Genomic DNA, 269,229 nt, shown 5'->3' with positions numbered 1-269,229 from the left:
GTAAACTATGTCGAGTGTGAGCATCTAATAATATAAAGGTGCATGCAACATGTATTTATCCCTTAAATTTTGTATTTCATATGCTACACAGGTCTTAGGAGAGATTGGTTAAGGTGAGCTTTTGATAGTGAATTGAGATGAAATGTGAAAATTGAATAAAATATTGTTAGAATATTATTTTTTAATATTATTAGTATTTTAAAACTAGAAAAATTTGAATTGTTTATTATATTTTATGTGAAAATTTAAAAAAGTTGTAATGATTAGATGAAATGAGTTGAGATCAACTTGTTTGGATTCAGAGATGAAATGAGATGGTTTTAAGTGAAAGATGAAAAAAATACTGTTAGAATATTAATTTTTAGAGTAATTCTACATATAATCGTGAATTGCGTAAATATCGTATAATCGTTTTGAAAAAAATGAAGTTTACTATTAAAAAATTAATTTTTTTTTATGTAAGTCTCATATTTTATTTATTATTTAAAATCAATTACGTGACGATTGTACAATTTACGATTGTAAATATATTTTTTTAGTTTTTAATATTATTATTATTTAAAAATTAAAAAAAATTATATAATAAAATAAAATGAGATAAAATATTTTTAAATTCAAACAGAGACTAAATAGGCGAAAAACATATTTATTTTAGACCAAAGCACGAGAAGGTTTGAAAAGAACGGGAAGATAATTTTTCCCCAGAAGGCTAAAATACCAACCAAGGATAAACCTTTATTTATTATTTATTATTTATTATTATTATTATTATCTTTTTCAAGACTACGGGGCACCAAAAGCTGAGCTACAAAACAAATTTCAAAACTTTGGCAGGCATGTGATACTGCAGATAGTTTCTGTACTTCAATATGCTTTTTTTTTTTAAATCAATTAAGAAGAGTAGGTAAAATCATCTGGATAGGTGTTGCGTACGTGAATCTTATCTAATTTCATATATTTTGAGAAGTTCAAGAAAGCAACAGAGTGTCAGAGATAGCTATAGAACTCAACAACAACATCAACATAAGCAAGCACTTTTGTGTAAGCATCCAATTATATAATATGAAAATGAGCAACTCATGCTGATCAAGGATCCAAGGAACACAGTCGATGGGCATCAGGAGATGGCGGTCCCAAGCCCCCGACAGCCGCTTATAGATTTGTATGAATTATGAATTGTCTTTGTGGAAAGTTCAGGTCGGGGCACGGCTTTATAGATTTGTAATCACACAGCTGGATCACTCAAAATCATCACTATCTGTCGTATAGTTCTCCATTGTTTTCAGAAAATATTAATTTTATTTTTTTATTCTAAATTTTTTAAATCTTTATATAAAATAAAATAAAATATATAATTTAATTTTTTTAAATTTTTAAATAAAAAATATTATAACAATTTTTTAACTTTAATCTCAACTCAACTCATCTCATCTCTAAAAATAAATAAACCAACCTAATTTCTTTGTACTTGTCCAAAAATATATATACGTAAAAATTTACCTTTTTTTAAATTTAATTATGTTATAGATCGTCCTTTATTATAAAATACGTTATACATCAACTTATAAATAAAATTTTTCGAATAAAAATTGTTGATCCATTTAAAAACATTGGTCAAGGTTATTTAAAAACCGACGTACAAAAATATCAAGATGTATTATAATTATTATAATAATAAATATAAATCTTTATATTACTTTTTGCAATAAAATTATATATAGGTAATGTAATAATAATTAAACTTGTTGATAAAATTATTAGTATTGTTTTTTTTATAAAAAAAGCTATAAAGTAAATTAAAACATTGGGATAAATCTTTCAAATAAAATATGCCTTTTAATTAATTAGAAGATTTTTTTTAAGTTTATTTTTTTAAAATTAATTCAATTCTTCTATTTATTATTCATATATTAAATATTTGATAAAAAAAATAAAAATTAAAAAAATATAGTGTGTGGAGGTTGTGTGAATAGTAAGAAGTTGTTTAAATTTTTTCTTTACGTGGAGAGTGGAAGTAAATAACCCTCTTTTTTTCTGTTTACTAATTTATAGTTTAATATTTATTCATATATAGTTAACAACTTTGAATCAAATCATACTTATAATGAGTTCATGAGTTCTTAATAATTAGAAAGTGTCAATTGAGAAATGATATTTACAATTAAAAAGTATGGAAACACTGCATAATCTTAAAAAAAATTAATAATAAATATAAGATTAAAAATAACTTTTTAATAATAATCGGTACTCTTTTTTAATACGATTTAAATAGTATTGTCCCACCATATTATTTCATATATACTACTCATATTTGTCTGATCAGACTCTGATTAATGCATGATACACCATAGGCTTCGTCCCACCATATATATTATGGCCTTTGATCTGACCGACTACCATTTAACAGGCCCCGTGAATGTGCCGTCCGTTTTTGAATTAGTATAAAAAAAATTAAAAAAGGACCGTGCTACTCGGACCGACAAACAAAAGGAAAATGCTTGCCTTAAACAACAACTTTCTTTGTTTCAAAATCAATATTATTTTAATATTTTGTCTTCATCTACTCCTGTCAGATCGATTTGGGTTTTCTTTTTTAGATTTTTTCGAATCTTAGGATTATATATCTTTGTCAAACATGCATTCGAGACTCATTTCTTTCTCCAACGGTTAAATATGGTGCTCAGTCAGTCAAAAACAAAATTAAATTCAAGTTTTCTTTCGGTAGCTTCTACCGTTGGATCCACCGTTATTTATTTTGATGTTTTTTTTAATGTATTTTTTAATATTTTTTTTATAATATTATTAAAAAATATTTACTTAATTACGAAATAAAAATAAAAAATAAAAGAAATTGCCAACTATAGGGAGCGGTGAGACTAGGATTATTCTTTTCTTAATGCATGCATGTACTAGAGAAAGAAAAAGAGAAAGAAATAAACTTGAAGTATTGATGAAACAACTCACCTACGGTGGCTGACCGGAATGTAGTCCACCCATCCACCACATTCCTACTCGCTTTCACAATCGTCTTTCCAATCCCATCTCCGATGAACATCAAGTTCGTCTTCTTCCTCTCTACCTCCACATTCTCAAAATATGCACCCGCCTTTATGTATATCACAAACCTACGTAACAAATTATATTGTTCGCTCATTCATATATTATTGATATTGAAATACGTACGAAGTAGAGATCAGCACCAAAAAGTTAAAAACAAAACAACAAAGCAACATCTTAAATTATTAGCTAGAATTATTACTCTATCTATCAGTACAAACCTGGTTGTGCTCGAGTTTGGGGCTGCAGCCACTGCGTCCTCGATAGTTGTGAAATTTCCAGTGCCATCCGTAGCCACCACCAAGTCATATTTGGTCTCATTCACTGAAGATTGCAACAGTTTTCGATCTTTCCGCGCAACCCAAGATGGGAACCCATTTTTCATTTTTCCATACTCGGGGTACACCTCGGATTTGGAACTGTTAATCCCCGGGACTTTCTTCAGTATGGCCAGAGAGTTACTTACGTGGTGAGAGATATTATACAAGCTGTTCTTGATTTCGTCTCTCACATTTCCTTTGCAATAAGCAAACCCATCAAGGCACGTGTACTGGTTGGTCATTGCGGCGCTCAGCAGTGTTTGCAGGTTATGGTAATTCTTGGAGGCTGATGATTTCCTCATGGCGAAGAGGTCGGAGATAGTTGTTCGAAGCTCGGCTATGGTGTTGTCGAAGAGCTCAAGGCAGTCGTCTAGAGCTCTCTTTTCAAGGGGGTCGAGGAGATTCTTGAGCTTCTTCCGGATGCCGGTGCAGTTGGAGGAGGAACTTTTGACCTCGTAGATGGTGTGGTTTACAGTGGCTGAGATGATCTGTTGGAGAGATTTGGAAGTGAGATCTGGGAAAGAAGAGAGAGTTGAGACGCATAGGTCTGGGTAGAGTGTACCTTGGCATGTTGAATGGGCAACTTGGATGTGTTTGTGGAGGTGTATGCGGGAGATATCTATGGTTTTGGGGCTCTTCTTCAAATGGGTTATGTGGGAGTGTAGGGCTAAGACAATGGCTGAAATGGCCAAGAAAGTTAGTAAGAATACAATTCTTTTCCTTACATTATACATGGCGGATGTTCAGAGATAAAAGAGAGAGGTTCGAAGGAGAGGGGCGAGTTGGAGGGACCGGAAGGGATATAAATTATATAATGAGAAATATTTTAGGATATCACCGAAAATAAATTTACAAATTCAAGTTTTACAGATTATTAACGTGATAGGCCTAGTTGATGGTTGTTAACGTGGTAACACGCGATCATCGTGGGAATGGGCTTTATTGGATTAATGATGAAATTTTTACTAATTAAAAATGCTATAATATATTTTTTAATTTTAATTATAAATTTTACAAATTCTAAATTCATATCGTTACTCTTATTAATTACATATGGGCCGTGCAATTATGCAAAAGAACTGGACCAGACTATAAAAGTGCGTAGGGGAAGAACACTACGGAGAAGACAATAATCCTTTGAGCCTATGAAAGGTATCAATTTAATAAATCCTTGTATGGATCGAGCAATTAATACCATGATGCAGCTTGCTCATAATGAGAAGGGGGCCGTGAAAAAGCTCTATCTATCTCTAGCTGTTCTATATATTAATGTCGATCACACAATAATACAAGGTCGAGTATTCGGACCTGTCGCTCAAATAAATCCCCAAATTAAGAGATCAAATCATGAATTGTATATATTAATTATATATCCTTCCATTAGGGTTTATTACATATTTATAGTACTTTTCATCAATAGATTACTACATATATATATGTTTGTTTACTTTATATCTAATTAATGTTAAATATTAAAAGCTTAATTAAATTAAACTATATATATTGAACTATCTATATATATTTTTCAACTCACATGACCATCAAGCTTAAATAATTATGAAGATGAACTTCCTCCTGTGTGAGTTAAGGTTGCCCCTCCACTTTGCTATGATCTCATTCGACATGTTTGCATGCAGAACAAGGACAAAACGTGATGGCACAAAAAACAGAAGAAACTAAAACAACCTTCTCGACAGAAAGCCAGAAGACCACCTTGACAAAGCAAGAAAAAACTCCTCAGAGAAAACTAGGAGACCCTCAGATCCAGATCCCCACTTCTCGACACAGTATGAATTATTGGCAGTTGACCAGGGTGAAGAACGAGCCATGAAGTGTGGAGAACTTTGCTTGGTTGGCCTGCTAATAACAGAAAAAGCTGTCAATAAGGGGGCCTTCGAGTCAACAATATTGCTTGGCATCTGGAAGCCAAGAGGCTGGGTGCAGTTTCATGAGGTTGGTTTTAATTTGTTTCTTCTTGAATTCCAAAACAATAATGAATTATTAAGAGTGCAAAGAGGAAGGGCCATGGTCTTTTGATAGAATTAATCTTCTTTGTCTGAATGATTTTAATGGTCTGCTATCCCCGAAAGATTTATCTTTCACTAAGGAATCCTTTTGGATCCAACTTCATAATTTGCCTTTCTATGGGATGACAAAAAGCATTGGTGTTCAGATGGGTAATAAGATAGGTATAGTGCAGGAGGTTGATGTAGATGAGGATGAGATTGGCTGGGGTCCTTTCTTCGAATAAAAGTTGAATTAGACATCACTTTGCCTCTTATGAGAGGTTCTCTTATCAATATTCAAGGAAGTCAATTTTGGATCCCTTTTAAATATGAAAGGCTTCCAAACTTTTGTTTTCATTGTGGTGTGATTAAGCATGGTGAGGAAGGATGTTTAAAGGCTGTTTCAAATATCTCTTTTCAGACGGCTAGTCACAGCCAGTAGATGGCTTCGAGCCCTAACCGTTAAATCTTCCAGTTTTGGTGTGAGGGAGGATAGTAAAAGGAAGAGGATGAATGGGGGTTCAAATTCTGCAAGATCGAATGAAGAAGATGATAAGGTGGCTGCTGACCAGTCCAGATATGGAAAGTTTTCATCAAGTGCTGCTAAAAGGGCTGAATTCTCGAAACTTGCTTTGGCTAAGGAAACTAATAAGGAAGCGGTTTCATTTCCTAATGTAGAACTTGCTGCTACTCAAATTGTTGACAAGGAAACAGAGGCTAATTTTATGGAGCAGTTACATGAGCTTAATGGGGCATTACATGGTAAGAATCATGTCATTACTACTCAATCACAAGGGAATCTTTTCCCTTAGTCAATGATATCCCGAGAGGTCAGAGCAAGGATCATGTGAGGTCATTAATAATGCAGTGAATGTGTGTGATATATGTCAAGCAGTATCATAAACTGGTCCACTTGGAGGAGATAGTAAAGAAGTGCATGCTAAACCAGGTCGATGGAAAAAGAGGAGGGTAAAGCCAAAGGGGAGACTGATAATGGTCTTGAGACCAAGAGACTCAATAATAGGAAAAGACTAAAGTCAGTATTCCTCAAGGATGATTGTGGAATGGATTGGGTGGATGGCCCCTGTTAGAAGAAAGGAAAGTGTGATACTCAAGTGGATGAGGCTCTTACTAATGAAGTGGCGGTGGCTGAGTTCCAGCCCGCCAAGATCAATGAATCTCCTAAATTGGAACTTTTGAGGGCTTGAAAACCCTTGATTCCTTAGTCTTTTGACTAAAGATAAGTCTCCCAACTTGGTTTTCCTTATGGAAACCAAGTGCAATAAGAAGAGAATGAACTATATTAGGATGAAACTCAAGTTTGATTTTGTCTAACTGTTGAAAATATTGGCAGCAGTGGTGGGTTGGCTTTGTTGTTGAATGAGGTCATTACAGTTCAAATTTCTAGCTATTCGAGATGGCATATTAATGCTTGGATTTTTATGGCTGATGTTTCAAAGAGAGCTGGTAGTTGGGATTTACTTAAAACATTAAAACCAACAAATGATTCTCCTTGGTTGTGTATGGGGGATTTCAATGAGATTAGTTGCCAAAGTGAGAAATGGGGTGCTACTTTGAGACCTCTCAAACAGATGGATTTATTCAGAGAAGCCTTAGAGTTCTGTGATTTGAGTGACATTTATATAAGGGGCTTTAGATTCACTTGGCCAAACAGTAGAACTAATGAAGGTTTTACTAAGGAAAAGCTTGATAGAGCTGTGGCAAACTCAACATGGTACCATTTGTATAGCAGTTCTACTGGTTTAGTTTTACTTGCCATTAGATCAGATCATAGTCTCCTCTTGCTGAATGTGTCCTCTGGCTCTAGGTCTGGGACTGATTGCATCTATAATACACGAAGAAGGTTGATTTTCAGATGGGAAGTAGGATGACCGTTTCATGGGGAGTGTTTAGATTCAATCAAAGGGACATGGGGGATGGAAACCAGTAGGCCAATATGCTGCTCTTCTTTTAGAGCAAAGTTTTATAGATGTAAGCAGGCTATAGTGAAGTGGAAATCATGTTCTCCGAGAAATAAATAGAAAGTTGTCAAGGGGAAAATGAACGACATAGCTGATTTGCAAGCTATTGGAACAGGTGACAATTATAGACTTATTCAAGACTTGCGAAAGAAGGTGGACCTTTATCTTGAGAAGGAAGAACTGGAATGGAAGCAAAGGGTAAAGCAAATCGGTTGCATAAAGGAGACAGAAACACTCAATACTATCACAAGTTTGCTAATAAGAGGAAATCAATAAATACCATCAAAGCAGTGGAAGACAGTCAAGGCCAAATTGTCACTGATCCTCACCTGATTGGAGAAACCTTTATTGGTTATTTCTCTAATCTTTTCACTTCTAGTAATCCCTCTGATCTGTCTAGTTGTGTTTCTGGTTTAACAGCACGTGTGACACCTGAAATGAATTCCAAACTTCTTAGTGAATTTGCTGCAATGGAAGTAAAGGATGCAGTTTTTCAAATGGCCCCTCTTAGCTTACAGGCCCAGATGGATTCCCTGCCCATTTCTATCAAGAAAATTGGTCCATCATTGGAGAAGAGATTTCTGTTTATACAAAAAGTTTTGCAAAATGGTTGGCCTTTACATGACATTAATGACACATTTATCACATTGATACCAAAGGTAAAGCAGCAAAAAAAAAAAAAAAAAGTGACAGATTGCATGCCTATTAGTCTGTATAATGTGTTTTACAAGATTGTTTCCAAAATGCTTGCTAGTAGGTTAAAAAGAATCTTACCTGAGATCATTTCACCAAATCAGAGTGCTTTTGTGCCAGGTTGATTGATCACTGAAAACATTTTAGCAGCATATGAAGTTCTTCATTCTATGAACACCAGAATGTATGGAAAGTTAGGTTATGTGGCTCTTAAGCTTGATATGAGTAAAATTTATGATCGTGTGGAATGGATTTTTCTTGAAGAAGTTCTGCACATACTTGGTTTTGACAGAAGATGGATCAATCTTATGATGGGTTGCATTAGATTAGTTTCTTATTCCATATTGATTAATGGAGAACCTCATGCATCTTTCATACCCTCTAGAGGACTTAGACAAGGAGATCCTCTTTCTCCTTACTTGTTTATTTTATGCTCAGAAGCTTTGACCTCCTTGCTAAATAATGTAGAAGCTATTGGGAGTATCTTAGGGGTACCAATTAGGCACGACAATCTTCATATTAACCATCTTCTGTTTGCTGATGAAAACCTCATGTTTTGCAAGGCAGATTCCCTTGAATGGTGTACGCTACTTAGGGGTGTGCAGAATTCCGAGAATTCCGACTCCGTCCGACCTCCGCTCCGATGCCGACTCCGACGGAGTCGGAGTTGTCAGAATTCGGAGTCGGAATTCGAAGCTACTCCGAATAATTATTCGGAGTCGGAGTCGGAGTCGGAGCTCGAAGGAGCTCCGACTCCGACTCCGAATTTTTTTTTAAAACCCAGCTCCAAAACGACGTCGTTTTGAAGCTGGGTTTAAAAAAAAAAATTTTTGAACGACACCGTTCCACTTAATATGGAACGGCGTCGTTCCATATTTCCAAGTTGAAGGGGCTTCTTCTTCACGTCAAGCGTCCTCTTCCTTTTCTTCTTCTTCTTCTTCCTTCTTCCTTCTTCACTTCTTCTTCCTCCTTCACTTCTCTCTCGCGTCTCCCGTCCCAGTGACTGAACCAGTGAACCAGTGAAGTTCAGAACACCGTTCGTCGTTGCTCCTCCCTGCCGCCGTCCCTCTGTTCAGCTTCCAGCCTTCCACCTACGGTGAGCCCTAAATTTATGAGCCCTAAATTTAATTCAAGCACGTCTCTTATGAATTGGAGCCAGTAGTTGTGATTCTTGTGATTCTTGTGTATTGAATATTCAATATAGTCCCCAACACGGCGCTCAAAAACATGAATTTTACATTGTTTTGAAGACTTGCGCTCGAGCGATGTGTCGAGCGCAAGTCGAGCGCACGTTGTTTTGAACATTGGCTCGAGCGATATGTCGAGCGGAAGTCAAGCGAACCTCTCTGGAAGAGTTCTGCTCGAGCGCTACGTCGAGCGCTCATCGAGCGAACCTCTCCTCTCGAGCGCTGTCGAATCGAGCGAACCTCTCTGGAAGGGTTCTGCTTGAGCGCTACGTCGAGCGCTCATCGAGCGAAACTCTCTGTATGGATTCTGCTCGAGCGCGACGTCGAGCGCAGGTCGAGCGATCCTCTCTGTATGGATTCTGCTCGAGCGCCACGTCGAGCGAGCGAACCTCTCTGTATGAGTTCTGCTCGAGCGCCACTTCGAGCGCACATCGAGCGAACCTTTCTGGATGGGTTCTGCTCGAGCGCTATGTCGAGCGCACGTCGAGCGAACCTCTCTGTATGGCTCTTGCTCGAGCGCACGTCGAGCGCACGTCGAGCGAACCCATCTGGATGGGTTCGTCTGAGTCAAGCGCACATCAACCGAACCTCAATGTAATAATACATCGATACATGTATTATTATGATACAATAATACATGTCCTATTGTATAATACAATAGCCTAGTTTATTTTTAAACTAATTTTTTGCTTCTAATTTAATTTTTTCAGCTTCATTGATTGTGATATGGATCCTAGACATAGTGGAGATGATCGTCCACAAGGGGATGTGGCGGATGCCAATGCTACAACTCCTACACCGGTGGGTACTTCCACCCCTAGAGCCACATCTAGGGCAGCTACATCTAGAGCAGCTACATCTTGTGCGAGTAGTCGACTCCCACTCCCAGTTGATATAGAGGATGAAGATATGTTCAACGAGGAAGAGGAGATGCCCATTGAGCAAGATCAACCACCACGACCTTCTAAAAAGAGGTCGTGGACATGGGAGCATTTCACCAAAATACCTGGTGAAATTGCGAACCCAGTGGCAAGATGTCATTATTGTGGATCACTTTGTGGATGCCATTCGAAGAAGCAAGGTACCAGTGTGTTGATAGCACATCTAAATGGTTGCCAACGATATAAGATAGCGAAGGGATTGCAAGCCACTGATCAGACCAACCTCAGTTACCAAACTTCTACAGCCACTGATGGTACACAGACTAAGAAATTGGTCATCCCTCAATACAGTGAGAAGATGTTGAGGGACATGCTTGCAGAGATGATAATTACTGATGAGATGCCATTTACCACAGTCGAGAAAAGAGGCTTTCGAAAGTTTCTAAATTTTGTTGAGCCACGATTTCCCATTCCATCACGGTATACAGTGATGCGAGATTGTATGAAGAGGCATGCGAAGGACAAGGAGGAGATGAGGAAGATGTTTATTACCACTGGCCAAAGAGTGTCTTTTACGACTGACACATGGACTTCCATACAGAACGTCTGCTACATGTGTATCACGGCACACTACATTGACAGTGAGTGGATTTTGCATAAAAAAATTATTGGTTTTAAAGAAATTATGGATCATAAAGGTGCATCCATTGGGGCGAAGATGGATGATTGTTTAAAGGACTGGGGAATTCGAAAAGTGCTGTGTATTACAGTTGACAATGCCAGTGCGAATGAAACAGCAATTGATTGGTTTAAGCGGAACACGACGGTGAGAGATGATGTCATTCGGGCCCACGAGTTTATTCACGTTCGATGCTGTGCTCATATCATTAACCTCATAGTTGTTGAGGGATTAAAAGAGGTTCATGATTCCATAACCCGAGTCCGCAACATTGTACGATATGTGAGGGGTTCCCCTCAAAGGCTTGCCAAGTTTAAGGCAATAGCAGAAGATTTGAAGATTGAATGTTCTAGTATGCTGTGCTTGGACGTTCCGACTCGATGGAATTCTACATACATGATGTTGGATGTGGCACAGAAGTACCAAAAAGCATTCGAGCGGATGGAGGTCGAGGATGGGGGCCTGAGGTATGCTTTGTTGGAGCCAGCAGGACAGGGGCTCGGTGCGCCAGACGCACATGATTGGACCAGTGTGAGTTATTTTGTTGAATTTTTAAGAACTTTTTATGAGATAACCATGCGACTATCTGGATCCAAATATACGACTGCGAACTCATTTTTCAGTGAGCTCTCAGAGCTTCACTTCCAGTTGGAAAATAGTTGTACTGACTCTGCTAGATTGTTATCTGATATGGCTACGAGGATGAAGATCAAATATGATAAATATTGGGAGAATATTGAGAAGATAAATAGATTGCTATTTGTGGCTGTGATCCTTGACCCTCGAGTTAAGTTGGCCGTTCTAGAATTTTGGGTAAATTCCGTCCTCGGGGCAGTGAAGGCTGGAGAGTTTATTAGATTGCTAAAAAGTGATGTTGATAACTTATATCATCACTACAGTACTAGTGCTCAGCCTTCATCCGCAGTTGGTAGCTCCTCACATTCGAGGCCGACAGGATCGACAGTTCCCTCAGGTGATACTGACCCATCTGTAGGGGTTAGAGGCAATCGTGTCATACGGCAGTATCATCAACTCATGTCAACAAGGAATATTAAGCATTGTACATCTGAGGTTGAACGATATTTTATGGAAGCTGTCGAGGCACCTAGTGATGTATTTTAGTTATTAACTTGGTGGAAAGTTAATTCCACCAAGTATCCAGTCCTTTCCCGTGTGGCCCGAGATGTGCTAGCCATTCCTGTCACTACGGTTGCCTCAGAGTCGGCATTTAGCACTGGAGGTCGCGTGTTGGATGCTTATCGGAGTTCATTGTCACCGTCAACCGTGGAGGCCCTCGTTTGCACACAGAATTGGATAAGTGAAACGCCCATTGGACTAGATACCGTTGGCGTTGATGCCGAGAGCTATAGGCTTGAATCAGGTAAGTTTATATGCTTTTTAATGATGATTTAATTATTTTTAATGTTTCTAACTTCTACTTTTTATGATTTTATAGATCTAATTGTGAACCCTAACATAATTACCGATGATTGAGAGTTTGGAACGGACGCTACTTGAGAGTTGTGATGGAGTTGAGAGAACCTCATTTCTTGGTAAGAATCAAATTATTCTTTTACCGTATATAATTTTTTATTATCAATTTTTTTTCATCTATTGATTGCTATTTTCTATCTTCATTTCAGGCGTGACCAATGGAACATTGGGGTTTGAGTGAAACCCGTGTTTAATTTTTATGTAATTATATTTCAAGACTGAGTCATATTGTTATTACGTTATAAATGAGACTGTTATAACTTATGGCTGCATCATACATGTTATTTACTTTTTAAACTATTTATATAGTTATATTTATGTACTTATATCCCGAGCAAATACGTGGGATAAGTACTCTTTATTCTATAATTTCTATTAGTACTTATCCATCATCTCTCAAAAGTTTATAATTTATTATCCAACTGAAATTAATCGAATTATACAAATTCGTACCATCATTCTTTTCTATAAAATTTTAAATTTGTGTAATTTTCAACTCATGAGTCATTAGCACTTTTAATGCTAAATTTCAGGCGGACATAAAACAAATTAAAGATATAATCAAAATTCAGTAACAAAATCAGAACGAATATTTAAATTATTGAAAACTCTTGAATAAACTAAATATTTGTAGATGGTTAACTTTTAAAAAAATATATATATGTTGCCCACTATCTGAAACGAAATTGAACAACAAAATTTAAATAATAATAATAAAAAAAAATTCTGAAATTGAGTTCGGAGTCGGAGCTCCGACCTCCGTTCGGAACTCCCTCCGAACTCCAGTCGGAGATCCGATCGGAAGTCAGAGCTCCGATCGGAGGTCGGAGCTCCAACATCCGATCGGAATCGGACTCCGACTACGTTCGGAGTCGGAGTCGGAGGAAAGTTTTGGCTCCGAATCCGGTCGGAGTCGGAGGTCGGAAATGACAACTCCGACTCCGTCGGAGTCGGAGCCCACCCCTAACGCTACTTCACCTGTTGGAGATCTATGAGAGAGCCTCGAGACAGATGCTTCATAAAGAGAAAACTTCCTTATTCTTTAGCAGAAACACCCCAGCTGATGTTAAGAGGAACATTCTGCATAATACTGGAGTTAAGTCCTCAGGGCCTTTTGAGAAATACTTGGGGCTCCTTCTTGTTATTGGTAGACCAAAAGTTATTGCATTTCATTCCCTTTTAGACAGAATTTGGAGCAGAATTTTAAATTGAAAAACTAAAACACTTTCAACAGGTGGCAAGGAGATTCTTATGAAAGCAGTTCTTGAAGCAATTATCTCCTATTTAATGGGCATTTTTTGCTAGCTAAGTCTATTATACATAAGTTGAACAGTATGCTCAAGAAATTTTGGTGTGGCTATAATGAGGATCACTCTAAAGGCCTCATTTGTATTCGTAACACATCTCAAGTCATCTCATCTCATCATTACAACTTTCTCAAATTCTCACACAAAATATAATAAACAATTCAACTTTTTCAAATTTCAAAACAACTTTTCCAAATTTCTACACAAAATATAATAAATAATTCAAATTTTATTCTATTATTCACAAACCATCTCAACTCATATCTGAATCCAAACAAAGATTCATTGGGTGAAATGGAGTTAGTTAGGTGCAGCAAAAGCCTATGGAGGCCTTTGGATTTAGGGACTTTAAGAGCTTTAACTTAGCAATGCTTTCCAAGCAAAGCTGGAGAATTCTTACTTAGTTTAACTCTTTACCTGCTCTTTACCTGCAAAGATTTTTAAAACCAAGTACTTTCCCCAGGAGGACTTCTTAAAGGCAAGACTAGGATCAAGACCCTCCTATGTGCGGAGAAGTATCAAGGCAGGTACACAGTTGCTGGAAGAAGGATTATACTGGAGAATTGGCAATGACAGGAAGGTGAGGATTTGGAAAGACAAGTGGCTACCGACACCTTTTAGCCATAGTATTACATCTTATGATTTTACTCTTGGAGAGGAAGCAAAAGTGGCAATGTTGATAGATCAAGATCTAAAACAGTGGAAAAGAGCAGCTGCTGCATCAATCTTTCACTCCTCAGGAAGTCCAACAGATTCTTAAAGTCCCCATCAATTCAGGAGGTAAAGATGATAAATTGGTTTGGTTTTATACCAACAATAGCCAATTTTTTGTGAAAAGTGCATATCATCTTTACAGAGGGTTGGTTACCAGAAATGAGACAAGCAATTCAGATGTCAGTAGTAATTATGGGTTCTGGAAATCAATATAAAAAATGAATGTTCCTAATGCTGTTAAGATGTTTATTTGGAGAGCATGTTGAGATGTCATCCCCACTTCCCCAAATCTGTGCAAGAGGAAAGTTTTGAAAGATGATTCATATATTTTTTGCAAATCTCATGTTGAAACTATAGGGCATGCCTTATGGAGTTGTGTAGCTTCTCAAGATGTTTGGAGTATAGGCTGCAAAATAATTTAGAAATTATCTGTTCAAAGTCATAGTTTTGCGGAAAATTAGAAAGAATTAATACAGAAGTTGAGTAAGGAAGAATTGGACATGGCTGCTATGATTACAAAACTGATCTAGTTTAGAAGGAATTATGTTCTTCATGGCAAAGAGTTTCATCATCCTAGATTCCTTATAACCAAAGCTACAGAGGATTACTATTTGTTCCAGATGGCTCAAGAGAGGAAGTCATCACCAGGTGTTACTGTTGCTCAGAGATCTGCTTGGACTAAGCCATCTGCTGACTAGTTTAAAATGAACTGAGATGCATCATGTGCTCAATCCAGAGGAAGGGTAGACATTGGAGTGATTATAAGAGATACTAGTGGTCAAGTAATTGGATGCTGTCATGACTTAAAGCCCTTAGTTGCTTATTCTTTCATGGCTGAAGCTATTGTACTGCAAGTGGTTGAGAATTTTTGGAAGGATATGAGGATTAAAAGAGTGATGCTAGAAGGTGATTCTTTGAAAGTGGTTCAATATTTACAAAAAGATAGCTATGATATGAGCTCAGTTGGCTTGCTCTTGGAAGACACAAAATTGCCGCTCAAGCCATTTGCTCAATGGTCTATTCATCACATTATAGGCTATCAAATGAAGCTGGACACTACGGCGTTACTCAAAATGCTATTCATCACATGAATGATGTGTTAGATGTGGAAATGATTCCTTATTGTTCTAAGTCTATTGTTTTAAAGGAAGCTTTGTAATGGTTGATTGATTAATAAATCATCTTTCTTTCAAAAAAAAAAAAAAGATCATGAACTTTAAAGCAACCACGTGGCATATATATATTTATATATATAAAAATAATAATGCTTGTCGGTAAGGGCAGTAGTGCACCTCATGAGGTTCACACGCGTCTGAATTCTTTTCTCTTGATTAATAATATTATTGGTCGACATTAACAACTTTCCTCAATTTGTTTTCTTATAATTAATCTGTTTCTATGGTACTATCTGGTCCAAACATTCACACACATATATATTGTTGATATTGTCCAGATCAATTATATAATCAGAACTTATCTAGCCAGCTAGCTGCTAAGACGTGGCCGGGTATCAGTACGATTGTTGAGTACAGCTACTTGAATATATAATTCCATGGCCAACTGATCGATCTTAATTAGCTCTTTCTTAGAACTATTAAATTCAAAACACACGCGCTTATATAAATATATATATATATATATATATATATGTTAATTTTCACTTTTCAGTCTGGCTGCCGGTTTGATTTACGTACGTTTAAAAATTAATTATATGAATTTTCTTGCAGAAAGTTTATGCCTATATACGAATTGCAACCCATGCATTAATCCAACTGAGCTTTGCTAGCTAGTTACTCCTTATCTCCACACACATCACATATTATATTTATTTTTATTTTTTATATATTTTTAATTTTATTCTTTATAAATCAATTGAATTATTCTATTCATCATCTAACATCACATGACTGCATTTAGTAAGAAAAAAAAATTAAAAATTAAAAAATTATGTATGATGTATAGTGTGAGAAAGATGAATAAAATTTTTCAATGCAATAACATTAGTGCGGCCGTAAACTTTTTTTTTTTTTCAATTGACCAAAATGAATTAAGGTCTTCATGTATATATACGATCGATCGTCACTCATCGAACAGCACTGCGAAGAATTTTATTTTCGAACTGTGGTTATTGACCTGAAACGGGTTACAATTATTTCATATATAGAGTAATTGATCATGATGTTAATTAATTAATTTTGCGTACAAGTGGACATGATTTATAACTCAGATGGATGATTTGAAAGCATGTTGAGCTAGCACCGGGACGTTTGGCATTGTAATACATGACATGCATGCACACTACAACATATACTAGTTTTTGTCAAGGGGAACAATGGTCAGAAAAAATATATCCATAATGACAAAAAGATTTTTCTCACCAAATTGATCCGTGGCAGCTTGGTGGCATATAACTGGTGAAGTAAGGCTCTTTTTTCACCAAAAATTTAACTCATGACAAAAAAATATCTTTCTCCACGACATCAAGGGCGGAAAAAACATACAAAATTTCGTGACAAATAGTACTAGATGGCGGAAATATATATTTTCCACAAAGTATTTTGTCAAAAATACTTATTTATGAAGAAATTTTATCGTGGGAAATAATTACTTCCAGCAAAAAAAAAGTATTTGCCATGAGTTTCATTCGCGGCAAATGCTAAGAGATTTCAGAAAAAAAAAATTGTCTAATAAAAAAAAAAGACTGAGCCAAAAATAATCATAACAAATAGTCTAATAAAGGCTATAATTATTATATCCGAACCAATGAAAGATTATAACTAACCCAAACAACTACATTTAATTAAAATTTGTTTATAATTAAACTACCTTTAATTTATTTAATCAATGAAAAAATGCATAACTTTCCTAAACTACGCTTTATCACACAATCCATTGTTCATGCATAGCACACTCAACATAATCAAATCTGTCCAATTATTGGACTTCAAGTTCCTCATGTAAATTCAAATCTATAAACCATTGCATTTAAGTAAAATCTAACATATTTGCCGCCCATACACATACTCAATTTATCAATTATAAAACTTACTAACATGATTGCTGCCCATCTACATCAATCCAACACAATTACAAATTTCAAAATTTTAATAAGCTTCATTCATGGCTCCACACAATTCCCAACCTACACATTATTTTTCTTGGTTCATTGAAACCAACACATTCAATGTATAAATCTTGAATTTTATTTATACACCAACCCTAAACACAATCATAAAGATTTATAAGTTTCATTCATGGCTCAAATCAATTCCAACCCAATATAACACAACTTGCCTATATCCAAGCATTCAAATACAAGATCATTTAATCAAGTGTGCTTATTAATATAAGAGATAGGGAAATAGAGGTTATACCAAAACTCTTGGGGCTAAGAATGTCTCGGATGGTTGGTGGTGAAGCTGCCCGTAGGCTTGAGACAAGAAAAGTAGGCACAGCTGCATCAGTAATGACAGATTCATTATCAGAGTATAGAGTAATTAATCAGCTCATTTGAGAATTGACTGCCCAAGGGTTCTGCAGAAATAAGACTACTAAAAATGATTACACACTTACCTGCCTTAACCCCAAAACCTCAACTTCATCACCAACTTTAATAATTCCTTGTTCAACACGACCAGTGGCAACAGTTCCACGCCCCTTAAATAGACAAAATTATTAAAACTATGTTGAAATTTTCAAGAAAAATCTTTGTCCATAAAAGTATATGAGCAGCAAAAGAGTAAAGAATCCATCTTAAGTTTAAAGCACAGAGAATATCAAAGAAGAACATTGATAAAAGGCCTATAGTCTGAAATGGTCATTTCATAAAAAGTTTAATTGCGGAAATGATGACATTTCAGTAACACTACCTTATTTCTTCACTTTTTTATTCTATGGATCCACTAAAATCAATAAATTAAGTGAAATGCAAATAAAAACATACAGTCTATGCCAACTTTAAGTTATCCCTCAAATGCAGAAAGGCATAAATCACAGAAGCATAGTGAAAATAAGTAATAAAATTCATTCTCACTCAAATGCAGTTTCTTTCCTAATGAAAAGCTTAACCATTGATGCTAAATGAATGCTTTTACCACACGCAGGTTTGTCAAGCTGGCGTACAGGGTCAAGAATGTATTCATCCATAGCATCCATTAATTTTAGGATAGCTTTTTTGCCTATCTCTTCATTTGTACCTTGTAATGCAGAATCAAAATTAATCTAAGTGTGGAAATATATATATTTAAACGACATTCTCAAAAAGCCACCCTACCACGTAGCTCCATTTCCACAAGCTCCAGTAACTGAGGATTGTCAATAGCATCGACCTTATTTAGAAAACACACAAGTGATGGCACACCAACCTGCACAAATGCATTCACAAATCCTCATATAGTTTACTCTAAAAGCACCAAACAATGCATAAGCTAAACAAATATGATGGATAAAATTTACAAGCCACCATTAGAAGGATGCTCACATGGCGAGCAAGCAGGATATGTTCCTTGGTCTGCAGCATGGGGCCATCTGGGGCAGATACAACAAGAATACCCCCATCCAGTGCAGCACCCGTAATCATGTTCTGCAGATAATGATATAGGTGCATGGGGGCATACAAATTTTAGATGAAGAGAAATGCTATAAATTAGAATTGAGGTATAATTAATATTCAAATTGAGTAGATGAGCAAAATAATAATAATGAGAGGTCATATAAGAAGCTATTTGATCTAATTTTTCATTTTCACCTACTTTTTGTTCACATCCAAACCGATATGTGATTTATTTACATAGTCACAAGGGATGTAAGATGTTTAAACAAACACTCGTAGAAGTAAACATAAGTTAATGATTCATGAAACAAGAATAAGCATATATAGATTGATATAATGTGAAAAAGTGAACATAGCTCATCAACGAGTTTGTCCTGCAAAAATACACTAAAATAATTCACTTGAGACACAAAGGTAGGATTTTTACCATGCTTAAGGGCTGGACAGCTAAGGAGGCATCCGGGAGGTGCTCCTGCGTCCATGGGTTGCTCGTGGTGGTCCTGCGTCTTGGCTGGAGGCGGAGATGGTGGCTCACGGCGGCGGGGAAGGCCACTGTAATCAGAAAACCGTGGGGCGTGTGCCGTGGAGACCCGCGAGAGAGACCGTGCGAGGGAGAGAGATGCGGGAGCTGGGGTGGAGCTGGCGGAACCGTAGGGCGGCTGAGGGAGGTGATGGCCACGGCTGGAGACGGCGGAGGTGCACGGATCTGTTGGGATCCGAGAGGCAGAGGGAGAGAGAGAGAGAGAGAGTCGGCGAGAGGGAGGGCTGAGGGGGAACACCCACGGTGGCTCGACGGCACGGGGAGCCGTTCGCGCTGGCGCAGTAGGGAGGAGAGGCTCGAGTCTCGACAGTCGCAGGGAGAGAGAGAGAGAGAGAGAGACAGAGGGAGGGAGGAGAGTATCGCGGGGGGTTTTTTGGGGGAAAGGAAGAAACGAGCGGGGGATTTAGTTTTAGTAGAATATCCGGCGGATTCTTATCGCCGAAATAACTTATAACACCGCCGTAAATAAAAATAACCCATATTTAAAACTCTATTTATGGCGAAAAATGTCACCGCAAAAAATAACAATCTCGTCGCAAAAAACTAATAACTCACAAGAAGGAAATTATTCTGGTAAGATTATTTTTGGCAAGAAAATGTCGCCGCAAAAAACTAATTACCTTGTGGCAAAAACTAATAACTCACGAAAGCAACATATTTTTTGTAGGTTTATTTGCGGCGACTATGACTCGCCGCAAAAGGCGTTTGTTACGTGGCAAAAAATCATTTCCCACAAAGTTTTTCTTGCCAACATGATCTCGTGCCAAAAAGCTTGTATTTTTTTCCACAAATAATTTTCGTGTCATTAGCCTACTATTTGCCACGATCGTATATCATGGAAAAAGAATTCGTGGGAAAAGCCCATATTTGTTGTAGTGGCGCAGTAGTACTCCCTGTGATAAGATTAAAAAAAATGATCTATAATAATGTTAGATATTGATAATGCTAGCTATTGATCAATATTTTCAAATATTTTAAATTTGTTATTATCGCGACTTCTATTTAATTAATTAGGAATGATTTGATAGTAATGATCAAATAATTATCTCCTCAATTGATTATATTATAATTATTATCATATAATTTGTATTATTTGAATTACTGATCCAATTCTCTTATTAATCAAAGTTATGTGTACTTAAAAATTAGTCCCATTAATTAATCGAAGTTATATCTAGCTACCTTTTTGGATTAATCCCATTAATTAATAAATGTTGATCAATCTGTCAGTTCAATTCGAAATCAAAGATATATGATTATATTTTTTTTTTTTATAAAAAGAAATTTATAATACGACGTAACATGAATATCAAACCAAACTAATTACCTTTTGTGAATCCACTTGCATATATTCAACGATGACTGGCAAACACGTACGCGCCTAGATATATCCCGAAACAAAATGGGAATAATCATGAAGAAGTACTCCAGCCTACATATAACAACAGGCCGGTTGACTCCACAAATACTAAACCATCGCGCCCTCCCACTCACTATATTCGATACAATATATATTCTTAAGCTAGCTAGCTGATGATCATGGTATAAACTACTCCTGCATGCATGCCTGATTTCCTATAAATAAAACCCAATAACCTCATCTACCATCACACATTAATTCTTCAAACTCTGATCGATCCATTTGTCCAAAACCAATGGCCTCCAAGCTTTTCTCTCCCATAACATTCTCATTTTTCATTCTCCTTTTAATTCCCTTCTTTACCTTTATATCTTTTGCAGATATCTCTCATCTCACTACTCTAGTCCCACCTGAAACCATTTGCAAGTCCACCCTTTACAGCTCCTATTGCAAATCCGTGCTCCCAAATCAGACTGCCAATGTCTTCGATTATGGCCGGTTTGCGATTTTGAAGTCATTGTTGCAATCACGCATATTTTCTAGTGTAGTGAACAATTATGTTCAATACAGGTACCCCTTCTTATCCAAAACTACAATACGTGCTCTTGAGGATTGCCAATTGCTGGCTAGCTTAAACGTTGATTACCTTAAAAAGTCGTATGAAACTATCAACACAACTAGTGTTGATCTCTCCACCCTTGAAGTGGATGACGTCCAAACCTTTCTCAGTGCGATTTTAACTAACCAGCAAACTTGTTTGGAAGGCCTAATTTCCACAGCTTCGGATTCAATCATAAAGAATGCTCTTTCAGTGCTACTTTATAATGACACTAAGCTCCACGGCGTCTCTCTGGCTTTGTTCACCAAGGGGTGGGTGCCTATGAAGAAGGATTGCTGGCAGCCTGAGAGGAAATATCCTATGTTCCGAAATGGAAGTTTACCATTAAAAATGTCCAGCCAGAAACGAGCAATTTATGAGTCAGTGTGCAAGAGAAAGATTTTTGAGACAGATAGTGAAGATGAAGAGATTAAGGTTTCTGACATTGTGATCGTGTGCCAAGATGGAGGCGGAAACTTCAACACAATCAATGATGCCATTCTTGCTGCTCCAAACAACACTAACTCTTCTGATGGGTACTTTCTGATCTATGTTACAGCCGGTGTTTACCAAGAGTATGTGTCCATTCCGAAGAACAATAGGTATTTGTTGATGATTGGAGACGGTATCAATCGGACCATAATCACAGGCAACCGGAGCGTAGATGATGGTTGGACGACGTTCAATTCCGCAACTTTTGGTAAGGAATAATTAATCTCTCCAACATTTTAGGGAAGCACTGAAATTTGTATGCTGTTTTGTAAACAATCTTAAATTACTTGAAGAATTATCCAAACAATTTAACATGCCAGCTTGATCTAAAGATTTAATTATTTCCTGGAACTTATGTGCCAAAACTTCACTAAGTTCCACATCACTATTGCAGCTGTGGTTGCACCAGGGTTCGTGGCCGTGGACATTACTATTCGCAACACTGCTGGGCCAACAAAGCACCAGGCAGTTGCACTTCGAAGTGGGGCAGATATGACCACGTTTTACAGCTGCAGCTTTGAGGGGTACCAGGACACATTGTACACACATTCTCTCAGGCAATTCTATCGGGAATGTGATATCTATGGGACAGTTGACTTCATATTTGGAAATGCTGCAGTTGTCCTCCAAAATTGCAACATATATCCCCGCCTTCCAATGACTGGAAAATTCAATTCCATCACAGCTCAAGGTCGAACGGACCCAAATCAAAACACAGGTATTTCCATCCATAATTGTACAATTAGAGCAGCTGACGATTTGGCTGCAAGCGATGGTACTAGTACTCAAACATACCTAGGGAGGCCATGGAAGGAGTACTCCAGGACAGTTTACATGCAATCTTTCATGGACAGTTTGATAAATCCAGCAGGTTGGCATGAATGGAGTGGAAGTTTTGCACTAAGCACATTGTATTATGCGGAGTATGGAAATAGAGGACCTGGATCAGAAACTGCGAATAGAGTGACATGGCCTGGTTACCATGTGATTGACGGCGCTGATGCTGCTAATTTTACAGTATGTTCATTCTTGCTGGTGGAAGATGATTGGCTGCCTCGAACAGGAGTGCCTTACACCCGTGGCTTAGTGTGAGTTAATATTCTTTCTTTAAAAGAAAAAACAAGAATGACTAACTTCTTGGATATCGCTGGTTGTTGTTTCATTTTTTATCTGTCATTGTTTTTACTACAGAAATAAGCGCGTGATGCCATAAATTCTTGGCCATTAATGTACAGCTTAATCGATTCTCATGCGGTATTGTTTCATAGTATATCATGTCATGATCATTTTATGAAAGAAAAGAAAATAGTAAATGCGCACTACTTGATATTGCAAGATCTGGAATGCAACAAGTTACAGGGTGTGTTGGCGTCATGATTGTCAACTTGGCTTCACGGTTGACATGATCTTGGTACCAACCCCGATTCCTTCGGGTTAAAAAAACTCTTCCCAATATTAATTATAGGATATTTTTATTGATCCCTTCAATTTTATTGATAATCCATATTTTTTTTTAAAGAAACCATGATTACACAATAAAAAGGTTGAGCTAGGGTACAAAAATTCCAAAACCAAACTTTAAATTTTATAAAGAGAAATATATCCTACATGTACAAACTAAAATTTTTATTACTATATAAAAAAAACTACAAGTACCAATTAGAGCAATCACTTCAACAAAAATTAACGAGCAAAACAAGATGTATCTAAGAAATTAGCTTTATAGATTAGTGCCTAAACCGAGGACAACTCATGGAGACCAACCCATATACAAGCCAAAAATATGAGAAAAATGCTAGTTTGCCCTTAGGCTTAACCTTTAGTGCATTCTTTTTAAATGTTTTAAAAAGTTACTGCTGAATTTGTATATATTTTTTTAAATATTTAAAGATGCATGTTTAAAAAATATTTGAAAAAAAAGTAAGATTGCACTAGGGGGCATGATGCCTAACGGTAAGAGTTGGGTGGTACAATAGAAGCTTCCAAAACATAAAAGTCTTGTGCAAGTCTTTTGTAAAAAAGTGAGCCTCAATAGAAAAAGTAATTTATTTTATAATTTTTTATGGTGAGGTTCACTTTTTTATCAAAAGGATTTCTAAGGTGTGTATATTTGAGACTTGTATAAATCATTACTCTTCTTTTAGTCATAATTTTTTTAAATGATCAATTTGTAGAGATCATTTTATCACAACAACGTTTTATCACTTTTAAATTGACATATTTAACATTTTAACATGAAATACGGGTAGCATTTTTTTTTTTTTTATAAAGGGCTTGGGGGGTTCGAACCTATATTTTCCATTTGGAGGATCGAGCTATATGCTATTAGGCCATCAAGCTCTTGACATACAATTAGCATATTGATTTTAAATCTTGAAGTTATAAATCTTTATATATGTACGTATTAACTTTGTTCCTTTTGTTTTTTAAAAGAAAAAAAAATTACGGAATACATCAACGCCCCTTTAAAAATCTCTAAAGTCCTAATTAGGAAGGTTGGAATGAAAATCTTGTCCATAGATATATATTCACAATGTGATTCACCCCTTTTTTGAGGAGTAATATTACAGTCATGAATTATGTAAGCACTGTGCACTCTTTTTAAAAAAGAGTAGGATCTATTATTAAAAAGAAATTCTATTTACAGTCCCCACTTGAGGATTGTATGTGCAGACCCTTTATTAAATGAGAAAAAATATTATTTTAAGAGGGATATTTTTATAATTTTAAAATATTTTAAAGATAAAATTGTCTAGACTTGCATTGTAGTCTCCAAATAGGGATTGTACGTAGCATTGTTCATTATTAAAAAATTAATTTTTTCATATAAATTATATATTTACTCAATTTTTTTAAAAGAAGTGCACGGCGCTTACTCACTCTATGATTACAAATATTATTTATCTTTTATAAGATTATATAAATCGGCAAAAGGCTTAGATCGAGGAATTTCTGCCAAAAAGGCTCCACAGAAAGAGAGAACACTAGTTGATGAATAATTTATCAAGTTAACCACGATATCAAAAGGCTTGGATGACTATGAATTATTTAATACGGTAAATCTGCCAATCCATTGTTAGGTTTTTATTCTTGATCATGGAAATAATCGATATTTAGATATTGAGATTAATTGAATTGAATTATGAATATTAATATTTTGTAGGCCCAATTAAGATGTATTTAACTTGTTGTTTGCTAGCCGTCTTTGGGTGGAGCCTGGTTTTGATTGTGTGCTGCTTAATTTGATGATCGACCAACTTGATAATGATCCATTGCGATTTTTTTTTTTAGATCTTCAACAAGGACCATGGTCCGACCCACCAGCTAATCAGTGTTTACTTTTGTACGGCTGCTGCACTGTATTTTTTATTTTTATCTAAATAAAATCTTATGTAGCTCCATAAATATAGGCACGTTATCTAATTATGTAAGCCTTATGTTGTGTGTAATTGATTTTACTTTTTGCTTTATTTTTTTCTTATCATTCCTAACACAAATTAAGCTTATATGTCAAATAAAAAAGAATTGTTAGATCTATAAAATGATTTTATAAAAATAAACTTATTAATTGATGTGATCTCATGTGAAATATTAAATCTATTTTACAAGAAAATGAGTTTTACGTATCATATCAAATCACGCCATAAATTTATAAGTGTACTTAAAATAGAATATCTTTGTATACCAAACATTTTCTTAAAAGAAATAAAGATGTGTTAATTATTTTACATGTCTTCGATATATCAATGCTACACACGATCTAATATATATAATATATAATGGGAATGCAGCTAGCGAACCAGTTTCCTTCCATTTTGATTTGTTTATAATATCTATCTCAATGGTCTAAGCTGATTCTCAAAGCAATCAATGACATATATATATATATATGTTGATACTGTACGTGAATGCCATATATATTTTGGAACCATAAGTAATTAGACGTGGGTCTCACGATCATCTAATTAATTGAACATCTGATCACCAGTACGTACTGATCACCCACCCTCCCATTTGGGAGGTTTTTCACTATTATTTGAACAATTGATCCAAACTCTCTAACTCAAATTCCAAAGAAATCAAATCAATTTGATTTTAGCCAAGCGTTTTGGTATATGGAGTTCTGAATCTAATTAATTGGCCAGCCATGGTGGCTATACACATGATCAGATTAACTAAATTCTTCTTCATTGATCTTTCACGAAATTGGTCGATTTCAACTTGAGTACGTATATACTGCCCTTACAACCAACTGAAATCTTTGAAATGTTTGTGTTTGCCAACTCAATATCACAGGCCGTTTGATTATGTAGCCGAAGTGTTAATTGGAACATTCAATTAGTAATTAATTGGATCATCTTAATTTTATCATCTTAATCTCATAAATCCTAATTGATTTGAATGAAAAATAATAAAATCCAAAATAAAAATAACATTTTACTACCATAAATCCACGATCAATAAGCTGCTGAAAAAAAAAACTTGGACAAAGTTATGCCTAGACCGCTATCACGCCACCAACGTACAGGCTGCAAGAATCCAAGATCAAGTAGTTGACTTTACGAATACATCCCACTCGTAATATTCCCATGCATCCAAACAACCTTCCATATATTGTATTAAACAATTTAAACAAATTGCCGGTTCTGCCTTCATCCAGTCCCTGATCTCCTATAAATTCAACACATCCCAACACAAACTGTTCAACTTCTTACTTTCTTAATCGCAATGGCTTCCAAGCTTTTCTCTCCATAACAATTTTATTTTTCGTTCTCTTCCCCTTCTCTGCCATTCTATCTTATGCATATTAATAGATCAACACAATTCCTGAAATTCATTCCTTGTATATTATTGTGCTAGTGTAGCAAATTTATATAAGGTTTGTACAACATTCTAGAGAATTCGAAAAGAATCAAAGTGGTTACAACTTGAGACAAAAAACAGAAAGAAAGGTGTCTACGGTTCCTCTGTAGTAGCTCTTGATTTCTCTGCAGTGATGTTTGTTGCATTTGATTTCTCTGCAGTGATGTTTGTTGAGGCATCAGTGGAGTCTATGTTAATACGCCCCCTCGAGTCCAAAGGTGTATCAACAACCTTGAGACTCGATCTAAGTCTGAAAAATCTGTATGCAACTAGTGGTTTGGTGAAAATATCAGCGAGTTGGTCGTTAGAGCTGATGAAGGAGATATTTAAAGACTTGGCAGCAACTCGAGCTCTGACGAAGTGAAAGTCAATCTCCATATGCTTTGTTCTTGAGTGAAAAACTGGGTTGGCAGCCAAGTAGGTGGCTCCAATATTATCACACCACAGTGTTGGAGCATGACTAAGAGGTAACCCTAGTTCTGAAATAAGTGTTTGAAGCTAGATGATCACAGCTGCTGAAGAGGCGACAGCTTTGTACTCTGCTTCAGTACTGGACCTTGCAATAGTTCGTTGCTTTTTGGAGCTCCAAGAAATCAAGTGGTTACCCAAGTAAATGCAATATCCACCGGTAGACCTTCTGTCATCCGGACATCCAGCCCAATCCGCATCCGAATAGGCATGCAATTGAAAAGAAGATTGAGAGGAGAAGTAGAGTCCATGATTGATTGTAGCTTTCAAGTATCGTAGTATGCATTTCATAGCAACCGAGTGAGGTAATTTAGGTGTGTGCATGAACTGACACACCTTATTTACCGCATAAGAGATGTCGGGTCTTGAGAGAGACAAATATTGTAATCCTCCAACTATGCTTCTATACATGGTGACATCATCAAAACTAGGAGAATCCAGCTTAGAGAGTTTTGAAGATGCAGCCATGGGGGAAGTGATAGACTTGGCATGTAACATATTACTGCGGGTAAGAAGATCTTTAATGTATTTTCGTTGGGACAGCAGCAAACCATTACTCATTTGAGTAATTTCCAACCCAAGAAAATATGGGAGAGGTCCAAGATCCTTTACAGGAAAAACCAAGCTTAAGTTTCTAATGAAGGTGTCAATAGCCGTAAGGTTAGAAGCAGTGATTATAAAATCATCGACATACACCAACAAGTAGATGTGCAGATCACCATGATGAAGTGTAAATAAGGAAACATCAGATTGAGAAGCCACAAAACCATAATCTAACAACCATGAGCTCAGTTGAGCAAACCAAGCCCATGGGGTCTGTTTGAGACCATAAATGGCCTTATGTAGCTTACAAATGTAATCAGGAAACTGAGGATTGATAAAGCCTTGAGGTTGATGCATGTATACCTGATCTGTGAGTATTCCATGAAGGAACGCATTCTGAATGTCAAGTTGCCGGAGTGGCCATCCACGAGCGACAGCAATTGACAGAATGAGTCGGATTGTAGGGGCTTTTACCACAGGACTAAAGGTCTCATGAAAATCGAGACCGTGCTGTTGGTGGAGGCTACAAGCCTTGCTTTTCTCCGTTCGATAGTCCCATCGGCATGAAGCTTTGTTTTGTATACCCACCTGCAAACAAGAACATTGATGGAAGGGTTAGGAGGCACTAAGGACTAGGTGTTATTTTGGATTAAGGCATGATACTCCTGGGACATAGCTGCACGCCATGACGAGTGCTTAGAAGCTTCGGTATAGCTGGTAGGAGATTCAGGTGGAGAGACCGTAGTAGTGAGGCATGACCAAGAAGGGAACGGGATTATGCCATCCAATCGAACACGAGGTCTAGATGAGTTGGTCTGTGCACGTGTGATGATGGGTGAGCGGCGTGGAATGAGAAAAGAAGTGGGAGGTGCAGAGGGTGCTGAGGAATTAGGGATTTGAATGTGCGAAATAGAGTTTGGGGAAGGAGAAGGAGAAATGGACGGGTGACAAGAGTTATTTGGTAAAGCGATTGGGCCTGGGTCGAGGAGTGAAGGAAGTGGATTAAGAAGAGGCAAGGAAGCCTGAGTAGAAGTCGGGTTATGTGGCGTGATGACTGGGCTGAGCTGAGATTCAGAGTAGGGAAAATGGCCTTCATGAAATATTACATCACGGGAGTAGTACAAACAATGGGTTTTTAAATCCATGCATTTATAGCCTTTGTGTGTGGGACTATAACCTAAAAAGAGACACGGGGAGGATCGATAATTTAGCTTGTGAGAGTTATAAGGTCTAAGATTTGGGAAGCATTGACAGCCAAAGACCTTAAGAAAATTATAGTCAGGATCATGGTGATAAATTTGATAAAATGGAGATTTATTTTTTAGAGTTGATGTGGATAAACGATTTATGATGTAAACAGCAGTTTCAAAGGCATCAGCCCAAAAGGTAAAGGGGAGAGATGCTTGGGCCAAGAGAGCAAGCCCAGTGTTAACTATGTGTCGATGTTTTCTCTCAACAAGCCCATTTTGTTGATGGGTATGTGGACAAGAAAATCGATAATGAATTCCAATTTTTTGACAATGAGACGTAAGAGGTTTGAATTCACCACCTCCATCGGTTTCAAGGGTGATGAGTTTAGTGTTAAAGAGACGTTCAACATATGGCAAAAAAATTGAAAAAATATGTGAGACATCTGATTTTGCTTTTAAAGGATAAAACCAAGTGTACCGAGTGAATTGACTACAAATGACAGATAGTATTTAACCCTTCTCTAGAAACAGAGTGGGCTGGACCCCATATATCAGCACAAACTAATTCAAGAGGTTTAGATGAATGGGCCTTTGTTGAAGAAAAAGGAAGCTGATGAACTTTAGCAAGTGGGCACTCGGTGCACTGGAAGGCAGACTCATGTGAAGAAACTTTCAAACAGTTGGAATGCGAGATACGAGACAGCGTGGAGGATTGAGGATGACCCAGCCTTCGATGCCATTGAGACAGAGAGGTTTTCTCGCCTAGATGAGCTTATGGAGATGGAAGGGAGGAGGATGAGGAGGGCTGCACGGATGGAAAAACGTAGAGCCCATCACAGAGTGGTCCGGTGAGGAGGGTCTGCTTCGTCGAGAATTTGGACATAGAGATAAGGTTCTTGGTGATGTTAGGAACGTGAAGCACATTTTTAAGTAAGAAAGAGGAGGAGGTAGAAGATAAGGAGGAAGCACCCGTGTTTTGTATTGGAAGACTCGATCCGTCCCCTACACACACTTGATCACTACCACAGTATGGTTCTGAAGGGAGATTCAGATTATTGTAGTCATGTGTTATATGGTGAGTTGCAGCTGAGTTTGGGTACCAGGTGGACTTCTGAAAATTGCTTGGTGTGGTGAAGTTGGCAGAGAAAGATGTAGGTGCTGCAAATTGGTAGCTATGGTCAAAACGATGGAAGCATTGTAGAGCCACATGACCTGCCTTCCCACCAACCTGACAGGATGGGCGTTGTGTGGGTGTTGAGGTATTCTGCACTGTTGGTGAGAAGCAGCGACCACCACATGAAGGATGATCAGATCTTCCTCTACCATTGCGACCACGTCCACCACGGAACTGGTTACGACCACGTCCACTGGTATTGGTGAAATTCGCAGATGGCTCAACCGAAAATGGTGTTTGTGCACTATGAGCAAGCCGACTTTCATGTACTAGCAATAGCTGGTATAGTTCATTGGAGGAAATCGACTCAGCTCATGTTGTCACAGGGGTGATAAAAGAATCATAGGCTGAGCCAAGACCAGTGAGAAGATAAGTAACAAAATCTGCATCAGGTAATGGAGAACCAGTGGCTGAAAGAATATCAGCTAGAGACTGCACTTTACTAAAATAATCAGTAATACTTTGGTCACCACGGGTAAAATTGGCTAATTGAAACCGAACGTGAAAACGATTGGCTTGAGAGTGAGATGTAAATAGGGAGGAGAGGGAAAGCCATAGCGCACGAGAGGTGTTTGAGGAAAGGACATGGCCAAGGATTGATTCCAAAAGAGATGAGAATAAAATGCTAAGAACCACTTGATCAATACGTTTCCAAGAGGAATACGCTGGATTAGGTGCAGTGGAATCTGGAAGAACTGCTGGAGGAGCAGCAAGTGTGCCATCAACGTACTGATATAAATCTTGCCCGCGGAGGTAAGCAGAGATTTGGACTTTCCATAGTGGATAGTTATCGGTAGTAAGTTTAGTGGTGACAAGATGAGAGAAGGCAGAAATGTTTGTAGAAGGAGGAGAAGGAAGGGGATTAGAGATGGCCATGGATCAGATTTGCAAAGACTGTAAGTCTCTGGCTCTAAGATACCATAATAGATTAACACAATTCCTGGAATTCATTCCTTGTATATTATTGTGCTAGTGTAGCAAATTTATATAAGGTTTGTACAACATTCTAGAGAATCCAAAAAGAATCAAAGTGGTTACAACTTGAGACAAAAAAAAGAAAGAAAGGTGTCTACGGTTCCTCTACAGTAGCTCTTGATTTCTCTGCAGTGATGTTTGTTGCACTTGATTTCTCTGCAGTGATGTTTGTTGAGGCATCAGTGGAGTCTATGTTAATACATACAGCTCTGATCTCACTAATCCTGTCCCGCCTAAAACCATTTGCAGGTCTACCCGGCATTCTTCCTTTTGCAAATCCTTGCTTCCGAACCGTAATGCCAATGTCTTCCACTCTGGCCAATTTTTTATTTTGAAATCACTTCTGCAATCATGCAAGTTTTCAAAAATGGTGGACGCGTATCTGCAACGTAGGCCCAATTTGTCCAAACCCACAATACGTTCCCTTGAAGATTGTAAACTGCTTGCAGGCTTGAGCGTGGATTTCCTTCAAACCTCCTACAAAACTGTCAATAAAACTAGCATTGCTCTCTCCTGCTTGGAGGTCGATGACGTCCAAGCATTGCTTAGTGCCATTTTAACTAACCAGCAAACATGTTTGGATGGTATAGTGAACACGGCGTCAGATTCGAGCATAAAGAATGATCTCTTATGGAAACTTTCTAATTACACTAAGCTCCATGGTGTTTCTCTTGCCTTGTTCACCAAGGGTTGGGTGCCTATGAAGAAGTATTGCTCCCTGCCAAAGAGGAAACATCCTGCATTCCGAAATGGATGCTTACCATTGAAAATGAACAGCAATAAGCGAGCAATTTATGAGGAGCAAGACAAAGCTTCTTCAGACATATGGCCAGGATGAAGAGGTTAAAGTTTTTGATATTGTGATTGTCTGTAAAGATGGATATGGAAACTTCACCACTATCAATGAAGCCATTGATGCTGCTCCAAACAACACGGCAGCTTCTGATGGGTACTTCTTGATCTATATCACGGTCGGTGTTCACCAAGAGTATGTGTCCATTCCAAAGAACAAAAAGTATTTATTGATGATTGGAGAGGGTATCAATCAGACTATTATCACAGGCAACCGAAGTGCTGATGATGGGTGGACAACATTCAACTCCGCAACCTTTGGTAAGAAACTATATCTAGCTTCGACATTTTAGGGATGTACATTATGTTGAATTAGGTTCAATGCATTTGACATTCTGTAACAAGCTTAATTATCCTCTTTGATGGGCTTTCTGCTAACTTTCAAATCAATATTGCAGCGCAGTGAACATAACTTTTTGCAACATTGTTGGGGCATTTAAGCATCAGGCAGTCGCACTTCGAAGTGGGGCAGACATGTCCACATTTTATCGCTGCAGTTTTGAGGGGTAGCAAGCAACCTTATACACACACTCTCTCAGGCAGTTCTATAGGGAATGAGATATCTATGGGACAATTGACTTCATATTCGAAAATGCTGCCGTTGTTCTCCAAAACTGCAACATATATCCTCGACTCCCAATGAATGGACAATTCAATACCATCACAGCTCAAGGTCGAACAGACCCAAATCAAAACACGGGTATTTCAGTTCATAATTGTACAATTAGACCAGACGATGATTTGGCTGCACGCGGTGGTACTACTCAAACATACCTAGGGAGGCCATGGAAGGACTACTCATGGACAGTTTACATGCAATCTTTCATGGACAGTTTTATAAATCCTGCAGGTTGGCATGAATGGAGTGGAAGTTTTGCACTAAACACATTGTATTATGCAAAGTATGGCAATAGAGGACGTGGGTCAAACACTGCAGATAGAGTGGCATGGCTTGGTTACCATATCATTAACACCAATACCGATGCTGCTAATTTTACGGTGCCTTTCCTCTTGGATGGGGATGATTGGTTACCTGAAACAGGAGTTCCTTTTTCCAACAGCTTAATAGGAGCTACTCTATTTTTCTTTTCTTTTTTTGGACAATCTGCACAAATGATTCCTTCGATGTGCCCTTCTCTTTTTTCTCCTCCTTGATGCCTAATTTTCTATGATTGTTTTAACTAAATAATTCAACACAAGATCAGGTGATAAGCTTGGCAAGTACGTATTTGTGCACTACTTGACTCTATACTATTTGATATTTTTAATTTCATTATTTTCAAGGCTTCAGGAATTTGGTATTCATGTAATATTCATATATATGGAAATATCGAATGCAGCAATAGTTCCATGGTGTTAGCAAACTTAGCATATATGTCAACATTTTATGGCTTCAGGCTGCAGCTCTAAGCCTGAGGGGCTCCGGGCAACCTTGTACGCACATTCTTTTAGGCAATTCTACCGGGAATGTGACATGCATGGGATAGTTGTTGGAAGTTTAAACAAATCCAATGTATGAAACTTTTGTGCATTCTACAAAGAAAACTTTTCGATTTTTCAAGAGTTTCTTTTATCAAAGTTATCTTTTTATTTTTTGATAATGTGTCCTTTTATTTTTTTAAGAGTAACTCAATGGTCATAAAGTATGATGAGTCTTATATGCCTATATATAGGTTGATGCATTGTAATCTATTTTTTAAGAGAGCAAGAAAGGTTTTGATAAATTTCTCCCTTCAAATTGGTATCAGAGTCAGGTCACGATACATTCAGAATTTTCTAGAAATGGCCTCCAATTGTCCAACAACAAATTTCAAAACTTTTGAAAGATAATTATGGGATATGTTCTATCCAAATGAGAGCCCTATTTGGGTCTCAAGATCTGCTGGATATTGTTACTGATGGATTTACAGAGCCCACAGAGGCACAAGAAGCCACATACACTGTAAATGAGAAGCGGACTCTTAAAGAGCAAAGAATGAAGGATAAAAATGCATTATTCATACTCTATCAAGGGTTTGATGATGCTACTTTTGAAAAAGTTGCCGAAGCAACGACAAGTAAACAAGCGTGAGAGATTCTTGCCTCTAATTTCAAAGGAGATGAACGGGTGAGATGAGTTCGCCTGCAAACATTACGAGGCTAGTGCTATACAATGTATACATGAAGGAAGGTGAAATGGTGTCCTATTATTACTCACGATTGTTGGTGATCGTGAATAGTTTTAAAAGAAATAATGAGTAGAAAGAAATAAGGATATTGATGTTTGCTATTTCATTGTCGGTTACCATTTTTGGCTAAAGAAGTAATCACGATTCGATGTCAAAAGCTTGCCAAGTTAGAGATTGAGATTGTAAAATCAGTGAAAGTGGCGTTTATTTTGGGGGTGGTGGCCGGGAGATAATTAATTAAACAAGCTTTGTAAAATCAGTGTAACGAGCGTAAATCATTCCTCACATAAATCATGAGCCAAGATTTGGAGACTTTTCGATAACTTCCTTTGTTTAGTTTGGATAGTTGAATGGTCTATAGCTATAGCTTAACCTGTTATTTGGTGTAGCTTTTGCGGATATTTATTTTCTATAACAATCTATAATGTTTGTATACGTACGCACGGGAAAATATAATATCTATTCCCCCTTGAGATTATACTTTGTAATTTGCTCGTGGATTTCTTAAGGAAGTTTTATCCAAAAATAAAAAAAACAACCATAAAAGGTGTTCTAAGTTGTTTTCCCAACTGCCAAGATCATTTGGATCAATTGACATCACCTCCTTTTTTTTTTTTTTTAATTAAGGAACCGCTTGTATTCATACTGTAAAATCATTCATTACAATGCTTGTCTTTCTCTAAGCATCTAGTCACAAAATCTGGACTCTCTTCTATCCACACTTTCTTAGAATCTAAGTATAGAGTTGTTTTTGCCAAGGTGTGTGCTACTGTATTTTTCTCTCTATTACAAACCTCACATGCCAATTAGTTCTATCATAAAGGAAATTCTTTATTTCTTGTATAATGTTCTCATAGTATGAAAGGTCTTCATTATCTATCGTTACTAACTGCATTGATAATAATATGTGTGTCCACTTCTAAGATCACCTTGGTAAAGTTCATATCTCTGCATAATTTCGTTGTTCTCCATAAAGCATAGCTCTTTGCTATGGTTGGTTGATGAACATTTCTTCTTTGGTCACACGTTACAGCCATCACTTCCCCTTTCTCGTCTCTAATGATGATCCATATTCTCATCTTTCTAGTTCTTTGATTCCAAAGCTGCATCCCAATTGGCCTTCACGAAATTCTCCATTGGCTTTCTCCATCGCTGACCATTACTCTCTGTATTTGCTGGTCTTTTGGGGCTCTTCAAGGACTGTTGGGCTAATTGAAATTCTTGCATCCTTCCTTTGTTGATTTGATCACTTTACTGGGACTCCGGAGTGTTTTATAAAAAAATAAACCCATTCCTTCCAATCCACAAACCCCTCATTATTGTAGTTGTTTCTTCCACTTCTAAATTATTTAGCTTCACCCTTAGCTTCTCCCATAGATTAAGCAAGTCTTCTTCTGCAGTTTTCCATTTCTAAACTGGATTCATGGCCACTGCCCATACATCATTAGCTGCAGGATATTGCCATAAGACATGCATCACAGACTCATCTTCTTGTAGGCAAGTAGGGCAGTGAGGATTTTCAACAATTTTTTTTGTTGAACAAATTCCTTCTTGTAGCAAGCAGGTCATTCCCTACTTTCCATAAGAAAATATTCACTTTCTCAGGAACATTCAGGCCCCAAAGGTTCTTACATCTACTATCCATCTCACACTCCCCTGAGGATTCACCTTGTATGGTTTTTTTCCTTTCAATCTCCACATAGTATACACTTTTAACTGAGAATAAACCCTTCTCTGAGGGATCCCAGATCAGTTTGTCTTCTGCATTCGAGTTGCTTAATGGAATACAGTAAATTTGATCTGCCTCCTCCTTCGTAAAGATACTCCTGATCAGTTCTTCATTTCATTCACCTTTTTGCTGAATAATAAGCTCTTTTACTCTTGCATTTTTGTTCAAGATCGATATAGGAGATTGCAACTTAAAGGAGGCTGCGGAGGATAACCATTTATGACCCTAAATCTTGATGTTGTTGCCATTTCCAACCCTCCATCTCAAACTCCCATTTAACAACCCCATGGCACCCCCACACACTTCGCCAAATCAGAGATGGTTTGTTGCCCAATTTTGTTTCCAGCAGTGATGTCTTTCTGAAATACTTCTCTCTAAAGATCATTGCCACCAAGCTATTGGGATTCTTGATAAATCTCCAACCTTGCTTGGATAGCAAAGCTGAATTGAAACTCTCTAAGTCCCTGGAACACAAGCCTCCTTTCCCTTTCTGTTTCCCTATCTTCTCTCAGCTTCTCCACTGCACATTATTGTTCTTTTGTTCCTCACTAAGAGAACTAAGGACCGAATCCCCTAAATATATATATATATATATATATATATATATATATATATATAAAGTTGTTTTTCCAACCGTTAACATGATGGGTAAACTTCCCACTTTCTAATTAAGGAGATGCAATTTCAAGAATTTTAATTGTTCCAAGTTAGCTAATTAGAAATATGTGCAATTTGTACAGAATCACTACAATAATTTTACGTGTGTGGCATAAGAAACGCTCCACTTGAGGATTGATGAAGACTCCATCTAATGTCTATAATCGTTCATCATTAACTCCATTACGAATGATTTAACAACAAAACACAGCAAGAGTTTAAAATGTGACTTTTAAATAACTATTTAAATATTATTTAAATTTTTAAATAGAATACGGCTTTACCTAAAATTTAAAATTTTATATTTGATATAATAACTTAAATTAGGCCTCATCGTAAATTTTCTCTTAAGTTACAATTTAGGAAAATTATTTAAAAGTATAAATACTCATTGATTTAGATATAAGATTTTGTATCTGGGCCTTGCACAGAGTAGAAATATTGAGAATGGTTCTTTATTTAAAATTTAGTTTAATTTAATGACATAAATATATATATATATATATATATATATATATATATATATAAATTCTTTAAAAACGCAATAGAAATAAAGTTCAGTTTTATTTAAGGGGCCTTGCATATAAGGGGGGATCTTAGGCAATGGCCTAAGTGGCCTTGCCTTTGAGCCGGCTCTGGCTCGGGTACTTACTCCCTTTCTCCTTCCATTTGTCCTTTCATGGCTTAAGCTTTTATGTCTTATTTTTCCTTCGGAAGAAAAACAGTCGATCTCACGCACCACCCACAACCAAAGGTCCAAAGCCACATGCGCCTCTCACATATTCTTAGGCCTCAAGATTTTTGAGACCTAACCAGTCACACCCCCCCCATAACTGGCCCATGGTCTCCACACACTCGTATAAATTTGTGTGCACCTGAAAGCTATGATCAGGTCAACCCTCAATTTTCCTATCTTACTACTTTTCCAAAATCCAAAATCAACGTACTGTCGTGTCCAAGTCTGTTGAATAAGAGACGAAAACCATCTACAACTGTAACAATTTCTACCGAACTGAGACAACCTCATCGACAACATCATCTCACAGTTTTAGTGGAAATCTTGGCCATAGCTTTAAGGATTGCTAACAATAATCACCTTTCTTTTTAGTCTTCGCTTGGACCATATTACAGTCTATCGGCCGACAGAACATGGGCCTGTCCCACTCAGTTTGGCGCGATTATAGGAGTTCCCCACCCTACCACCTATTGTACTTTAAATTATTATAATAAAATCACTTGCTTTGAAAAACTATCCCATGCAATTGCATCATGAATTCGTGCGACTGTTCATCCAACCCGAGTCATTGGAAATATTTTTAATATGATACTGATAAAATAAGATTAGATAAAAAGAGATAAGAAATTTAAAATTATTATTATATTAAATTATAATAATTATATTAAATGAGATGTAATATGATAAATTGTTTGGTTTGTATAATCAAACTAATCCAATCAATTTCAAACCCTAATCTTGTTTCGAAAAAATTGACATTTTTTACAAGATTCGATTGCAATTTTTTATTTTTGTATTTATTTTTATTTTAATCAAAATTTAGCAAATTCACTTTACCCATATTTCGGGTGATTTGGATAGAAAGTCGTCAGATTGGCCTAATAACTATCAAAGTGTAATCGGAATTTTTTCGATTTTCCACCCGTTTCTCATTGGGTCCGTAATTTTCGGGCATGCGTCGGCTGGCGGCTTTTTATTCGTACACTTTTGCAAATTTGAGTTAGACCAACCGCAATAGGATTGGATACATAAATATGAATATGGTACGCCACCGCTTAATGCTTCCGCTGCCTCCTCCCGCTTGATGTGGATTCCCGTGACATCAATTTTAAATATTAAAAAAAAAATCTGAATTAGGCTTCATTTGTATTAGTAATTCATCCGAATTCATCTCATCTCATCTCATCATTACAATTTTATCAAATTCTTACACAAAATACAATAAACAATTCAATTTTTTCAAATTTTAAATTTTTTTTCAAATTTTCACAAAAATATAATAAATAATTCAATTTTATTCTATTATTCACAAACTATCTCAACTCATCTCTAAATCTAAACTACTCCGACTTCTTTCGTTTTTGTTCTTCTCTCCCAAATAACAAACTCTAACTCCAATCTCCACTTCGTAGCATTTTTTTCTGCCCTGGTCTTGCCTTCTTCGAATCTTCCATTCCAACACAGAAAAAATTTGCTCCCAAATAATAAACCCCAACTCCACATTGTAAAAATCTTCCCCTACCCTGTTCTTGTCTTCTATGAATCATCCATCCCAACTCCACATCGTAAGTTGGAGACAGAATGCAAATTTAGAAAAGCAGTAAATGATTGTCAGTATAACCATAAGACCTAGATATACAAATTTCTCTCAAATCTGGAAGAAGGAAAATGGAAAAAACATGTAATTTTCACAAAAATTTATCTTTCCATAGAAATAAAAAGCAACACATTATGTCACAAACCCAAAACAGACTATAGAAAAAGAAACAGAATAAACACTTACAAGTTGCAACTAAGAAAACTCTACGCAAAACGAAACAGTCATCCATACCACTCAATAAACTCACATGATACAACTTCTTATATAAACCATAAAAGAAATCAACTTGAAATTCTAGGAGTTACAAATTTGAACACAGATTCGAATGATTTCATATCCCTATGTTCGGTGCCCAAGAAAACAACGGAAAAGAAATCTGAAAATTTGAGGTTGCTATGAATTTCACGAATTGAAATGGATCTCTTGCCATGCGGATTGGATGTCGGTGGAGATCTGACGAAGGAGCCGAAGGAAGGCTTATCGTGGTTGGGGACTTTCAACTTCTGAAGGAGGGGGGCAGGGGGGGGACGCGTTTTAGTTTTTTTTATTTAATTAATAAAACACAATGGCATGCCACCTCAAGAAATCGGTATTAATGGTAGCATTACCCCCATAAATATATACCTACCAATATATACATACACATTATTTATATATTAATAATATATATGTGTGTGTTTTTGTTAGACCCGTGGGTAATTCGTAGGACCCAGATTTGTTTTTATAACACTTCTCATCTCACTTAATATAATTATTACAATTTTTTTAAATTCTTATAAGAAATAAAATAAATAATTCAATTTTTTTAAAATTTTAAAATAAAAATAATGTTAAAAAAATATATTTTAATAATATTTTATTTAATTTTTAAATTTAACATAGAAATGCTTTAGGTCCTGAATGGATTTTTTTATTTATTTAATGATTAGGAAAGTATTTTTTAATGATGTTGTGAATTTTTTTATTTTTTTAAAAATATTTGTAATGATTAAAAAAATATATTAAAAAAATGAAAAGAAAAATAAAATATAAAATATACTTTTCAGAACAATTATTCGGGACATTTTTTTGGGATGTGTAGTGCTGCTCAATTTAATATCAATACATTAAAAGCAAACCAGGCTGCTTGAATAGAAGGGAAATAATAAATGAAAAGACCATGCATCAAATTCTCGTCAATTATCGACGATTCTTCATGACATAATAAATACGTACGATCGATCCGTTCTGAAAAAGTCAATTCAATGGGAATAGCCTTACGTCTAGGGAACCAGTACTAGGATTTAGGAAACATTAATTAGACACGAGAGCTGGTTTTGATCGAACCTTAAATATTTATATATATATATATATATATATATATGTAATCTAACTTATAATTAATTACCTCAAAAAGTCTAATTAAATTATTGACCATGCATATATGTCATGAAACTACATAATTAATAGCCTAAATTATATAATGGCTTTAATTAATTAATCTAATATAGCAATCTCTCGAATTAATTGGCAATGATCATTTTCTGATTCTGGGTTGGATGTAAATCATATATTTGATATTTCATACCAACTTTCGTATATCTAGCTAGCTAGCTTGCCCTCATCTCGAGATTGTCTCCTTTATTACTATGAGTTTTATTACTATGAGTTTTGTCATGTATAAATAAATTTGAGTATTAATCTTAGTGTTAATATTATTACTTTCATATTTTAAATATAAATTAATATTATTTTTAATAAAATTTACTTTCTGACTAATCATATTGAATGAGTGCACGTATTAGTGCGCAGAATCGCTTATAATTAAATTTTTCCTATTAATATATATCCAACTCATGTATATATCAAGAAGTTCATTTTTTTTTATACTAGTAAACGTATTAATTTGACCAATCCAAATGATCAATCTTTGTTAAGTATTACGTACATTGCAAGTGAGAAAGCTAGACATTTATATGAGTAATTAATGCTAGGTACAAGTTTTAAATGTATAAATTTTTTATAAAAATGTAGGTTTCATCAAGAAAAATAAATTTTTCACACTTTTTTATAGTAGGATCCACTTTTTTATAAAAGACTTATACGGGACTTGTACATTTGAAACTTGTATATATCATTTCTCTTTATATAACTTACTTTTTCTTGGAGCTAGCTAGAGATGCATTTTTGTTTATTAATTAATCATTAATTATATACCCGGGCCGAATGTTTTATTAGAAAAATAATGTTATTTGCCTAGCTATTTGCACATGATCTTCCATGTACATGATACCGTAGCTAGGCACATGATGTTCCCCAAACTAACGAGAATTTCAACATCTGCATGTGTGTGCACACTGTGTACACGTAAACAGCAGAGAAATAAGGACCCTATAGTCATGCATGATCATTGGCCGAGTCGGTGGTTTAGGAGTTTTCTAAAACCAGCCCCTAGCTGCGTCCAATCCAAGTAAGAAGACCAGGATCCGTCCAGCCTGCTACTGGCTTTGTTTTCTTTGACCCTACACCTGCAGCTTCTTGAGAATGTTGGCCCAAAGTTTAATCCAAATATGTTTGGATGCATGGATTCAAACTTTCAAAGTCACAACGAATTATATATATAATCCACGTCTTTTGACTTTGTTGGGCAGATTCAAATGAGCAACTTAATTTGAACGACTGCAGTCTGCATCATTTAATAATAATTGAACTACAACGAATCTATCTTTTATTCAGATTGTAGCTCTGGAAACAATCAAGGATGTGACCGTTTCCGTTTCTTCAATGAAAGTGGGTCGATCGCATTAACCAGTTTTAAAAAAAGAAAACACTAGGACCGGGAAGCTTCGCTCTCTTTTGCAGCAGCACATGATGTTTACGCGTTAAGTTCCTCCTAGATAGGTTCTACCTAGTGCTGGTATATTTGTTTCGAAACTCTCTCTCTCTCTCTCTCTCTACTTTTCCAACTCGCTAAATGAGTAGAGTTCACTCTGTTAGAGTACTGTACGTGTTTTTCAGTCAAGTCAAGAGATGATGATTAGAATATAATTAACTTTGGGAAAGGGTATCGTTACTAATTCTGAGGAAAAATGATTGAAAGATCATGATGATCAATACAAGTAAAAATGATTAATGCATGGGACTCATGACCCGATTGAATAAAAGAGAGGTGGTGCCTCATTTTCACATTTGTTATGAGGGTGATCAAATTCTTGCCTGCAGGCTGCTGCAACACAACCATGGCCAGTATGCAACAAACTTTTCTCGATATTACTCTTTTATGATTGTCTAACGTACAATTATATATGTAATTAGTTAGTGTAGTCGGCGGGTCGCATCATTTGGGTGCTGACTAGCTACCACCATGAATTCCAAACAAGTAAAGTTTAATATTGCTGGAGAGATGATTCCAGAAACGACTTATCTTTCACTATTTTCTTTCCTTTCTGTATTTTCTGAACTTAAAATGGCCCCTAAAACAGACGTGAAAAGACGTTTCAACCTGCAGAAAGCTCTGAAAGATAATATTTCCATTTAATAGTACGTATAATTTGTGATAATAACAAGTAGAAAGGTATAATAGGAGAAGGTTCTGAACAGAAACGATTGAATATTGGTGTTAGGTACTTGGGATCAGAGAATGATATATACAATTTGGGTATCTCACGGATCATGTCTTTCGATCGTATTTGGGTTTGTGACCACGATGGTTGGCACCTACCCCACAACGTTTGACAAAAAAGGAAATGCATATAATCCCAGTATGAGACAAAACCCAATCATCAAATTCCCACGATCGCAATGTAAGGGATTAAACTATTTGATGATGATCATGAATTGATTCATAAATTAATGTCAATTTGCATTACAGCTTGCTGTCCCTATATTCATGGCAACTACCCATATTTATTAACTTCATAAACATCAACCCCAAGATCACCAACGCGCTTTCGAACAAGTCAAGACGCAGGTTGACTTCGCATATTCAAATACCCACGGAAAATTCCTTGATCTCTATGACCACCAATTATATCATTATTAGTTGACAACTGGTACATATATAAAAAGATTATGTATATAAAATAAATTTATAAATTAATGTGATTTTATAAGATCTGTTAAATCTATTTTACAATAAAAATAATTTTACAATCTGACGTATTACATCAAATAACATCAATTTATGAGTTTATTTTTATGTAATCCCTTTGTGTCTAAAATATTTATCTTATTATTAACCTAATTATCCTCCTTAAGAAATATTAATTATTATACCTCCCTTCCCTATATACAAAAAATCTACACAACTTCTTACTATTTACACAACTTTCACACACTACACTTTATTTATTTATTTATTTATTTTATCAAATATTTAATATATGAATAATGAATAGAAAAATTAAATTAGTTTAAAAAGAATAAATTTAAAAAAAAATGTAGTGTGTAGAGGATGGGAGGTTGTGTAGCATTCCTCCCCTATATATTCAACCCATTTGTTCATTCCTCCATACTGCATATTATTATCTTCTCCCTTGTCTTGTCTAAAAGATCACTGAAACCAATAATGACTTCCAAGCTCTTCTGTTTCTTAACTTTTTCATACCTCGTTCTATTTTCCTTGTTTGTCTCTCTTTCTTTTGCTGATAGCAATTCAACCAGCCCGGTCTCATCAGTAACCGTTTGCAAGTCCACCCCGGACCCTACTTATTGCAGATCTGTACTCCCTAACCAAACCACGGCCAATGTGTATTACTATAGCAGGTATTCAGTCAGAAAAGCACTGTCTCAATCCCGCAAATTTCTGATGCTGGTGGACAAGTATCTAAGGCGCAACTCCACCTTGACAACATCAGCAATTCGGGCACTCGAAGATTGCCGGCTGCTTGCCGGACTTAACATGGATTTCCTCTTGAGCTCCTTCCAAACTGTAAACTCTACTGGAAGAATTCTTTCTAGCCAGCGAGCGGAGGATATCCAAACTTTTCTTAGCGCCATTTTAACCAACGAGCAAACTTGTTCGGATGGCCTTCAAGCCACGGCTTCAGCTTGGAGCATAAAGAAGGGCCTCGCAGTCCCACTTGCTAATGACACTAAGCTGTATAGCGTCTCTCTAGCTCTTTTTACCAAGGGTTGGGTGCCTAGAAAAAAGAAAAGCACAGCATGGCAGCCTAAGAGGAAACAAGTTGGTTTTAAAAATGGACGCTTGCCCTTAAAAATGTCGAGCCGGACGCGAGCTATTTACGAGTCAGCGAGTCGTAGAAAGCTACTGCAGTCGACGGATAATGATGATGAGGTTATGGTGTCTGACATCGTGACCGTGAGTCAAGATGGAACTGGAAACTTCACCACCATTAATGACGCCATTGCTGCAGCTCCAAACAACTCTGTTCCTGCCGATGGCTACTTCTTGATCTACGTCACGGAAGGTGTTTACGAAGAGTACGTGTCCATTGCCAAGAACAAAAAGCATTTGATGATGATTGGAGATGGTATCAACCAGACAATTATCACGGGCAACCGCAGCGTCGTTGATGGGTGGACAACCTTCAATTCCGCAACGTTTGGTATATATAAATCATTTCCCACCTAGTACAAACAATTTAATTTTTAGTTAGCGTGCCAGAATGAACTAAAATGGCTCCATTTTCAATGTTCATTGGAAATGCAGGATGGATATCATATACTCTCTCATATATGTAGTAAGAAATATAATATCAAAGATCTAATGGGTTTCATGTTGATTTTGCAGCTGTGGTCGCACCAGGGTTCGTGGCCGTGAACATTACTTTCCGCAACACAGCCGGGGCAATCAAGCACCAGGCGGTGGCACTTCGAAATGGGGCAGACTTGTCTACGTTTTACAGCTGCAGCTTTGAAGCGTACCAGGACACCTTATACACACATTCCCTCCGACAATTTTATAGAGAGTGTGACATATATGGCACAGTCGATTTTATATTTGGAAACGCTGCAGTTGTTTTCCAAAATTGTAACCTATATCCTCGGCTGCCGATGAGTGGACAATTCAATGCCATCACAGCGCAAGGAAGAACAGACCCCAATCAGAACACGGGTATTTCAATTCAGAACTGTAGGATTAGAGCTGCAGATGAATTGGCATCGAGCAATGGCACAACTCAGACGTACTTGGGAAGACCGTGGAAGGAGTACTCCAGGACAGTTTATGTGCAAACTTTCATGGATAGATTGATAAATCCTGCTGGTTGGATGGCGTGGAATGGGGAATTTGCGCTAAGCACATTGTATTATGCAGAGTACAACAACACGGGACCCCGATCAAACACTACAAACAGAGTGACATGGTCTGGTTACCACGTGATGAATGCCACGGAAGTTGCTAATTTCACGGTGGCAAACTTCTTGCTAGGGGATGACTGGCTGCCTCAAACAGGAGTGCCGTACGCTGGTGGCTTGATCATATGAACACATACAGCTGGCTTTTTTTTTCATTCATTTATTTATTTGTTTGCTTCATTTCTTTTTATCAATGAGACTTGATAAGCATGTGAAAGGCCAAGCTTTTGAAAAACAGCTTGGTTTTGACAGTCGATGATAGTACACAATGCATTCAAGAATGTCAGTTATTTTCAAATAATATTGAAGAACAGAGACTTTATGTACTGCTTTGAGCCAGACTAAAATTCATCAGAAGCAATTATGAATGAATCAGATGATTCAGAGACCTAACAACCCATTTAAGTCCCGCTAGCTGTCCGTTCTCTGTACCCAATAAAAAAACAATCTAAATTATCTAATGTTCAGAAGACCACAGAAATTAATGGCTAATCAAAAAGAACGTCTCCAATGAAATCTTTGATTTGAAGTTGGGTGGAATTGACTTGAGGACCACAATTCATGAAGAAACCTGGGTACGTACCATCAACCATGATAAATTTCCATTTCTATGGTTTCGGATTAATGTCCTTTACGTGCTTCTAACGCAGACACTGTCATGGTGATAGCGTCAGCCTCTCGCAGACAGCATTTGGTTTGCATTGACAAGGAATATCCAAAGGGAAAACTCAATTTCATGATCATATTTTGCAACAACGGATTGGTTGCAACTTCAAGTAACCATGTAAGTCAACAAAATGGCGAATTGAACATGGGTCTTTCGTAAAACTGTACCGAAATACAGACTCCATTTAGATTGAAAAATGTGCCAACGCGTGATGGCATCGTCTTCTAAATTACAGCAGTAAAGAGTAGAAAGAAAGCTGTGTGCAGAGAGTGCCCACCGTTTTTTCAGTTAGAGTTTTGGATGGCCCCTTTATTGAATTACAATCTATCGAATTGTTTAATCAAATTGACTAGTTTAATGCAAAGCTGAGTGATAATGTTCACGTGAAATCCACGCAATCAAAAAATCTTAAATAGACAACATTAAAATGTTATAGAACTTGCATAATATGTATGTCTCTTTCTAAATCATCCAATTTAGTCAGACAATCGAAACTAATCATCTTGACTTCTTTTTATTTTAATAACCAAACATTCATTCATTCATAAAACCTCAATACATATTGTTTTGATCAATCCAAAGAGAATGATCAACAAAAGTAGGAAGATGCTCCCACCACATAGAAATATTATCAACATTCCAAGCATAACGTGCCAATCTATGAGCTACCTCATTCCTCATTCGATGCACATATTGGACTTCAACCTCTTGAAAATGTTGTAGCAAGCTCTTAGCTTCCATAATAAGATTATCATTTGCTAACAAAGAATCTTGTTCATTTTTAAGTTCTTGAACCAGCAACATACAATCACTCTCAACAACTAGTTTTGAAAATCCCAAGTAGACAACCAGTTGTAAACCTCTTAATAAGGCCAACAGTTCAATGGTAGATGGATTATCCACCTCATTTTCAATCTTGCTTGTAGCCATCACTAGTTTACCTTTGTCATCGCGAAGTACCACCCCCACTCCAGCCTTTCTTACATCTGAAAACACAACTCCATCCACATTCAATTTTAGAAAACCTCTTGGAGGAGGATTCCAACTATATACTCTTTTGGCACTCTGAGTTGATGAACTTCTTAAATCAGTAAAAGTTTTATGCATAGACAAAGAATGCTTTATAACCTGATCGGGCTGAAGCAAAAGTTGTTCCATCTGCATCTTATTGCGTCTGAACCACAGGCCCCAGGTTATAAGAAAGAACATTGTAAACTCTAACTTTGTTCCTCTATCAAGAATAAAATTAGTCACAGCCAATAAATCCAAGTCTAGAGGCAACTGTTGCATGATAGGCATATAATTCTTCCATAAACCTTTGAATGATGGACAAGAAACTAAGGCATGATGAGCATCCTCAGGGGTTGCCTTGTAGAAACAACATCTATCTTCCACATCTACTTTTTTCTTTTTCAGATTTGTAAGAGTAGGCAATATATCCCTACAAGCTCGCCATGCAAAAGTTTGAATTCTCTTCGGGACCTGCATCTTCCACAACTTTTTCCATAGCTTCCTCTGACCTGCAGCATTCGAAGTCTCCCCATCGCTGCTGCTACTCAAGTCTTATATCAGTCTATAAGCACTTTGTTGATGTTGTGTTTTGCAACCCGAGCAGTTCCACAAGACCCAAGCTCCACGTCGCCTACTACTTAGAAGAAATAGAGGCTTTGGTGACTTTCGGGGTCACTCTAATGCCTTAGTCAATAGGTTATTCACTGACGAAGAAGAGAGAAATACAAAACATGGTATGATTGTTAGACAGCTGAGTCGAGAGCCCCCAGTAGAAGGGCTCTCCCTTATTTATACCTGATTTGGGTTCTTCTGTTGAGTGAGATCATGGCATGTCAGGCGTCAGGCTTGCCACCACTCATTCTCTGTCGCTCCAGTAGGTGTCAGTCTATGGCATAGCGAGAGATTGTGTTGTGTTAGTCGTGTTAGGTTTGTCTAACTGCCACTTCCCTGTCATGCCAACGTACGTCAGATCGCGGGCGAGCCGTCCTTTGTTCATGGAATGGGTCGTTGCATGCCGCCACCTCCTTACCATGCAAGTGTGTGCCAAATCGTGGGTGAGTCGTCCCTTGTACGTAGAACCTCCCGTCGCGCGCCGGATTCTCTAACACTGGCATGGGTTGCTTCGTGCCTTGGATCTGTGACCCTGGGACCTGGCGCGTGCCGCTGTCTGTACGTAGGCGTGCGTCCGACACAGTGATTGGGTTTGTCAATTCACCGACCGCCGAGACGTTCCATCTGATGCTCCCAAGCCCTGTGTTGACAGGCCACCCTGGGTTAGTTTACACTCGCTTCCCGATCCTCTCGCCCCGAGCTCCCAACTTTCTCCCTTGGGCTGGTAATTCTGTAACTTAGCCCCCTTTGGACTTGGGCCCTTCTGGAATGTGTTGCGTGCTCGGTCTTTGATTCCATGGCCTAGGATCTTTAGCTGCCTCCTTTCGGCCTGGGCTCCGTGGTTGGGCTTTCCTAGGTTCAGGCCCTTTCAGGATGGGCCTTCCCTCGCACACTTTTAACACTAAAAATCTCATTTTTTTTTCTTGTGTCCATATCCATTTATCCTCATACTGGTTTGATGACAACCTTATTTTCAAAATGTCAGCTGCTACAATTGGATTAAAGAGAGCTCTAATATGATCCATCCTCCATCCTTTTGATTCTGAATCAATAAGATTATCCACTGTGTCTTCCATGTCAGTATCTTCCCTCAATATCAATTCATCCACCAAAGGCTTGTGGCCAGGAATCCAAGCATCCTTCCAGATATGAATATTTTCTCTCATCCCTACTCTCCATCTGCATCTCTGCAACAATTATTTTTTGGCTTCCTATATCCCTCTCCATGCATAAGAGGGGTTTGGTCCTAGCTTAGAGGCAAAAAAATTCCCTTGTGAAAAGTATCTTGCTTTAAAGATTCGGTGTAAAAGAAAACCCTCAGTTTGTAAAATCCTGCATTCTTGCTTAGCCAAAAGTGCCATATTAAAAAACTGTAAATCCTTAAAGCTCATACCTCCTCTAAACTTAGATTGACACGTACAATTCCACCTCATCCAATGAATTTTTTTTTATTATTTCTCTGTCCCCACCAGAACCTTGTCGTCATCTTCTCCAACTCCTTACAAAAGCTAGCTGATGGCTTGAAATAACTCATGACATATGTGAGAATGGATAAGGCAACAACAAGATATTGTATAAAGGGAATGGATAAGGCAAAAGCAACGTCTGAGTAATCATCTTGACAACTTAAATGACAAGATATTGATAATAATTTCTTGATTATAACTCCACATGATTAGTTACTATTGTATATTTATTTTTTGGGAAATAATTTGTATAAATTTTAAATAGAGAAGTTTCGTACAAGCATTTATAAAAATAAATTCCATCTTTAAAAAATATTTAAAAAAAATTATTTTTTATTAGTGAGATCTACTTTTTATAAAGAGTTTGCATAAGGCTTGGTTATTAAACTAGCATAAAATACATTGTGTTCGATTTTATTTGAGAATAAATATAGTATTTAGTTGGTAAATACACGTATTACAATTCACACCACAATATTCCTTATACATTACTCTCAACGTTAACTTACCCAAAAACAAAAGAGCTTCTCGACCCTAAAGTTCTAATACATAAATGCAACACACGTGCATAGTCTTTCATGGGCCAAAACTGATCATGTGCTTCAAGGCATCAAATTGGAAACATTATTGTGTAAGCTTTTGAAAAAAACTAAATAAATCTGTATAGGTTTATTAAGCTGACCTTGTTGCACGCCCATCACACCAAGAAGCCCACATTATCTAGGCCTAATATCCGAAGGCAGACCGACTTATGGAGATCTCGAAAATTAGAAATAGTTTGAGTTAAAATGTTTTATAGAATTTTAAAAAATAAAAGAAAAAAATTGAATAAAATTAATATAAAATTAAATTTTATTATAATATTATTTTTATTTTAAAATTTAAAAAAATTGAATTATTTTTTATGTTTTATTTAAAAGTTTAGAAAAATTATAATGATTAAATAAAAAAAATTAAAAATTAAGTATTTATACTTATGATGTTTGAATATTGAAATGAAATGAGATAAGATTTGATGGATAAGATTTAAACATGTCTCAATCCCAATCGGGCCTAAAATTGCCTTGGTGACATAACTGGATCATTCCAAGTTCCAATGACTTTTAGGGCCAGGCTTGGCAAGTGACTACTGCATGCCTTACAATCAACCTCACCTTAGCTACTTAGTCTCTATGGGTGCTACCCACATGGTGCGGGGTGAGGCCCCCCCCTCCCCCCATGCGAATGGGAGGGTTTCATACCCCGTCTTCGACCTCGAGAGGTGGGGGCAGGGCCCCCTACTCCGCTACTGGAGAGTGAAGTTAAAATCGCATCCTGTCCAGCCCCCCGCTCAATCCAATGATAAAAAAAAATTTTGTTTGAAATTTTTTTTCAGACCTAAATTATAATATAATTTCAATTAAAAAAAATAGAAACTTATTAGAGTTGTATTTTGAATTGCATTGGCGTTAAGTATGACTATTATATTGCATTAGCCTCTTATATAATTGTTGGCCTAGGAGGTGAATGGAATCTAATAACTTGAATATAATTTTAAATTTTTAATAAATTGTATATATTTATATATAAATATATAAAAAATATTTTTTTATATATGTAAATCGGAGTGGAGCTAAGAGGTTGGACAGGGCCCCGCTGGGGCTGGGGTCATCTTGCCCTTCACTCCCGCTGGGCATTTTCCATGCGGGCGAGGCAGACGGGAGCAGGATACGGGTCCCGCTGCCCACCCCTACCGAGTAGTCTCTAGAGAACCCGCATGTTACTGACTGCAACCTCACCTACCTAGCTTTATACAATCAATAAATATAGGACAACTGACTCAGTCAAGATAAATATATAGGTCCTAGGTAGAACGGTTTACCGTTTATGACCCTCAACATTTGCCCCGCCCTCTTTTTCCTTCAATTTCCTTTCTTTAAAAGAACCTAAATTGCCTAATTATAACATAATGATCGTTTTAAATTAGAGTATTGATATACAACACATTTTATAATAATATTGAAGATAAAAATAATTTTATAAAAAAATATTATTTTTATAAAATATTTTACAAAACTATCCATCATTTAACACATTATTGTGAAAAATGTTGCCTATAAATAATTTTCTTTTAAATTAACACCCAATTTTTATCAGCAATGCCATTCAATCACTGTTGTTTTAAGTTTCTTGTTAGTTTTTTCAGTTTTTTTGTCATGCATTTAGGCTAAGAACATTGCAAGTTGGAATCAAAGGAAAACAGTGTTCAACAAAGGAGTTATGTACATCCAACAAGAGTGAGCTAAGCTAAGCCTAAGCCACGTTTGCTAAGATAACTGCCATGTGTTCTGAGACAGTAATGCTTCTGCTAAAACGGAACAGCCTCCCATTGCTCCTTCTCTCGGGTTCGACTTCCGATTCTTGAGCATCACAGCATATTCCCCTCATATGCTACACATCCTCTTCAACGAGAGTACCCGATATTCCCCGGGTGAACCCGAATCCATCTCATCCAACCCTCCCAGCCGAGGCACCTCTACAACTACACCCATAAGCTCAGATGGCTTTCTCCGGCAACCATTGGGTCCCAGATTCACCGGCTGTGTAAACCCCGGGACACCCCTTTCAGCTGCTTCCGTATGAGCCGGTTCTGTCAGTGTACCAACGGGTTCATTCTCCGTTTCGGAAGCGATGTCGGGTTTCAACACCGAAATATCGGCCACAATCGGGGCTCTGCACAGCGGGCAATTAGAGACAGACTGGAACCACGTATCAATGCACTCGACGTGAAAAAAGTGTTGACATTTGGGCAAGACTCGGCCTTTGTCGTCGTCTTCAAACTCGGATAAGCAGACGGCGCATTCCAGCGGAGAGTCGTGAGTTTTAAAGGAGTAGGTGAAAGTTGGGAGGGCATGGAGGATGGAGGTGTCGAGGCCTTGAGTAGAGGTGGTGGTGTTGGGGGTAACGGAGTAATATGAGGAATCGAGGGCTCGCCGGCGTCGTCGGCGGTGACTGTGGAAGCAGCATCGAGAGAAGATACGAAAGCCGACCATGATGAGTACGACAAGGAATAGAGTGACCACCGAACATAGCATAATCTTCCCGTTGAGAGCATAGCTCGGGTTATCCTCCATAACTCAGAGAGAGAGAGAGAGAGAGAGAGAGAGATGAGCCTGAGAGGGGAAGGGGTAGACTGAGGGGTTTTAAGATTACATCGGTTGTAGAGGCCGGGGTGGTTTGGAAAGGGACGAGGAAGGTTCCTATGCGGTCAGAAAATGGGTTTTGGTTATTTCTATTTTGAGCTTTTTGGCGGGAGTAGTAATTAATTCCCTTCTAAAAGTATCAAAATCCTCTGCCGTGCCGTGGAAAAGCTGCTTTTATTACGTGCGGTAAAATTCTAGTATCCACGTCCTCACCGTATAGTATAATATGATTATCTAATTGACTTTTACATTAGGGTGTATAAAAGATAAATGATATTTAAAAACATTATAATTAATAGCATCAGTCACTATATGAAATAAAAGCTGGAATTGCTAGTTAGACAGTTTGAATGAAATTTACAAAAGCTGAAAATGAAATAAATAAGCCAATTAAGTACATAGACAACATCGGATGAAGCATAAATACGGTCAAAATAGATGTATGTTTTTTTCAATATTCCCTCGTTGACTCGGTCAAAGAATAGAGTCCGAATCTAACTTCTTTAGGCTATTATTGATTAGTTCGAATATTTTAATATTATTCCCAAACTCATTATTATTTTTTTGTTATTATTTATTATTTTTTTACTATTTTTCACAGCTCATTTGAGATCCATTCAAAATTCAAACGTAGCCTATTTTTTGCTTTTTTTTATATTTGGTACTTGCACTACATTTATTGCAATGAGATTTTTATTCAGTGTCATGCGAAAATACTCATATAATTTTTAAATTTTTAAGAATATAATTATAATTTTTCAAATATCAAATAATCATCATTTCTACTTTAGAAATCATTTTTTAAATTTATTTATAAATAAATATAACATATTTCAAAATGTTTTAAACATATAATTACCAAATAATAAATAATATTTTAATAGGATAATTTATTACTTAATTTATAATCTATAAATCCTAAAAATATAAATTATATTTATCACCGCAATCACAAACATATACAAAGTCATTCATTTCATCTTCTTGTATTCTTATTTTTAAGTTAATAATTAAATACAATCATTGATTAAAGAAAATGACTCAATTATTTCTCGAGTGTGATAATTTTATTTTGAGTCATTATATTATTAAGTCGATGTGTAGAACACATATTTCATATTATTTAAATTGTAAAATTTGATTTGTAAAATTTAAAATTTAAAATTTATTTTTTAAATCAAATTATATAATATAAATACTTTACTAAATAGAAAATGATACACGGCCCCATGATTTTATCCGATCAAAATTATCGCTCGGATATTTTAATTTTATTTCTTAATAGTTAAATTAAGAAGTGATTATTAATAAAATAATGTATTTTTAAAAATATTTAAAAATATTTATATAATTACACTAATGATAAATTTGTGGGTACAAAAGTACAAGACTGCTCTACTCGATGAGTTGACAATAAAATCTTTCATATTTTTTTGTTAAATTCTACACATAAATCTTACATCTTATATATTTATTTAGAAATATATAATTTTATTTTTTTTATCCATATAATAAAAATAATTTTAGATATATTTATAAATAAAATAAGATAAAAATATAAAATTTTAGATAAATATACAAGATGTGAGGCTTAAGGTAGCGGTAACCTTTTCTCTTTTATTTATGCTGCCAAAAGGAAACTCGTGATCATTTTTACAGTTCTCTGATCTCGACCCTGTACACACGGAATATATCCAAATATAAAAAGCACAGCGTCATGATATCATCCAACAGAACAGATTCTGGCCAGAAGGAAAGTTTCCACTTTCCAGAGCATTGGTTGCAATAAATCAACCAAGGGATCATCCATTTTCTTTATTCTGTTCATCTGAACGTGAAATACTGAAGGAACCATGACAGTAAAGTAAAAATTCCTTTCTGCACCACTGTAAAAGTTGCAGTTCATTTTCACCTACAAAAACCCATTAATGACTTAATAATCATAACTTGTTGGGGTTTATTTCAAATCGATGTGTATTTTTACTCTAACTTGATTGTCTGTAAAGCTAAATTACGGGTACATTTGTTGATATCACCACTTAAAACACATTAGATTGATAGTACTATTTAAAATACCATTATTCAAGTTTCATTAAGATTAATATGTTGGAAAGCGTACAAACACCACACAAAAGGAATGAGAAGGATAGGGATGTACAAGACAACAGTAGTCATGATTCATGAATGTCATCATGCTTTTATCTCATCAACCGTATTATGTATAAAGTATAAACACCCAAAAAGCACACATGGCCCCATTTGTATGAGAAAACAAGAAAGCCCTTCCAAAAATACTTATGAACTTGATGGGATACAAACAATACTCATTTATGATTAATGTTGGCCTGGGCAGTCAAATTTACTTCTTGACCCGATTGTACCCATTCCCGAGTTCCAACAACAACACCAAAACTGTTACTTTTTAGTACGTTTATTTATCCAGGAAATCTCCCTGTTGTATGTGGACAATCATGTGCATGGCTTCTACCGCGCACCCAGAGCTTAGTCCATTTCCTCCTTTCAAACCAATACCCTTCGATAAAAATCTCCTAGTCCACTACTTTATTTTCATTTCATTATAACAAAGAGATATATCTCTGATTATTTGATTTTCAATGTAGTAGGACGTGTTAGTCTATTTCATTTTTCTTCTTCAATCTAAAAGTTTCAGTCGGTAGAATATAGCGTAGAATCAAAATTCATATTTAAAATTTTTGTTACGATATTATATAAAATTAACACTTGTCTTAAAACTTTAAATTGATAGATTTAATTATTTATATTATATTTTTAACAGTCTCTTATGATTTTCTCTATTTTCATTTTAAAAAATATTTTAATTACAAAAGGATTATATAAAAATAAACTCACAATATAATATAGATTAATGTAGCACGTTAGATTATAAAGTTACTTTTTATTATAAAAACAGTTTTGCTACAAGCAATCGGAGGTAATAATTAAAAAAAAAAATCCGATTGAAACAACATTAGTAAAATAGAGGAAAATTTGTGGTCCCCGTCGTGGGTAAGACCCTTGGCAATACTCAAGGTTGCTGCCATGATTCTTTACGCTGCAACCTAGTTTTTCTCTTCCTTTTTACTAGACGTGTTCCAAATCCCAAACTAACAAATAAATAAAATAACCTGAAGCTCTAATTCAATATCAGTGATTCAGTACCATCAAGATCCTCCTGCAACATGCATTTGAAACTCACATTAGTAATTCCCCCCCTTTCAACTAATTGCATTTCAGAGTAAGCAACATAAGAAAGCCAAAACACCCATAAAGGCTCTGAGTAATAAATCTATGCCATCTGAAGAAGAAAGTTAAAGATGCACAGAAGGTGCTCGAAGAAATATCACTAAGAGAGAATACTTTGTTTCGTAAATCCTCTTCATATATTTTCCACCCCTTTACATATAATTCCTGAGCTCTATTTATACAAGCAGAATAAGGATCAATTAGATTATACAAAACTCAATCCTACGGCTCACAATCATGAAATTTGTTAGAAGGGAATCTTCTAGAATAAATCTGTTATTTGCAAGGCCTCAAATAATTTGTTATTGATCTGTTATGCTCCTGCTTTGTGTGAGGATGTTGTTGTGGCCTGTGCATGAGAGATTCCCTTAACTGCTGCAACAACTTCTTGAGAATTGTCTGTCTTAATACTGAGCACAGACACATTTGCAAAATTGTTCCTGTATTGATGAATGCAATGCAAAACCACAACTTAAAAAAATAAAAAATAAAAAACAAAATTTTGTTCGTCCAAGATCTAAGCAAATCCTAAAGAAACAAGCCAGATTATTCGGAAAAGTTCACAAACACCTAGTTAACAACCTGCTAAACATAACAACGTTCGTGCAATTAAAAATCCAAAGAACAGCACATAAATTCAATTATATGGTTGTACTTATACAAAAATGTATGGCTTAAATTGCAGAACAATTCCCAAATTAATTTTAAAACCAAAACAATAAACAAAGAAAATAATACATCACTGCAATTTCCCTCCTTCCCAATTTCTTCGACCAGTCATACTCATCATGAAGAGATCTATTGGGAGAGGCAAAGGAGAGCCATTACCACCAACATCTTTCACGGCTTGCCAAAGCACGGCGGCTACCATCTCTCCCCTCGCAATCGGTTCCTTCTCCCCTCTCGGTTCCTTCTCGTCGTCGGTTCCTACTTTAGTCAACCCATGCAATGTTTCCATGGAGATGGTGAGGGATGGATTTATGGAGAGGAATAGGGAGGTGAAAACAAAATGGAGAGGGAGAGGGAGAGGTTCAACGAGATGGAGGGAGGGAGGGAGAGGGATCGGGGAAATGAAATTTCGAGGGAGAGAGGGGGAACGAAATGGAGAGGGAAGAGGAAAATGAAATGGGTGACATGGACAAGCCGGTTGCATCAGGTGGTTGTATAAATCATTTTTTTTATAAAATAGATCTAACGAATTTTATTAATCACGTCAGTTTGTGAATTTACTTCACGATAATTTCTTCGTATCTCTAGTCCACCTTTTTTTTTTTTTTTTTTTCGGTCCATCGCCCATCTCAATTGTGTTTGTCTTGCATCTTTAAATTAAATTTGAGCAATAATTGAGATTATTTTGTATCAACCATGATGTGATCCAAATGCCGACTGCACGTAAGCCATCGCAAAACAAAGATGAAAGATTGATTTATTTTTTCCTCGTTGCATCTGTACAACAAAATACCCACAATCGCAGTCACTACAAATCCCAACCGCCCACCAAAAAAGAACACTCTTCCATTGCAAACCAATATGCCACAACGCACAACAGCCCGGACCACAAGTACCCATCACCATATGTATATACAGCCACAGCCAAAACACCCAAACGACAGTACAAATACCATAGGAGCAAAGTAAAAATTTAGTGGACGTAATTTCAGGTTGGGTTGAACATATATTTTATGGTTATTATTTATACCATTTTTTTTTTAAGATTCGGCAGACTAATATTACATAACAACAACATATCAACAAATATCCTAATATTAAGAACATGACTAAGGCTATATACAAATTTCAAATAGATAAACTCTAAATTTTTTGAAAAAAAGTGAGTCGCACTTAAAAGAATGATTTTTTTTTTTACATACTTTTTCAAAGTGAGATCATCTTTTTTACAAAGACTTACGTTGGACTTGTCTATTTAAACTTGTTACAAATCATTTCACTTTTTATAATATTACCAACAAAGTGGTTTGCTCCACTGGAAGTCCTATAAGGTATTCAATGTCCAAATTATATCACTTAGCAGTGAGGTCTATGGGTTTATATTAGTTCAAATTATATCACTTAACTCTGTTTAGATAGTGAAAGTATTTCATCACATCTCACCATTACAATTTTTTTTAAATTTTCATACAAAATATAATAAATAATTTAATTTTTTCAAATCTCAAAACAATAATAATATTAAAAAATAATGTTCTAATAATATTTTATTCAACTTTTAACTTTCGTCTAAAACCATCTCGTCTCACTATCCAAACTACACCTTAATGAATGGATTATAGTAAGATACAAATATCTCTAGATCTCCTAATGCCTAGAAGTCTATTTAAGCACCGAAAGGGTTAAAGATTTTCACTTACAATATAATTATATATCTAGCCATCAAAAAACACTCGGAGTTAAAATTGTTAAGATGATCATTCTTTCATAGTCAGGTCATATTTTCTATCAAACTGCAATAAAGAGATGTAGGTTTTCTAAGTGTTATTATTTAATAATTTCATCAATTATAGAAAATCAAAAATCCTAAAATTTAATGTTTCATGTTAAAATTTTCAACAAGTCAATGACACTAATGACCTCACCTACAATAGTTAAGAATACTGCTATTGTAATTTAATTAGAAAAATAAATTTTAAAATTTAAATATTACAAATCAAATTTTACCATTTAAACGATACACATGTATGTTCTACTTCTAAAGACTAACTTGACAATAAAATAACTCCAATACTTAAACACGTATAAGACTGTCAAAGAGGAACGTGTGGTAGTTTTCTTCGGCTGGAAGCACACAATCTTACATATATGTTGGTTCCTCTCAAAAACTAGCATATATATTAAATAGGTAGAGCTCATATCAGGCCGGCCCGGTTAAAACAGAACTAAGAAACCCTGTAAGAATCAAGCTTGGATATGTTTGCTCGACCGGAAGTCCCACTGCACCTGATAATCGATTCATCGTACCATCTCTGTCGAGCTTCCTCCCCCGTCAACTAACATCACCATACATCCATCCATATGGTGCAACGCAGTCAGCATGAAGATCCATCAGCACCGCCAAGCCCTTTGGCACTTAGCATTACATTCATTATCACGGCCAGTGTCATTGCACCGCACAATAGAAGATTGAGACCTCTTTATTTTTATAATTTCTCTCAACTCATCTCATCTCACATAATCATTACAACTTTCTTAAATTTTCAAACAAAATAAAATAAATCATTCAACATTTTCAAATTTCAAAACAAAAATAATATTAAAAAAATATATTCTAACAATATTTTATTCAACTTTTAATTTTAATTTCTCAATTTATCTCATTTGCAAAAACAAACTTGGTCTGATGAACGAAAGAGGATTCTTGCTTTTTGGTCAACGGGTCAAGTACCCAAGAAAACAATAACTCAGCTTTGAGTTCACGACACATCCAAAGAACACCATGCGAGTCGATCGACTCATCTAGGCAACATCAGATACCCACGCATCAAAGCATATTGCATTATACAGATATTTTGAAGCAATAAATAATAATCTAAGCTTAAAAAAAGCTACTCAATGATAATAAATTGGCACCACAAAACTCAAGAAAAGCATCCAATAAACTTTAATATCCAACGGATTTCGGGACTAAATGGAAAGGATAGCCATATAAAATTTTCTTTTAATAATGGAAAAAAGCCTGAGAAAAAAGAAAACCTGCCAAATGTAACATAAAAAAGGAGCCAGAACTGCAACACGTTCGCACAGAATCGGTGAGTGCATTTGTGTTTTATGCAAAAGTTTGGTAGCTTAAACTCTGAAGCCCTTGCTGTTCCTTCTTCCTCTAGCCCTCTCAAATTTCCTTCCTTTTGATCGTACATAGGGTTTTGAATGGCTGTGTGGCACACCTGGAGCCGGTCCAAAGTGCTTCACAGCTTCACGAGCATTCTTGGGACCTCTAAGAAGGACCTGCAGCATTTGTCATTGATCATTTTCCTAAACAGTTCCTCTCACTTCAATATAAAATAATATTTTAATAGAAAAGTGGAGTGGAGTGGAGTGCAAGACGTTTTGATTTGTGTATCCATTATATTTGACTAATATAGAATTAATGAAGTTCTATCAATTAAATACAAACAACTCGTTTGAATTTCCAGCAAAACCCTCTCCACCTTTAATACAAAATGATATTTGCTTATTCTAAATATTGAAAGGTCCATCCTTCCGTTCCAGTATTCTTTTTTCATTTTTCAGCTTAAACATTTCAGATTTTACCAAGCTTGCCCAGCAACCCTAACCTTCTGATGATCCCCAATGCAAATTCTAGTAACCAGAACCAAAGGGTGCCATAAGGTTACCAATCACAGAGAAAATAACTGGAAATTGTATTTACAAGCAAAAAATTGCATCTTTCATGTGAACAATCTGAAATTATATTTTTTCTTTCAACAGCTAGCAAAATTACATTAAAAAATAGAGCCTCATTAGTGCTAGAGAAGCACCAGGCAAAATTAAAAAAAAAATTACACAAATGCTATTCCAAATCTAGATTCTTCTATACTATACACCCTCTAACTAACACATGTTGTTGTAATATGTACCCCAAACTACCAAAGTCGACACATTTTTTTATATAAGTACCAAAGTTGACACATTGCATCCTCTTACTATCAAAAAGCTGTACGTGCACCCTCCATTTAGATTTAACTCCCAAAATTGTATTTCCCATTCATCTAGCAGCCAAAATTGGTCAAGGGTGAGCTTTGGTAGTTAAAGTCTGTTAGTTAGGGGATGGAATGTGATACCCCATATGATAACGATAAGGGTAGGTGGTGAATGAGATTTCACATTCCTTGGGAAGAAAAAGTTATTGCTCTTTATAAGGTTCCAATGAAACTCTAATTGTATCATTGACTAGTTCTTGTGGAGTATAGGCTTTGTTGTTTGGAAATTCCATTGGGGCATTACATGAAAAGTATACTTTCCCTTTCTTTATAAGATTTCATATACATTTCAATTCCAACAATAGACACACATCTCTCATGTGCTTCTTGTATTATTGGATAACACCCCCTTGGCATCCTTTCCAATAGGCAGCCAAAAACACATAAGGCATCAAGGGCTTTAATGACTTCATATGAAACATCAATATGATGCACCATTTCCTAATAACTGAGAACATTATAAGCCAGATCATGCTAGCCCATCAACTATGCACAGAAGTTCCAGGAATAAAGTGCGTAGAATTTACATGAATAATAAACTAGAGTAATCATTAATAAAGTCCAATAACACCAAAAGCCACTATTTTGTGTAAATGGAAAATTTTATATACTGATCTATAATAAACTATCCATGCTAACAACATATTCATCTAATTGCATTTTAGTTTGCATATGTATCAGCCTCGTGTAACTAACGACAGCCATCCAATGTACATCACTAAAAACCAAACATAATATCAATAAAATTTTGTTTGCCCATAAAAAGGTAGTCAAGCATAATTAACATTATTCAATTCATGAGTATTCAAATGAATTTCATATTTTAAAAAACCATTTACATACAGCGCATGATAAAATATTTTTAACTGTCAATGACTAAGAGAACGCAAACTGAAAAACTAGTTAAGATGGCACAACAAACAAAGTGACTTCAGCAATAGTTCTAAATAACATACAGTGTTCTGTCCGAGAGGAGCTCTGAGAGCCAGCTGGTCAAATGTCAAGCATTCTCCACCTGCCTTCTCAATCCTAGCTCTTGCAGTCTCTGTGAACCTCAGGGCAGTCACTTTCAGGGTGGGGACTTCGTATACTCGGATGTCATCTGTCACAGTCCCAACAACCACAGCAATCTTATCCCCCTATATAAAAACCACAAGCCCTATTAATCATCAATATAAGATACAATTTCAATCAATGTAGAAGGCACTAATAGGATGAAAAACACTATTTAAGATCATAAAGCCCTTCGGACCCGAACAAAACACACTAACTGAAGAGCAAATCATAAGTTCAATTTTAATTATAAATTTATAACGAATGTGTTGATAGAGGTATGGTCTTCTACTTCAAATTAAACATAAGAGCGAATTGTCTTTTTATCTATCAGGTTTGCCAATAACGAAACAAATGGTTTCAAGTTTGCAAGATCCGAACTGATATGTCCCTACTCCTCAGACACCAAAAAAGACTAAACAAATGTATATTTTCTTCTCTTTTCATGTATATTTTCTTCTCTTTTTCTCCTCGGTTCTCTCAGCAACCAAATAGAAGATACAGAGAGAGAGAGAGAGATAGAGAGGTACCTTGCCCTTCATGAAACGAATCAATCTGGAGAGAGACAATGGCGGCTTGTTGACCTTGCTCATGAAGAGCCTCTTCAGTATCACCGCATTGAAATTGCTCCCTGTCCTCCGCACCAAAAAACGGTACAGCTGTTCACATATAAGCAATCCACGTCAACCATAAATCAAAATGCTCCACACACATACAGGGAAGGGAGCGAAAGCGAGAGAGGGAGATGAGGGACCTTTACGAGGAGCTTGAGGTAGATATCGTCTGATTTAGGGGCGGTTCGCTTGGACTTCTTGCTCTTGCCACCGGCGACCAAATCGATACCCTGTAAAAAATAAGGAAAGTGAAAGTGAGATTACGGACCGATTGACAGAAAAAACGGCATTCTGCATTATTAGGGTTTGAGAGGCGAGCAAAAACCATGGCTGCTGGTGCTAGTGTTGGTGCTCGGCGCTGCTGCTAACAACCCAAATTCTGCTTTTTAGAGGGAGAGAGGGGCTAGGGTTTTGGGACTCGGGAATGATCCCAAACTGCGCACATCACAATGGGTATCTATGGATCCTAATCTTTACCCGTACACGTGGCAAGGCTAATTTTTTTCGTTTAGAACACTGGGCATAGGCAAGCCGCAAAATCAATAAAATGTCCAAATTTGCTTATTTTATCTCAAAATAGATCAGCATTGAATTAACCATGGTATATACATCTTTATTTTTAGTAACAATAGTTCAGCCTATGCAGTGAGATTGTTTAAAAAATATATATATGCAGTGAGATAATAATAATTTATGCATTCTTTCTTTAACATTATTTTTTCTAAGCACATCCAACGATGTAATTTTTTATTGAGGACGCTGTTACATCTACAGATGGCATTAGCTGAAATTTTCTATAGATAAGTTAACATCTTCTTTTTTTTTAACTTTTTCTTTCACCATTTTTTTTAAATATTTAAATATTTTTTAAAAATAAAAAAATCACATGTTCATTTAAAAACACTTAATCATTAAGTAAAAACAAATTAAAAATAAATTCGGTGGCATGTGAAACTAGTGTTTTCCTTTTATTAAATGATATCATATTTCATATCTATTATTTTCTTTCTACGCTATAATATATGTGCATGATTTCCTCTCTCCCTACAGGTAGATTGTTTTTTTTTTTAGTAAAAATAGACTTCATTTCATTTAATAAATCGAAATTACAGTTGTGACTTATCAATACAGGAAAACTCTGAACTACAAGTCAAACTACGCATCTGATCTGGGGCACCCCACACACAAATTCCTTTGTAGCGAATATTATCTTAACTTCTATAAAACTATGTCCTTACAGAGAAATTGTTTTGTAAAAATAAAACTAAACGACCAATCTTTCAAAGAAGATAAGCATTGACCCCTTCCGTTCTCTCAGGGAGGAGGAATGCAAGACTTTACTGCTATGGGCACCAAGTCCAATAGCCTTTTCATTTTTTTTAATGACTAAAAACAAAAACTACCAACTGATACACATGAAAAAATAAAAACATAATTAAAAACTACAAGTGGGGCTTAGGGTTTCATATCTTCCTAACCCATCGCCCCCTTTCCAATTTTTTTTTTTTTTCCTTTCTTCTTCTTCTTCTTCCTACGGCTTCTGTGTTGATGCCTCCTCCCCTCTGTTGCTCTCTCCCTAATTCGTCCCCTTTGCTACTTCCAGCACCCACCATGAGCACCGATGTGAGCTCAGACAGCACGCCCACCGCAAGCAGCAGCTTCACAAGTCCAAGCGACACGAGCACTCAGCTCTCGCACGGACACCGTCCTCCACTGTGTAGGCGGCTCCTACGCACGAGCATCAGCCCTGCCACCACCGACCATAGCATCGCCCACCCCTCTTGACCAACACCTGCCCTAGTAGTGACCGATCCTGGTGGCTCAAACCTCACTCGGGTCAAAGGGAAAAAATGAAAAAAGAAAAAAAGGTTTTCCAGAAATGAAGAAGAGGAAAAAAGATCTCTGAACTGAAGAAGATGAACAAAAGCTAGATCTGAAAAAACATACAATAAACACCCGAGAGTGCTCACCTTTATCAGATCTGAAAAAAAAAATAAAAAAAAATAAAAAAAAAAAAAACACAAAAATAAAAACAAACAGACTAAAAATATGGATAGTGGGAAGTGAGGGGGGAGGAGCCAAAGCTCCCACCCCCTCAAAACAAGATTTGGATTGGAAGATTTTTTATTTTTTATTTAGAGAGAAGTTGGAGTTTCTCTCTCTACCAACAAAAACAAACTTACCCCTATAGGTAGAATGTTAAATGAATTTTAATGTGATGGATAATATCATGTTTTGTTGTTGACTATAGTATTCTTTTGATGTATAGTTTGTTGTACTTTTTATGTATGTAAAACAAATACTTGTGTAGGGGGTTCCCCCTATCGGCCTATATAGCAAGCACACGAAGGAATACGAGGGAAGCAAGTCAGAGAACCTGGTCAAGTCAAGTCAAGCCCAACGACCCTCGACTAAAAGGAGTCAATGGGTCTCTGCAGAGTATTCGGCCCATGAGCAAAACCCACGAGTAGGAAAAACGGATGGCAGGAGCAAATAGGACTCGCTGCCCTTACACCACCCCAATGACACCCTGCCCTTGGGAACCTACGCAGGCAGGTGGGTGGGAAATATGGAGAATCCTTAATCTCCTGACATGAGACATGGAGGGGCTTAACAGGGAGCGTCCATAAGGAAAAGTAAGTCAGAGAATCACGCTGCATTAATGGCGCCACTATCCAGACTCTACACCGCATTAATGACGCAGTCCCAGAAGTTACACCGCATTAAAGGACTCTAACTAAGCGAACAATTGAAGTGACATGGACTCTCCAAAACCAGGTGTGAGTTGTCCTCACCCAGAAATCTAGTATAAAAACCGACCCCAAGATATGAAGAATTCACTCTTATTTTTCTAACCTTACGCACGAACTACTAAGATGATACACTAACTTTAGCATCGAGACTCCTCGGCCACCACCAAGGCCCCCCACTCTCCATTTTTTTTAAGTATGCAAGTGAAAGACTCAAGATCCGAATTGCTAGAACCCAATCCAAAGACATACGAAACACGAAGTTAACTTGGGTTGTAAAGATTTGGGTTGCTAAATCTTAAAGATATTATTAAAGTTTATAATTGTGTAAATATGAGATTAATACGGTCACGATATTTGAGATTAATACAACCATTTTATAATTGTATAGATGTTCAGCCTTATTTTGTAGCCACCAGTTTCAAACACTGTCAAGCGCCTACAAAAGAGTAAAAGAGGGTGGTCAGGTGTGTCCGTGACACCTCCGATGAAAAAGAGAAAGGGAGCTAGAAGTTTTGTAATAGTGATTAACCTTACGCATTTATTTGTTTTATCTTATTTATACATGTGTATTTCCTGTCTCTGTGATGATCACCTTCTGTTCCAAACAACATAGTGTCGCATTTAATGCAACCGTTCCAATCATAGACGGGACCTCGACTTCTAGCACGGGCCATTCAACATCGCATTTAATGCATCCGATCCTGTCGGGGACAATATCTTGACTGACCTTTCCCTCATTAATGTAGTGCATCTGAGGGCATGTTGCTTACTCCTCCCTTCCTATGTTGGCTCGAGTCTCCTTCCTTTCATTTCCTAATCCACCAAGTCACATGCCTCCGATTTCAACAAAGTGGGCTAGGCCTGGCCAACTAGATACAAGAACTCCCTTCCAATAGGTTTTCGTTGAGTTAAATTTGTTTACAATCCTTTGAGTTTGATTTGTACCAATTTATTTTGTTTACAATCCGGTTAAAATGTAGACAAAAAATAAACAAATAAAAATTGATGGTTAATATCACCTCATCATAGTGGGATAAAAGTGTGATATATAGAATTTTTCTATCATATAGATAGTTTAAAATAAAGAAAATTAAAATTAAAAATTATCTAAAAATTAAATAAATATGCATTAAAAAGTAGATAAAAAATAAAAAATAATATTTTATTATTATATAGAATGAGATAGCTAATCTACTGTAAGATTCAAACTTCAAGTGGGTAGCTAAAAATCAAAAAGCGGTATTTAGATAAATTATACTTGCAGTTGTAAAGTGAGCAAGCGTCGCGCAATCTCTTTAAAAAAATTGAGTAAATACGGACCTACATAGAAAAAAACTAACTTTTTAATAGTGGACCCTACTTTTTTTTAAAATGATTATGTTGTACTTGCACACTCTACTATTGTATGTACCATTATTCATTAATAAAAGTTTACCGAAAGTTTTGCCTAGATTATACTCTTAATGAAATACATCGCACATTAGACGAGTCATTTTTTCATCTATATTATTAAAATATAATATTTTTTTATCCTTTCTTTAATCAAGATGCTTATGTAGGTACCAGAGAAAGAGATGAGTTACTGTTTGGGAGACAAAGTAAGATAGAAAAAATATGCCTAAAACTACGGTTGAAGACATATATGTTAAGTAACTAAAAATAAAATAAAATCAAAATCAAAATGTTTGACTAATGGCTTATGTAATGCAAATAGATTTTATCAAAAAGTGCGTAAGCGTTTTGTATTTATTTTAAAAATATAAATAAATATGAGATTTATATAAAAAATTAATTATTTAATAATTATCTTCACTCACTTTGAAAAATGAATAAGCAATGTTTTTATCTCAAATGCTTAAATGGTTAGCCCAAATGGTTAATCCAGTGCCTAATTGTTAACTAGATGCCATTGCTCAATGCTCATGAATATCAAATAGGGTAGCACTTAGAGTCGGTCGGGTGAGAAGTGAATTTTTACACTAGCCAATCGAAGGCTGCCACATAGGTGTCTCCACAAATTTCTATTTGCTCCCTCACACAAGTAATAAAAATAGTTTACTTGGATCCTCCCCCACCCTCACTCTCCCCTCATATATCCGTCTCTCTCTCTCTACAATACGATCTGGTTTATAAAGATTTGTGGAGCTCTCTATTTGGTTTCCAATATTTGTGGGGCTCTCGTGTCTGGTAAAACTTTTTGTTTGTTTAGTCCCTCATTTTTGTTTTGTCTCACAAAATCCACAAATCATTCTAAGGTTCATGAATTTTCACTGAAAGGTGCAACTTGTAGGCATTTTTCTCTCTCATTCTTTTTATAATCTTTTTTTTATTTTACATACCTCATGATTATATTTTTAAAATCTAAGGAACATATTTATTAATTTATCTAACATTCTTTTTATGTATCGATCATTTTTTATGATAATAAATGTGTTGTGGGCCCTTATGCATGTCTGGTCTATAAGGCAAACCAAGCGGTCTCGTGACTTTTCCTTGTCATTCTCTATCAACTAATATTTGTCTTATAATATTTGCCTCTTTTCTCTATACTTGGTCTGACGTCTCCATCAATATCTTGGTCTTTCTTTACTTTTCTTTTCTTTCATCTTTTTTTCAACTTGTGTGGTGCACCACATACAGCAGCAACATATAAATGGATTGGAATTTCGTGTGATTTTCTTACAACTTTTGTATTGAAATCTTTAAGGTCTATTCTAGAGTTTTGTATTGAGCCATATATATACTACACGTAATTTGATTGTCTATTAAGCTATCATTGACCGTGTAAACATCAAAAGAATGATGAAAACCTATCAAGTTGAGTGAATGATGAAAACATCAAGAGATCATGTTGAGATTTTAGATAGTTGTAATTCTAGCGCTAATGAAGTTGAGATGATTAAAGAGGATGGTGAGGTTGAAGAAGACAAGAATATGCCCAAGGAAGGCCATGCGATGTTATTTTCATATGTGGAGCCGTACGTGGGGCTAGAGTTTGACAATCTAAAGTATGCACATAATTGCTATAAAGCCTTCTCCAGACGAACTAGTTTTAGCATTCGAACAAATCATACTTAGTTGTCACATATAGACAGATCATTAATTGGTGTAGACTATATGTGTTCAAGAGAATGATCACGTCATTATAATTCTAAACTTAAAGAGAGCAAGACCTGAGGCTGCTGAAATAAAGTGTAAGTGTAAGGCGATAATGACGATAAAGAAGGATGGAGACAAATGGGTTGTGTTCAAATTTGTACTTTAGCATAATCATGAGTTGTTGACACCTAGGAGTATAAGTTTGCTTTGTGGGTATAGACGGGTGACACTAGTACAAAAAAATTTGATAGACACACTAAATGAGTCGGGAATACCAATACGGAAAATAATATCCGTGTTGAGTAAAGAGTCAGGTGGTGATTATAATGTTGGTTGCATTGTTAAGGACATTCAGAATTATTTGGGCAATCGAATGAGGCAACTTCTTGGAGAGGGAGACGCACAAAAATTATATTGCATTGGAATAGTCTTTTTTTTTTCTTTTCCTAGTTTTATTTATATTTTTAGGGCCAAGAACTCAGATTTTTAAGGTTTTTGTTTGTCTTGAATATGCAATGTTTATATCAAGTTGCAACACTTTGTTTAAACTTATATAAAAACATTGATATTTAACCATGTGTCAAAACTTATGCAACAATATGTCCACACTTTGACCATGCGTTAAAGGCAAGTGTGTAATTATCTAGTTTTGGAGGCAAAACTTATGCAACACCAATGGATTTATGCTTTGTTTTCTTTCTTCTCTATAAAATTGTAATTTTATATGTAATTATAAAGTTTTGGACTCCCTTGTTATCATCTCTATTTATGCAGCCGAGGAATGTGATTACATGATCCAATGTAATTACTTTGTTGATGCCCTTTTCTTCTTGTCATTTGGGTTATAGATCTATCTCTTCATTTGTCTAATATAAGCAACAGTTTTTTGGCAATTATTTATTGTATAAATTAGAGACACGTTCCATACATAATGGATGATTGTGATCTGCAATAGCATAAAATGCAATACAAGAACGATTTACATTATCATTAACTTTAAAAAATTTCAAACTAACTAATAATGTAATAAATAAAACCCAAGACGCAATCAAGACACTTTTGTACTTCTTCCTTATTCATTAGAATTTTACATATTCTATTCTTGCACGTTCATATGCTATCATTTCATTCATTCATTTTGCTAATTCCAAAGCTCGCTTACAACAATTCGGTTGTTCCATTGCAAGGTCAACACATTCAAAAAATTTGTGCTGGTTTTGATTCTTTTAATATGGCAATTTAAAAACCGTTGATCAAAATTTTTGGGGCTGGCCGACGTCCGTAGTTTGGAGGGAATGTCACAATAACATAATGGTTTTCGTCCCAACATGATTTCATCTTCTGCCCTCATAGATCGTAAACTAGATATGGTGTCTCCACCACTACTTTTCATATTTTTTGAAACGAATATAAACAAGCAGTCAACAAACATCAACAAGTTGATCCATCACTATCTATAAGTTGATCCATTAAAACAAACAGTAAACAAACACACGGTGTATGAGATATTTTTACAAACACAAGGTGTACAATTTTATACCTGACTGGCCTTGAGATTTTCTCATCTACAAACTTACTACAAAAACCCTAAGATCATCCTCATCATATAAAAGACAACAACCACAACAAAATATGAACACAATTGAAACATTAAAGTCTGGACCCACCTTGATGTTATTCAACACAAACATATATATATGACCATTTGACATGGTATATTTTATAATAAACTTCGCTCCATACATGTTATTCTATATCATATTTCAACGAGATTCACAATAATTCTTTCAAGCAATCTACATAAATTTTATTTATTTGTGACATATATTCACTATTTTTTCAAATATGAATTAGTCACAAAAAAGTGAATTTCGCAAGTCCAAACATGCACAAACAGATGAATAAATTAATACCACCTTATGCTATCTCAAGTATCTTCAACCTGCCCGATCCATTTGTCAAATAAGAGAACATCAGGTTTACTTAAGTGAATGATAACACAGAATGCATAAAAAGGTGAAAGAAGCAGGAGTGGATTCATCAAATAGTTAAAGGATTTAAGAGATCACCTCTACTCGTCATAATTTATATGTTTTATCAAATAACATTTAGAAGAGTTTTATCAAACAATCTAGTCGAGATAATATTATTTATTGGTATAACTGCACGGTTTAGAATGTTTTAGTTGCCATTCTCCTTAAATATTAAAAATTAAGAATCAATTTGATTCAAAAATATATTCAGAATATATAGAAATCCCCACAAGAAAATGCATAAATCAAAATGCAAAATCTTCAAACAGCACAAGAAAGAGATTCCCATAGGAAAAATGCATAAATCAAAACCTAGAATTGCATGAAATGCAAAAATAAACCCTAAAATCAAACCCTAAAATCCAACAGAAAATGGCATGTGAAATGCATAAATCGAAAACTTACCCACTCAAGGAGAAGACTACGCAAGAGGGAGGGGTGCTGAAATAGGCATTGTGAGAGAGGTAGGGTGGGGAAAAGGCACTGCACGAGAGGGAGGGTTTGGGAAAAGGCACTACGCGAGAGTGAGGGGATGGGAAAATCGACTGCGTGAGATGAGTTGATCTCGTCAAAATCGTGTTGGATAACGAACGAAAGGGGGTTGGAAATGGGAGAAAACTCAAAAAGTGGGTTAGGGCTGCTAATGGGAAGGGATAACTCTTTAGAAAGGGGGCTGCGAATAGAAGGGGAGAGGAAGTATTTTGAAGGGTTGGGTGTATGTGTTTGGAGGCTACACCTCCTACGTGGCTAATAGTTATTAGTTGTTGTGAAAATGAGTTTTATACCCGACCGGCCATGAGTTTTTCCCTATCAAATATTATCAAATGATAGGGAAAAAATATGCCTAAAGCTACTGCTGAAGACATATATATTGAGTAACTAATAAAAAAAAAATCAAAATGTTTGACTGATGGCTTATGTAATGTAAATAAATTTTATCGAAAATTACATTTTCAATCATAGAGTGCATAAGCGCTGCGTATTTATTTTAAAAAATATAAATAAATAAGAAATTTACATGAAAAATTAATTTTTTAATAATAAATTTAACTCGTTTTGAAAAAGGAATAAGCAATGCTTATAGCATTACTCATTTTTATCTCAAATGGTTAAATGGTTAATCCAATGCCAAATGGTTAACTCAATGCCATTGCTCAAAGCTTATGAACATCAAATATTATCAAATGATTCAAATTATGACCCCCTCGATAATCTGTCTGCATGATTTCAGCTATTAAAACTCGCTAATACTTTTTTTTTCTCGAGAATAGTGAATTGGTGATAGATTAAGTAATGAGTCATGAAGTATGTAATTTTACTAGAAAAAAAAAAGACATATGCTCAACTATTGCATGCATGTGCACAGGTGTTGCCTCTAGAGTCTTCCACATTCCTTCTCACTCTGCACCATACATTTTCTAACATTGATATTTATAAGTGCACTCGCTCAGTTTTTGCACAGCCAAACCACATTTAAGACTTTGGAACGTTTTGAGAGAAAAAAGATGGGTTTGTTTTCCCAACCAAAAGCCTTATCTTCAACTTCAATGGCCTTTCTCTGTGCAACTCTTTTCATTTCGATCTGCATGTCAACCAACCCATTTGCTTTTGGCGATGCCGAGTACACATCCTCTACTTACAATGTTCTTCAAGAAAACGACTTTCCAGTCGGCCTTCTCCCAAAAGGTGCAACTGGCTATGAATTAAACAGAGAAACAGGGGAGTTCTCGACCTACTTGAATGGAAGTTGCAGCTTCTCCCTCGAAAATTCATATCAGCTTAATTATAACTCCACCATTGAGAGTGTGATCTCCAAGGATAGGCTCAAGAACTTGAAGGGTGTGAGTGTTAAGGTGCTTTTGTTGTGGCTTAACATTGTCGAGGTAGTTCGTGAACGCGAGGAGCTCCATTTCTCCGTGGGAATTGCTTTCGCCAACTTTCTGGTTGAGAATTTTGAGGAGTGTCCTCAATGTGGGTGTGGATTAGACTGCAACAATTTCGATGTTTATCATTCTTCTTTTTAGAAGAAAGAATCAAGTGCTTGTACTTATACATGCAAGTGATGTATATGCTGCTTCTTAATAATCCATACCCTAAAGGGCATCTAGATCAATGTTCAGTACTGTTCTAATATTCTAGATGCTTTATCATTTTTGTTCTCTTTCGTTTCTTCAGAGGAAGATAAATTGGGAGTTTATGATTATTTTTTTCGAAAGGATGTTTGCGAGATATATAAAGTTGTTACCTAAAATGAAACAGAGAAGCCTTGGATAGAATACAGAAATGAGATATCAATATGCTCCGGGAAAAAAAATAAAGTAGGACTTGTGAAATCACCATTTGTTTTGTTGAGGAATAATCTCAAACATTGCCTATGAACAATATCTTTGTTGAGGAATAATCACACACATTGCCTGTAAACATGATCTTGAACATGTTTATAAGAAATAAACAATTATCTCTTATAAAACTGATTTTATAATATGAGTTAAACCATGAATTTCTTTCATGTTTAAACTGGCCATATTTTTCCACTGGCATTGAAAAATATGATCGGTGGCTCTTACTTCTTATTAATGCCATCTTTTTGCATTTAGATTCAGCATATTTTAGACACTTGGACCTCGTTTTGATTATAAGGGCTTTCTTCAGCTTCATATGGCCATTAAAAGCACCATGTTTTTACTTAATATGTTTTTTAAAGCGCCTTTTGGATTTTCCATTTAAAGAAAAGCGATATTTAAAGTTGTTAAAATACATTACCATTGTCCCAAAGTTTCATATTCTAACTAAGAGAAAGGTTAAAAGCATAAACTAAATTATATAACATTTATTCATATGTAATATATAAAGAATATCTTTCGAATCACCCAATTTTTCCCGTCACCTTCAACCCTCAAAGTCCCCCATGTTATAAGTATCCTCAACTTCCTACCAAAACTAGACGCTCAAAACTCCATCCGCCACCAAAAGAGTCTCCTAAAAAAGAAAATTGGCTTCAATCTTTCCACCAAAACCCATGCCTCCAATATCAATGGCAATCCGGTTTCTAATCCTCTTATTTCTCATCTACACAACAACAGCATCAGCCTCCCCCACGGCCTACCAAGTTATGGAAGAATATGCATGGCTTCCTGATGGGTCTTCTTCCCAAATGAGTGTTAGGCTACAAGCTGGACAATTCCACAGGCATGTTCTCAGTATATCTGAACGGTAGTTGTACCTTTTCCATTGATTCTTATGAGTTGAAGTACATGTCCACCATAACGGGTGCCATAGCCAAGGACAAGATCACAAGCTTAAGTGGCATCAAGGTTAAGCTACTCATCCTATGGCTCAGCATTGTGAGCGTGACTCGTGAAGATGAAGAGCTAGGTTTTTTCGTAGGGATCACTTCGGTTGATTTTACAGCTAGTAATTTTGTTGAGAGCCCCACCTATGGTTATGGCTTTAATTGTGTTAGTGATCAGAAGGGAATTAGGAAGATCAATAAGTCATATAGTCTTTTGTCCTCTTCTTAAGTTAACGAGGGTTCTTGCTTAGTTTGAGGTTATTTTGATCTTTGAAACAAATTTACAAATGGCTATGACATGTACTTTCTTGGAGAATCAGCTAGCATGTTGTTGGGTTATTGTCCTGATTGACAATACCTATGTTAGCACTCTCGGAATATACTTCATTTGTCTCACTATACATGTACGATATTAAAAAATCAATAGTTCGGATCTAAATACACCTACAAGGAGGTGAATAGATGTATTAAAAACTCACTAGAAAATTTAAATATAATAATCAATCAATTAATCAAATCATACGAAATAATCAACAAAACAATTTTGATAACGAATTAAAATTTCATTTGAGAAATATATTCAATTTCTAAAACCACTCTAAATGTAGATCACTACCTAAAATTTACTATAAAAATTGAGTTTGTTACAACCAATTTAGAAACACTTACAAAAGACCATTGAAGTAGCTAAATCTAACTTGCAACACCATGAATATCTCATTCGATCTCTGCACCGTGGCAGCTCCGGACCACCGGCCTTTCTATAGTTTCATTATAAGCACCAACTTGATCTCTACACCTAGGCATCTCCAAAAATCCTTCTGGCCAAAAAACATATCCACATCAATGAACTCGACAGTAATTTAACAAGAGCACAAAATGATGAAGATTTGTTTATCAAGAGAGAATAGACTTTCAATGCGCAATGGATCTTCTTAGATTGCGTTTGGATGTTGAGTTGAGTTGAGTTCTCTATGAATAATAGCAAGTTGAGATGGTAGATTGAATTCTGTGGGGCCTATATAAAATGAGTTAGATGTGTTTAGATGTTAAGATGAGTTTAAATGTATTTATGCGAAGTTAAAAATGGTTGTGGGTCTCACGTGTAAAGAGTTGTTGAGTTGAAAAAAATGTGGGTCTCACATGTAAAAAGTCGTTGAGTTGAAAAAGATTGTGGGTCCTACATGTAAAGATGTTTTGAGTTGAAATGAGTTTAATGATTTGAGAGTTGAGTGTTTGGATATTAGAATAGGTCTAAATTTGAACAGAACTCAGATGACCTAAGTGCAATCAAGGAACAAACGAGCATGAATTCGGTGGGTTCATTTTATGTAGATGGTCGTGACTAGACTAGCTGACAAAAGCTGATGTCCTCTGCAACTTTTTTTTTGTTGCCATCAACTCTCTCTCTCTCTCTCTCTCTCGACAAAATCGGTTTGTACCCAATAGTGGGGGACAAAACTTTTTTTTCAGAAGTCTCCTATTCAGGTTTGGCGCGTGGGAGACAAAAATGTGATGTGAACAGTAATGGGTCCCAATAATTTTACAACTTCTCATAAATATATTTAAACTCATTTTAACATCTAAATATACTTTAAACTCATCTTCAGTGGGTCTCACAAAACTCACTCAACCATCTTAATTCACTATTATTTATAAAGAACTCAAATCAACTCAACTCAGCTCAATATCCAAACGCAAGCTAAGATACTATATCTTTCTAGTCCCAAGCATTGCCATGTACAAGCTACGCCCATGCTTGGGTGACAAACCAAGTCGAGTGGCGATCGACTAGGCAGCACAGCCTGGATCATTCCACCCACTTGGGCACGACCTTGGTAGTATTGCCTAGGCTTACAAACCTAGCACTTGCCTTGGGTGCAAGACCCAGTCAAATGCCTAGGTAGCACACCCAGCTTACTAATTTTGAAATGGTTATTTTCTTTTAAAAATAATGATTTTTTACATGAAAATTATTGGTAGTTGCATGTCATTTTAACTTATTATTAGTGTCTTAGACCCAATTTGGATACACAAAATTATCTCATCTTATCATTACAACTTTTTCAAACTCTCACACAAAATATAATAAACAATTCAACTTTTTCAAATCTCAAAATAAAAACTATATTAAAAAATTACATTCTAATAATATTTTATTCAACTTTCAATAAAACATCTTATCTCATCTCATCTGAACTGCTTAACCAAACGATGCCTTAATAGAAGATTCGACTTAATTAAAGTTGAGAGTTCAAAACGTAAAAAGTTCAATATTAAAATATTAAAAAAATTATATTTATCATTTATACATTACACACCTTTTTTTTTTTCTTAACAAGTATATAGTGTAGACATGATGAGTAGAATAATACAGATATTAAAGACTAATTTGTCAAGACGACAAACCACAAGAACTAAATAATGTGAATGATTTTTACATCAGTAGTACGTTGGATGAGTTATAGTCAAGACTAGAAATAGAGTTTTTCTCAATAAATTGGACGGGTACTAAGTTCGAAACAAGATGCTATTAATATAGTTTATTGTTCATACGGTGTATCCTACAGAATCGTTGTGTTTGTAGAATGTTCTAAAAGTTGTTTTGTCAATTTTCTGATATATTGCTTATATTATTGAGTTAAATATTGAGTTAATAAAATTCCATCTATTTAATTGAAAATAATTATTAAAGAAGTTGTCTGAATTAGGGCTGGACTCTGACTCTCCAACTCCGACCTTCGATTCCGACCAAAGTTGGAGACCAATTTGGGCTCTGACTCCGACTCTGAATCAGAGCGGATTCCAACTCTGATCAGAGTTGTGTGAATCGAATTCGAGGTCGGAGCTCTGATTGGAGTTTAATGAAAGAAGAAAAAAAAAAACAAAAGAACAAACAAAGAACATTTCACAATTCACAATTTGTTTTCTCTCTTGCAACCTAATCTCAGAATCTCCTAACAAAGAACATTTCACAAATAACATATTCACAGAGGATTTTCGCATCATAACAAGTAACAAATAACAAATAACCTAAACTATAACAAACAGATTCACAAAGGATTTTCACATCGAAGTTTTGAATTGCAACAGAGGAAGACAATCGCATAGAGAAAATAAGAATGAAAGAAAGTTGTCGAGTGAGAGGATAAGAGACAAAAGAAAATTTGTGAGAAAACAAAGGAGGAATAGGGAAATGACGGAAACAACGGCAAGAGAGAGACTTTCAATTCTGAGAAAACGAATGAGGAGGAGGAGAGAAACGCCGTAGGGTTTTGGTCATGAAGAGATAAATATATAAGAGACAAAAACGATGTCATTTTGAACTTTTGAGGATTTAAAAAAAAAAAAAACTTTGCAAAATACACCATCTCGTACATAAGGAGGCTTAAACGTGAGTTAGTTAATTCGCAAAATGCGACGTTGCACCATTAGGCCGCTCAACTACCTGTTATTTATGTTTGTTACAATATTAAATATATTAAGTCTAAATGTCAGAGTTCGAAATCGGAGTTTGGAGCTAATATAAACAAAAACTCAAGAACCAAAGGAATCAGTTTGGGATTTGTTTGGATTGAAAGAGTCTCTCATCTTATCTCATCTAATATAATTATTACAAATTTTTTAAATTCTTACATAAAATATAATAAATAATTTAACTTTTAAAATTTTAAAATAAAAATAATATTTTATTTAATTTTTAATTTTAATTTTATTTTATCTCAACTCATTATATAAACCTCGCTGATTCTTTTCCAACCTCTTTACCCAAATCATGAGATATGTTTGTTTGTTTGTATTTTTTGGTACTCGGTCAATTTACTTTCATGTCCGTACTGATTTGACGAAAATAGGTACCACGTGCTCCGTCCACAAAACACCAACTTCCCCAATCCGACATCGTTTTTTTGTCTCAACTGCTGCTCCTTTTTCCACTTCACGCTTTCCTGGCATCCAAATGACCACAGAAAAGTATACACTCCCCTAAACAAACACAAACATCAGCACAACCAGAGAAAACGTAGAAAGATCCGATGTATCCGACGGCGATTCTCACCCTCTTCCTCCTCCTATCACCGTTCTCCACCTCATCCCCCGTAGCCATCACCGACGATGGATCCTCTGCGTACAAGGCCCTCGTGGACTTCAACTTCCCCGTCGGTCTCCTCCCCAAGGGTGCCGTGGGCTACGAACTGGACCAAGCCTCCGGAAGATTCTACGCCTATCTGAACGGCTCGTGCGGTTACTCACTCGAGGGATCGTATGAATTGAAATACAAGTCCACCATCAGCGGCTACATCTCTGAGAACAGGCTCTCGAGCCTGACTGGTATCAGCGTCAAGGTTTTGTTCTTGTGGCTGAATATCGTGGAGGTGGTTAGGAAAGGGGACGAGCTTGAGTTATCTGTAGGTATTGCTTCGGCGTCTTTTCCTATTGATAATTTCTACGACTGCCCGCAGTGTGGCTGTGGATTTGATTGCGATAAGGGGCAAGTAAGGAAATTGAAATTGAACCGTCTTGTTTCTTCCATTTAATCGGAATTTGGAACTCTAAAAGATGTTCTTTGTGGGATTTGGATGGCGTTTCTTATTTCGCATCAGACTAAAGGAAATGGGTTTATGTTATTTATTGAGAATGACGTTTTCTGAAATATAGTTTATTGTTTACTGAAGATTGACTATTTTACTTGAAATACTGTGCTCGTTTGTTTGTCTTGTCATGAAATTTTATTTGCAGAGAACCAACGAAACTGATAGATACTGCGTTTCATATTCTGGTTTTTTCTTGCTCATCAAAAAAATAAAAATGTTGCTGGGGGAGAGAATGTGTGATACCCATATCATAAGGATTAGGGTAGGTGTTGTTTGGATCCTACATTGTTTGAAAATGAGAAGTTATTGCTCTTTATAAGGTTATAATGAAATTTCAATTGTATCATTGACTAGTTTTTTAGAATATAGGTTATGTGGTTTGGACTTTCTATTGAGACGTTACAAATAGTATCAGAGCCAATTCCAACTAGAAATGTGGGACTTGAGTCGTGCCATCTACGACAGATTGGCCCGACTAAGACGACGTTGGAAATTTAAGGAGGTAGATTGTGATATCTCATATGATAAGAATAAGGATAAGTGGTGTATGAGATCTCACGTTGCTTGGGAATGAGAAATTTTTACTCTTTATAAAGTTTCAATGAGATTATAATTATATTATTGACTAATCTTTTTGAAGAATAGATCATATGGTTTGGGTCTTCTATTGAAATGTTACAGAATGGAAAGGTGTTGAGGAGGTTGTTATCACGTTACTATGTTATATGTGAACCTTGGTGTGGACTCTAGCTACAGCTTGGGAGAATTAGGCGTATAGAAATTTATCCAAAAATTATTAAGCCGAATAGCTTTGTTGAATTTGATTTTATATTCGTAGTAGTTCCACTTGAAACACTGGTGAGAACTCAAACTGCCTTAAACATTTTCATTGCTTTCAACTGCCATTAGGATGGTGAAACATATGATCTGCTTTCACTCCTTAGCAACTAGCATTCACAGAACCTTTAGGAGAGATAGAGAGTGAAGAAAAAAAGGTTAAAAAATCCCGTATCAGGGAACAGCTATTAGTTTGAAGTTTCCGTGCTTCTTACTTCTTAGGTGTACAGGACCACAGGTTGCTTCTATCGAAGCTAATCCATATGCTATTTACCTGTTTCTAGCTTTTACAGAGTTACATTGTTGATATATGATCTAAGAAGTCTTAGAGACCTGATATATTCCCCATGAAATGAGGGGGGGAAAAGATTTAGCCATGAGGAAATGATGATGAATGTTACAGCTGTTTGTAGATCAAGGAGCTCTGCATTATGTTAATGCTAGAAGCCTAGATGGTGTTGAACTGAATTTGACTCATATTGTAGAGTTGAAAATGTGTTAGTTCATCCGATCATACCGCTTAAGATTAAAAGCCGCCTTCTTAGCAATCCACATTGTTGAATGGAGTTGTCTTCAGTTAAAACTCAAAAGCTTTCGTTTGAAATCCGGAGAAGTTTGAATTTTTTGGATGGAAGACATTAATCGCTAGTTTTCTACTCATAAAGAAAGAATAGGTGCAGCTAGAACCAAAAGTTTTTTTTTCTTTGTAAGTGCAGCTAGAACCAAAAGTGAGGTATCAGTCTGAGTTGCCGATATTATCTAACAACTGTATTAAATATGGGAAAAGTTGAATCTTATCTGAGCAAATAATATTATGATGAGATGCTTGGAAATGAGATTGAGAAATTTGTGAATACTAGTGAAATGATTTGAGTTATGATGTTTTATGATATTTTAGAAAATGACAGAGAAAAAATTGAATAAAAATATTATAAATTTAAAATATTGTTATAATATATTTTTTTAATATTATTTTTATTTTAGTATTTGAAAATATTAAATTATTTTTTGTGTTTTGTTTAGAAATTTAAAAAAATTATAATGATTAGATAAAAAAATTAAAAATTAAAAATTAAAAAGTGTATATTTAAATAATATTTAAATATTAAGATAAAATGAAATAAAAATATAATAAAAATATCTCAACATACAAACATCCCCGAATGGTAAAAGTACTTGCAAAATGGGAAGGATCTTTCTCAATCACAATAGTCTAAACGTCAAAAGTCAATCTTTTTATAAACAGAAAAAGTAGAACGTTAGGTGGCAATAGAGGGAAGACTCAAAGACTGGTAGGTTGGGACAGGCGGATTGGTGGACAGAAAAAAATGGATCGTATTTGAACATAAACCTTTGGCGTTTAAGAAAATGGTATTATATTTCCAATAGTGTGTAACAAAACGAAACCATTGTCATGCATAGAGCAAATATGCATCAAAGTTTATGCTGTAGAAACGATGATGGATGTGAAAGTGAAAACACTTTCCGAAATGGCTTACCATCTTATTGGAATCTATCTGATCAGTATACTATTTAAGATAAACAAGCCTTGTTTATTTTCACGAAATGAAATAAATTGAGATTAAAGTTAAAAGTTGAATAAAATATTATTAAAATATATATTTTTAATATTATTTTTATTTTAAAATTTGAAAAAATTAAATTATTTATTTTATTTTATGTGAGAATTTAAAATAATTATAATGATTAGATGAAATGAGAGAAATTAAATGAGTTGAGATGAGTTATAAAAACAAACTAGTCCTAATCATAGTCTACAGAATTCGTTTGGATGGCGTTTTGCTGGTTTTGCAAATAAGAGTGTGAAGTTGGTTTGTTTTCTAAGGAAAACCGTCGGCATGCATGTGGAAGAGACGGAGAAACAACGTTGCCATTGCTTCTGCTGCAAGCTGTGCCGTGGAGTCAGTCCATGGGCGATCCGGCAAATAATGGTCCTTCCTAAAAAGGAGTCAGGACATTGTTACAGCACTGGTGGTTGCATGTTGTGGTCTTGATTTTAGCCATTGCAATTAGCCACTACACTTCTTTACGAGAATGCTTTGGCCACAAAATTATTTTACAAAAATAAATTTATAAATTAGTCATTGCACATTAGCCATTGCACTTCTTTTTGACAAATGCTTTGGGTATAAAATAATTTTATAAAAGTAAACTCATAAATTAGTCATTACACATTAGTCATCTTATAAATTAGCCATTGCACTTCTTTATGCGAAGTGCTTTGAGCACAAAATAATTTTACAAAAGTAAGCTTACAAATTGACGTGGCTTGATATGGTACGTCAGATTGTTAATTTTACTTTTATTGTAAAGTAGATCTAAAGTATCACATAAAGTTATATCAGTTTGTGAGTTTATTTTTGTGAAATCTATTTGTAATTGGAACACTTCTTCTTTAATGATGATTTTCCTTTGACTAACCAAAGAATGAATTAATACAAATGCTTGGTTCATAAGACTATATTTAAACACATTTGCAAATCATTACCTAAGTATTGAATCTTAGGTCATATTTGAGTAATGAGATAAGATAATAATTATATGAATAGTAGTAAAATAGTTTGAGCTAAGATGTTTAATTAGATTTTGGGAAATGAGATATAAAATGTTGAATAAAAACATTATAAACTTAAAATATTGTTTAAATATTTTTTTTAATATCTTTTTTTTGAGGTTTTAAAAAATTTTATTTTGTTTGTTTTGTTTGGAAGTTTGAAAAATTTGTAATGATTAGATCAAAAGTTGAAAATTTGAAATTAAAAAGTGTTTTTTATTTTAGTAGAACTTGAAAAAGAAATTATGAGAAGTTTTAAGATAAGATGAGAAATTTCATATCAGTTCCCAAACAACCCTGGCCTCGTTTGTTTTCACAAGTATTCTCAACTCATCTCATGTAATCATTATAACTTTATCAAATTTTCACACAAAATAAAATAAACAATGCAATTTTTTAAAATCCTAAAACAAAAATAATATTAAAAAATATATTCTAATAATATTTTATTCAACTTTCAACTTTTATCTTAATTCATCTCATCTCATCTCATATGCGAAAACAAATCATGTCTGATGGAGAATGTTGGTTGGCATTCAAATCCTCCATCATTTATATGCGAAAACAAACCAGAATTCATCTTATCTCATTTTATCTCAACTTTAATCATCCATCGCCCACTGGAAATAATAAACCAACACCAGTGTTTATGTCATGTTTTGCATGCCTGAGCAACTCCACGCTAGCAGCACTTAGACTCTTTCCTGCAAGGAGGAGAATGGGAGCTCGGGGTCCGTGGTACCTCTAACGCTCAAGTTAGTTTCAATGTTAGAGATGAAGTAGTAGAAATGTATGTAGATGTTAACCTCTTTATCGATCGTGGATGATGCCTATTTATACCCAATGGTCTAGCCTTCATGGTAGTGGGGTGTCGCTCAGTAGGAGATCAGACACTCATGTTGCCCATCTGTCATGCTATAGGATGTTCAAGTCTTATTAAATGCTCCTGACACTGGGCATCTCCCAGTGCGTTCCAAGTCCTGGGCCGCTTTGAATGCGGTATGTCTTCCTCTCTAAGTTTCGTTCTACCTCATTAATGTGGCTTTGCCTTCCCCTCTAAGTTTCATATCCTCCATTAATGCAGTGTGCCTTCCTTAGCTTTTCTTATCTGTCTGTCGTGTCTGGGTGGTAATATTTAGAGTCGGTGAGTGTACCTGTCCATCGGCTGGTGGGTTTCCAGATTGTCTTTCCTGCCATATGTTTGTCATGGTTTCTTATCTACCCATCTTCTTTAGTTGAGTCTTTGAAGTATACACGGCCCTACCCAGACTTCATATATGGGCTAGGGCCTGGGTCTTCTTAGTGTGCTTTGCTTGGCCCAGACTTCATGTCCATGTTCGACCCCCGACCCAGGCATTTCTCTTGGTATGACTCGGGAGATAACTCCCCTCACAACCAGTTTGTTATGTATTTCAAGTTCTTGTTCAAACTTAGTTTTTTTTTTAAAAAAAAAAATAGGGAATTGCCAAGTCAATTTATAAAGACCTATAAAGCAATAGACCTGATCAAAACATTGAGGTTTACACTGCAACATAAATACGCACCAAACAGACTGAGTCTGCTATTAGGTTCACAGAGAATATCTGGTCACCTGGATCGATTATAGTTGGGCTCAATGCCTTCGTATGATGTTAACGGGGAGAGGCCTTCTCCTGCCTTTTGGGCTTGAGTTTGGAGTTTGCTAGGCCTACTCATATTGGGTTGGATATTGGGTTATGTAACCGAAGTCTAAGTTAGATATTGGGTCATCCTCCCCAAACACATTTAAAAATTCTACGTACTACGCTCATATCCCGCATTTATTCTACTATGATGTGTAAATATTGTCCATTAACTTTAAAAAAAAAAAAAAAAACAATAAAAAAAAAAGTGATCCAAGGATGATAAAATTCTACATATCACGCTCATATCTTGCATCTATTTCCCTATGATGAGTAAACATTATCCATTAACCTTTAAATGACCAAAAAATGATAAAAGTAACACATTTTATATAGTGTGATAAAAATGGGATGAAGATAATCTTTGTAGCATTACTCTTTTATATAACCACGTCAAATACAAAATATACAAAATTAGCTTAATTTATACATTTATCCATCGATGTCAAGAAGGGCCACTTGGGTCGCATATTTTGTCTACTAGACCCCTACCTCCAAGTTCAACCGCTTACTGCCGTTTCATCAAAGCATTTTATAATGAAAATATTAAAAACTATATTCTTATCTTATACGGCCTTGATTCTCTTAAGCGACATGAGAATAGGTAAAGTGTGATGATATAACATAACTATTTTTTTTTTGTGATATTGGATGTTCAAGAACAAAATCTTGACTAATTATAGGGTGCACTAATCTCGACAATGAGTTTTCTACAAATGAATCATGAATAGTTCAAATTTTTTTTTTGAATATTAGAGCTAGAGGAAACACATCATATCAAGACTAAGACCTTTACTACTTGAACCAATCCGTAGAGGTTACAGCATAACTATTTTATAATATATATAAAATGCTAAAAATAAAGAAAATAGAGATAGAAAAGGTATAGTTGTTAGTTGATCACGTGTCCTAAAAAAGAGTATTGCAGATCAGTGATAAAAAAAGGTGAAGAGATTAGATGTCCAACGGGACAGATGCCTAAATTAGGTATCATATGATATAGTTCTTGTGAATCATGTTCCATGAGTTTGGATAGTTGTACCTTATGATTATGATTGGGAGTATCTGCTTTTGTAGCAATTAGTTTAAAGTACCCACACGCGTCACTTGCTTCATGGTACTTCTGAACTTTTGCGATGATAGGTAACCACTTCCACGGAGGTCCCATAAATGTTGGTTGATGCCTTCGATTGCATTCCATCTAATGTAACGTTATATACTATACTTTTATCTTATTTTAATTATAATAAATAATATATAATATATTTATTATTATTAGATAATAAATAATTATTTAATAATAATAAAAATACTACATCTTATTTAATAGAATAAAAATAGAATGATAGTATACTATATAGAATTTTCTTTTGATTTAATGGGGATGCCAGTAATTTTGTTAATTGCATGTGTTAATAATGATAACAATTGGTGTCCATGACTTCGGTTTGTCTCATGTTGAATCATGAGTATGTGATTGAATGGCTCAGTCTTAATTAATGTATCTCATTTAATTAACGGGTCAAACTTCTTAACTCTGACGTTACTTCTTTAAATAAGTAGGTTGTAACCCACCAAGTCATGAGTATGGAGATGTGACCATACAACTCGATTCTAACTGGTCCCATTTATTCAAGTACCATAATACCGTTCGTTTATATAATATTAATGGATTGGATTTATATAAATTATTTGTGCATCGCTATTTTGTATGTTATTTGTTATCATTTTAGTCTCAATTGTTGATACCATATATTTTAAATAGTTTAATTAAGAATGAAAAAAATCTATGATAAAGAACAACATTTCTCAAATTATTAATCCAACTAGAAAAACACCAATTTCATATCTTATAGGCATAGATTATTCCTATTATACATCTTCACTATATAAGTTCAAGTCATGATCAAAATCAATTTGATAATCAATATCTAAAGTCATCACTAATATTTTATTTAGAAAAAAAATATTTCCAATTCTGAATTGTACAACCGTCGTATAATCATTTTGAAAAAAATGAATAAAATATAAGATCTATACAAAAAAATTAATTTTTTAATAGTGAATCATACTCTTTTTCAAAACGATTACGTAGTATTTACATATTTTATAATTATATATAAAATTACTCTTTTATTTATCGGTTGACATGTATCAACGTGGCTTATAATTACGTGTCCACAAAATATCACCCCATATATATAGTTTCCACCAACTTATTTTCTGATGTTAATTAATTGTATGGCTAGGGATAAAGGATGAAATATTTAATTACTCACGGAATATGTGCATGATTTTCTAGTTATAATTTGCCAGATTAGCATTGCCAGCACGATTCGTTTAAATCAGAAGCAACCCTTTTATTAGGGATAAGAATAAGACCTACCAAGAACTAAATTATTGTTTATATCTATATACATATAATCAAAATCCATTAAATGATCTATCCAAAGAAATTACAGTACTTTAATGTCTCCAATTGTTGGAGTTGGCCGAAGCCAAGCTTAAGTATTTTGGCCATAAAAAAACTACGAGAAATCCTAATTAATCATAGCTACTAATTATCGAATCACCAGATCCACTTCATGAAAATATATATTAAATTTTGTTTATTTAAATTCTAAAATTTATATACTAATCTTTATAGTTTATATAATAAATAGGGTTTTAAAAAATAATTGCAGATGTCACATTGCTTGTATTGAAACAATTTTTTTATGGGGTCGGAGGCAAAAAGCACGATCGAATGTTCCAATATAACGCTTTGATATCATTATAGTGCTCCAAAAACTAAATAATAAATAAAATACATGAAATATAAATAATAATAAAAAAATGAATAAATTTACATCATTCGACATAAATACTAACTTTACAGTCTTGTGAAAACCACGGAATTTGATAATTTTACAATCTCTCGTGAAGATTAAAGAGAAGTTTTTGTCTGTTGGCAATCATTATCCCTTCTTTTTATTCTTAGCACAGGGTGTTTCTAACAGACTGGATCTTAGGAGACGTTTGGATTCGCAAATCATCTCAGCTCATCTCAACTCATCTCAATTCATCTCATTACTATTCATTACTATTCAACAACTTTAACTCACAAATCTCACTACTATTCACAACTCATCTCATTACTATTTACAATCCATCTCAACTCATCTCAAGTCATCTCATTACTAGTTTCTTTTATACCCAACAGTTACCTCGTGAGTTTTAAAGTCAATTTGTCCATTAAGAAGGTTTTAAGATTGTATTTAGATGTTGAACTGTTTTTTATAAATAGTAATAAATTGAAATTATAGAGTAAGTTTTGTAGGATTTATTTAAAATGAGTTTAAATGTGTTTAGATATTAAGACTTGTTTAAATATATTTAAGAGAAATTGAAAAAGGTTATAGATCTCACGTATAAAGATATTTTAAGTTGAAATGAATTTAGTAATTTGAGAGTTAAATATTTAGATATTAAATTTAGCTTAAAATTAGATTGAACTGAATTAAACTCAAATGAGATTAACAACCAAACGATACCTAAATTTTCAACAAAAAAAAGTCAATAATCCTGATAAAAGAAAGTATACGAGAACTATAAAAAAGTAAGTGATATGAACATAGAATATATTTTTTTAATATTATTTTTATTTTAAGATTTGAAAAGTTTAAATTATTTATTTTATTTTTTGTGAAAATTTTAAAAAAATAAAATAATTAAATAAAATAAAATAAATAAATTAAGAAGAATTGTGAAATACGTTATAAAGGCCTTCAAGATTGGGCCTCAAGGAGGAGCATAGTCTGGGAGTGCATGATCCGTGCGTGGCCTAAATAATTGTTCTACGAAAATTAACTGGTAATGACAATTAAATGTAGGAGTGGTAATATATGATATAATCCGTTAATTCAATATGAATACGATATGATAAAAGTGGATTAGGGTTTAGCCTTAACGGATTCGGGTTAAAACGGGTTGACCCGTTAAGACACGATTATTTAATAGGTCACTAACGGGTCAATCCGTTATGACCCCCGTTAAAAAAATTAAATTTACCTTTATACCCTTAAATCTAAAGGGTAAGGAGAACGCTTCACTTCCTTCTTTAAGTTCTAAATTTGTTTAAATTTTTTTTTAATTTTTTTTTAATATTTGAGATTGTAACATTAATATTTTTATATTGTATGTTTTGTTTATTATATTTGAAATGTAATTTTAATAATGAATATTATTATAAATTGTGTGGATCATATTTGTTTGGATTGTAATTTTAAACTTGTAGTTATTTTTTCATTTTTTATAGATATTATTTATATTTAAATATTTATATAAAATCAATTAAGTTAAACGGGTCGTGTCGTATCGTGTCTGTTCAACCCATTAATGTAAACGGGTTGAAACGGAATGAGTCGTGTCGTGTCGCGTCGTGTCAATTTATTTCTTACTCATTAACGGGTTATAACGGGTCGTATCGTGTCAGTCCGTTATCTTACCGTGTCGTATTCGAGTTTAAAATTTTGACACGAAATCCTTAACGGATCGTGTTCGTGTCGATCCATTAAGTGTAATGTACCAAACACAACTCGTTAACACCATTTGACACTCCTAATTAAATGTATTGTGTTAGTGTTAATGTATTATTATTTATTTTGTATAAAAAAAATAATAAACATAAAATTCTATAAGAAAGCCTTTTCATTTGTTAAAAATATTTTTGTTTCTTAAAAAAACCTTTTTAAAAAGTGTTTAAAATAGTTTTTTTTTTTTAAATTTAGGTATTAAACATGATATTCGAATTAAAATAAACAAGTATTATAAAAAAAATTTAAAAGTTTTAAAAAGTCTTAAAAAAGGTTAATAAATTTGGATATCCAATTATAATATGGATATCTGAATTTACATTTCGATTATCATCCAGATTTTTTTTCCAATAATCCACCGATTTTTAAAATTCGTAGGGGTGTAACCGGTCCGATCCGATCTGGTTTTGGATGAAATCTAGGACCGAACCGGTATGTACCGGTTTTGTATTTTTCAAAACCGATTACGCACCGGTTACCCTCCTAAACCGATACTTCCGGTTTTACCGGTTTCCGGTCTGGTCCGGTTTTCCGGTTTTTTTAAAATGTAAATTTTACAATTTTTCATTAAAAATTTGTTTATAAAAAAAAATTGATTTAAAAAAAACTATTTTATACTTTTATTAATATATTAGACTATATAATAGTATTAATATTAGACTATTGGTATAGTTATAAGTTATATATTAGTATTAGTTATAAACTTTTAGTGATTTAGTATTAAGATTTTATGTAATAATTTATAAATTATAATAAAAAATTATTTCATATATGAATATATATGTTATATATAAAATTTCACATAAAAATTTATAATTATACATTATATATAAACCTTATATATATTAATAATATTTAATATATATAAAATATTTTGTATCAAACTTATATATAAAAATATTATTTTTTATATTTTTTAATCAACCAGTCCGGTCCGGTCCAAAAAATTTCGAAACTGGAATCGGACCGAAACCGATCGATTTTTACGTTTTAAAAATCGATTCCGGACCGGACCGATTCAAAATCGATAAAATCGATATGATTTGGTCCGGTCCGATCCAGTTTGCTAATTTGAATTTACATCCCTAGATACCAAGTTATGGAGAAAATATGGTTGAGAGAAGGGGTCCCAAACGAACGGGTGTAAAGAAGTGTTCGTTTTTGTAAAATTCCCTCCTTTTGTATTATTTTTCCTTCTTTGAAATGATCATTTTATAGTATCTGAGTCTCACTTATTTTATAACATTTTCAATTTTTTTTTTTTTTATATCAATCAACCAGTTTTAACTTTTAACTTTATTACTTTTATCTTTTATCTCTCCCTTGTCGGTCCTTCTTTTTTTCCTTTATTCCAAGTAAATTGGATTAATTTTGGCTCCATCTTGATCATTATGCAAAGCAAGCGCCTGATAATTGCTCATTAACAAAATATATAAAATCATAAATAGTATCTGTATTTCATTTCGAAAAGAAAGGAACGAAGAAAAGCCTCCGTCGTTATTAATATCCAGTAGCCACTACAGTAGAGTTACAGGCTACATCCAGCCATAAGTAATCCGAGTCCAATGTTTCTCCACTTCACAATCGAGCCCCCTGCGTGGGCCCCAATTTTTAAGTTTCTTTTTTCGGTAGGAGGCGATTAATTCCAAGGCCGTCGGAGAATGAATTCCCCACGACGTTTAATCAGTGCTTGTTGTTTAAGAGCAGTGCACGCAGCTCTGCCACGTCGATCTCTTCCACGCGATTCTCTGGTCTGTAGTAGCCAGTCACGGGGTCTGGGACCCACGCCACCTTCTCGGTGGACCGCGCCGCATCTTCCCCTGGCGTCTTCCCCATCCTCGCACCGGAAGTCCCTGTTCTTGCCACCGTAGCCATTATTCCTTGTGAAGATGCCGAGTATCCACGCCTGTACCCATAATAATTCAATAGCAGAAGTATTAGTATAAATAACATAAATAATGGAATCCAGCCTTCTCTAACGTGCATCGACAGTTTACTGTGTCTAATGATTACAACGCGTCGAGCGAAGTTCGAGGTTTTTTTCTTTTTTAGTATAAAAATCAATGGGACCAACCAAGATGAATAAAATGAAAGAAATACAACACGGATCTGTTTGGAAGCGAAGAAAGCAGTACATAAAACAAAAATCGAAAGAAATTTGAAAACGTACAAACAACGACATAGATCATTTTGAAAAAATGAAAATCACTTTCCGGCGTCTTGTTAGTAACACTAAACAAACACTACATAGAACCTAAAGAACAGAGAGACACATAGAAAGGGAGAGTGACTACGAATTTTGGCAGTACCTGCTGATAGCAGTAGCGAATCCGTCGACGACGAGAACAGAGAGAAGCTTAGCGTTGGAGTAAGAGAGAGCCATTTTATATGATCAGAACTAGGAGATTTGATTGCACGAACGCTGCTGGAGAGTGAATTTTCTTTCTTCAATGGAAAATTTTCTATCGAGGAAAAAGACGAAAACCTTCCACGGCAGCGAAAGAGAGAAACTTGTACGTATTGGGAAAGACTTGCAAAGGTGGCGTTCAAACGAAGGAGGTCGAGGCTTTATAAAGGGAGAGGATAATCGGGCACGCGTAGAAATTAGAAAATAGCGGGTTCTAGATGTTCATTAATATTATTTGATATTTGTATTAATCAGAAGATTGTAGGAAAGGAATGGGAAAAAGACATAAATGGACCGCGTCCTCGTGACCCGTCGGTCAAAGCTTCTAGGGCCTCTCTGATCGCTCGTTTTCTGCCACCCCCACGTGGCGTTAACCGAGAGCGTCATTTTTACATTTTCGTCATTTGTTAAAACCAAAGCTACCGTCACGATTTGATTTATGTTTGGTCCAACGGTGGAGGAGGAGTGTGACAGTGTCAAATAGGGAAGCACGTGAAGATGGTGGGACGAGGAAAGAACGGCGAACGCAGCTACTGCTAGTGCGGGCCAGCCGTCTGGAATTGGGCAAGAAGGGAAGGCGCTGTTTGTTAGTGGACGTGGCGACGTCACATCAATGACATCATGGCTCTCCAAGTGGCGTGGGAAAGGACAACTGGAGATCGTGGTGGCCGGTTAATTAAAATGTATTTCTTTTAAAATATGATTATAAAAAAATTATGAAAATAATTATAAGATATATTAAAAAAAAAAGTTGCAAAAGCTGCCGACGCGACCATGAGCTCTGCTTTCGGTTTTTCGGTTTGCTACAGCATTTGCTGAGCTTTTAAACTTTGAGTGATGCTAGAGCTATCGCTGGTGACTCTCGTTGGAAGTTATTACTGATTTTAATATGTGTTTTTTTATGTATTTTTTTATAATTATTTTTATATAAATGTTTTTAATAATTTTAAATATTTAAAATAAATAAAATAAATTTATAATATTATTAGAAAATACTTCTTTAATTATGAAATAAAAAAATTATTAAAAAATACTTCTTTAATCACGAAGTAAAATAATAATAAAATTTTTATTTTATTTATTTTTTAATATTAAAAATTATTAAAAAATATCTATATAAAATTAATTATAAAAAAACACATAAAAAAATGAAAAATATTTACATCAGCCTCACACCAGCACACACTCAACCTATTGAGTGTAAAAAAAAAAAAAAAAAAAAATGATGTGAAATGTATGCTAATGTGGGGCTGATGCATAGTATTTTCCTAAAAAAAAATATATAATAGAATCAATGATGACTCCCGAGAGCCACCAGCGGTCGCTATATCATTTTCCTTATACTTTATGTATTTTTTTAGTACGTAAGTTGGTGTCGCACAGGCTGTCGTGTTCTGCTTTCGGCTCACGAGTGGTCCGTTTTAACGTTCAATGAGGACCATTGAGTTCCACTAGTTCCTCATGTCGGCCTGCTGTTGAGAGTTCTATTATTTGCCTCATAATTATAGGTGGCTTAGGCTATCTCTAATTTCAATCCAAGCTTTTACATATTTTATTCAACTGCATTTCTTTTATAACCCATGGCTGGAGACAAAATTATTTGTAAATATTGTAAATAATTAAAAAGTAATCTAAGATTCGAAAAATTATTAATTAAGAATAATATTAGATAAAAACATGAACAATGTTAGATAAAATTATAAAATGTAAAATTATCGTGTAATTTTTTTTTAAAAAAAGTATGATATGTTATATAAATCTCATATTTTTTTTTTTTATTTTAAAAATAAATATAGTACTTGTCACTTTCTCCTGTTCTCCGTCCAAAATACAATGCACATAGACTGCGCAAGTCTTTTTATGCTATTAGCGTGACGGCCTTTTGGTCACAAAAGGTAGGCTATTTAATTGGGCAGGACTTTAGCGTGCGCTCCACTAGATGTTAAAAAGAGTCGTGAGCCTCAAACCAAAGTGGGTCTTTCTTTCAACGTGTCATTTACTATTAATATGGAATATTAGTTGACACTAAATCAAGGCTTTAGGTTGATGTTTACTGCCATTAATCCATCGTTAAAATGCCTACTGATTGTGTATGTCACAAGACATATAATTGCATAAAAAGTCTACGTTTATTATAATTGAGAGGCGAAAAATCTAATTTACTACTCACAATATGATTGTCATTCTGAATAATTGTCAAGAAAGTCTGTTCTAAAACATAACATCACAAAGTTTTTAAATTACTAAAGGGAAGAGGGGATTAGATTCGGTCTTGAGGTTGAAAAAGTAAAATGTTCTGTTAATTGGTCAAATTGCACAGAAGATGAAGATGCGCATCTCCTTCTCCTCAGTGTCATGGGACTTTCCAATTTGTTTCATCCTTATCCAGAAACCAACCGGACAACTAGTGCATATTTTGTTTGTTTTTTTAATGCACATTGGATGTTGATGCTACTGCACTTAAAAAAATTCTTTTCGTTGTCTCAATAATGTTCATTGCTCGACTTTTAAAGTCTTGTTTGAATGAGATAATTTTATATAAAAATTGAATAACATATTGTTATAATGTTATTTTTTAATATTCTTATTATTTAGAGATTTGAAAGAGTTGAATTATTTATTATATTTTGTGTAAAATTTGTAATCATAAGATGATATGAGATAAGATAAGATAAAACCGTTTCTATATCCAAACGAAGCTTAAAAGATTGGATTTGTCACTTTTATAAACCAATTTGTCTAAATAAAGAGTAATGTTTATTGTAAAGGAAAAATTCACTCAAACATAAAATACTTTTCAATTTAAAATCTTCAACTTTTTCATCTAATAATTACCTAATTATTATTATCTAAACATAAAATCCAATACAATTTTTATAAACTTCAAAATAAAAATAATATTAAAAAGTTATATTTAAACAATTTATAATATTTTAAATCAATTTTTTTTTCTAATTTCACAAAACATAATAAAATATCTTATCTCAAATTATTTTACTACTATTTACAGAAATATCCAAACAAGTCCTAAATCGTATTATCCTCGGTCAGGTACGTTTTAAGTTTTATTTTTTAAAATATTTAAGTCGTGACCTATAATGGTTGTAATTTAAAATTATAAAATCTAAGAGAAGAAACAACATTTCTATTGAATAAATACAATGGCATTGTTGATTGATAATATTTTCGCACTCTTGTGAAGGGTGTTCGGGTTGGAGTTCCCACTACAAGAGTTCAAGAAGTCCATCGTTTAAGACCGATAAATGGGCAGTATCATTCTGAAAATGGGCTGGCCTGAAGATAAATAATATGGGCCTTTAATTTGAAATAAAACAAGAACTGCAGGAACTCGGCCTAACAATTCCAGCCCAAGTCAAATCCATCTTTTTCACTGAGGCTGCGGGCATTTCTGATTTCTGATCAATCACGGCGTAGCAAACCAAAACCCTCAAAGCCCTTACCTCCTCCGCCCTCCTTTAACCTCACCGTTTTAAAGCTCTCTGCCTCTCTTTGCTTCTTTTTCAGCTCGGGGAGTGAAATCGACGATGGCAGAGGTTGCTACAGGCACTGAGGTCCCTCCGAATGTGACTATATACATTAACAACCTCAACGAGAAAATCAAGCTCGAAGGTACACGCTCATACTCTCTCTCGAAGTTTCTCTCTCAATCTCGTACTTTAAACGAACCGTTTTCATTTGAATGGCAGAGTTGAAGAAGTCGCTGCACGCTGTGTTCTCGCAGTTCGGGAAGATACTGGAAGTGCTCGCGTTCAAGACGCTGAAGCACAAAGGTCAAGCTTGGGTGGTTTTCGAGGACGTTTCCTCCGCCTCCAATGCGCTTCGCCAAATGCAGGGATTCCCTTTCTACGACAAGCCCATGGTACTATTCCTTTCGATTTCTTGACTCTCTCTCTCTCTCTCTTACGATTTCACTATTTTATTTTAGGTCTAAATTTAGACAACGATTTGAATTAGACTTTTTTTTTTTTAAGGGAATTAGTTCTATTGTATACAGAAAATGATGAATTGTATGCAACTTCATCACATGCTAAAAGCATCCGAAGAATTTGTTTAAGGAAAATATCTGTAATCATCAAAGTAAAGGATTAAGGTTTTGTTCTTCTCCATCGTGCTCGGCGCACAGAGGGCAGCATGAATTTAGAATTTATTGCTTTATCATATTCGTTATTGCACGCTCTCACATGTTCAATTGCTAGATAACTTCATTATCAATATCGTTAGACTATTAAGAGGGAATGACAATTTCAACAGGCCTCACGTTAAGCTGGCTCCTTCAATCAATTTTTAAATGCACTTGTTCCATAACTCAATGACTGTATAAAAACTTATAGTCATACTATTGCTAGCTATGTATTATTTGATACGTTTTTAAGGTTATTTTCAATGTAGTTTCCACATGCCCTACTAGTATGTTATCGGTGAAGTATAAATGGATCAAATAGCTGCAACCCGGATCCCATTCTTATTTTACTTTGTTTAGTCAGATGTTTTAGTCAATGATTACTTTTGCCCTCTCAGCAAAACTGCCTGCATTGCTTTTCTCCTACTGTTTTTACAACAGCTGTTGGTCTTGAAAATTCTTTTTGCTAGCAATTGAATTTGATAGATATTTGATAATTAACAGAGAATACAATATGCGAAGACAAAATCAGACGTAATAGCCAAGGCTGATGGTACTTTTGTTCCGCGGGAAAGACGTAAGAGGCATGAGGAAAAGGGTGAGATGCTTCCCGCTTTATTATTCTCTTATCACCTAAAACTTTTTCTCCTTTCTATTCGAACAGTTGGAACTCTTTCGCTATCGAAAAATTTTCTTGAGAACAAACCCCAGGGGTTGGCTTAAGTGGCACTGGTAAAGACCTTGGTCTTTGGAGTGCGCTCCCTTAGGTCTAAGGTTTGAACCCTTAGGTGCAAATAATTTGTAGAGGCAACATCCCATTGGTGAAAAGCTGGTGAAAAGACACGAATTTTGCAGTTGCCAAAATTCCTCGTCATCAAAAAAGCTTTCTTGAGAACGTATGTCACGAGTGCATGTTTGTGTTTGTATTATGTTTGTCAACCAGTATCAGACATGTATCATGGAGTCTCTAAGAAGTATTGGACACTTCCTTGTCTGTTTCTCTGGGCTAGAGTGGCTAATGTATGGTGTACACCTGGTTTTCTTATAACTGGTTTGTTTTAACTGAGATTTAAATGCATCCTAATGTGGCAGGAAGGAAGAAAAAAGAGCAACATGATGCTAATCAACCTGGAATTGGTCTGAATCCTGCTTATGCTGGTGCTTATGGTGCAACACCTCCTGTAAGCATGTTCTCTGACTTTTTGGGCGTTTCCTCTGTATTTTTCATGAAATTTGGCCTCAAAATTTAGCAATTTCTTGGACTCTATAAACACTTCACGCAGGTGCATATACCCATTCTGATGGGTGTGTTATTTCTTATATGTAGAAACTTTTGTTTAATTAGTTCTCTTATACAAACCTTGCCATTTTGCTCTCTCTCTCTCTCTCTCTCTCTCTCTCTCAGATACCTTATCCTGGTGGCGCAAAGGCTATGGTACCAGAGGCACCCGCTCCACCAAATAGCATATTATTCGTGCAGAATCTTCCCCATGAGACAACTCCGATGATGCTGCAAATGCTCTTCTACCAATATCCTGGTTTTAAGGAAGTTAGAATGGTGGAAACAAAGCCAGGGATTGCCTTTGTGGAGTATGGAGATGAGATTCAATCAACAGCTGCGATGCAGGCACTCCAAGGTTTCAAGATAACTCAACAGAACCCTATGTTGATCACTTATGCAAAGAAATAGACGAATGGGTTTTTGCTTTTCCTATCCAGGTGGGGTGAATGGCTGGAATCACATCTTTGATTCAATGTTACCAACTGAATGCCGTATCCTCTTATTTGCCTTTTTTCTTGATTACGTTCTCAATTTTAAAAAATGATAGTGTATCGTCGTAGTTGTTGTAATATTATTGATGCTCCTTTCTCCCATTTACAAAGAATTGAGTTTCTTATCTGACAGTTTCTTTGGTCAACCTGTCTAAAGTTTCATTTTTGTTGTTCGACAAGTCTATCCAATTTCCAGAAACATTTGTCTCATGCTCTGCTTGGATCTCAACGATGGTTTTAATGATATAGTGAATATATTACTGGTGGGAAAAGGCCGCTTAGAGGAAATGGCACATTTATGTATGAATGTGAAAATGTGAATGCTACATAATACATGTGCACAACACTGAAACAGAGTACATTCGAGTTAAACTAACATTATGTTTCTGTCTCATCTTAGGGGGAGAACCATGGAGGAGTTTTGAAATTCGAATTGTGTGTCCCAAATCCTTCTCGATGTTCAGCATTCTTGCTAAAATACGAACTTTTTTAGGTGCATTTGAGTTTTGACTAGCTCTTGATTTGCAAGACATTGCAATTTACAGGCCTTGTCTGCTCGTAACGCCTCGGCATTTTCCCGTTCAGATTACAGTTTGTTTCGTGTCCATTTGCGGAAAACCACTTCCGTTCCATCTTGCTTAATGTTTCAATTTGCAATCTCTCACCAAATCATTCTTGGCACCATGCAAAACTTGGAATTTGTAGCTATGGATTCAATAAATATTTTTGGTACACATCTTACAAGCTACAAAAGCATTGCATGGTTAAAAAAAATGCCATTAGCATAAAGTTACGGTAAGAGAGTATGCCCCCAATTGTGGAAAATAACAAGCTTATTGCTTACGTGACATACACTAGACTCTCTCCAACTCAGTGTTGTGTTTGTGCAACTGGTCTCTCAACTCTTTTCTCCACCCTTGGATCAGCCTCTCCTGCTTCTTGATAAGCTCACTCTTTATCTTTAATTCTTCCTCCATCACGGCAATCTCCTGTCGAAAGCACACGCAACGATGAAGACACAATTGACTTGTGAATTCCAGGAGAATGTCTATAGGATATACTATATACCAACTGGAGATGTACTTTGGGTTACCTTTCCTAGTGTTTCAGCCTTTGTTGGTTTATCTTCACGTTGGAGGCCAATAAAATATAGCTGAAGCTTCTTGGCAGCCTCCATAAAATCTCTGGCATGCCTTTCCACATCAACTGTCAGTAACAAAATTAACACCTGTCATTATGAGCTAAAAGTGAAGTCCTAATGAACCTTTAAATATGAGAAAAGCTTTCAAATGCATTTGTTACCCACAGATTTGAGCTACCTACGGAGTCCAGTGAAGTTTTTCCAAAGCAAAATGGGGAATAAAAAGAAAGAAAGTGGAAACACCTCAAGAACTCAGAAATCAGAAGGATAAAATTAAGAATAAAGGGAAGTTCTTCATAGAGAAATTAGAAACGCTAAAGGCTTTATGTAATTTCATTGTACATTATTTCCACGATCACTTGCATTGCGAGACATGCAAGAGAGGTAATTAGGACTGTTCATCCGGGCCGGGTTTTTTCCCGGCCCGGTCCGGAACCCGGAAAACCGGGTTCCGGTTCCGGGTTTCGACCCGGATCAAACTCGGGCCGAAACCCGGGTTTGAAAACCCGGACCAACCCGGTCCGGATACGGGTTTGAAACCCGGTACCCGGATCTTTATTTTTTTTATAAAAACCGGTATCAAAACGATACCCGTTATATTCATCTTCTTCCCCCCCCCCCCTCCCGCGTCTCTCTCGCTCGCTCGCTCTCTCGTTACGCTGCGAAAACCCTAAGCCCCTTGAGCCCATGACCCCGTGAGCCGTGACCCCGTGACCGTCCGCCGCTCGTCCTCGCCGCATCTCGGTCGCTGCATCTCGGTCACTGTCGACCTTTCCCTCTCTCTCTCGGTCGCTGCATCTCGGTCCCGCTTGTTTGGGTACTCTCTCTCTCTCTCTCTCTCTCTCTCTCTCTGTAACTATGATTCTGTGCGTGAGGAATGGATGGGGTAATCACTTGGTTGAGTAGAGTACTGGGTTTGGTTTTAATTGTTAGGGGAATATCCAACTTGATTTTATTTGTTGGGTTTGGTTGTTCTAACTTGTGTAACTATGATTATGTTGCATTGTTTATATAGTTGTTAATAGCTTGTGAACAACCGAAGGTCCGAAGCTATATTTTTGGATGTGTATTTGGATGTAAGCAAATCTCCTATACCAAGTATAGGAACGTGGAGGTGCCCACAATGCGTGGGGTTGTTTTGGAGGGTTGAAGATAGAACAGATACTATAAATGTCCATTAATTTTCAATACATTGCAACTGAATCCTCTTTGGGTTTACATGTCTGCATTGCACATCAGTATTCAGTAGTGCAAAAAATGTACCTTCAATGCCAATAGGGCATAGCTGTGTGCTCAACACGACCATGGGCATCCATCGAATTTTACCCACTGTACTGGACACACATTCCTCCATATTATAAGCCTGTTCATCCGGGTTCCAACCCGGGTATACCCGGCCCAAGCATCAAGCATGCGTTACTAATTATAAAGACTTCCCCCCAAATGGCACTAAGCCTATGACTTGGAAACACCACCTAAGTCTAGTATTATTTTTATTGACTGTGCAGCATGTAAATTGATAGGTAAATTTTGACCAATCAATAGTACTACACATGCAAGTCTTCTTCATTTATCTGTCAGTTCATGCTCAAGGTCTTCTGCAAAGTCCTTTATGAATGATTGATCACATTTTTAGAAACTTTCACTATATCATATGTTTTCAGTCATCAATCTTCATTGTAGTTTGTGTTCTATTTTTAGTAGATTGTTACAAAGAGACCCCTGGCTGAACCCCTACCCTTGCTCTGGGCACCTCCTGTAGGTTTTTATCATACCATTTAGGTACTTGCACGGAAAGCTCTCATTTTGGTTTGTATCTTTGCAGGAAATGGAGAAATAGATGCATGGGATGAAATCAGTCAGGCTTTAAATGCAAAGAAGGCTCAGCTCTCTCAGGAGGGTGGTTGGAGTAAGGAAGAGACTTCGGGCAAAATGGACAATGAGAAATGCTGCTGGCATTAGGACACACACATATGCTGTTTCCTGTCAATGAGATTCAGCAATTTTGGTAGAAAGTAAAAGAATATCGTGATTAGTTTTGTGTATTTATGGGCTATGGATGGCCAAGGGCTTTGATATGGACACACACATATGCTGTTTCTGATTTTTATGTATTAGAGTTTAATTAAAGTAATGTATGTGTTTTTATTTTACATGTATTTGTGAAAAAAAAAAAAAAATCCGGGTTCAACCCGGAATCCGGAATCCGGGTTTCGAAAAACCCGGATTTATCCGGGTTCCGGCCCGGGTCTAACCCGGATAAACCCGGTCCGGGTTCCGGCCCGGGTTTGAAACCCGGGTCCCGGGCCGGGTATACCCGGGTTCCCGGGTTGGAACCCGGATGAACAGGCTTAGAGGTAATCTTTATGCCGGTTCTTTATTACTCCACTATCACACAAACTCAGAGATGGCTGCCAATGAATTTTTTTTCTTGGGGGAGGTGGGGTTTAAGCAAAGTAAATTACTAATGGACTGTTAATTTCCAGTGTGGCAGGGATTTACAACCATCTTCCCCGATGGGGGATATCTGCTTCATGAGAGCAAGCTAAAGCACCATCAACGACACTCTATACTTCCAGGACAAATTATCTTAAGTGGAAGGAAATAAGTACAAGACTTGAGCATAAGCAAGCCCCTGCATAATTACTCTAATTATCATCATATCCTCCATCAAAGGAATTAAACCTTATCAGAGGCTCTACCCAAACTTTTCACAGGTTCCTCCCTGTGAGATGCCAAAACCTTTCCCAGAAACAAGCTTTTCGGGCACACTGAATATTCTACTCCCTCGAGCCCAATGCCAACTTACTAAAACACTTCTCAACTAATTTTTAAGAGCCACTCAAGTGAACTATCATTGTTAACCTCTTTAAAGAACCACGACCATTAACCACTTGAGAGAGAGAGAGAGAGAGATCTTGTAATTATACTAAACCGCAACTTCTAACAGTGCACTTTCCTTCTAAAAAAGTCTCAGTTAAACTCCAAAATAATCACTTGAGCTTTATTATTCTTCCAAGTACGAAATATACTGTGTTAGAGACAGTAAAACTTACCCAAAAACAGATGAAAATGTTACACCTCCTTGGACATTTTGAACCACAGATAAATGCACCACAATCATACGCTAAATGGCTTAAAAAACTTCTTGAACATTAGCTGCCAGGAATAACCCTAAGAGGCTTTAGCAAAGCAATGGATTAAAAGAAAATTGATTGTAAGAATGGAAATGTTCTGTTGAGCTTTTATTGGTACCTCATAAAGGTATTTATAATTCAATTTTATTAACAATCATTTCTAGCCAAGAAAAACACCCTAAATTGGTATCCATCTACAGACTTATAATTCTTAAATTGTACCCAAACTGGAGACCATTCCAGTTTTGCAGGCTCACACTTCTACTTTATCTTCTAGAATAAAGTTGAAACATAATCTTCTTCCTCAAATTCTATTTTTCCAACCCTTCAATCAGTTCGGCAGTATCATTCCTTTGACCCTAACGACAGCATTCTGTGCTCCTCCCTCACATAGTTTTACCAGACATACTATTTTGGAAAAACCTAACTCAATAGATCTAGCTCAAAAAAATAAACCAACAATTATGTTTTCCAGTGTGTTTTTTAATAGATCTCCTACTTCCCTTATATCTCTATGGATATTTAATTATTCCCATAAAATTTTTAAGTTTTCGAGACATCGACCTCTAAGTAGGCTGTAATGATTTGGCTTTACAGAAAATTTCTCGGCGTCATCTTAAGAAATTTTCCGCATAATCTTACACCTTGTGGGTTAAGGCAGCAGTGCTGTTTTGAAACAAAACATGTATTTACACTGCTACCTCACCTAGATTCCCAGGACTTAATATAACACTACAAGCATCATGCGATTCCTTGACGTCCACCAAGCTACAATAAATTAATAATTATAGAATCTTGCTTATAAAAATTGCGGTTTCGTGGAAATTGTACCTCAGAGCTCTTCTAAATAAAGCAGAACACGCCCACTGCAGTCTTCTAGGAAGGAACAAAAACCCATCATAATTAAATTTAAAGCTACTCCTTCAGCTAATTTATGCTTGACCCCAAGAATGAACTAAAGAAGAAAAATATTCCTAGTTTATCAAACCCAAAAAGAAGAATACCTAACAAAAATAAGACACGCAAAGGAAGTAATAAAATGGATTCTTTTCAGAGCTTCTATGAACTGGAATAAGACGAGTGAGGAAATTGGTTCACTAACTCTGATGAGAAGGGTGTGGAGAACGGTCAATAGCTTGAAGCTCTCGCGCAGGCAAGCATGGAAGCAAAGCAGCTTCTAGTGCTGTGACGCAAGCATTCATGTCGTCCCTTGGAGGTGGCGAGGATTGCAGCTGTGGATCAATCTGGTGCTGCTGATCCAGCGCTTGCCGCTCCGCCATTTCAATACAGAAATGAGAGGAAATATTAAAAAGTAGGTAAATTAACACGATCGGTTTTCGAAGAAAGAGAGCGTAGAATAAATAAAGAAATATTTATATTCACGTTATAACCGGAACTGTCTGTTTCAGCCTTTCAGCCTTCAGGACAGGACAGGCAAATGGGCTATGGCCCTGATCCTAAACATAAGTACTGGACCAGCCTGGTAATTCCAAAACTCGGCCCCAGACCTGGTATGATTGAGTCCATGAGCTTGAGGCCTCCAAAACTTCATATGTCACCTCTCTTTTTCTTTTTCTTTTTTTGCTTTTTTTTTTTTTTTAATTTTAATTTGCCAATCGGCAGTTACAATCTTACGATAATATATTAATTAAATAAATGATATTTGTAATTATAGAATGCTCAAACGTATTATTTTAAAAAAATAATAAATATGAAATTCACATGAAAAAATTAAATTTTTAATAGTGAATCTCGTTCATTTTCAAAAGTAGTGTGCGGTATTTGCACAACTCATGACTGTATCTAGCATTACTCTATTAATTTTTTTTAATATTTTATATCATTCTACAACACGTACATATCACTTTTAAAAAAAAAAAAAATTCTACAACATAAATAATATATATACCAATTGAACTACAAGTCAATCGCGCGGTACTTCATACGTTACTTAACTTCGTATTTAACCCTCATGCATTAATTAAGTGTTGTATTCATTATATAGTCTATATATAGTCTCCGCCACAATGCCATATTAATAATGGCGAAGTGCCATGGCATGCTATATATGAGTTTGATCATTGACGGATAATAAACAATAACATGGTTTAGTACGTAAAATTAGACTCCCGAACATTACATTAAGAAATTATTAAAAATATTTATTAAGCATTTAATAAAAATTAGAAGTGATCACTTTAAAATCACTAAAGACAGCTAGCTCATGCATGATCATATATAGCTAGCTAGCGTACGTCTTGGTCAGGTTTTATATTGCTTTATGGCAAATCTCTCTGTCATGCATATAATAGCGTCTTGGTCATGAGGTTTCATATTGTATATACATATCATGACTTGGCCAAGAAACCTACTGATCACTACCAACAATGTTAGTATCTTTTTAACTTTCACACAAAAACAATCACACATTTGGAATAATAGCCAAGTTTCACAGTTGTCAATTGGTAGCTTTAAATTAAAAGAGTCATACTCGTTTGATATTAAATTCACTCACTTCATGATCCTTCTCTATTAAATTAAACGTTTAATTACCTTATAATAAGCTTGAGATCGAGCATTGTAATTGGATTAAGTTTTCTTATATATATATATATATATATATATATAGGAATTTAAAATATTTGGAATTAGATTCTCTTGGAAGTTTTATGTGAGTTATAGGCTGGCTTGAATTGGGAAAAAAAATACAAAGCGTGGGTTGTATACTCACTACTACAAGAAATTATTTATTTGTAGTCAGTTATTTTATAAGAAAATAATTATTTCTTATCAGAATGAGTCTGTTTTTGTTGTAAATAGTTATTTATTATCGCAAATAATCCGTAAAAAATACTCATTTATCTTGTAATGGTACTATTTATTGAGTATTTAGTACTATTTGAAAAAATTACTGACAACAATAAATATTATAGAATATACCATTTAAATCTCTCAAAAGTTATGTCATAAAACTCAAACAAAAATTTAATATAAGAATTTAATTTATCACATTTAATTCTATGTATGCGTGACTTTTGTTTACTTTTGATCAGCTTTCTTCTTCGAACCAAAGTAAAATAGGTACGTTGTGATATTCACGTACGGCTATATTATAGTCAAATCAAAAGATGATTCCTCAAGGTTAAATAGATTATTTTTGTTGGAGTTTCTTAAATAGATTATTATAGTTAGAGTTTCTTAAATGCTAGCTATTATTTCAAATTAAAGGGTCTAGATTTTATCTCTCTCTCTCACACACACACACACACACATATATATATATATATATATATATATGTTGGTACTTAGATTTTAGAAAATTCTTAGTCTGATAAATGCTGAATTTGATTAATTATGAATGATTAGTTTGGTTTTAAAACTAGTTTGAAAAACATTAAGTAATTAGGATTTAAGAGTTCTTTAAACATTAAGGGCTTGTTTGGATACTTTGATCAATATCTCAGTATATCTGTGATGTGAATGGTAGTAAAATTGCTTGGATTTTGGAAAATGAGAGATAAAAAGTTTAAGAAAAATATTATAAAATTAAAAAATTGATTGAATATAATTTTTTAATATAATTTTTGTTCTAAAATTTGAAAATATAGTATTATTTTTTGTGTTTTGTTTAAAAATTTAGAAAAGTTATAATGATTAGGTAATTATTAGATGAAAAAGTTAAAAATTTGAAATTGAAAGTATTTTGTGTTAATTGAGTAGTGTTTGGGAAGAAAATTTCTGAAAAGAGACCCTTATAGGAACCAATTAAAACATGAATTTTTGACATATTGGCACGAGGTTGGTAGTGATTTTCTCAAAGTCTTCAATTCTTCTTTTCATATTGCATAATGCCATGTTTAAGAAGGTGAAGAACTGTTAAAATTTTTAATGGCATTGCATGCTGTAATAAATGATATGGTATTCATCAAAGATCACCACCTTAAATATAAAAGTTTCTCATTAAGAAACCAATCCAAATAAAATAAATTTTAATTTCAGAGAGACCCACACGCTTTTCAATTATTAATACTTGGAGATCGAAGTTGTTTTATTTATTTATATTTTTTTAATTCTAGGCCTTCTTTTTTTAACATCATTATGTGAACAAATCTTATCATATCGATCCCGATAAAGAAAGTATACATGTATAGCAAGTTAGCAACCTCTACAAAAAGGACATGATGGAGATTCCCTTCAATCGTATACATGCATGCATGTATTATAAGAAAAACAAACATTTTGTAATAAATTATTTATGACGAGAATAATAATTTTTATGATAAAAATAGATATATTTTAAAAAAAAAAATTTCTTATAATGATAATGCGTACGTACGTACGTGTTTCATGCGCCTAGCTAATTAGGGCACGTTACTTCAGCACATGCATGATCCAATTTGGAGAAAACATAATTGCTTGAAATATATAAATGACTGCTGAAATTGGAAAATAAGAAACAAATCAACCTCTCTAGCTATCTTCTACTACTTTTGACATCCATCGTTTTATGCTTTACCAACTCATGAACGTCAAAGAATCACATCCAAATACATATCAACCACTGGGTTTTATGCACAAAATGGAAGGGAAGTTATATTATTGCCAATCAAACTTGCCAATTTGGTAACGCATATATATAAATTATTAATTATAAGGATCGAATATTATCTCCAGTACATGCAGCAGCCTGCGTCTCATGCTGTCTTTTCCCAGCTTGGATGATGATCCGCTTCTCACTGGTTATAAGTGGTTCCATCATCATCATCATCATCATCATGTATACGTTCGCATCGCAGCAGATCAAGTTTGAAACATGGAATTCTCCCCCCCTCCCCTCTTCTAACAGATCCATTTTCTTTTAATTTGTCTCTTTTTTAAACTTTTATAATCGATAGCCTTTATCGCTATATATATAACAGCCACACTCTTACGTTAGATCAGTACTCCCATGCATATTCACTTGATCTTTAATTGCTAGCTAGCTGATTTATAAACGTCCCCTGTTCTTGACCTGCATAATTAATGGGTGGTATTTGGCCTTTTCTGTTCACTCTGCTGCTCTCAGCATCCTTTGTTCCTTGCAAAACAGATGTCCCAAACGCTAGAACTTTCATTGTCCGTGTCCAAAATGACCTTAAACCCTCACGCTTCTCCAATGTCAAAGCCTGGTACAAATCTACCCTTATAAATAGCCTCGGTTCTAGTACTCATGATTCTGCTCAAACACAAGATACTGGCCATGACCTTCTCCACGTGTACAATTCCGTCTTTCATGGCTTCTCAGCAAGACTCTCTCCTCAACAAGCTGAGAAGCTCACAGACCTCCCGGAAATACTCGCCGTGTTTCCGGACCGGCTTATCCCAATCCAAACGACACGTACACCTCAGTTCTTGGGCCTAAAGGACGAGGATACCGGCGCCAGCACAAATGACATTATCAGGGAGTCCGATTCGGGTTCCCATGTCATCATCGGGATGATCGACACTGGTGTTTGGCCCGAACGTCTGAGCTTTAACGACAAAGACCTCGGGCCCATACCTTCTCACTGGAGAGGTAAATGCATTGGTGGTGAGAAATTCCCCAAGACGCTTTGCAACAGAAAGTTGATTGGCGCACGATACTTCGCTGACGGATACTTAGCCCACTACGGCGACGAAGTGGAAGAGACTAAAGAGCTCATCGAGTCTGCCAGAGACACAGTCGGCCATGGAACACATACTGCATCCACTGCTGCTGGAAGACATGTCAATAACGCATCCTTCCTCGGTTTCGCTGATGGGGTCGCAATCGGTGTTGCGCCGAAAGCAAGAATCGCCGTATACAAGGTCTGTGGTATGCAAGGGTGTGTAACTTCAGATGTTCTCGCCGGCATCGATGCTGCCGTAGAAGACGGTGTTGACATTATATCATCCTCCTTAGGCGGGGAACCCATGCCGTACCATGAAGACGTAATTGCGATAGGATCTTTCGGAGCAATAGAGAAAGGAATTATCTTCTCAGCTGCCGCCGGCAATTCAGGTCCCAATTATATGAGCGTGACGAACACGGCACCTTGGATCACCACCGTCGGTGCGAGCACCATTGATAGAAAATTCCTTGCGGAATTAGTGCTCGAAGATGGTCGCGTCATTACCGGATCGTCGCTCTTCCAAAGTCGAGTGCCGCCGGAGGCGAAGTATGTGCCGTTGATTTACGCGGGCAATGCGTCCACATTGGGGCGAATCGGAATCGGAATCGGTAGTGAATATTGCTATCCCAATACGTTAGATCCGAATGTGGTACGTGGCAAAATCGTGGTGTGTGATCGTGGGGAAGTGTCACGTGTCGTAGCATCAGTGGTGGTTCAAGAGGCTGGTGGGGTCGGTGTTGTCGTCGCCAACGTGGAGAAATTTGGACAGGGTACAATTGCAGATGCATATATACATCCTGGTCTCGCAATCAGTGAATCAGACCGCACTATCGTGTTGAAATACATCGAGTCTTCTCCAAACCCACGCGCCACTCTGCGTTTCAATGGGACCACACTGGTGGGAGTGAAACCAGCACCTACAATTGCATTCTTCTCTTCCCGTGGGCCCAACTCAATCTCTCCCCACGTGTTAAAACCCGATGTCGTCGCTCCAGGTGTCAACATACTAGCAGCATGGCCAGATGGCATACCCCCTACTGAATTACCCTCCGACTTGAGGCGTCTCTCATTTAACATAATCTCCGGCACCTCCATGTCTTGCCCACACGTGTCGGGCGTGGTTGCTTTGTTGAAAGGGGCCCATCCCGATTGGTCCCCTGCGATGATCAAATCATCGTTGATGACCACGGCTTACACGTACGATCACGATGGCAAAGCTTTGCTGGATGAGAAAGATTTCAACGCGTCCGATGTGTTTGAAATGGGAGCTGGACACGTGGATCCAGAGAAAGCTGTTGATCCAGGCTTGGTCTATGATCTTACGGTGGATGATTATTTGGATTTTCTTTGTGCTTCGGATTACAGTAGTGATGAAATTAAGGTAATCACGACGAGATCAGTGACTTGCAATGGGACCCAGAAACATACCTTGTGGGACCTGAATTATCCGGCAATATTAGTCTTTTTCAATGAATCAGCACCATCCAAATCGGAGATTTTGGTTAAGAGAGTAGTTACGCATGTTAGCGATGGTGCATCCACGTACCGCGTTAAAATCTCCAGCCCAAAAGACGTCATCGTGACGGTTGATCATAAGAAGATGGTGTTCATGCACAAGGATCAAAAGCATAGCTATACGGTGCGGATTCGGGTCAAGAATGTGGGATTGCCACGTGGTGGGAAGAAGGCCATGAGCGAGTTTGGTCATCTGACGTGGACAGATGGGAAGCACCAAGTCACTTCACCCATTGTGGTGACATGGACACCTCAAAAATATGCATGAAGCTTAGCTTAAAAAATAAATAAATAAATAAACAAAGATAGGGATAAGATGTTAATGAGCTTGATTTACAATAGTGATGTAACAAAATAGATACCGATTAGTATATGGGTTTAATTTTATGGTTGAAGACTTTTCATTATTAATGTTCTTATTTTTTTTTCTTGTTTTAGAGTGCATGTGGATATTCACATTTGTTTGAATTATCCACTATATCGAAGATCAGAGTGTCAATCTTTCGTACTCGCCTCGTTTAATTTATTAAGAAAAAAAGTATTAGGTTAAATTTACATTGCATTCATAAAAAAAACCCACAAAATTCATACATTATGATAATATCAATCATTATTTATATATATATATATGTGACAAGGTAAGTGGTAGAGCCATGTACTCATCAGTGGACGCATTTGCACCTAATAAGATTTTACAAATTCCTTTAGTTCTCAAGCTATATGTAAATTTACATTATAATGGCCCCAAAAAAATGTAGCACTCCCTCTTCTCGTGTTTGGACGTGAATTAATTCATAAAAAAGAAGAAAAAATTTTTGTCTCTTCCATTAATAAAAGTTAGGCTCTATTTAGATATTAAGGGTATTTCAGATCATCTATAAATAGTATTAAATAATAGTAAATTATCTGTAAATAATAATGAAATAAGCTGAGAATGTTTTAAAATAGTTGTGTTTCCAAATAGAGTATTTGGCTCCGTTTGGATAGTGAAAGTGTTTCATCTCATCTCATCATTACAATTTTTACAAACTTCTACACAAAATGTAATAAACAATTTAATTTTTTTCAAATTTAAAAACAATAATAATATTAAAAAATAAATTCTAACAATATTTTATTAACTTTCAATTTTTTATCTCAACTTACAATTTAAAATGTAACTTAGTCATCTAAAAGTAGGGGTGCTACCCGCATGGTGCGAGGCAGGGGCATCACCTCCCCACCCCTGCCCCGCCCCCTACTCAATCCAATGACACATCGGGTCTAAAATCTCAACTTATAATATAATTTAAATTATAAATTGAAATTTATACATTAAAAAAAAATATAAACTCATTAGAGTTCTATTTTGAATTCATAAGTCTCACATTACTTAAATATGACTATTGTATTGTCTTGACTTCCTATATAAAAGTTGACCTAAGAGGCCAAGTCAATCTATTAATAATTGACTTCAAGTTTTTAACAAATTGTATATATATATATATACACAATATATTTATATAAATATAAAAAATAATATTTTTATTATAAATTATTTGAGAAAAGATATTGATCATAATTATTTTTTATAACTAATATTAATTATAGTAAAATACTGAATTTAACATTTTCGCATAATCTATAAAGGTTGTTTCCATGGAAGCTATCAAGCACGTTGGTAAAGTCCAGTTGGGCCCATTGTTGAAATATAAGAGCACTAGTAGTGGTCTCAACAAACTTTGGTCAAAATTTGACTAGGAAATTCACTTTTACAAATTTAGTTAGCCAATTTTCAAGAACATCAAATAACAAACTCAATAAATCTATCATTATTCTATTAAAATATTAATTTTAAACTTTTTATTTATTTTAATTCTAACTTATATATGGTTGTATTAAAGATTATATATATATAATATTACATCACTAATTTAACAAATCTAAATTACACATCATTTAATACAGAAATTATTTATTTGTATTGCTTTGTGAAAAATAAGGCAAAAAGGAAGGGTTCGGTGCAGACTGCAGAAAGAGAACTTAAAATTGGTTGTAGCACAGGCGCCAAGAGTGAGGAAAGCCATTTGTTAAAGCGCGGAATGAAATTGCACCACAAGTGAAATGTTACGGGTTGAGAATTATGGAAGATGGACGAGATCATAGATCGAGGCCAACATGAAGTATGAATTGAAGTCTGCATGAATAAGAATTGAAGTCTTCGAATAAGCAAAGTAGAAAGATCAAGACGCAGTGTTTTGTTTAAGTGGAGCTGTTTTGTATATAACTATTTGTAATTGTGTCGTTTAGTTGTAAGTGAAAATAAATAGAACGGTGTCGTTTCGTGATTGTCATTTAAGTCATCAAATGGCTGAACTTGTTATAAGTCTGTGTAGTTTTCATAACTAACTCATGTAATTGATTCATTCTTCTATAAAAGGTAGCCGTAAGTTAGGAAGGAGGCCAACTTTGGTATTCAGTGTGAATCAACTCTATCTCTCTATTTCTCACTATCTCTCTCTCTCTATCTCTTTCTCTCTCTAATTCTTGGAGAATTCCTTATATTCGTGAAAGGGTCCATTACAATTGCTATCAGTTGTCAGTGATGGCGGAGGGAACAAGATCATATGCACATATCCTTGATTATGTGAATCAATTGCAACAACAGCAAGAACGGCAACATAAGCAGATCGAGGATGCTATTGCAGTCCTGGCTCAGCAGCAAGAAACAACAAGGTTGGAAAGGGAATCTTAGGATAAGAAGTTTGCTAAATTACTGAAGCATCTTTTAAAGCCTCTTTATAATCCTCAGTTGGAAGGTAATACACATAATGCAAGAAATGGACAAAGTTTTCATCAATCAAGAGATGGTGAAACAGATGATGGTACGGGGGATGTTTATTGCAGAAACATGGGTGACAAATCTAATATGAGGCCAATCAAACTGGATTTTCCAAGATTTGGTGGAAAAGATCCTACAGCTTGGATTTATCGAGCAAATCAGTATTTTCTGTATCATCAAGTACCTCCTGGTCAGATGATTTTTCTGGCTTCATTCCACATGGATGATGATGCCTTGGTGTGGTTTCAGGATGCAAGTGAGCCTGAAATCTTTCATTCAGGCGGTGCAGGTTCGATTTGGTTCACCTGCCTATATGATCCTATGGAAGCATTGACACGCTTAAAACATGTTCATTCTGTTACTGCTTATAAGACTGAATTTGAATTATTTTCCAATCGTATTAAAGACATTTATGAAAGAAACAAATTAAGCTGTTTTTTAAGTGGCTTAAAAGATGAAGTAAGACTGCCTATTAGAATGTTAAATCCTTCTTCCTTGAATGATGCATTTGGATTAGCAAAAATCCAAGAGTAATATGTTTGGAGTACAAATAGGTCATGGAGAGGTAATTCTAATGATTCTCAGCAATTGAATGTGGGGGCTTCTGTTTTGGGAAACCCTAAGGTACCTACTGTTAAGTTGCCTTACCAGAAAATAAATGAGTCTCAGATGCAAGAGAGAAGAAGGAAAGGTTTATGTAATTTTTGTGATGAGAAATGGCAACCAGGCCATAAGTGCACTAAGCCAAGAGTTTATGTGTTAGATGGAATGGATATGGGTGAAAGTAGTGTCAATGCAACTAAGAAAGAATTAATTGTGGAAGAGATACATGAGGAACCTGAATCTACAGACATAGCTTCCATTTCTTTCCAAGCTATGGTTGGGTCTCCAAGTACTAAAACCATGAGAGTGGTTGGGCATATTAATAAAAGGAAGGTTGTGATATTAATTGACTCTGGCAGTACTCACAATTTTGTGGATACTGTACTGATGAGCAGGTGTGGGTTAGAGGTATAACAAGGGCAGGTTATGTAGGTTAGGGTAGCTAATGGTGAAATTTTGAATAGTAGTGCTAGAGCTATTGGGATTGGCATTAATTGACTCTGACAGTACCCACAATTTTGTGAATACTGCACTGATGAGCAGGTGTGGGTTAGAGGTACAACAAGGGCAGGCTATGTAGGTTAGGGTAGCTAATGGTGAAATTTTGAATAGTAGTGCTAGAGCTATTGGGGTTGGCATTCAAATACAAGGAATTAGATTTGTTGCTGATTTTTTTTCATTGACTCTCGAGGGGTGTGATGTAGTATTGGGAGTTAGTTGGCTTTCATCTCTTGGGCCAATACTTTAGGATTTTACAGATCTAAAAATGCAGTTTGATTATCAGGGAAGGAAAGTTTGTCTTAAATGGCTCACATCTTCTGCTATTAGCTTAGTAGATGATAAAGAAATTTCCATGATTTATAAGGTGGGTTCCAAGGGAGTGTGGTTGCAACTTATGGCTGTGGAAGTCATGAAGAATCAGAATGATTATTGTCCCCAAATTCAACAGTTGTTAAAGAAGTTTGGAAAGGTTTTTGATAAACCTACTACCTTACCTCCTCATAGAGCTCAAGATCATCATATTAATCTTAAGAAGGATGATGTACTTGTGAGTGTCAGACCATACATATATCCTTACTTTCAAAAAACAGAAATAGAGAAGATTGTGTCTGATGGCTCTTGGAGAATGTGCATCGATTATAGGGTGCTTAATGAGGCTATTGTTAATAATAAGTATCTAATACCAGTTGTTGATGAGTTATTGGATGAACTCTTTAGTTCAACAGTTTTTTCTAAATTGGATTTGAGATCTGGTTATCACCAGATTAGAATGAGGGATGAGGTTGTATCAAAAACTGCATTTAGGACTCATGAGGGACATTATGAGTTCCTTGTCCTTTTGGCCTTACAAATGCTCATTCAACATTTCAAGCATTGATGAATGAGGTTTTTAAACCTTTTCTTAGGCAATTTGTCATAGTGTTTTTTTATGACATTCTTGTCTATAGTAAGGATATGGCATCCCATATAACTCATTTGATCACTATTTTGAAGACACTTGAGGCTAATCAATTGTTTGCAAAGAGATCAAAATGTCACTTTGCTTGTTTAGAAATTGAGTACCTTGGCCATTTAATCTCAAAAGATGGTGTGAAAGCTAATCTAAGGAAGTTGGATTCAATGGTGTCCTGGCCAATTCCAAAAACTCTTAAAGCATTGAGGGGTTTCTTGGGATTAACAGGATATTACAGAAAGTTTATTTGGGGATATGGCCAAATAGCAGCACCTTTAACTCTTTTGTTGAAAAAATATGCTTTTAAATGGTCTGTGGCAGCAAATGATGCCTTTGAAGAATTGAAGAAGGCAGTCACGAGTCCTCCTGTTTTATGCTTACCTGACTTTAATAAGCAATTTGTGGTGGAGTGTGATGCATGTGGGGTGGGAGTAGGAGCTGTCTTGATGCAAGATCAAAGGCCATTGGCTTTTCTGAGTCAAGCTCTCAAGGGTAAGAATTTGAGACTTTCCACCTATGAGAAAGAGCTATTGGCACTTGTTATTGCTGTAAAACAAAAAATGGAGGCCTTATTTGTTGGGGGCAACTTTTGTTGTTAAAACTGATCACCACCGTTTAAAGTACCTCTTAGAACAGAAAGTGGGAACATATGCTCAACAAAGGTAGATTTCTAAGCTATTAGGTTATGAATTCACAATTGAGTACAAGAATGGAGTTGAAAACAAAGCAGTGGATGCTTTGTCAAGGAAGGAAGCCTTAATTGACACTACATTAATGACTACTATTTCATTTCCTACTCCAATCTGGTTGGAGGAATTGAAGCAAGCTTATGCTTCATATCAGAAGGCACATGAACAATTGGTAGTATTACAAGGAGGATCTCCTCCTTCCTCTTCTGCATTTTCTATTAAGCATGAGTTGTTATTTAAAAAAGGCAGAATTTATATCCCTGATAACCCTGAATTGAAACTGAAAATTTTGCATTTTATCCATGCTAGTCCATCTGTTGGACACTCTGGTTTCCATAAGTCACTACATCGAGCTAGGCAAGACTTTTATTGGCCTGGCCTTAAACGTGAAGTGAAACAATATATAAGGGAGTGTGATTTGTGTCAAAGGAATAAGGTGAAACTTGTATACTCTGCTGGTCTTTTACAGCCTCTTCTTGTACCTGCAAATAAATGGACATATTTGTCCATGGATTTCATTGAAGGCTTGCCAATCTTGAGAGGGTTTTCTGTCAGCATGGTTGTTGTTGACATATTATTTAAATATGCACACTTTATGGCCTTGAAGCACCCATTCACAGCATCTAAAGTGGCAGCATTATTTTTTGACAATATGTTTAAGTTGCATGGCATGCCTCAAAATATTGTTTCTGATAGAGGAGCAATTTTTGCTAGTTCCTTTTGGAAGGAACTCTTTAAGCTACAAGGAGTGACACTTTCCTACTCATCTGCCTACCATCCTCAGAGTGATGGTCAAACTGAGGTAGTCAATAAGTGTATTGAGCATTTTTTGGGGAGTTTTTATGGGGATAGGTCTAGGTTATGGTTTGATTGGTTGACCCTGGCTGAATGGTGGTATAATATCACTGCTCACACTTCAACAAAGTTGACTCCTTTTGAGGTGGTGTATGGTAGACCCCTAACAAAGTTGCAATCTTATATACCTGGTTTAACTGCTAATCAAGCAGTTGATGAGGTTTTGAAGACTTGAGATCAGATTCTTTCTACTCTTAAGAGTAACTTAGCTATTGCTCAAGAGGGGATGGAGTTTCAAGCTGACAAGAAAAGAACTGAAAGGGAGTTTGCTGTAGGGAATTGGGTTTATTTGAGATTGCAGCCTTATAGGCAACAATCTTTGGTGGTTAGAAGAAATTTCAAGTTTTCTCCTCGTTTCTTTGGACCTTTTCAGATTGTTCAAAGAGTGGGACAGGTTGCTTATAAGCTGGAATTACCACCAACCAGCTCTATTCACCCAGTTTTTCATATTTCTTGCCTTGAGAAATAATTGGGTCAACATCACTCTCCACTGTCTTCCTTGCCTCTAATGGATTTGCAAGGTGAATTAACTCCTGAGCCTGAGGTTATTATGTAGCGTAGAATGAGGTAGGTTCATAACAGGGCAGTAATTGATGTGTTAGCTCAATGGAAGGGGGCTAGTGTTGATGATGCAATGTGGGAGCCATATTGGTCATTGCGTGATAAATTTCCTCACCTTATGAATAATGTGCTTTAATGGAGGAGAGTATGTTACGGGTTGAGAATTATGGAAGATGGACGAGATCACAGATCGATGCCAACATGAATAAGAATTGAAGTCTGAACTGAAGTCTTCAAATAAGCAAAGTAGAAAGATCAAGACACAACGTTTTGTTTAAGTGAAGCTGTTTTGTATATAACTGTTTGTAATCATGTCGTTTAGTTGTAAGTGAAAATAAATAGAAAGATGCCGGTTCGTGACTGTCGTTTAAGTCATCAAATGGCTGAACTTGTTATAAGTTTGTGTAGTTTCTATTACGGAATCATGTAATTGATTCATTCTTCTATAAAAGGTAGCCAGCCGTAAGTTGGGAAGGAGGCCAACTTCGGTATTCAGTGTGAATCAACTCTATCTCTCTATTTCTCTCTATCTATCTATCTATCTATCTATCTCTCTCTCTCTCTATATATATAGATATATATATCTTTCTCTCTCTAATTCTTGGAGAATTCCTTATATTCGTGAAGGGGTTCATTACAGGTCCATTACAGTGAAACGCGCTAAACAAACAGACGTGGGATGGGAATTTTTTATTTCAAAATATTATTTTAGCCAGTAGTTAGATTGAATAAATTTGATCGGTGAAGATATTGAAAGTTAAAATTATTATAATTTTATTGATTCCACTATAATTCTTTGTTATATATTTAAATTAAACTTTAGTTAGTCGGTTTTTCTACAGACAACTGCCACTTGCAAACAAGATGTAACCGGGGTGGACGTGGCACGACTTATGTAGGAAAATAAAAAATAAAAAAACAAAAGAAAACAACACACAGATTATGTAAGGAAAAAAAACAAAAATAAAAAAGAGAGTCATGAAGCAGACCAAAAACACAGAAAACTGATCGGCGAGCACAACCGATGAAATGCCTCCTAATAGAATTTCTCCTCCTACAAAAACAAACTCATTTTTTAGATTTCATGTTGACAGGTTTTCCTAAATCCATTTCCATAATTTTTCCCAAATGGGTTTTGTTGTTAAAATGGCTTCATCTTGCGTTTTCTTTTCTTTATGTCCATTGACAATAACTTTTCTGGTTGGTCAAGAACACAAAAGAAAATATGAGAAAAAACAAGGATTGAGGAATAAGGAAATAAAGGGGTTGTTGGTCTAAATCTAAAGAGATCCATACATCTAAAGCTACGAACCTCCTTTCTTTTGTTTCTGCCATCAGAATCTTCTTAGGATTTTCAAAAGTTCTCTAGGATTATAAACTAGATAGATGGAGAGGAAGAGGACGAGGACGAGGACGAGTGTTATTCTTCAAATTGGAGAGGGAGTTGGCAGGTTCATAAAACCAGAGGTGAAGAGGGAGAATGAAGATAGAGAGCCAGAGAGGGAAAGAAGATGAAGATGAAAAACTATACGAAGGAGAGGGAGGGATATCATTGAAAACGCACCATTTTTTCTCAAAAGAATCAACTAAAACACAGTCGTTTCATTAATGACATAGCCACCACATCAGCGATTGCACGCCGGTTGTCCTAAGGCCGATTGCATCCTGTGTTTTAGTCGAATAGTTGAGCACTACTCAGTACTGGTGCTCTAAAGTGACAAACACGTGCTGGAGTCCTGGACAAGTCTTGACTATCGTGCTGCGCACTCTTTTAGATGAAACGATTGCGTATATGGAGGGTTTTAGAAACCTCTTTAGGGCACTGGCAATGGACTAGCCATTGCCAAGTCCAACTCTAATTTACATCAGATTTTGGGATAAAATCCCTGGCATTGGACTTGGCAAAGGCATAATTTTCTAATTTATGCTACAGTAATTTTAAGTCTCTCGCTAATGTTGGCGAGCTCCTGTAGTAAGATCAAAAGAATATTTTAACAATATCCGCCCAACTGCCCTCTCTCTTTTTCCCTCGTTTTCCATTTCCCTCGTGTTTCCCTCGTCTCTCATCTCTCGTCTTTCCCTCTTTCTCTCGCAATTTTTTTTTTCTGCCTCGCCCCTCTTCTCTCCCTCGCTCCGTAGCTCATCTCTCCCTCTTCTCTCAGTCCACCATTTTTTTTTTCTGAAACCTTTCTTCATCTTCTCTCCATCGCTCCGTCGCTCGTCTCTCCCTCTTCTCTTAGTCCACGATTTTTTTTCTGAAACCCTTCTTCCTCTTCTCTCCCTCGCTCCGTCGCTCGTCTCTCCCTCTTCTCTCCATCCACCATTTTTCTTTTCTGAAACCCTTCTCCCTCTTCTCTCTTTCTCAATCGATGTTATCTTCGTTCCTGGGTCGATCTTCACGGTTGTGCAATTTCGTCTCTCTCTATCAGCTTGGCTCAACAACGCAGCAGCACTCTCTCTCGGTTTGGGTTGGTAAAACTACTGAAACTTTATTTGGGTAAGCTTTGTATTGATTAATTTGAGTATGAATTTGTGAATTTCTGAAATGGGTATGAATTTGTTTGGGTAAGCTGGTTATACACAGTTGCTTATTTTTCTGAAGTTTGTGCAATTAGTGTTGTTGATTTTTCTGAAGTAATCGAGTTGCTGATTTTTCTGAGGTTGTTTATTATCGCGTCCAGCCAGCCAACACCCCATGAGCTTGTATTTTTTTTTTTTCGGTTCTTTTTTTTTTCTGTTTGCTGTACAATACTTGGTTTTGTATTGTTTACTGTTATTGTTTTTGTGTTAATTAAGGGTTTTGATTTGGACCTATTGGCTCAAGTTTAATTAGCAATTAGGAAGTCACATGAAGTGAGAGATTGCCTTTGGTTTTATCCAGACATTCATGGAAATTGGATCTCTATATTTAACTTGAGATCACCAGAAGTCATAAGTTACCTCAATATGTATTAACTTGAGATCCAGACATTCCAATTTGAGCCGGCCCTGCGTTGGGGGATCTTTTCCAATTTTTAATGTGGAAATCTAATACATATTGAGGTAATTTAATAAGGGATATGCATTCAAACATGTTGTTTGTTGTAGCCCATTGCGCCAAATGATGCGCCTATCACCTTCAATAATAATTTCAAAAAAGTCATATGCAGCTTCCTCAATTGCCAACTTAGCTGCCATGGCTTCTCCGAAATTTATAGAACAGAGTCTATACGCTGAGTTGCTGTAAAAATAATTTCTCCAGAGTTTGATCTACAGATTAGAGCTGCAGTTGATCCATTGTTTCTAATAGCTACATCATAAGACAGTGAGTACTTCATTTAGAGTTTAATACTTGGATAATAACTACATAATAAGACAGTTGATCCATTTCTGATAGTCATTATTCTGACTTAAAGCTTGAGAACTTCATTTAGAGTTTAATACTTGGATAAGTGTTCAGCCTCATAAGTGTTCAACAATTTTAACAACATATGTGTGTTCAACGTGTATGGCTTGAACACCCTAAATAGAAAATATTATCAGAACCCTTTTTTGCTAGTATCAAATCTTCTTCCCTCTCTCCCAGCATTAGCGTGGTCATGAGTCAGTGTGGTATCTTGTTTTTCAGAAAGGATATCAAGAGGGATTCCAATGGCTTTGCACATATTAAAATCTTAATATGGTTGTTGTTTATTTCTAATTTGTAATACATCATGCTTGCACAAAGAGATTGGGTTAGCATTAAGAGGCATGTTGAATATAGCAAGTAATAGTCCCATTCCGGAGGTAGATCTAACTCTCATTCGACACCTTACTATGTAGATATCTAACTTGTAATATTTATAAAACTAATTTTTTTGAGAATTAGTGGCTGCCCAGCCACATGTGGGCTGGATAAATATGTGGCTGGGTAGCAACTAAATTCGTGGACTGTGGAAATTATCTTTGTTGGTAATTTGTGGACAGTTTTGGTAACTTTTATGGATATGGATATGAGACTGTGTTGGTGGACTATTTATGGGACTGTGTTGCTAAATTTTGAATGCCTTTGTTCATCAGGTCTCTATCTCTCTCTCACACAATTTTGATGTCCACATGATTCATTGTGAGATTTGATTACACTTGCAATTTTATTGGAAGTGATATTATAATGGATGTGGTTAAAAAAATTCGGTTAATATTAGTATGAAATGTTAATTAATATTAGGTTGAGGAAATAAATAGGTGGGAAACAATAATTTTAAGTAAAATATAAATTATTAATTAATATATGAAGTGTATTTGTAAAATATTAAAAAATATATATATATTATTAAAATATATAATATAATATTATTAATTTGACTTTAAGATGCCTAGTCCAATATAAACATACCTAATTAAAAGTTAAAATTATATTCAAAACTTATACTTTTAGCTAAAATTTAGAGTTGACAATGGCTAGGCGATTTCCGATGCTCTTAAATACCCTTCCTCCAATTCCCGCGGCCTCTCAAGACACCTCTCTCTCTCTCTCTCTCACTCTCTGCAAAATGGCAAACCAGCTCAAAGTTGAAGAGCTCCGGACCCAACTGGCCCAGCGTTGTCTCAGCACCACCGGAACCAAGCCCACCCTGGTTCCAACCTCTCTCTCTCTCTCTCGTACATTTTTATACAATTCTTCTCACGCTAGCTGTATTTCTCGCAGGTTCGAAGACTCGAAGCCGGTCTCCGCAAAGAAAAGAAGCAACAAACGACGGGCACAGACGGTGATGCCTCGGCCAATAAGAAGAGGCAGATGGACTCTGAAAATGGGGATTCAAGTGTGCCCCGGAAAATCAAAGCCATCGAGAAGCTTCGAGGTATGGGCATCCGGCAATTGCGCGAACTAGCTGCTCATCGTGGCGTTTCCGAAGCTGGATCCAAGAAAAAAATTCTAGAAAGGCTCTGTGAAGACTCAGAGAACCAGGACTTGCAGGAAATTCCTCAAGGTATGGACAAAAGTTTTGACTTAAAAAAAACATCTAAGCGTCTTTGTGCTGTGTTTGGTTGCTGAAAAAATGTAGGGAAACGAGGAACTTGCCAACTGGACTTACGAGTATTATAACGACTACTTCGAAATGTCTGTCGTATATAGTATAGTTTTATATGCGGAATTTAAGGCCTCGTTGATATACAATTCAGATTGAGATATTTTGAACATTAGTGAAATTTTTGAGTTAAGATGAGATGAAATAATTTATAAAAAAAATGTGTTTGGATAGTGAGATGAGATGAGATAATTTTTAATTTTTGGAATTTGAAAGTGGGTCTCACTGTTTTATAGAGTATCTGAATTGTGCACTGTTCATATCAGTTTTAACTGATCATGTACTGTTCACGTCAGTTTTCATTATTTTATACTGTTTATTTACTGTTTATTTAAGTAGATGTTTTTGAAATTTAAGAGATGAAATATTGTGTTTGGATGGATAATTGGGGAGCTTATTAGTAGCTCGTGGTGGCAGGTAAATCTAGTCAAGAAGAAAATGAAAGCAAGAATGAGAAGATTGTAACCGTGACCAAAAAGGGTGCGGCAGTGCTGGATCAATGGCTTCCAGATCACATAAAGGCTCACTACCATGTTTTGCAACTGGCAAGTCTTATAGTTATCGTGGCAGCTTGTAGTGAATAAGTTGAATTTTTTTCCTGTAAAACATAATCAAGATTGATGGGATTTGTTTGGTTATTCTTTTTTGCTTTGTCGATTTTGTTTCTTTTAAAGTTGCTCTCTGGATTTCTAAATTCAAATCGACTATGGCTTCTTTATGATGCAGGGTGATGAAATATATGATGCCATGTTGAACCAGACAAATGTCGGGGACAACAATAACAAATTTTATGTGATTCAAGTTCTTGGTTAGATATTAAATCCTTTTGAGAATCTTGGGTTTGTCTAAATGTTCTTTTCAGTTTCTTTTTAACTATTAATTGGTGTTGATTAAGAGCTTATGCAATCCACAATAGAGATGCTTTATTCCGTGTTTGATTGAAAAAACAATTCATTTGTTGATTTAATACCAGATTATTGCTCAATTTTGTCAATCTCCTTATGATAACAATGCTGCCTTTTCTTTTTAGTTAAAAATAAGCTTAATTTGCATCTTACTTGGCTTTGGCACTTGATATGCGGACGATACCATATACTTCTCTTAGTCACCACTGAATATACCGATATTTAGTGTGTTGAACTAATTATTCTGAACTCTTACCGAATGATTTCAAAATTACTTGCAGAATCTGATAGTGGTGGTGCATTCATGGTTTACAATAGGTGGGGAAGAGTAGGTGTAAAGGGTCAGGACAAGTTACAGGGTCCTTACACCTCTAGAGACATTGCAATTAGGGAGTTTGGACAGAAATTCTTTGCCAAGACCAAGAACCAATGGTCCCATAGAAAAGATTTCATTTTCCACCCCAAGTGCTATACTTGGTTGGAAATGGAATATACCGAGGACAAAGAATCAGATGTGAGTTATCCTATTCCAAGTACCATTTTCCCTACTGAAGTTGCTAAGGCCTCGTTTGGTTACATAGTTCAGATGAGATGAGATGTTTTGTTGAAAGTTGAATAAAATATTGTTAGAATATAAACAAACCTGATCAATTATAAAATTGAAGCATGCTACATTAGTATTTCAGGAGAGAGAAAATTCTCTCCGTACACTTTCTTTCTCAGTTTCTCTTTCGAGTGAGGTTAGCTTAGGATGGTGTTCATGATTGGGTGAAGGGTGGTAGTTCCTTGTGTTGATTAACCTGTAATTCAGTTGGGTGTTAAGTTCAGTAGGGTGTGTAATGGGTCATTCGAAACTAGTGCTTATCGAATCCAAGGCTTTTGAGTTAGTAAGGGAGGGGAGGTTTATCCATATAATAGAGAAAGGTTGGAAGGTGGTGAAGGAGATTAGGCTGGGGATAGGCACAGCAAGGTGGTTTTTACATGCTTTGGAGGATAGCTTGAAGGCTGGGAGGCAGGGGTATTACTCTGCTCATAGAGATGGTGATAGGGGCTTTGTTGCTCAGCGCCGTCTTAACTCAAGAGGTTGCTTTATGGCGTTGATGGAATATGGGGGGGGTGGGTATCGAAATTTTATATTCATACCAGAGGATAGGGAAGGAAGGGGGTGGAGGAAGATGGTGGAGGCGCTGAAGGTGGTTAGTGCAGGTCCTCCTCAGCCTCCATATCAGCCTCCTTCTCGGTCTTACAGGGAGGTATTGCAGTCCACAGGTAGTGGTTGGGTTAGCCATCACTCTGACACACCAGCAGGTTCAAGAGGGGTAGGCCTGCAAAGGGGTGTCGCCATTCCTGTAGATGATCAGTCGAAGATGGTAGAAGGCAGAGCTGCTGTCGGTTTACATGAGGAATGCGTATTGCGTGCCTTACAGGATATGAAAAGTCAAGTGGACTGGTTACAAGCAAATATAGTGTGGTTGATACGGTGTGCTGAGGGGTCTGAAGGGGTGGGAGTGGGCTTGAGTATGTCTAAGGGCTTTGCACCAAAAGGGACTCAGGAGTTGCCGAAGACTAATGGGATATTAAAGGGGAATCAGATTCAAACTAATGGGCTTCAGGCTGGGAGGGTGGGCCAGGAAGGAGAGGCTGACTTGAAGGGGAAGAAAGTTGCAAATGGGTTGGGCTTCATCAGAAGCCCACTTCGGGTTTGGCAGGAGAAAGGCCCGAAATCTAGGATTTCGGGCATTTCGGGTTTGAGGGAGGGACCTGAGTCTTCCACTTCGGGCCCGAGTCTCGAGTTGGGTCCGGCACAGACAGGGCCGATGGTCAGCGGCGCCTCAGGTGGTGGCCCAGCGGTGGCCTCAGAGTCGCCGGAAGTGGTGGTGGGAGGCAATACAGGCGGCGAGGAACCTTTGTATGCTGATGTTGGCGCTGGTGTTGCTCGGGGAGGGTCACCCCTTCTTGGGGTGCCTCAGTCTCCTTCGACAGGACCTGGGTCTCCATCTTTATTGGCTCAGACGCAGTTAAAGCAGTGGGGGGAAGAAAATTTGGCATGCGGGTCTGAAGATGCCAGTGAAGAGATGGCTCTCGGAGATGAAGGGGAAGGGATGCTGACACTGTTTGACCCTTGCAAATTATTTTCCGAGGGGGAGGAGGCAGTAGGAGAGGATCCTACTCCGTTAAATATGGTTCCGCCTAGTACCTCATCGGATTGGGTCCTGAAAAAAGTAGAGGAACTTCAGAGCTGTCTGGGGATCTCGTGTGTGGGTTATGAAGAGCAGTTTAAAGCCTTGATTATAGCCATAAAGGCAGGTCAGCATGGTGCAGGGTCAAGAAAAGAAAGGGAGTTAAAGAGGCTGATGTGGTCCATTAATTATGATGGAAAGGAGGGGAGTGTGAGTCGTGGAAGAAACAAGGGGAGGGGTGGTATAGTTGATAAATGAAGCCCAAAATATTGAGTTGGAATGTGAGGGGGCTGAATGAGATTAATAAACGCCTTAGAATAAGAGCTTTATTAAGGCAATGGAAGGTAGATATCATCTGTTTGCAGGAAACAAAGTTGAAACTTGTCAATCGTAGCATTGTTAGGAGCATATGGAGCTGCCCATATGCAGGTTGGGCTTACTTACCCTCGTTTGGGGCCTCGGGAGGTATTTTGGTTATGTGGGATAAGAGGGTGGTGGAGAGTTCGGATGAGTTTGTGGGGGAGTTTGCGGTGGGGTGTTTGTTTAAAAATATAGATGATGGATTCATGTGGGCCTTTGCTGGGGTTTACGGTCCTAATATAGATAGGAAAAGGCGGATGCTTTGGGATGAATTGGCTGGTCTTTGTTCTTGGTGGGAGGTTCCATGGTGTATTGGAGGGGATTTTAATGTGACAAGATTTGCCAGTGAAAGATCAGGGGAGGGACGTCAAAATCAAGCTATGGTGGATTTTTCAGATTTCATTTTTGAGTCAGGCCTCATGGATCTACCACTTATGGGAGGGGAGTATACTTGGTCTAACCATTTCTCTTGGTCAAGACTGGACAGGTTTCTCATTTCCCCTTCTTGGGAATTGCAATACCCAGTTGTAAGTCAGAAAAGACTCCCAAGAATTTGTTCCGATCATTTTCCTGTAATGCTTGATGGTGGTGGAATCATAGGGGGCAGAAGGTCATTCAAGTTTGAGAACATGTGGTTAAAAAAGGAGGGCTTTGTGGATTTGGTTAGACAATGGTGGAGCTCTTATTTATTTGAGGGCAATCCGAGCAATGTGTTGGCCAGGAAATTGAAAGCTTTGAAATTGAATTTGAAGATATGGAATGAACAGGTGTTTGGTGATGTAACTTTACAGATGAAAAATTTGACACAAGAGCTACAAAGTTTGGAGGGTGTAGGAGTTGAAAACAACCGTAAAGAGCAAGTAGTTTCTGAACTTGAAAGATTGACTTTATTGGAGGAAATTTCTTGGAGACAGAAGTCAAGGGCTCTATGGCTACGAGAAGGGGATAAAAGTACTAAATTTTTTCATCGCATGGCTAATGCACATAGAAGATTTAATTCTATAGAGTCATTGAATATTGAGGGAGTGGCATCCTCGGATCAGGTCGTGTTGAAGGATTTTGTGGCTGGCCACTTCGAAAATTTGTTGTCAGAACCTCATACATGGAGGCCTACAGTAGATGGTTTAGTTTTTGAGGGCATTGATCAAAATAGCAAGACGTGGCTGGAAAGACCTTTTGAAGAGGAAGAGGTAATACTAGTCATTAGAAAAATGAACAAAGATAAAGCCCCAGGCCCGGATGGTTTCACTTTGACTTTTTTTCAGACTTGCTGGGAGGTGGTAAGAGAAGATGTTATGCTGGTTTTTCAGGAATTCTTTACTCATGGCAAATTTGAAAAAAGCTTAAATGCGACTTTTATTGCTTTAGTTCCAAAAAAGGCCGGTGCAAAGGAGATACAAGACTTTAGACCGATTAGTCTCGTGGGCAGCGTGTATAAGATATTGTCAAAAGTTCTTGCTAATAGAATGAGCACAGTAATGGAAAAGATTATCTCTAAATCTCAAAATGCCTTTGTGAGGGGGAGACAAATTTTAGATTCGGTTCTTATTGCAAATGAATGCCTGGATAGCAGAATTAGGTCGGGAGTCCCAGGTCTTCTATGCAAACTTGACATGGAGAAGGCATATGATCATGTTAATTGGGATTTCTTGATATACATGTTGAGTAGATGTGGGTTTGGGGAAAAATGGAGGATGTGGATAAGGCATTGTGTGTCTACGGTTCGTTTCTCGGTTTTGGTAAATGGTGATCCTGTGGGTTTCTTTAACAGTTCGCGGGGACTACGACAAGGTGATCCATTATCACCCCTTTTATTTGTTCTAGTAATGGAGGCACTAAGTAGGATGGTGACGGCATCAGTAGGGGGAGGATTTTTTTCAGGATTTTCGGTGGGTGCTGCATATGGCCCTATCATTATTTCTCATCTTTTGTTTGCAGATGATACTTTGCTGTTTTGTGAGGCCAATGTTGGACATATTCAATCTTTGAAGGCCATTCTACTCTGTTTTGAAGCTGTATCTGGGCTGAAAATTAATCTTGCCAAGACAGAAATGGTAGCAGTGGGAGACGTAAGCAATATTAGGGGGTTGGCTAACATATTGGGTTGTGCAGTTTCTTCGTTGCCGTTGAAGTACCTTGGGCTTCCTTTGGGGGCTGCTTTCAAAGCCAAGTCTATTTGGGAAGGGGTGCTGGAAAAATTTGAGCGTAGGTTGGCCGGATGGAAAAAGTTGTACTTATCAAAAGGGGGGCGGATTACACTTATTAAGAGTACTTTATCCAACCTCCCTATGTACTATCTATCTTTATTTCCACTCCCCGCTAGCATTGCATCAAGAATAGAGAAGCTACAACGTGATTTTTTATGGAGTGGCATAGGAGATGAGTTTAAGTTTCACTTAGTGGGATGGGACAAGGTTTGCTCTCCTTTGAAGGATGGTGGGCTGGGGGTTCGAAATGTGAGGGCTTTTAACAAGGCATTATTAGGTAAATGGTTGTGACGTTATAATTATGAGGGGGAAGCTTTATGGAAAGGGGTGATTGACTCGAAGTATGGGAGTGAACGGGGGGGGGGGGGTTCTAAAGAGGGCCGGGGGACATATAGAGTGGGACTATGGAAGTACATACGTAAGGTTTGGTGCTCCTTTGCTAGTAATACTCGATTGAGCTTGGGGGATGGTAGTAGGATCAACTTTTGGAGGGATGTGTGGGTGGGTGACACGGCTTTGAAGGAGGCCTATCCAACAATTTTTAGCATTGCAAGGGATAAGGAAGCCACGGTGGCTGATCTGCGGTTACTTCATCAAAGTTCACAAGAGTGGAACATTATTTTTACCCGAGAGGCTCATGATTGGGAAGTGAATATTCTGGTGGAATTTTTCAGTTTGCTGTATAATGCTCTGCTTTTGCAGTCACAAATGAAGATGCCTTGGTATGGAGACTTACTAGGAGAGGAAAATTCACGGTAAGTTCTTTCTATGACTCTATTACCATGCAACAAAGGCATAATTTCCCTTGGAAGAACATATGGAGGAGCAAAGCACCAACCAAGGCAGCATTCTTTGTATGGACAGCAGCTTTAGGGAAGATCTTGACCATTGATAACCTTAGAAGACGTGGCCTCATCATCACAGATTGGTGCTGTTTGTGTAGAAATAGTGGTGAAACGGTGGATCATCTACTTTTACATTGTGAGTTTGCTAGAGGTATCTGGAATTATTTTTTCAACAAACTGGGAGTCGCATGGGTCATGCCAGACAGGGTGGTTGGTTTTCTAGCATGTTGGAGAGGGATCACTGGGACATCACAGATTGTAGCCGTGTGGAAGATGGTCCCTGTTTGTATTTTTTGGTGTATTTGGAGTGAACGAAATGAGCGACTTTTTGAGGATCATGAACGTTCCTCGGAAGTGTTTCGTAGTTTTTTCTGGAAGACTTTGTTTCAGTGGACCATTGCTTTAGATTTCAATGGTTCCAGCTTCCATGACTTCCTTTTATCTATTTCTAGTTCCTAAATAGGTGTATGTCTTTGTATACCCCTAGTGTACTTGGGTTATGCCTATCTTTCTATCAATGAATTACTTATTACCTATAAAAAAAAAAAAAATTTAATATAATTTTTATTTTGGGATTTGAAAAAGTGGAATTGTTTATTATATTTTGTGTGAGAGTTTGCGAAAGTTGTAATGATGAAATGAGATGGTTTTGTGTATCCAAACCGGGCCTAAGGTTTGAGGTAGATGGGATTCTTTGACAACTGAATTCCATGGTGCTGTTTAATCCAAAGGGAAGGTGGGGGCAGAAAGAAAAGAATGTTATATCGTCCAAGCTATCTGAGTACTTCGTTATCATTATCAGGTCAAAGAAAATCTTGACTCCTCTATAGGAACTCAACCCCGGGAAACACAACTTGAGCCACGCATTGCAAGATTTATATCCCTTGTCTGCAATGTCAGCATGATGAAGCAGCAAATGATGGAAATAGGTTTGTTGACCAATTATTCATTTTATATGCGATATAATGCCAGATCAAACTAATGCAAAAATATGGCAGCTAATTAGTTCGTTTATTACATAGAAGTGCTTTTGTTGGATGATTTCTTCAGTGTGATATTTTTTTTATTTGCAAGTGGTTCTCTTTAGTACATTAACCAAGATTTGATTTGCGATTGTGTACCATTGTTTAGGATACAATGCTGATAAACTGCCACTCGGCAAGCTAAGCAAATCAACAATTTTGAAGGTAAGTCTTGAATCTCTTGATTCGATATATGCATGCAAATTTGGTTTGGCTTATATATTAATGGACTTTTCTTTGATTAATTGTCATAAAACTAACAACAATATTAGAAGGAGCTGGGAATAGTTCTTTCCGAGCTTTTGGGGCTGCAATTTAAGTTTCATTGAGTTTCAAGGACACTTCTTATTGCTTCCTCACTCCCTGTTTTCCTAGAAGACCCCGTGAACTAATTTTCTTTGACTTTCTAGGGCTATGATGTTCTGAAGAGGATTGCCGATGTGATTGGCAAGTCTAATAGGAAAAAACTTGAGGAACTAAGTGGGTAAGAATGTCCTTCTTTTACTAGAGATTCTGTTACAGTATATTTTTAAGTGCCTGACTATGTCTTTGCATTTTAGAAAGCATGTCTGACCTTCCTAATACATGCGTGCATGCAGACAGACACATATTTGGGTTATTTTTATTTTTCTGTGCTTTTGTAAGAAATCATGAATTCTATCTTTAAGAAATTGGATACTAATTTTATTTATGGTTTCTTCCAGAGAATTCTACACTGTTATCCCCCACGACTTTGGATTTAGAAAAATGAGTAAGTCCTCTCTCTTTTTCTCCACTATACACTGAAAATACGAGGGATATGGTAGCCGGTGGCTTTGTATACTTTTCTTGAAAATAAAATCTTATTTAACATGGAAGCATAAATAATGGCAGGGGAATTTGTAATTGACTCTCCTCAGAAATTGAAACACAAGTTGGAAATGGTAATTCTTTTGCTTTTTAGTTCACTATATCCATTTTTTTTTTTTTGATAAGTTTTAGTTCAGTATATCCATATTGTCACTGTTGACTTCATCTTATACACTTTTGGAGCACGTAGGGGGTGGGAGCCTGCTTTGGAGTTTATCTTGTTTCTTGACAACTTCACTATCTTATTTTTAAGAATTCATTGGATATTGTATAGCATCCTTCACCCTCCTCTGTTGTCTAGCATTGAGATCTGTATATGTCAAAATTTCCTCATTTGTTCTTTATTATGAGACACTGATCTGATCAAATCCTTGCACCTAATTGAAGGTTGAAGCCCTAGCTGAAATTGAGGTTGCGACAAAGTTGTTGAAGGATGACACTGGGATAGAGGTATTGCTTCTCCTTCTTCATTATCGACTGGTTGTGGCTACAAAATTTTCTGAAAGTGAAATTTGCATTTTTATCAGAATTCATTGTAATATTATTTTTTCATCAGTACAATTCATTGTGAAATTATAAAAAGAGCACATGGTTGCACTTATTTTAGCTGTTTGATTTAAGATTTGGAGCAGTTGTGTGCTATAATTTTGAGACATCAATTCAAAATGCACCCTTGGATTCTACTTTGTTGGCTAAGTAACGTTTTTATTGTTTTCTATAGTTGTTTGTTGGGTTCCACATCCTAGAGTAGGTTTGCGTTTTCTACATCCCAAGTCTAAAGTAAGTAATATTGCATCTCTTAAAAGTAGCAATTCATGATCAAATAATTTCTCTTGAGTTTTCATTGGACTGGAGCACATTTGTGTATCCATAAACTGCTCCCCTCCCCCCACCCCAGCATGCGCGCGCGCCTGCGCCTGCGAACTATACCTATTTTCATTATATTTTTCCCAAATATTTTGTTTATGTTCCTTCTTTTTTCATACACAAGTTTTACCCTCTTAACTCAAATTTATTCTTCTGGTTGTATCAGTGCTTCCAGGTACATATGTTGTTAGATTCCTACTATTATACGTATTGAAGATCATAGTGTGTTAGCATATTATATGTTCAGATACTCTAATTTACTAAATCTATGCACCTGCCCTCATTGTAGGATGACCCCTTGTATTCTCACTACCGACGCCTTCATTGTGAACTTACACCGATTGGCGTTGACTCTGAGGAATTCCATATGGTAATCATTGGAAATATTGCCTTTGAAGCTTGAAGAATACTTATTTATCAAAAAAGGGGAGTGAAGAGAAAAGTTTTATTTATGTCTTAGAAGTGATAGGCTCACAAAGAGATTTCACAAATGTAACGTACACAAACTAATGTGGCTAGATGTGATAAGTCATAAACTTAGATCTACTTTACAATCAAGAGAGCTTTACAATCTGATATACCACAACAATTCACATTAGTTTGAGATTTAATTATATGAGATTTCTTTGTGAACCAAACATTTCTCTTTATGTCTGATTAATTTATGCTATTTTAAGTCCTTAAGCCTTTTAATACTGATATTGGAAGAAGGGTTCAAAACTACAATACACTGGAAAAATATAGCCTTGATTTGCTTTATTTGCAGGAAACTTTGATAGCTTGCTCTGATGCCTTTTTTTTTTTTTTTAATTTTATTGTCACTTCGGTCATCAGATTGCAAAATATATGCAGAACACTCATGCAAAATCACATTCAAATTATGATGTGGATATTGTTCAGATATTCAGGGCATCAAGAGAGGGTGAACCTGAACGCTTCAAGAAGGTGACAATTCATTATCTGTGAAAATAAAGGTTTTTTTCACAGAATGTTTATTCTGTTGTGGATATCTAATTTATTGTATAGAACCGGTTCTGATATCTCCTAATTGTTAGAATTTAAGGCCTGTTTTCACTGTATTTACTCCTGTAAGCAGTTTTCCAGTACGAAAAATAGAATGCTCTTATGGCATGGTTCTCGGCTGACGAACTGGACTGGCATTTTATCCCAAGGTGATCCTTACTCTTGCCTGATTCTTATTGCAATAACAAATGTGTGCGTGTGCTGATATAGGGGTGGAAATGAGTGGGGGGGGGGGGGGAATTTTGAAAATTTCGGAATTCCATTAATAACTGGAAAATATCTAGGTCTAACTTCTATAGTGACAAACCATCAGGTTTGCGCATAGCTCCTCCTGAAGCGCCTGTAACAGGTTACATGTTTGGGAAGGGGGTTTACTTTGCTGATATGTTCTCCAAAAGTGCGAATTATTGCTACGCTACCCATGCTGCTAAGCCTGGTGTGCTGCTTTTGTGTGAGGTTATTTTTCGTCCTGCAGAAAACCTTATATAATATAAAAGCCTATAGTTTGGACTTCTATATATTGGAGTGAGCTACATGTGTTCCACTCTTTTGGAATTATACTGTTCTGAATATCCAAATACCACTGTTTAAATTGACTTAGGTAGCACTTGGTGACATGGCTGAGCTTCTAAATGCAAAATATGATGCCGATAAGTTGCCAGAGGGGAAGTTAAGGTTTGTTTCTCTATATTTTTTATTGACACTGTAATCATGCCCATCTGCATTGCTCTCAAAAAGAAGAATTGCTTAAATCAGTGGTCGAATTATAAAAATACCCTCATGTTTTTGCTAATGCGTAAAAGGAATATAAATGATGGGATTCATATCTGGCCAATCAACCTATTGCGGCTCTTGCACCAGTACACAGTTTTCAAAGCCAGGGAGTTTGTTCCTATGAAGCCATATTATCAACTATGTCATTACGTTATTATTATTTCCAGAGCATGGGTTTTGCTTGTATGAAGCTTCATGCTTGTGTCTTGGTTCATCCTTAAAAGTTAAAATGAATTTCCATACTCTGAGACTAAAGATTTGCAAGTTTTCAAGTACCATTTAGGTCAGATATTGCACTTGATAGATACTAGTTTCATCATCTTTTGCAAACTGAAACCGCACTTGTTTGGCATCACACGGTCAAGATTATCATATTGAAGGCTTTTAAAGTCAATGAGGTTTAAAACCTGATGTTGCAGCACAAAAGGTGTAGGAGGTACTGCACCAGATCTATCAGAAGCTCATGCACTTGAGGACGGTGTTGTTGTTCCCCTAGGAAAACCAAAGGAGCAACTGGGTCATCAGGTACAATGCCACAGGATTTAGAAAATTTTGGCAGTGTTAATTGGTAACCATCATACTTTTTTCTTCTCCCCCGTTGGGACTGTTTTGCCTTTCTGAACAATATTTATGCAGGACACTTAACAAGGAGGTTGCATTGCTCTTATTTATTCTCATTTAAGTGCTTCTTGCAGGCTGCTTTATTGTACAATGAGTACATAGTTTACAATGTGGATCAGATTAGGATGCGTTATGTCATTCAAGTGAATTTCAATTTCAAGTGATGACTAGTGTTCTGAATTTCAAGAATTGCTAGCACCAGAGCACTAATCCATTTTTGTTGCCAATTTACTAGTCGTCAAGCAATAATGCTTTTGATAATGTATATTGGGAAAGGGGAGTTTTCACCTTTCTTCTTGGCGGTAGGCAATGTGAACAAGAATCATACCATCTCGAGCACTTGCATGTAATGTTTGTATATTTGCGAGTTGCAAATGTGCCATTTGAGATGTGATTTTCTAGCTTTAAGATTCTTGAGTGTAATTGCAATTTTGTGGTTCTCGTATCAATCCTCGACTTACGGGATTTTTTTTATTGAAAAATTCTTCTCATCAGTCATTATTCACTATCCCACACCCCATACTCGATGAAAAACACTCCTACACTCTATGGAAAAAAAAAAACTATAAGTGCGGAGTGTGAAAGTGAATAGCAGCTGATGCATAGAATTACTCTCTTTATGTTTCCTGTTGTAATGAAATCTCCAAAAGGCATGCATATCTCACTGTATTTTTAGCAGGTGTGCAGGTGATAGCACTGTATACCCTAAATTTTCGGACTTTAAAAGGGAACTCAGATACATAACAGGTTTTTGAGTGAATTATGAGCAGTCAAAGGAAAATCGTTATAATTTTAAATTGAAACTGAATTTTTAAGTGGGCCGTTTCAGAGTTTTCATGGCACCGGTGGAAGGACAATCCGGTCGTGTCAGTTTGCCCCATCTAGGTTTCATTTTCTGGAAGAAATTCTGACTAAATTACCAATGTAAGCATAGAAACAAGGGCAAAAATTATGATGTTTGTCAAAACTTAGTTTCTCTTTAATCCTCTCGAGTCTAACTTCAATCAGTCTTTTTATCTGGATATTGTCGTCTAACCCACCTTTACAAACTCGTTAAAACTGAGGTCATAAAATATAGAAAAGAGCAGTCCTTGTCTGCATTAGACATGAATCCTTGATTATGTAGGGTCGAACCAAAAAGAACTGATAAAATTTACCACTTGGATTTTTAAAGCACTTCCGAGTACTTTTTGTTCTGTTGCTGTTCCTAAGTCCCGAGAGAAGTCAAACATATGCATCAAGTGTGAGTAGAATTTAATGTCTTGGAAGCATGATTGAGTTTCAAAAGCCTTTGAAAACGTAGGAGTGTATGACCAAATAAAGCATTTACTGCACCATTTTCAAGTGCTTCTGTTGCACACGCTAGTATTTAAGTCCCTAGATTTGATAATGACCTCATCCAGAATCTATGTTCTTCTTCCACAAGACAATCTATGGTGATTTAAGAGTGGTAACAGTTTCCCATCCATTATAAAGAGGCAGGCAGAGTGTGATGGTCCGATGCACCTAACCGACTCTTTAATGCACCAACCACGAAGTAATTGATGCATTTGCTGCATTGATATTATGTCTCTACAGATAAACAAAAACAGAGATCAGCATGAGGACAAGGTCTCTGTTTTTTTAGATTTTAACCTGTAAATCTTCCATGGCTATGAAGATTGCAGTCTACAAAAATGATGGATGTGGGCAACCTACATTGACCTTCTGCATAAAAGCTCTTTAGGAAACAAGACGCTTTTATGGCGTTGAAAGAGGCGAGGAGTGAGAAATTATAACACTTAACTCACACTTATGATTCAGTGGCTTAAACCCATTTCAGTTACTATAACTAATTCTTGTATGCTTGATTATTTCAGAATACCTATAAATTAACTGATTCGGTGCAAAGCTGCTATATATCCTGTGGAATCCAGAAAAACCAGTACCCTAAGGAAGAACCCAAGTACACTGCACGCATCTGAAGCTGATATTTGAAGCTCAGATGCATACAAAATTCTAAATTTGCAGTAGAACAATGATGCTAGCATGACATCTGTGGCGTGCACACAGATAACCCATATCACGAGGATTGAAGTGGCTTCTAAAAACGGCGAGGAATTAATTTCATGCATGCATGCTTCAATTCTCAGTTAGCTAGGTGGTGAGAAAGAGGTGTTTTCCATGTTAAAGCTTACTCTGCTACCTAGATTTTTAATAGCTTGGTTTCGGGAGGTATGAAATTCTTAAGAGTCCTCTCATCCATGAAATCACAACATGTTTTGGGGGAAAGAAAGCTGATGCCTACTGCACTAGGGAATCATATCTGCCTAGGGAGCCTCACAAGTCACAGCCTTCCCAAAAACTCACACACGCACATACCCTCCCCCACTCAAAAACTTGCGCCCAACACGCAAAGCCTACGTGCACTCTTACATTATTCTTCCCCTCTGCTTGCACCCCACCATCCAGTTCTTTCTAAAAAGTAAAAAGGTGATCATCCTTACACGCTGCTGGCCCCACTTAATGTAGGTGATCTAGAAGGCCCCACATGCTGGTGGGACCCAACATATAACTATCATGGACCCGAGATTCTTGATCCAAAGGCTAGCATTTCACTGCTGGGAAAAGAGGTTTTAGAGGCTTGTGCTTGTCTCCCTGTGCATTGGGTTCGTAGAGGAACAAAAAAGGGTTGCTCGCTTTTGTGGAAATAAGGCAGACAAGAAGCTGTATGGGTCTTCTTAGACATCCCAACTTTGAATTCCCTCAATTACTTACATCATAGCATGGCATGGCATGGCTTGGCTTGGCTTGGCTTGGCAGAAAGATTTTCTCCATACCCACACTTCGAATTTACTCATTGCTTCTACCATTGTCATTAACTCTCTCTCTCTCTCTCTCTGAAATTCACCTATAAATACTGAGCTTCTTCCTTTATACATTCCAACTAAACTACATACCTATACCCACCATTCTTCAGCGTGTGCAGTCTTTGATGGTTGGGAAGCTCCTTGCTGGAGAAGCAGGGCACGTGCAATGCTCTTGGCTCTGAAATGCCAGTGAACCCTTTGCACGTGCTCCCCTTCTCCAACATGGGCTCCCCACCCTTGTCTCCCTCCCTTCAACCTCCCTAGTCCCAAAGTGCACGCACGCACTTGCAGGTAATGCAACAATTCTTCTTAATTTTCTATCTGGTTTTTACTCTTTAAATTTCCTGCCTTACTTTTGAGGCCAATTCTATATGTATTTGTATGAAAAGTTGATGAAACAAAGCAAAGGAGTGTAGGTTTTGAGGACGTTTCTCAGTAGTCTATGCACGTAAACTGGAGAGAGAGAGAGAGAGAGAGAGAGAGAGAGAGGTACTGTTATTATTTGGCCTAGTACAGTAGTACTTGATGTCCCCAGAAAGTCTCCATTTTTTTTTTTAAATTTCAGCGATAACTTTGTCTTTAACAAATACACTCAAAAATTGAAGTTTTGCACTCCGCATCCCAAATATCTAAGATTGACACATTACGGACTCAAATTATTGAGAATTAACACTTCGTACCTTTAATTGAGACTTGATCATCAAGATTATCTTCTATCATTTGTCTTATTTTATTTAAATTAACACTCACAATTGGACAATGGTGGAAAATATATAATGTTTTGATAATTGAAGAATAGAATGTGTCAATTTTAATAGTTTTGGATACAAAATGCAAATTCCATTTCAGTTTGAGGATATAGAAATTAGAATATACTTTTCATTTATTTATTTTTTTCTTAACGACGTTCTTGCGAATTGGTTTCATTTTTATATGTATTATTAAACTGACTTTAATATTATATATAGGAATATATATTGTTTATGTATTTTTTTGACGTGACCCATGCCCAACGGTTGAATGGCCCATAATGATGGTTTGGGTACCATGTTTGGATGTTTTCATAAATAATAAATAAAATGTGTAAGATATAAATAAAAAAAGAAATATATAGATTTATATGATTTGACATAAAAGATTACGTATCGATTTGTTTTACAATAGAGAAAGGATCGTGCTACAGCTCCCGCTGGGGGCTCCCGCTGGGAGCTCCCGCTGGGGCTGTTGTGTATTTTTATATGTGTTTTTTTTTAAGTTGTTTTTTATATAATTTTTTTAATATTTTTTAAAAAATAAAATAAATTTAGAATATTATTAAAAACACTTTCTTAATCAAGAAGTAAAAAAAAATTATTAAAAAATACTTCCTTAATCACGAAGTAAAATAAAAAATCATATAAAAATATTTTATATTTTACTTCGTGATTAAGCAAGTATTATTTAATAATATTATAAATTTTTTTATTTTTTAAAAATATTTAAAATTATTAAAAACATCTACATAAAAAAAAGAATTAAAAAATACACATAAAAAAATACACTAGAGCTCCAGCGGGAGCCCCCAGCGGGAGCTCTAGCATTTTCCATAGAGAAAATAGTGTTTGAGAGAGTTTAAAAAAGAGTAATACTACATACAGTTGTGAAATGTACAAATGTTATGCAGTCACTTTGAAAAGAAATGATACTTGCAGTCGTGAGTGTGCAAGCACCGTGCAGTCGTTTTGAAAAAAATGAATAAATATGAGACTCACATGAAAATAAATTAATTTTTTATGAGTGGATCCCTTTTTTTTTCAAAACGACTGCATAATATTTACGCATTTCACGACTGTATGTAGCATTACTATTTTAAAAAAAATGTTGTTTGAGGAACCTTTGTAGATATTATATCCAACATACATAATAGACATGGGAAATGGTGAATAATGGATGCATCCCGATAAAAGCTATTTTTTTTTTTTACTTAATTGTTAAGTAAGTATTTTTAAATGAGTTTGTGATTTTTTTTTTCTTTTATTTTTTAAATGTTTAAAGAGATTTAAAAAATGCTTAAAAAAAAAAAACAAAATGAAAAAGTGCATTTTAGAAACTTTCGAGACCACCTCTTGATAGGCCTAGCAGTCTCCAATATAAATTAAGGTAAATAGATTCATATTTCAACTGTATGCAATTCATAACAATATTATCTGGTGCGATTTTACTATAAAGAAAATTCTATACATCATATTATTATTTTATTTTTATTCTATTATATAAGATATAATACATTTATCACCATTGAATAAAAGTGAAATGAGAGTATAAAGTAAATTTATTTTTGTAAACAAACTTATAAAAATAACATCATTTTTATTAAAATATCCTTATTTTACAATATATATTATGAAATATATTATAAAATATATCGTGTAAATATCATTCCTCATATTTAAAATCAACTGTTCCGCTCCCCGAGGGCCGGTATTCGTTTGTTGTTGTGGCTAGAGTTACTGCGAGGATTTCATTGTAAAAGGATTTCCCCGTAGGGCTCTAAATTCTAATAACATAAACGATATGGTCACGAAAGTAGACTTTCTCAGCTGAGTTTTGTACCTTTGGCTTTCACCATAAGCGTAGAGTGTAATAAGCTTATAATCTAATTATAATTTAAAAAATAACAGGATTACTATCTTTTTATTATTTATTTACTAGTCCTTTTGTATTGATTTTTTTTTAATTTTTAATTTTACTTAATGATTAAGTAAGTGACTATTAGTAAAATTATATATATTTTTAATTTTTTCTTAATGATTAAAGATGTTAAAAAAATATTTAAATGAAAAAAATAAAAAAATAAAAAATACATTATAAGTAGTAAATGGATAGTAAAAGAGTAGTAACTTCAATACCCTTATAATTTATAGACAATTTTAAATATAATAATATTTTTTATATTAAATATAAATCTATCAAATCAAAAATAAAAGTTAAAATCAAATTTAAAATAAATTATTTTATTACATAATTATAAACAAGTTGTTATATAGTAGTAAGGAAAAAATTATTTTACCTCTCTAATGTACCTTTCTATTTGACCGTTTGACAATTTTTTTTTATTCAATGATTTTAAGTGTATTGAGATTTTTTTTTATATTTTTTTTAAATATTTAAATATATTAAAAAAATTAAAATGAAAAAAGAAAAAAAAAATCAAAAGGCAAAGTCGGTCAACTATAGTAGTAATTCTGTCTTTTCTCTTGACGAAGAATACCATGCTGCTTGCAGCGTAATTACAAAGACAATTAATTCGGCTGACTTTTCCTAAGAGAATACGCGACCAAAAATTAAAAATAAAAAATAAAAAATATTAGAAATAATACTTCTTAGTGGGGATTTTTTTTATAAGCTCAACTCAATGCATAATTAATCAGAATTTTAGAATGGTGATAAGGTTTTGTATTTTGATAACAAATTGTTTCATTTTCTACATCCCATATATCTTGTAATAAAAAAATGAAAAAAAATAAAAACAAAATGAAAAAAATATATTGAATCGAAGATTTTTGAAACAAAACTAATTAGAAAGAAAAAATGGTACAAATTCCATTGGGTGCAAATAATTTTTAAGGGCTATCGAGTTGGAGGATTTTTTCCTTGAATTACCCAATGTCACTTGTAAGAAACTCTTTGCGAAGGCCTGTGCACCCCTAGAATTAGTCGGGATGCTGTTCTTGGACACCTAGTGCTAATAAACAAAAAATTAAAAAGAAAAAAGGGTAGTGTGAAGTTTTTTTTTCTTCCAAACTATGAGATCTTCATTGAAAAGAAATTGTAAATAAAGTTCAGTTACAAAAAAAAAAAAAAAAAAAACTAGACTATTACCACCATTCTAAACAAAACCCAGAGAATTAAACTAAGGTAATTACAAAACTTAATGGTGGATCTTTCTCATTGTGAAAATCCAGCATGCACTATAGCAACTTGATGATGGGTATATCTCCAAAAATAGCATTTGAAGAAACCCATTGCGTTATTGTGCACGCACATTGGTTCTGATCCAGATGTATTTTAACGGCCTTCCAACTCTCAAGACTGTTTAGTATTAATCTGGTATCTCTTATCCATCCTTCAATGAGCCAATCAGAGTTATGAAGAGGTTGGTGTAGAGCTGAAATTACCACTTGTGAGTCACCTTCAAGAATGATGTTTGTCCATTGGTTCCTTGTTGCCATTTTGACACCTATGAAAGCTGCTAAGGCTTCTCCACAGTTTGGGTTACAACTAGAGGTAAACTCAGTTATACAACCCATTATATTTCCTAAATGGTCTCTTTCTATTGCTGAGGTTGTGCTACCTATTTGTCTTACTGCTACATCAAAGGATATTGAAATTCTTCCTATTTCAAGGGGTTCCCAGATTGTGTTGCCTTGAGAGAGTTCAAAGGTCCAGACCTTTCTATGTTCCTGATAAAGATTTGAGACTTGCATAACAAACTGTTCTATTGGAATAGAGTTTGAGCCTTGAGTGATTCAATTCCCATAGAACCACAAGCAGTCCATTGCTAAGATAGCAAAAAGCTGAAAGTTATGAGCTTCCTACATTTGAATGTTTAGAAAAGCAGTTGGGTCAAGAATGGCCAGAATCCAGTCTTTTATGTCCTGACCAATTATGCTTTCAATATTCAGAGGCCATGGTGATTGCCTCCACAAAATTCTTGAATACGGGCATCTTAAGAATAAATGAGAAGTTGATTCATCATCAGTTTGGAAAATTGGACAGAGAATCTTGTCATTATTGAGAGAGGAGTAGTGAAGCATTAAAGACCTTGTAGGGAGGATATTGTTCAAAACTTTCCATGTAAAAAGTTTGAGGCGATCTTGAATTTAAAGAGACCAAAGTTTTTTCCAAGCATGAGGTGGATGAACATTATTAAGACTATGGACAATGGTTGTATATGCCGACTTGACTGAAAATTTGCCACTAGAATGACGTAGCCATTTTAAACTATCCCTCAAATCATGGAAGTTGTATTGAGCAAGAGGTATTCTGTTTATCTCATGGAAAGAGTTTAAAAGAGTGTGGAGCAGGAGGATGTTCCACCTCTTTGGCTCTTCTTAAATAAGCTCAGAAACTTTCAGATCTGGGTCCTTAAGAATGTCTTGCGAAGAAGGAACTGGTAAGGGTGGAGACATAGTAGGGATCCAGCAATCTTTCTAGACTCTGGTGTTACCCCATTGTTAATTTGACAACAAGAACTGGTGGCAATGAATCTCCTTTGTCTTGCTAAACCTTTCTAGACTTTTGAATCACTTTGCTTGATTTGGACTTCCAGCAGAAGAAGACTTCAAATACTTGTGAAACATAACTTCTTTCCAAAGACTAGAATTATTAACATCATTTTGAAAGAGAGACCATGCTTACTCAAGAGTGCTTTGTTAAAATTGGAAATGAGTCTTATCCCCCCAAATTAATTTTGGTTTGCAAATTGAATTCCAAGACTCAAGAGTAAAGTTATGAGTCTTATTAAGATTAAAACCCTACCAAAATTTCATAAAAGATCTGTCAATGCTGATTGCAGTTTTTTTGGAATAAGGATACTTGACATCATATAAGCTAGAATGGAGCAAGCTACTGATCTAATCAAAGTAGTTCTGCTTACTTGGGAGAGAAGTTTGGCTTTCCAACCTGACAATTCTTGTTGAATTTTATCCTTAATATCCTCAAACCATTGCTTGTTTGATCTATCCAAATTGAGGTGAAGACCAAGGTATTTGAGCTTATTAGTGGCAAGCTTGAAATCCATAACTGATCTAATTTCGCTAATGGAAGAGGGAGGAGTGGTTCTACTGAACTAAATTGATAATTTTCCTCTATTGGTCTTTTGGCTTGATCACTCTGAGTATTTATCTAGACATCTGAGAAAAGAAATAGCATTTGGAAGAGTAGCCTCCCTAAAAAGAATTAAATCATCTACAAAAAGAAGATGAGTGTGAAGAGGGCATCTCTTCCCATCTTAATTCCTTTAATGAGGCCTAGACTCTCCTCCCTGATAATCAATCTAGAAAGAACTTCACTCTCAATGATGAAAAGGAATGAGGAAAGAGGATCTCATTGTTTGAGTCCCATTGAAGGAATAAAATGACCAGATGGTTCTCCATTTATGAGCATCGAAAAGGAAACAGTAGTGATGCAAGTCTTGATCCAGTTAATCTATTTTGGGTGAAAACCAAGGCAATTAAGAATAGTCAAAAGAAAATCTCATTCCATGAAATCAAAAGCCTTTTCTATATCAATCTTTACTGCCATCAGCCATTTTTTCTTCTTGGTTTTTTTCAAAAAGTGGAAAATTTCTTGTGCTACAATGGTATTTTCTTGTATGATCTTTCCAAGGATAAAAGCTAATTGATATGGAGAAATGAAGTTTTTAAGAATCTTTTTGAGCCTATTTGTAAGGATTTTTGCAATGATTTTATAACACACATTTGAAAGATTGATTGGTCTAAATTGATGAATAGTGTTAGGCAAACTAGTTTTGGGAATTAATTCAATGTGGGTCTTGCAAAAAATGACCATGAACCAAAAAGTACTTGATAGCACTATTAAGATCTTCCTTGACTATCTCCTAATAATGTTTATAAAAAAAAACCAATGAAACCATCTGGATCAAGGGATTTTGAAGATGGAATTTGTTTTATGGTTTCAAGGATTTTCTCATCAGTAGGAATTTTGCAAATATTCACATTGTCAACTGAGGAGATTTTCTCAGAGAATAAATGCTCAATGTTCGAGGTGTAAGTTGGAGATGAAGAATTATAGATTTGTCTATAATGATCCAAAAAGGTGGATTTCATGACTGCAGGGTCATGAATCCACTGGTTGGAAGGGCCTTTAAGGGTGGCGTGAAGTTAAACCTTTAAGTATTAATCTAACTTGGGTGCACACTGGAAACTTTTGTTGTTTATTGCACAAATTAAATCTATTGGAAATTTGGAGTACAAATTGATTTTTTTTTTCCCATAATATTTGTGTATGTTTAAACGAGGTGGTTATTTGAAAGAATAATGATAGAGTTATTACTCTATTATTATCCATTTATTATTTTTTTGTATTTGATTTTTTTTTAATTTTTTATTTTACTTAATGATTAAGGAAGTGTGTATTAGTAAAGTTATATGTTTTTTTAATTTTTTTTAGTGATTAAGGATATTAAAAAAAAACTTAAAAGAAAATGATAAAAAAAAAAAACTTAAAATACACTTAAGTAGTAGATGAATAGTAATAGGGTTGTAATCCTATCACTACCCTATTTGAAAATGCAAAATTTAATTTTCTCTGAAACTCATAAATTATTGTGATATTAGACAAAAGTGTACACGATTTATATGACAACTATGCAATTGGCTGCGTGCGAGATTTTTTTTTTTTTTTTTTCGATTAGGCATAGGAAGTTGTTTCCAATAAAGACTTTCATATAATTTATCACAAAAAATTCAATAAAACTTTAATAAATATGAGAATCTTCTATATTTCTCACTAGTTGGTTTAGTGATGAATAACTTTATGACTAATCAATATGATTATACCACTTCATAAAAATATATTAATTTTTTTTAATTTAAAATTTGAATTTTATATAAATACTCTCGATTTAAAATATAGTTAAAAAAATATATTTTTTAAATATTCTCATATATATTTTTTAAATTAAAACATTCTCATTCATTATAATCTTTTTTTTTTTTCTAATCAAGCTTGCATATTTATAAATAAGAGGTTTACGTTACAGAACAAAGAGGATCCTTGCCACTATCAATAAGTACAATACTAGAAGATAAAATAGTTAGTGATATGCGACCAATCATATTGTTGGTTCCGACCCATTGTGCCATAGAATGCGCAATGATCTAAACAACCATTACATAATTTCTCAGAATGAATACAAGGCATAATAAATTCATGACTCTCTTCTAACCAAACTACTTCCTCTTGGCCAATTTGATGTGGCATGATTGATTGCCTTTCTCTATGAGCATATTGAATCCTCCACATTTCTCTTCATTCGAAAGAAACTTTAATATCTTCTATTATCTACCCATATCATGAACAATTCTATTCAAACCTTTGAACATCTTTAATTACTGTAAGAGTATCACCTTCAAAGATAGCATTTTCTATCCCAATTTTCAGACAGACCTCAACAGCTTTGTCTAAAACTATAGTTTCAGCCACAACAAGATTACTCCCAAATTTTCTTCCATCCAACTGAAACATTGTTGCTAGTTGATTGTTCACCTCTCCCAACTCTCTTTAACTGAAATGCCAAGTGATATGCAGTCTTCAAGAGACCATACCTAATATAATTTTAAAATATTGTATGTATCATTACTCTTTAATAATATAAGAATAAAAAAGGACTAATTTGATGAAATTGTAGTGCCAATCATTAAAATTTCAATTTGCTCACAAAGCAAATCATAAAATTATTACAATATATTAATATTGAAGTTCTATTCATGATTATTTTTAATATCTCATATAATATTAAATAATAAAAATAATTATTTATATTTTGTTTATTTATAAATTATTTTAATCATTTAAAAATATCTAAAAAAATACCATTATTATTAAAATATTTCTTAAAATAAGAAAAATATGTTAATGATCTAACCATGATCAAACAATTTTGATTGACCAAGAGACGAGCGAAGAATAATCACTTGGAGAAAAGAAGTATATTTCAAAATTAACCTATGCGAACTTTTCACTTAGTTAAAAATAAATATTAATTTTTTTTAAAAATTAAACTTCATTTAATATAAGGTGATAAGAAAATTGTAAGTAATAAATCATTAATTTTGGGGGACTAGTGGAGGTGGATAAGTCGGTATATTAAAGTTTAAACGGAGCAGCATATCGGGTCGGGCAGTAGGATATATGAATTATCCATCAACCTCTCGGGTGGAAACACGAGGCTATTGTGGTTTGCCCTCGTGAGTTTCAACAAAGCGCCCACAGCCCACCTCATCCCGCCGCCCGAAGCCGAACCACTCTCTGTGCGAGCCATGGCGGAGACGAAGAGAAAAGCTAGGGACGAGCCCAAGCACATGGCGAAGAAATCGAAGAAGCAGCAGAAAAAGCATTCGGATTCTAAAACCCCTGCCAAGAAGGACAAGAAAAGCGATGCTAGGAAGAGGACTGGTCCTCGGTTGCCTAATTCCCTTCGAAAAGTGATCGAGAGCTTGAACCATAATAGCCCATCGAACAGCGAGGACGACGAAGAGATTGAGTCCGATGAGGGAGAGTTGTACGCCGAGGACTTGTACGAGTACCAGGAGGGGGTCCCCCAAGAGGAGTCCAAGAAGAACCGGCGGTTCGACCCGGTCGAAAACTTCGAGTATGAGCTTCCCCAGAATTTCAAGGTTCTCTCTCTCTCTCCCTGTCTTTCTCTCTCTGACACTGTTATGTGGTGCTCTGCAGTTTGCACATTGAAGTTTGAACTGTTTGAAGTATTTATTTTGTCGAATTATTAATAATTGTGGAAATTTTGTGTTTTTTGGCCTTTGGAATATTAGTCTTTTATTAAAAAAATTTGGGAACAGGCTTGAAAGTTTTTTTATTCATCTTTATGAATTTTTAGCATGGTAAGTTGTGTTCTTTTGTAAATCTTAACTGTTTTGGGATGCTGCAGTATAGAAGCATGGCCGACATATGGCCTTTAAAATTGGTAGTTAAGTCTACTCATGGAGTTTAATTTTAACAAGAAACCTGAAGAAATAATTAGCAGATTTCGTGTCGGAGAATTAAGAGTTTGGTGAAATATAGGACAAGTATTTGAGATTTCATTCTGCTGGCTATTTATTCTATTTTATCTTTATTTTTTGTAACTATTTATTCCAATTGAACTAGCAATTGGGAAATTCTAGTAAAATATTTCTGTATATGGACAGCTTACTTGATTGGTGTCTGTCCAAATGTGACTCTAATCGAACGTCGAGGGGAAAGTTGTATTTGCAGAAGAAAAAAGTTGTTCTTTAACAATTGTATTTCCACACCGGATTTGCTCGACACACACCCCTCCACTTCTTCACGCACGGGTCCTTTACTATCCATGTGGCATTGCGTCTACTTGATTTCCACATTGCCACCTCTTAATCCTCATCTGTTTTGCATGAACTATAGGAAGGGTGTTGTGTTCTTAACAATCTCGTGTTCCCTACTCTCTAATCTGCAAATCTTGGTTTTGATTTTCTCATGTCGAGTATATCTTTTCAGTTTTATTTGTCAAGTAGATTTATTTGTCAACATGTGTATATATTTGTGATTTTATCTTTTTATTTATTTTGCAGGATGAGAATGTGCTATCAGATGATGAGGATGAGGATGAGGATGATGATGATGAGGACAATGGAGGAAGTAAGACTGTAGATGCCAATGGTGATGAGATTGAAGAGGAGGATGATGGAAGACACGTGAGGATGTTGCAAGGAATCACTGGAATGCCCAGTGAGGCTTTTGAAGGTAAGGTTGCACTTTAAGATATCTTAATTAGTTAAGTTTGAGGTCTGTTTTGCATAGTCTAGTCATGCTGAACTGGCACTTGCCTTTGGGCTCAGGCAAGGTAATATATTGATTAATTGAAAAAATTTATTGAGTGGTGTAACATTGTAGGGTGTTCCTGATTTATGTTGTGCATGTGTATATCCTGTATTTTGCCTGGCTGTTGAACAAAGTGACGTCAAATTTAAATGCACCCCAAATGGGGCATTTAGAAACTTTTTTGTGGCCAAGTCAACCATCTATTATTTCAGATATTGTAACATGATTTCCCTTCACCTTATTATACAGGGAAGAAGAAGAAAAATAATGTTGTCATATCTGAAGTATATCCAGAGTCAGAGTATAATCCTAGTCGTGAAATTTTGGATGGTGATGGCCGCATTAGCATGGAAGACCTTCTTGGCCCTCTTCAGGATAAACCTGGTTTTGGAAAACTTAGAAAGAGAATGGATCAAATGAAGAAATCTGAGGTTATTGAAGCTCCGCTTCCGCAAGCGATTCGGGAGAAGGTGGAGAGGGGGACAGCATATAAATTATCGAAGACTGACATTACCAAGTGGGAGCCCATAGTCAAGAAGAACAGGGAGGCACCTACCATATATTTTGATGAAAATACAGACCTTGGGTTTTCAACTGTGGGAGCAATAGCCTCCGAATTTGTACCTAGAACTGAATTTGAGAAGCAAATGGCATCATTAGTCTATGATGACAATGTTATGGAAGCACACCAAAAAGATGGCTCCAGGCTTCTTGAGTTAAACAAGGTATGAAGTCGTGTATAATCCTTGCTCTAATGCCTATCATCTATGCTATCAATGATCTGCAACCATTTCTCTAGTTAATGGTGTTCCTGCTTTTATGGCACAGTTGTGTGAATTGGCTTGTGGAGGATTACGGTCGTCGGTCATGCATGAGTTTTTAATAAGATGGAAACTTTGAAATCATTTTTTATGCATTCTAGTGAACTGTTGGATTTTATCACCATATGCTGAATGAATTATTGATAGAACATATCCACAAATTCACATCTCTTAAATTTGCCAATTGCCCCCAACGAAATATCATTCAATTAATGACTCCAATGAACAGATGCCTGCTTTGTGGGTGGCTTTATTGAGGGCGTAAACCATATTTCTTTAACGCAGATGCATTTCAAAAGAAAACTGACAAAAAAAATCGTCTAGAAAGAGGATTGATTGAAGGTTTGTTTATAACATTTAGGAAGAGATTCTAAAGGTCGTCAATTTGGCAGTACCTACTGCTTCCATATTCTATCATCTCTTAAAATTTGCACCTGAGTGGCGGTAATGCCCAAAAATTAAAAAAGAGCTGACTTGAGTACAAAATGCTATCATATGATTGGAATGAGATTGTGATAGCCCAATATGATCTTCATGACAGTTTTTTCTTTTATCTCAATTTCAATCATGCTTGGCAGGTCTCTGTAGAAGATGAAAAGGAGCGCCAGAATCGTATTGCTAAAATGCGCAGCCTTCTTTTCTGTCACGAAATGAAGGCAAAACACATTAAAAAGATCAAATCGAAAACTTACCATCGTTTGTTGAAGAAGAATAGACTGAAGACATCAGATATGGAGGTTGAAATGGATCCAGAAGCTGCCAAAGAGCAGGCATTGAAGCAAGAGTTCAAACGGGCTGAGGTGACTATTGTTCTTAATGATTTTGTAGATAGGCAATTTATAACACAAGTTTTTGTGATTCTGAAAAATTAGATCAAAGTACTAATTCTATTCCATTACTAACTTGATACAGGAACGAATGACACTTAAACACAAAAACACCTCTAAATGGGCAACACGTATTCTACGTCGTGGTTTGCAAGTTCAAGATGAAGGCACTCGAGCTGCTATATCTGAACAGCTTCACCAGCATGCTCTTTTGTCCAGAAAAATGAACTCTATGAAAGACAATAGCAGCAGCAGCGGCAGTGATGACAGTAGTGATGATGATAATGTTCATAAAAATCCAGCTGTTTCAGACCAGGGCAGGGCATCCAAGTTGCTAGAAAAAGCAAAAGAGAAGACCCTCAAAATATTGGAATTAGAGGATGAAGTGCCTAAATCTGGATTGCTTTCTTTACCTTTCATGGTAATCTTTGGTATTCCCATGTTAGTTTCCTTGGGAAGTTGTGCTGTATTCTTTTGGTGGTGGTAAATTACAGCTTCCATGGAACAAAAACTGTGGGTTAAATCCTACCCCTTGACACCCTAGAAGATTTAAAAATTGGCATAATATAGTATCGACATTTTGCTATTTTGTTTAAAAAGGCTGGGGCAAATGAAAAGCACCAAATTCATGAATGAATAATTTATATTTATGCTTTTTTTTTTTCTAAGCATTATATGTATGCTTATTCTGCCCTCATCATTTCCCTCACCTTATATATATATATATATATATATATATATATAAAATCATTTACTTATAAAAAAAAAAAAATCATCCACCAATTCACAACAGATTAAGAGCTTGCTTGGACCTAGTAGTGTAAGCCATTGATGTGTGCCATATTTCAACATATACACTTACAATCTTTGATTTGCTTTTTTGGTAGGAACGTGGTCTGAAGAAAAGAAAGGAGGCAGCTGATGAAGAAGCTAAACTTGCTCTTCAAGAGTATGAATCATCTTTGAAGCAGATGGAGGATTCAAGTGGGGTAGAAAATCCAAAAGCAAGCACTTCGAGTGGAAGAAGGATATTTGGTGCTGCAGCTAAAACACATGCTCCAGAATCAAGAAATATGGTTAAATCGGATACCTTTTATGCTAATAGTGATAGCGAAGATGACATGGAGGCCAAAGAGAATACTGCTGATGTTGGGAACAACAAAAGCAATGATTCCCAGAAGGATGTTCACCTGGATTCTGTTTTACCACATGAAAATACTGAGATTGTTCAAGATTCTGTTTTTAAGGTAATAGGACTTATTTGGGTACTTATAAGAAAAAAAAAAAAAAAAACAACTTTGGGCAATCTTCCTTCTTTCTCAGAAAGTCTTATGTCTTTTTATTCATACGGGAAAAAATCTTATGTTTTAACTCTTCACAGAGCTTTGATGATATTGTTAGAGACCCAGGCCCCAAGACAACATATGAAGTTGCTATTTTTGCATCAGACAGATGGAGAAAGGTTAGTTTTGCCTTCAATGTGTTTGAAGAATTAAGGGTCTTCTCTCTTATTAATTATAAAAAATTAAAAAAAAAAAAAAAAGAATTAAGGGTCTTCTATCTTGGAGTTTTTATTGATCAGTGTGTACGCAGATGGAGAGCAGAGATAAAATGGATGCCAAAAGCAAAAGGTCCTTGAAATCTGTTGGACCAGAACATAATCAAGACTCAGAGGTATCAGCTCTTGGTTTTTTATTTTGATCTAAGGTCTCATTTGTTTTCGCAGATGAGATGAGTTGAGATTAAAGTTAAAAGTTGAATAAAATATTGTTAGAATATATTTTTTTAATATTATTTTTGTTTTGGGATTTGAAAAAGTTAAATTGTTTATTTTATTTTGTGAGAATTTAGGAAAGTTGTAATGGTTAGATGAGATGAGATGAGATGAAAAGTTTTGTGAAAGCAAACGAGACCTAAATTTGCACTGTTCTTTTATTTTAGCACGTGCCTCTCTAAATTTTTTATCATTTTTTTACTGTTTTTGTTCAAGGAACCTGTGAAGGAAGTGGGTGACCATAGTGATTCAGAGAGTGAAGGACAGATGGTGGATGGGGTTCTTGCTTTGGGTCCAAAACCATCTTATGAACTCCCTTCTCAAGCAGAGCTTATTCGCCAAGCTTTTGCTGGGGATGATGTGGAGGAAGATTTCGAGAATGCTAAACTGGAGGTTCTGAACAAGGAAAATCCTGAACCTGAAAAGCCCGTTTTACTTCCTGGCTGGGGCCAATGGACTCATGTACAGAAAAAGAAAGGCTTACCTTCTTGGATGCTAAACGACCATGAAAATGCCCAGAGGAAGAGAGAAGAAGCTCTTAAGAAGAGGAAGGATGCACGTCTCAAACATGTTATTATCTCCGAGAAGTTAGATGTAAAGGTTTGTGGTCTTAAATGCATCTCAACTAGCTGTGATGGAAAAAGATATGAATTCATGGATTTGTAATTCATTTTTTTTGTTGTAAAAAATTATCATATAAATGGACTAATAAAAGATTGTCGTATAAATGGTTTATACCTCTCTGAGCAAGAAATTGAGCTGACGTCTAAAAATTAAGCAGTCAACGGTCATTGAGAATCACTACTTTAGAGCGGTCAGTGAGAATGATAGTATCTGTGTTACACACTTTTGAAAATTTTATAAGGCCAAATGTTGAACATCAACGAGTGAGTTCTCATTATCATATTGAGGTAGATGCATGGTCTAGTGCCCTTCTAGTAAGTCCTAGTATTCTGTCATTCTGCTCTTTACATACGAGTCTGCTTTTTCATGCCCTTTCTACTGGCTAAATGATGTTCTTTTTGTTTGAATTTGGTAGGCTCAGAAACTCCTTACAAAAACATTGCCCTATCCTTTCACGTCCAAGGAAGTTTTTGAGCAGAGCATCCGCATGCCCATTGGACCTGAATTCAACCCAGCAATGACCGTGGGAGCTCTTAATCGGCCTGAAGTAAGTGCCTCTCTGAAATTCCACTGCAGATTGGTTTGTCTTTGGTGAAGATATTATTAGATTATTTTTCTTACTTATAAAAAAAAATATTATTAGATAATCAATAAAATGAGCTACCTCTTTAGAAAGAGAATTTCCAATGAAGAACATTTGTGCTAGTCCCCTCTTCCATGAAATTGGCTGGTGGATGTACTTTATTCGTTTGTATTTCTTGTTTCTCAGCTTGAATGATTATGTGCAGGTGGTGAAGAAACCCGGGGTGATCATAAGACCAATTGAGTTCAAGGAAGTGAATCCTCATGAAAATACAGAGGGGCACAAATGGAGTGGACAGAAACAGAAGATGAAGAAGGGTAAAAGCAATGGTACCAAAATGACAAAAAAGACGAAGATGGCCGGGGGCAAAACCATGAAAGTCAAATGAGAATGCGGAAATTATCTTTTTGTAATTCCTTTCTTCCTAATATCTAAAAGGCATTTCCCAGTTTTTCATGTTTGGGAAGATAAACAGAGTAATAAAACAAAGTGGAAGGAAGAAACTTTAGTTATATAGAATTGGATAGATGTATTTTTGAAAGGTTTTGTCGAGTATGAGCTATTTATTTTATTTCAATCCTTGCAGCTGTGAAGATTAGAGATGTGACCATTGCATATTATGGAAGGCTTGTGTTTCTAATCATCCCATTTTTCAAACGTCCTACATGCAAGTCGGTGTGTAGACACATACTCTATAATACTAGTAGTTAATTTTGAAGAGAGATGTAAAAAATTACATTTTATGTTTTTTTTTAATCTAATATTTCAGCAGCTGTGGTTGCAAATATAAATTTTCCTTTTTTAAAGCAAAATCACTTAAAATCCATGTTTAACTGAGAGCTGACAGACTGCAATACATGTCAATTTGTGATTGAAGAAAGGCTGAGACCTTCAAAACTTCTCAGTACCAAATACCAATCCATAATTCACCTATTGAAATCTTTATCAACAGAGAGTCTTAACTCCCTTTTACACTATTACCCGGTAGCAGGCTTGCTGAGGAGTCAACGAGCTCCATTTCTGAGACGTTTTCTTTTGAGCCTCAACTTCAATTCCTTTGATGAGGCATTCCCTTACCAATGTTTTGTTTAGATAATCGAACATTAAGCCTATAATTTACCGATTATCTATTAACAGGCAACTGTATGAGGTGTGCTGAATATTGCTAGACCACGTCCAGCACTTCCTGCTCTAACTCAACAACAGCATTAATTCATTGACTAATTAAGTTTCTGCTCTAAATTCAAGATTACTGCCATGTGAGCAACAGTGAATCTGTTTGTGGGTTGTATTTTGAAGAACGAGTTGCAGTTATTATTCAAAGCTAGGGTGAAGATAAGATAAGATTGCGAAGTGGTCAATTCATATGACATTTAGGTGGTGCTTCTTCTACCCATCAGCCAAAGGAAATTTGTGTCAGCTTGAGGATTGTCCTGTATGTATCCGTGCTAATTAGGTGGTGGGGGCTTCAGTTAGGGGGCTTCAGTTAGTTTAATGAATCAACTCTGCATTCTCTTCTTCTAATCGACATGGTTAGGTTGGGTTGAGGCTTGAATTGAAGTTAAGGTAAGGATTCTGGTAGCGGCTTTTAAGGTCATTGGTGGGTGCAGTGGGCCTGTTGAATTTATGGTCTCACCCATATTCCTTTGTCCTAAGGTCGCGTTTGTGGTAGTTGGCTCCTGTTTACATCAAAAGATTTGACTCTTTGATTACTCTAAAGTGGGCATTCGGGTAGAGTTTTGGGAGCATTTGTGTTTTAGATTCTGTACTTGGTTTTACGGTAAAAACAACATCATCTGTTCCGTCATGGCGCATGGAAGTTCAAGGCTTTTAAATTATTATATATTAATTTAATTAATTCTTTAACATTTGAAATCATAGAGTAACATAAAAGCGACAGATTATTTCAAACCTCTCGTTCACCTTTCATTGGAATTGGGTATCTAACCTGTTCATGAACACCGTTTATTTTTAATTTCTAAGCAAGTTCAATATATTATAATTAAAGAATATAGAAATATATGAAATAATGGGTAAGGAAATCTCGACAAACACCATCTCTTAACTAGTGCAGCATTAACTAATCAGGGACAGGTCCAAATGTAGGAAAAAAATATTAAATATAATTATAGATTATGAAAATATCATGCACTCCTCTTAAAAAAAACACTAAACAGAGCTAATGTCAGAAGATTACTGTTACATCTATAAAAAAATTACATAAAAATAATCTCACAGACTACAGCTGAATGTAACCACGAGGTGGGGCCACAGTCCAACGGTTTTTTCTTGTCTCCTAGTGCAAAAATAGGAAACAAAAAAAAAAAATTATGACCTGTTACATTTAAATTTCTACCTGAATTTGAGTTGTGTTATTAAAGACCAGATGGGGTTGCCGACAGAAATGGGTGCAATAGTAGACAAAAATGCTTCTTACTTAAATGAGATGGGCGAGCAGTAGTCAGCTATATAAACTGAAGAAGACTTGGAAGAGAAAAAGAAAAATTAAGGCAATTGTATTAAGGGAACAAAAGGCAACAAAAAACAATGTAACAAATACATATGTTTCCAATAAATGCAATGCAATAAACTTATCAAAATAAATAAATAAATAAATGCAAGGCAACAAGCTAACTCAAGCCTTTAATCTGCACAGGAGGCAAGAAGGTAAGTAAATTCATGAAATGCAATTTGAAACCATTTATTGCATATGTTTACAGTGTGGTGGCATAGCATAAAAAGCAAATCCACGATAGAATTTTATTGCACTCTCTACATTTAGAGCTCTTCAAACCCTTCTTCGTCCCCTTGCTCCTCTACTCTTTGAAATTCCCTCCTCCAAGTTTCCATCTGAAAAGCAGAAAAAATTTAGATTCATGATAGATAATCTGATTCCATAATACTATTCATAAATAACCTGGGCGTATATTTATCGGTTACCGAATCGAATTCAGAAGGCAAACTTGCTTTTCTTGAGAAGCAGAAACAAACAAATTCAAGAAAACCCTTATCATAGCAACACTTCAATGAGGGCTAATGAATTTCAGGCACAAAAGAAAGTTTTCTAGTTTGTTTTGTTCCAAATAATGTTCGTACGTCCTATTTATCATAAATTAATTTTTGGGATATTCCTAGAAACCAAGAGACTGGACTTATCCCAGGTTAGGCAGTCCAGTTTGCCTAGGCTTAAAGACCGAATTCAGTGTTATACACAGTTATCTGTGAGAATTAGTAATTCAATGATACAAAGCTGAAGTCATTGACTCATTGCGAAGATTAATTAAAAAAAGACTAATGCTATGTACCACATTAGTATCCAACCAGAATTCTATTGTACTGATGTGGTGCACAGAGTCAACGCCCCCACCTCGTTTCATTTTAAAATATAATAATGATAGATATTATTCCTATGGGCGTCATGTCACCACAGCAGGATGCAATGCTATTTGAAAAATAATACGTCCCATGAAACAGTTGGGAAGAAAATTGCTTTGTTTCATTCATCTGATTACCACAAAACCACAATTACGATGAACCTTAAGTTGGTTTAGTAGGGAACAAGCTGCCTCACCTGATCATCAGAAAACTGCAATTGTTCTGCAACAAACAGTATATTCTTGTAATCTCCTGGAGCTAATTGCTTGCCTAAGTTCCGTGCAATGTCCTCGTAGCCAATCATATCCACACGGAAGCCATTGCTCATGAATAATTTTTCCATCCATTGCCTTGTACTTGACTGCATAAACACCAGAAAAAGTTGGTCCTTTAGGGAAGGGAAGAAACAGATCCATAATAAATTTTATTCAAACTAAGCAAACTGACCTTGATTCCAATTTCAGTTTCTGCCGACCAGGCTGGCAACTCTCCCAAGAAAAAACTTCTGTTCGTGGCCATATTACTCACACTAAATAAAACCTCTTCAAAACTTGCCAAAGTCATCACAGGCAGCCCCTATAATAACATAGAAAGATGACTGTCTTACCTACTTAAGCACCCCAAATATTTTGTTTCTTGGCAGGGTTTTGTAACTACTTTTGTTGAAGGTGACATTAAAGTCTTAATTACCTGGATGACCCATATACTTGGTTGATTCCCATTGAAACCCTTTGCACGGAGACTCTGCTGTATGCTAGAGGACTCCATTGGAACGTGAAGGAATATGCAGTTTCTGGGAATTTTTGCCCCGACACCTGATGATTTTTAAGAAAAGTCAGAACATGTTGAAATGTTTTCTTTTATTCCCCTCCGCAAGAACGACAGGAAGACGTGCATGAGAAATTGTGATGCTCTTGCTGCACACTACTTTTCCAAGACAAACAACAGCAAGGGGAATCCAGACGATGTCCGCACAGTTTGATGTGCCAATAACAATTTTCTGAACTGAAAGCAAATATCTATTCAAGTGCATGCAATTGAGAAGTTAAAGATCATAAACCACTACAATTGGTTAAGCAACACAAACCGGCAAGCTTCTCAGCTGCACTTCTGAATACCCTTTCTGGTGATAAATCATATATAACGGTTGAAGTCGGCCAACTAAGCCTATATGGCCGAGTGTCCATGCCATCCGTTAACAGAACAACCTGCCCATACGTACGAAAATATAATCTGTCAAACTTCACACACGTAAAATCAGCCCAAGTCCCACTACTTTGATAACCCAAATACCTGCTTGACTCCATCAATATGGTTCACTGTACGAAGCAACTTATCATCGATGAACTTAGTTGCGAGGCAATAGTGGTGCGAGCATTGTCTCATATCCATCTTAACATTTGGAGAAACAAGGCAACCAGCATATGGATCTACAAATAGAGGCTCTGCAAATGCAAGCACTAATCACATTGATATCGAAATACTTCATAACGCGTCAAATGTCAAAGAACAACGTTATCCCTGGGAAAAGAAATAAAAGATATGCCACAGAGAAAAAAGAAATAATTTGGTATTCATTGAAAATTTCTTGGTGGGGAATACAAGCTTTGCTCTTTAGGCTGAAAGTACGCGTACTATATACTACCATCTCGTGTGCGATAGGGAGGCCGAGAAAAGAAGGGTTGTACGCGTACTAGTACATAAACCCACCGAACAACGAGGGACTTTCCAACAGCTACTAAAATAACTTGCTCAGCTTAAAATAATGCCAAATGCTGCTCTAGAAAGCAGCGGTACCCATATTCACGGTTCAAGTTAGTGGCGAAAATAGACATGACGGCCTATAATCTAACAAAACAATAGACAAGGCCCCCACAAAATGCAGAAACGACAAACAAAGATTAATGTAGACAAGGAGAAATGACAACAGGAACGCCATGGTTGAGATACTCGTTTACTGTTTGATAAAATGATTCAGAGACAGATAGAAGGTTATGAGCTCGCCTGGTCTCTTGGTCTCCTGGAAACGAAGAGAAGCTGAATTAATGGCGGTTAAAAATAATGGGTCATCGTCATCTCCGAGTTTTGCCCTCAACCCGTTGACTTTTTTCTTGGAGGCCCATGTTAATGGCGGGTGCAAGATAGCCACTGCCGGCGCACGCGCGAAACCCACTAAACTTTCCATTTATTGGAGGCTGAATTCACCGACGATGGCTGCGAGAAACGGGATATTCATCGTCCGGTCAATGGTATCCCTCAACAAAACCAAAGCACGGTCTCCTATGCCAAGCCACTAGTCTTCAGCCTGACCAAAAACCAAAAGATTAATCTAAACAACTAAACTTAAATAAATAAAAAATAAAAATCTCATATTTATTTTTATTTCTCGAATTTCTACATTTCTTCTTATTATTCTTTCTCGAATTGCTATACTTTTAAGAAAACCACGATTTCGTATATGGGAAGTCTGCAACCTAGCTAAGATATCATTTTTTTTTTGTCTTAAATTTTGTCACTCCCATTTTCACTTGCCGTGTGACATTTTTTAAATAGATATCATTTAAGTAAGAAAGATTATTTACATTAGCAAAAAAAAAAAAAAAACATCATGTGAGGTGTGCTGCGGCTACAAGTTGATGAGCCACATAAAATGATAGGCTTTTAAGAATGAGAAATAACATTATTTTATCCGAATTATATATCTACAAGTGAGAGCGAAATAAATACACAATTGTTGTTTTTTTATCGCTCAAAAAATCCTCAAATATTTAAAATCTCAATTTTAAATAAAAACTTGATAGGATTTTCAAAAGAACCCCTCAATTGCTCTAGTTGTCCAGTTATGTTTCTGTTTTTATTTTTCTTATGGGTTGTCAATGGGTCCGACATATTAAAGACCATAGTTCTATAATTGAAAACAATGTTGTCCTTGAGGCCACGTTTCTGCGATCAATAGAAAAATAACCACATCACTGTTGTCTGTCACAAGTTACAACTAATGGTGATGTTGCACCAAATCATCATATCTAAATGTCCATTGATGACCAGGAAATGAAAATGTAGGATGGAATTTTGTTATGGTGAAGAATTTTAGGTGTGCAAATTCAAGCAATTATATGGTAAAGATGTAAAGAAGAAATAGTTACCCAGTTCCATTTGGTTATTTGCTGATCAAACCACTGTTTGATCCTAACTATGATGCATTGTCTTCCTATATTTTTACTTCCATCCCCATCTCCAATTCTCAAAATATCATATTGCAGTGTCATTTTCTCAGTTGCAATTTCATTATGCATTAATTTACTGCAATTTATAATTAAAAACAAATGTGTAGAAATTTTATATCCTCCCTACCTAAATAGGAATATATAGTTGTATCGTACCGACCCCAAGCTGTATCTTCAAGATGACCCATGACCACAGGGCGGTTGAAACTTGAAAGTTAGTGGAGAAAGGTTAGGTGCAGCCACGAGTTGGACAAACAATTGAACAAAGACACAAGCTTGCAAGTAATTTGCTTTAAAACCCTGCTCGCATGGCTGACTGAAACAACCTCCCACGCTGCCACATCGACGAAAAAAAATAAGAGCAAATCGGACCTGAAGAGGAGACTTGCCATTTCTTTCGCTCCAACCTAGCTCCATTTCTTCTTCTCCTCCATAACCAGTATCAAATGGATCCCAACACCCAAATCCTTGAAAACCCAGAAGCGAAATCATTAGAAGAACAGAACCCACTTGCCATTGTGCCATCAAAGGAACAAATCACCTCGCCCCCATTTGCCACTGCTTCACTCTCTCTTTCTCTCAATACAATTCTCCCCACACCGTTCTCTCTCCAACCCAAGATTTACTCATTATTTTCTCACCAGCCAAGCAGGGTCAAGGTCCCCACCCAAGCTTCCTCTCTTGCCCACCTCTCTCTCACCGCCACTTCCCCCTCTCCCTCCAAACTCTCATTTAAGTCCACAGTCTCGGCCAATCCTCTCCAAAACCCACTTTCTCTCGGTCCTCGCCGCCCCTCTGACCCTTCCAATGGGGCTGGAATTCGTCGAGCTGCCATCGTTTGGTTCCGCAACGATCTTCGCGTCCACGACAACGAGTGCCTCAACACCGCGAGCAACGAAGCCATGTCGGTCTTGCCTGTCTACTGCTTCGACCCTAGAGATTACGGAAAATCCTCTTCTGGGTTCGATAAGACCGGGTCGAACCGCGCCTCATTCTTGATTGAATCAGTCTCTGATCTCAGGAGGAATCTCCAGGCAAAAGGGTCGGATCTGGTGGTGAGGATTGGGAAGCCCGAGACGGTTTTGGTCGAGTTGGCCAAGGCGGTAGGTGCTGACGCGGTGTATGCGCACAGAGAGGTCTCGCACGACGAGGTTAAGGCTGAGGGGAGGATTGAGGCTGCGATGAAGGAAGAAAGTGTGGAGGTTAAGTACTTCTGGGGGAGTACTTTGTACCATCTTGACGACTTGCCGTTTAAGTTGGAGGAGATGCCAGCGAATTACAGTGGGTTTAGAGAGAAGGTGCAGGGATTGGAAGTCAGGAAAACAATTGAGGCATTGGATCAAGTGAAGGGGTTGCCGGCTCGGGGTGATGTGGAGCCTGGGGATATTCCCTCATTGGTGGATTTGGGGCTTAACCCATCGGCGACAATGGCTCAGGTTTGAACTTCGGTTTGGTTTTTCCCTAATTCTTTATTTATTTATTTATTTTGTTGGTTTTTTTTGGTTTTTTTTTTTTTTTTTGACGTTGGTAATGTGAAAGGAGGAGGAGTGGATAAGTTTTTAGGTAGTGATAGGGTAATTATTATTTTTTATTTATTTATTTATTATTTATAATGTATTTTTTAATTATTTTTTAAGTATTTTTTTAATTATTAAAAAATTAAAAAAATATATAATTTTACTAATAATCATTTTTTTAATTATTAAATAAAATTAAAAATTAAATACAAAAATAATAATAAATAAATAGTTGGAGGATAATCGTATATTTTTCTTAGTTTTTTAGCAGGCTTTAATTGTAGGTGAAATGGAGTAGGTGAACAATTACATAGTATGGGTAGTTGGAGTCCGACTTTGTCCGTTTGCAGGACTATTCGTCAGAAAATTAGGGACACTTTCAAAGTAGGGATAAACTAAAAGTTTTGCTATTCATCTCGATATATTATATATTACATTTTTTTAATTCTTTTTAAATTTATTAAATTTTTCTATTTATCATTTATATATCACATATCAGATAAGAAAAAAAATAAAAATATATATTATATAGTGTAAAAATAAAAAAATATATTATATAGTGTATAAAGATGATGAACAGAACAATACAGAAAGATCAATTTTGAATTGCCACATAACCATTCTTTTTTTTAATGAATAATTGCCACGTAACCATTCACCAACGTATAAAGCTTGCGTCTCTCTATACATAAACTATGGAGAGATGTACCAAGGCTTTATATCCTCTCTGTATGGGATGTGCTTGGGTTGGGCGAGTTTGTATCAAACTCAAAAACATTGCCTTTTTTCTTCCCTTCACATAATCCTTCACTAGCATATATCAATTTCTTTTTGCCAGAGTATTTAATGGCAGATGTTATCGTCATCAGTGCCACTAATTTTCAATAATGATTATTTCTACAGAAAAAGCTAATTCATTTATATACATTGTTTCCATCTATTTCCTGTAGGATGGAAAACTGGCAGCCAATGCTTCCATGGTGGGAGGTGAGACTGGAGCACTTCAGAGGATTAAAAGAATTGCTGCTGAGTGTCAAGCACAGCCACACAAGGAGACCAAGGATGGCAACGACATATATGGTGCAAACTTCTCCTGCAAAATTTCTCCATGGCTGGCCATGGGATGCCTCTCTCCCCGCTCTATGTTTGATGAGCTAAGGAAAACGGCTACCAGGTGTGATTCAGTCTAGGTTTATTTTTATATGAATTGTAATTTCTTAATTAGTCAAGTGGTTATTGTACTCACTGCCAAAGATATATGATTCCCAGAACTATTTCTGCTTCCACAAATCGGAATGATGGTGGCTCACCTGATACTGGAAATAACTGGTTGATGTTGGAGTTGATGTGGAGGGATTTCTTCAGGTAACTTGACTGATCATAAAGCTTGGTTTGCACCAACATTAGTGGTTTCCTTTCTGTAGCCCTAGAAAGCTAGCGGGATTCATTGAAAGTAGAATCATGTTTGTTTAATTTCTCTGAAACTTAGTGTGATGTTTTGTATCTTCGGTTGATTGCAGATTCGTTACCAAGAAATACAGTTCAAAACGACTTGAAGCTGCTCCAGCCACAGCTTCTACGGGTGCCCTTGCTTAACAAAAAATTGTACTGCAAATTTGAAGTAAATTTGGTCTGCGATGTCATTCGCTTGCGCTTATTTATAATTTTCTAAGATGTAGCTATAGATGTGGGGTGTAGGATTGTGATTGCTGTTCCTTGTCAAACATTTTCTGGCTGTTAAATAAATGATCGAATATGGGAACTTTGCCTTGTTCAAGAGTCGGATAGTTTTGCCCTTTCTATAAATTTTCTATCTTCATGTGCTCTCATGTGAATAACAGATCCCTTTGGTTCTGCTTCTCATTCTTTGTTTTCATCTTTGGATTCGCAGAATAGGTGGTGTGATTGTCAATAAAAGAGATTATGTGTAACTGATAGTTTTCACTTCTCATGGTAAACATAGTTTTGTCTTCAAATTGAGTTGGAAGTTCTTTCTAGGGTTGCCCCCTTCCCGCACCCCGCCCCCGCTTGGGGAGAGTCTTTGCCCTTGGAATCCGCTATCATATCTTAGGGGCGGGGCCCTTGTCCATGTGCCGTAGTGCATGGGTGAACCCTTGGTCTGTCTGCCCCTCACGGCCTCCCAAAAATCCCCCGCTAGGTGTGAGCACCGACTAAATCGGAGTCATTATCCCCTAAATTCGACTCTGACTCCAACTTCCATAGGTTCCGATTCGATTCCGACTCCAATTTATCGGAGAGCAAAGTTGGATTTACACATAGTACTCGCTTTTGATGATGAAAAAAAAATAAGAACCCAATCAGGATCCAAACAAAATTAAGAAAAATTACAAGTAGTGACAGATAGGAAAAAACTTGCATTTCGTCGCAAATAGAGAACATATCTACAATATAAACGAAATAAAAGATATAATATTTACATTAAACATTATACTAAAGCCTGAAGCTCCTTCGATCGATCTTTGTTCATGTTCTTGAGGTACATTTGAGAATGAAGTGTCAAGAAAAATCGAAGGAAGTGCCGAGAATAACATAAAGAAACTAAGATACAACGGGCTTGAGTAGTCTAGAGATTATTGTCTTCAACAAATGAGGAAACTGCGACAAGGGGATGCTTTAGATAATTTTAGGGGCTTTCGGTGGCAAGCAGGTAAAGAGAAAGGAACGGCGGCTTGAGATTGAGAAAAAGTGGAGAGTGATTTTTTAGGCCGGGTTTATTTAGAACAAAGATGCAAAACGACACCGTAGGGTATATAAGGGCAGTAGGAACCACATAGTCTATAACTATATAAGGGCTGGGCTTATAGAACAAATTATATAGGGGTTGGGCTTGTAGAACAAACTAAATAAGGGTTTAAAGTATAAAAAATACATGAAATTAGTTGTAAGTATATTATAATTAGTATGTATATAACATGTTCCGGACTTTTAGGGCCATATGCTCATGAGTTATAACTCAAAAATTAAATTACATCATACAGACCAGTATGGTCCGTAGCTAATATGTTAAGATTAGTAAGCATATTTATAGGAAATACTCATAGATTATTAATTAATTATATTTATAAATTATCAAATTAATAACTATACTTACTGAAAGCATATTAACGAAAAAATCTTTTTTGTAAAAAATATAATTATAATTATAATTATATCATGATATAACTCTTACCTATTACTATAGAATGTACACTAAATTTAATTGTTAGTATACTAGAACAAATCTTTTTTCTATACTAATATTTAACTTATTTTTATACTAGACTTATACTATAGTGTCTAATTACATGTTATTATACTATAATATTATATATTATATATTTCTAGTGTCTAATTACATATTAAAATACTAAAGTATTCTATATTATTTATAGTGTCTAATTGCTTGTTACATGTTATTATACTATAGTATTATATGTTATTAACTCATTATAATATTTTATACTAATGTCTAATTTGTCCCTATTATAGACTTGTACTATAATGTTTAATTACATATTATTATATTAGTTTCTAACTTATTTCTAACCTAATTATATACTAGAACCGATACCGTACCGATTATTCTCCTAAATCGATACTTTCGGTTTTACCGGTTTCGGTTCTGATCCGATTTTTCAATTTTAAACATGGGTTAACCCGAACATGACCCGTTTAATTAAATGGGTTAGATCCTAAAACACTAACATGACCCATCTAATTATTGAGTGACATGACACGACTTGCATAGCCCATTTAATAATTAGTTTTTATTAGGTTAAGCTGCATAATCTGTTTAAACTCATTTCATATAATTAGGTTGAGTTGGCCCATATATTTATTTTTTAATCTAATTAATATAATTTTATGTATAATACAAGGATAACTATATAAATCATTCACAATTACAACTAGATTTATGATAAAATATTTTATGATCAATTCCCAAACCAATGATACATAAGAAAATTAATATTTTCATAAAATAAGTATCATATTAGCAAAAAAAGTTTATTAGTTTGATATATTAAGTTGCCAAATATTAATATTAATATTATATTCCAACAACAATAAAGGGATATAAAACTAAACATTTATAGAATTTGAAAATAAGATTTATTTATGTTATACAGATTTAATTGTGGGTCTACTCGCAATCGTGTCCTATCGTTTCAACATCTTTTGATCCAAATCCAAACTGAAATCCATTTATTTTGACTCGGATTCACGAAACATGTCACACCATCCCTCCTAGAGGCTAGTTTTACCAAATTGGAATCCATACGATGGGTTAATGAGCTCTTTAGAACCATATTCTTGGCCCTATTGCGTTTGTCGCACTTTGTTATGTATCTTTTTTCTCTCTCCATTTATTTTTGGGTCCGGTGCAAATGGAAATTTAGAAGGGTGGGTTTGCTGGATGAGTTATACTATACAACAGCTTACTGTACATTACACTCTTCACACACCTTACGTAGTAGTCTTTTTTTGTTTTTTATTTTTATTTTTTTTCAACCCAAAACGTTAGGCGTGTTGGGACTTCAGCCAACAGTAGACTGTCGAGAAGATTTTTTCTTGCTGGATATCTTATTTACTCCTAATTGAATCGACTCACCACAAAATACTTTTTTGAGCGGTAATAAGAGTCAAATATCTGTTTTCTTGCTGAACAAATCGGGGAAGAAAAATTGCAAGCCAATTTTACATGATAAAAGTCCACTAACTTCTGGTAAAAAGAAAAAAACATATGGATGGTAGTACACCCATTTCCACTGTGGTATCCATGCTTATTGCATACCAACCAAGTTCCAAGTTTTGTCCCAGAAATTTTGGAAAAGGGACCACCAGGAAAATGAAGATACTATTTTGATAACTCATATTAACAGCTGGGGAGAGAAATAAACAAAATTTTATGCGGAAATTTAAAGACAAAAAAACATATTGTCAATTGTCAAAGGATGCCGGAAACTTTGAGGCAAGACAACACAACGAGAAATAAATTCAAAGCGACTTGAAGTATACACAGACACAGGTAACCCTGGCCCAAAATCTTGGCCCACCCCTCCTCTTCCCCCCCAACGTTAGACGCCTACAATATTCCTCTATTTCACAGCAGAAAGAAGAAAGGAAAGGAAATTAGACGCCTACAATATTCCTCTATTTCACAGCAGAAAGAAGAAAGGAAAGGAAAGAAGCAATTTGAGTGGCTGACAAATTCCGTACTGAGTTGTTATATATGGTATCAGAGCCACTAACAAAGACGTCAGGAATTTAAGTAAGAGTTTGTAACACCCTAATTTCGCATTGAGAATATAAATAATCCACATAAAATAGGTAAGTTATAAAGATAGTCAGTTGTTACAACCTGCAGGCTGCTAACTCTATTACATGCTGTGTTGTGGCTTAGAGGGGAGAGTCGGACAATAGCAACAGAGTATGGTGATGGCTATGGTAGAGTGAGGGGCGGAGGTGAAAAAAGAAGTGGATTCTTTCACCCGGGAAGTAGTTTTAGGGTAAAATCTAATGGCATATAAGATTTTCGAAAAAACTAATGGGAAGCTGACTCCATCCGAACTTAAAAAGATTCTCTAATCAGAAAGATACCAAAACATTTGAAAACCAAACACATCTAACTCCTAATTTTTTTTTTTTTTTTCACCAGCCACTGTCAAAATCTACAATCAATTTGAATACTCCCCAAATGTCATCGCGGCAGACAGGCAGCAGATACCATTTCAATAAAAAAGCAATGCTTATTTATACAAGACATCCAGAAGAAGCAGACAGCATTCAACAAAGGAGCTAAATTACATGACTGAAATGGCTGCATAATCACGTAACAGTGACAAATAACTGGAAGGAACTTGGAGGCAAATGAGGCAGATATGCAGCACCATAAATACGAAGCACATAATAATCATTACTCTATCATAATCAAACTCCAGAAAGAAACATCAAACATATAATGCGTTGAGCGGATCTAATAATGTGATAACCACGGCTAGCAAAACAGAACTTGAAACATAAAAAAACAATCCCATCCACTGGAACAACCAAGTGACTAGAAAATGTTTCCTCGACACAAGAATACTAGATATTCAGTCTTCCTCCTCGCCCTCATTCTCAGCAATGTTGAAGTATCTCAATTCATAAACATTCCTGTCCTTGTTGGAAGCAATCACCCGAAGCCAGTCCCTCACATTGTGCTTCTTCAAGTACTTCTTAGTCAAGTACTTGAGATACCTGAGAAACATAGAGAGTAAAGGTCATACCCAGTGTAGAAAGTTCAAAAAAAAAGAAAAAAAGAAGAGAAATATGCATGATATAGACAAAATAGGAAGATGAAGTTTCATGAGTCAAATAACTCTTTGTACAAGGAAAATATTGTATGCTACACCCCATCTCACTTTAATTTGTAATTTTAAAAGACGAGATAATCTAATGATTGATGGTTAATGTTGTGTAACAAACTACAATAAGTGAAATAAGAGTTTAGAGCCGGTTTGGATTGAGAGGTGAGTTGAGATATCTCACTACTATTCACTATTCACAAATTTTAACCCACAAATCTCACTATTATTTTTTTTTTACAACAAGAAATAATATTATTGATATGAATGAAATATGCATAGCCCAAGTACACAGGAAGTATACAGAAAAACACCTAAAAACATTCTAAAGAAGATAAATTAAAGACAATAAATCATGAACATTGTCCCCATTTAGTACAACAGCGAAAAACCAAAACATTAAGGTGTCGAGAAAGAAATTATTCAGCTCAATTATCGTGCATTCCTTATCTTCAAAGCAGCGTGCATTCCTTTCTGTCCAAATACACCACATGGTGCACAACAAGATTATCTTCCACACTGCTGCCATTTGCTGACACCCTTGCATCTTTCTCCAACAACCCAACAAATCCACCACCCTCAAAGGCATAACCCAAGCAACATCAACCCTTTGGAAGATCTCAACCCACAACACCCTTGTTGCTTCACAGTGTAGTAAGAGATGGTCCACAGATTCTTTATTCTTTTTACACATGCAACACCAATCCATCACTACATATCCTCTCTTTCGCAGATTGTCCGTGGTCAAAATCTTTCCAAGAGCGGCATTCCATACAAAAAAAGGCTATTTTAGAAGGGACACGAGACCTCCAAATCTTACTATTATTCACAAACCATCTCAACTCATCTTATCTCATCTCTCAATCGAAACAGCGTTAGGAAGTATCATAGAATTCCAAAGACAAAATCTACACTAACTACACGATTGTGTCAACGTTTACCAACTCTAGATCCTCAAATTTTCCCTGATTCATTACATCTATGGCATTTTAAACAAAAAAAAGAATGGCTAAAAGTTTAAGAACTCGACTATGGAGTTAAGAAATTTGCATCGTCCCAAACAAGCACCAAAAATAATTAACCCCTGCAGCCATTTGAGCAGAAAAATGAAGCAACGACAATAGAAATCCATAGCTTGATTCAATAAAAGGAAGAGTCGCCAATCAAACAATAATGTTATTTATGCTATTGCGCTACTACTACTATCTGCACAGTAACGAAGGATTCTATAATCACGGAAAGCTAGGTCCGACAGTTAAGTAGAGCGTACTTACCTTTTAGAGAAGTTGCTGTCAGAGGTGACGGAGATTTTGCTCTTTTCGCGGACGACGGTGATGGATTCACCGAGAGCGCCGGCCTTGCCTCCGACCTTGATCCTCTCCTGGAGGAACTTCTCAAGTGAGGCGATGTCCATGATCTTATCCTCAACCGGCTTCGCGCAGTCAATCACGAACGTGGCTCCCTTCTTCTTCCCCTTCGGTCCCACCGCTGCTGCCCCGCGGCTCATTTTCGCTGTGATTCTTCACTCCACAGACACGAGAGATAAAGAAGGAAGCCTCGCCGTGAAATGATTGATACTTCTATAATCCTATAAAACTGCTGGGTTGCCTGCCTGTCTAGGGTTTTTGCCTTTTGGACTGGAGAATTGAACATAAAACGATGTCGTCGGACGTCTCGTCCTCGAAACGACTCGCAGTTCGTGTAGAAAAGGCTACAAACCTAGCCCAAACTTGACTATACTTTATACAAAAAGCCGTATGTGGGTTGGGCTATGGCCCAATTTTAGCCCAAATCGTGGCAGTATTGTCCGCGTCTGAAAACAGCGTCGTTTCGGAGACCGAATCTGGTACCTTCGCAAAATTGGACTGGGAATCGCCGTCTTTCGGGAGAATCGGAAATGAGAGATGGAAGACGAGCTCTATGGCGTCGTCCCGTGCTCCTCCCTCGCTGTTGACTCCATCCTCCGCGTCGGAACGGTATCACCATTCGATATTTTAACATTGTTTAGATTTTTTGTTAATAGACCCTACTTTCCGACACAAAATCACTGAATGAAACCTATTCATATATTATATATCCAGGCCGGCGCAATATGGGGCTTGTGTATGGGTCCGTACGATGCTCGTCAGAAAGGTATTCTCATGACACCTTAAAATGAATCAAAATCTTATCACTCTTTTCGTTCTCATTTTTTTTGCCGAGTTTTTTAGGGCCAAGATAGTTTGCTGTATTGCTATATAGCCTAGCTCTCAGATTTTGGGGTATTTTAATATAAAATATCTGTCTATTTTGTTTGTAGGACTTACCGGAGTTGCTCGTGCTTCTTTTGTAGTACGTACTACGTATTTTCTTTCTTTTTTTTTTTTTTTTCAATTACACTTCCACAATATTGTTAACGTGTGTTTTTTTTGTTGATTTCCGCATTAAGGAGCACATGTGTGTTCTTCAAGTTTGATTCTTGGTTGACAATTATGTGCAGGCCAAGTCGGTTGGCAAATTCGGCTTTCAATGTGGTAATAGAACTCGCCGATTCTTTGTTATCATTTTGTTTTATAGTCTTTGAGCTTTCCATCCATGTTTGCCGCATAACATTTTAAACTCGGCTTTTAGGACTTGTTGCTGGAATTTATACTGTGACACGTTGTGGAATTCAAAGATATCGGAGGCGGAATGATTGGGTTAGTTGTATACAATTACGTTTTTCACACATTCACTGCCAGAAACTGTCGAAAATGTTTTGGTAGATGAAGTCATGAACATCTCATGATGTCATTGTCGGGATCCTTACGAATTTCCTCACTTTGTTCACTGAATTAGATTACTTTCTACACGAGCCTCCTTCTATGGAAGGATGCAATCCTTAAGGAAGCAAATCATGGTGCACAAAAGGCCATAGCCATGTGATAGGAACATTAGTTTTTCCATTTCATTACAAATTTTGAACTGCTTCATCCAACCTTAGAGAGGTTGAGTATGAGGAATATTCTCGACTTAGAAATCAGGCATCCTTTTGCTGTCTCATTCATAGCCAATCTGAAATCTTTCAAAGACGTTAATTATATGTATAACATCCTGGATTGATCAAGTCCCATTGGGTGAATATATAAAGATAAGTGAGTGCGAAGTCCTGCATTAGTTTTTTTTTTTTGATAGGTAATCAAGAAGATGTACCTGGTGGAAAAGGGTTTTATAGTGATTCAAAAGAGCTCAAATTGCAACCTTAACTAATCCTTTTAGACTACAAGTGCTGATGCAGCTAGAGCATTTCTTGAGATGTTAGAAATGATTTTTGATAGGTAGGTGAGATGTTAGAAATGATATGAGTGCCGACTTAGTAAATGCTGTATTATGGCACTGTGGTGTGACATGGGCTTTGGTGAGCACATCATGGATTTGAGTGAGGGAAATTGTAACACCTCAGACTGGTTGAAGTCCCATGAGTGAAATATGATAGAGATGCATAACTATGACAAAGATGCATGAGTCTTGGGCCACACCTATTTTTCCTTTCAATAAAATTTATTTTAACTATAAAAAAATGCCTAGTGTAAAGTCCCAGATTATTTATTTACTAGGTCAACTGAGCTTTATAATAATCCCAATGAATTTCAATTATAAACTTGACTGATCTTTTAGGAATAGATGCACATATGCAGTTAGTGCTTTACTTGGGTCATTATAAATGGTATCAAAGCCAACTAGTGACACCATGTTGCGCTAGGGTACGATAGTATTACATAGGTATGGCGAGGATGTTAGGGATTGAGTAGGAGAGATTGTAACGCCTCAAATTTGTTAAATGGATAACCATTGTAGCGGTGCATGAGTATGGTAAGGATGCATGAGTATCAAGTTCCTCATTGGTTCTTTACTGAGTAGAACCAGATTTTACAAAATTCCAAGGATTTAACTATTCTTGACTTGTTCTTTTGGAACAGAAATGCAGAGATAGTCTAGCACTTTCTTTAAGGTGTTACAACATGAGCTGAAAAAAGAACTAAATTCAGGGAGCTCATACAAAATCCTCCAGAATTCCTTCTTTTTAATCAAGATTTTACCGTTTGTTATCAGCATTTGTGTGAGTAGAGATTACTTTAAAAAAAATAATTGTGACATGATTGCCTACGTAGGACAGTGATGATCATTAGAGGAGTTGTAGAATATGGATACAGTTTGATGAACTGATGTAGGGTAATATAAGGCCTGGTTTGGATAGAGAGATGCTTCCATCTCATCTCAATATTCAAACACAAAAAATACAAACACTTCTCAATTTCAAATTTTCAACTTTTTCATCTAATCATTATCTAATTATTACAACTTTCTCAATCTTTCAAATAAAACACATAAAACGATTCAATTTTTTCAAATCTCAAAACAAAAATAATATTTTAACAATATTTTAACTTGATAATATTTTCAACTTTTTCTCTTTCCTTTCCCAAAATTCCATAAAACATTTTAACTCAAACCATGTCTAATTCATCTTATCTCAACTCAAATATCTCACTGCTATTCACAAATCATTTCATCTTAACTCTATCCAAACCATGCTTAGTTTCTTCTTTTCTTTTTTGCCATTCACAGGTGAATGGTTTGGTTGCGGGTGCTGTAGCAGGGGCAGCTGTTGCTGCTAGGACACGTAGCTGGACACAGGTAGTTGGGGTGGCTGGTATGGTTTCTGCCCTCAGTGCTGCTGCAGACTATTCTAGAACATCTTGAAGCATCTCTCGGTGGAAGCCTGAAGCTGAGGAACAAGGTAGTTCTCACCATCTGCTGTATTTACCAACCACCAAATACTAGTATGACCCATCAAATATATTTTCCTTGGTGACTATGCGAAGATCAATTTGTCAACTATTCCAATTTTGAGGTGAATTAAAGGTTTAATTTGGTTTCGTCTTTTGTCAACATGAAATGAGCTTTGTTTGTGCTACTCAATTTACTAGATGTTCAAGCTTGTTGACTGGTTCATCCTTTTACCCCAATGTCCGTAATCCTCTTAAATCTCTCAGATTATTTTCTTGAATTGTGACTTGTCCAATTTTGTTTTACTTTTGTATTGACTCATTGATACGTGACCTCACTGAAATTCAAAGCTCTATGTCATTTTCCTTCCATTTTCCGGAAGGCTGGTTTTCTAGTTAGAATTTGCTCCTGCAAAGGTTGATTGGTTGACAAGCCAATCAATATATTTTTTTTTTTTAAAGTAACAATCAACATGAATGATGCAAGTTTGTTTGAGTAAGTATAATATACCAAGTCACGGCAATGGTAGGCCACCTATCATTGGCTTAGTCATTTCTTGAACTTTTGTTCCTATTTACCCAAAAAATGTGGCATTTCGTTTTACATGACCTCCTACTGCTGCCATGTCAACCATGGCCTCCTTCCATTCCAATCGCTATGGAACTGCTTGCCTGCCTGTGTCATTGTCTGTGTCTGCTTCGATTAGAGATTTTATGGATTAAACTGGTTAGAACCTGAAAAGCCCATGCCTGATATGTCAAATGTTATATGAGTTTCTGTCAGATTTATATCTCCCAGCCACCATCCAAAAAACATACAAAACTTGTACGCGAATTGTATTATGGAACTGTTTGTTCCATGTAACATGTATCATACAAAACTTGTACGCGAATTGTTTATTTATCTGTTTGTTCTTTGTCTCTCTACCACATTTGCACGTTTGGATGGTCGTTAGCATGTTTAAATTAATTTATCGGAAAGCGTCACCTCCAAGGAAAAGGTCTTTCAAATAAATAGAAAGTGATTGTTTCGGAAGTTCTGACTCGGGGATCCATTGCTTGCTTTCATGAATCATAATCAAACGGAGTGGACCCACCCAGATGTCATTTCCTGGTGATTTTGACACCGGACTTTTGTCAAACTTACGTCAATGGTATCTTTTATTTTTTGAGTTATATTTTCCAATTCGTTTTCGTACATATGGTTAATAAATTTAGGTGAACTATTGATTTTTCTTTCCCCCTAAATTTAAGAGGGTTGGTTGTTCAGCAATCCGCCACCATTCCTGTGAATTATTGGTTCGATATTTATTGATCTTTTACTGAAGGTGCAGGTGCCTAGATCCAGGGCTGGTCTAGGGAGTGAGATAAAATAAAAATGAAAATTTTATAAATAGTTGTGAAATAGTTTGAATTGAATATTTTTAAAATTTTGAGAGATGAGAGAGAAACAGTTAAATAAAAAATATGATAAAATTAAAATATTATTTTATAATATTATTTTTATTTGAAGATTTAAAAAAGTTGAATTATTTTTTATTTTTTATTAGAAAGTTTGAAAAAGTTATAATAATTAATTTGAAAATGTTTGTAATTGAATTATGTTTAGAAAGAAGATCAGATCAGATCAGAATTTATTTTCGAATAAGATCTATTTCTAAGTAAGCCCTTAATATTTATGCTTCTTTTTTGAGTTTTTTCGAAGAGAAGTATTAGGTCTATACAAAATATTTTATAAAAATAAGTTTATAAATTGATATAATATAACGAAATATGAGTGATTTACTTATTAATAACAGAAATAATATTTGCATCAGTCCATGTTTGGAATCATCCAAAACACACTAGTAAAATGACAAAAATACCCTCGTAACAAAACCTACTTCTTTCTCATTTCACACATTTCATTTTTGAAATTCTTATCTCTCCTCCCCTATTGCCCATCCTCCTCGCACCCCCACTGTCCGAATTCGAGATAGAGAGAGCGAGAGAGAGGTGGAGGGTTTGGCTGGCTCGGGGAGGAGTCGCGGTAGTCAAGGGAGGTGCTCGATGGGGCTAGAATCGACGCACGACGCTCGTGCGAAACCCACCATTTATGAGTAGCTTGCGTGTGTGCAACGGAGAGGGAGATGGGGTTCGTGGTGGCTGGGTCTACGAGAGGTGGTGGAGGTGCGGTGGTCTAGGTGGCAGCATACGGCGGCGCAATGGGAGAAAAATGGGTGAAACCCATTTTGGTTGGGTTACTGCAAGGGAGAGAGAGGGCTGCTCATGGGGGAGATAGGTGGAGGCTAGCTTGATCGCCGGGGTGAGGGGAAGTTGCCTGTGGTGGTGGTGAGGCTGGGCGGCCCACGGCGACGCCGGGATGAGTTGAAGAGAATCGGGTGAGGCTTTCCATCGGTCTGAGAGAGCTGATGAGAGAGAGAGGTAGATGAATTGAGTGATGCATTTTGCGTTAAAAAAAAATGCACACGTAAGGTGTGCTACAGATTAGCCGTGAACAAGGGCTGATCTGTAGCATTACTCTTAATAACAAAAGTTTTACAATTTATTATTCAATGATTCAAGAAAGTTCCTTTTTTCTTTTTCAAAATTTCTATGTATTTTCGCGTGTAAAGAATGGGATTTGCAGCAATACTCGTACCTTCACATGCAAAACTTATTAAATAAGAGAAGCTTGTAAGTGATATCCAAAAATCATCATACCTTAACTTGAGAGAAAACATAATCATTGATTATTGAGTTATGTTGCATGGTATATATTTCACTATTATTTTACTTTCATCTCGCTTTTATAAATGTGGTCCTTTTTTTTTATCATATTTGAATTGTTTTTTATCTAGTTAAAAAGTTTATCGGTGATTATTAAAATAAATTAGGTCCATAACTTTATTCTTTGTTATAATTTTTACTAGAAAATTTCAGAAATCATGTACACGTGCACTTTCATTCATCAACATCAAGACACAAGTTTTAAACTTGATAATTGATAAACTTTGCTTCGGGCATATTAAATTAAAGAAAAATTCTAATTTTCATCCCCTACACTACATATTAATATGTGATTTGTCATTTTCGTCAAATATACATTTTCCCTACATGAGCTACCACTTCTTTCTAAGTTACATCAATAAAAGTTGACTCAACACAATTCGGGTTTATTTTAAAATTTCAATATTAGTTTGTTTTGATGGTTAAAATTCATTATTAGTTTATGAATTAAATATTAAAATAATATTTTGTCTCTATATTAAAATTTTGAATTTTTACTTCATAATTAATGCGTTTGTGCACTTTTTTGCAACTTCGGTCATGGAGACTTTCAGAAAATTCTTTAAATTATACTATTATCTTACTCTCATTTTATTATGATGAAGTGACAGTATCTATCAATCTTTATATTTATTTTAAAAAAATGATAAAAAGATAAAAATACATTTTATATAATAGAAAGAAAGTGAGATAAAAGTATGATTTGTAGTATTACTGGGAGCCCCTCAGACGTAACATATCAAAAGGCAAAACGCTTTGAATTTATCAAATTTAAAACTCGAGTCAAAATGTGAAAAATGAGAGATACCTGATTTCCATTTCAATTATTAAAATCTCATGAGCAAGTGTCAAGCATAAACATCAGGGAGAAAGTTTTTGTGAGTGAGAGTAATGGTTATTAAAACAAATCCAATCCCCTTCAAACTTAGAAATGATTATAAGGGAAAATCTGGTCTTGTATGTATTTAAAATTCATCTTAACTCATCTTATTTGATCTCATTATTACAATTTTCTTAAATTCCTTCGTAAAATATAATAAACAATTTAATTTTTTTAAATTTTAAAACAACTTTTCAAAATTCATACACAAAATATAATAAATAATTTAATTTTTATTCTACTATTCACAAATCATCTCAATCTATCTCAACTCATATCTGAATCCAAACCTCTCATTTCGTGATAAATTAAGCATATTAAAAATAAATATTATTGTCGCACTCGGTATGCCAGTTTTTAGAATAATTTCAAATAGCGATTACAACTGGGTAATGTGGGCAGACTAGGTTAGGTTTAGATAGTGAGTTGAGTTGAAATGAAATGAATTGAGATAAAAGTTTAAAATAAAATAAAATATTATTAGAATAATATTTTTTTTTAATATTATTATTATTTTAAGATTTAAAAAAATTGAATTATTTATTATATTTTTTATGAAAATTTATAAAAATTATAATAATGAGATGAGATGAAATATGTTAAAGAGTATTTCTCAATTCAAACTTAGGCTCCAAACAATCCTTCCCTCGCGACGATTTTCGCTCCCGTGATTTGAATACATGACTTCTGAACACGATCTAACGAAATAAATGCTATTGAGAGTGATGAATTTGCTTTAACACACGCAATGGTCGAATTAATGTGAGTGTCAATATTAATTATATATAAACATATAATATAGAGAACAATAACTGAATTACTTAACCTAATTGGAGTTGAGTTGACAACAATTAATCATGTGATGCTCTACGCATCGTCTACAGTTCAAAAGAGTTGGAAAAGTTTTTTTTTTTATTATTATTGCAAGTGGAAAGAAAGTACTGTTCAAGGTTTTGGGTAGACATCATGGAGTAGATCATGTTCGTAACTGGGATGTGAATTGGATTACGTCCAAACAGTAATATATCATCATATAGCCAATAGGAAATTTGTTCTTCAAATTTCTTTAAAGAGTTTCTAGCGTATATCTTTGGAGTAGTAGCCCCTCGGTCTTATTGTACAGTATTTTTAAAATTTTTATTTTTTTAATATATTTAAATATTTTTAAAAAATAAAAAAATACATCAATATTCTTAAAATTATTCTCTTTTTTATTATCATTAAATAAATAAATAAATAAATAAAATCACCGATCAGTCACACCAGGTATGAGTGGGGCGGCAGAGTGACTTTTCCATATCTTTGTCATACAATTCAAAGATTCCGAGCCTCTGGATAACATGACGCCGTCGTTCATGATAAGGACTGAGACCATGTTGGAGGGTCGCCTCAGCCAAACGAACTGTTATACATAAACAACACATAATTATGTTAAGTAATTATGTTAAAAAAATATTGTGTATACAGCCAACGTCCATTTTCCCGTCTTGAAGTTTTTCACTGCAAAGACGGGATGGGCTCCTTCAATACCCAAAATAAATAAATAAATAATTAAATACCCAAATAAGAGGCATCTCTCTCTCTCTCTCTCTCTCTCTACATATATATATTCCAACTTTGCTAGTATGTTCCAAAAAGCTCTCTGCCTCCTCATGAACCAGAACGTCTCTTTGACTACATAAGCAAACATCATCATCCATCTCCTGTCCTGTTCTTATCTTTGAAGAGCTATTATAGATGATAGATCTATTACTTGTGAACGTAAGCATGGAAGATCTGATTTAATTGGGTTGCTGAATCTTTGTGTTCTGAGCTCTAGCATGAAGAAGATGGAGGAGGCCTTTGTATTTCAAGAAGTAAGTATCTTCCATATTTTTCTTCTTCATTTAATTAGCTTTATTATTGTCTTTTGTTTCTTTCTTCTGGGTGTTCAAATGGCTTCCAAAAACAGAAAAGTTATGATGTTGAAACAAATATCAGGAATATATAAGAAATCCAAGAGGAGTGCAGCTCTTTACTTGCAGATGGCTGCCTTTCTCTTCTCCAAACGCTCTTGTTTTCCTTTGCCATGGTACCTCTCTCTCTCTCTCTCTCTCTATCAGAGCTCTCTGTTCTGATAGGTGCGATTATTAAATTCGTATCGATTAATGGAGTTTGCAGGTTATGGCATGGAGTGCAGCGGCTTCATGAGAGGTAATAAATTCTCTCAAACAACTCATTTTTCTTTTTCTTTTCCACTTTGTTAGTTCTATAAAAAAATTGAATTGATTATTATATTTTATATAAAAAAGTTAAAAAATTATAATAATTAAATAAAATAAAATAAAAAATTTTCGCGAGCCTAATCTAATATTTTAAAACATCGAATGGTCACGTTAATTAATCTTTTTTTTTTTCCTTTCCCTTTTCTTTTATCTTTGCATTCAATTGACAAAAGGTTGTGGGTATGAACTTCAATGTGATTTTAATGATTTACATCTTTCTCTGATCACTTGCATCTTTTAACATGTACAAATTAAAGAAATCCAAAAAACGAAAAAAGTTACAAAAATACCAAAAAGAAAAGTTGCCACACCGACCCTTTAAGAAACTATTATTGGCAAAGCTTCAAAGTTCCAACTACCCCCAATAAGTAACTTTTCAAATTTCAGCCAGAAATTTGTTCACCTAACCTGTCCAAAAGACCAAAGCCTGCTTACCCTATTATTAATAGTTTTACTGCATTAAAGAACAAATCCTTGGTTTTAGAGAGAGGGATCATACAATGTATCTACACCAAGTTCAATAACTTTTTATTTCTATCTCTCTGGATTTTATGATCTCTGTGAATCTTTTGGGTAGTGAAAATAATATTTTTAAAATACTTCACATAATATCTCACTATCCAAACACAACTTAAATCTTGATCTATAATTCCAGATGGAATATCCCATTCCTAACCACCACCACCACCACCCCTAAGATGCCGTTATTGGCAAGCTTCAAAATTCTAACCATCCATAAGCCACTTTCCAAATTTCAACCAGAAATTTGTTCACCTAAGACATTATATGTAGGAACTAGCATACATAAGGTACTTTTCTTGTGAGAAAGCTAGATTTTTTTTTTTTGTTACAATTCTAGTTTTTAAATTGAAAGAGAAACATACACGAAAAATGTGAGCTCTATAATATTTATTGTTATATTAGCGAATATTTTAAATAATAAATGTAAATAAATATTATATCATCTCTTGATATTATAAAATTCTCTTTCCAAATCTAAGCTTAGAATTTGTAATGAAATTCTAAAATATTTTGATCTGAAAATACTACCCACTTCTGATGATCACGGTCACCGCCATCGCACACAAAAAAGGAAAAAAGTGTCTCATTTTTGGTGTAACATCTATTATTAGGTAATTACAAAAGTCTCTTGTACATCCGTACTTGAACTCTCGACCCAACCACATCGATTCTTTTGTGGAGCTAGTGACCACACACTAAAATGTCTATTATTGGCATTTAATTTTTTCCGAAGCCTATTAAATTGTACTTGCTATTTAGATAAATATATCTGGTACACTTGTTTTTGAAATAAATGTATAAATTCAGAATATATATAAAAAAAAAATAATTTTTTAATAATAGACTTACCATAATAACTTTTCTCTCGAGAGATAGTTAACATGAATAATCATAGATTTATTATTTTCTATCACATTTTTACTACTACATAATGGATTTGAAATTTTTATTATTTTTTTAATATTTTTTTTAAGATAAAGTTTATCGACCATTTGTTGTCTGTCCATATCCTCTGCACCAACGATGTCTTCCTAATCCTAAGTGACCTCACAGGACAAACCCATCAGAGAGCACTGGTGTCTGGTGACCACATCATATATCTTATCTTCTTCTTGGTTTTTGGGAAAAAGAAAATTACCAAAATCCCTGAGGCTCGTGATGATTATTAAGATTAGTACTGTTGAAACCCTCGCTTTTTCTTTTCCTCTTCCATGTGGTATTATCTTTTGAAAAAACAATTATATATATAAAAAGAAGGAAAGAAATGCGAAAAGCTCATGAACTACGACAATTTCCAATATCAAAAGAATAGAATACCTTCGGATTAATGTACATTAATAATAGTGAGGACAGGTGAGAACTGCATTAATGTATGATGAAAATATTATCATCGATGGTATATGCACACGTGTTTAATTTAACATATAATTGTATCGAACCAGCTGTCATTATTTATAGTGTTTGTCTCACTTTAAACATCCTCCTTTAATTCTCTCTCATTAAAAAACTTCGTTTAAATTATTTAATTATCTTTAAATTATAATAAAAATAACTAACTATTGTTGGTGTTAGAACTACGCTAGCTATTAATTGCAATCCTCTTTAATTATTCGATCTAATTATTTTAAGAGAAAGAAATATAAGCACAATATGAACTCGATATTATGCACTTGTCGATCGGGTTCATATTGTCCAAAAATCTTATAAAAACGACATCAAATAATACCAGTAGGATTCACGTAATATATATTATATCTATATCTGTCAAGTGTTAGAACTTAAATACTTAGGTTGTGTTTGAGTAGTGATGTATTTTTAGATATTTTGTGAATAATAATAAAAAAATAATAATAGATGAACAATAATAAATAATAGTAAAAATTAATAATAAATACCTGAAAATATCTAAAAATAACTCATTTTCTTATGTTTTATGAGGAAGGGATCATAGGCATAAGAATTGTTTATTATGGTCATGAACGAACTGAAATTGGGTAAATCGTAAAAGGACCAATCAATACCATCTACGTTGCTGTTTTGCTACACGACAAATGAGATATATATGTGCTTGAATCGTAAGTGGGTCAGGCTCCGACTGGAACAATAAAGAGCGTCTCTTTTTGGGTAAGCAGAGTGAATAATACTAAAGTTAATCACCGCGTATTGTTTCAAATCATTGTCCTCTAAAACTCGTGGAAAGATTGGAAAAGATCTTTGGAAAATGTGTTTTAACAGATGCCCAGTGGATTGACATGATGAGATATTGGTTGTTCCAGAATGTGGGATCAGGCTTGCGCGGGCGGGATATGCTGTGTTTGGGATTGATTACGAAGGACATGGACGGTCTAAGGGTGCTCGTTGTTACATCAAGAAGTTCGAAAACATCGTTAATGATTGCTATGATTTCTTCAAGTCAGTTAGCGGTATGCTTCTGATTTATGATCATCATCATCATCATCTCAATTAGCCACTGATAGATCGTAATATATAATATCCAATAGTACCCCGGCCCCTAAAATATATTCACAATGGTTAACTTCTCAGTGCAGGAAGAGTACAGGAATAAGTGCAGGTTCTTGTATGGAGAGTCGATGGGAGGGGCAGTGGCCCTACTTTTGCATAAAAAGGACCCTTCTTTTTGGAATGGTGCTGTTCTTGTTGCACCCATGTGTAAGGTATATGTATACTTTCCATGAGATAAAATCGAACTTAGCTTGTTTGATTAAATGCCAATAACTATATATTGTTTAATTAGTACTCTCCATCCCCCAAAAAAGTTGACGTGAGATTATGTGGATACATTGGTAGATCTCCGAGAAGGTGAAGCCACACCCTGTGATTGTGAATATCTTGACGCGAGTTGAAGATATTATTCCAAAATGGAAGATAGTTCCCACAAAGGATGTCATCGATGCGGCCTTCAAAGACCCTATCAAGCGAGAAGAAGTAAGATTACTTATCTGCAATTGTAATCAATAAGATCATTAGAATAAATTAGCCATTCTCTGAAGATCTAAGTCAAGCTGCGTATCTATTTTCTTAATTCCATGATGGACACAGATAAGGAGCAACAAGTTGATTTACCAAGACAAGCCTCGGCTGAAAACTGCACTAGAGATGCTGAGAACAAGCATGAGCCTTGAAGAAAGTTTAAACGAGGTTGTCGTTTTGCTTTCAAACTACTGTTCTTTTTTTATTATTATTAGTGACAATCATAGCAGACGTCTTTTTTCTTTTCCCTTTTTTTTTTTTTTTATGGCTGACTGGTATTTGTGCAGGTGACCCTTCCATTCTTTGTGTTGCATGGAGAAGCAGATACAGTGACAGACCCAGAAGTAAGTAGGGCATTGTACGAGCAAGCCAGCACCTTAGACAAGACTATAAAATTGTACCCAGGAATGTGGCACGGTTTAACGTCTGGAGAGCCCGACGAGAACGTCGAGATTGTGTTTGCGGACATCATAGCTTGGCTTGGCAAGCACACGAGCGATAACAACGCTGTCACCGTTCGACCAACGTCTCACCACTCATTTAACAATGGCATTGAGATAGCCGTCGCCTCCGCTGCATCACCTGCCACAATAAACAGACGAAGGCAAAGCAGCAGCTATCTTTGTGGGTTGAGGGGACGGCGCCGGATGTTCCATCACTCTGCTATGTAGCCCACTCTTTAACCGATCGCGTGCTTGTGTCTGCTCCTAAATAATCTTTTTCTGTATGACGAGTACGATCTATAGCGGTCTTCGTTTCCTCCCAAAATTTGAAGTGAATTTTGAAAAGGAATTGAAATAAGTGGCCTGTTTTCTCATGCGTACGTCTCGGCCGGTGATTGCAGTACGTAGAGCATATACTTCACACTAGCTATAATTATGCCAAAGATTTACTCGTTTGGTTATACAAATCATCTGATTAATTAATTTTATCTTATTTAATTTAATTATTATAACTGTTATAAATTCACACATAAAATATAATAAATAATATAATTTTTATAAATTTTAAAATAAAAATTATATTTTAATAATATTTTATTCAACTTTCATCTCATCTCATATGTGATACCAAACGAGTCTGTCTAGATTTGGACTTGAGATGAAAAATTTGTAAATAATAGTAAAATAACATGTGAATTGTATTGAAATAGTTTGAGTTTAAGATGTTTTACGAGATTTTGAAAAATAAGAGAGAAAAGATTGAATAAAAAAAGTTTTATTTGTTAATATTATTTTTATTTTGAAATTTGAAAAAGTTGAAATTTTTTTGCGTTTTGTTTAAAATTTGAGAAAATTGTAATGATTAAGTGAAAAAGTTAAAATTTTGAAATTGAAAAGTGTTTGTATTTAAGTAATATTTGGATATTGAGATGAAAATGAGATAGGTTGAGACTATCTCAACATCCAAAAAGAGCCACATGATGGGGTGATTTCAAATAATCTGAGTTAATTTATAAATAATAGTATTTTGTAAGTTCCATTGAGATTTGTTTGAATGTAAATATATTAAAATATGTGTTTAAATATATGAAATAAATTGAGATGAATATAACTTTTGATGAAAAGTTAAAAAAAATAATTGGTCCCATTAATTATTAGTTTGAAATGAGTGGAGGTGATCTTGAAATTCAAATATAGCCTTACGTGCCATTTGGATAGTGAGTTAAAATGAGATAAATTGAAATGAAAGTTGAATAAAATATTATCTTTTAATATTATTATTTTAAAAATTAAAAAATTTAAATTATTTATTATATTTTATATAAAAAATTAAAAAAATTATAATGATAATAATGAGATAAAACACTTTTACATCCACCGTCTAATCACTTGCATCGACCACATTCAAATATTTCGATGTGTGTTGCATATCATTGGAAAGCGTAAGAATTCAAGATGTCGGGATATAGAATTAAATATCAATCATTATAAAAGCGTTACACAAATACAAAGCTCGTTTTCAATAAAATAGCCGTGACAACCTGTTTAGGTTTGCCTAGAGTATTCAAATTCTAAAAATTAAAACCGGACAGAAATTGATGACACAGTGTTTTGAGTCTTATAATAATTATAGTCGTTTTTACAATCTCCCACAAAATAGTAATATGCAAAAAAAAAAAAAAAAAAAATGATATCGGGCAGTCTTGAATTAAAGCTCTATGATGATTACGTGTCGTTCAAGTTCTGCATCACCTGGCAGTTTTGTTGTGGATTGTTTTGTACTGGTTTGATTATACAGATAAAAAAAAATGTTATTAAAATATAATTTTTTAATATAATTTTATTTTAAAATTAAAAAAAATTAAATTATTTATTATATTTTATAAAAAAATTTAAAAAAATTATAACGAGTTCTTATCCACCAAAATCAAACAAGATTAGTTGCTCGTGATTTGTCATTTATTTGTTTGGAAAATAATAGTATGTCTATTAAATACGTTCACTCATATATATATATATATAATTTAATAATTAAGAAAATAATTATTAGTAAATTTATATTTGTTTATTTTTTGAAGGATGTTTAAAAAACATTAAAAAATAAAAAAATTTATTAGTACTAATGTTACACATTTGATAGTAACGTAGCATTGTCCCATTTGTTTTTATCGAACTACTGTTAGAATTGCTCGAAGATGACAGGGCACAAATTCCGAGTTACACTGCTCACCAAAAGGGACCCATCAGGCATCAGAAGAATTTTCCTTGACTTCTCTAATTTAAACGATGGTAGTTGACAGCCTTTCAGCTGTCGAAAAGGGGAACTTGTGAAAGCCACCCAACACTGAACTGCTTTTGAATCCACCTGTGAAATGGTTGTCGTTATTGACACTTTTCTTATGACGAGGCTCGAGGGGTAACAATCTACTCCATGGAACTCTCAGCGGAATATTGTCTTTTGACTTTCTCTTCGAAAGTATTTCATTTTTTTATTATCATTTCCTTATTCAATCTCAAATAATAATAATTTTTTTTTTTATTAGAACTTAATAATTTCTCAAATCTAAAATGAAACACTTCAAAAGACAGAATCTGCTTTAATTGATTATGGGAAAGAAAAATGTGAAAAACTATCAAGTTTCCAAGTATACAAATGCAGATATTAATTGGAAAAATTAAATTTTGAGCAAGAAATCCATGGTTCATCTGCAAGCTAGTCCAATTCAAACAGGAATTATGATAGATGCAGAGGATATAAGCAATTGCTGCAGGCCTCGTAACAAATAATAGGACTTAAAAAGCACTTTGGGAATCACCAATCTATTTAAGCGGCGAAGGGGGCAGTAACCCAGAAATTACAAACCTCAGATAAAAATAAAATGCCACAAGGTACACCTCTAAATACCTATTGTAAAGACGGATAAACGAGCTCACATGCTGCACTGCTGTTTCTGGTGTTGTTGCTGTATTGTCGGGAGGGGGGAAAACCTATTCCCCAGACAATGATCCTTAATTTCCCTCTGTCACTCTTAAAAACTATATATGGTGGCTTAGAATTACATGGTGGTTGTGGAAACGCCTTCCTTGTGGTCTCCAAAGATGCGTTTTCGGAAGTCCGAGACCATTAGAGGAAGGCCCTTGCGAAGTTCCACCTTTGGTTCCCAACCAAGTAGCTCTTTAGCCTTGGTGATATCAGGCTTCCTTTTGTGTGGGTCATCCTCTGTGTTGGGTTTGTACTCTATCTTTGCATCTGGGTCAATTGTTTCCTGGACCACCTGGCATCAATAATAGAGCTCAAAAATAAATTATTGGTATCATATAATTGTAATATTTGCTACAACAGAGCTCTGTTGGGCAGGGCCACTTTGTCTTCTCTAAAAGTAAAAAATCTAAACATTAAGAATCATAAAGGGCAACAAAAATTAATTCTATCCTAAAAGAAATGGCATGGAACAGGAAACTCCAAAGAAAAGGGATGCAATCCATAAGAAGAGCAATAAACTTACATGAGCAAGCTCAAGCATGGTGAATTCACCCGGATTTCCAAGATTGAAAGGTCCCACATGTTCTCCTTCCATAAGGCGCATCAGACCCTCCACCTATAGTAGCACACATAGCACACATCAAACTAAACGATCTCCATAACCCTAAGCAGTAGTTACTAACCGTAATTGCAAGTTTACCATAAAAAACACTAATCAAAATGGAAAAAACCATATTACCAATTTCATTTTGGACTTTTTTTACAACATCAACTGTTCCACATCAATCCCTCTCACAGTTGGGACCACTAATGAGACAAAAAACCTTCTGATAATGCGTTGTGGAGGCAACCATTCATGGTATTAAATAGAACCTACCCATTTTGTTCTAGTGAAAAGCCTACCCCAGATACCTATTTTAAGAAATCAATTACATAGGTATTTTAGTCAATGGAATGCCAGCCTACCACAGATACCCAACTACCCCAGAAGGCATCTCCTTTTCCATGGTTTTACCATAATTGGCATCAAATGTAAATTTTCATACAAGTATGATCAATTAAATGCTGAAATGAACATAGGGATCCTGCTTTCAACTTTTACAGTTCGGAAAGAATTCCAATTGGCTCTGCAATCTGGACCATGTTTTATATCAAGGTGGCCGGGCAATTAAAATGACAGGCCTGCCTTAGGCTGTCAAATTGGCTCTTTTCGGAAATTGATGTATGCCTCATGAGAAATAGAGGTAACAAACTTATGAATAGACATAGAGACAAGGAAACCCATTTGGACCTATATACCACAAGGCAAGACATTTACTATTTTAAGTAGTCTGGAACTGATTTGGCGCCCAACACACGCATGCACATATAAACAAATTCAGTGTACTTTCTGAGGCATATACAATAATTTTCTTTAACAAACAAGGATGTATGCTGCTCGTTAAAAAAAAATGATGTATGCTTCATGATGGCAATTGCTCTACCAGCTCACCAACTATATATAACTTCCAATTTAGGCACCAAATTTCCACAAATTGTGTTATTTTATATGCATCATCACCATCACGCACACGGGGCAAATAATATGTATTTTAGGCTAAGCTATGCATAATACCAATCTTTCTATCAAGTAGCCATATACCACAAACAAGCCTAAAGCAATTGCATCCGGTTAGGAACTTCCAATCAAAGTATAGCGATCTTGTCCTTAAATCTTTAACCATTGAAAATTCAAGTAATATGGTATAAGAAGCAATTGGAGATTTAAAAAGCGCATCAAAACCAACTTGCAATTGAAAGAAAAAAGGCCTAAAATTATTATTTTGGCACCATCAAACAGAATAAATAAAGTAGAAACAAACACCCATTTCCAACGTGGCAAAGAAACCAGTACTATTCACTTACCAGGTCAGATACATATTGGAAGCTCCTAGTCTGCTTCCCGTCACCATAAACAGTCAAAGGCTCCTTTCTTAATGCCTACACAACATCACCATTAATAATCATTAAGAAACTAATTAATTAATTTAAAAAAAAAAAAAAGACAGCTCATTTTGCGAGAATATCCTCAAAGATCTACCAACCTGGGCAACAAAGTTGCTCACGACACGACCATCATCGATGCACATTCTAGGCCCGTAGGTGTTGAATATTCTCGCAATCCTAACCTGCAAAGCAACAAAACAAGCCCATGTACATACATAGTTACATACATTCATCCATTCATGATACTCCAGACATAACACAAAAAAATAAAAACAATAGTGGGGACCACTCTATTTCTCAATTAACAATGTTATATAGCTACTCACCTCAACTTCTGCACCTCTATGGTAGTCCATGGTCAACGTTTCAGCCGTACGCTTTCCCTCGTCGTAACAACTTCTAACACCTGTCGAACAGACAGGATTCCCAAACGAAACTGTCAGATCTACTTCTTTTTTGAAAAAAAAAAAACAGAAAAAGAAAACTACACGTTTCTTTTCTATCGAGATTACACCAATGCCCTCCAACTCTCCCCCTTTTTACTGTTCTAAGCCATTGATCGGGAGAGGGAGAAAAAATTAAATTCAAGACGCAATCTACACCGTTAGATTAGTAGACCCGTCAATCACGGACTACTCGTTTTTTGAAGTCGCGAGACCCACAACCATGGCCACGTGGCCCGACTTTCAAACCAACGACAACTGGAATCCTACTACACTTACTCCCTGTTCCAGCGCTAATTAGACCAGCACCTTGAAACCATGCTAAGGTGCACCGTCTCGACAAAAACGAAACGCCGTCCGCCGGACAGAAAGGAAACGCGTGATGTCTAAATCAAGTTGGCGCCGGCGTAATAGAATGCCGCAAAAGAGAAAATAGACAGTGAAAAAACGTGAACTCACCGATGGGATTGACGTTTCCCCAGTAGGTTTCGACCTGGGGGTGCTGCAGGGGATCTCCGTACACCTCACTGGTGCTCGTTAGCAAAAACCTCGCACCGACCCTCTTTGCCAGCCCCAGCATGTTCAGGGTTCCCACCACATTGGTCTTGTGAGAAAAAACTCGCAATTAAGGAAACACAGATGATAAAAAAGAGGAGAAAAGAAAAATAAATAAGAGGAGCGTCTATGAAAAACACGTTGATTGATTGAAAAGGATATGATGGTCTTGACGGGGTTGAACTTGTAGTGGACTGGAGAGGCAGGGCAAGCGAGGTGGTAGATCTGGTCGACTTCGAGCAGGAGAGGCTCGACGACATCGTGCCGGATGAGCTCGAACCTGGGGTTCCCGAAGTGGTGCATCACGTTCTCTTTCCTCCCCGTGAAGAAGTTATCGACGACGATCACGCTATCCCCTCGCTCCATCAGCCGGTCCACTAGATGGGACCCGACGAACCCGGCCCCACCCGTTACCACGATCCTGAGCCCCTTGCGTTTCAGGCCCAGCGGTACCTTCCCGCCCGAATTGTACATCTGGAAGGGGGAACGGTGCTCGTAAAGGGCGGGCCTGTCGTGGAGCATCCGGTTCGCGTCGGAGTCGAAGTTGGTCTCGTGGATCGGGACATATCCGTGCCCGTACGAGACGCGGGACGGAGAGGAGGAGGGGAGGAGACTAAAAACGAGGGTCGCTATAGCAATGCCAACGAGGACGAAGACGAGCCGTTGCTCCCGCAGCATGTACCGAATCGGACGCGTTACGGAGAGCCACGGCTTCGGTCGCTTCGGCGAGTACGTGTCCGACACGGGTTGGCTCTCATGGCCTCTGAAAATCAGCTCCGAGCCCATCTCCTCGCTCTTCTACAAATCAAAATTCCGTGTGCGGGCCTCTCTCTCGATATAGGGAAGTATCGGTATCTGAGTGAGTAGCGAGTTAACTCACCGGGGAACAGAGTGGCTCCGGCTGGTGTGAGATTTTTCCTTTCCCTCTCGAGGGTCTGGTGCTGCGTTTGGGGGTTCGGGGTCGGGGTTTGGTATTTATGATTTGAGAGAATGTTAAACAACGCCTGGATTTTGTGGTATTACGGAACTACCCCTGCCTTCGTTAAAAGTGTTGTATATTTTGACTTTTAAACGTTTGAAAAATGGTATAACATAAATTTTGGAATAGGTGAAGGGCAGTGATAGGCTTACTACCCTATTACTACCCACTTACTACCAAAAGGTATTTTAAGTTTTTTTATTTTTTTTTTATTTTTTTTTAAATATTTTTTTTAAATATTTTTTTAACATCCTTAATCATTAAGAAAAAATTAAAAAAATATATATATTTATTAATATACACTTCCTTAATCATTAAGTAAAATTAAAAAATTAAAAAAAAATTAAATATAAAAAGAATAATAAATGGGTAGTAGTAGTAGTAAGGTAGTAACCCTATCATTATTCATAGGTGAATGGGGGTTAGACGAGACCAACGTAGACGTACCTGAAAAATAGGACATAGCCAAAGCTAATAAGCTCATTTGAATCCTATAGAAAGTTCAAACGAAAGATCGTGGACGTACCTACCACCAGCAAAGTATTTCTAATCCCCTCGTAAATGATTTTACGAAATCAAATAGACTGCACATATATGTAACCTGTAACAAAATATTTAGGATCGGTTTAGATGATGAAATGAAATGGGATGAGATAAGAAAGTTAAAAATTAAATAAAATATTATTAAAATATTATTTTTTAATATTATTATTTTAAGATTTTAAAAAACTTAAATTATTTATTATATTTTATATAAAAATTTAAAAAAATTATAATGATGAAATAGATTAAGAAAGTAGACTTAATTCAAATGACTCCTTAGAACATCCATATTGGATTAGCCAAATACCTTTTCATCTTCAAATTTAGCAAACATCATCCATATTTGCTCCACATTGAATTAGCTAAATTGTTTTCATCCAAACTATAAGCTACAGTAAATCCATTCTTCTCTTCAAATATGAAAAGAACTATAACAAGTCTAAAAGTATTTTTTAAGATTATTATATTATAGATATAATATTTTTATTCATATGAGATTTTACTATCTATATATATATGAGATTATTATATTATAGATTGTTAAATTATGAAAATAAAAATGAATATGATTTGTTGGAGGTTATTAAAGATTATGAAAATAAAATAAAAATTAATAAAAATATATAAATAATAAAAAATAATAATATTTTATTATTATAGAGAATGTGATGACTAATCCAATATGGACTTCAAGTTTTGAATGATTAGCTAAAGGTGAAAAAGTTATATATTAGTCAAAATTTGAAGAATAGGATAGCCAATCCAATACTAATGCTCTTAGAACATCCATATTGGCTTCTTCAAATAATATTTCATCTCTAAATTTAAATAACTTTATCAATAGTTGGTCCACATTGAATTAGCCAAACACTTTTCATCCTAAATATCAGCTACAGTAAATTCATCTTTTTCATCAAATATGAAAAGTACTATTTCACTTCTAAATACATTGTTTATTAATATTGGCTCTCTCTCTCCCGCGTCTCATTTCTCTTTCTTCTTCCCTCTTCCTCTCCCGAATATTGAAGATTAATGAAATTTTTTTGATAATATTGATATCGATTTTGTTTATTGGATTGTGAAAATGAAAATAAATATAATTGTTAGAAATTATAGGCGATTATAGGAGGTTATGAAAATAAAATTAATTAAAAAATAAAAATATTTTATTATTATAGAGAGTGTGATGACTAATCTAATGTAGATTTTAAGTTTTGAATGATTAGCTAAAAGTGAAAAAGTTACATAATAATCAAAATTTAAAGAATAAAATAGTCAATTCAATACCATTGCTCTTAGGTAACATTTGGAAACCCATAACTTAATATTTTATATATATATATATATTAAATGGGATTGGTGTGAATTGGAATGACGATTATGTACTTTGATGTCTATTATTATAAGAGAAATGTTTTAACTATAAAAAAAATTAATTTTATAAAAGTAAATTCATAAACGGATGTGATTTGACATAATATATTAAATTATAGAGTTATTTTTATTGTAAAATATATTTAACATATTATATAAAATTATATAAGTTTATATATTTATTTCTGTGAAATCTTTTTGAAGTTATAACATTTTTTATTATATAATATTAGCAATTTAAGGTTAATATATAAATAAATATATATTTAGAATCATATATAGTAAAGTTAATAAATAGATTGATATTGAATAAGTCTTAAAAGAGGTCGATCATTAAAAAAAAATGTTTAAGGAGTCGTGAGTGCTATTTTTTCGGCCATATGGTCCCAACATTAGGCATTAATTAGTAATGGATGAGCGGCCACCCATTAGGACTAGATCAAAACCAAACCACTTGTGTCACACCCATTAATTTCTCGTGCAAAGATATATTTATGAATATGCAACAAATTGCCTTACAGCTAATAACATACGTATCAAGTGGGTGCAATTGTTCTAACGTGGTTAAACATACGAATTAATGCATATATAATATGTTCACTCAACTCTGTAATATTCTCAAACAAGAAGGGATCTTATAGTCTTCATCAATTAATAGATAGAAACCGCCCTCAAGTCTTGACTTTGAGTGGCTCAATAGTCAATAGTGCGCAGCCCCTCCCTTGCTATGTTACATCCTTCCTAATTAATTTTTAGGAAATTTGGTGGAAACTTTGGAGTGATTTGGAAGCAGCTCATTGGTTAACGTAACCAAACTTGCACCAATAGAATATTTGCTGGTTACACCTAAACACGATTTTTTTCATTTTTCCCCATATTTCCCTTTCTATTTTATGATGTTGGTTGTGGGTTAATGCTTGCTAGATATATAGCCTACCCTACAAGGTAAGTTGCGTATTTATTTTAAAAAATAGTGAGATATATTATTAAAAAAATATTTTGATTTATGTAAATTTTAAATTTATTTATTTATTTTAAAAATAGTGCAAAGGTGATTTCTCATTCCTTATTTGGTTTAGATCTTTCTATCTTTTTTGAAGGGATTAAAGTCATTTAAAGCAAAAACCTCGTAACGTAAAGCGAATATTTCATTACTTTTGATGGATGCAAATATTTTATCGTTCTTCGCTTTATCTTACACGAGGAAAGTGGACAATGAGATGATAATTTTTTATTTTAGATAAAAATTTAAAATATTAATTTTTAATATTATTATAATTTTAGAATTTAAAAAAGTTGAATTGAGATTTGAAAAAGTTAAATTGTTTATTATATTTTATATGAAAATTTGAAAAAATTATAATGATGAGATGAGATAAGACTTTTGTATCTCATTCCACTTGCCAAACATGCCTTCAGTCTCTTTTATCTTTGTTTCTGTACATACCAATTTTTCAGGATTAAATGTTGAGTTGAGTTGAGTTCTTTATGAATAATAATGAGTTGAGATTGTAGAGTGAGTTTTTAAGATCTATCTAAGATGTGTTTGAATGTTAAGATAAATTTAGATATATTTATGAGAAGTTAAAATAAGTCATGAATCCAGTGTTTAAAGAAATGTTGAGTTAAAAAAAAAATTGTGGTCTCACGTGTAAAAAAATTTTAAGTTAAAATAAATTTGAAAATTAAAAATTTAAATATTAGACTAGACTTAAAATTAAATTAAATTAAATTAATCTCAATTCAATTCAAATTTCAAACGATACCTTATTTTCGGTCTCTGAAAAACCCTTTTCTCCTGTTTTTTCTTTCTATTTTTCCTTTTCTTTTCTTTGTAGATTGATTAAAGATGTAAGATATGGTGATATATGTATATATATATATATATATATCCGCGCATAAACAACGTCCACGTGGCACCCGAACAACCTCAACATGTGTCGATTTGTCACGCCAATCAAAAAGATCAACAAAACCATGATCTGCTTGTAGCCCACAAGGACAAACCGCCCAAATCGACATAGGTCGTTGATCAGTTCCCTCTATGAAAAATATTAAAATAGTCCTATATTTTTGCCTTAATTGACCATTCTCAAACAATGAAGTGCAGTGGATGCAAACTCATGAGAGTCTCCAACTCTGACATTTCAGTTTATGATCATCTGCGCGCGCAGGCTGTATCATAATCGCCATTCGAAGATAGTTCCTCATCTTATATGTTTTGAACAAGAATCATGGGATGGATGGGTTGGGGACCATTTTACATTTAAAGTGTTTGCTGTATTGCGTGTGTGGTCACCCCTCCTTCTGTACATCTAATGTTTTTATTAACGTACGTGCTGCTTGCTAAAGGCACAACAGCTTTGCACGTTGGGAGAGCGACAGAAGTTGCACATGTATTTCATTTCTTGCAAAGAAACGGCCACTTCTGAGGAAACCCTTTTCTTGTTGTTCTCCATGATTCACGATGCTATTATAATCATCAAATTCACTTATCAAGCATTGTTTATTCTATTTTTTGGTTGGGAAAGTCGTCCTGCCTGCAGAAGGAAACCCCCCCTCCCCTCCCCATGGAGTAATTTTCCTTTCAGGGTTAGCTGGAGATGATCAAGACCTCGCACCAACACCCACGAATATATAGGTGGGGGCACTTCTTGTACACTCGGAAAAACTTCTAGCTAGATTAGATGGCTGTTGGTTTTGTATTAATCAGGGTATGGGTGTCATCCACGTAGGTTAATAAAATATTATTAATTTATTAGGTATTTCTAAAGTGCAGATGACAACATTATACTCTCATCTTATCATAACGTGTTTTGTAATAAAACTTGCATATCCTATCATAAGTACGGATGACGTGGTATCATTTATTCGTACTCTAAGAATACCTAATAATTGCTCTATTTTAAGAGGCATATCTTTTGACCAATACCAATTTTTTGGTGTTCATCTTCCCCTTTTCGAAACCCTCTGAGTACAGTATGGAAGGATATTTAATTTGCCATTTGCAAGTTACAACTATGTACCTTTTCTACTGTCTATCTGGTTTATATTACAAGGAAGAAATGACATGAAGATCAAATTAAGCTCGTTATATAAACTTTAACTACAATTTCAACTGACTTTGATATGTCGTATGGATCATGAGATCATTTATGCTGAATTACATTTCATCTATATATATATATATATATATATTATAGTGCCAACTTATGCCTGTTTGCATTCTTTGTATCACTACAACAAAAATTCATTTTTGGGACGATTTTTGTTTGGGATGAAATGAAATTTATTCCAAAAACTGAGATGTAAGGACGAAATTCAAATTTTGTTTCAGAACAACGACGGAAGGTCTTTACCGTTTAAATATGTTTGAATGGTATATGTGACGTCAGATCAGAATAGAAGATTATTCTAATAACTAGCTAAGTAACGAAAGCTAGAGATTGAAATTAAGAAAAATCTCAAATAGAGAGAAACTTTGAGATTAAGATTTTAATATAAAATAAATCAATCCTTCTTTTCTAAGCCTACAAGCCGGGCTTAAATAGTTAACAAAAAATGGCAAATCAATAATTAAGACCAAACAATAAGATACGGAATAAGATAATTATGACTAAGATCTAGTCTAAAAATCTAGAATAAAATCGTTACTAAAGATAAATATTACCATAAAAGAAAATTAATCAAAAATGAAAAAGTTGACGTTTTGGAGGTAAAAATGACTAATTTTGAAGTCGACAAGGGGCCCACTAGGTGGAGCATGGTGACCACAACGTGCGCGCCGCAACAAGCTTTCCAGATTGAGGTCATATGCACGATTCTAACACTTGTAACCACTTTTTCTCGCCCAACCAAGATATAAGTCTCCTCATCCAACCGAGGGATAACTCTCCTCGTCCATCCGAGGGATAAGTCTCCTCGCCATCCAAGGGATAAGTCTACTTGCCCAAATTTGCCACTCGTCCAATTCTTTATCTCTTCTCGCCAGTTTTGTGCTAATCTACCTTCTTGAAGTAGTCAAGTGCTTTTAACGTCGCATTTTTCAGCTGAGCCTCATCAGCTTCAGATTTGAACTCAGATCCCCTGCATCAATATGTAGGGATGAAAAATAAAATAAATGTTCGATCATAAAAAAAATGTTCAAAAAAAATAAAATAAACATTCGGATGGATATTATATATGGTCGAACGACAATTTGGCGTGTTAAGTGACAAAATTTAACAAGATATTGACTTAGCGAACATACAACAATGTTCGAACGTCAGTGTTAATCAATGTTCGAATATATATTATATTTGATCGAACGGAGAGTTGGTGGGTTAAGTCACTAAATTCATAGGGAAATTGAATTACCATTAAAACATATTACTGTACCATTTGAACTAATAGGTTAATCAATGTTCGAACGTAAAATACAGAGTTTGAACGGTAATTTATTGCCGGAATATATCTGGCAAGAATGGAATAACTTTCGAATGGTATTTATTCTGTTTGAACGGTGACATTAATTTTATAAAAAATTTCAATTGAAGAATATATATAATAGAAATCAATAATTAATTTAGAAAAAAAAAAGATCATTCATAATTAAATTAATTTTACAAAATACAAAATATTGTTTATTCAAAAAATTACAAATAAAAGATATAGAGATAAGCGTGTCTCTAGCTATGTTAGCCGAGTACTGATTGTGACCTGAATCACAGATATGTCATCAATCTTTGTACTTAGCTCAGATATGTTAGCATTAATCTCTGTACGTATGTCAAAGATGGCATTACAGGTCTATGTACACACTACATCAATCACCGTTGATGTCTGTGCGTAGATCTCTGCATGCACTATATCTGCAATCTCGTCACGAGTAGCAGTGTGTGACACCTCGGTCTGCGTGGATGCTTCACCGGCCAATACTCCACAATCTATCGGTGTGCATCTCCCTAAGTATTGACCAACTCTGGAATACGAGCATGAAGACTAAGTCTCGAGGTGGAGGAGTTGATCGGTCCAACTGGCTTTCGGACACGCTCAGCAATATCTGGCAAGACCCCAGCATATATAGCATAAATCATGTGATCATGATTCAAAATGGCAATATATCAGTTATAATGTAGGAAGCCTCTGATCGAATTCTATTGAATATATAACTCACTAGGTCGATAAGCACCCCACGAGCGGCGCATATCATAAACTTCGCTCGATCCATGCTAACCTCTATCTTGTGCTGCCGATGATCAATGTTGTTGGCAATGATTAAGTTCATGATTTTGAAAAGTTTAGATAAATCAGCCTATTTGATGCTCTTCATCCCATCATAGGGAGGTGCATCTGGACTAACAACCAACTACCTCACCTTATGATCAGCGAGATCATCGAGTCTATCTCTATCAGAGCCCTAGTCCTCAGCCGTCTCTCCATCAGCTGTAGACTCCCTAGGTACCACGTTTGGATATGCAGTGTGCAAATGTGGGATATCAATGAAATCAGTAAGTTTGTTCGCTGAAAATGTATATGAAGATCCCTGTAAGGAGATCGTGTATGCAGATGTTCGAACGGTTTTACAACCATTTGAGAGTCTGAGACTTGAATCCATAACATTCAAACGACTTAACCATCATTCAAACGTTAAACATTTGTATTCGAACACCATATTAACAGATGGTCAAACGGTTTCTCAATCGTTTGAGATTCTGATACTTGAGTCTATAACGTTCGAACCAATTAACTATCATTCGAACGGTTTATGGATCGAGCTCAACCATGGCTGAGTTAACTTGGTGACCATTGAAATGAAGGAACCCACCGATTCCTTTCGTTTCTTCCACTAATAATACACGTACAAGACAGGAATGTGCATAGAGGCACCCCGACCTTGTGTTTTCTAGCCACCTATGGTGTCCATCGATGAAAACTATTGATTTTTCTATTTTCTGCAAAAAAAAAAAGCATTGAAAATAACACAAAATCAATCCATTAAAGGGTCCTAAGTTGTGTACCTCTTGAGTAGAAGTAGTAATTGACGATCGCGTTGACACAATGGAGACGACAATGTACATGGAGGGTTTAGAGAGAGAGAGAGAGAATGTGATCGATCGTGGAAGTCAGACGTCGTTTATAGTGTGATATGTTCGAACGTTAATTTATCGTTCAAACGATATTTTCGAACGTTAAAATTAAACGTTCCAACATTATTCTATCTGATTTACTGTTCGAATGCCAATAATTAACGTTCGAACGAAGGATATATATTATTTATACATATCATATAATATAGTATATACTATATACAATATATAATATACAATATATATTTATAGTATATCTACAACATCTATAGTGTATCGTATTTATACTGTAATACTATAACTTGTTATAGACTATACTATACTATACTATACTATACCATACTATACTATACTATGATATACTATACTTTACTATAATACACTATATTATACTATTTTAAACTATACTAATACTAATACTTTAATACTATATATAAATAAGTTATTAACTATATAAATTACTATAACTATATTATAGTATTTGAATATATAAACTAATACTAATACCATTCGTATGCTATACTATATAGTATGATAGTATATGGTAGTATACATCATAGTTTAGTATATCATAGTATATATATTATAATATTTATATATGATATATTTATTATACTATACTAGTATTAATATAGTATTTATAATATATACTCATAAAATATTTTATAGTATATAATATATATAGGGTTAATTACACTTTGCCCCCTCGATCTCTCATTCTGTCTATCAGCAGTATTAAATCTAACGAAAATTCATTGTAAAGATATATATTTCATCTAATTTATTATCATTGACCATATAAAATATAAAATAATATATGATATCAATCAATAATAAATAATTAATCATTAACCATATATAAAATTATTTTATACCTAAATTATAAGCAAGTATGAATAATTTATGTATACAATGAAATTATTTGATATTCATTAACCATATATAAATGAACAAAAAAAATTATTTAATGATTAATGATTTATTATTAATTGATAGTACATATTATTTTATATTTTATCTGGCCGATGATAATAAATTAGATGAAAATTATATATTTTCAGTGAATGTTATGCACATGAGCAACACATGCAGTAAATTTCTATTAGATTTAACGCTGCTGGTAGACAGAAGGAGGGTTAAGAAGTTTTGAAAGTTCAAGGGTCCACTTTGATGCAATTATTAGTTTCGAAAACACATTGTGAATTGAGTGAAAGTTCGAGAGTGTAAAGTGTAATTAACACATATATATTATGATGTACCATTGTTCGAATAGTAGTACTGGATAGGAACATTTGAACGTTTTTTCTAGTGGCGAGTTACGTTCGAATGGTGGCTAGGATTTTTGGCTCTGCTAAATTAGTGATGAAAATTTCTCCCGCCAATTCTTGAGCATCGGATTAAAGCTCACTAAAAAAATTTTAATGTTCGAATGTAAATGTGAAGGGTTCGAACAGTATAGATTTTAAAAGGTCGCATAGGTGACCATTTTTTTTGCCGTAATAAGCATTATTTTAATTGGAATGATGGCGTTTCAATTCAAGGAACTTGTTACAATGACATTTTTTGTCGTAATAAATTCAAAAATGCTTGACATGAGTTAAATACTGCAGATCACTCAAAGAACCGCTCATTCCTCATTTGAGATTTCTTCTTTGATTTGCAAAGAGAGTTGAGGTATTTAAGTGACTTTTTTCTTCCAAAATTCAGAGCAAGAGGTAATCACACTTGGGTTTAGAGATAGAATAATAGCGAGAGAGATAGAGATAAAGTAAGATTGAAGGAGAGTTGGAGAAAGGGTTGCATATGAATTTTTCCAATAGACGATCTTCGGTAATTATCTATGCACCTGAACTCATGTTCTTCATTGTAAATTTTAGATGTTTACTAATTTTATTGTATCCCCTAAATGTGGTGTAGGTCTTTTGTGTTTATTGGGTTGTTTGAAATTGCATTTAAGGTAAAATCTCTTATTTCTACTCATTACAATCTATATTTATGTTTGTTCGTTTGTATTGTCCATGATTTGTGAGGTTGAGGTTGTATTTGTGAATAATAACTATATTTTGAAGAGTGTATTTTTCAATGTTGTTTTACGTTCGAGTCTAGAAGCAGAGTTACAACCGTTCGAACAATATCTGTTACCATTCGAACGTTCATTCTGCATTTAAACGTACACTATATACATTCGAACGTGAATTGTCATTATAGATTACTTAGAATATTCTAATTAAAATACTAAATAAATTCCAAAAATATATTTTAAATTATCACACAATAAAATGTCATAACAATAAACATAATTAGGGGTGCTACCCGCCCCCTATGGGGCAGGGTAGCCCCCACCCCGGCCCCCGCCCATGTCCCCCCGCCCCCACATGGGCAGGGGGCTAGTTTCTTCCCCATCCCCTGCCCCCGAAGTGCGGGTGTGGGTCTTTGACTGTGCCAAAGACCCCGTCCCAGATAACGGGGTGCAGGTGGGGAGGGTCATCTATCCCCCCTATTGGGCCAAAGGCCCAGAAACTGTTTCTGGACCATTTTGGACCCATAAAAATTGTAGGTTTTTTTATTTTTTATTTTTAAAGAGAGTTAAAAAAAGGAAAAAATTTACATAAATAAAAATAATATATACATGCCAAAAATTTATTTAATTAAGACTCTAATAAAGTACTACTATAGACTATAAGTCTACTACCAAATAAACTAATAAATAATAATAATAACTAAACTATTACAAAAATAAAATGAAAAGTCTAAACAATTACAAAGAAAAAAGTGTTTAAGGAACATTGTATCAACATTACAAAATTATAAATCAAATACATAATAACGGCCGAATTTTTTTGTACCGGCCGATACAGGTACTATATCTATTTCGTACCGGCCGATACCAGACATACCGGCTAATATTCCGGCCAGTGTTTTTTATTTTTTATTTTTTCAAATTACATACTTATTTTTTAACCCCTAATTCAGACTAGACTATTCATAATTTATATATATATATATATACTTATATATATACTATTATTTTGGAATATAATTTTTATATATAATTTATTTATATATCGACTATCCCGAAATGTTATCCCGAAATGCTATCCGGAAACAGTATCGGTACCAAAATATTTCGTTTCAGTGCTTTGACCGGTACAGCGTCTGGTACGGTATTCAAAACATTGGTTCAATCTGAAACCCCTAAATAAAAAGAGTTTCGATTGAAACTCCTAAAATTTCAATTTAGGGTTTCAAATTGGAACCCTAAATTGATTTAGGATTTCAAATCCAAACACCCAGAGACCAGAAATAGTATACAAACTACAAAAAAAAAAAAAAAAAAAAATACAAACAAACAAAGATTCAAAGATTCAAACACATGCACAAACAAATTTCATTGGACGTGACAGATAATAGTTGATAGGTTAGGGACTGTGATCTTATAATCTAGAATAGGATAGGACCGACTACTCAGTGAAAGGAAGAAATTTCACAATATGTTAGATACATGCTTGCTTGTTGATGCCCACGTGACTGTTTGTAATAAGATTGGATGCGAGTTAAAGATTTCATGAGTGAGGATTACAATATATATGCTGAAGGTGTTAAGAAATTATTGGAGTTCGCATCCTGTACAGTTGATAGTGACGAGGGTATTAGATGTCCATGCCGACAATGCAAGGTAAAAAATATGGGCGTAAGAAATTCTTGTGGTGTATCTGATTAAGTGTGATTGGTGGGATTTAAGAAATCCTTGAAGGGGAGTGCACGATGATGAATATTTTTTTAGTATTAATAGATAAAAAAAAATGATATGAAGATAATCATTTTATTTTAATTTCTCAAACGTCTCAAGTATTCTACTTAAATAATCATGAGTTAGGAAATTAATGAAGAGTAGTAGAAAGGTTTTCTCCAAGAAATATATATGATGTTATCCCTGAGGGAGATGAACAAGATGAAGAAGAAGATGACCCCTCTACTCAAGAAGCATACCAAGAGAGTCAACGCGTCTTTAACTTGTTTGTGGATTTGAGTCAGTATGAGACGATTCCATAACATAGGGAAGATATTGAAGCTAAAATTGTTGATGCGACAGTTGAGCAAAATGTTGAGTCATCTGAAGTATCTCCAGATGATGAGGGCGAATGGTCAAATGAAAATTATATAAATAATTGACCAGTTTTGTGTTCACATTACACTGTGTGACAAATCTTTTATGTAATGAATATATCAGTATTTCGAAATTATGCCACCAAAAAGAAAGGAAGTTCGCATCTCATCTCCACCTATTCCTAGCTCTCCGTCTGACTTACCACTAAAAATTGACTCTACAGAATAAGGTAAAAATCTAATAGTCATTTTATTTCAATTAAAGTCATTCACACATATTACATCATTTCTAACCATGATTTACTTCGTTTCTACAATGAATTTTATATTTTATAGAGTTAAGAGTACAGTCTCGTCAAGGTCGAGGCACTACTAGAGGCGTGACATTGGAAAAATATTGTAAAGTAGGTAGGATTAAAGTTAACATTCTTAACGAACATACTGAAGGCGTGACGTTGGAAAGTCCCCCAAAATGTGAAAGAACTTATAAAGAAGTGTTGTCTGGTAATGTTTAAATAATTTATCTATATTATTATTATTTAATATGTATGCAAAATTTAGAATATTTTGTGTGATAATATCTTTGTATATATATATATATATATTTTAAGAATGATTTCAAACTAAATTTTAGTTGGAGAGAAGAGCGTAAGACTGTCGATGAGCTTATGTGTAATACATTTTACAAATATAAGGCGAGGAGGTGTCATGAGCATTATAATAAATTTGAGAACAAGAAAGATGCACGCCGACATCCTTTTTAGGATGTCTGACATTCTAATTAGGAAAAATTTTGTAACATGTTTGAGGATCAATTATATAAGGTAAATTTAAATGAATTTTTTTGTGTCCTATTTATAATTTTCGCTTCCTAATATTTACAATTTATATGCAGAAACAAAGTTCTATAAACAAAACAAATAGATCGAAATTGACAATTCATCATCATGCAAGTTCAAAATCTTTCATCGCCTCTAAGAAATTAGTAATGCTATTTTATTTTTTTATTGTATATACTTTGTTATTTGGAGGTATTCTAAAGACTTTATATCTCAATAAATGTCTCTTGTAGCAAGAGTCAGATACCAATTATGATATGACAAAATTATATGATGCATCACATACTGATCGTAATGGAGAGTGAACTCATCCTGATGTCTGTGAAAATTATGTAAGTATTATAATCTGTTTTAATTAAACATGTTTAAATGTTTGTGACGATATTAATTATTTATCTTATATGTAGAATAAAATGGTTTTCCTATATGCTGAATCTACATCAGATTAAAATTTCTCAACAAGTGATGTTGAAATGTTTACACAAATTCTATGTCAACGTTCATAATATTTGAGGGGTTTGTGCTGCTTTGTAAAACCTTCAAACTCTTCCTCGTCTTCTAGGTATGCCTCTAACACATCAATAGCTTTAGAGAAAGCAAATTCTAAAATCAAATAATTGACTACAATGTAGCATGTGTTAGAGGCTCAATTGCGTATAAAATAACAAGAATAACAACAAGACGAGTTCAGGAGAGATACAACTCAAAATGCTGATGCTTATGGAACAGTTTAGACCTTCAAGCAACTGATTTACATTATACATACAGATTTTGGGATCTATTTTTGTACGAAGAACGCTAGTATTATTGTTCTATTTATTTAGTTCCTACTTATTAGGCAACTTTTATGAGTATTGAACAAATTGTAATGTATTTTTTTTAAAATATTATGGATGTTTATCTATTTTTTTATTATTGGATAAAATAAAATAGTTACTGTTCGAATGACAAAAAATCATTCAAACAAAATAAGTAAAACTATTCGAATATTGATATAGAATATTCAAATGTAATCGGTATTAAACGTTCGAACAGTACTTGAAACCGTTCAAACGAAATCATCGAACAAGAAAAAAACGTTTTAACGTTATCTCATAATAAATCGTTCGATCGTATCATGGTCCGATCGAACGTTTTACTTAATATGTTCAAACATATTTTTACTGTTCGACCATCAAATTATTTGTTCGAACGTTTTCTCATGCCTATTTGGTTGAACGGACAGTATTGATCGACCACTCACGAAGGATGCGTTCGAACATATTTGGCGTTCGAATGTCAAGTTTTTACTATTCGAATGTGATTCTAGGACAAAATTCAATCATTCCAAAAAAAATATTTTGTTCGAACGCGATTGAACATTTTTGCTCAAGTTCGTCCCAAAAGATATTTTTGGGATGAAATTGATATTTTCGTCCTAAAATATCTTTTGAGACACTGTTATTGGAACGACCTTGGGACAATTTTTTTTAATCCTAAGAAATATTTTGGGATGAAATCACAATATTTTGGGAGGAAAATTTTCATCCCAAAAACCCGCTGTTGTAGTGTGCGCACATATTCTTATGAGTACTGATATAAGACTTGTTATATGATTGATATGAGTCTTATAATAAGTCATATATGTTTACTTCATTTATATTTTAGAAATAATATTTGCAGTCATAGAATATGTAAGCGTCGCACTCTTTTTAAAAAAAAAATGAATAAATATGAGATTCACATGAAAAGAAAAAAATTAATTTTTAAATAATGGACTCTATTCTTTTTCAAAAAGAGTGTGTGATGCTTGTCCTATACATGATTATATCTAATATTACTAGTCTTTATATTTAAAGACTACTCATAATCAATCCACGTCAAGATACATAATTTATAAACTACTTATTAGGAACTTTCGTAGTATCACAAATAATGGTAATTATGGTATCATTAAATTTGCTTTGTTGATTGGCTCAACCGTTCAATCTCTAGGGTCCATGATGATATACATTGTTGAATTGAAACGAGAGGACATAGTCGGAACATGATGAATCGACGAAGTGAGGCCCACACATAAATATACAAAGCAATATCAGCAGGTCGGCCATGATCACTAGGATTCGTTCTTAAGCAACGTTGACGGTATCGCACGTTTTGCCACAACCTGTGCCAGATTCTCATAATTCGCTGCCGCCAGCTCGCCACCATGAGGATGAGGGGAGAGGATACCAGCTCCAGATCAGGACATCCCATACACATACCGCGTAGTACTATACCGTAATAATTAATACTACATTCACATTCCTATTATAAATTAATTAAGTTGGTCTTAATTACGTGATTCTCACATGATTCTCATGCATTCATATATGGTTTATAAATGAGAATAACTTCTAGCATGAGACACCTATAATTTGCATTTTCGGAGACCAATAAACAGGTGACATATGTGTCGTCCCTCACTCTCTCTGCCTCTTGAGCCTCCCCTCCCCCTCTCTCTCTACCTCTCACTCTCTCTGTCAAAGCGATTCGAAAGACAAAATCTTTGCTCCCTCTCAATTTGCTCTCATCGAAGCCACCCCGATGCTCATCGAAATCTCTGCTCCCTCTCATAAGACAAAACCAAGCTCTCACTGCCTCTCATCAAAGCCACCCAGATTCTCTCTACTCTCTCGATTTCCAACCTGGTTAAATCGTACTTCGCTTCCTAAAGTGGTGTTCTTAACTATTGAAAATTGTAAAAAGTGCACATCATTGCCACCATTGGGGAAACTTCCATCACTCGTAGACCTTTAGATTGAGGGATGGCTAGCGTGAAGAGTATTGGTCTTGAAATTTGTGAGGATGGCTCGTCACAACCTTTTAGATTCTTGGAGACTCTGAATTTCAAGAATATGGTGGAATGGAGAACTGGAGTCCTTGTGAAGCATTCTCAAACTTATGTGAGCTCTCTATTAAAAATTGTCCCAAGCTGTTGGGAAATTTAGCAAACCACCTTCCTTCACTTGAAAAGGTTGAGATCGATAGATGTTGGAATTTAGTGATCTTAGTTTCGAGCTTTCCAGATCAATGCAAAAAAAAATTTGAGGGATCATAAGGGTTGGTGTGCGGAAGAGGATCAGTTGATTTTAGCTTGCTCAAATTTGAGCATATTTCAACAATTTCAGAATTTAAGTCTCAAATGAAAGTGTTAATTACAATGGGTGCGCTAGCAAATGTACAAAAATTACAGGTTATTAAATGCAAGGAATTGACGCATTTGTGGTCAAATGCGGTGGGATCATTTCCACATCTCCCATGTCTTCATTTTCTGGAGGTTTCTGGTTGTCCAAAACTAGTTTTGTTGGTTGCTAAAGGCCAGCTGGCTCAAACTCTAAAGGAACTATGTATATATAATTGCGAAAATATTCAGATTTTGGTAGAGGAGGATGACACCAACAGTTATGGCAGTAGCGGAGACAACAACACATCTCTTCTTCAATATTTGAACATTTCCCGTGAGAGATCGAAGGAGAGAAAGGGAAGGAGAGAGAGAGAGAGAGAGAGAGAGAGAGAGAGAGTTGAGCGATTCGTTCGGGAGTTTGATTTCCGTGAGCCATCGAATGAGAGAGAGGAGATTGATTTCGAATGAGAGAGAGAGACTCGATCGGGAAGGAGAAACTCATAGATCCCATGTATGCGTCCCCACTATCACAATTGAGAAAGACATACGTGTCACCTCTCTATTGATCTCCGATAAAATCACATTATAGGTGTCTCTGGCCAGAAGCATTTCTCTTTATAAATATACGAGTAATGCTACATACAATCATGAAATGCGTAAGCGCCGCATAATCGTTTTGAAAAAGAGTAAGATCCACTAATAAAAAATTATTATTATTATTATTTTATAGGTCTCATATTTACTCACCTTTGTTAAAGGGATTACACGGTGCTTGCGCCAATGTTTTGAATACCGTACCGGTCAAGGCACTGAAACGAAATATTTCGGTACCGGTACCGTTTTGGGATAGTCAATATATAAATAAATTATATATAAAAATTATATTCTAAAATAATAGTCTATATATGAATAAATTATATATAAATACATATATAAATTATAAATAGCCTAGTCTAAATTGGGGGTCAAAAAATAAGCTTGTAGTTTAAAAAAATAAAATAAAAAAATTGGAGGCCGAAATATCAACCAGTACAGGCCGAAATTGAGGTCGGTATGGCTGGTATTTAGGCCGATACGAAACGTATATGGTACCTATACTGGCCCAGCAGCCGATACGGCAAATATTGACCATACTAGCTGGTACAGTACGAGATTAAAAATAATGGTTTGCGCACTCCACGATTATAAATATTATTTCTCTAAATATATATGGCATATATTAGCCTCATTCTTGAATCGAAATATGCGTTGACGTTCTTGATTAATTCTGCTAGATCAATCATGTAACGACTCGTAGATAGGATTTTTAGGAAAGTTCTTCAACTAAGTTCTTAGTATTATAGTATATATAACATCTTCGAACAAAAAACACCATTTTGCCAATGCCTTTTAGATCAGATGACATTAGTCTCCAAATAGGAGAAGCAAGTTCGGAACCCCGCTTTTATTAAAAAGAAACATGACCACCATTTTATAGACAAATGGGCTGCTATATATCAATGAAACACGAAACGTATATAAGGTACATGTATGTTCAGTGGTGGACCTACGTTGGTTAAGCTTACCCAAAGATTTTTTAAAATTTAAAACATCTCCTAAATTTTATTCATAATTCTATAAATATAAACAATAACCCCTCAAAAAATTTATAATCTCTATATAGTCTCTAAAATTTCCTAAAATCTCAATATACCTAGAAATAGCTCTCTTCAATTTTTTTCCTGTAGTCCCAAAAATCTATATAATTTCTATATATTATTTATTTTCAAGGATGTGGTTTCACCAAAATTAAATTAGTACTACTAAGTTTAAGAGAAATAATAAACTTATTAATATGGATCTCAAAGTTTTTGTTATACAATATTATGATTATTTATATGGAATACAAAGTGAAAATATAAGAAAAATAATTTAAAGTTGATAATTTATATGAAAAATAGTTGATAGGTTTTATCCTCTAGACTTCATTGAGAAAGAAAAAATTATTTAAGGTTTCAATTATAGCATTATATGTTTAATATGACATAAAAATATCTAGATTTTATATTAATAAACTAACTTACATACTTTAATGAAATATGACCTTCTAAAATATCAATTGATAGTTCCTAAGAAGAAATTAATAAATTCTAAATATTTTATTACAAAAATCATAATGAATGAATATTATTTCATGAAACATTATCGTAAAAAATCTAAAACATATATTAAGTTATGTTTTTAGACTTTTATTTCTACGTGTATGTAGCAATTATTAAGATCTAGTCTTATATATAGTTATGATTTTATGAATATTTAATCTCTTTTTTATTTTACGTAAATGTGTCACATAGTTAAAAAGTAGTTGTCCCCTTAAGAAAACTGATGATTCGGCTAATATTGTGTATGTTAATCGAACTTAAATAAATTTAAATATTAGAGAAAATTAAGAATTGTGAATATTAATATTTTGTGGATATTGTTGAGATGGATTTAATTTTTTAAAATTAAAATGAGCTTAACATTTTAAGTTGAAAAGTTATTGGTATAACCCTCCTTTCTGTAATGCCATCTTCCTATTATTTAATGCATGATCTCTTCTTTGGTTTTGTAGTACTAAATATATCACGGTTCGTCTTTGTATATTGCATTAAATTGCCTTGATCCTCGTGATATGTATCCAAACACCTAGCTATGCACGTTTATCATCCTCAGCTGGTCCTTGAGGTTGCTTGCCTGTCCATTTTCCACCTTTGCTACCTTTGCTTTACAGCACTTTTATAATACATTTTTAAAAATATATATATAAAGAAATTCTCTTAAAAATGCAATCTAATAGATCTTATATTTCATTCTTCATTTTATATTCTGCTACAATAATATGTTAGATGTGGAGGGAACTATTCATCAATGTAAATATTTTAAATTAGTTTTTCTTTCATACTGTTTGATTTTTTTAATTTTTTCAAAAGTCATTTATTTTCAATCTTCTCTCTTATTCTCACACTTCTTTGCTAGGCACCAAAAACAAAAACAAAATCTGAAGTTGAATTAATATCTTCTTTTCATTATATAATCTCTTCTTTTTATTTTTTGAATTAATTTATATTTTAGTTTAGTTTATAAATTTGAATAAATTTAAAATAGAACATAATTGTATGACATTGTATACGAAGAGATATTGCAAATATCAAAAGATTTGAGGATATCATTGATAGTTAGAGAAAATATTTGAAATGAATAAAAAAATTATTAAAAAGTATAATATTTAAATGATATGAAGAAAAAATAGATAAACTGATGTATGATATATTGTAAAAATTAATATGTAAAATAAAAAAAAATGAATTTTACTGATGTATTTGAAAGGATAAGATGAAGAATCTATTGAGAGTGCTCTTAAGGCTCTTTTCGATATTAAAAATATTTTAGAATATATATAAATAATAGTGAAATAGAAATAGTAGTAAATAATTTATAAATAATAAAATAAAATAATCTAAAAATATCTAAAAATAATTGTAATCCCAAACAGATCCTTGGTCACCTCTCCCTTTCTCAGCCTCCACCTTTCCGGCCCGCCTTTGTCTTGCCTCACCGTTGAGAAGGGGTAAGGTTTAATTCGGACCAAACTTTCAGCCACACTAGTGGGCTGATCACAAAGCTCAATTTCCCTGCAATAAGCTACAACTTAACACCGTAGTCTCCTTACTGATGATGCTAATATCGGCTATAAAAATCATTGAGGCTCATGTTGGGGTTTAAGTTCAACGAAATGTCAGCACACATGATTTTCTTAGCTGCCAAACATACCATGATCTTTCACTGTTTTTTTTTGTGACTCCCCAATAATGTTGTTTGTCCTTTGCGTAGAGGCCACTGATTGCGTTGTCAAGATGCATTGATCGGCATGCATGCATTATTTGCTCCGTTTTCACAGCCAAATATTTTTTCCATTTTCCCATTCTTAACTGTTGTTTCAATGCATGATCAGCATTAATTACTAATACAATCCAATTGACCCTATCCTCGTACTTAATTGTCTTGTGATTAAGCGGCATAAAAAATTATTGTATTGACTAGCAGCAGAGCTCTAACATTTATATATATATATATATATAAATATATATCTTCCTATAATTTAAAAGAGGTTATCTATATTACTATTTGTTACTATTCATCAACAGTAATAAATAGCAAAGAGACTGTATTTTTTTGCATATCCCTATTATTGTTTATCAACAGTAATGAATAGTAAAGAGGTTTTTTTTTCTTGTCATCCGTGTGAATACCAGTGTGCGACGTAATACCACAATCATGCGTGGAGAATGAGAGAGAGGGAGAAAGGAAAAGTGGAGAAAAATATTAGTTTTTGGATTTTAAATTCTAACTCTTCATCTTTAATCTTCAGATTTAATCTAATGGTAGAAATTTAAATATTAATTTAAACTAACATAAAATAGATAATTAAAATATAAATATTCTATCATACACTTAAAATTAACTTCAATTTATAAAATATTAATTTTTCATCATTAAATAAAAGATAAAATTTTACTAAACATTTTTAAGAGAATAATATTATAGCATACACTAAAAATCAACTTTAATTTATAAAATACTAATTTTTCATCATTAAATAAATGATAAAATTTTACTGTACATTTTTAAAAGAAAAAACTATCTAATTAATTTGAATTTTTAATATAATTTAAATTTTATAATAAATTATGAACATAAATAAATAATAATTTTATTCTTATACATTAGATTATTTTAATATTTGAAGTTACACTTTATTTTTTTTCTTCATTTTACACGTTTATCACTGTTAGTATATATATATATATATATATATTTATTGAACCGTCCAAATTTAACCACAAACGTCAAGACCTATTAATTCATTATTGGCTGCAAAAGTCCATGAAATTTGACCTAGAATACCTGATCTTCAAAATGCTAATAAAAGACATGCCGACAATCAAATCCATTGTTTCTACACATCTGGAATGAACAAATAGTTCATATCTAAATCCCTTCTGGTTTGAAATCAGTAGTAGTAGTACTATACCTTTTTTATCTTACAACGTACAATAAATTTTGCTGATTGACACAAGTTTGGGACACTATAGTACACTGTATGTAATCATAGAAAGACTAGCAATACTATAAAATTTTAGGTGGATAAATATTATTAATAATCTTTTTAATTATCTTCGTTTTATTATTCTTGATGATATATTATCAGATATTGAAAAACTATTTGTTATTATTATGCTCGGTAATAATATAAGGCCATACTAGTAGATATATATTATAGTACTTTTATTTCTTTTTAGGTTTCGTTTGTATGTTGAGTTGAGTTCAATTCTTTATAAATAATAGTGAGTTGAATAGTAAAAAAAATTATGTGAGTTCTATCTAAAATGAATTTAAAAAATATTTAAATATTAAGATGAATTTAGATATATTTATTAAAATTTATAAAATTGGTAGACTATGACTGGTGCTTGTTTCCATCGTGTCAATCTGCAGTGATATTTTGAAAAAAAAAAAGGACTTGTGCTGACAGGAAGAAAGAAATGAGAAAGAGATGATGCTTGTCAGCAGATAGAGAGATAGAGTTGACAGCAGAGAGAAAGTTACGGAAAAAAAAAAAAAAAAGAAACCAAAGCATAGTACTCTTTAATTCATGTCCAGATCTGAGAAACAGAAGACTACATGAGAAGATGCTTTTAGAACTAAGAAGCCAAAGCATGGTACAATACAGATGAACGGTACAATGACTGGTACAGTGAGAAAAAAATGTTGATACAAGTAGGTGGCGGCCTGTATTGGGAGAAACCGAGGTGTTTAAGAATTATGTCATTACTAAACCAGCCACCGCACAAAAGTACTATTTCCTTGTATGATTTTGCCCATGCCATTGCCGACACTGATCAGTTTCCAAAACACTACCTAGCTACTACATATTCATGATATGTCAGAAACTAGATCACCTTATGATCAATGTATATTATAAATAAGGAAAGTTTAAATCTCACATTAAAATAATTTGGATCGTCACATCCAGAACTATATTTTATATATATATAGAGAGAGAAAGAGACAGAGACAGAGAGTATTATACAAAGCGAAGATAGAGATAGATGTGCGCTCACAGCTAAACCAACAAAACATCAAGAAATTTTGGCTTTGGATACCTTATTTTAGTATGTTTAGTACTAATTAGTCATACCAAACCCACAATATAGACTGGTTTTACACTGTTATCAATGACCAATTAATCCCTTCTTGAGATTGGCAGATCGATTTGGGATGCCAAAACCTGTGGTGGCAAGTTTGTTAACAAGAGCCAGGGCATTACTAGTTATATGAGTAGCATTAAAAACCCGATTTCGAAGTAACTTAACCTGCTTTCCCTTTTGGCCTTCAAAACCATCCAAGCAAGTATCTTCATCGGTGAGCGCTGCACTAATCCATGTGTTGAGATCACTCATTTGCACATCGAATATATATGGTCTTTTACTTAGCCTTCTTAGAACATAGAGTGATTTGTGAAGCTCGTCAATGGCGTCCTGAAAACATTCGATGCAATCTGAAAGGGCGACTCGGTTCCTTCCTCGCATAGCCAGATGTTTCTTCAAACTTGTCAGGTACTGCGCAGTGCTCTTGACCTCGGCTAAGGTCACCGACAGCCCCGCCCGTGCCCACTTACTTGGGCTGCTCTTACAAGTGCGTGAAAACGATGCTAGTGTGTGAAGACAGAGGTCCTGATACCTTGTCACACTGCAGGCATCATCAACATAGTTGTCTTCCTTTCCATAAGCTATTTGCCCGAAATTTGTCAGCCATGCTAGAAATATGTACGTGACGTGAAATGTTATATGAACGGATGCCATTCTCAGTCCAGAGAAATATGAATTCAGAAAGGGAAGCAATTGAAGCAGAAATTAGTACTAGTGAATCATGAATAGCTAATTAGTACTGATTCTGTTACAAAAAGCATGCACCCATGCATGTAAGAAATAGGAGATCATCGAAGATGAATAAGCTGGAAGAGTCATACTTTTCAATGTGGGTGAGAGAGCTTTTTGCAGGTGTTTGATAATTTCGGCAAGAAACAGGTGATTGTAATAAAGAAAGGGGATAGGAAGTGGTGATGATAAAGAACGTGTGAATGACAGGTGAGTTGCTCCTTTACATCGGATAAGGGGATGTATTTTAATTTGGGCACTTACCCCTTCTTCCACAAAGACACATTAATGGATCGAACAGGTTGCATCTGAGATCCTGTAGAACATTGTACCAAACGCAAACAAGTCATTAATTATAAGCAATTTAACGATAGCGACTATTGAAGGCGATTGCGCCGTGTAATTTCGAAGAACCTTGGATTCATCATGTGTATGTCCTTTATTAAGTTGTAGGTAGTGACCATGGACAGATCAGAGTCATATGTGGTCCATGCCTAATTAGACTGTTATTGAAATAGAATAGCTAGTTAACATGATAAGATGCCAAACCGGAAGGGTAGTTTTGAGAAAAGAGAAAATATTGGTCCGCCTAGATTTTGATATTTTCAGTTATATCTACTGATCATGTATTTTTAAATGAATGTCTATTTAACTTATAAACATTTAAAATTACCTCGAATATATGTTATATCAACGGTGTCTAGAGTACACTATCTATATTAGTTAAATAATAAGACTTGATTATTATATTATGATTAAATATGAAAATTTTAAAATAAATAGTATAATACTTTAGCTTGCCAAATTTAAACCTTGATCTAACAACCAACATTCCTTTTACTCCATTACTTGTTGATCATGATGTCGAAGAGATTAGACAAAAACATAATCACGAGTCTAATGCATCAAAGCCATATCAAGTAGATATTCACTCAGTCCCTCTCCTACGCTTCTTCTATTTCTATAATTCATTCCATTCTTTTCTCTCAAAGCTTTCAAGTACTTGGGATTTCAAATTTGATTATGGCCATTCTTATGTTACTATGTTAAGAATTTTTGATTACAGGATCCTCCATTTTCAGTGATTTTGAAGAAAATATGCTCCCAGACTCTGTCTTGTGAATCGCATGAAAATGCATAACATAAATCGTGTACAACAACTACTAGTTGTTTAAGGAACCTGGCCTGTAATTGAGGTCACTTTTATCTTGAGAAATTTGCAGAGTCTGCTAGAAAGAGTTACTAAAATGGCAGAGAATAAAATCATGCTCATGATTTTCTATAATTTCTCAGTAGCCAAACAGAAATTAAAAGGCAACAAAATTAAAGTAAAAAAAGTTGTGTCTAACTTCAGAGAGAGCTACAAATTTCTTTAAGCAAAGAGGTAGAGTTTTATGGCCACAGAGTCTGGTTGAGGGGTCAATACAAAAAATGTGATGATCAGCTGTATGCAAGCCTAATGACTACTTTGCTGAAATCCATACTTGTAGCTCCTCATTCGTGGGTGTAAAAATAGGTATAACACCTTACCGGCTGCTAGCGTCTCTCAAGTCTTAAATGTATAAAAAAATAGATCTCATCGTGAAAAAGTGTGAGAAATTTTAAAAAATAATATATAAATAAATAAATTATATTTATCATTCTCTACATCATATATCAACATATAATTTATCATTTTTATCATTCTATTTAAACATATACATATAGATGCGTAAATATGTGTACTTAAAAAAAATGAAAAAAAAAATGACAAATCACATGTTAATATATAATGTAGAGATGATAAAAAACATTTTTTTCTCAGTATGATTCAATTTTTTACAAAACACTTGCACACGACTTATATATTTAGGACTTGCATACAGTCCCAGCATTACTGTTAAAATTTTTCAAGTATTGCCTTCGACAACTCAATTCACGTCATTTCTTTCCAAGTTTGGTAATACTTCATAAGAGTACGTACTACAACAAGTCGCATTTCATCAGTCTTAACGTAGTGATTTGTGTTTTTTCAAATGAGAAATGATACGTTCAATCGAAGAATACTTAAGAGTCGTACAATTTTTTTGGAAAAAGTGAGTCAATATAGAATCTACATAAAATAATAATAATAATAATAATAATATATTCTATATTTTTTCAAAATGATTGTATGGTATTTACACACTTAACAATTATATGTAGCATTACTCTTAAATAGGACATTTGCTAGCGCATAACAATGGCATAGTAGTCGTGAGGCGAGATGTATTACTCGAACATCACGAATTTGAAATTTTACATTTACATTTTTGGGGTTCTTGGAAGAATTTTTCTTTAAATTATTCGAAATGTGCTTAAAAAGAATTTCTTGACGAGGCATGTACCAGTCTTGACTTTGTCCTCAATACTGACGTCAATAAAAAAAAGTTAATTAAGGCACTTGCTCCATGATTTGCTTAGAAATTCCTTAACTTTATTTCTATTTTGCTAATTACATGGAAAGTGACTCCATGTAAGACTTATCGATTGTATCCACGAGCGTCACATGATTTTCTTTTATTCAGTACTCTTATTAATTGTATACGCCATAGTGTCACAAGAAAGTGCATAACTCTAATAAAGGGAAGGACTGGATCTTGGCAGGATTCTATGATAATCTTGAGGCTGCTAGAAGGACTGAAAGTTGGCTCTTGCTCAAAGCTATTAAACCTAGGGTAGAGGTTGTTGGTTGTGTGTGGGGGACTTCAATGGGATTGTGAACTATAGTGAGAAGGTTAGAGAAGTGTTAAGACCCGATAAGCAGATTTAGGAGTTCAGATTGACAATGGAGGAGTGTGGTTTAAGTGATTTGGGATTTATGGGCAACAAGTTTACTTGGTGCAATAATAGGAATGGTAAAACATTCACTGAATGTAGACTAGACAGAGCTTTTAGAAACTCTCAATGGCATGATACTTACTCAAACATTGTTGTCTCTATCCTTCCAGCTCAAAGCTCAGATCATAGACCACTTATCATCTCTATGGATAACAATCAAGAGTGTATACAGTAGAAGAGATAAACCTTTCAGATATGAAGTATGTCGGGCACAAAGAGAAGATTGTCATCAGATAATTGAGAGTGAATGGAACAAACCCAAGTTGGCAGACAATAAAATCAAGTGCATGTCAAAAAGGCTGAACAGATGTCAAGGAAAGCTGATGTTATGGAGCAAACATATTTATGGCAGTAAAAAGAAAGCAATCAGCTCCAAACTTAGCCAGATTTCAAAAATTCAGCAGCAGAATAAAGGAGACTTAAATAAAAAGAGAAAAGCTCTGCAAAAGGATGTGAATAAATTACTAGATGAGGAGATCCTTAAATGGAAACAAATAGCAAAACAAAGGTGGTTGAAGGAAGGAGACAAAATTAATAAATTTTTTTACCAATGTGCTAGCTAGAGAAGGAAGGTAAACACTATCAAAAGCATTATAAATGATTATTGGAGTGAGGCAGTCACACCTGAAAATATCAATAACCAATTCTAAAAAAAATTTCAAGAGCTTTTCACCTTATCTGGGCCAAAAGGAGTGAAAGAATGTTTGGTTGCTGTGGAACCCAAAGTCGATGCAGAGATGAATAGAGAACTTCTCAAACCTTTCACTGCACAGGAAGTGGAAGAGGCAATATTTCAGACGAATACTCTTAGCTCTCCTGGCGCAGATGGCTTCCCAGCAACATTTTATCAACAGCACTAGAGCACAATAGGCAAAGAGGTTAGCGATATTGTTTTATATGTTTTAAACTCAATTGGCTTGGTGAATGTGAAGAAATTAATGGGCCTAACTCATCTCATAAAACCTGTTCAACAAGAGAGGATTGTTCATTGCTCATAAACATGTCTAAGACCTTGTCCACAGCCAATGTGAGATTATTCCTCAACACCCTTCTCACGTGCAGGCCAGTATTTTTTTATGGTCCTTGTGACGGGGTAAGTAGTGTGGGCCCCCATTCATCATGTGTCAGGCTTTGATACCATGAAGAAATTAATGGGCCTAACTCATCTCATAAAACCGGTTCAACAAGAGAGAATTGTTCATTGCTCATAAACATGTCTAAGACCTTGTCCACAGCTAATGTGAGATTATTCCTCAACAGAATGAAGTTAATGATACTTTTATTGCTCTTGTTCCAAAGAAAAGTCTCATTTCAAAGTCTCTGACTTTAGACCAATTTCTCTTTGTAATGTTAATTTTAAACTCATTTCAAAGATTTTAGCAAATAGTTTGAAGAAAGTGTTGCCCAATATTATTTCACAAACTCAGTCAACTTTTGTACCATATAGACTTATATCAAATAACATCATTGTAACTTTTGAAGCTATGCATACTATGAATTATAAAATTTCAAGAAAGCCTCGTTATATGGCCTGTAAAGTGGACATGAGCAAGGCCTATGATCAAATTGAATGGAGTTTTCTCATAGCTATGATGTGGAAGTTGGGCTTTAAGCAAAGATGGATTGATCTAGTTATGAAGTGCGTAGAACCTATCTCTTATGCTATCTTGATAAATGGTATTACCTATTTATCATATGTGCTGAAGTTTTGAGCTCATTAAGTAGGAAGGCAGAAAAGATGGACTCATTACTGGAGTGCCTGTTGCTAGAGGCAAGATTCTCATTAATCACCTCTTCTTTGTTGATGATAGCCTGTTATTTTGCAAAGCTAATTCGATTGAATGGAGTAGATTGATAAGTATCCTTAGCATCTATGAAAAGGCTTCTGGCTAGAGATTGGATATGGAGAATACTTCAATTCAGTTCAGAAAGAATACTCATCAAGAAGTGCAAGAAAATATATTGAGCATAGCTGGAATCAGATCAACATTGCCTTATGGTTTGCCTGCTTTGGTTCGAAGATCTTGAGCAAAATCTTTTAGGAGTATACTAGACAGAGTCAGGCTAAGGCTTAGCAGTAACAAAGTAAAAACTCTCTCTCAAGCTAGAAAGGAAATATATCTCAAGGCTATTGTGCAAGCTCTCCTTACTTATAACATGAGTGTATTCAAGCTCCCAAGTAGTATTCTTGGTAGTACCAACAAAATTATGCAAAAGTTTTGGTAGGGACAGCAAGATAATGAAAAGAAGATATACTGGGTTGCATGGAAAATAATGGGAAAAGCCAAATCAGCAGGAGGTATGGAGTTCAAAGACTTGGAGAGCTTCAACCTTGCTATGCTTGCTACACAAGGTTGGAGATTAATTCACAACCCTCCCTCTTTAATGGCTCAGGTTTTAAAGGTCAAGTACTTTAAGGAGGTCTCTTTCTTTCAAGCGAAATTGGGAAATAAACCTTCATTTATGTGGAGAAGTATTGATGTAATGAGCTAAGCCTTCAATAGAAGAAGATACTATATGGAGGATAGGAACAAGAGACCAACTAAGTATCTGGCAGAATAAATGGATTCCCAAGTCAACAACCTCTAAAGTTCACAGCTCTATTCAGATACTTGAGAGTAGTGCCAAGGTTGAAGAGCTTATTGATTCTGACACTAGAACTTGGAAAATTAGCTTGACTAAAGAAATTTTTTCGAATGAGAAAGCTGACTTGATAGTGCAAATCCCTATATCTATCTCACAAGTCTGATAAGCTTATTTGGAAAGGCTCCTCAAATGGTCAATTTACAGATTACTTCTAAGGATCAGCCTTCCTGCAGTTATAGAAACCAGAAAGTATAACAACAACTTTGGAAGTTGCAATTCCCACCAGCAGATAAAGTATTTATGTGGTGAGCTTGTTTTGAAGCTCTTCCTACTCAAGCTAACCTATTCAAGAAGTAAGCAGTGGAGCAATCCAAATGTCCTATCTATATGGAGGAACCAGAAACAGTGGCTCATGCAATATGGCATTGTGTAGCAACAAGAGATATTTGGGGACAATGCTCAAAGAAAATTCAAAAGAGTCACTTCCCTGTTGGCAGGTTTGTAGAGATAATGGAGGAAATGTTTTCATTATTTGGGTGTGAATAGATGAAGGAAGTGGCAGTTGTGGCAAGGAAAATCTGGCAGAGGAGGAATGTGTTTATTTTTAATGTAGAATTTTCTCATCCCAACTCTGTGGTGAAGTCATCTCAAGACATGTTGTTGAGCTTAAACGAGTTAAAAGACAAGCTTCCTAAAGGCAATGTCTCAGTTAGTAGCACAGTGAATAGCCAAGATCTTCCCCCTATGAATGTTTATAAAATAAACTGGGAAGCTGTAGTGGATAAGGCTCAATGCAAGATTAGTATAGGCATTATTGCTCGAGACTAGGAAGGCAAGGTGATTCCTACTTTGAGGATGAACAAGAAATTTTTTCCAGACCCTTTACCAACTAAATCTTTTGGGGCACTTCAAGCAATAGTTTTTTCTCTAGTTGGGATTAAGAGATGTGGTGCTAAAGGGTGACTTTCTTCAAGTTGTAAAGGCTCTGACTACTACTGAGGATTCTTCGACTAGTGCTGGGATGTTTGTGAATGAATCCAAGGAGAAACTCAAGTGCTATCACCAATGGAAAGGATACCATGTTAGCAGAGATACAAATGTAGTGCTATGTTTTGGCTAAGAATTCGTCAAGTGTTTCAAATGTGATTAGTGATATGGAGAAATTTCCTTCGTGTATTTCTTCCTTGCTTAAAAGGAATGATCAATAAAATTACCTTTCCTTTCAAAAAAGTACATGCATCTACACGCTTTAACTTTTTTTTTACATTATCTCGTTTAAATTTGATTTATTTTTTATTAGTACTTTATTTGAGCTTTTTATAATTTCTTGTAACTACTATTTGTTGGTTTTTTTTTTCTCTCTCTCCCATTTTAACAAGTGTATGTATGTCACACATAGATTTACACATATGATACACATGAGTGTCCATTACTATTTCGAACAGGATTTTCCTTCTTAAAACCCCAATACGTAAGGAATAAAATGTAAATTTGAGTAACAATCATGATTTGGGTTTTCAATTTCGCTTAACTTGGTTTGGTCTATGTGAGGTGAACCAAACTTAAGCTTAGGATTTGGGTCTAAAACTGGGTTTCCTACTGATTCGGGTTAAGGCTGCCATGGTGTGGGTCAGACCCGCCCCAAATTGACGCTACAACTAAAATCAAAGTTTTGATTTTTGTTCTGTTCTGGTCTAGCCAAAAGTTCCGGTGCTGAAACATTATGCAGTACGATTTAATTAAATATTCTCTAAGTTTTTTTAAATGGTTGGAAAATTGTAATTTCAGGTTTCTTTTTTCGTACTCCGAGGTTGCGACAAAGGCAAAACCGCAAAACACTTCTCCCAATTTTCTAATCCATATTTTCTCTTCTCCTACCCAATGCCAGACGTCTTCCAGTCTCCAGCCTTCCACCGCAACCAGCAGCTCGTTGACTATTAAGAATCCACATAGATCAATAGGAAGGAAGATGAACAATGAGAAATTAGGTATAAATCTGTAATTCAAATTTCATTAAAATGAAAGATAGAAGATAGTTTGAGACAATCCAACCTACATTCCAAAATTTTAGTTATTCAAAGATAAAAGTTCTTTCTTCTTTCTATCATTTTTCCCTCTTATACGCAGACCCTCCTAACAGAATTTCTCTCACTATTCACGTAACAAAATACAGAAATACCAAAATTACAAGGTTTGGATATAGAAATGTTCCCAACTCATCCCATCTCATCTCAACATTCAAACACTACAAACACAAACATTTTTCAATTTCAAGTCTTCAACTTTTTCATCTAATCATTACATAATTATTAAAAATTTTCTTAACTTCCAAACAAAATGCAAAAAATAATTCAAAATTTTCAAATCTAAAAAAAAAATATTAAAATTTTATCTTTTAATAATATTTTAATTTTATAATATTTTTATTCAATATTTTCTCTCTCATTTTCTAAAATCTCATAAAATATTTTCACTCAAACTATTTTACTACTATTTACAAAACATCTCACTACTATTCACAAATTATCTCAATTCATTTCATCTCATCTCATCTCAACTCACTATCTAAACCAGATCTTGACAGATGAATTTGACTTTGGCTATTCACATCAAGTCTCCACATTGGATTATCTATTTATTCATTACATAGTAATGAGTAATTAATAATTTTAAAAATATTTTAATTTTTTTAATTAAGAATTTATTTTATTTTATCATATTTTACTATTCATAATATTATATATTAATTAGTAATCATATTCTAATTATATATATTCTAATTATATATATATTAATTAGTAATCATATTCTAATTATATATCATATTCTAATTATCATATTCTTCACTTCACTTTGTGTCTCTTTCTCTTCTAGGGTTTCTAACATTGACTCGGTCCCCTCCATCACAGCTCTTTTTGCTCCACTGTAGGTCGTTGTTCGATCCTCCATTCCACCGATTCTTCTCTCTCTCTCTCTCTAGCTTCATAAATTGTTGGTTCATAATTTCATACTTTAGTTCTTTTGGATTTGTACAAATGTATGAGGCGAATTGTTGTATTGAAGTCTTAGTTACAATGTATTGAACTGATGTACCAGGCGACCTACTCGACTAAGAAGCGGAATGTTGTATTGAAGTCTTAGTTACAAATTTACAATGCTTCCAGAAATAAAATTCACTAAAACACCATTGTAGAATCACCTACTTATTATTGAAAAAAAAAAAAAAAACACCATCCCAAAATATATATGGAGCCTAGTTGTATGGAAAATCTCTCACACAGATCATCATCATCCAAAAAAATAAAAAGAACATAGTCTACAAACAAGAGTAGGAAAAATAGTGACTTCGAACATTAGAAATCTAAACTTTTTAAAATTACTACAGATAAGAACTCCCAACTATTAATTAGTTGAACAAGACTTGAATTTATATTATTTTTATGATATGAATAACTATAACATACCCAATAGTCGAATTAGTCATTAAAATCATCATATTCGTTTATTCAGTCTAAAGAAGGATTTTCCTTTTAGGTTTAATAGACAGCACAACCATCAAGCTTATCATCTTAATGAACAATTGTTTTTCTATATATAATCTTTTATATAGTTTTTCTTATAATTTTAGAATATAGTTTTTCTATATAGAATTTTTTATATATATTATGTATATAACAACTATCCTAAGATGATACATCGAAATATTCCATTCCAGTAAAATGAATTGTGGGTCATTAGGATATATTTTGATTTTAATTGGGAGATAGAATTGGTCATGGGTTCGAGCACCACAGTGGGCGAGGATTCTTAAGTTAGCATACTAAAATGTTGTTGAAGAAAATTGTGCGGATACAGTAATCTAAAAGATAAATGTGACTTTGAGTCGTGTAGAACACTATCTTTAAGGTAATAATTGCCCTCACTTGAAAGAGTTTACTATCGGGCTACAAACAATTCACCCCCAGGATACAACAAAGTCACCAATTATAGATAGCAATTCTGAAGTTTTTCCTTCAAAGTTTCTCTACAAAATTGCGTAAGTGACTGAAGATATGAGAGAATGGAATATGAATGAAATTTTTGGGTCTCATCCCCTATTTACAAAGAATGAAGTGATACCATGTGAAAGATCACAACTATTAACTTGTGACTTTTCAAGTGGCAGTTACTGGTTTAAAGGTAATGATGTTTCACTTAAAAACAAAGTGTAGCTATGGAGGTTTGTACCCATACCCTCTCATTTGAAACAACACACCCTTACCATTAAACCAATGCATCTCTTAGAGATAATGGTTCACTAAAATAAATAATAACTCACATTCAATAAATTGACATATTTAATATCACAATTTACAATAAATATAACAATCCTCCACTTAGATTGCCAATATTAAATTTTCAGTCAAATACTGATATCCTCGTGCATACAAGAAGGTATCTCTCGACTTAAACCTTCAATTAGTGCAAGTATCTCAAATTCTTAACAAAGTCAATGGTGGCCTAGGGTTAAACCAAGACTCTATATGCTAAGAACGGAAATACCACACACACAATTCTATCCAATTTTAGCGAGATAACTCACCAATTATTTGCACTAATCCACATGCTCATTCCTGGCATTCATGAACATTTACAAAAGTAAACCTTAAACTTTTGCTAGAAGTTATCCCCACCTCTTATGTTCACATAGGTAAAGTTCATTTCTATGTCTCTGTTACTTCAGACACTTATACAATTATTGAACTTCATTAAGAGTATAATATTCATCTTACATTTAGCGTAACAGTCAGTACTGACCATCCTGGAAGGGTTTCTCATATTAAATTAAATTTCAATGCTATCTCAGTTACATAACTGTAACTTGTTATTACCCATTAAACCTTAGACTATTTACTAATAGTGTAAGGTTAGGTTCCTATTACAGGTGACTTTTAAAAGAAAGGCTTCAAACTCATTCCACTAGATGTACTATTCACCATATCTCTCGAGAGTCCCTTTGTGAAAAGAACCGCCAAGTTTTTACTTGACCGCACATATACAATAGTGATAATATCATTACTTATTAATTGTTTGATATATTCATGTCTCAAGCTAATATGTCTAGATTTTTCATTATAGACCTTACTATAAGCCCTAGATATAGTAGCTTCACTATCACAGTACAAAGAAATGATTGACATCGGTTGTGACCACAACTTTATGTCAAATAACAAATTTCTCAGCCATTATGCCTCTTTGCCTACTGTCGTCAAGGCTACAAATTCATATTCCATTGTAGAATGTGAAATACATGTATGTTTCTTAGAAACCCATGAAACAGCTTCACTACCAAGGGTGAAAACCCAACCAGACGTAGCCTTATTATCACTTGTACTAGTAATCCAACTAGCATCACAATATCCTTCTAGTTCAACAAGAAAATTGGTATAATACAATCATAACGAACTAGTTCTTTTAAGGTACCCAATGACTCTACCAATTACTTTTCAATGCTCCATATTAGGATTACCCATATATCTAGAAAGTTTACATACTGCAAAGAAAATATCTGGCCTAGTGCAATGCATTGTATACATTAAACTGCCAATTGCACTAGCATATTCAAACTGAGCAACCGCTCTACGAATATTCTCAGTTAATTTAAATAAAAAGTCATATGGGGTATTTACTTCTTTAATTTCTAAGTGTTGAAATTTAAGAAGCATTTTCTCAACATAATGAGATTGACATAAAACATAACCCCCACTATTTTTCTTTACTTTGACACCCAAAATAGTGTCAACTTCATTAAGATGCTTCATTTTGAACTTTGAAGATAAATACTTCTTAGTTTCAAATATTCCTTCCATATTTGTTCCAAATATAAGCAAGTCATCCATATAAAGACATATTATAATACCATAACAATCCGTGAATTTAGAATAAATACACTTATCAGCATTATTATGCCTAAATCCATGAGATAAAATTAATGAATCAAATTTTTCATGACATTATTTTGGTACTTATTTTAATCCATACAATGACTTAATTAATTTACAAACTTTCTTTTATTGCCTATGCATAACAAATTTCTCAGGTTGTTCCATGTACACCTCTTCATTCAATTCACTATTTAGGAAAGCAATTTTAACATCCATTTTGTGTACATATAAGTTATAAATTGAAGCCAGTATCATAAGCACTCTAATGGATATAAATCTAGCCACTGGGGCATACGTATCAAAATAGTCTATGCCCTCTTTTTGTTTAAAACATTTGGCTACCAATCTGGCCTTAAAAGTTTGAAGAGACCCATATGTATTGTATTTTCTCCTAAATACCCATTTACAACCAATAGGTTTTAATCTAGGAGGCAAGTCTACTAAAACCCAAGTATTGTTTGACAATATTGAGTCTATTTCATCATTTATCGCATCTTTCCAAAATGAAACATCTCTATAAGTCATAGTTTCTTTAAATGTTTTTTGGATCTTCTTCTATATTTAATAGAATGGGTATCTTATTTACAACATCATCTCTATTTCCTTCCAAAATGAAAACAATAGCATGAGATAACACAAAATCTGGATCCAAGTTTTTCTCTTTTCTAACTCTTTGACTTCTCATCGGTTCAGTCAATGTGCCAAGAATTATACAATTCATTTTTCGACTCAAGTTAGATGCTAGTGTTTGAGTAGGATCTGATACTGCTTTAGAGTCATTATAGAATTTATCTTCAATAAATTCCACATCCTTTGATTCTACTATAACGTTAGAATCTAAATTCAAAAGTCTATATGCTTTTGAATTCTTAGCATATCCTACAAAAATACTCTTGATTGCCCTTGGACCTAATTTTGTTCTTTTTGGGTCCGAAACTCTATAAAAGGCTAAACAGCCCCATACCCTTAAGTATTCCAGATTTGGTTTCCTATATTTTCACAATTCATATGGTAAAATTTTGAATTTCCTTGAAGGTATTCTATTATGCAAATAACATGTCGTGAGCAATGCTTCTCCCCACAAATTAAAAAACAATTTTGCATTCAAAATCATAGCATTTACCATATCAACTAATGTCCTATTTTTTCTTTCTGCTAAGCCGTTTTGTTGTGGGGTATAGGGTGCACTAGTTTGATGTATTATGTCATTCTCCTCGCAGTACAAAGAAAATTCAGTAGAAACATATTGAAGGCTTCATCCTTACTTTTCATTAAATATAAATATGTATATCTTGAGAAATCATCAATAAAAGTAATAAAATATCTATTGTCTCCTCTAGTTAAAATATCATTTAATACACAAATATCATAATGCACAAGTTTTAATAATTGTGTATTTCTGTCTGTTTTAGGAAAATGTTTTTTTGTCATTTTTGCTTGAATGCAAATTTCACATTTAACATCGTGTCCATGATTATATGGAATTAAACTATGTTTAGACATAAACTTTAAAGGTTTAAAATTCAAATGTGTAAGCAATTATGCCACAAAGTAGAAGACTCAACAATATAAGTGGAATCAGAACTTATTTTATTAATACTTAGTTTATACATTCCATCACAAGAGTACCATTTTCCAACAAACACTCCCCCCTTGGAAAGAATTACATTATCAGACTCGATTATGGTCTTGACACCCTTCTTACAAAGCAAATTTGCCAATACAAGATTTTTCTTTATTTCTGGACATTAAGAACATTTACAAGAATAAGTTTCTTTCCAGAAGTGAACTGAATTTCCATAGTTCCATTTTCCCACAACTTTTGCAGAGTTGTGATTTCCTATTAGTACTACATGGCCATCTGCAGCATCTTCATAATTTTTGAATTGAGATATCTTATTGTAAACATGAACGGTAGCACCTAAATCACACCACCAATCAAAAGACTCAATTGTTATAACTCTATTTAACTCTGTAATCATACTAATGTGCATTTCAGAGACCATAGCCACAATTTTCGAAGTCTCATTTTCGATCAAATTTGCACTATTGGGATTGTCATTTTCTTCTTGTATTTCTTCTCGTACCTGCATTCACGCTTAAAGTGTCCATTCTTTCCATAATTATAACAAGTTTTTATTTTCTTGGACTTGTCACCATTATTGGCAAAGTCATTAAATTCTCTCTTGTTTCCTCCAAAATTACCTTGAAACTTATTTTTCTCATCAACAAAATTCACTTTAGAGCCATTTTGAGAAAATAATTTCTTCTCACGAATTCGAGTTTTCTCTTCAATTCGTAAATGTTTTCAAATTTGCTCTATAGTGAAATTTTCTGTTGTATGCATAAGTTTCTTTCTATAATTATTCCAACTTGAAGGAAGTTTGGCAATAATAGCCCCAACTTGCAAAGGTTCAGAAATTTCAACATTAAGATCTCAAAGTTTATTCACCAAAACTTGCAATTCATGGACTTGATCCATCAAAGAAGTATTATCATTCATTGTAAATTCAAAATATTTCATAATAAGGAATTTATCCGTACCTTGCTTTTCGGTTCTATATTTTAATTCCAATGCATCACAAATCTCTTTTGGTGACTTGATTGATATAAACAAGTCGTAGAGACGATTAGAAAGTGTATTTAGAATGTGTCCTCTACATACCCCTTCATCTTCTTCGCGCTTCTTGCATTTCGCCTTGATTTGATCATTATCATCAGATTTCGGTTCTAGAAGTACTAACAAGCTCGAATCCAAAACATATGCAATCTTCAATGTAGCAAGAATGAACAACAACTTGTCTTTTCAACGAGTAAAATTCGTTCCATCAAACCTATCTAGTTTGACAAAGTCTTGATTCATTATCTTGAAAGTCGTTATATCAGATTCAGATCCCATTGCGATTATCACCTTAAAATTGTTGAAGAAAATTGTGCGGATACAGTAATCTAAAAGATAAATGCAACTTTGAGGCGTGTAGAACACTATCTTTAAGGTGATAATTGCCCCCACTCGAAAGAGTTTGCTACCGAATTACAAGCAATTCACCTCCAGGATACAACATAGTCACCAACTGCAGATAGCAATTCTGAAGTACAATGTCTTGATTCATCATCTTAAAAGTCGTTATATCATATTTTGATCCCAGTGCGATTATCACCTTAAAATTGTTGAAAAAAATTGTGCGAATACAGTAATCTAAAAGATAAATGCGACTTTGAGGCGTGTAAAACACTATCTTTAAAGTGATATTTGCCCCTACTCGAAAGAGTTTGCTACCGGATTACAAGCAATTCACCTCCAAGATACAACAAAGTCACCAACTGCAGATAGCAATTATGAAGTTTTTCCTTCAAAATTTCTCTACAAAATTGCGTAAGTGACTGAAGATATGGGAGAATGGAATATGAATGAAATTCATGGGTCTCATCCCCTATTTATAGGGAATGAAGTGACACCATATGAAATATCACAATTATTAACTTGTGACTTTTCAACTGATAGTTACTGGTTTGAAGGTCATGATATTTCACTTAAAGATCAAAGGGTATGTATGATTAGTCAAGTGGTTGGACACCTCCCTTCTCCCATGGAGGTCATCAGTTCGAAACTCATTATTCACCATCCAAGTGGGTCTTTAAACAGGCCGGTTTGGCCCATGCGTTGTGCCTCTTTCATGCCAAGCATTGTGTTTGTTTGACCCAAACATAGTGTCTTTTCAACCCATGCGTGGTCCCTCTTCAGCCCAAGCATTGTGCCTCTTCGGGCCTAGCCCACGCGCCCCTTGGGCTATTTCCATGCCTTATTAAAATTAAACAATCAAATTGTAGCTATGGTGGTTTGAACCCATTACCTCTCATTTGAAATAACACATTTACCATTGAACCAATGCATCTCTTGGAAATAATGGTTAACTAAAATAAATAATAACTCACATTCAATAAATTCACATATTTAATATCACAATCTACAATAAATATAACAAATGCCAATGACTTGTCAATAAAGAACTTGGGAGGTATAAAAGTTTTTTAGTATTATGTTCGGATTTCGATATTTATTGTTTTTAATTTGTTTCTTCCATTTGCTGGGAAACAAAACGAGTTTGTATTTGTTTCCTGGTTGCATTTTTTTTAATTTTCATTTTAATTAAGCAGAAGAAAAAGGAGTTTGTGAAGCCGATTGTGAAGAAGAAGCAACGTACTGTGGATCATATCACTGGCAGTATGATTCCAATGAGCTTTGTGTCTTCAAGAGGGAAGTTGCCTGGTCCTCTCAGACAACTTCAAATGGATTTGAGAAAGTTGATGCTCCCATATTGTAACATTGGGCCCAGCACCAAGCCTACATTCTAACATTTTTGGATTTATACGTATGAAAATTCCATTTGAAATTAACGAGTAATTTTTGGAATAGACTATAGATCCAAATTTTATCTTAACGGATATCAAATTTTTATTGGGCTTGCTAATTAAGTTAAAGTTATTAAATATTTTTTGATTAGGTGGACTTTTTTTATGAGTAGAGAAATTTATGGGACAAGTTGAGTTATTTTAGATGTTGGGACAAGGCCCATAAGTGTTGGTTAAATACTTGACCCATGAAAATACGATTAAGCCAAAGAGATTTTTGAACTGTTCTAACCGGTCCAGCCCAGCCCAGCCCATTTGTTAATTCCATACACTACCCAAGTGTGGCCCCAAATAATTTGAAATGACCCAAAAACCCAAGCCATGAGAATCAAGGATCAGACCCCATGGCATGCATGTCTCCATGCCATGCACGTTTTCCTTCCCACTAGGGTTCTTCAACAGCCACTTTATACACACATGTTAGAATAAACCGTTCTTCCCCAAGTTCGGGTTTTCGCTCAGCATATACCCCTCCCACACAGCCTCCCCCTGCTACACAAATAGAAGGCTACAAGAAGAACCAAGCATTTGCATAGTGAAGTCCAGCAAGCATCTCGGCAAGCCGCACGTCTAACACGCAACACCAAATGGAAACCACAATCCACCATCAAACTCTACCCAATGGACGTTCAGCATAGACGAAGACAACACCAGCTTACGTCGGAACCGTTGTGGTAAGCCTTCACTGCCAGAGCCGTTACCGTGATCACCTTCGCAAGCCCTCACTCATGTAAACTCAATCAGCACCACCATGAAGAGCTCACCATCCCCAAACCACCCATCCCAACGCACCAAGCACCACTGCCGGCTTCAGCCACCACGTCGCAACTTTCACCCACTACACAACAATGCCACCAGAAGGCTGAGAGTCACGCTGCCATAGGAACCACCATGCAAGCCTCACCATACCAAATCCAAAACAAAGCAGGCAAGTAGATTTTTCCACACCTATGCTTTTAGCCACCACAGTTGTTCAACTATTATTGATGCCATGACGCCACTGCCAACAAAAGACGCTGGAGGACAAGCCTCCACCTTCGAACGCTGCCCTTGGCTGAAAATTTCTAGTCTATTAGATCTTTTCTCAAAAACTTGCATTTATTCTTCCCCTCTTATTCTCAGGAAGTGGTGATGTCACGAAAAAGCAAGACAATGGGGAAGATCATGAAGACTAGGAAGACAAGGATGAAGATCAGGAAGATATTGTCCAAGATGAGGAAGATGACGAGGAAGATGTAGACTAGCTACTGGCCAAGTTGGCAACTGAGTGGAAGTTCTTGTTGGCATTTGAAGGGAATTTCTGTATATATATCGATTGGGAAACACTTTAAAGAGGTACCACTCACCGGAGAGAGGGTGTCTCCTTTGTGCTGTTGCCCACTATCTTAAACATGTTGATGTTATGTTTTAGTAGAAAGAAAGAAAAATAAACATTAATTTGGATTCAACAAAAGGATTTCTTCCTCTACCCTCGGCTTGGTCCTTGTCCCGCAGCATAATCAAACCATAAACCAGAAAAGATATTCGGCAACTTTTCTTATAATATTAAACTCGTGAACTGCGAGAATGTAATTGTACTAATGCTAACTTTTGCAGAAAAGTGAAATCACCATCCAGGAATTTAATATCATGTGAACTATAAAACATGACCCTTGAGGCCAGAGGTTTTAAGACGATGGTTTACAACTACAAAAGTTCCTCTGCAACCACCACCAGAAGCTCATTGAGAATTATTGCTTAAACAATAGCAAAACAGGACCTATGACTGAGTCCCTCAAAGAACACCGTGGAGGAGCACTACCGAGGAAGTAAGATACATAGTCATCAATAAAAGGCTCACATCTGAGACATACAACAGAACATGGTATTGAACTCCATTAAACCTCCTCCTCTTAGACAGTCTTAAGAATCTCTTCTGAAGGCATCTCAAGTGTCGCTCCTGCATGCTCTTTACTCGGCTTCATTTCTGAAGCAATCAATGTTGGCATGTAAAAAAAGGTCAAATTCCTTTTACAAAATAACATGGTACATGCACTTAACAGATAGAATTCAAGCCGTCACAATACCTAATCGAAAGGATACAAATGGAACAATACACAATCAAATATCAAGATCCAAGTTTATAGATGATAAATCCACCCCTAGTGACATTTAGAAAAGCCAATTCCACATTTTAACATATAAAAGTGCAAAAGTCTAAACCACATTTCAAGATTTTTCTTTTTATCAACAAAAACCTTCCCTACACATGGAGGAGCGATGATGAAATTAGAGCAGCGCAGAACCAAAACCCAACACATGATTCCATGTAACATTGTATCAGTTCCTATTTTTAGGGCCATCCAAATGAATTACCGTGATGTAGGAGATTTTTTGAGCCAGTTTCCTCACCAAAGAAATGAAAATTTGAATAAGTATGTTTCCCCCAAGTAGCTGAAAATTAATTGTTTTAAGGCTCGTCCTTCTTCTCTCTCCTCATTGGTCTCTCTCGCAGAAAACAACCAAATCCATTTTTTCCATTTATTCTCACTGGAGCTCCTTTCCTCTTCCCCCTTCCCCATGTTTATAAGTTGTTTTCAGATTCCTTTTTTGTTTCTTCTCCTCTCTAGCCTGATCTCGTAGCCTTCTAGTGCCAACATTCACACAACCACCCCATGCAACTCACCAACCACCAATCTCTCTGTTCCAAGACGTATTGCCACAAAATGATCAGGGTTGTTTAACCCTGCAGACCCATTTCACAAGTGGCACATGAGCCTTGCACTTGGTCTTTGCGTGCCTACACGACTCTAAAAGGCGACACGTGCAGCATCGATGGATCCAGATCTCTCAGATCTAACCCACCCCATGCCACCACCCCCACCACATGGATCTCACACCGACACAATTGCAAATGAGTGTATCTGCCATCGCCAACTTGGAACACCTTAAGTTTATGTTACAGTTTTCCCTAACCAAAGACAGAGAAAGATGAAGCAGGCAGGTTTCTCCATCAACCAGTCCAAGAAAACAAAATGCACAACTTGCCATGGTCTCCAACCGTGGAACCACAGCCCCACAAGTTGGACCGTAGAATAACTTTCATTCAAGGTAGTTCTCCCCTTGGACTTCCAAGAATCGTGGGGATGGGTGGGGACCAATTTATTGGTCCCAAAACCCTTTTTTATAATTATATTTCGATGTGCTTTCTAGTTGTAAGGTGTTTGTTGGGTATTGTCATTCACTTATGTATCTTGCTCTCTTTTATTAATGAAATGCTTGTTTAGTAAGGAAAAAAATTAATTTTCCTGGACTGTTCTAGTTTCTCAACTTCCCCAGTGGATCCGGTGTTTAACAATTTGTCTTCAACACATGCTTTAAACCAAAGCCATATCCACAAGAAGTACAAGAACATTCAGACTTATCGTATAAATCCAGCCTGATACTTAGGTACAATAGATCCTTCTGAATACAGCATTAGGTTTTGATATCAAGAGAAACGTTTTTGTCGTACGTTTTAATGATTTTCAATATCAGCAGTGAAAACTCGGATAAATTTTGTGGCAAATGTGCAGTTTGGTTTCTTTAGTAATTCTGGTTGATTCTAACTTAAAATCTGTGGTTAGGTAATTAAAATTTCAGGCTAAATGAAAGCACGCAAGGCAAAAACTAGTCACGCGCATACAAAGAATTTTACAAACACAAGGAATGCATACACGAAAGAGGAAAAAACAGCGAAATCAGGGCCGTAAAACTTTCCAATTTAAGAAGAATTTAAATAATGATAAAAATATTGGATAGAGAAAATTACGGTAACCGCCACGAGAGTTGAGCTGGGCCTGGACGATCATGGTGGATATGAAATGTGAGGCCTCACGTGCCTCGTCGAGGAGTCTCCGGATCTCGACCTCGGAAATCACGTGCCGGTTATGCTCGAACTTTTTGCGGAGCTCTGCCGCCGACTCGGTAAGCATCAGAGAGTCGCCGGCGAACGTTTTGCGAGTCGCTCTCAGCAGCGCTCTGTACGCGCTCAGTGCTTCTGCTCTCGCCATCCCTCTCGCGCTCGCTCTCTTTTGGGGCCACCCTTGGTACTCTGGGAAATTCAATAAGAAATGAGCAGTGTACAAGAGACGATGTCGTTTGAATTTATTTCCCGATAGAACGACGTCGTTTCCTTGGCTAAAACAGAATTTAATTTTGAACAACCGTTTAAAAAATTATATTCTCAATGAAACGTACTTAGTAGACATAATTTAATGTAAAATATTAATTTTAAAATTTAAATATTACAAATTAAATAAACTATTATTATTTAAATTATATAAATAGAATATTCTACGTACTGATTTGAGAAAAAAATAACTCTTATTCAATACATTTGGCTTAGTCAATTTGATAGTATATTCAGCATCATCTCATTTATTTTTATTTTTTTTATAATAGAAGAATGTTTTATTAAAAACAATCCAAACTTACATCATAGAATCAAACCAAATAATCTGTGCAATACAATCAGGATATGAATCCCACCAAATTATCAAGTCATCAACATTCCATGCATGTTTTGCCATTCTATGAGCTGCTTCACCGAATGTCCAATGTGTTGTATGGTACATCTTGGTATCAGTTTCATAAGCTTCTTTATCTCATAAACCAAATTGCCTAGTAAAGACCTTGATTCCCCCTTTTTCAGCACCTCAATCACCATAATTAAATAGTCACTTTCAATATGAGTTCAAGAATGCATAGGGGTATACTCAATTGTAATTCTCTCAAAATAGCAAGTATTTAAATCTCCAAAGGGTCATTAATCTCATGTTCTTTCTTATTGGCAGAGAAAATAATTCCTCCCCTTTCATCTCTTAGTACCATCCCCACTCCTGCTCAATTCTGATAATGAAAGACTACCCCATCTACATTTAGTTTTAACACCCCAAGAAGAGGAGGTAACTTTCCTTGCTTTTGCTGCTCTTGAACTTCCTTATGTGCTTGTTAAAGTGACAGAGCATTTTTAGCCACCTGTATAGAATTCAGTATCTTATCTTCATACACATTCTGGTTCCTTCGATAACACATAACCCATGCTATCGGAATTTTTTTTCCCAACTCTCCATTGTTTCCTCTAAGAATCACCTTCTACGCAAGTTGTACTAAATCAGCTCTCTCTGCCAGCCCTATTAAATTACTAAACTGATTTAGACCAACAATCCCTTATGGATGGACAGTAGAGTAGAGCATGATTCACATCTTCATCTTCTTCATCACACCACTTACAAGAGGCCTCCATAATTATTTTTCAATGTTTTAAATTCTTTAGAGTAGGAGTCTCATTTCTGTAGGCTCTCCATGCAAAGACTTTAACTCTGTTGGGGACCTTCATCTTCCATATCTTCTACCACAACTTTCTTTGATTCTCAACATCTGAACACTCACCTTCATATATTGATTGTCTGACTGTATGAAAAAAACTGTATGCACTTTTAACACTATAAACTCCAATTTTTTCATGCTCCCAAATGAGACAATCTGGTCTGCTTTCAAAACTTAGTATAATCTTCAGGACTTCTGCTGCTTCTCGAGGAGGTATAACTCTTCTAATCTTTTCCACATTCCACCACTTAGTGTTAGTATCAATGAAACTTTCCATAGTTACATTTGCTTGATGTACTGGAACATTAGCAGAAATTAGACTGAGCTTGTGATCTGGCAACTAGAAATCAGTCCAAATGTTAATAGATCTCACATCTCCCACTCTCCATCTACAGCCTTGCAGCAACAAACTTCTTTTTGCCTCCCATATACCTCTCCACACATAAGAGGGAGCTGCACCTAATCTTGACTCCTTAAAGCTAGTATTTGGAAAATATTTAGCTTTGAAGACTTTGTGCATCAATGTAGACTCTTCTGTTAAGATCCTCCAACCCAGCTTAGCTAATAGTGTCAAATTGAAAGTCTGTAAGTCCTTAAACCCCATGCCTCCACTTCTTTTTGACTCACACATCTTCCAATGCACCCATCTGATCTTATTCTCTTTATTCTTTTGGTCTCACCAGAATTTTGCCATCATATTTTTCAATTCAACACATTGAGTGGTAGGGAGTTTGAAGCAGCTCATTGTGTATGTTGGAATGGATAAAGCCACTGCTTTAATCAGAACTTCTTTACCCCTTAAGATAACAGTTTCTCCTTCCATCCCTGGAGCTTTGTCCATACCTTGTGCTTCAATTCAGAGAAAGCCTTCTTCATTCCTCTACCAAGCATGGGAGGAAGTCCTAAGTATTTCTCATATTGTTAGTAATTTTGCACACCCCAAAAGTCCATGATCTCTTCTTGTTGACTGTGAGGGACTTTTTCGCTGAAAACCATAGAGGTTTTTTCTTTGTTCACCTTTTGTCCTTAGGCCTACTCATAGATCTTCAAAAGATGTTGAATGTTTAAGTTGTTCAACTTATTTGTCCTACAAAAAAGAACACTGTCATATGCAAATAAAATGTGTTTTATCCTTGGTGCCCTCTTGCATATTTTTAGCCCTCAATTTGCTTATTCAACTCAGCTTGTTGTGGTAAGGATATCAATCCTTCAGTGCACAACAGAAAAAGATAAAAGGGGATATGAGATCCCCATGTCTCAGACCTCAAGTTGGATAACTGGGACCTTTAGGTTCCCCATTCACAAAGATAGAAAAAGAAACCAAGGTCACACACAGCATCACCAATTTCACCCATTTCTCATCAAAGCCCATCTTCTTCATCACTTTTTTTAAGAAACTCCACTCAATTCTGTCATTGGCCTTACTCATATCAAATTTCAAAGACAAAACCTGACTTTTTAGTTCTCTTTTGCCTCGGATAATGAACCATTTCATAGGCCAAAAAAACATTGTCTGTAATAAACCATGTCATTTCTATTAATGAAAAATTCTAATAATCAACCCTACACAATAAACCTACTTTTGTTTATAGTTTTTTTTTTTTTCCTTAATACTTTGTGGCGTAAGATTGCTGAATATTATTCACTATTATTTAATATTTTATTATTACTTTTTCATTACTATTTACAAATAAACTAAAATATCCAAACGTACAATTTGATACATCGGTATTTATCATCTCTTTTAAAAATATATTATAATTAAAATTGAAACTGTCTATCAAATTCAAAAACAAAAATGAAGAAAAACAGCACCGCGGCATTATATAATAAATAAAGGCAGCAAAGCACGTGTGTAGTATTAACCAGCTTCAAACGGGTGTGGCTCAATCACAAACCAAAGTATACAATAAATAAAGCCAGAGTTTTTTGCTCGTATTTTAACAATGAACATCCATTAAAGCCTTGAGCATGATACAATTGCTGATATATGCTGACAGAGTTCGGGTGATATGAACATATGGGTAAAGCTGTATCCAACAGCGCCATGAAGAAGTTATAATCACTTGCTAATTTGTGCAGCACTGGCTCCAATCTAGGAGCCAACAAACCCTGCTGATGGCCCGATGGGAAGCCAGAAGAATTGGCTCTAAACAAAGGAGCTCCTCCGTTACCGAGGTGAATCCACCATTCTGCAATCATGTTTCTTACGCCGGCATCTGTAATGGGTTTTTTGATCCGAGAATGTATTCTCGCCAACCATCTCCATTTTAGAATGTGCCTCTGCTGCAACAAAACGGGCATATCACTGTCACGAGCTTGAATGAAACAAACCGAATGCTTTGAACAACAAAATTTCAGCTCATTGAAGCCCAGCTTTAAAGAATAATGGAGCAAGCATAATGAAAAGCTACCATACAAGTGAAAATCCCCCAATACATCTCTCAGTTCTGTTTCCCTTTTCTAAAATTTTCAGTTCCTGGTTCCCCATTTTCACAAGATTATAGTGGAAAACCTTTTCCCACTTAACTCATTCAGTGATTTGTTTTTTTTAATCCGCTGATTAAATTTGTTCAATAGTTTAATTGCAAACAATTTACGACATGACAAGGACAAGAATACTGATGTATGAGATCAACATCCAAAGTCTATAAGGAGCAGGCAAAATACTGGAGCTAGACACAGGTGGAAGGTGTCTGAAACCTTTTACCAAGTCTAGAAGTTCCACATATGCCCTCTTTTCTCCGTTTAACTTACTTTCCTTGAAGTGATCAAGTGCTCTTATTTCTCACCACATGCCCTTTCATTAAATCTCCAAAAAAGTCATCTTCAGGCAACAATACCATGATCAGAAAGCTATACTTGTTTATTAAAGAATAAATGGGAGATACATGTCAACTCTGATTCAGATTACCACAAACTATATACAAACATATCACAACAATGCTAACAGTACCATTATTGCTACACGATGCTTTCTTTATTCATTTCCAACAAAATGCACGTAGATAAGCCTCTGGAAACCCAATTCAAACATTGTCCCCAAACTTCCATGTCAACCTTTTATGGATGAGAGGAGCATATGAAATCTAAGATGTGAATTAACAATGTTCCAAACATTTGAAAGCTTCAATTAAGATAAACAGAAGAAAAAATTCTACCAAACACAGCAACTTCCTGAGACACAAAGACAACCACCGTCGATGAAATCCCCAAATGATAGAGAGAATTTGCAGTGGTTGACTTGCATGGTTTTCATAACATGAATTATGTTCGAGTTACACGATCATTCTTGACAGGCTTTCTGCATTCTTCTTTCATTCACAGGCTTTCATAACATTGTTTCTCATTCCTCAAACACGATACGCAGCAATAGAGCCAGAAATGATTCGTGAGTAAGATTCTTCCAGAATACACCCTTAAATAAGTTTTACCAAATCCGCCATCCACTTTTATACATGAAGATACCATAGCCAACTGAACATGCATTCAGTATGCCTGAATTTCAGCAAGCCATAAGACCAACATTTCTCCCATGGCTAAACTAACTTCCAATAACCTAATTGGTGACACATTCCCCAACTAGAGAAAGCTGTTGAGAAAGATAGCTCAAAAGGACTGATTTTTTAATTTCCTAAACCCACTAGGGCCGCTACCGCATAGTTGGTTCAGAAGGTAAGGCCTTCGGATCGATGGTACTTAATTCGCATATTCAGAAACATTTTATAAGGAAACTAACATGTTTTATTTTCTAGGCAGGAACCAACATATTTACCATGTATATCTAATAATGAAAATATGAAGAAAAATAAAGACTACAAAAAATAAATAAATAAAGTACCTCCAAATCGCTCACCCCAGAACAGCAATTTGGCATCATCCTCCTCCTCATCGAGCTCGTCCCCATACCCAAATTCAGCGTCCCCGCGATATCCGGGTTCGCTACCATACCCAGACTCGTTTCCCTGAGCATCAAAACCACCAACGGGCCCAAACCCATGACCCGTAGTCTCCTTTTCCCCACTTCCTCCTCCATCCTTATCCCTCCTCGAATTCCTCGCTTCGCTCACATCGGATGCCCAATTCGCATCCCCATTCCCAAACAGCTCTCCACTCGAGTCCGTCACCGGAAGATCCGAGCACGTCCCATATGCTGCAGATGCACCCACAGAGCAGCACCGGCGGGTGATGCTCCTGTCGCTGCTCCGACCCGAAACCGATCTCGACCCTCGGCGACGTCGTTTCCTGGCGAACAATCCAAAGCTTACGCGATTGTGGTGGCCGGTGGAGATCGGCCTGTCGTCTTCGATCAGGGTGAGCTTGGACATGTCGATTGCGGCGGCGTCGACAACGGAAAAGGACGTCGCGCGGTCGGAACGGCAGGGGCGCTTGGTGTGGACCCCATTAGCAGAGTAGTGGTGGTAGGGCTTTGAGTAAGATGGGTTTGTGGTGGTGGTGGCGAGGTGGGAGTCGGAGTAGTCAAGGGTTTTGGGTTGGAACTTGAAAGGTCTCCAAGTGTGGAGCTGAAAAGTACACGACTCTATGGAGGGCCGCGAATCTAGGGCTTTGTGTGACATTGGCAGGGTTTTGGGCACTTTCTTTTTTTTTTCCTAAGAAATTAGGTTCTAGGGGTTGTACTTGCAGATTTTACCTCGGAGCAAGAAGACCGAGGAGGAGTTTCTTTCAGAGATATGAACTTTCTCTACGACTTTGGCAGAGATTTGGAATCGGATTGGCACAAGAGAAGGGAGACCAGTTGGGAGTTGAGAGGACTTGCAGCTGATTTTTAAGAGAGAGAGTAAGGTCACTCGCGAGTGTATGTGCGACCACATGACACGTGTCCCGGTTGAGATTACACGACATGTGATGCTCAGTACGAAATCAGATTGTTGCTATCCAACTCACCTCGGATCTTTGGAAAAAGAGATGAAAAAGATATGGGTCTTTACGTAGCGTTAATATTTTGAATATTGTACCGAGATCAAGACATTAGAACGAAATATTTTGATATCGATATTGTTTTAAAATAACGTTTTGAGATAACGTTTTGGGATAGTCAGTATATAAATAAATTATATATATAAATATATATAAATTATATTTTAAAATAATAGTCTATATATAAATAAATTATATATAAATACATATATATAAAAATTATAAATAGTCTAGTTTAAATTAAGGGTTAAAAAATAAGTTTGTAGTTTGAAAAAATGAAAAAAAAAAAAACATACAGGCCGAAATATCGGCCAGTACCGATCGGTATCGATTGAAATATAGGCCGGTACAGGCCGAAATTTAGTCTGAAATGGCCGGTACGGCCGGTATTTTAATCGGTACAAAACATATATAATACCTGTACCGGTCGGATGGCCGAAACGAAAAATTTCGACCGTACCGACCGGTACGGTACGAAATTTAAAACATTGCGTATGGCTCTACGTAGATAATAAGAAGATTGGTAAATAGGAAAAAACTTTCACTCGTCGGGTGAAAATCCTATTTTAACATCAGTCAATAAAAGTTGAATAAATATAGATAAAAATTACTGTTTAGGAATAATCATTTTACATATATAATGTGATATCATCTATACTACACATATATAGAGCATTGGTAGTGGTTTATGCATCTTCATATGCAAAATCATCATTTTTGAAGAATGATTTTGAAGAATAATTTTGCATATGAAAAAAAACTCCCACATTGGTTTATGCATCTTTGAACCAAATAATAATAAAATATTTTTTTTTTATTTTTTATTTGTTTCCTAAAATTATTTTTTTATATATATTTTACAATTAACATCCACTTTGTATTATCAACTTAATGGGTAGGAGAGAGAAAAAAATAGTAAACTAATGTTTGAAGAACGAATAGTGCTTCTTTAAATTTGAAGAAGCACTATTTATAGCTATGCAAAAATTTAGAGATGCATAAGTCAATGTAGATGAATTTAAAGACATATTCTTTAAATTTGAAGATAAAGATGAAGATAGAGAAGCCACTACCAATGCTCCTAAGATTAAAAAAATAAATAAATAAATAGACTACATGCATCCATATAGTGTGTGCACCACTATAATGAATACTATATAGAAGGACTCATAAAAATTTACCACGTAAGATGTGCAACAAACAAAATTTTACTCCCACATATAATAGATTATTTCATTTTATTTTTTATTTCTTCTCCTCTTCTCTCTTTTTCTTAAGAGTGTGATTGATCCGATCCGATCCAATTTTGAATATATTTTATAACAGAATCAGTATTAACCGGTTTTAAAATTTGAAAAATTGATACAACACCAGTTATACTCTTAAATCGATACTTTCAATTTTACCGATTATGATCTTATTTGGTCTGATTTTTTCGATATATTATATAATATATATTATAGTATATAATAATATAGTGATAATATATTGTAGTATATTACAATATATATTATAATTATATTATAGACTATAATGATATATTATAATATATAATATAGTGATATATTATAGTATATTCTAATATATAATGATATAGTATTAGTATAAATATGATAGACTATAGTGATAATATATAGTTATTTATATAGGGTTTTAAAATTTAATATTATATTAATTAGTAATTTATCATATAATACAAAATTATTTTATATATAATTATATATTACTAGGGGTGATAAACGGTCAGTCCGGACAGAGAAACTGATCGGACCGGTCATTTCGAACCAGACCGAACTGCAACTAAGACCGGTCGGTCTCGGTCCATGTTTAAGAGGATCGAAAAGTTTTGGCCCACTCCTGGTCTAGAGTTTTTCCACCCCAGACTGAACCGAATGAAAAATAAAAATAAAATATATATTTTATATATATTATTTATATAATAACTGTACAATTTATTATATAATTTTCATCTAACCCATCAACATTAAAAATATAAGATTTTAAATATTTTATTAATACTTGTTAATATTCAATCAATTAACTAATATATAATATAAATTAGCTAATTATATAATAATTATATAAATTAATAATGTAATTTTCATATAATTTATTATCACTGACCATGTAAAATATTTTTTTATTGAGTTAGTTACATAATTCACATTAATAAATCACTTCATTTAAATAATTTAGTATTTTAAATAATTTTTTAATTGATTTTAAAAAAATAAAAATAATAATAATTAGGCCAAAGCAAACGGATCGACGGGACCGCTACCGGTCCGGTCCAATCCCTATGGGTGTTCAGTTCGATCTAGTCTGAAAAAATGATGGACCAAAAATCACCAGACCGGACCGACTGATTTGCACCCTTATATATTATATATAATACAAAAAATCATATAAAAAAATTTGTACAATATAAAAAATTAAATATATATATATGAATCGGTCCAATCCGGCTCAATCCGGTGTTAGAAAAAGGAAAACCGAAACAAAATCGATTTCTCCAATTTTGAGAAAAATAGAACCAGTACCGAACTAGACCGAACCTGATACTAGACCAAACCTACCGGTTCGGTTCGATTTAAGGGTGGATAGCGGGGCCCCGCACCCAGCTGCCCCCCTCGCCCCCAGCTCGTCCCGCCACCAGCTCCGTCACAGCTATGACTGCCTCTTTGCCTAGTCGCCTTCTGATCCGCTTGTTCCATCTCAATTCGTCGCAAAGCCGTCTAGGCTTCAAGGGTGTCCTCGGCATTGATGAATCTATCTTGCAATCCATGAACGCCCTCAGTGTGGTTGGAGTTATTCGTGCTACTTCGACCATAAACGGGTTCCTAGGCCAGGTCCCACCTAGGAGGGTTGCCAAGGTAATTTTTTCATCTTGGTTGTTCGTAGTCATGCACTCCTAATTAAACTGGGAGAGATATGACTTCATGCTCTCTCTGTCCCGTTGTTTAACCGTGAGGTGGTAGACGACCGAGCGCCTCCTCTTTCGACTTGCCATGAACCATGTCATGAATAGGCAAGCCAACTCATCGAAGCTATCTAGTATCCCTAGTGATAGAGATTCAAACCAAGCCCGGGCGGGTCCTTTCAACGTCAAAGGAAAGACCCGACAGGCGATTTCACCTGGGAAACTGTGCAAGGTCATGTGGGTCTTGAACGTCTCCAAGTATTCCAACGAATCTTCAGTCTCGTCGTACACCTCAATCTGAGGGATTTTGAATTTGGTTGGAAGAGGCACCGCCATGACTCCCATGTTGTATGGCAAGTCGGTACTGACGAGGTGCTTCTTACGTCTCTCCTCCTCCGCCGTGGGGTTTGCAGGGACCCGCTGTGAATCCACGAGCCCAGTTCTGCTAGGTTCCCCTCCTCCCACCATCTCCTCGTTGGTCTGCTTGAATGCTGCATCTTCTTGGTGGAGCGCCCCTATCTCCTCCGTTAGCTTCCTTACCATCTCCTCCATGCTCGTGAGTTTCGCCTCCATGTCTTTGTCCTAGAGTTCTTCCCCCTGTGTGGTTTGGGACTGTGTTACTGTCAGCATGCGAAGTACACATTGTTTATGGAAAAAGATCTCACAGACGACGTCATTGTAGAGGTCGTGTTTCGCAACCCGAGCAGTGCCACATTTGCTAATCTTACGCCACCTGCAACAAAGAGAGAGAATGGACTCCGCAATGAGGGGCCTGGGATTCCCATAAATCTTGGGCCTGGGCTCTACCAAGATGCCCCCCACACCTGCAAAATAAAAATTGACCAAGTTAGATTTCATTCATACAATAACATTAATTTGAATCACTGATAAGATAAAAAATCACTAGAACACCCACAATCAAGAAAAAGCTAAAAAAGAGGGCTATCAATCCAATCACCCGCAAGCCAATCTTTCCTGCCAGTGAAGATCCCCAACCGCATCTGATTTTACTTATCAAAAAAAAAAAAATCCCCAACCCTAACAACAATTGCAACAGCAACCAGAACAAGAGCAAAAACAGCATTAAACTTCTCAGATTGATCATAGTAAAGCTGAACTTGATCAAAACAAAGGACCGGACGCATCATTGCAATCATCCTCCATTACTGAAACCGAAGACGAAGAGAACAGCATGACAAGCCCATTTGACCCAATGGAACTCATAAATAACCAAGTGCAACTTCTTCCCCCTCATCCTCTTCTTCAATTCCTCCAACTTCTTGCAAGAGTAGTTAGATCAGTTTCAGGATAAAAAAAATCAAACAAAACCCAAATAAATACATCTTACCTACCAAACGTATCATCAAACAAATCATAGTGACTCAAAAAAATAGATGAAGAAAAATGGAGAAAATCGGGTTTACCAAAAGAATTCGGGGTTTTGATATCTAGTGGAAAGCTTTACGAAGACGCAACTTCAATGAAGTCACACAGAGAGAGAGAGAGAGAGAGAGAGAGAGAGAGATGAGGCTTGCAGGCGACGGGGGGTGGGGGGAGAGAGAGAGAGGAGGAGGGAGGACAAAAAATAAATAAATAATCTAATTTCCTGTCTGTAAATTTTGATTTGCTGCACGTTCTACGTGGCGGATTTTTATTGATGGGTGTTAAAATGAGTTTTTCATTCGATCGGTTGGAAGTTTTTTTTTTTTAATAATAATAAAATAATTTGAGTGAAGAATTTATTGAATTTTAAAAAAATTAAATTAAATAAAAAATTATAAAATTAAAATATTATTTTTATTTTAAAATTTGAAAAATCTGAATTATTTTTTATTTTTTATTTAAAGTTTGAAAATGTTATAATAATTAATTTGAAGTTATTTGTATTTAAATGATGTTTAGAAAGAAAACGAGATAAAATGAGATAAAAAAATTTTCCAAACATCCCCTTGAGTTGGAGTCTGCGATCGTGTCACTACTCCTCATTTCCTCCGTTTCTTTTTTCTGAGAGCTTAAAGGCTTGTTTAGGGAGTGAGATGAAATGAGAATTTTGTGAATAATAGTAAAATGGTTTGTGAATAGTAGTGAGATTGTTTGAGTTGAGTATTTTTTAAGTTTTGGAAAAAAAAAAGTGAAAAAGTTGAATAAAAAATATTATAAAATTAAAATGAGTAATGCTACATACAGTCGTGGAATGCGCAAACGCCGTGCAGTCGCTTTGAAAATGAGTAGAGTCCACTCATAAAAAATTAATTTCTTTTTATATGGGTTCTATATTTATTTACTTTTTTCAAAACGACTGAACGACGCTTGCACACTCACAACTGCAAGTATCATTTCTCAATTAAAATATTATAATAATTTTTTATATATATATATATTTTTTGAATTTGAAATAGTTGGAATTGTTTTTTATTTTTTATTTAAAAGTTTGAAAAAATTGTAATAATTAGTTTACAAAAATTGTAATAATTAATTTAAAAATTTTATATTTAAATTATGTTTAGAAATAAGATAGAATGAGGTCAAATGAGATCAAATAAAAATTTTATATCTCATTTCAAACATGCCCTAGTCTCTCCAACTTAAAACCATTTTGCCTTAAAAAAAAAAACCCATTGCTTTCATTTTATCACAATTCGGTCGGTTCGTTAGGAGCGGCCCAAAAAACCAAATCATCGGGACGGTCATGAGCAAAGCCATTACCTTGGCGGGTTAATATCTCAAAAGATATAATCATTATAATTTTTTTAAATTTATACATAAAATATAATTAATTAATTAATTTTTTCACATTTTAAAATAAAAATAATATCAAAATTTTATATTCAAATAATATTTTTAATTTTTTTATCTCATATAATCTGTGTAACTAAGCAATACCTTAACGTTTGACAGGAAATACAAGTCCACCTAAAAAAAATGGAAGTCCGTTATTCCGAACAAGTATAAATATGAGAGGGCTCCCTACTCAATCCAAAGAAAGTTAACAAACATCGTTAAGGTCTACCCCCGCTAGACAATTTCTTTCTAGTGACAGAGTGTCGATGTGGATCAGGTTTAACTCGAGGTCGTCAAGGTGCTTCAACAAAATAATATTCCCACACAGGATCATGTAAATACAATATTTACTGTTTTTCTTTTATATAATGTATTTAGTAGACTAAAAATTACGTTATAAAACCCGACAAACACAGCCAATAATGTTATAACTACCACACGAGTACCCAAACGCAACTTAACTTTACCAGTAGCAACATGTATAGATCTTATTCCCAATTCTAAAAGCAAGTAGTTTTGTTGTCGCACAGGCCCCTCAGGAAATCCTCTTCTTAAGAGTTTCTCTAGATATCATGCAATCCTTTGTGGAGTGTAGCTGCATAATTACCAAACTGAATGTCGGAAGGTGGGTGCAGGTCAAAAACATAAGAGATGGGCCTCGATACCAACATCGGCTTCTTTGTGATGATCGGGTCCGACAACTTCCCGAAGCTTGTTTCATCAAATGGAAATGACTCCGTGAGGAAGAAGAAGCAATCATTGCCCAACCTTTCAACCTGAAACACGTAGCAACCATCAAAGTAATATCAGCTGCACCTTCCTCATCCTCATGTTTATTGGCTATCAATGAAACTCTATTATTGTCAAGACTTTCATAACAGCTATCCAGTAACCGGCATTGCATTTTTTATGAATATAGTACATTAAAATCCACACAAATTCCAGGTAGAACTACAATGTTTATTTATGATGAAGAATTCCACCGATCAGATTGTTGGATAAACTCTAGATAACCTCGGCCTCCACCTACCCCATACCCAGGCATCAATTTGTGCACCGACCCAAAATCCCAGTTGGAAGGTATTGCTTCTGGCCAACCCATCCATAGCCCACCCCGTGGGGAAGGGCAGGGGAGAAAAGGGTGGGGGAGGACTACATTGCTAACACAATGATCATCAAATCAAATGATAGCCAGTTTTTACTATTCCTCTTAATAGATCCAATAGCATAGCATGTGGAGAAAGCAACATGCAAATGATTAATAGCATCAAGTATCACCTGTAGTTGTGAAAATCGGACATTGTTCAGAGTGAGGATAACTTGCACTTCATACAAGGCATCGGCCAATATCCGGATGGCGAGATACTCAAAGAAATTCTGCAAGAGAGCTTTTTGTCCATCCAAATTTTCATCATTACCATCAAAGTTCGGAAACCACAGCACACACTTGACATCTTTCCATGGGATCAAATTCTCTCCTGCTTTGGCAATGAGGGTCTCATATGGGTGCTTAAGGCCCCACAAAATCCTGACACCTGTCAAGGATGTGTTACAGATGAAGGTATCAGACAAACATGTTGTGGAAATTATTTTAGACGGATCATAGTGGCGAGCAAGATTTGAGGAGAAGTGCAAGTCCATGTCATCCAATAGGAGAATGCATCCATTTGAAGATATGGGGAACAATCGTATAAGGGATGCAGCATTTGCATCACCATCTTCTGGAAGGCATAAAGTTGAGCTAGAAGATACTGATGGACCCAGATCATGAGAAAATCCACATGAACCTCCATTTCGACAACCCTGTCATAAATGAAAATACAAATTAAACTGCAAGCAGAGCATCAAAGTAACTAGAGATGACAGTCATTAATTATATTTTTCCCACCAAAAAAAATCTTATTCTACAGAAGAGTGAGTTTCCAGACATACAGGCCTTCTGCAAGATTAGGCATGAGAAAATATGCACACAACTTCTATGAAAAATCCTGAGCCCATTCACCACTAGTACATTCCAAAAATAGATTATTATGATTCAATGTTATTCGTAGCAAATTGGGTATAGACTTTAAACTAGGATCAAGATGTACAGCTCATCATATATAACTTTCTGGAAGGAGATTCTATCCCACACTGTCCTATGAATAAGTTTCTATTTCATGCAAGTCCATAAAATAATATATTATTGAAGGATCTTTATTAATTACTATTAGTTTCTTTATTTTGCAGTTTAAGTATTTCAATGTCTAATAAGCTTAAAGCATAGTGGGCATGATGTTAGACTGCTCATAACAAGTTCACTTCCTAATATTGGGTATAATGTTAAGATGATAATAACAAGTGCATTGCCTGGAATCGGGGCTTCATCAAAACAAGTATCCAATTTAATTGTGCATTAAAGATTTGGCTATCATTATGTATATGCTTATCAATTAACTCCTAACTAGAAAAATATACGGGATAAATAAATTCTGTAGATGGTTTTACCAAGTTCCAAGTATTATTTGCATCATGAAGGTAGAAACATAAATACTATCATCTTCAGTTGGTAATTATGATCGAGGCAAATTGTTGGACACAAACTTGCTGGTGGCAAAATGCAAAATTATTAATCTATAATAATGAATATATTACAAGTTCTGGCAATGGCAATTCTTAGCAAGTAATAAGAACAAAAAGAGATCAGTCCAAAGAGTTTCAAGGTAAAATAGGTATTAGTATAAGCATGTAGTTAAGTTTGTGAATCATACCAACTATGAAAAATTAAACAGAAGATGACCTTAACAAGAGCTTTCTCTATATTTATCATCATTATTCCATCAGCCAAATGGCATCTAGAAAAATTTCAGTGATATAATCATACAATACTTTTAGCTGGAAAGTCGGCCTGGTTTGTATATTGGGTGGGTGAGATGGGAAAGGTTTACATGTTAGGTCATCCCAACAAAGAGCAAAACTATCTACACTATTACACCACTGACCAACAAGAAAACCATTTAAAAACTTCAAAGGTAATATTCAATATTGCAGCCACGGTGAGATACCTGTAAAGAAAAGAAGAATTTACATATGGGTCTTCTTGCTTTAAGTGAATGAGAAAACAAGCATTGACTGCCCTTGTTGCAGGATCCGTTAATAAAAAAAACACATATAGGAGCCTCTCCATTGACATGAGAACCAACATCAACATTTCTTTGCTGATTACCACATTTGTCTTCTGTATATAGAACTTTTATCTGTTATAGCAGACGAGTAAAGGAAGCATCAGTTTTTCTATCAAGAATAGTTCACACAAGAATGTCAAAAGAAGATACCTCTTTAATAGTAGCTACTAACTTTTCAACCACATCACTGTTCTGAAAGTTATGGGCAGCAACATATGGTACAGTAAGGCATTTCCTTATTTCATTAGATGGATGAAGAGGCTCATCATCCGCAGGAGGTTCATCAGTATCACCATCTGGATGACATTTGAGAAGGCACGTGTGTTCAAATTCATAAGGATCATAGTACAATGGCATGCCATTCGATGTAGCCAGAAGTTTTGGCCGAAAACGGTGCACTGAACTTAGTACATCTTCATCTGAAAAGAAAGACACTCAAACTTGAAATGATGCTTGATACTATGATTTTTTCTGTAAAAGAGTGCTATTAAACTGAAATTGAATATTACATTTATGCCATAGACATTATTTTGATATGAATGCACAATCTTCAAAAAACTATATAATCACAACATAGATCCATCATACATATTTCTGAGACATGCCGTAGTGATGACTGTGCAAGGTTATGGAAGGAGCACCATTCTTCTTCGACACTGGGTAGCACTGATGTGGCAGCTTTTATGTCATTGAACTTCAAAAGTTGCTTCAAATGTTCAAGACGATGCTTATCCTTCAAAAAAAACAAAAAACCAAAATGTGTGAATCATATTCAGAATCTACCCAAACCCCAAACACCCTAGCAAAGCATACTACTTTACCTTGAAAACACGTTGCCAGAACTGAAATGCACATAAGTTTCCCATGAATATCACCTCCTTTCGTCCAGGTAGGACTTTATCATAACTCTCTCCACCAAAGTAGCAGTCAAGGTACTCAGTGAACTGGGGAATAGCATTAATCAAATAAGAAAAGGCAATTGCTCACGTAATGAAGCACATTTTTCAAAATTGCTAAGTTCAATCACTTGATAAACAATAATACCAAATCTTCCTCTCCAAAAGGATGAAGAATCGGTAAAGGCTGTGTATCCATTAGTATACCCAGCACAATGCCTTCACGCAGCATTCCGATGTCTCCAAACTTGAGTATTAGCACAGCAGCATCAAAAGACAATGAAAAACTGGCAAGCAATCGTCCATAAAATGTAGGCTCATACCGGCCTCTTGGAGATGTCTTCTCCAATGCATGCATGTGAACAAGCAAACTCAATGCATCTTCAACAACTTCAATATTTGGTGGATCTAGAGCCTTCTGCAACAAGGCTGGCATCAAATTTGAAACGATTAGCACTGTATTTACTCTCATGGTAGAATGCAATGTGCAACAGACCATGTAATTTAGTAATTATGATATAGCAGATATTGTTATGACTCCCTATATCTGCTAAACTATGAAATTGTACCAAAAACTATTGACTTCACAACATTTTACTGATAAAAAAAGCTATGGACTTCACAACATTTAAAGATATTTGAGTAAATTGCACTTTCACCATCCAAACTACCACCCATTCTTAATCTCCCCAAACTTCAAAGCATTGCAATCACACTCACCTCTATAATTTGAATAATTAATACACCTTGTTTGCTGCATGTGCTGCTTGCTATGTAAAATGCCTAAACTACCCATGAGTGTGACTGGAAATATCCAATAGGCCCTTGAGCATCCTTGCCACTGCAGGCCATGCATCAAGTTTGAAGCCAATGATTTGGATGCTATTGTGACCATCATAGCTTCTAATATGGCTGAATTTTCCATGAAATGAGCAAAAAATAAATAAACCTCACAAAAGAGCAAATGACATTCAAGTTTCTCCGATACAATTTATTGAGCATTTGATGGGCATGGAAACCACTCCAACCTTAAAATTTTAACAAACCTTCCAATTATAAACCTTTCAATAAAACCCCATGACAACAAAGAATCAACATTCGCAGATAATACCACAACAACCACCAAATACACTACCACCTATTTAACTGCAGCTCACTTCTTTGACTTCAACTTCGACTTGGACCTTGAAAACCACCTCTCTGAGAAGTTAGACTTCATCTCCTCCTCCTACTTTCCTGCATTTCCTTTCTGCATACTTTTTTCTACCCAGGGTACCAAGAGAGAAGCACACGCCATTCAATGATGAGTTGCACCTCCAAATGGTATAGATAAAAGAAAAAACTCTCCAAAGAGTATTCATTATTCTTGACCATCTGTTCAAACCAGAAATGGGACAAAAACGGGGGCTCAACACACTGCTGAGGAAAGAAGGGGTGGCATAGGTCACATCCATAGCGACCTCACAGGCATCACCGCTCGAGTCCAACCACCTGATCTTAGAAGCAACCACTAGAATGTTGTTTTAACACACTCCTAATATCAAACTGTTTGCAATGTCAGCCACCAGATCATAGAGATTTTGATAGCAAACTCCAATGATCAAATCACTATGGAAGTTGAAAGGTTCCTTCTTGTAACACCCCGATCCAATATTATTAGGGATGGAATACAGATAATTTTACTAGGCCTAAATTAGGTTTTATAGGCCATATTAGATAAGCCCACAAGCTATTAATTACTAAGGTTGATTAGGGATTTAGGTTGATTAGGGATTTTAATTAGGCCCAAGCACCCAAAAGTTTATTTGGAAGTTTTAGTGGACGATTTTGGAGGGAATTAATGGGCCAATATTTTTAGAAGCCCAATTGAGGTTTATTGGATAATTTTGAATAGGCTATGAGCCCAAAATTTATTATGGTGGATTATGGGATTTTTATTGGGCTTATTTTGAATTTAAGATTCACCCATTAGGGTTGTTAACTAACTTAGCCCACGAGATTATAGCCAACCCCTCCCTCCCTACATGCACATAAACACCTAGCCATATTATCTAGAGTTTTCTTTGTAGTTTGCGGCAGCCCTCTCCTTGGCAGCAAACTGCCGGCAACCCTACATCCCTCTACAAAGCATAGCCACACAGCCACCGCACACTCAACCTTCACGGTGTGGTCCACACAGCCCACAGCCAAGCCACTAGCAGCACGTCCGAGAAACATCCTCCACGCCAACAGCCTCTCCTCCATTATCAAACACCCAGACCACTACCTTGAACCACTGTGTAGAGCGCACCAAGCTTCTAGACCAGCACGCCTCCCTAACGCGGCAACGCCTCAGCCCTTGCCTTGCCACAAACTGTAGTACCGTCAAACACAAGCAAACAAACGGAAACCATGGAAACCACCCAAGCCCCTACGTGGCTATGTGCAACACCGAGAAGGAGCCGCTGCCAAACATCCATACGAAGTGAACTCAGCCCAGCCCGCATGGTGAAGCTCCACACAGCACCTCGAACAGTTTCTCTCTCTACCAGCCACCACTGCATGTAGCAATTCCTCTCCCACGTCCGCCACCGTCACAAAAGCAACCTCATGATGTTCCCTTGTTTCGGCATCTAGGAACAAAGCACATGTCGCCCCCCTCATAAAAACCACCGTGAGCCACTACTTCACACCAAAACGCCGCAATTGCTTTCACCTCTAGGCCACAACTGTGAAACCGCCACGACCAGATGGCCTTCCATGCTGCATCATCATGACTCCCTCCCTCCCTCCCAATTAGTGTTGGCTGTAAGGTTTACTAGTTATGATGAATTCCTATAATAAAATCAAGAGAAAACAGATGTTTGGATGCAAAGATATTTTTAGGGTTACGAAAGTTTTAGGGTTTAGGGAAATATAGATTATTTTAGTATTTCAGGTTTTAATTACAAAGTATGTGATTAATTAGAAATGGCATAAGTTACATAGGTAATCAGCTTAGCCCATAAATATTGGATTAACGCTACAATGTAAGTAGCATGATCATACCCTTACAAGTATGTACGGTAAATGACATGTCTTTTATAAAAGTATTATGCATGTACGCCCTCCATTGGAAGCCCCTTTTTAGGTACCCAAGTCATGAAGGAAATTATTTTTGACTGCCATGATAGATTTATAAATGTCATGATTTTATGCATAAATTTCATGTTAGTTACATGAGACACACATCAAGATATTTTATGAAAAGTCATGATTTTATATGAAAACTCAGGTGAGGTTTGGATAGTGAGTTAAGATGACATGAGTTGAGATGAAAGTTGAATAAAATATTGTTAGAATATTATTTTTTAATATTATTATTGTTTTAGAATTTGAAAAAGTTGAATTGTTTATTGTATTTTGTGTGAGAATTTGAAAAAAGTTGTAATAATTAAATGAGATGAGTTGAAACCATCTTTGTATCCATACATAGCCTTATGCATCATAACACAATATTAAAAGTCATGATTTTATGTGAAGAGTTATACATCAAAATATTTATAAAATGTCATGATTCTATGTAAGGAAACATGTATCATGAAATTTTATGAAAAATTACGATCTATGATATGATAAGGCACAATTTCATTTGAAATCTATGGTATGATAAGGCAAAATATGCGAAGAAAGTATGCATGTATGATTATGATGACGTATGACTCTTAAGATACATAATGGCCTATGTTATGATATGAAGATGGTACCATATGTTTAAAGGGCATATTGCATTGCCAAGATGCACACATTGGTAGTGCACCCAGTGAGTCTTCCTTATGTATGGATTCCCAAACCCGTGGCCATGGACCGAATAGGAATCTTTAATATTCACTAATCCTAACTCACGGGAGTCAACAGTGGGTACCATCCTATGACAAGTGAAAGACAAGTTAAGGCATTTCATGCATAGTTCAAGTTCATGTTATTTACATATATAATTGAGTATGCATGATTTCCAAGAAACCCTATATTCATATTATGTATATTGTATGATGTGTTGGTTATTGAATAGTTTGACTCGTTTTTTTTTTTTTTTTTTATGTTTTTATGTTTTAACCATCCCAGGTGATGATCTTTATAAGAATGGAGTTGCAGGACGAGACTTGGCCCAAGGAGGCAAGGCAGAGGCCTAAACAATTTATGACATGATCAGTTTTATGATTTTCAGTTTAATAAGTTATTTTGTCAAGTACATGAGACTTGATTGATTTTAATAAGTGCTTCCACAAACTCTCTTTTAAATTTTAAGTATTCTAATAAAGAATGAATTTGTTTTGTTTTATGGAGTCTTTTGTACCTACCGCTTCCTTAATACGAAAAATTTTAAAAGTCAAGGTTAGTAGCATTTTGGTTCCCCAAGATTTCTAAAGATTACATTTTTCTTAACCGTAGGGGAGTGGGGTGCTACAATTCTGAATCAAAGAAAATGCAACGAGAATCCTAGAGTTCAACCCCACATAGTTTGGGTGGGTTTTGAACAAAGAGAAAGAGAAGGGATTATAAGGATGGAGAGGAAGAAAATGAGGAAATGGGTCAAAGTTTCAGGTTTGGATCATGTTTGTTACTAGGCCTGCTAGGTGGGCCCCCACATCTAGCTTGCCCAGCCCATATACTCGCCCCCCCCCCCTGGCGTATGGGCCCGAGCGGATGGGCAGGCCTGATTTTATTAGAGTAGACGCGGGTGCGGGTGGGTGGTCGTAGTTCTTTGCCTCAAGCCACAAGTGGGTCTGAGCAAAGAACCATGGCCATGATGGGCCTTGGGTCTCTACGCAGACCAACGGCCATAACTAGTTGTGGTTCTCTGCCCCGAGCCACAGCCACACAAGGTTTGCTCAAAGAACCACATCCATGACAGGCCGTGGGTCTTTACGCAGACCCATGGCTAGTTGTGGTCATGGTTCTTTGCTTAGACCAATGGCCAAGACCGTGGTTGTCTGCCTTGAGCCACAGGCCACAGTGTGGCCTTGGGTTTGCTCAGAGAACCACGGCTACAATGGGCTGTGGGTCTCTGCAGAGGCATTTGGGTTGTTTGGCAGATACCAGACGGGTTGCAAGGCGATCCGTCAGCCCGGCAGCCAGGCGAGGTCACCCGCCCATGATTGACAAAGCCAGGTGTCAGGGTCCATATGCGGCCCCCAACCCATGCGAGTGCGGGGGGTGGAGAGGCTGGCTGCCCGCCCACTAGGGGCGGGTGGCGTACCTTTATACTGAGAGACGCAGATTTCTTCTTTTTTTTTTTTCTTTTTTGTCTAACAAAGGAGTATTGGAATTTGGATCTCAAAATGTAAGGCAAAAACCTTCAAGAGTAATACATGTAATGCAAGTGATGCAATTTGCATTCTTTTACCGCCTGATTTTAATGAAGAAAATTAAAATTGAAACTTTGAACTAGGGAGACTATTGTAGTGATTTGAAGGTTGTGAGAGATTGAGAATAAGTTCTATTTTGGAGGGTAAAGGGTAGTTTACTCGAGCTATTTAGTTGGTGTAACATCTTCTAACTTGACCTTAAACACTAGTATCACTTACACAAATCACCAGTAACTATTCATTCAACTATCACACATCAGACATAAAGAGAACATCATTAACTTCACCAACATGATAAATTAAAACGTTTCTTACAAGATAGATAGGTAGGGGATGCCAAAAATATAATGATGATTAGGGCTTCATGTTGAGCAAAATACTTAACTCAACCCTAATGTAACAAAGGAAAGCCCAAGCCATATATAAACTTAGGTTATGTTTGGATAATGAGTTGAGATGAAAGTTTAAAGTTGAATATATTTTAGAATATTATTTTTTAATATTATTATTACTTTGGGATTTGAAAAAGTTGAATTGTTTATTGTCTTTTGTGTGGGAATTTAGGAAAGTTGTAATGGTTAGATGAGATGAGATGAGATTGGTTGAAAGCCTTCTCAATCCAAACCGAGCCTTATACTTCAAAAGGACTAGGCAGGGTTACCATTGGAGTCTCTTGTAATTATTATAAACCGCAAGAAATTCTCCTTCCAAGTTAATGTGGGAGGATCTCATTAACCACTCACATACTAAATTTGGGATATTATTATCTCCCGCTTCTCTTCTTAAACCCCTAACATCCTCTTCAAGTCATTCCGTTATAGGGCACAATTTAGATCTCATACTTTTGACTACGATCGACTCTTAGAATATTGGTAACGACCTAAGGAAATTCCAGTCCACATGAGTTTAGACTCCAAAAGAATTAGTCAATGTTACAACTGAAGCCTCTTTAAATCATGATTAACACTACTCCCTCTTAAGTAATGTGGAATTTCATTCACCACTCCCCAACTAAATCCGGGGTGTTACACCTAATCTAGTCAAAGCATCTTTACCAAGTAGAGTGGATACAATGTAAATGGTAGCTTATTTCATCTATCTTGTGTAAATGGTAGCTTATTTCATCCATCTTGTCTTTCTTAAAACCTTTATCATGCTATCCATTCAAAATCAGTCATATGATAGTCATGTTTTTTTTTTTATAAGCGATAGTCATGTTAGTAAAAGATTAGAAGACAATATAGGTGGTATTCTAATGAGTGATAAGTACTCCAAAGTGGGAGTGAAAACAACTACCAAATTCTAAACACATGGGATAAACTAACAAAGTAGTTGCTTGGACGTAAGTTATAAGAACATGCTAGAATTTTAAAGGACTAGATGGGAAAAACAGATGAGAAATCAAATAATTAAGAGGGCAACTCAACCAAATGCATTTTACAGATATTTATAATCCATATACAAGGTGATACAAATAAATATATTACAGGATAATTAATCAGATAAATATTTTAAGTATTACATGATAACTCGTGCAAGCACTCATTAAGAGAGTATCTTTGCTTGATGTTTGCACTCATCTCCAGGCCAACATCAAGTTAAGCAAGAATTGTCAGCTCATGCACATAGCAATTAGTACATACAATTTTCTTCTTCTCTTTTTTTTATTTTTTTATTTTTGGTGAGTAAAATACATACAAACACTAGTGGAGTACCCATAACAGTTCCAAACTTTTTTTTTTCTTTTTGACGGATAAGAAATTTTATTGAGACAAGTGGTAAGGCAAATTATGCAGGAAGTATACATGAACTGAACCTAGTTACAAGTCATGAGCTAGAAAAAGAAACAAGGAAATCAAGGACACTAGTTCCATTAAATACAATAGCCGAGGCCCATTGAAATAAGGTATTAAAGAAAAAATGTCTAAGACCATCCAAACAGTTCCACACTTACTCTCTTTTATATTGGGCTTCGATCAAAAATATTCATATGTGAGTGAAATAAACGGGATCTATATTTCCCTTAAAAAAGTAACAAGAGGTCAAGAATTTATGGCAAAAAATGAGATCATAGCACCATACTCTTGGGATCATTAATGGCCTTAGATTCGGCACAGCTGATCAAAAGAACTTGCTGCCTCAGTGATAACCTCAGTATAGATGGGGGCTCAAATTCCTTAAGTTGGCTGAAAAATGAACTTGTAACCAACCGATAAACCTGGCCATCACAAGTTCGACCAGTTCTTCCTCTGCGCTGCTCAGCCTGCAAAACAATGCGAAGATAAGGAACCAAGCAATTAGCAATAAAAATAAGTCAATAAAAATAACCAGTACATCCCTCATTACCTGAGATTTGGAAACCCAAACAAGCTCTGTAGATTCCTTTTTCCGGTTACTGTCCCAGAAAACTTGTAAAGATCGGCACGAATCAATAACAAATGCCACCTTAGGTATTGTAACCGAGGACTCCGCAATATTAGTAGCCAATATTATCTGCACAACATAGTGTTTTCAATAATACACCTGAATGACAACTAAATGTATGACTAATGGGAAAAACCATCTGGATGAACAACAAATAAAAACAAGAAAACCTTGCAGGCTTGCAGTGGCAAAATATTGGTAAGGGAATGAAATTACCAGAGGAAATGTCTCGTTTGGTTATACAGATGAGATGAGATGAGATGAAAGTTTAATAAAATATTGTTAGAATATTATTTTTTAATATTATTGTGGTGGGATTCAAAGAAGACGCCGGTTGTGTTCGGATCATTGGCCTATCTTACTGAATTGTGGTGGGATTCAAAGAAGACGCTGGTACTTTAAGTTCGAAAACATGTGGCTGAAAACGGAAGGTTTTATGGATAGGGTCAAACAGTGGTGGGCGTCCTATCAAATAGAGGGAACTCCTAGTTTCATGTTTGCAGGTAAATTGAAAGCACTAAAACAAGAATTAAAACTTTGGAATAGGCAGTCTTTTGGGGACTTTGGGGAACATAAGAAATGTAAGACAAGGGAGATCCAGGAGTTGGAAAGGGTACAAGAATCTAGGACCTTAACACAGGAGGAGGTAGCTCAAAAGCTAGTGCTGGTTGCAGATCTTGAGAGGATCGTTTTATTAGAGGAGATTTCGTGGCAGCAAAAGTCGAGAGCGTTATGGTTGAAGGAAGGCAATCGTTGTACTAAGTTTTTCCACAGGGTAGCCAATTCTCATAGGAGATCTAATAATATTGAGTCGCTGAAGATTGATGGGGTAGATTGTAAAGATGAGCATAGAATTAATGATCACGTAGTTGGTTTTTTCGAACAACTACTCACTGAGCAGGAGGGTTGGCGGCCTAAGCCCGATGGGCTATTTTTTTACTCTATTAGGTCTATGGATGGTATCCGGTTGGAGAGACCTTTTGAGGAGGACGAGGTTTTTGAAGTTGTGAGGAAAATGGCTAAAGATAAGGCTTCGGGTCCTGATGATTTTTCAATAGGTTTCTTCCAAGCCTGCTGGAATGTTTTAAAGGTTGATCTTATGAAGGTGTTTCAGGAGTTTCATTCGGCTGGTCATTTTGAAAAAAGCTTAAATACCACTTTTATAGCATTGATACCCAAATCAGTTGGGGCCTCAGAGATTAGGGAGTTTCGACCCATTAGTCTTGTAAATGGAGTATACAAGATCATTTCCAAAGTACTTGCGAATCACCTCAGTGAGGTAGTGGGTAAGATAATCTCAATGCCTCAAAATGCTTTTGTAAAAGATAGACAGATTTTAGATGCGGTCCTTATTGCAAATGAATGTCTGGATAGTAGATTGAAAGCTGGAACTGCAGGGATTAATGCAAACTAGACATGGAGAAGGCATATGACCATGTTAATTGGGATTTTCTTATCGACCTTCTTGGGAGGTGTGGTTTTGGGCAAAGATGGAGATCATGGATCATGTGGTGTATATCTACGGTGAAATTTCAGTTCTTATAAATGGAAGCCCAACTGGTTTTTTTCACAGTTCTCGCGGGCTAATACAAGGCAATCCGTTATCCTCATTACTTTTTGTTATTGTAATAGAAGCTTTGAGCAAGATGACCTCAGCCTTGGTCGCCAATGGGCGTGTGACTAGCTTCTCGGTTGGATCCCCGGGTGGGGGAATTACTAATATTTCGCATTTATTGTTTGCAGATGACACTCTTATCTTCTGTGAGGCAGACCATAATCAGGTTAGAGTATTGAAGGCCCTTCTACTTTGTTTTGAAGCAGTTTCTGGATTGAAAGTGAATCTGGAAAAATCAGAGATGGTGCCTATTAGAGGAGTTCAGCGTATAAGACAGTTGGCCAATATTTTGGGGTGTAAGATTGCTTCACTCCCGATGACATATCTTAGTCTTCCGTTGGGGGCCGCCTCGAGAGCCGTTTCTCTATGGGAAACAGTGATTGAGAAAGTTGAACGTCGACTAGCAGGCTGGAAGAGAATGTACCTGTCAAAAGGGGGTAGGATTACCCTGATAAAGAGTACGCTATCAAACTTACCGACATATTTTCTATCTCTGTTCCCTATTCCAGCTAGCGTGGTACTTCGTATTGAGAAACTTCAAAGGGATTTCCTGTGGGGTGGAATAGGGGAGGAGTTTAAATTTCACCAAGTTAGGTGAGAGAAGGTATGTTATCCTCTTTCTAATGGTGGTTTGGGTATCAGAAGTTTGAGGATTTTTAATAGGGCGCTACTCGGAAAATGGCTTTGGAGATACCATAAAGAACCAGAAGCTCTATGGAAGTTGGTGATCGAGAGTAAATATGGTGGCTTATGGGGTGGCTGGTGCACCTATGAAGTGAGAGGGCCACATGGAGTGGGTTTGTGGAAACATATTAGAAGAGGATGGGGGGTCTTCTCTCACCACACAAGATATTGTCTAGGAGATGGGACTAGGATCAAATTTTGGTTTGATACTTGGTGTGGTAATTGTGCTCTAAAGGTTCAATTTCCTGCACTCTTCAAGATTGCAAGCGACAAGGATGTTTCAGTGGAGGAAGTCATGATGATAGTGGGGGAGCAAATCCAATGGAACATTAATTTTAGCAGGCAGCTCATGATTGGGAAATGGACAACTTTGCAGCTTTTTTCAGCCTCTTGTATTCATTCAAACCAAGTAACCAGCATGCTGACTCTTTATGGTGGAATGCTACGTGTAAAGGTACATTCTCAGTTTGTTCATTTTATAAGTCCCTATCACAAGTGCCACAAACTCAATTCTCCTGGAAAAAGATTTGGAGACATAAGGCGCCTCTTAAAGTAGCATTTTTTGTCTGGACCGCTTCCTTGGGCAAGATCCTCACAATGGATAATTTGAGGAGACGGAGGGTAATCATCGCTGATTGGTGTTGTATGTGTAGAAAAGATGGAGAATTAGTGGATCACCTCCTACTACATTGTGAGGTAGCTAGAGGGTTATGGAATGAGGTCTTTAGGAGGCTAGACTTGGATTGGGTTATGCCTGAGTCAGTGGTGGCAATGTTGGCTAGTTGGACAGACCTAAGAGGCATTCAACAGATCCAGGCCGTTTGGAAGATGCTCCCTATTTGCATCATGTGGCGTGTGTACTTGGGCCATTGCCGTTAATTCCAATGGCCAAGATTTCCAAAATTTCCTTGTGTATATGGCTCCTACGTAGTTAGGACACAACTTGTACTGAACATGGCTTTTTGCCTATTCTTTTATTAATATACTTTTACTTATCAAAAAAAAATATTATTTTTTTGTTTTGGGATTTGAGAAAGTTAGATTGTTTATTATATTTTGTGTGGGAGTTTGAGAAAGTTGTAATAATTTGATGAGATGGAATGGGATGTTTTGTGTAACCAAACGAGGCCTTAGACCTACACTGTAAATAATTCAAACTAACCAGATTTGCAGTATGACGAGCACACAAAAAATCATGCATAACGTAGAAGCAGCATCAGATTACACTAGCGCTTATAATCTCCTTATAAAAAGGAGAGCATAATTAAAGGATAATGCAACAACACTAAAAAGAGATCATGTTCAACAAAATATCAAAGATTGTTTCTTTTATGATTAAATATCAAATCTACTTCTATCCATCCATGTCTTCCCTGACCATGACATACAAGTAATAATAATGCAGCTTCAAATAGACAGAACCAATTATGGCTTACCTTTCGATGAGACTTCAAGATCTTCATAGCCATAAGAGCTTGTTCAGTGTCAATACTGCTATGTAAAATGTGAACTTTGAAAGATGAACTAAGCGGCGTCAGAAGTTTCCATTGTTGCTCCAGTGAATAGTATGTTGGAAGGAAAACCAAAATGCTCTTTTCAATGTCTGGCTCATTCTCATGGATAAGCAATATCAGATTATGAATAAGTTTGTGTACAGCAGGCTTAATGTTAGCATTAGCCATGGAAGGGCTAGGACCAGAACTATATGTTGAGGATAGTAACTCTGAACTTATTCCCAAAAGTTCAGTTATCTGTAAAGAAACAAAACGTATAATGAACAAATATATCATGTAACCTATAAATGCCTTTCAGAATAAAAGATCATTTGCCATTATAAATCTGAAACTGACTCTCTGAACCCATTGTTTTCAATGTTCTATGTTTCATGTGCCATCACGTAGTCAGATATTTCTCAACCAGATCATGTTAAAGTATTTTAGGCCACATTATTCACAATTAGATTGTTTTTCATCATACAGTGCATATGCACGACAAATAATATATATTCTTTCCTAGAACTTGAAAAAAATATATTGCATATTAAATCTAGATGCAACCGATTAAAAGATGGGACACCAAAGGTCCCACGTCTTGTATTATTTATAATCTACGTATTTAGTTTAACATTTATTTATTGTAGTTTTCAATACTTAACATCAAATATATCTATTTGTAATGACACCTGTTTATCCTTTGATACAACTCTGGCTCTAATTTACAACATTAGATGCTACCCTAAGTAATACAAGTGATATTACATGAACTTTATACCAAGATTTTAACTTAATACAATTTTCACTAGTCAAGCCTCTTCATAAAAGTCCCAATATTTCTATTCAGAACTGAATCATAGACTCTTTCAGGACACCTTATGCACCAACTCCAACCTCAGCCTGACAGTATTCCCATCTTAATTTACTAGCTAAAGCTTTTTTTTTCTTTTTTTACTAGCTAAAGCTAACTCCGTGGTTTCATGTTACTTTTAAGAGAGATGCCTTTATTCTTTGAATTGATACGAGTACCTCCCATGAACAAGCAATAAAAAATGACACATGCAGAGAATAAAAATTGCCTGCTCAAGATATGAAACACTTCGCTGAAATATGGTTTTGTGATTGGACATGGGGATTGCAAGCACTTCAACTCGTTCCCCCCTGCCAAGATCCTTGAAGTAATCCTTGTATCGTGTAATATCTGCTGTGGCAGACATCAAGACCACCCTGTAAAATTTTAGTTAGATCCTCTTATAACCTTAGCCCCCAACTCTTCCAATCAAAACTATGCATTTACACAAAGAATAGATATCTACCATTCCTTAGAAGTTTAAAAGATATAGTCAAGCAAACAACTGGACAATGAAGTAGAACAAACTCAAAAAGGGCATTTAAATTAATTTGGTTAAGAAAATTCAGTACATAAATTCCACCAAGTACAACATTAGAAAGAAACTGTCAACCTGAGGTCATTGTTTTTTATCAGAAACTGCTTCAGGCAGACAAGAACGAGATCAGATTCTATTGATCTTTCATGTACTTCATCAAGAATAATAACCTTGTACTTGAGTGCATTCATTCCCTTCTCTCGCAGTTCATCCAACAAAACTCCAGCAGTTTTAAAAACTATCCTTGATCTGTGAAACAATACCAGATGAAAAAGCATAACTGTTATAAATACACCAAGTAAAAAATATGCCCGTACGAACAAGTCATTGAGTAAACCTGAGCACGGTGAGCGAGAGAGAGAGAGAGTTGGCATTAAAAAAACACATGCATAAGTCAATTATCACAAGATCCATTCTAAGACCGATTGCATGAACTTTTGCAAGTTGCAATCAGCTCAAAGACAACTTCTCCATGAGATCCTACACTGGTAAAATGATTTGCTGGGGACAATGTACAATAAGAGAAGATAATGTTAAAGATGTGATGACTGACCTTGTCTAAGCCAAACAGAAATTGTGCTCAACAATACAGTTTTCTTAAACCAGCTCCTACAGATGTTTCTCTTTTATACGTACTATGTACTTGGGCTAAGCCTTTATTTAAGTCAATAAAACCAGCTCCTAAGAAAAGGTTTCTTTGTTTTATCAGGATCTGAGTGCATCCTAAGCATAGAAATTCAGACCATTACATCTGTGCGTGTATACAAACTTCAAAATAACATATCCCAATACTAGAACCTCACATATGGCGACAAGGAAAGACAGTGAAAACAATCAAACAAGTAACTGCCACACAAGTCAAGTGATAATATGAAGCCTGAACAAATATAATAATGTTATTTGACTGTAAAATACCTTGGTGATAAGTGCTTCGAATGACCTATGTGATATCCAACTTCCCCTCCCACTTCACAGTTTCGAGCCTTTGCAACCATTTTAGCAACAGCTACGACCGCAAATCTCCTAGGTTGTGTACAAAGTATGGGTTCCATGCCTTCCTCCAGGAGAAACTGTGGAACTTGCGAGCTCTTTCCTTGAATTAGACCAAGAGGGTGTTAGCAAGATGAAGAGGATAATTAAAAAATTTATTTATACTGGGTTTTGGACTCAGATTATATAGTGGACAACAGCAAGTACAAGAATGTACCAGAAACTTGCGCCAATGTTCAGAAGCATATCTGTTAAAACCAACCTATACTATAATCATTTCAGTTTTAATCACTTTGAGAGAGAGAGAGAGAGAGAGAGAGAGAGAGGGAAGGGGGGATGGAGGGGAAGGAAGCGAAACAAAAAAAGATGAACAATTTCCATTTTATTGGTCTTCAAAGAATGAAAAGATCTCCAATATTTGAATAACAGTTGAGAAAACAATCACGTTATGAAGTCCAAAGCAAAGAAATAATTCAAATTCAATATAGTAATATAGTAATATATTTTCTTTCCTACCCTATGCATCACATACGTAAAGCCAGACAAAAACCATACTCCTCATCAGTATTGTGGAGATAAGCTCGCTAAGGACGGACATGCCAGTCACAAAATTATCCCACTCTGTTGCTAAGAAAGCGGGTAATTAATATTGATATTTTCATAATCCTCGTCGCCTGAGTTACAAAGGAGAAAAAAAGAGCGGCATCTATTGGTTATTTGGCTGACTCAGAATTTTCACTCTCTTAACAACGAAAAATTGAAACCGAGATAGTCTAATTTGAATTTTTCATCAGAAAAACTGAATACTCTTTCTATTGTCAGTAGTTTTCTTCCCTCAGTTTTCACAACATTCTAACAAAATCAATGTAAGAATTCTAAAGCTCATTTCCTGTTCTTAACTTTCCTCAAAAGCATTCGAAATGACTGAACACCTCCTAATTTTCTTGCTGCCGTGTTTTCACCAAGCAGGGCCAAACCAAAACGAAACAAACGTAGGCAATACAGTTCCCCAACCTCCAACATTCAACGCATTAGTGAACGTTAACGTAGAGAGAGAGAGAGAGAGAGAGAGAGTACAGATTAGTACCACAGCCAGTCTCGCCGACGATGAGAGTGACGCGATTTTCGATGATTTTCTCGACGATTTTCCCCCTGAGCGACATTACCGGAAGAGACGAGAACTTGGAGGACGAAAATGGAGACGAATACGATGAGCTACACGACGAAGTTGGAGACGCCATTGCCAGAATCCCTCTCTCTCACACACACACACACTCTCTCTCTCTCTCGCGGTGCTATGTGAGGGAACAAAGCGAAGGGAGGTGGAAATGGAAACGGCTTTATTAGCTTTCGCTTTCAGCAAGTCTTCCTCTTCCAGTCGGTCCCTCCCGCCCTAGTGAGGAAGCGACCATATACGTTCGGGTTTACGTGAAATTGGGAGACTCGGCGAGTAATCATTGACGAGGGTCCGAGCGTTCTCGTTCGATTTTGACCACTTTTCAATAGAGTGGACGGGAGTACGTGGAAGAGCTCCTCGATTCTTCGTCCGCAAGTTAGCTGAAAAAGTGTGCGCCCCGCCTTTTGGAGAATCTATGTAGTGGGACCGAGGAGGCACACCTCTTGGAGTCCTGGTCGTTGATTTCGAGGACAAAACCCATGGTCGTGATGAGTGGTCGATAACCAATCAGATTTCAGTTTTAGAAAAGACACGAGCCATCAAAGCATGTGCAAAGAAACTCTCTTTAGACTAATTTGAGTTTCACTATAATAATATCCCCTTATTATTTATTATTTATTATTTTATTATTATTTTTTATTTAATATTCTATTATTTATTTATTTTTAATTTTATTTTTATTCTTTACAAAATATTTAAAATCAGTTCACTACCCAATCACAACTTATCCGAAATGACCCAAATATCCGAATCAACCACGGCATGCTCTCCACTTCTATAAAAATTCTCCCTTTAATTTGTGCTACTTAGAAGTCAGAAAAATATTAATAGACTTGGGACATAAAAGTTAGAAAGATAAAAATATAAATTGAATTTTATAGTATTCTCGACTGAGCATAATAGATAAGAATGTAATATATAAAATATTTCATTGTCTATGACAAATAACCTCTTCATAATTTATAGTGAAATTATAAGATTCCAATGGTAACATTAACAATTTTTTTTTGAAGTATAAATTTAAATGGAGAACTTAGCAGAAGTCTTATAAAAATAAAATTTACAAATTAATGTATTTAAATGGATTTAAATGGAAAACTTAGCAGAAGTCTTATAAAAATAAAATTTACAAATTGATGTGTTTAAATGGGATGCATTATATTTTTTATATAGTAAAAAGGAGATTTATATGATGTACCACAATAAACTATATTAATTTATAAATTCATTTTTATAAAATCTAACCGAATAGTTTTCGTTTAAGGTTGAGTTTGGATCTCAAACTCATCTTAACTCATCATTACAATTTTTTCAAATTTCAATATAAAATATAATAAACAATTCAACTTTTTCAAATCTCAAAATAATAATAATATTAAAAAATAATATTCTAACAATATTTTATCATCTCAACTCAACTCAACTCACTTCAACTTCTAAACATACCTAAATGTGATTTTAAAGAGAGATAAATTAATGATCTTTTATATTTATTTTTTCTATGAATCGTATTGACTTGAAAATATATCAATTGTAACATCAACTGTGATCCACGTCTCTTTGCCCTTTAACTTTTCTTATTTTTAAATTGACAAAATACATATCCAATTTTGGGTGTTTTTCAATTTTTTTTTTTTAAGGTAAGTGTTATTTATCATATGTATGTGTTTAAATAAAAGTGATAAATCATATATTAATATGTGGTGTAAAAGATAATACATAGAATTTTTCTTTTTTGAATGATTGGAGAAACCATAAACTCTCTCTTGCTTTGTGAACCTTAAGACCCCTTAAGTTCCAACCCATCTCTGCAAAACTTCGTGAGAAAATTAGGGATCAGCTTCTCTCGCACTCTATATGTTATTATTTTGAGTCATGCTAGATATAGTCATAAATTGTACAAGAGCTGCAAAATCTTTTTGAAAAAGTAAAGTCTATTATTAAAAAATTATTTTTTTCATGTGAATCTCATATTTATTTCTTCTTTTTTTAAAAAATATGTGCGATACTTGTATACTCTATAACTACAAATATTATTTCTCTAGCCCACATATTATAGCCATTGATGTATGCGAGTCTTACATACAAAACACACTTGGGTTTTTTTCCCTAGCCAATTGTCTCATTTATCAACATGGACTTTATTCAAAAGTTTTCCTCTTCTTTTAATAGGAGGTTTGGATACTAAAATAATCTCAATTTATCTCATTTTATCATTATAATTTTCTCAAATTAAAATAAATATAATAAACAATTTAACTTTTTTAAATTCTAGAAAAAAATATTAAAATGTAATATTTTAATAATATTTTATTCAAATTTCAACTTTCATTTCTACTCACTATTCAAACCTCTCCAAAATATATTGCCATCTGCAAATCAACATAACTTGTAGAGAAATTATATTTATAGTTATAGAATGCATAAGTGCTATATACACTTTTTAAAAAAGTGAATAAATATAAGATCCATATGAAAAATTAGTTTTTTAATGATAGACCTCACTTTTTATTAAAAAAAATGCACGATACTTGTACAATCCATAATTATATATAGCATTACTCTTACTTGTATTAACCAACAGCAAACTCTAAGGCCCAATTTGGATACAAAATTCTCCACAACTTATTCATCTAATCATTATAACTTTTTCAAATTTTTACACAAAATATAATAACCAATTCAACTTTTTCAAATTTTAAAACAATAATAATATTAAAAAATAATATTCTAACAATATTTTATTTAACTTTCAACTTCCACCTCAACTCACTATCAAAACCTCCCTTAAATTCTTAAGGCCCCGTTTGGATATTTAGCTAAGTTAGGATGAGTTGACTTCTTTATAAATAGTAGTGAGTTGAGATGGTAGAGTGAGTTTTGTGGGGCTCACCTAAGATGAGTTTAGATGTTAAGATAAGTTTAGATATATTTATGAGAAGTTGAAAAAGGTTGTGGGTCCCGCATGTAAATTGGTTTTGAGCTGAAATGAGTTTAATAACTTGAGAGTTGGGTGTTTGAATGTTAGACTCAGTTTAAAATTAGACTGAATTAAGCTGATCTCAGTTGAGTCTAACTTCCAAACGGGGCCTTAAGGTTTGGATTGAGAGGGGCTCTCCACCCATCTCATATCATCATTACAACTTTCACAAATTCCTACACAAAATATAATAAAAAATTTAATTTTTTCAAATTTCAAAATAATAATATTAAAAAATATTATTCTAATAATATTTTATTTAATTTTTATCTCAACTCACTATCTAAATCTATGATATTTTCCGTTCAACGGAATAGTCACACATCTAACTTACTCCACCTTAAGGGCAGGTTTGGGAGATGGAATGAGACACAAAATTCTCATCTCATCTCATCTCATCATTACACATTTTTCAAATCCTCATACAAAATATAATAAACAATTCAATTTTTTCAAATCTCAATTCAACTTTTTCAAATCCCAATACAATAATAATACTAAAACATAATATTTTAAACACTAAAACAAAACACAAAATTATCATCTCACCCCCCAAACCTGCCCTAAGAGTTTGTGGATGTCACACGAAAGTAATGATATCGTATTGTAGGAGTTTTTGTCCTTTAGCTAGGTATGGCAAATCGTGTTTTCAGGTCGTATTCGTGTCGTATCAAGTCATGAATATTCGACTATATAAGTCAACCCGAACCCAACCTGTTAAGCTAAACGTGTCAAACTTCCAAACTCAAACTCAATTCATTTAGATAATAGGTCGTGCCATGTCACTCGTTTTGACATATTTAATAATTAATTAAAAATATGTTAATACAACACGACTCATTTAAACTCGTTTATTTCATATAAATGGGTTAAACTAAAATGCATAACTTATTGACCTGATTAATATAACTTTACATAAAAGTTAAAATTTATATTTATTAATAACCACAATATCTTAAAAAATATATACCATTATTTTTCAAATTTTAACATATAATAAAACTAATATTACAAACCATATAATAAAAAATATGAGTATAAGTCTAAAATTACAATCCTAACAATAAAACATAAGAATACTTAGAAATATCAATATTATAAATTAACAAAAATAAAATCTTAATTTTTAAATAAATTATAAACGGGTCAAAATTGGTTGATTTCATGTTAAGGAGGTTGACCCGTTATTAACCCGTTTATAAATTGTGTTTTAATGAGTCAACTCGTTTTGACTCGAATATGTTAACATCAAACTCAAACCCGTTAATTTCATATCGTGTTCATCTTGAATTCATAGATCGTGTCACATATTGTTACCCCTACCTTTAGCTATCTTTCCTCTATCAAAAGCTATTTCCAACACCTACTCTTTCAATCCTACAAGCATACAATCCAATCCATATATAGCATCACTCACCCCTGCAGTCCCTCAATCCCTATGCCAAATAGTGGATGCTATATAAATTATTTATTATTATTTTTCTCAACATATTCATTATTATTTTAAAGGAAAATGATATCCACAGGAGAGTTGGTTGTGTTTCATATCCTCAGGTGGAAAATGAAACGTTGTGTTTCACACGAATGATCCATTCAGCTTCCTTCCTCCATCTCCCTCCTCCGTTCAAACTTCAAATCCATCTCACTCTCCTCCATCAGTTCTTCATTATCACTGTCAGACGACTTCCTTCCTCCATCTCCCTTCTCCATTCAAACTTCAAATCAATCTCACTCTCCTCCATCAATTCTTCTTCATTCTCACTGTCAGAGAATCTTCGAAGTGCAGCCAAGACCCAAGATGGCTTTAGAGCCCAAGAGCCATCTCCCTCCCTCCTCCATGTCATGACCCGAGAGCCTGAGTGCCATCTTGATCCCGCGAAGGTACTCTCTCTTCTCTCTCTCTCTCAGGTTGATTCCGTCTATTATTGACCGAAAGGGTCAAATTAATTCATGATTTAGCTTAAATTCAACCTTTTATTAGTCGGGGATCTAATTTGGAACTCTGTTGTGATGGATCTTTCACTATTTACATCCTGGAACGCTAATTCCACAGATTGATTTTTCAAAAACTATCTCTTATATTTATGCTGCACTAGCACAACTTGTAAATAATGGAGGGAGGGATTGATGCGATGAGGGTGTGATAGTAGTGGTTGCATACCTAAATCATGGTTGATTATCAATGTCATCACCAACCTATAGGCCCAACCCAAACGAGTTCTTGAAAATGATTGGAACTTTTTGAATGTTCAATAGAACATATAGGATCATTGACAAAAATTGGGAATTAGATGGTTCTTTGACATTTCTTGCTTACCAACTCTAAAGTTTACTGGTTTTTGTGGGGCCTTTTCCCTTTTTGAACTGTTGGTAATTCTCAATTTTTGTTATCTCTAGTATTTGTTTGATTGCTTTCTCTTGTACACATCATGTATACTCAGTTGCCTCTTGCTCTTACTTTTACCGATCCAGCAAATTAGTTATTTGTCGATTTACTATTCTTATGTTCTGTTTTTAAAATTTTATGTTATTGTTTTCTGTGTATTTGGGATACACCTTTCATATTTATTAAAGCTCATTTCCAATTACTCAAGTCCGAAAAAAGAAAAAATCATGTTATTGAAGGGCCCAAATTAACCTACACACTAATTGAATTGAAAATGCAAATTCAAAACAATTACATTATGAAAGGCTATTCATGTGTATATATATAGTGGGAAATGAATTTTGTAGAGCATCATGAATTTAAAGCTCGGAATTGGTATGTAATTAATTACCACCTAACTTTCATATGAAATCAAAAGAAATATTAAATATTTGTTTTAATTCCATGAATAAATGTTTAAACAAGATGAGAACAGCATGCATGCAGACATGAGTTGATCTAAAAGCTACTAGCATGCCTGCCTACATTTCCTGCTAATTTTCCTAACAAAAGTCTCTCAGTTTTGCAGCCCTTTCACGTGTTATAGTAAATGTGATTTTGATTTATTTAACTTCGACAACTACCTTTATATACCATTTTGTGCAGCAAATGCATATGCCACCTCGTGCTTCTAATCTTAGTCTTTGATGGGAATGTTCTTGCTGCAAATGAATTCATCGAACTCTCATGTGAATTAGTTGTGGCCAGACTTACTATAATTGCAAAGCAAAGGTGAAAGAATTGATAAATATTTATTACTTTGTTAGGCTTGAATACATGTAATTTTAATTTGGGTCCAATTAGTGTGGGTAATGACCAGCATATTTGAAAGAAGGGATTGCTAGTTTAATATTTGTTGCTCCAAGATGCTCAGAAATTTGGCTATGATAACAGTCATATTCTTTTGTGCAGCATACAAGACGAACTTCATTCCTGTAAGACACTACCTTTTAGTCAAATGAACGCCAAATTTGTTATTCTTTCTTATAAGACTTTCTATCTTTAGTCAAATGAACACCAAATTTGTTATTCTTTCCTGTAAGACTTTCTTTCTTTTTCTTTTGCTCGAATTGATTCTTATTATGCAATACACAACATACATTTGGGGTTTCAAGCCTTCAACAAAAGGATGCAGATGACTTAAGAATGCTTGCCTCAGTAGTGTACCTGCAAGTCAGTACTATTAGTCAAGCTCTTATTTTTGTGACATGATCCCATACTTGGTCTTTTTCTGAGCGACCTGGATTTTTACTTGTAGCAGCTTTTGTTATTGCTCAGCTGGTGGGTGAATTGTTGATTTTATCATTGCATTTTGTGACTGAATGCCTACTGATATATGGGAAGAATCAATGACCTTTATCAATTTTTCCTGCCGGGGACTCCAAACAAATTTGGCTTGAATACATTTTATTGATATTTTCTTTTGGTTATATACTTGGATCAACATGTAGCCACCAAAATGGCACTATGCATTTTGAAGACACTGTGTCAGTTGTATCTGCCAAGAAAGCAATTGACGCTGCATAAGTTGCTGCCTATTTTGGCGGATAGAGACTTTAATCAAACTACTCAAGCATCTGGTCTTCAAACTGGCCAGAGTTATGTGTACAACTTCGCCATTGTTGGCCAAAGAGGAATTCTCTAGTGACATGTCCACTTCAGACAATCAAAATGAAGTCTCACTTAACGGAAACTTTGTACATTGTATGTTAGGGACTATTTGGAATGTTGTGTACGTATCACGGAACTATTTAGAATGTTGTGTATCACATAACTATTTGGAATGTTGTGTATTATGGAACTATTTGGAATGTTGTGTATTTTGAAACTATTTGAAATGTTGTTTTGTACTATGAGAATATGTCACTGGACACAGGTTGATTTATAGAACCACAAAAAAGCTTATGTCATTTGTAGAAACTGATAAATCTTATATAACAAAATATTTATCATCTTTTTTATAATCACTTGCTCACAATTCACATATTGCAATGGGAAACTCACATATTGTTTACAATCACAATACCAAAAGAGAAAATACACTTAATTGATCTCAAAATCATAAACCAAAATTAGAAAGATCTGGTTGTGCTCCACCCTCATTATCCAATTGACTCCCATCCACCTCAAGATGTATCTGTGAAGATAATAACACAAAGTTTAGCAGTTATAAACTAGAGATGAAACAAAATCAAGTACCATAATATGAAGTAGAGATGAAACAAAATGGAATCATTAAGTACACTTTATTGAGTCGCAATCATTGGTTCGCCAAACTGGGTTCCACTATAGTTAAAAACCTCGGAGATGTTTCCACGCGACTAATACCAAAAAAGTAGATGAAAGTAACCTTATTACTTTCAAATAAAAATAAAAATGAAATATAATTTAAATATGAAGAGTTTGTAAACCTGAATGGGAACACTTTCTTGTGCCCCAACCAATGCTTCGCTTGAGAAATCCGGATAAAATGGTATTGGTATCACCTAACATAGAAACCAATAATTATTATGAAACAAAGATGTAGTAATATAAATATAGACATTATGTGTTCCAGTCAAATGAACTTGATTTAATATTCAAAATACTTGTGTTCCTATATTGGTTGATGGATTTGCGGTAGGAGGTATTATAGGAGATACGCGTTCCTTCCATTTCTTCATCTATCTAGAGAATAGTAAGGAGAATCTAGTAAGCTCATGGGCCATTGTCCCTCTTCATTAAAGTAAAACCCAAATAAATTTTAGATGCAAAAATGAATACAAGTAACAAAATTGTATAAGCATTAGCTTTGAAAATCCAAATTACAGATCGACAGCTCAAGGAAATGAGCCTTAAATAAAACCTATTACCATTCAGATGGAGCCTCTTCGTTAAACTCTCAATATTTGGGTTATGTCCAAAACAAACAACATCTACCCACGTCCTAATTTGCATGTCAAACTAGATAGATTAATCTTGATTGATCTCAGTGCATGATTACAATTTACCATTATTTTTACTTTCATCTGGACACTTCACGGGAAAGAGGAAAGCGGAGTCAGAGGTTCTTTCCAAATACCCCAACTCTGGTAATTTATAACTTCTTTGTCTCTATTCCAAAGTAGAAACTTGTAAGGAAAATATTTCCAATTGATTGATACATGCAATAATCTTTGAACCATCCAATTAGGATGATAAACATCTATCAAGTTAATTAAATAAACATGTCTAGGGAGAAGGTTGAGTTCGGTAGATGTTGCTTATCAATAGACTTGCTTATTGATCTATCTAGTTTGATAGTAGTCAACTAATGGGACATAATCCGTAAAATTTTCTCCATAATCTTGATTAAGCTACACGAGGCTTTTTTGGGTTTCGTCTCAATACTTGGACTTCAGGTAATTAACAATCTCCTAAAATGTTGTTTATCACCTTAAAGGCTTAACCTACTTGTAAGATCTTAAGCTCCAATTATAACATTTACGCTTGCACCCACCCCAGTTGGGAGATAGACAAAAACAAATATATATATATATAGAGAGAGAGTGTGTGTGTGTGTGTGTGAGAGATTGAGACTGAGTGAGTGAGTGCTCTGATTCATTGTATTCCCATAATGTACATGGGCATAGTTTGCTGAACCCAACCACCATCATTGGATTCTAAACTACAGATAAACCCATCATCGACAAAATCACCAACCATTTTCACATTCCTTTAACTCTCTAGGCTCAATAGGATACTTCCTAGAGAAGCAATAACAACCTAATGAAAGCAAAATTTGGAGGAAATGAACCAACTTACCACAGATGATGCAACGATTGGTGGAGGAGGTGAAGTGTTCAAAACTACCAGAGATGACGCCGATGCAGACGACTGGTGGAGGTAGATTTGAAAATTTTGATGATGGTGGGATGGGTGGAAGAGGAGTGCAACACAACCCAGCCAAGGAACGGGTCGCAAAGTAAACATAAACTTGAATGGGTTTCAAAAACGGGTTGCGAAAATCAGTATTTTTGAAACAAACGTGAATAAGGGAGACGAACGTGAATGAAGGAAATGGATTGCAAGTCTTCTACGGGAAGGGAATGATGAACACCTCAGGTCGTGTTTGTGAGTTTCAGCCTTTCGAGTTCAATTCGCGGGCAATTGTCATCTTTTTTTTTTTCCTTTAGTTTTACTTGACATGGCATGATAACTCATCCATGTGCAATTCCTACGCCAACTTCCCTGCCTGTAGAAGAACTGTATTTTAATTGACTGTCAACTAAAATTAATGTGACGTGACATTTTTCTTAGCCGAAATATAGCAACCAAGAAAAAAAATAGGATCGGGCAGGAATCTTCTTTTAGGTGTAGTTGGGTCTAATGCCTCATCCTATTCAGCTCCTCAACTTTTCAAACATCTTTTATGGTGCATTTTTACTTGATAAATCTAGCTTGTGAAACTTTAATCAAAGATGATTCGTCATTTTATACTATATAGTTTTTTTTTTTTTTTGCTTAGATTAGATAAATGTATGGTATAATGTAACGATCTGATTCAATATTATTAGAAATGATATGAAAAATCTAATGAGTCTATAACAAGTTTAATGGGTCATATTGGAATAACCCACGTGTTATTAAAATTTTTAGTTCCACTTCTGACTGGTTGGGTTGATATTGGGCGCTTCAGCCCCTAATCCAAACAATACACGTATGAAGTTTTATAATAGATACAGTAAATTTGATATCATCTAATTAAACCTATGAAAGTAAATTTTGAGAACGTGGAGAACTGAAAACATTCGAACAAGTCTTGTGAAGAACCAGTCTGCCACCACACGAAACCTAGACCACCGCTGCACCAAACCAGGTTCGTCGCCTCTACAACCGGAAAACATCGTAGTACCACCAAGCTCCATCGCCCCCATGAAGCTCTTTCTCCACTAGCTTGTTCCATCCCCCATCACATACTTCGCCCACCACAACCGTCGCCACCATCATTTGACTTTGTCACAGTGATAAAGTTGATAGCTTTTATGTTCTTCAAAAGTTATTGTGGAGAGAGAGAGAGAGAGAGAGAGAGAGAGTGAGTGAGTGAGTGAGTGAGTGAGAGAGAGAGATCTTCTGACTACTGTCACACATCAGTGGTTACATCACGCAGAAGATTCTATGTATTTGTTTATTGAAAAGATAAAAAAAAAAAAATAGAGAAACAAAAGATAACAGGGAATAAGAGGAAAAGGAAGGGAATCTCATAATTTACAGTA

The 269,229-nt window shown here is 35.4% G+C and overlaps 23 protein-coding genes and 1 pseudogene across 34 annotated transcripts; 11 read left to right on the top strand and 13 right to left on the bottom strand.

Moving 5' to 3' along the window:
• The first annotated feature begins 21,068 nt into the window (after positions 1-21,068).
• On the top strand, positions 21,069-23,121 carry LOC118343822 (probable pectinesterase/pectinesterase inhibitor 20). Its single transcript, XM_035682851.1, has 2 exons — positions 21,069-22,071; positions 22,258-23,121. Exons 1-2 carry the CDS (start codon positions 21,069-21,071, stop codon positions 22,953-22,955), a joined length of 1,701 nt encoding a protein of 566 aa, XP_035538744.1. The 3' UTR covers positions 22,956-23,121.
• Positions 23,122-26,859: 3,738 nt separating this feature from the next.
• On the top strand, positions 26,860-33,083 carry LOC108994120 (annotated as a pseudogene).
• Positions 33,084-43,330: 10,247 nt separating this feature from the next.
• On the top strand, positions 43,331-45,425 carry LOC108994109 (probable pectinesterase/pectinesterase inhibitor 7). The gene is made up of 2 exons (XM_018969207.2): positions 43,331-44,364; positions 44,550-45,425. The coding sequence occupies exons 1-2, from the start codon at positions 43,365-43,367 to the stop codon at positions 45,242-45,244; spliced, it is 1,695 nt and encodes a 564-aa protein (XP_018824752.2). The 5' UTR covers positions 43,331-43,364; the 3' UTR covers positions 45,245-45,425.
• Positions 45,426-46,334: 909 nt separating this feature from the next.
• On the bottom strand, positions 46,335-47,270 carry LOC108999774. Its single transcript, XM_018976677.2, has one exon. It carries the CDS (start codon positions 47,268-47,270, stop codon positions 46,335-46,337), a length of 936 nt encoding a protein of 311 aa, XP_018832222.1.
• A 3,738-nt stretch (positions 47,271-51,008) lies between these two features.
• LOC108994147 (RING-H2 finger protein ATL5-like) lies at positions 51,009-52,070 on the bottom strand. The gene has a single exon (XM_035682834.1). The coding sequence runs from the start codon at positions 51,982-51,984 to the stop codon at positions 51,295-51,297; it is 690 nt and encodes a 229-aa protein (XP_035538727.1). The 5' UTR covers positions 51,985-52,070; the 3' UTR covers positions 51,009-51,294.
• Positions 52,071-58,854: 6,784 nt separating this feature from the next.
• On the bottom strand, positions 58,855-62,133 carry LOC108994149 (60S ribosomal protein L18-2-like). The gene is made up of 5 exons (XM_018969250.2): positions 62,025-62,133; positions 61,840-61,929; positions 61,616-61,744; positions 60,989-61,171; positions 58,855-59,277 (listed from the first exon to the last, which is right to left on the bottom strand). The coding sequence occupies exons 1-5, from the start codon at positions 62,025-62,027 to the stop codon at positions 59,119-59,121; spliced, it is 564 nt and encodes a 187-aa protein (XP_018824795.1). The 5' UTR covers positions 62,028-62,133; the 3' UTR covers positions 58,855-59,118.
• A 14,651-nt stretch (positions 62,134-76,784) lies between these two features.
• On the top strand, positions 76,785-77,569 carry LOC108986846 (uncharacterized protein At5g01610-like). The gene has a single exon (XM_018959623.2). It carries the CDS (start codon positions 76,911-76,913, stop codon positions 77,409-77,411), a length of 501 nt encoding a protein of 166 aa, XP_018815168.2. The 5' UTR covers positions 76,785-76,910; the 3' UTR covers positions 77,412-77,569.
• A 10,975-nt stretch (positions 77,570-88,544) lies between these two features.
• Positions 88,545-89,671, bottom strand: LOC108986879 (indole-3-acetic acid-induced protein ARG2-like). The gene is made up of 2 exons (XM_018959676.2): positions 89,425-89,671; positions 88,545-89,021 (listed from the first exon to the last, which is right to left on the bottom strand). Exons 1-2 carry the CDS (start codon positions 89,496-89,498, stop codon positions 88,799-88,801), a joined length of 297 nt encoding a protein of 98 aa, XP_018815221.1. The 5' UTR covers positions 89,499-89,671; the 3' UTR covers positions 88,545-88,798.
• Positions 89,672-92,882: 3,211 nt separating this feature from the next.
• LOC108986874 (U1 small nuclear ribonucleoprotein A-like) lies at positions 92,883-95,708 on the top strand. Its single transcript, XM_018959671.2, has 5 exons — positions 92,883-93,152; positions 93,230-93,402; positions 94,168-94,261; positions 94,756-94,844; positions 95,069-95,708. Exons 1-5 carry the CDS (start codon positions 93,068-93,070, stop codon positions 95,351-95,353), a joined length of 726 nt encoding a protein of 241 aa, XP_018815216.1. The 5' UTR covers positions 92,883-93,067; the 3' UTR covers positions 95,354-95,708.
• A 400-nt stretch (positions 95,709-96,108) lies between these two features.
• Positions 96,109-101,057, bottom strand: LOC108986875 (mediator of RNA polymerase II transcription subunit 28-like). Its single transcript, XM_018959672.2, has 3 exons — positions 100,817-101,057; positions 96,530-96,642; positions 96,109-96,425 (listed from the first exon to the last, which is right to left on the bottom strand). Exons 1-3 carry the CDS (start codon positions 100,992-100,994, stop codon positions 96,291-96,293), a joined length of 426 nt encoding a protein of 141 aa, XP_018815217.1. The 5' UTR covers positions 100,995-101,057; the 3' UTR covers positions 96,109-96,290.
• Positions 101,058-104,594: 3,537 nt separating this feature from the next.
• Positions 104,595-107,270, top strand: LOC108986847 (subtilisin-like protease SBT1.5). Its single transcript, XM_018959624.2, has one exon. The coding sequence runs from the start codon at positions 104,737-104,739 to the stop codon at positions 107,125-107,127; it is 2,391 nt and encodes a 796-aa protein (XP_018815169.1). The 5' UTR covers positions 104,595-104,736; the 3' UTR covers positions 107,128-107,270.
• Positions 107,271-118,245: 10,975 nt separating this feature from the next.
• Positions 118,246-131,024, top strand: LOC109011888 (poly [ADP-ribose] polymerase 2-like). Of its 3 annotated transcripts, XM_035682771.1 has the most exons (18): positions 118,246-118,436; positions 118,508-118,790; positions 119,307-119,434; positions 119,616-119,697; positions 120,076-120,308; positions 126,189-126,315; positions 126,518-126,573; positions 126,819-126,892; positions 127,113-127,159; positions 127,282-127,331; positions 127,645-127,707; positions 128,414-128,494; positions 128,959-129,069; positions 129,221-129,296; positions 129,461-129,603; positions 129,749-129,822; positions 130,341-130,446; positions 130,617-131,024. In XM_035682771.1, the coding sequence occupies exons 1-18, from the start codon at positions 118,257-118,259 to the stop codon at positions 130,704-130,706; spliced, it is 2,004 nt and encodes a 667-aa protein (XP_035538664.1). In that variant the 5' UTR covers positions 118,246-118,256; the 3' UTR covers positions 130,707-131,024. The 3 variants fall into 3 exon arrangements, 2 of the variants coding, with proteins under 2 accessions (XP_035538664.1, XP_035538665.1); XR_004797580.1 differs by lacking the exons at positions 129,461-129,603; positions 130,617-131,024 and having other exon boundaries at positions 130,341-130,445; XM_035682772.1 differs by lacking the exons at positions 120,076-120,308; positions 126,189-126,315.
• Positions 131,025-142,343: 11,319 nt separating this feature from the next.
• Positions 142,344-149,241, top strand: LOC108986870 (U3 small nucleolar RNA-associated protein 14). Its single transcript, XM_018959664.2, has 11 exons — positions 142,344-142,792; positions 143,720-143,891; positions 144,219-144,694; positions 145,369-145,590; positions 145,703-146,038; positions 146,505-146,864; positions 146,999-147,079; positions 147,211-147,291; positions 147,608-147,991; positions 148,431-148,562; positions 148,804-149,241. Exons 1-11 carry the CDS (start codon positions 142,436-142,438, stop codon positions 148,984-148,986), a joined length of 2,784 nt encoding a protein of 927 aa, XP_018815209.2. The 5' UTR covers positions 142,344-142,435; the 3' UTR covers positions 148,987-149,241.
• Positions 149,242-151,229: 1,988 nt separating this feature from the next.
• Positions 151,230-155,444, bottom strand: LOC108986865 (putative S-adenosyl-L-methionine-dependent methyltransferase MAV_4873). 3 transcript variants are annotated; one of them, XM_035695560.1, is made up of 8 exons: positions 155,357-155,444; positions 153,978-154,278; positions 153,267-153,418; positions 153,061-153,181; positions 152,664-152,788; positions 152,421-152,549; positions 152,170-152,334; positions 151,230-151,448 (listed from the first exon to the last, which is right to left on the bottom strand). In XM_035695560.1, the coding sequence occupies exons 2-8, from the start codon at positions 154,156-154,158 to the stop codon at positions 151,377-151,379; spliced, it is 945 nt and encodes a 314-aa protein (XP_035551453.1). In that variant the 5' UTR covers positions 154,159-154,278; positions 155,357-155,444; the 3' UTR covers positions 151,230-151,376. The 3 variants fall into 3 exon arrangements, with proteins under 3 accessions (XP_035551453.1, XP_018815194.1, XP_018815195.1); XM_018959649.2 differs by having other exon boundaries at positions 155,328-155,440; XM_018959650.2 differs by having other exon boundaries at positions 155,361-155,439.
• LOC108986864 (blue-light photoreceptor PHR2-like) lies at positions 155,349-158,648 on the top strand. Its single transcript, XM_018959648.2, has 4 exons — positions 155,349-156,636; positions 157,668-157,891; positions 157,987-158,082; positions 158,238-158,648. Exons 1-4 carry the CDS (start codon positions 155,647-155,649, stop codon positions 158,311-158,313), a joined length of 1,386 nt encoding a protein of 461 aa, XP_018815193.2. The 5' UTR covers positions 155,349-155,646; the 3' UTR covers positions 158,314-158,648.
• Positions 158,649-162,600: 3,952 nt separating this feature from the next.
• On the bottom strand, positions 162,601-164,686 carry LOC108986863 (60S ribosomal protein L22-2-like). Its single transcript, XM_018959646.2, has 2 exons — positions 164,339-164,686; positions 162,601-162,957 (listed from the first exon to the last, which is right to left on the bottom strand). Exons 1-2 carry the CDS (start codon positions 164,569-164,571, stop codon positions 162,813-162,815), a joined length of 378 nt encoding a protein of 125 aa, XP_018815191.1. The 5' UTR covers positions 164,572-164,686; the 3' UTR covers positions 162,601-162,812.
• A 207-nt stretch (positions 164,687-164,893) lies between these two features.
• LOC108986862 (outer envelope pore protein 16-4, chloroplastic) lies at positions 164,894-168,183 on the top strand. The gene is made up of 6 exons (XM_018959644.2): positions 164,894-165,040; positions 165,146-165,197; positions 165,364-165,395; positions 165,544-165,577; positions 165,675-165,742; positions 167,652-168,183. The coding sequence occupies exons 1-6, from the start codon at positions 164,969-164,971 to the stop codon at positions 167,784-167,786; spliced, it is 393 nt and encodes a 130-aa protein (XP_018815189.1). The 5' UTR covers positions 164,894-164,968; the 3' UTR covers positions 167,787-168,183.
• Positions 168,184-172,938: 4,755 nt separating this feature from the next.
• LOC108986861 (caffeoylshikimate esterase-like) lies at positions 172,939-178,161 on the top strand. Its single transcript, XM_018959643.2, has 8 exons — positions 172,939-173,317; positions 173,442-173,532; positions 173,622-173,654; positions 176,524-176,670; positions 176,792-176,922; positions 177,056-177,193; positions 177,308-177,406; positions 177,526-178,161. The coding sequence occupies exons 1-8, from the start codon at positions 173,282-173,284 to the stop codon at positions 177,907-177,909; spliced, it is 1,059 nt and encodes a 352-aa protein (XP_018815188.2). The 5' UTR covers positions 172,939-173,281; the 3' UTR covers positions 177,910-178,161.
• A 2,237-nt stretch (positions 178,162-180,398) lies between these two features.
• On the bottom strand, positions 180,399-184,610 carry LOC108986871 (UDP-glucuronic acid decarboxylase 2-like). The gene is made up of 7 exons (XM_018959665.2): positions 183,811-184,610; positions 183,553-183,700; positions 182,977-183,056; positions 182,749-182,832; positions 182,570-182,644; positions 181,188-181,280; positions 180,399-180,956 (listed from the first exon to the last, which is right to left on the bottom strand). Exons 1-7 carry the CDS (start codon positions 184,432-184,434, stop codon positions 180,738-180,740), a joined length of 1,323 nt encoding a protein of 440 aa, XP_018815210.1. The 5' UTR covers positions 184,435-184,610; the 3' UTR covers positions 180,399-180,737.
• Positions 184,611-206,594: 21,984 nt separating this feature from the next.
• LOC108986849 (pectinesterase inhibitor 6) lies at positions 206,595-207,950 on the bottom strand. Its single transcript, XM_018959625.2, has one exon. The coding sequence runs from the start codon at positions 207,585-207,587 to the stop codon at positions 206,958-206,960; it is 630 nt and encodes a 209-aa protein (XP_018815170.1). The 5' UTR covers positions 207,588-207,950; the 3' UTR covers positions 206,595-206,957.
• Positions 207,951-224,989: 17,039 nt separating this feature from the next.
• On the bottom strand, positions 224,990-227,535 carry LOC108986883 (mitochondrial zinc maintenance protein 1, mitochondrial). The gene is made up of 2 exons (XM_018959683.2): positions 227,235-227,535; positions 224,990-225,410 (listed from the first exon to the last, which is right to left on the bottom strand). The coding sequence occupies exons 1-2, from the start codon at positions 227,473-227,475 to the stop codon at positions 225,337-225,339; spliced, it is 315 nt and encodes a 104-aa protein (XP_018815228.1). The 5' UTR covers positions 227,476-227,535; the 3' UTR covers positions 224,990-225,336.
• A 3,090-nt stretch (positions 227,536-230,625) lies between these two features.
• On the bottom strand, positions 230,626-233,578 carry LOC108986873. Of its 4 annotated transcripts, none has more exons than XM_018959669.2 (2): positions 232,650-233,578; positions 230,626-231,079 (listed from the first exon to the last, which is right to left on the bottom strand). In XM_018959669.2, exons 1-2 carry the CDS (start codon positions 233,368-233,370, stop codon positions 230,964-230,966), a joined length of 837 nt encoding a protein of 278 aa, XP_018815214.1. In that variant the 5' UTR covers positions 233,371-233,578; the 3' UTR covers positions 230,626-230,963. The 4 variants fall into 4 exon arrangements, with proteins under 4 accessions (XP_018815214.1, XP_018815215.1, XP_018815213.1 ...); XM_018959670.2 differs by having other exon boundaries at positions 230,626-231,076; XM_018959668.2 differs by having other exon boundaries at positions 230,626-231,076; positions 232,635-233,575.
• Positions 233,579-236,164: 2,586 nt separating this feature from the next.
• Positions 236,165-238,197, bottom strand: LOC108986845. Of its 5 annotated transcripts, none has more exons than XM_018959618.2 (2): positions 237,568-238,197; positions 236,165-237,475 (listed from the first exon to the last, which is right to left on the bottom strand). In XM_018959618.2, exon 2 carries the CDS (start codon positions 237,222-237,224, stop codon positions 236,643-236,645), a length of 582 nt encoding a protein of 193 aa, XP_018815163.2. In that variant the 5' UTR covers positions 237,225-237,475; positions 237,568-238,197; the 3' UTR covers positions 236,165-236,642. The 5 variants fall into 5 exon arrangements, with proteins under 5 accessions (XP_018815163.2, XP_018815164.2, XP_018815166.2 ...); XM_018959619.2 differs by having other exon boundaries at positions 237,610-238,197; XM_018959621.2 differs by having other exon boundaries at positions 236,165-237,930; positions 238,076-238,197.
• Positions 238,198-239,731: 1,534 nt separating this feature from the next.
• On the bottom strand, positions 239,732-258,929 carry LOC108986872 (DExH-box ATP-dependent RNA helicase DExH8). Its single transcript, XM_018959666.2, has 14 exons — positions 258,501-258,929; positions 257,339-257,516; positions 256,499-256,672; positions 256,115-256,262; positions 254,979-255,293; positions 251,166-251,312; positions 250,902-251,082; positions 243,641-243,921; positions 243,418-243,540; positions 243,185-243,329; positions 242,747-243,015; positions 242,477-242,668; positions 240,711-241,235; positions 239,732-240,208 (listed from the first exon to the last, which is right to left on the bottom strand). The coding sequence occupies exons 1-14, from the start codon at positions 258,652-258,654 to the stop codon at positions 239,996-239,998; spliced, it is 3,045 nt and encodes a 1,014-aa protein (XP_018815211.1). The 5' UTR covers positions 258,655-258,929; the 3' UTR covers positions 239,732-239,995.
• Positions 258,930-269,229: the final 10,300 nt, after the last annotated feature.

The sequence above is a fragment of the Juglans regia genome, chromosome 11 (genome assembly GCF_001411555.2).
Source record: "Juglans regia cultivar Chandler chromosome 11, Walnut 2.0, whole genome shotgun sequence".
Classification (NCBI taxonomy): Eukaryota; Viridiplantae; Streptophyta; class Magnoliopsida; order Fagales; family Juglandaceae; genus Juglans; species Juglans regia.
This window is presented reverse-complemented; position numbering and strand designations above follow the sequence as displayed.

Excerpts from the sequence above, each read along its gene's own strand:
- LOC108986862 (XM_018959644.2), top strand. The coding sequence starts at position 164,969 with ATGGAAGACGAGCTCTATGGCGTCGTCCCGTGCTCCTCCCTCGCTGTT. Across the intron at positions 165,198-165,363 it reads GTACGATGCTCGTCAGAAAG|GACTTACCGGAGTTGCTCGT; the intron begins GTATTCTCATGA and ends TTTTGTTTGTAG. Across the intron at positions 165,578-165,674 it reads CAAATTCGGCTTTCAATGTG|GACTTGTTGCTGGAATTTAT; the intron begins GTAATAGAACTC and ends CTCGGCTTTTAG.
- LOC108986874 (XM_018959671.2), top strand. The coding sequence starts at position 93,068 with ATGGCAGAGGTTGCTACAGGCACTGAGGTCCCTCCGAATGTGACTATA. Across the intron at positions 93,403-94,167 it reads CTTTCTACGACAAGCCCATG|AGAATACAATATGCGAAGAC; the intron begins GTACTATTCCTT and ends GATAATTAACAG. Across the intron at positions 94,262-94,755 it reads TAAGAGGCATGAGGAAAAGG|GAAGGAAGAAAAAAGAGCAA; the intron begins GTGAGATGCTTC and ends CTAATGTGGCAG.
- LOC108986875 (XM_018959672.2), bottom strand. The coding sequence starts at position 100,994 with ATGGCGGAGCGGCAAGCGCTGGATCAGCAGCACCAGATTGATCCACAG. Across the intron at positions 96,643-100,816 it reads TCCACACCCTTCTCATCAGA|TTGATGTGGAAAGGCATGCC; the intron begins GTTAGTGAACCA and ends TGTTACTGACAG. Across the intron at positions 96,426-96,529 it reads AGGCTGAAACACTAGGAAAG|GAGATTGCCGTGATGGAGGA; the intron begins GTAACCCAAAGT and ends TGCTTTCGACAG.
- LOC108986872 (XM_018959666.2), bottom strand. The coding sequence starts at position 258,654 with ATGGCGTCTCCAACTTCGTCGTGTAGCTCATCGTATTCGTCTCCATTT. Across the intron at positions 256,673-257,338 it reads TCGAAGCACTTATCACCAAG|ATCAAGGATAGTTTTTAAAA; the intron begins GTATTTTACAGT and ends ATTGTTTCACAG. Across the intron at positions 242,669-242,746 it reads TAGTAGCTACTATTAAAGAG|ATAAAAGTTCTATATACAGA; the intron begins GTATCTTCTTTT and ends CTGCTATAACAG.
- LOC108994109 (XM_018969207.2), top strand. The coding sequence starts at position 43,365 with ATGACTTCCAAGCTCTTCTGTTTCTTAACTTTTTCATACCTCGTTCTA. Across the intron at positions 44,365-44,549 it reads CTTCAATTCCGCAACGTTTG|CTGTGGTCGCACCAGGGTTC; the intron begins GTATATATAAAT and ends TTGATTTTGCAG.
- LOC109011888 (XM_035682771.1), top strand. The coding sequence starts at position 118,257 with ATGGCTAGGCGATTTCCGATGCTCTTAAATACCCTTCCTCCAATTCCC. Across the intron at positions 118,791-119,306 it reads CTTGCAGGAAATTCCTCAAG|GTAAATCTAGTCAAGAAGAA; the intron begins GTATGGACAAAA and ends TCGTGGTGGCAG. Across the intron at positions 129,604-129,748 it reads GTGTGCTGCTTTTGTGTGAG|GTAGCACTTGGTGACATGGC; the intron begins GTTATTTTTCGT and ends AAATTGACTTAG.
- LOC108994147 (XM_035682834.1), bottom strand. The coding sequence starts at position 51,984 with ATGGAGGATAACCCGAGCTATGCTCTCAACGGGAAGATTATGCTATGT.
- LOC108994149 (XM_018969250.2), bottom strand. Across the intron at positions 61,172-61,615 it reads TTCGTTTCATGAAGGGCAAG|GGGGATAAGATTGCTGTGGT; the intron begins GTACCTCTCTAT and ends GTTTTTATATAG. Across the intron at positions 59,278-60,988 it reads CTCCTCTCGGACAGAACACT|GTCCTTCTTAGAGGTCCCAA; the intron begins GTATGTTATTTA and ends CAAATGCTGCAG.
- LOC118343822 (XM_035682851.1), top strand. The coding sequence starts at position 21,069 with ATGGCCTCCAAGCTTTTCTCTCCCATAACATTCTCATTTTTCATTCTC. Across the intron at positions 22,072-22,257 it reads GTTCAATTCCGCAACTTTTG|CTGTGGTTGCACCAGGGTTC; the intron begins GTAAGGAATAAT and ends TCACTATTGCAG.
- LOC108999774 (XM_018976677.2), bottom strand. The coding sequence starts at position 47,270 with ATGCAGGTCCCGAAGAGAATTCAAACTTTTGCATGGCGAGCTTGTAGG.
- LOC108986863 (XM_018959646.2), bottom strand. The coding sequence starts at position 164,571 with ATGAGCCGCGGGGCAGCAGCGGTGGGACCGAAGGGGAAGAAGAAGGGA. Across the intron at positions 162,958-164,338 it reads GACAGCAACTTCTCTAAAAG|GTATCTCAAGTACTTGACTA; the intron begins GTAAGTACGCTC and ends TATGTTTCTCAG.
- LOC108986845 (XM_018959618.2), bottom strand. The coding sequence starts at position 237,224 with ATGGAGGCGAAACTCACGAGCATGGAGGAGATGGTAAGGAAGCTAACG.
- LOC108986879 (XM_018959676.2), bottom strand. The coding sequence starts at position 89,498 with ATGGCTCTCTCTTACTCCAACGCTAAGCTTCTCTCTGTTCTCGTCGTC. Across the intron at positions 89,022-89,424 it reads TTCGCTACTGCTATCAGCAG|GCGTGGATACTCGGCATCTT; the intron begins GTACTGCCAAAA and ends TTATGGGTACAG.
- LOC108986870 (XM_018959664.2), top strand. The coding sequence starts at position 142,436 with ATGGCGGAGACGAAGAGAAAAGCTAGGGACGAGCCCAAGCACATGGCG. Across the intron at positions 146,865-146,998 it reads TTCAAGATTCTGTTTTTAAG|AGCTTTGATGATATTGTTAG; the intron begins GTAATAGGACTT and ends AACTCTTCACAG. Across the intron at positions 147,292-147,607 it reads AACATAATCAAGACTCAGAG|GAACCTGTGAAGGAAGTGGG; the intron begins GTATCAGCTCTT and ends TTTTTGTTCAAG.
- LOC108986849 (XM_018959625.2), bottom strand. The coding sequence starts at position 207,587 with ATGGCATCCGTTCATATAACATTTCACGTCACGTACATATTTCTAGCA.
- LOC108986861 (XM_018959643.2), top strand. The coding sequence starts at position 173,282 with ATGAAGAAGATGGAGGAGGCCTTTGTATTTCAAGAA. Across the intron at positions 176,671-176,791 it reads TTTCTTCAAGTCAGTTAGCG|TGCAGGAAGAGTACAGGAAT; the intron begins GTATGCTTCTGA and ends TTAACTTCTCAG. Across the intron at positions 177,194-177,307 it reads ACCCTATCAAGCGAGAAGAA|ATAAGGAGCAACAAGTTGAT; the intron begins GTAAGATTACTT and ends TGATGGACACAG.
- LOC108986871 (XM_018959665.2), bottom strand. The coding sequence starts at position 184,434 with ATGGGCTCGGAGCTGATTTTCAGAGGCCATGAGAGCCAACCCGTGTCG. Across the intron at positions 182,645-182,748 it reads TGAGCAACTTTGTTGCCCAG|GCATTAAGAAAGGAGCCTTT; the intron begins GTTGGTAGATCT and ends GATGTTGTGTAG. Across the intron at positions 181,281-182,569 it reads TCCAATATGTATCTGACCTG|GTGGAGGGTCTGATGCGCCT; the intron begins GTAAGTGAATAG and ends GTGCTACTATAG.
- LOC108986864 (XM_018959648.2), top strand. The coding sequence starts at position 155,647 with ATGGATCCCAACACCCAAATCCTTGAAAACCCAGAAGCGAAATCATTA. Across the intron at positions 156,637-157,667 it reads CATCGGCGACAATGGCTCAG|GATGGAAAACTGGCAGCCAA; the intron begins GTTTGAACTTCG and ends TATTTCCTGTAG. Across the intron at positions 157,892-157,986 it reads CTAAGGAAAACGGCTACCAG|AACTATTTCTGCTTCCACAA; the intron begins GTGTGATTCAGT and ends TATGATTCCCAG.
- LOC108986883 (XM_018959683.2), bottom strand. The coding sequence starts at position 227,475 with ATGGCGAGAGCAGAAGCACTGAGCGCGTACAGAGCGCTGCTGAGAGCG. Across the intron at positions 225,411-227,234 it reads CAACTCTCGTGGCGGTTACC|AAATGAAGCCGAGTAAAGAG; the intron begins GTAATTTTCTCT and ends TGATTGCTTCAG.
- LOC108986846 (XM_018959623.2), top strand. The coding sequence starts at position 76,911 with ATGTATCCGACGGCGATTCTCACCCTCTTCCTCCTCCTATCACCGTTC.
- LOC108986865 (XM_035695560.1), bottom strand. The coding sequence starts at position 154,158 with ATGGAAAGTTTAGTGGGTTTCGCGCGTGCGCCGGCAGTGGCTATCTTG. Across the intron at positions 152,789-153,060 it reads TGCAGCTGAGAAGCTTGCCG|GTGTCGGGGCAAAAATTCCC; the intron begins GTTTGTGTTGCT and ends AAAAATCATCAG. Across the intron at positions 151,449-152,169 it reads TGCAGTTTTCTGATGATCAG|ATGGAAACTTGGAGGAGGGA; the intron begins GTGAGGCAGCTT and ends TCTGCTTTTCAG.
- LOC108986847 (XM_018959624.2), top strand. The coding sequence starts at position 104,737 with ATGGGTGGTATTTGGCCTTTTCTGTTCACTCTGCTGCTCTCAGCATCC.
- LOC108986873 (XM_018959667.2), bottom strand. The coding sequence starts at position 233,370 with ATGTCACACAAAGCCCTAGATTCGCGGCCCTCCATAGAGTCGTGTACT. Across the intron at positions 231,080-232,634 it reads CTGGGGTGAGCGATTTGGAG|CAGAGGCACATTCTAAAATG; the intron begins GTACTTTATTTA and ends GTTTTGTTGCAG.